Source organism: Falco biarmicus, chromosome 3 (genome assembly GCF_023638135.1).
Source record: "Falco biarmicus isolate bFalBia1 chromosome 3, bFalBia1.pri, whole genome shotgun sequence".
Lineage (NCBI taxonomy): Eukaryota > Metazoa > Chordata > Aves > Falconiformes > Falconidae > Falco > Falco biarmicus.
Window position 1 is genome coordinate 48,268,636 of NC_079290.1, and position 266,885 is coordinate 48,535,520.

A 266,885-nucleotide genomic window follows, 5' to 3' on the forward strand; every position below is an offset into this window, starting at 1 on the left:
GATATAAATAGGAGAATGTCCATTGGATATGAAGCTTCCTGGCCAAAACCTGTATTGAAAACAGAGTGGTACATGCTCACCACCTGCAGTTAAGAGACATACCTCGGTGTTCTTATACCAACTTCCCAAGATAAATTGTTCAGGACCGGGGAAAGGAGATTCAAATTCACAGCATAGCTGTTAAAATAAGTTTTACTTCTGGAAGATGCAGGAGTCAGTAATATGGTCACCTGCTCATTACCCCTAGCAGCAACCAGTTGTGTTGTGTATTGCTTCTAAGCGTAAGCCCGCCTGATGCTTTACCAGCAGCTTTAGAAGAACATGTCACTTGTCTGACCTCTTTGTGCTGCAGTGCTGGGGTAGGAATAGAAGGATTTAGGTGGTTTTGGGTTTTTTTAGGTGATTAGTTAGAAATACAAGTTTGAGTCAAAACTGAATATGGGTCACAAGCCGCCGATGTGGTATTTCTACTTTGAAGACATTATTAGAGATAGCTGAAAGCATCACTGTTGTCACTGTTAGGTGAGATTCAGGTGGAGCCCACTGCAGACAAGAAAAGGAGGAGAAGGAGATGGCTCTGATCTTCAGTTCAGGTTCTGTGTACACACAAAAATCGAGCTGTTTGTTTGTGTTTTGTGTTTGTGAAATGAAAGAGAAGTCTTAACTGCAAAATTAGAGTTTGGGGTTTGGCAACATTTCCCGCTACCTTGCCAGGCTGAGGCTGTCAATATTGGTGGTTATTGTCCATCTGGGTTATGAGACTATATTTCATCAGGGAGACCATCAGAGCTCTGCGTGTGCCACAGAACACTGGGGTGCCAGACCTGTTTTGTGGTGTGAAGTAGTCACCTGTGATTGGGTTATGCTTTCTTACACCGCAAAGACCTCAGCAAGCTTCTCCTTGTACCTTTGCTCACATGAAGCTTCCTCCTTTCTATTCAGATTGCCCCAACAGAAAACCCTTTCTCCCCTCAAGAGAGGAGAAATTAAATGTATCAGCTTTTAATTATGTGGGTTTTAGACATTTTATTCAACATTGTGTAGCTTGTTCCTTTTTTCCCCCAGAATCCAATGGAGGAAATTGGGAATTATAGGTTAGCAGATGTAGTTTAGCTCGTACTCTGTGCAGAGTAAGACTATCCTGCCATTCAAAAGCAGATTCATGGAAAATAACAGGTTTAATTGGTCAACAAAATACATTTTTGCTTCAAGTAATTTACTGGTATTGTAGCCCATGAGTGAGAGGTGCAGCTCCCCTACAGAGCAGCCAAAACTGTTGGTCAGGCCAGACTCTTGGAATACTCCTTAAATTCCTCATCTCATATCTTAGGGCTGCTTCACAGTGGTTTAGTCTTTCTGATTTTACATACACAAAACTCAGCAATTCTAGTCCCCCCACAAGGTCTTGGTTTCATCAGTGCAGAATAGGAATAATTTTAAACTGCAGAAAAGTTTAGTGGTAAGCAAACCATTTTTCATGCAGTCGACCCAATCCCTGTCCAAGAGCCAAGGCCCTCCAAAAACTGACTGCATCTAACTGCTTGTCCACAGAGGAATTTGGATTCTGGATGACTGGAAATGTATCGGCATATTTCACACACAGATAAGAATTCTATCTTCTGCAAGAAAACTATCTGAGAAGTATCCATGGGATAAGTTTGGGAGCTATTTTACTATAAAAAGATAGATCTATAAATGCACGCTTAAAGATACTAGAACATGCTAAAATGGTATCGGCTAGTTTTAACAGAGCAGGCATCATTTGTGTTCAGCGTCTTTCTAGGCAAATCACTGGCTTTTAGCCAAATAAAATCTTCTAAATATAAGAAAAAAGAAACCACTTACTGGAACTAACCTACTGATTCACTTTTGATCACTTTCACCACTCAGCCCAATGTCCAGGCAGTAAATGACTCCGTTTCCTGAGCTGGTCAGGATTGCGAGGTGCCAGCCAAGGCCAGGTTCTGCAGCGCTGCGTGGGAACGGGACACAAGTAGTAGGTGAGGATCTTGCCAGGGAGCTGGGCTGGACCCTGCTGAAGGAGGGGCTATTTATTTATCCCATCTCTCATTAAAACACAATACTTTGGTTACAATGCACAAACACACACAAAAGGTAAACTAATTTTTAAAGTAACATTTACTTACCTGACACAAAATCAGTTTTATGTGTACCTTCTAAAAACCCTAAATATCTTCTCACTGTAAAAGATGCCACTGCACACAACTGAGATAACACTAAGTAACACAGCAATTTCAGCTCTACAACCGACCGAAGGCACAGGTGCCGTGCCGTGCCTGTTGATGGGTCTGGGCCATCTCGTTCTTTCTACCAGTCATGATTTTAAGAGCCATTACACAAAATCTCTGCCTTACCTCACTGTGTAATGAAAAAACCCCACAAACTTCTCTGCTATTTTTGTTGTTCTTCTTCCTCCTTCCTAGTGAATTTACAGGTAACATTACACCCAGCACAGATTTGATGTGGTAACCGAACCTTTGTTAAGGGAGCATTTTGTATTGCTCATTTTTTTTTTATTCAGAATTAGGCAGCTAAGATATTGCAAACAATCCTATTTGCCCACTATAATTACATTATACTAATAGCAACTGTCCATCGACATGAAAATGTAATAAAAAAGCGTCAACTTAATTTTCTCTTAAACACAGAAATAACATGTAATAAGTTTACTTCAGTGACCACATTCCATAGGGAGAAGTGATTCATGGCTATATCCCATTCAGGTTTCCTGTGGTTTCTACTTTCTGCCTCAGTATGTTCACATTTGATTTTGATGCTCCAGCTAACACTGCTGTGACTAAAAATCATCTAGTGTTTGAAGCCCATTACATTCAAAAATGGTCCTTTTAATACAGTATGCAAAGATCTTGTCTCTCACTTTTTATTCAAAGTGTTTTGCTTTTATTCCTGTTCGAAACCAGAGCACACTTTCTTGCTGCAAACCTCTACGAGGCTACATGGGGTTTTTGTAGATATTGTGAGCTTATTCACCAGTAATTTGTGCACGAGCCTGCAAGCAGAAGCAAGCCAGGCAAGGCTTCAGGTGCTTCACCCACAACATTGTCTTTCTAATGGAAATGTAGAGCAATGCATCAGCAAGAGAGTTGAAGAAAACCTGGATTTCTTTGATCAGGCTCTGATGCACTCATTTAGGGCTGACGGTAGCCTTAATGCTGGGCGTTTCTCCAAATACTTTGCACCACTTCATCAGAATATTGGTTTTGGTCCTGTCCTCTGAATGATCTCTTTTGTCCAGATGAGATGGTGGGTCTGTGGGAGTGAGCAGCTCTCCTCTCCACAGCCAAAAGAGATAAGGAATAGCCATGATATGCTTCTAACCACAGCAATTGCTACTTGCTATCATTATGGCCATTATATGACTCAGTGCTGGCTCCAGGTTGCTCTATAGATAGGTATCATAGAAGCATCAGTGGATGTTGCACTGAGGACACATTGCGCCAGACTCCTGTTCTGTTGATAATGAAGATCTGGTCACTGCTTTCAACATGATAGAGAAAACCAGATAAATCCTGCTCTGAAATGGAAATCAAATTCTCATGATCACCTGACCATTTCTTCAGCTCTCCCCCTTTCTAAAGAGGATTTTTTTCATGAATCTTCTTTACATAAGCATTTTACAGGCAGCTTTACCTGTGTTTTGTTTTATAACCCCATCATGCTTGCTGCTCCCCCCTCTCCTGTGCATGTGTGTGTGCTTTTGTTACTTGTATTGTATAAGGTGCCTTGGGATATTCGCATCCTGTGCATTGTGTGGCATTGTGTTGAATAGGAGGTACAGAAATTAAAAGCAGGTCTCCTCCTACCCACATATGCCTTTTCTTTGCAGGTTTTCCTGGAAGTTTTTTGCAGGGAGGGAAGGGAAGAGGTAAAATATGACTTGGCTGAGACTGCCGGATGCTGAATCAGCTGCGATTGCCTCACGTTTTCCTTTCTTTTGAAATAAGGGGTACAGTTTTCAAAAATGCCCATCTGACTTCTCCACAGGCCCTACTGAGCCCATCAGTAAGTTCCTTTTTAAAAATGGTGCATATGCTCCTAAGTAAGCTACATGGGCATCTCTAGAGAACGCCTTTATAATGCTTTACTCCTAAGCCTAGAGACTGCATGTTCTGGGAATACCAGAACCTGGTGCAGCTGCTGCAGGCTGCCACAGTACTGTCATCAGCCACAACTAATTTTCTCCTCCCCAGAATATTGGTTGCAAAAAAAGGAGACAGCCACACTCATTAACTCAAAAAACCCCTGCCATCACTGCCAGCCCCCTCAAACACACAACATCTTAAAATGCAATTTTGTTCCACGGCACTGCTCTGCTTAAAGGAGCTGACTGCTAAAGTGGCGGCTCCTTGCTGCTCGCATCCACACCTGCTGGCACAGGCTGCTCTGATGAGGCTAGTCAGCGATGGCGTGGTGGTGCAAAAGGCAATGAATAGAGGAGCAGTTCAGGAGCAGCAAACAAGGAGTGTGGCATCAAAATCCTACAAGCCCCAGAGAGCGCCCTTTTCAGAAGATGTACACATCCTGAGGTTGCAGACAGATAAAATCAGACATTGGTTAGAAGATAATAGCACCGTTCTGGAACCGCGTGATCTATCTTTAGCAGCGGTCAGTATTTTGCTTCCACAGCATCCCTATCTTTAAAAGAAAGGAGGAGTTAGATGCCTTTTAGTTAAAGGACCCACTGCCCTATAGCATCCAACCACACACACGGTGCTTGTCCTTTCCAAAGCTGCTTCCCTTTTGTGCACTCAGTCTCGCAGGTAAAGGTGCATTCAGTCTTGCTTGCTTACTAAGGTAGCTACTGTGACTGAAGGCTTGAAACCCCAGCAGAAGAGCAGAGGAAAACGGAGTGTTAATGAGGGGTGCGCCCTCCAAGGTGTACAAGAAAAAGAACTGGTGTCTGACAAGCAAGGCTTTGCGTTCAAAGGTGAGAACAATAATTGCCAGTTGCTATTTTTCTTCTTCTTTGCAGAAATGTATATATATTCACCTGATACAGCTAGCATTTGAGGTCTTGATAGCTGGTTTTATACGCTTGCCTAAAGGTTATTAATTCTTCCTACACTGTTCCCAGTTAGATGGAGTACCTTATAATATAACTTCCTCATTAACATCAAGAGCTGTGATTATACAGTTTTGTTACCAAGGGCTTCAAAGAAATGAAGCCTAAATATAATCTTACAGTACCTTGTTACAATACAAAGCACATCCTCTAATACATTTTTTTTTGTTTGCATAAAATGCAGCACAATAACGGTTCACTTGACCTTTGCCCCCCTGTATAGTTCATTTTAACATTGTTTGAGGAGCACAGAGTTTGCATTTTGCAGGGCACAGGTGCTCTGCCCCACACTGGAGGCTGAAGCTCAGCCCGGCGGTGTGGTGCACTGCTTCTCCCCCCCACCAGCAGCTGGACTCAGGGGATTGCTTTTGTGGTCCACCAGGAATTTCCTGTGATAGAATATCAGAAACCTACTGGTGACTAGTAGGAGGTGACTTCACAGGGCAAAAGTTCTCTCCCTACAATAAACATTCTCAGTGCCGCTGTGGAGATTTCCTACACAGACCTGACAGCCGCCAGCTACTTGTCATCCCGACAGAGAATGGCTCAGGGAAGGGATCGTCGTTCGTAAGCATTTGCCACCTTAAAAGTGAAGCTGCACTCCCACTGCCATTTTATTAATGCCTCCTGAGAAAAGGAAGAATTCAAGATACCCATGCTAATTTAAAAAATCCCACTGATATTGACTGAGAAGACTTTAAAAATACACAAATCCACAGTCGAAGACAGAACATACTGGTATCTATAGGTACCATGATACACATACAGTCCATATATACCATGTATCCTGGTATCTATAGGTACTGTAGTACGCGTACAGTCAGAGAACTAACAGAACAATTATGAAAACACCATACTCCCTCTGTACACAGGTTTCCTTGGGGAAACAAGCACAGGGATATCCAGCCACAAGATTTCTTGCAGGGGACTGTCATTTGGAGGATCAAGCATTAAATCCGAGCCCGACACAATTCCTTTGGCAAAAAGGACTGAAAGGACTGTCAGGGGTACTAGAATCGTTTGGTTGGCTGAAATAACGTGTAACTGGGCAGATTGCCGTGAAGTTTACAGACTGAAATAGCTTTGGGGAAACAATACATTAATTTCCTGTGGAAAATACATCTATTAACATGGAGACTAGGCTTGGTTGAGTCCAGCATGGTAAAACAGCATGCTGGAAAGCTTGGAAGAAAATACAGCTCAGCGTTGGCTTGGAAGTGCTGAAAAGTAATAGCATCCTCAGAATCAGAGCCATGCCAGGGTCTTCCTTGGTGGAGGCAGCAAGAGAAAGCAGAGGTTTCCAGAAGGTATCTTTAAGCTGTCTCACCAGCTCCTCCACATACTCCCGCACTTATGCACAAAGCCCGCAGCCATGGCCTTCACCGTGTGCTTCCTGAGCAGGTTTCCTGCCCACTGGACAAAATTCAACCCCAAGCAATGCTGAAAAATTTTGCATCTGAAATCTCATCATCAGCTAGTGGCCATTTCCGCAGTGGAGTCTTCATCAGGGCTGGATAGAACAGGTATCTCAAATCTCGCCTTGCTCTGCAACTAATAGCACTACATCAGGAAGAAGAAAGGAAAAAAACGCAGTAGGAAACTTGTAGGAATATTCAACACTGGAGATGTTTGATGCTGCACTCCTTGCTTGCTGTTCCTGAAGTGTTCCTATATTCATTGACATTTGTCCTGAAATTGCTGACTTGCCTGGTCAGAACAGCCTGTGACTGCGCATGTAGTGTGAGGACCAGGGGGTCAGCACTTCAGCTCCTTTAAGCATAGCAGTGGGGAGGAACAAAGCCTTGCTTTTAAGAGTCCTCTCTCCTTATATTCTCAGGTAAACTCTTCTTTTTCCCCTGGACGTGTACAACCTTTAAAACAGCATGATTTCTACGAGAGCTCTGACCATTCCTTCTTGGAGGGCTTCATTCAAAGAAATAACATCCGCCTTACCCCACAGTCTGTTAATGATGCATGGGGAGACAAGACCACATTATTTGGCCTCAGTGTACTCACCAAACTTTTAGTGGCAAATAGATGTTCGTGCTGAGGGAAGACTAAATCCATCTGTCAAGCACTTTTTTTTTTTTTTTTTTGGTGATCAAGGCTGATCTTTTTAGTCTCAGTGACTGAATTTCCAGTCAGTCACTATGTACTCAGGAGGAAGAAACCAGTTTGGTTAGCTTTTTTTCTGTTTCTCAGCAAGCAGAACACTGTATTCCATTTCTGTGGACCGTGACATCCCATGGCACATTAAAAGCCTTATTCAAAAGCAAGACAGCCATATTTTACACTCAGCAGGAGGCTCGAGGAAGAAGTATGAGGCCAGGGTTATTCTGACTCTGGACAGCTTGTCAAAATGGGAGCTAGGAACAAAGCTTAGGACATTCTCTGCCAGTTCATGTGATCGATCTTGAAATAAATAAGCAGAAGATTGCCTCAGCAGGGATTTTCTTTATATTACAAGAGAGACTGCATAGAAAAAGGTTTAAATTCAGAAACAGCTGAACTTGCCCTTGTGCTTTTGTTTTCTAAGTCTCCATCCACTGCACAGTATGTCAAAGCCTATGGAAATGCTGAGGAGGGCTCTGAAATGAACAGGACTTTATTTTCTTGTCCACACTTGAACAGAGCAATTGAACAGTAAGATCTCAGCTTAGTTCATGGAGCAGGTTCACTGATATCTGGGAACTCCTTTCCTAATCTAGGCCATATCTCATGTGCTGTTTCATAGTTTTACCTCAAAACCATAAAAAATTCATCAGGTAGTGGGAGAGCTTGAGAAGCCCTTCATTAGTCTGCTCAGCATTTTATTCTGATGGAGCTTTTCAAAGAGATGATGACAGAAACTGCACTAATCGCCTCTGCCTTCTGAAAAAATAAAATTAATTTACTGAAGTGTAACACAAAAACCTCACACAGGACTTGTCACATAAAGGCAGAGTACATTATATTTCCTATGGCTATCCAGTTCCTCTATGCTGGAGAAGGGGCTTACACATTTCCACATGCCAGGACCCCTTTCTGTTCTTCTCTTCCACAGATGTTTAAGGTAAAACAGAATGGAAAAGGCTCTTCAAGGTGGACACTATGCTTGCTCTTTGACTTTAGCATACAAGGCTGGAATTAAGCCTTGACAGAATCTTCTGAGTATGCTTAACAACATAATTTTCTATCCGAAATTGTTTGTGATGTGTTTGGGCAAATTAGAGCTACCATCCATGAGAAATAAAATAATCCAACCTCAGTTACGCATTTGAGTCTTATAATTAAGAGGCACAGGGGTCAAAGGGGCTTCTTGAGCAGTTTGGTTCACCTTATTCCAGAATAAGATCCAAGATGGCTTCATGTCTCCTGAAGCTTCATGCAATTCATAGGGTGCAAGCAGACAACACTCTTTGAAGTCAGTGGTTTTTGCCTTTGCATGTGACAAGAAACTTTAAGAAGTCTGTTCTTAGTGCCATGCAGGAGAGAAAAAACACAGATACTGATTCCCTGCTTGTACTAACAAAATTAAATCACAAAACTTCCACTGAGAATCTAAGCTAGACTTATGGAAAAAGCTTTCACCAAGTGAATGTGTAGGAAAGGAGGTCTTGGCTTGGAGCTTGGCTCACCACTCCATGGGTGCGTCATGGGAGAAAGTAAATACCTTGACTTCGGTAAATTACTATTTCCATCAAAAAGGAGCATAATAAGCTTTATGATCCTTTTGATTCCTGCACCTACTACACTCAGTGTGCACGGGGAAAAAGACTGGTGCCAAACAAAATGGCTCTTGCTTTTGAACATTATTGAAGTTATTCTTAACTTCAAATCTAGTTTTGTTTGTTTAACTTCAATCTAGTTTTGTTGTGGGTGGAAGATCTCTTTTGAAAGATCTTTAACATGTCACAGGAGATGTCAGTTGTGTTGGGGCACAGGCGGAAGACAGCGGTGATTGTTGTCTAATGTTACATAGGTCGCTTTTCTCCTTCACATTTGTTTTATTTCCTCAGGGCTGTAATCAGGGGGTTGAGGACAACCAGTTTTGAAGCCCTTGCTGTGCTTTCTGGAAGACAACAGAACTTCCCAGAGTCAGCAGCATATTTCCCATCTAACAAGGTATCTGACAGCAGCGGGCTTTAGAAAAGCAGCAGAGGTTATAGAACAACTAGGTTGCCAAAACACAAATCTTGTCCTCAGCAGAGCTACAAACAAGACGGTCCTTCTGTAATACACTTACGTCGCAATACTGTTCTAAAAATTTCCCAAGCTTGAGGAAATCTGAAGATCCTACTTCACTATACATTCACATCTTTTCTAATGCAAGGTGAGGAAGAATTAGATGGCTCACTGATGGTAAAAGCAAGATAGTTTGGTTTCTGTCCTAGTTTAACACTGTCTATTGACAACCAGCAGGTGACACATTTATACAGCAGAAATACATTGCTCTCACTCTGTGATCCTCAAACTGGCCACTTGGTGCTTGGCTCCACAGAATGGTACGTTACTTAATTTTAGGGTGAAAAGGAGAATAAATGTCCTTTTCCCGTTCAGTATAACACAGTGCCATGTTACAAACATGGACTGCACCTCACAAAATTGGTTTCCCATAACAATTTGGTTGGAGAAATGAACATGAATGTGCTGTGTATTTGTATTGCATCTGATTTCCCAAGGCTATTTATTCCAGTATTTGACTGCTGCCTGCTGCTTTCCTACCTGGAACACTAGTGATCTCAGCATACCTTCAGTTCTTGAATTTGTAAGCAGAGCACCAGAGAAATAAGTTTACTCCCGCTAAACAAAAACTTTATAGGCAGCTCACTGGGGCATTTTGTAGAGTGATATAGCATAATGGAATTTAAACCCCTTGAAAACTGGTCCAAACATACCATGCTTAATGAATACTTCCCATCACTGTTTAAATCTATCAAGAGAAAGAAAAAGTGTCTTTACAAGAGTCCTTTGCTTATTGTTAGACCTGTTAGTACTTCTTTTCCTGGTGCTTTTGAAAGGTTTACCCCCACTTCATTATTTCAATGTAATGAGAGTATTCATCTTACTGACTTACAGGTATTCTCAAAGACTGCAGGTTTTAACACCAGGAAATGTAAAGGTAATAGAGTAGTGGCTTTCCCATTTACTAACCATTATCTTTCAAAACTCTCCTTTCCTTCACCCCAGCGCTGTTGCCTCATTCATCTCCGCGCGCGACTGAAAGCGTTGAAAGCTTTTCGTGAGCAATTAATTACAAAAAGAGGCCTGGGGCCATCTCCCAGCGTTTTAAACAGCTCGCGCTGCTGTGGGGCAAAGCCCGTTCTGAAGTGTTCCTGCTTCGGGACACCCCCGAGATTTCTTCTCTCCCCCATTAGAGACTTTTCACCTCCCTCCGCAGCCGGCCCAGAAGCGGAGCCCCGCACCGGCCCCGCACCGGCCCCGCACCGGCCCCGCCGCTCGGCAGCCGTGCGCGCCCCGGGCCGGGTGGCCGGGCTAAGATCTCCCCCCAGCGGCCACTGGGCTGCCGCTGCCCTGCCAAGGTTTTGTACCCTAACATCGGGGAGGGGGGGAAACCCACCACGGCCCTGCCACACACACTTCAGCCGTCATTCTAACTTCTTGTAAGGCGGCGGAGGTGCCGGGTGTACCTGTGGCTGTACAGCTCTGTACGCATCTCCTGCCGCTGGCGGTGCGTGCTGCCCTACTCACAAAGCTTTGGAGATTACCACTGCGGCTGGCAAACGGTTCCCAGTCGATTAACCACAAATTCAGTCCTACAAGCTGAATTTTTGCACGCTGCTGTGTTCCAGCTTTGTACCTGTCCCCATTTACACGCTGCATTTTTTTTTTTTTACTTGCCACTCCTAAACAAGAGAGACGGATTTTGTTGAGTCAGAGAGAAACAGGCATCGACTGCTTTATTCACCGGTGGCACAAACCCCACAGGGCTGGAGAACACGGCCACAAGCTGGAGACGGCTGCTGCTGCCCCTCGGTCCGTGCAGCCAGGGGAGGCAGCCAGCTCGGCCCCAGACTGTGCAGAACCTCGCTGGTGCTGGTGTTTTAGCAACGAGCATATTTTGGTGGGTAAATCCTCCCGGGAGATGCCAGGAAGTACCAGCCAGCCTCCCTCTTGAACAGCGGGACACGCATTGGCCCTGCTGGCCCCAAGCGTAGCTGAGTTACCTCCTTGTTTCCCGCTGAGTCACACGGGCAGGTGCATTCTCCCAGTTCCAGCCAGGGCAGAAAAGGAGCTGGTTCCTCTCCAAGAGAAAACGAGCAGCACAGAAAGAGGTATTTTTTAGGCAATTCAAAGACGGTCCACATCTGCAAAATAAGTTTGTGCAAAACGTTGTTCTTTATGCTTGCCTGAGTAATCAATAAAAGTCACTGCCAAGTCACACATGGCATAAATTAGGAAAAAGGGTGAATGTCCATCTCACAAAAAGTTAGGACATTATCTTGTTAATGAAAATCTTATGCTAGGCTGATAGCAGCTTCCAATATTTTTTATTCTCTGTATTTTTTGTGCTTGACATCTATGTTTCTGACACGGATCAACAAAATCTGTCTCCCTTGTTTGGGAGTGGCAAGTGAAAAAACCCACAGAGAGTATGTGGAAACAGAACTGGAACAAAGCAGCATGTAAAAATTCAACTTGTTGAGCTGAATTCGAACTAAATACACTTGGAATAGTTTTGAAAGTTTTAGACCTGTTGATGTGAAAGCAGAAAGTTATAGTTCTACATTTTCTAACCTTAAAGGGCTGTCAACTTTGTGTATATCACACCACAACTGAAAGGGTTGCTCTTACTACTATTAAAGGCAGTATTAAGACTGCTGCAACTAAAAAATATTTTGGGGAAAAATATTTCTTTTCATTTTAACAAGATATTTTGTGGACTTGAATTCATCGTTTCCCTCTCCAGTCAGTACCTTCGTGCGCATGTTTCCAACAGCACCAGGGGCAGGAGACACGAGCTCTCACCCATGGCTTATGGGCAGCACCCCTGCTGAAGCCTGGCTTCTCTAGCTGAAGCGTGGGAGCTACATTTTCTAGTGTCTTAATGAGAGGAATTCATATTTAAGCCCATCTACCCCTGGGGACACATGAGCATCCTCTCCCAGTCCACCTGCTTGTCTTCATGGGACTTGTGGGACTTTTTTCTCTTTGACACTTCCACTCCTTGTCAAGGAGAGCTGAAACAGTTCAACAGGTTTCAGAAGAAACGGTGAGGGAGCCAAATGGATACACAGAAGGCAAGCGTGCGCTGTTGCACGATTCTTTCCCTAGGAAATCAGGCTAAACCACAGGAAAACCTGATTGTAGCATTCCCTGAATCTCATTAAGGGAATCATCTTCCAACCGTATCCAGTTACGATAAGAAGCCGTCACATTCTAGGAACGACAGCTGGCATAAGTGTTAGCTACCAAATCATATTTATCTGGGTGGGCCTGAGGTCAACAGCTCTGCTACCTATAGAAGAAGTGGCTATGCCAGCATCACCAGCTTTTGCCCTACCTATGCCTCCCAAATTTTGTGACCAATGGATTACTACTGTCATCCCTCCAGAAATATTATAGACTGTCATGCATCCACATTAAAGTTTTACTTTTCATATTATATACAGGGATGGTGTGCAGTTTTATGAAATCAGCAGTTTATGCTCACTATGTTTTTTACCAAAACAAATTTATAGCCAGGGAGCGGCTTTCTGATTGTCAGTCAAGGAGAAACAAATTACAGTATTTTCATAGTAAATAATGGAAGTTGGTGTAGATTTGTTTTCCAATTGGATGTGAAAAGAACCAAAGAAGACCTGTACCATGATTCAAGATGACCTGTGTCCTGTGGGACCCTCAGACATGTCTTTCATGTGGTCAGAGGCTTTAGCATCCAGCACAGAAGAAGTTGAAATGGGCAAAGAGAAGAGGGAAAACATGTGAATCACAGGAAAACAAAATAGCCTTTACAGTTTCTTCCATGTGCTGTTAACTTTTTCATTCATATGAGACCTTTATATTCTCCCTTTGACCTCTTCGTTTTAGTAAGCATTTTCTGTTCATTAATCATTTGAACAAGTTGTGCAAACATGCAAAAAGAAATTCAGTCATTTCTCAGTGAGCACAAAAGTTCCATCATTTAAATGGCATTGTGCTGTATAGCTTAATGCATGAGCCTATACTTCACCGTGATGTCTTTAATTGGACTAGCTGATAAGATTTTATAGGGAAGTGGAACCAGAAATTTTCAAAAATTCACAATTCAAAAAGGAGCCAGTAACACTACAGGCAAGAACGATAAACAGTGGATGGCTTCTGGTATTAGTGGATAGAGACACAGAGTGTTTCAGTATAGAATCATGCATTTCCTGGTGGTTTTCTGTAGAAAAACCCCAAGAAACAATCTCAACAGCGTAAAATATTTTACCTAAGGTTTCATCAATTAGTATTTTTAGAACACAGCTGTGTAAAATTCAAGTGAACGTAAGTGGGGAGACATCCTGAATCACAAGAACTAAGATCACATAGATACGTTTAGCTTTAACTTTCATTTAGTTTTAACTTTGGCTGTGACTGAAATTAGGAATAGCCTTTGTACTTCATATTTGCAAGTATACGACGAATCTGGTTGCATTGTGAATAAAATATAGGGTCAGGGGGCTCACTCTGTGCCATCATCTCCAGGCTAGGACATGGCTGGAGGACTGTAGCCACCCCGCGATGGGGGTTTCAGGGGGAGTTTTGAGCATGGAGCGTTGCTCAGTGATTTCCCCTGGCTGTGCCTGCACATGTTCCCCCACCTGCCCTGCCGGAGCTCCATACCATACGTTATTTTGAAGCAGACATATGGGCCTAGCTTTACCCTAAGGCACCTGCTACTTGGGTACTACTACTACCAGTCTAAGTAGAGCAGCACAGGATTAACAAGGACTATTCAAGCTGCCTGAGGCTCTGATTAGGTTTCCCAGAAGTGACACCTACCTGTCCGTGGAGACAGAGCTGTAACTATTCCTGTGCTATTCCTCGTAGGCACAAAAAGTTACTTTGATACTGGAGAGCTTAATTTTTCCCCACAAGGCTGGTTTGAACAAAGGCAGGAATCCTGCATTTGTGGTCTGACATAATGAAAACAACTGGCTCAATCTAACCAAATTAACAAAACTCCCGTTACCTAAAGAAACCCCACCAAAACAGGGAATCACTATGTACTGCATTCCTCAAACTCAAAGATCACATTCAAGGCCTTCAGGGTCCCCAATATTTAGCTTTCAAAATGAAGAATTTGAAGTCTATTACTCACACCTGGTCAAAATCATATTTACTTGTTCTGTGACTCTTGTTCATAACTGATTATTAGCTTTGCAGTGGAAATTAATTTAAGTTTAGAAGTCACGTTTTGTGAATTTTTAAAACAATTATTCAAACTGACTATGCAAATGAACACCTTTTAACCTTGCCTGTGAGCTCCTTCTGGACAGACACCAAGGATGGCTGCAAACACCAGTGAGAAAATGCTGCTTTCCCTTCAGGCAAATGTTACTGGGTGACAGTTTTCAGACACTCACCAAATTGCACTGTCAGGTTTTCAGGCAGAGAAAAAAGAACCACGTTTTATGTGCGTGTGTGGACAGTTTTGCTATTCTTGTTCCTAGTGCCACAGCACCGTGAGGGGGCAGCAGGGCAGGGGCTGGCAGCCCGTCCTGTCCCACTGCCCCAACCAGGAGCAGGGCAGCTGGGGGCACCAGGGCAACCTGGGCATGGGAACAGGGCGCTGGCTGGTGGGTCAGGTAGGGATGGTCAGGTCCGGTGGTGCCCTTGCAGCCCTGGGACAAAACTGTGAAAGCTGTGATGATGGAAGAAAATAGGCCATGATGATGTGGACTAGCCTGCGCACACACACACACACAAAAAAATTTAAAAAATTGCGTGTACACAGTGTCTGAGCACCCGAATCCCAGACTTACAGAAAGGTGGTGGCTATGATGGAGGCTTGTATTGCTCAGACTGGAAGCTGCTGCCTTTGAAGGAGATTTTAGCCTCAGGAATTTGTTAGCCCTCTCTCCAGAGGCACATCCTATCAGAGGCAGTTAGCAGATGGAAAGTGAGTGGATTTTAAAATACAGAACCTGTATTTTTTCACAGGCTAATTAGAAACATGCCACAGATACAGAACCAGAGCTATACATAAAGTTCCGAGTCAGATATAAAAGATTATCTGAAGGGAAAAAAGCCTGCCTTTTCCGTTCAACAACACAGGGCTTGTGCAAGTTCCTAGTTATTTCATTCAGGAAGAATCAAAGTTTCCTTTCAGCCACACAAAAACATTGAGCTCTGAGTCTTCGTATAGCCAAGTGCAGTGCTGGTAGCAAAGAGTCATGCTGAATCAACCAAAATGTTTCTTTCCAATATTTCAAGAATCGTTTAAATGACAAGAGAGATTCAAAAGACAAAAAATTCCTCCAGTCCCAAGGACTGCTCCAAGGAGGCTTCTTTAGGGCTTCTATGTAGGGTTGGATGCGAAACCCATTAATGCAGGCAACCACTGAGAACCTCTGCAGCCTACTTTTGGAGTCAATGATTATTCTTACAAAGAGAAGACTGCTTTGGTTCACACTGCAGGGGGGTTGTTTCCCCAAATCTATATGGCTGCTCCTTTTGGTAAAGGTCACACATAATTCTCAGAAGGTTGTTATACTCTTGAAGATAAGCGAAGAAAAATCAGAAGCATTCTGGCAGAATATTTTAGCTAGGTTTTACTGTTCCTCTTTAATACGCAGTTTGCCAAGGCACAGAACTCAAAAGCATTTCCAGCAGGATCTGCAATGACGATGGCACAGGCAGCACTTTCCAGGTGGCAGCGCCATTGTAAGACACCGCTCCTGGTCAGCAGACGATCGGCAGGCAGAAAATTCTGCTACTCTGAGAATATCCCACTATGTTTGATTTTGGCTTCTTTAAAACAGGATGAGCAAAGAGAATCCAAATGCCAAGGTCAGCCATGATTTTATTAAGGAAAACCCACAGAGAACCGTATGCTGAGTTTACCACTGACGGCTATCCGCCACCCCGCCATCGCTCAGAGCAGCTGCACTGCACAGCTCCCAGGAGACTCCATGCCAAACCTTCATGGCTCCAATACTAAGCTTGAACAACCTTACAGGCTACCTTAACTTCATCTTTAGAACACTAGAAACACCAAACACAAAGGCTGAAAGTGATGATGAAATAAATTAACGACTCACTTTGGTGTTTAAACCCTCCAGACTTCGAACCAGAATTCTGTGAATTCCCATAGGAACAAATGTGTCTGGTCACTAGGTGTCAGCCTTGCCTGCACCAGCAGGACACGCTGGACCTTCTCCCTATCCCAGCCAGCAGATGCGACTCTCAGCATCTTTGAGAGATGTAATTTGTAGAAAGGAGCAGAGGAGGCTGTTACCTGTGTGGGATGCTTTTGTACCTGGTAATATAATATTTGTTACCCTCTGGTTTGGATGCTGGAAACAACGTGTTTCTTTCATGCCGAGGAGATGTGACTGGAGGTTAACTGCAGAGACAGGAGAGTTACGCTCTCAAACAACGAATAACTCGGCAGGGTATAAGCAATGAATCAGTAACTGTTCTGCACGCTTCACAGTATTTACTGTTTATCCTAAAGCATCAGTCCCTGGAATAATGCCATAATGTGAAAATGCTGGCTCCCGCTTCTTAAATTTGCTTCTAGCCTTGCTAGATACAGGAACAATGCTTGGAAAAAGATCCCTGCAGGGCTGCAACTCTAAGGACAACAAAGAAAACCTAAAATGTATTCTTTAAATAATTTCTTGAATAGTTACAGTTCATAACAGTACAGTCAGCAAAACCAAAGTGATTAAACATGCAGTAGAGTTTCAGTGGTGTCTACAGAATACTCATACGTTTCTGATTTTGGAATCTCTCCAGATGGAGACTTTCATACCTTGATTCTCATGTTTTCAAGCCTGTGCTGATTATCTTTTCTTTCACTCGGACCAACTACAGTACCATAGCTGCATGCCCATAGCGGTGTCCTAATATGCTGCAAGCAAAGTCATCCAGCTCAGTTGAGAGCAACTGTTCAAAGTGGCAAAACGGGCACTTTTCACAAGACAGAGCAAAAACTACTTGAAAGCTTTTTACCGCCCATTTGCTTCTTAGGTTCTCTTGCTGAACAGATAAGCTTTTCCATGCTAAAGACAAAAATCATTGCATCCCAGTGCTTCGATTCACTCAGATACATACATACAAATAAATGCAGAAAACCTGACACAGGTAGAATTTTGCGACACATTCAGATCCTCACTACTGTAATTCATTTAATGATTATTCCACAGTAAACACCTGTCTAACGATGAACCTCGAGAGGCTGGAGCCTTCCAATAACAACAAAACTCAACAACAAAGTCACAATCAGGCCAGTCATTTCACAAGTCCTAGAAGTTAGGGTGGCAGCAATGTCATACCAGCCAAACCCAACATAAAACCAGTAGAAATATTTTGACTGGAACAGTCTCAAGCCTAGTACATGTCCCATACCCAGACTGCCTGCTGTGGTCATTAGCACAGTCACCCTGACAAAAAAAAGAAGGGATAAATGATTGCCTGTGCACTAAAAACCAAACACATCTATGAGGTTTTCAGGGACCCAGAAATCATTGAAAACAGGAGAAACTGCAAGTCCAGCTCTGTAGAAGGATCAGTCACAAATCTGTCTTTTATACAAACAACTCATCACAGTAGCTGAAAAGGGGACCCTAAGAGTACACTGGACTGCATGTGCTCAGAGAGCAGTGAGACAGTGGGTGTTTAAACATCTTGGTCACCTTCTCTAACCATTACAAGCGCCGCTTGCTGAAGCGGACACCTCAGAGGGGCACTATCCTCCTCTCCCATTTTTCCTTTTGCAAATTCAAGTGACCCCGATTTCCACGCTTCGCTTACACAAGGAAACACATAGGTTAGTTAGCACAAATATCAGCAACATATTACATGACAGCCACAGAAGGTAGGCAGGCGATACCAGCACAGGGCTGGGAACTGGGAGTCATTCACCTTGAAAGTCAGAGGCTTCCAGGAGGGATGCCCCTGATTTCTGGACCCTGGAAAAGCTGCTGTCTCTGACAGTTGTAAAATAACACTGACTGTCCAATTGCCAGCATTTCACCTCTTGTGGCACCAAGACTTCTTTTTTATTAAATCAGCATGCTTATTTTCAAAGACAAATACAACCTAGTACATCAAGCTTCAGAAGTTCCCAATGGTGAGCCAGGCAATCCACACTGGCGATACGTGGATCCCTAAGGAGAACTTCCAACCGCCAACTTCAAGCATCTTGGGCCAGTGAAAACAGTGAGAGGGATTCAGCACCACACACTTGAGTTTTGGGTGTACACAAGTGTGCTGTATCTATTATCACAGCCAGTGACACCCCGAATGCAATTTAGTTGCTCAGCTATCATCTGCTTCAGGCTAAACAACTGCGATTCCCCAGGTTCCACGGACCGTATCAACCAGAATACTACTGAGTATGAAATGAGCTTAAACAACTGTCTGCCTGTGAGCAATGTAAATTTAGACTTGCGTTAATTTTTAAATTAAGACAACATTTCGTTATTTATACGGAACTTGGATTCCAACTTTTGAAGCTCTGAATCACAGCTACATTCAACAAGTAAAGAAAGCATCTCCCTCGGAAGAGAGTTAGAGTGAATTTGTTTTCTTAAAGTACTCCACATTGGGAGCAAGGCAAACTACAACAGCACCAAAAAAAAAAAAATTAAAAAAAAATTTAAAAAATCCAAAGAAAATCCACAGAGAATTAGTTTACTGTAAATTTACATATAATTTTTCATAGACTGCTCTATGTACACAAACCCCTAGCTGTAATCACCTGCCCAATGAGGAACAATAAATATATTAGCATCAGGAAATTGTAGACTTTCAGGCTGACATGCCCACCAGACAGGACAATCCTTTCAGGAGACAGGATGAATCTTACAGAGGCTAGGTTTCCAGAAGTGCAAGGAAAGATGTTCTGGGCATTGATGCATGGAATGCACACTTGTCTGTCCATTCAGACTTGTACCTAGTGTGCGTAAATCTGAGTTAAGTGCACAGACACCCTTCTAGGAGTGCTCCTTGACTCTGAATAAACTCCAAATCCACTGCTCAAAGGGCTCTCAACCTGATCAGCACGTCTTGAAATGTGCAAGGTTAACAAGTAAACAACATTGCCGTTGACATTTTTAACAACAAAAGCAACACCAGTCCAGGAAACTCAAGCCACGAAAAACCCCCTCTTATAAACAGATGCAGGAATGATCAACACTTTTCCTGCTCGAGAGGCACATAAAACAACCAGATTTTCAAACCCAGAGTGGGCCAGACAGGATGACACTGTGAGAATGATTGAGCCTTGCAGTTCCCACCACTACAACAGGAGAAGTGAGAAGAGACCTCGGAAAGATGCAGATGCAACAGAGGGAATATTAACCAAAGGAGACAGAATAGATCTGAGGGTAGCTTGCTTCCACTGAGAAGCCAGTAATTCTTTAGACAATGCCACGTATTTCTGCTACAAAAGACCAAACCATCTGGCCTCGTAGATGAAGGAGCTTAAAAAGTTTGTAATTTTCCTCTGGTAAGAATTCTGTCAAGCCTGGACTTCTGACTTCATCTTTTCACAGACTAAACCATAACAATACGCTGATGTACAGACTGAGTTACATAAATCTATTCCCACCTGATCACTGAGCAGGAAATTTTAAGAAATAAGTCTGCATATGGAGTATTAAAATGGCCATTTTGGGCAGACACAGCAGCCTTATTTTAGATATATGCAAACTAAACACATAAGTATTTAAAATACAGAATTTTTGCAACAATTGCAAATTAGAGAAATTCTTACAGAACTTGTGTCCAACAGTGCAAAATTGGCTTTGCATTACCATTTTACATTTTAGCAATAAAACAGAAAACACAAAATAGCAATGGGAAGCTATCTTCGTAATTGATCACTTTTATATGACTTCCTGGAGCACTAACATCAATTATGCTTGAATGTCAAAACAATGTTGGCACACTGCCAGTGAAGATTCAGATCAGGGCCACCATTTTATTCATTTATTCCTGTTTAGGAATCAGCGAATGGTACGATCAGTTTTTGGTTGTTAAACATGAACACTAAATATGAAGTATAATGAATTAAGCACTAGCATGACTTTGTTGTACATAAGTGAAATGGAAAATGCATCTATTTTAACTTGCTTTATTTCAAGTCTGCAGTCAGTCACCTGCAAGTATAGCATTGGAAGGTTGCTGTTAGTAGAGTCTGTCATAAGAAACAGAATATTTCTAATTATCAAGTTATGATATAACAAGGTATATACTTGCTCAGAGGCCTTTATTTTGATTGCAGTCTCACATTTAATCAGTTTTATCAAGGAACTATTTAAAAGTATGATGTCAATAAAAATTGATATGGCTTTCAATATTTTATGGCACAAATAACATTTCTTTTCCTCAGCTACTTGATAATTCTTTTCTGCTTACAGCAGACTAGGTGTTTCTTGCTGTGTAATACACTGTTGCATACGAAAACCCCCTATCAAAACAGGATATCCAAGGCAATCATTTCTCTCATGAACATGAAAACATTATACATATTCTTAAGTGAAGAGAATGGCCTGAGATGCCAGTGCTGGCTTACAGTCTTGCATCAATGAGCCTAACCCTCACATAATCATCAGTCCATTGGGAGGCTGCTTATTAGGGGTTTATTAGAAACCTCGTCAATAACTCCTGTTTTTGATAATTCTGTATTGGGTCGCCAGGAGATTTGTGTTCCTGACAAGATAAAATGAACAGGAAATCCTCTACAGCCTTGCCACTTTTTTCACTAGTAAATAAAAATCATAACAACCATTATGAAATACTAGCTACCATAAACAGAGAAGGAGAAGAAGAAAAAAAAAAAAAAAAAAAAAAAAAAAGACAAGCATTGCATATTTTAAATAAAGCAACATATAGCCCTTCTTGCCCTCTCCAATTACAAGATGATAAAAGATCACCTTTATAAAGTAGAATGACCGGATTTTGCGGAACGTGGCTGTTTTGGCTCCAAGGTATTTGTAGTGTTATAGTATCAGAGCCAGGATACAGCTGCCTTGTGACTAAGATGTCGTTCACTGAATAAGTGCTATCCAATCCCTCAACGTCACCAGACATCTGTTTCCTGTTTTCATTCTTTCTTTCACTGTTATCATTTTATCCAAGTTACCCTTTCACCTGAAAACCATTTAGAAACCTACCGAAACCAGCGCATGCATGCGTGTGTGTATCAAAGAAGTTGATTTAGGGAAAAAAATTGCCAAGACCAATTTGTTCATTTTAATACAAAGAGCAGGAGTGGAAACAAAGTTGCTTTCCCCCTCTTCTCCTCCCAAAAATACACAATGATACATAAACACTTTTGTCTTCTGGTCTTCACTAATATGACTAACTTCCTTCTTCACTTCCAGTTAAGTAGCTTTCCTGTTGAGTACCACCACCTCCACAAAATACAATTGTGAATTGATTCATAAAAACAGAAACATTATGGCACAAATAAGGGAAGGCAATAAATACTCTTCCCCCCGCTCCAACTCCTTCCCAAATGGAGGCAGTAGTATTGTAATAACAAAAAGAAAGAAAAAAAAAGGTTAAAAAAAAATATATTGCTTGTCATTTAAGGTTCCAAACCAACAATCATCAGGATGCAGAACAGGATACATCTAAAGTGAGAAAGTTATTTACTTCACATTCAAGTTAGCACTAGCTATACTTTTTTTGGCACATGGTGTTATTCTTAATGTGCCAAAACAGTGTTGTGCACCTTATAAAATATGAATGTTAACGCCACTAAGACTGAATTCCTGTTATTCACAATCCAATTTTATATTGGTGTTGTTTTGCTGTTTCACCTATACTTAAACCACAAGTCAGGAGAACAACCATTGCTGATAGCATCTAACACACATTAACAACAAACAACAGAAGCTGAAAAGTAAAATTGTCAAAAATCAGTGACTTTCCAATGTTAATCTCTGGATTTCAGGTTATTTAATCAGCACAAGAATAGAAGACTTGTTTTATTTTGTTTTGTGATTACAGATGTTCATGTTAATTGAAAAGGTAGTTTGTTGAATGAAGCAAAAATCTGGGTTGGTTAACAAACACCAACAAAAAAATTCATCTGCCTTTTCTTATTCTCTGAAAGAAAAACAAGGTTATTTTGTAATTTTTTTTTCTTTCCCCCTCCCCCTCCATGGCACACCAGCAAAATACAGGTGTCATACAGGAGAAACAGGAGATTCTGGCACTCAGAGGGCTTTCCCTAGGAGATGGGACGGTTTGGCAGCTACAGGAAACTGTCAGTAGCACTTCCAAGGGCACAAACAAAAATTGCAAAGCAAGACTTCTTGTGTTCTGGTCTTCCGGCCTGTTTCCTGCACCCTAATAATCAAATTATCCCTACTTTAAAGCCAAATTCAGCTTCCATAATTACATGAACTTTAATGAAGCATCTCATTAACTTCTGAGGAATCAGAGCAAATTCTGGTAATTAATTTCCTCTCTCATCTTTCAATTTACTGCTTGGTTTATCATCCGAAGTGCCCAATCCTAAGCTTCTGCATGAAACCTAGAATACTCTTGCATAGTAATAACACAGTATTCTGGAGAGATTGATAAAACAAACATTTGCTGGAAAATGATTTTCAAGAGTATATCAAGTCAGAGTTAATTAAAATACTGCTTCCCATAAAACCAATCTGTTCATAACTTTTCGCAAAATCTAAATTCATTTGTCCGCTGTTACATATGCAAACTGTGATCAAGCTGAAAGCTGAATCCTAATTGTGCACTCTGTCCACCACATCCCCATCTACAATCCCCACCACAATCTACTGTCACTGTCTTAATATTCATTGATTCTGGATTCTGCTATGCACTTTTATTAATGACATTATATTTGTGTCTGGACAAGTTTTAAATTTTGTTTGAATAATAAAAGCCATTGATTTAAGATGGCCATCATTTTTTCCCCTACAAATTTAGATAGAAAGTTCTTTTAAACTGCACAAAAAGTTTAAAAGTCCTTTTAAACTTTTTTTTAAACAAAGTCTCTTTTAAACTAAAACTGCTGTCTTTCTCAATTCCATCTGAAAGAGTAAGACAAAATGAAGACTTCTTAAGCTCTAGAGCTATTGATGGTAGTGGCAAAATCCAAAACATTGCTATGGAATTGAAGAGGTTAATGAATCCTTCTGTATTTTGTTATTTCTGGTTGGGTTTGTAATTTTCCCCATCCAAAACCAGATGGTCTATCTCTTAGAGGTATATCAAGATATAATTTTCCAAAACATCAATTGTAACATTATGTAATATGATTGTAAAACTAATACTAATTTTATACAGCCATGTTTCAAATTTTAAATTGAGGGAGGGAAAGATATTAACTAATTTTTAGGTCAAGTTATTCTTTGAATAAGCTTTGAATGAACTTGTAGGTCAAATCATCCCCTGAAATAAATGCAACTTGGAAACATTCTGTCTGAAAAAAACAGTCTCCAAACCCTGGCAAATAATCACAAGAGAAAGTGCCCGAACACACATTTATGTCAGAGTCTATGCTGTTTCCAAATGTGAACTTTTCATACACTGTGTTATGAAAATAAAGTCAAGAGCTACACCAGAAGATTACATAAACAAAAATTTATGTTTTGCCTAGTATAACAGGAGTCTTAAAAAAACCAAACACCACTTCATATCCATTATTTCATACCCAGATGTTTCCTGTACACCTGCAGTTGTCTCCAGTGCTGAATTCATGAGCTATAGTATTTTAACAGACTCTCATCAGTTGGTTTTAGAATTTTCTTGTCTGCCATGTTCACGATCCATCCTGGAGCAAGACCAAAAAATATCTGTCTGGGATCCTTGCGTGAGCTTAACATTTTGAAGAGTTCATCCTTAGTTATGTCTGGTAAGACATAGCCGTATTTCTTGGCAAGTTCAAGCCTGGCTTCTGCAACCTTAGATGGATCTGCCAGGTACCCACGATTCCTGGCATCAGTGTAGTAACGCACTAGATCTTCAGGTGGAAGCATTCGCTTTGGAATAGGCTGGCCACGCAGAAAAAATACTACTGGCTTACATAAAATTTCTGTGGGCAAACATGAAAGAAAATTAGATAGTATGCTTTACAATACATATTTAAGAAGGTGTCATTTAATATCTTTATTTAGTACTTTGTGCCACATAAATTATTGAACTCTTATTATTAAAAAGTATCAAGCAGAACCCTGTATTTCTTGGCTTAAGTTATTCTTATTCAGAACAAGATAGTGGTTCATAAGTTTCACTTAACCAAACAAACAACTCTGTTTTAACTGGTATTTATAATGACAACCTGGATGAATCGTTACTTCTAATGCATTTAGAATACCTACTTTGGAAAGATACAATAACTAAAATAGATGCCTTCATATATTTAAAGGACTGACTTCCAGGTTAGAAGAAACACATTTGCACGGCTATTTACATAGTGTACCAACAAATGTCAAATGTAGTGTTTCTATAAATATTTTTAAATGAAGAATCAATGGCACATGCATCTATCTAGCCGTTTGTGAAGACTATCTTCTCCTCAAGTTTTACTGAATTTGGCAAATTACACTCCAGATCCTTTTAACCTTAGTATTTTTATTGTTTTCTGGACTGGAAAAAAAGGACTTTTATCACTCCAGAGTAACACATTTTGCAAACTAAAAATGTCTATTCCTCTTGTTCTCAGCCTCATTCACACATGAAAGCTCCATTATTGTCAATAAAACCTGCATGAATGAATATTAGGCAGGATGCAGCCTCAAGCAAAGCAAAGCCTCATTCTTCAGTGAAAGTGTTCTGAAAACAATAGCCATTTTGACTGGAATGATTCTGAGCTTCTGTAACTCGGTTATTTCCTCACTTCAACTAGAAAATTATTTTAAATTAAAACCAGAAATATCCACAGTGGGTTTTAAACCTAATTCTGCCCCCCCCCCCCCCCCCCCCCAGTTTTCTTAAGTATTATTAAACACATGAGAAAGTTGGAAGACAAATATTCAAAGAAACAATCTTTTATGAGTTACTCTGTTTATAAAGCTACTTGGATTTCTTTAATTGGCTGACTGGTAAATGACTGCTAACACTGGTAGGGCTGAACAAGCAAATGGTTAATAAAAGCAAAACTGAATGCATTACAGTTCAACATTTGTGTAACAGTGTGTTGTTGAAGCTTTTAGAAGAGAAAAAGTGGACGATTTTCCAGAAGAACTATATTTGAAACTTTTATTTGGATCATTTAATCTTTGCACATTCAGAGAGAAAGAGAGGCAGAAATGGAAAGGAATTCTTACCCAGACTCCTCGGATCATAAAATGCTGTTGTTACCACACCTCCATTTTTTTCTATGGCTGCAATTGCTAATTCAGATGCCCTCTGCACTTCAATATTTACTTTTGCTGAAAAAATATCAGCGCCCTGTAAATTTCAACACAAATCAGAGTAACATTAAAATGAGTATTTTAGGACATACACTTATTCCTCTCTGCAAAATTTTAAGAAACGTGAAATCCTGCAAAGTATTATGATTTGTCTGTTCCCTGCATCAAGACAGGTAACCAAACTGCTCTCGCTCAGTCACCCAGATTGAATGAAAAAAACCCTTTGCCTGTCCAAAAAATATTCACACATTTCTTTCAGCATATTCTAGTCTTCTGTTGTCAAATACTTTAACCTCTTGTTACATGCTTCTTATCTGCAATTTCTGTAGTGTCTCAGGTCTTAAAACATCATACTGGGGTTTCGTTTGTTTTGGGTTTTGGTTTGTTTTTGGGGTTTTTTTTTTTTTGCAAATCCACAGTGCCCTCTAGCGGGGTTATCATCATAACATCCCACAGCAAAGCGATTTAGAAAAGCAAAGTTGCTCCCAAAACATGAGAAGGACAACCTGACTGCCTGGCATGGAAAAACAGAAAACCCAAGCTTTTATACTGCCCGAGGTAATAAGCATCTTGCATGTATACCTCCTCCACCAGCTGGACGCCATAATCCCTTTTGAGAGGCTGCACTGTTACACCTCTGGCGTTAGTGAGCTGTGTTAAGTCAATTGGCTGTGTGGGGTCAACTCTACCCAAATCGATCAGGTACTGCAGCCTCTGAAGACTGAGCGGTTGATACTGCCGTCTGAGGCTGGGGAGAGGAACACAGAAAACAAACAAAACAATGAAAAATTTCAAACACTGAAGCGTCAACAGGAACTAGTTAACCAAGGCACAACACATAATATTTTGTTTTCTACCTACTCTTAAAATTACCAAGTAAGTGTTTAAAATGCACCTATCCATAAACCAAAATTTTAAGTTTAATTTAATGCAAATACAAGCCCTAGTCACAGGCCAAGACTCCATTATGCCTTCAGGTTGGTCACACACACACCCCCTCCAATATATTAATTATTTTGCTGTTGCTGAGCTCAATTTACTCCAGAATACCTCTCTACTTGTCGACTGGTTTAAGGAAGCTAAAAAGATGAAGAAATCAAAACGTCAGCATTTCTTGGTAACTCAACTAGATTCTAAATAACTACCTTCTTCAAAGTGAGTCCAGCTTGGTAGCTTCACTGAAAATTTCATTCAGGAAATCCAAGCAAAAAACCCTAAATAAACCACAATCAAAACCAAATATAGCCTCTCCTCCCATACAAATTTAGTCAAAGACTATCTGCCCAACCCTGTATGTGCTCCTGCATAGTTTGCCTATATCCAACAAGATATTTTAGTCTATTACCACTGTACCTGACATCTCACAAGTACCGAATGGAATGTTCCTCAAAATACCACAAAGGAAGAGAAGTATCAAGAAAATGCATACTGACCCATACCCCCAAAGGAAGTTGGAGTATTTTGTCAATAGCCATCAGCTTCAGCAGAAACTACTGCATTTTATGAAGTTCTAACTTTACTACACAAACCGATCCTTAGAACAGTTTTCCCCATCCCAATGTCTATAGCTACTGCACATAACTTACACTGATGCTCAAAGCTTTCTCATACAATCGGTTTGACCACCACTACAGGAAATTTGTGTGTGGTAGCAGAAAAACTGAGAGCTTATCTCTGTTATTGGCAAGCTAAATAAGAAAGAAAAACAACAGAATTTACACCATCAGACAGCTCTTAAGAAAGGAGAAGTTCAAGAAGTGGAGGAACACTACTGTAGACAGAAAGAAGGAGGTGAAGATAAACAGGCAGGGACATTGCTCAGCATACTCCCATCCTGCCATGATAGCGCCTCTGAAGTACACTTTCAATGTTCACTAGACAAACATTTACAATAGATGACACTGAAATTCTGCAAACATTGAAAAGAAATTGGAGTATTTTTTTTTGTTTCCAAATGCTGTCAGATCTGGTTAAAAACAGCAAGACCCTACTAATTTCTTGTCACTGCAGAAGCCTGGATTTTTGCTATTGGTAATTCATGAACTCGTAACCACTGTTAACACAAGAAGCTCAGTGTCTGCATTCTGCAGTGTTTCCTTTGTAGGACTGCAAATCTAAACTCTTGTCTTCAGCTATGGAATTTTTTTCTCATTTACTCTTGAGAGTAACTTAAACAAACAGGAGGCAATGACAGTACTTGGAAATAGAGTTTGAACTTCAAAATTAGTAAGACTCACAGAGAAAATGTTTAGCAACCAGTACAGGTCTGCAAGTTATACTGCATGCATAAAGAATGCAAATATAAAAATGCACAGCTATTTGATGAAGTTATATCAGCAAATGAAACATGAAATCAACCTGCAAGTTTAACAATTCACAAACACACACATATTTATCTTTTTATTCTTGAACTGTCTGCTAAGTGTGGCATGTTTTGCCTGTAACAGCACCATACAGGTACAGAAGTTTTCACGATCATACCTAAAAGCAACAAAATGATTACTGACCCAGGTAACATACATGCTATCCTAGGAAACAAAACCAGCTTTAAACAACAACAAAAAATTAAAAACCAGTTTTGTAATCATCAATATAAGTGAAGGAAATTAATAAAACACCAGCATACAGCTCTCCAGCTAAGAACAGTGACTGCAGACAAGACACGTTAGATGAATAATTTTAAAAATTAAAAAGCTGGAAGATGGACACAGAACAAACAAACAGGGTGTGAAAAGAGGACAAAAGCGTCAAACCAGTCCCAGCACCTGAGGAGAACAATGGTGAAAGATGACTTCATGGCCTCATCCAGGAGATTTGATATTAAAGAGCTTGTTAAAATCCTAGGTGGAACAGGTGGAGTACAGACAAAGACTGCAGTGTTGCAGGACTAAAAAAGTAGAGTCATGAAAAGAAGCAGAATTGTTTGGCTAGCAGCAGATCAGAGCTTCACATGAATAAAGCTAACAGAAATAACAAAGCAAGGCTTTGCATTACACTTCCATGCTTAACATGCTCACTTGAGTCAATGGGCCTGTTCCCAGTCAGTTCAGCATGTTACCTGCTGTGCAGGCAGGCAAAGAGAGAAACAAACATGTACAGAGGAGTGGTCTCAGAGAAGAATCGCACTCAGCTGTAGAAGGAAGGGTAGCCTGCTACAGATGCAGGATTATGCAAAGAAAAGTACAAATAAGCAGAGCTGTGAAGTAACAGAAAATGAGTGAATTCATTAAAAAAATAATCTCAGAAGAAGTGGGAGATGCTGTTGTTAAGGAAGCTAACAATCTGAGAGGAATAGCTCACTTTCAGTTAGGCCTGTTTTGGCATATTGGCTTCTAGCTTCAGAAGGAAGATCAAGAAAAGCAGACAATGATCAATTTCCAGGTAAATGTGAAGAAACTTACCTATGTCCCTCATTAAACCCATATTTTGGTATGGCCAAGTAAAACGGAGTTTGACCACCCTCAAAGCCTAATCGGGGGCGATTTCCTCTTTGTCTTTCTCCTTTATGACCTCGACCACACTTCCTACCTCCATATCTTCCACGGCCACGTCTTCTCTCCTTGAAAACAATCAATGATACATTGATTCATTTAGTCAATGATTTTGGAGATAAGCATCTCTAAAACATGATTTCAGAGATATGAACAGCTAAGCAAAATGCTGATCCTTGAGGAAAAATTAAGAGATAGATCCATTTGATCTTACAAAGTTTTTCCCATTTAAGCTACCATTTACTGGAGTGTGAACACATGTGGAAGGAGCAATGTCACATTGCTAACCAGTCTCTTATCTGCACAACACAATTCACACATTTGTTATTTTCCAGAGTTCCTCAGTGTGAATCAGTCACTAGAGATATGTGAAGCAATGCGTTCTGAACAGTATTTGTACTGCTTATAAGCTAACTTTTGTTAAGTTGCAGCACAGTCACTGCTGGATCAATAACAATGTAAATAATTATTAAACAGGCTACAGTAAGCCTCTTCAATTTCTCTTTTTTTTTTTTTATTCAACATTCAAATAACCAAACTTCAAGCACCGTGATCCCACAAATTGCTATATGCAGTTAGACTGCAGCCAGAATACTGAGTAAAACTCAGGTCTGAAAACTGCTCTTTACAACATGGTATTTGATTACTAGCCTAACACCGTAAAGACCTAAAATTTGATGCTTCATGCTCTTTATTGTGTCCGTAGGTTTTCCAAAGTTATGGAGTACTTAATGTGCACTGAAATATTGGTACAAGAGTCAGTACAGACATACATCAGAAGCTAGACTAGACTATCCCAGTCACCAAAGGAAGTTGAGTTGTCCCCAGCCCACGCACTATGCTGCTTTACTCAGTGTCTCTTGTGCTGACACAAGCAGTTGTGGGGCCCTGTGCTGGACAGGTAATGGAATTAAACTAGATGAAACCTAACTTCTGTCTAACTATTTTTCTGCTGGTTTAGTTCCCTGCTTTGGCTCACTGCACAACCTCTAGCAGTGGTAGGAAATACACAGCAGGTGTGACCACCTGGTGGCAGAGGGACACCCACCCTTTCTGGCAGTTGCTCATCACCCCCCCCAGACTGCACCATGACTTTAGTAAATACAAGCTCACTGACAAGGAATGTAATCAGTACATTGACCAGATTTTAGACTGTTGGAGGAGCCAATCAAAATTTTTTTATACAACTTCTGTTTGTGAAGACAAATGCTGTTAAATCTGCTTATTTGAGAATAAGGCTGTCTGACACCAAAATCAAAACAACCAGACAAACAGAGCTGAGGTCACTTGTACAATTTCTAATGGAAGACAAACAGCAGCAGCATGGGGAAAACATTGCTCATTTCTTAGATGGAGTTGCAAGTTACTTGCTAAAGGCTGAATGAGTGTACAAAAATTTCTACTTTCAAGATTAAAAAAAAAAATAATGTTCTCCTAAACCCAACAGATACCTTGAAAAACAGAGTCCCGAGGACAGACACTGGCAGGTAAGCATCAGCTCCAGTAAATCGCAAGTTCAGACTATCTCTCAACTTCTCAATGCTAAGCTTGAAAATACCATTTTGGAGGCTGGATTAGTTTGAAAAACCTTAAGAATCACCACTCCAGCACTGAACAGTGCTACTTCTACCTTAAATTGATCCTGGCCAAGATGGACATTCACATCTCCAAGTGAAGTAACCTGACAGCAGAACCCCAACAGCTGTAGGGGGAAGAATTTCCATTCTGTTGTCTTGTCACAGGTTTATGGGGTTACCACTATGCAGCACTCACCAGCTCTGTTGGCATCTCTAGGGAGCCCTGAGCACTGACAGGGAAGTGCTGCAGGGACAGTCCCCTGTCAGTCCCCTATTCGTACGACTTTAGCCCTTTAACTTCATCCCCCTGTACACAGATATCCGACACACACACCCCAGATTGGGTTCCTCCTGGTTTCTTTCCTTTATTTGTCTATCACTTTACAATGAGACAGGGAAGATTTAGTTTTGTTTTTGAGAAAGCAATAGTAACAAGAAACGGTGGCTGGCACCACAACCCTTTTCCTTTTAAACCTTTTAACCTTCCTTGCCTTTTCTGGCATATTACCCCATCCCATAAACATTCGTTATTCCATACTTTCCTATTTCCACCCGCCTTCCAACAACGGCCCCGAGGTTTCGCTAGGATCACCCATCAGCCAAGTCCTCCGAGAGGACATCCACGCGCACCGGCTGTAGGGCACGCAAAGGGCAAGAACAGGGCCAACACACACTGCAGTGCCACCCGCTGCCACAGGCCGCTCTCCTGGGACCTGCCACTATCACCCCAAAGGCCTGTGACAGGCCCCGAAGAAACCGCCACCGGGGCCGGGCATGCCCGACGACGCCATAGAGGCCCGCCGCCGCAGGGAAAGCGCGCCCGCCACCCACCCGACAAGCTGCAGGCACTCACCCGCTTTTTGGAGCCCGGGCTGGGCCTTAGGTTGGCCAGACTAACCCTGGGCAGCGACCGCAGCAGCTCCAAGGCCTTGGTCCCGCCATTCCCACTCATATCCGCTCACCTCCCAAGGGCAGCACTAAGGGTGGCGCGGGCGAGCTGCTTTACGGCAGAACCGTAAACCGCACCTCCCGCGCCCTCCCAACAGTGTCGCGCAGCCTGCCCCGCCGGCGGGGGCGAGTGCGGACGGAGGGGGGCGCTGGCTCCGCCGCTCCAGCCGGCGCCGGGCTCACGGGCGCCCGAGGCGCGGCGCGGGGAGAGGCGCGGCGTGCGCGGCCGGGGCCGCCGAGGGGCGCGGTGCGGCTGAGGCGTCCTGCGGGCCGGCGGCGGGGCGGGATGGAGCCCGGCTGCCCTCCCGCATCCCGGCCGGCCGACGGCCACGCACCGCCGTCCTGGGAGAACGGGGAAGGCGCGGAGGGTTACAGGTGAACACGGATCCATCCTTTTAGTCGTGCGTTAACTAAGAATACCAACGGATTAGGCGTAGGTCCCAAACCGCATTTCGTTTTCCCGTATCTGCTTTTCTGTTCCTCACACAGATCTCAGCCGAGTACTTTAACGCCAGGCCTCGCAAACCGCCAGCCCGCACCTGAACACAGCTGGCGGCAGCGCGCAGAGCAACTGGAACCACCGTGCCCTGCGTCAACCAAAAACGTTTGAAGGTGGATACTCACTGGAAACGTGCATTATTATTAGAGGCTTTTCCTTGTACTGGTGCAGTACTTGATCACTTCAATTATTTTAATCCAAAAAGTGGACCTACTGGAAAATCATACAGCAGCTTCAATCGGTACATTGGTCGGGTGGGAAGTCAGGTACTCTCTGGTGGAGGGGGCATGCCGCTGGTGGAGGTAGGCTCACTGGAGCGAAGAACTGAATTCTAGAAGCTGCTGCTGAGAAGTTACAGAGCAGAAAGGCTGGTTCCCGTTGTGAAAGTCACTTGATGCTCCTGAGTGTGATACCTGCTTTCAGTCCTGAAACTTGTTTGATGAAAACCTTGTTCCATGTTGAATGTCTGCTTCAGGTTTCATCTTGGAGAAAAGGTCAGCCAATAGCTCTGCCAGTTCTGAGAGTAAGTAGGGGTGAAATGGGAATCACGTTGCAGAAATTCATGTTTCAGTATGAAATCTGTATAGCTTCTTACCCCCTTCAGAAAAGATTACTAACAATTACAATGTAACAATACACATGAAATGCTGGTATGCACAACCATCTTACCCAAGTCCCTTTTGGTCACTAGGACAGAGAAAAATACGTAAGTTTAGAGTATGCTTTGCCTTGTAAAGCTGTCACTACACTAAGCAGAACATTGAAATTAGGTAGAAAAGTATCATTCCTAAGACAGATATCTCACTGTAAAGAGACAGCCAACTTACAGGTCTTTGAAAGATTCATAATTCAGATGTTTTCAGCAATTCCTTCGGGATTTCAGCAGCTCAGTTCTTTGAACATTTGTAACTGGCAGACTGCCCCATGCCCACACAGGCCATCCCACTACTGTGTGATTCGCCTGTGCGCAATCCATGCAGAACTCGCATTTCTCCAGTGACCCTGAGCCATGCTAGCAGCCACTGGGAATTCAGGTAACATGGTTCCAGCTATATTGGCTAAAAGATTAAAAGTTTGATTTAATTATGAGCAGATTACTGATCTCCTAGCTGGAGGTTCATCAGCACGCCACCTTATGGAACTGACGTTTATGTGGTTAATAGCACGGTAGAGAGGGAAGACAAAACTTTGTTCGTGTCCCAAAAGGATGTTCTACAGCAAGAGTCAGGTTCAGCATACTTGATAAGCACCTGGCATAATGTGAAGCTCCTAATTAGGAATCTTTTATGCATAAACTGTATTTTCTTACACAGATTTGAATTGGGTACAGTACATGAGGCAAGAACGCACACTAGAGATAAAACACAAAAAGCTACCTGTGAAAATGACCTAATATTAGCAATAAAAGGGATCCCCTGGCATAAATACTATGTATCCAAGCAGCCTGAGGCTGCATGTTTAATGTTACACAGTTGGTGCAAAGGCTTCTCCAATGTATTTCATGAATGCATACTGATGAATACATTAAAGCTGCTGAGCAAAAGCTTTGTGAAAAAATGACCCGGATTGGTATGGAACATGCCAGTGGGAAGGATGTGAAAGAAGCATAGCGTGCATTCAGCTGCTGTTTGAGCTGCCAAAAAAGCATCCATGCTAGCCAGATACTGCCTGGCAAATACAATGAGTAGATTGATTTTCTGTGAGTAAATATCTGACAAAGATGTATGGGATAGAAGACAAAGAACAAAGTATTCCATTTTGATCGAAATGTGTTTCCCATACTCATTCAGAGTTGCTCTGCGTATTTGGAACAGACTGAAATGATCCAGTAATTTCAATACAGAGTGCCTGAATAGCCTAATACATTTCAAGATGAGTAAGAATCATTAGCTCCTTGGCCGTAAGACAAGAGATTTATTTTGGTGATGAAGGCATCTGATCTGATGAGAACAAATGAGTTCCGTCTAACAATGCACTTTGGTTTATTTGTGCTGGTTTTCCCGTTTCCCATGACTTACTGTTTTATATTTACCTATGCAAGAATACTGTCATATCCCTTTTCCCCTAGGCCTTATAATACAATATAAAGATTATTTTTACAGAAAACACTCAAACCACAGACACATAAAATTATACTATAAAAGTGCAAAATAATCTGGCAGATGTGTCTGGCTACTTGAAAAATACCTTTAACAGTGAAGGGTTTTTTAGTTCAAACCCTTTCGAAACCGCCGGAAACCCAAAGGCAGAGGCAGCTTTGCAGAGCCTGCCTTGTGACCAGCCTGCGCAGCCTGGCGCCTTCCAGTTCAGCGGGCTCCAGCCGGGCTCCCCCGCGGGGCTTCCCCAGCAGGCGCCGGCACACCCGGGGCCTACAGCGGCCGCACCCGGCCCAGGCCGCAGCGCAGTCGCAGCCGCCGCCGCCTCTCGCGGTCAGCAGCCCGGCCCGGGAGGCCGCCTACAAAGCCCAGGGCGGAATCAAGGGTGGCTGCGCCAGCTCCACGTTCATCTTTTACCTCAGCGGCTCCCGCCCCCGGGCGGGCTCACGGCCCGCTGGCGGCAGCAGCCCTCCGCGCCCGCAGGCCGCCTATCCCGCCCGCCGGCGGCCGCCACTGCGGTGCGGGGTTGCCCTCAGCGGGGAGCGGGGCAGCGGGCGGTGGGCGCCAGTCCGGGCCCCCGCCCCCGGCTGCCGCAGCGCCCGCGGCTGCCGCCCGCGCCCCTCCCACCCGCCGCCCGCCTTCCTCCGCCCTCCTGGCCCGGCGCCCGTCCCGCCTCCTCGCTCCTGGCTGGCGTCCCACTGGCCGCCTCGCAGCCCGGTGTATGTGCGGCAACAACATGTCGGCGCCGCTCCCCGCCATCGTCCCGGCCGCCAGGAAGGCGACGGCTGCCGTGAGTGCGGGCAGGGAGCGAGCAGCGGGGAGGCGCCGGCCGTCAGGGGTCCGCCCTGGCGGGCAGCGGCCCCCGCCCCGCTTTGTTCTCCGCTGCGGTCCCAGCCGCGGGCGGCGGTCCCGCCGGTCGCAGCGGCCCCGCGGCCTGGGGGCGAGGCGCACGGGCAGGCCCGGCTGAGGGCGGGCGCCGCCGCCGCCGCCGGGCGGGCGCCTGGCGGGAGGGGTGCGGCGGGGCGGCCCGGCCCGTGCCGCCTGACAGCTCTTCGCCGTTACTCGCCTGCCGGAGCTGGGCCGCGCTTGGGACCGCTCCGGGGCTGGAGTCTGCGCCGGGCCGGGGAAGGTCATCGGTGTCGCCCGGCGAGGCCCGCGGCGCCGTGTGCCGGCCGAGGGCGGGCGCGGCCGCTGATGGCGGCGGGGAGGCCGGGCAGCGGGATCGGGAAGGGACGGGACGGGGCAGAGATTTCCTTCAAGCAAGTCGTATCGTGCTCGAACTGTGCGCGGTCTTGTGCGGGCGGCTGTGGTACGTGGGTTAGCGCGTTTGTTGGGTAGCGATCTTACACCGCTACGGTTTTGTTTTTTTCCTTTAGGTCATTTTTCTTCATGGATTGGGAGATACCGGGTGTGTATTCTGATCCCTTACATACTTAATAGTTATTACAGTTTCAGATATAAGGCTGCGTGTTGTAAAGACGTGAGCAGTTAAAAGTTACTTGAGCTTCTTCGGCTGCAGTTGAATGCAGCGGCTAACGACAGATGAAATTTCATGTGTGCTGGAATAATGGTGACAGCTATTCATTTAAAATTTCCGGCATGTCTTCAAAAGCTTTTTCTTCGGGTTTTTCAATCATTTACCTAATTTGGTCTGAATGTGATCCCTCTTTTGTTCTTGAGTCAAATTTGGTGGGAAAAGAAGTCTGTGGGTTTTAGATCTTTTGCTTTCATGAGAGTGGGGTCCTGGTTATTCCTGTGCTTGTCTAGACTTGGGAGTTCTTTTGGGGTTGGTTTGTTTGGTGTGTTGTGTGCCCGTCCCCCAGACTTGTGGATTGCTGTTTTGCTACTAGGTGCAGTTAATCCATGGTTTCTTCAGTATATCATACATACATTAAAATCCAGACTCACTCGGTTTATCTAAGCGAGCTCCGAAGCAGTCACCGGATGTCTATGAATTTCTGTGTCTGAAATGCGATCTTCTGACTGCGCCTCCCACTCCCAGCCAATAGCTGCGAAATACCCTGTTTGCCTTGTTCCTGTTACTTCCACATCTGAGTAGAGATGGAGAGTAGGGAATTTCTGGGAGGTGTTCTAAGAGTGGCGTAATGTTTCCATTTGAAGCTTGTGTGTGCCGAGATGTAAGCACACATTCATTAAAGACATTAACAAGTTAGGAGTGTGTTGAAACCTTTTTTTGTGGGAGACTTTAAAGGAATTGGCACTTAGATACTGCAAATAAGTAGCGTTAATGTTTCGTCTATTTAGCTCCCTTATGGGCAAAATTGTGTAATATTTTTTAAAGAAATTTGGTTTTGTTACCTGGAACGTGAATATTGTCTCTAGGTTGGAACTTGCAATGCTTAAGGCACAAACTTTTCCTGAAGAGCTAAAAAAAAAATCGGCTGTCAAAATTGAAACTTGTGTAACTGGGATACTTAAAAAGGGTCAAGTCCTTGCACTCGACAGTATTGTACAACTGAGGATGTTTGCTCTCACTTGTTGTGCCGACACACCACCCTGTTTGTGTTATCCTTTTTCCTTTCTGCTGGTTGGATGCAGCTGAAGCAGCAGTACTGCCTGCATCTTGGCACCAAATGTTCAGCAAGTGATTATAGAATTTTTTTGAGCTTTTGGAATTTGGGTCTTTGTAAGTCTGGCTGATGTGGCTTTGGCAAGGGGAAAAAACCACAGAGATTTGCTTTTTTAACATAAACTGTATTCATTATACAAATGTATTTCCATTTTGATGACAAAGCTAACTCACAGTCTCAAGCTTGCAAATACACTGAGTGTACTGGAATGTATGCATGAACAAGTCATAACACCTCTGTGGAATTATGGTGGTTTAGCTATATTTGTTCCTTTAGTCCACTGCAGATCAGATTAGCTGAAACGTCCTTTGACGTACTGCCATTTTGAGAAGTAATTAGCAATTTTGTAATCTCCCACAGTTTAAACTGACCAGTTCTACTTCACATGAATTTTTAAATTGCTCACTTCGGTTTACCAACTGTATTTTTTCTGCTCTGAGAAGTGTCTAATAGAGCTTATGTTCTTTTTCTCTCTTAGCTCCTATATAAATGGCACTTAAAGATTGCTACATACTTGTCAAAATCTGAACAAAAGGTACAACATATACAACATAAAGGATTGTTCTAAGGCAGGGGTCCTCAAACTACGGCCCGTGGGCCAGATACGGCCCCCCAGGGTCCTCAATCCGGCCCCCGGTATTTACAGAACCCCACCACCACCCCTCCCGGGGGTTGGGGGGGAAACCAAGCAGCCGCAGATGACTGCCTGCCACTGCATCCGCGTGCCGGCCCTCTGTTTAAAAAGTTTGAGGACCCCTGTTCTAAGGAGTCTGCGTAAATGTGTATACAATGTTGCTTTCCAAATTTGTCAGATTAATCTTACAGTTGTCTAAAAAAAGTCCCCAAATTCCTATCTGACTTTTTTGTCAGTCATATTTCTGCTTCAGTTTCTTATTTGGCCTTCTCCTAATACTGCAAATACCATGCAATATCACCCACAATTTGTATGTATAAAAGTACTGGTAGGAAGCAGGCTGAGATATACAGCCAGTGTTTCAAATGTCCGTTCTGTCTGTGTGCTTGAAATATCTTTAACTTTAGGTAGCATACATTAACTTTTCAGGATGGTATTAAAATTCAAACTAAACCAAACATGCTTTTGTGGCTTGTCTGCTGTTGGTCTGATTGGTGCAGCTGTGTCACTTATGAAGTCATTAAACATGTTTTCTGCTTAGAATAAACTTCCCAGTATCTAGTTTAGTGGGTGAGTTTGGAATAGAATACTGAGCAGGGAGAAAAATCAGGAAATACAGGTACTATTGAGCATTCTGGAACACCAAATACAGGCTCAGGCAGTGGTTCTGCACAGGTTCAGATTTGGGTCCAGCTCAGCTTATCTCTGTATGAGGCCTGGAGTGAGTCTTTCAGAGCTGTTTGTTTAAATTATGCTTTCCAGTTTTCTGGTTTGTAGGAAGCTTGATAACTCATCTGCCATGCTGATCTCACATTCATCTGGGTATTCATGCAGCGTGTACTTGAGTTTAAAAAGATAGCTGCAATCTGGAGCATTGCTCAGGACTGCATGAATCTAAGAGCATTTGAACTGAGCCAAAGTTATTAGGTCTGATTGAGTAGGCTGGCTCCACATAGAGTTAGCTTAGATGTCAGTTCGCCACTCTCTTATATCAAGAAATGTGGTTCAGAATAAGCAAAGTTGGCTGTGAAAGAAGCTGCCTCAACTCCACAGGAGCAGCAAAACAGCTGTGCTGCAACTATGACGATCAAAGATAAAGTCTCCCTGGCTTTGTGTATGCAACAAATATTCAGAAGCAGAACAAACCTTTTACGTTTCATACTATATTCGTAGCATGCTACAGTTCATATAAAATTTTTCTAGAAATGTGTTTTGATTGATCTAATCCAGCACATTTCATACTTGGTCTGTGCTGTTGCACTGACGTAGAAGTAAGAGCTGAGGCAAAACATAAATGCCATTTAATGTATTTTTTGTTAACAGGCATGGATGGTCAGAAGCGCTTGCAGGTATCAAGAGCCCCCATGTGAAATACATTTGCCCACATGCGTAAGTTTGTAATTTTTCTTGTTTTACCTTTTTCTGTAGAGTTACGCACTAACACACTTGCACAGATGATGAAGTCAAATATGATTTGGATGTCTCTGCATTTTGTTTATATGTTAAAAAAATACTCTAAAATGTTGATAATATTGTTAGTGTGTGAGTTACTTTAGGTCAAATCTGCATTTTTATTCATATTTTGCTTTTGTAACTATTTCAGAATGAAAACATTTGGAAAGTTTTATGTGCAAAGTTAGATTATTTTGACTTTGTTTTCACTGGATTGAGTTGTTTTGTTGCATTTTCTTTCCCTCCAACATTCAATTGTGAAAAGCCAGTGTTACAAGGAGCAGGTTTTGTATTTTATTGACCATTAAATATACTTTGTATTAGATACATGTACTTCTTAAACTTAGGTGCGTAGATGAAATTTCCCTGTTACCTACAGAAAGTTTCAAAGATTCACAGAATATTTGTATTTTCAGCAAATAATGCAATTTGAGCTGTTCTCGTGCAGTTTGAGAAGTGAAATACTTCTGAGCAGTGTCAGGAATCAGTAAATAAATTAAGATCTATGTGGTATTTACTTAATGATAGAAAAACTAATTAAGTATAATCTTGAATTTATTTTAACACAAAATTCAGATTGTCTTTTGCTCCAACAGTCTTGGGAGACATGGAGCATGGATAATAGGGAGATAAGTAAGCGATGTTTTGGTGTATTACTGATTACTGGGCTGTGATTTATTTCTTTCTTTTACCACATGGCCACGCTTTGCTGAGCCGTACAAAAAGAGCTTAGTGATATCTGCTGTTCTCTTTGCTTGCCCTTTGTCTTCTTTCTTTCCCCGCAGAACATAAGTTCCTCAGTTTCAGTAGATTAGAACTATAGCTGGATTTGATCCATGGCATGGTCCATTGATGTTGTTTTGGTAAGACAAATGCACCATAAGGGTGGGAATGTGTCCTGCAGTGAAGGCAGGCCTTAAGCAGATTCAGTTGTTGTGAGAAGCACGTGTGGCCAGACTTGATCCACCACTATGCTGCATTTGGCTGCTTCCTTAGGTTTGCTGCTGCTGCTGCATAAGGTGTCTTCATCCACTGAGCATGTGTATGGAACTGTGATAAGTAACTGTTACTTAGAAATAACTGAATGAGGTGGATATATATATATGTATGTATATATAAAATATGTATGTGATATATGTGCAGTCACACACACACATATATATGAGCTGTCCATTAATGTTTTGCTTGCTTTCCATAGAATGGTAATTCAATCCTGAATATTAAATGTGTTTGGGCTGGCAGGTTTCAAGAGAGATTTCTTGAAAAGATGCTACTAAGTACCTAATGTTAATTATGGTTTAAAAGTAAGACAAAATTAGAGATATGTAATTTCATGACATAGCTGCATATTCATTATTAAATTTCAGTATATGTCTTAAGTCAGTGGTGTTCGTTCTCATTTCTAGGCCAGTTATGCCAGTTTCTTTGAACATGAACATGGCTATGCCATCGTGGTAAGTATTTGTTCAGTTGCAGATGATTCTAATGAAAAGATATCTAGGCGTTTGAACTCATTGTTCTTAATTAAAAATCATGAACAACCAGAAGGGCTGGTTTTAATCACATGGAAGTATAAAAGCTTTTTGCTTTAGTTCTGTTACTATAAAAGGGCTTTCATGAGTATGCTCTCTACTTGTGTGTCTGTGGTAGTGGTTATTCCTCAGGACTAATCTGTATGTCTTAAAATATAAACCCTAATTTATTTTACAAGTATAGTCTGGAGTCTGTGTTGTGTATGAATTCATAGTCAGTAGTAGTAGAGTTTATTGCTACTAGTGAGTAATATTTGGTGGGGCAGTAGGATATCTAGAAAGTGTTCTTTAGAACATCTATTCTGAATAGAGAACAAGAAAAATATGGTAGATTTCAGTGGTCTTAAACTAGTCCTCCTTAGGTTTGTGGGGTTTTTTCCCATCAAGTAACTTGTGCTTGTTTTTCATATATTTCTTCAAATGGTATTCTAATTTTGTACCTGCAACTGATAAATTGAAATTCCTGCTGATATTTTTGGAGCAAATATCAAAACTGAGCTGTTTAATCTGTAAATTACAGAAGATAAAACTCAGAAAAGGTTTTTTTACTAGATCTAGCCTTTTAGCCACATTCACAGATTGTTCGCTATTTCTTGTAATCTGTGCATGGTTGGCACTAAATGATGTTAGCTACACATTTTTGTGTGGAAATTATCTCAATTTTATTATTTGTGTTTTAAGTGGAATGGATGCTCTAATGAGTAATGCTCTTGTTGATGTTTTTGTAAGGTTTGATATCATTGGACTCTCTCCAGATTCACAGGAAGATGAAGTTGGGATCAAGCAGGCAGCGGAGAATGGTATGCTTAGGAATGCTTTTTATCTCTTAAAAGTACTTCCATGCATTCTTAAAGATGAATTATCAGTCTGAAACAGATTTGTCATTGACAGAATTGTTAGGGAAAGTAATAAGTATATACTGTATTATTGTTGATCAAACTTTAGCTAAGTGCATTGTTTGTTGTTTTGTTTTCTTCTAAACTTCATGAGTAAGTAGAGTAATTCACCAGTATAAACACTTCATATCTCAAATAAGAAAGGGACATGGTAAGCTTAGTGTATTTTTGTTTTTAAGACCACCTGAGTAACACAGCAGGTTAGAGCTGTATGAGCATCCACTTATGATGCTGGATAGTTAGGAGAGGGATACCATCTTCCTGCCAGTGGGGCTTTTGTGAGACTTACTTGCATGTTTTTCTCTTTGGAAATGATGCAGTGGCACTGGAATTTCTGATCATGCTCTAGATCCTTTGAAGCTTTTTGATGTATAGCAAACTAGATTTTCCTTTTGCTAACTTTCTGTTGACATCGGGGAGAGGGTCTCTTTCCTCTTCTAGACGTTCTACAGAATGGAGTAGTTTTTTACTACGGACCTTTATTTATGTTGCAGTTAAAGCACTGATAGATCAAGAAGTAAAAAATGGAATTCCTTCTAATCGAATTATTCTGGGAGGCTTTTCTCAGGTAAGGTATGGTTGGAAAGAACTGTGTCTTTCTAAGGAAGTAACCTACCTTTCCTAACGTGGGAAACCCAGATACCTGAATTGAAAAGAGCTGATGTTATGTGCTTCTAAAATTGTAAGATGGTATTTTCCTTTGCCTTATCAAATGAAGTTTTTTATGCAAATAATTAGTATTCACGGGAAAATAAACATGTGTGTGGAAAAAAGTACTAAAATTAATAGTCTATGTAAAGTCTTTATGCATATAACATACATAGCTCTGCTTGAAAATCTTTTTAGTATTTCTAGTTTAACTTTAATTTGATAGATATTTGATGGTCTGGATTTATTTGGGAAATTCTTCTCTTCATACTTGTAAGACATCTGTGGTAGGGTCCATACACCAACTCCCCAGTCTGCATGCAAATAAATTAAAATATTAAAGCAGTGATAATACTGTTACAATTGATCATGCTTCATTTAATGGTTTTTTGGTCCCCCTCCCCAGCTGCTAGTTACAGTAAATTGGCTGGTTTACTTCTGAATTGATCACGTGGGCTTGAAGAGGGAAACAAGGCACAATAAATGTTATACAGGAATACTGGTTTTAGTATAGGTTCTGAGGAAGAATAGATTGAAATAGAAATAGGCTTTTAAAGGAGAACCAGATATCTTGAAACAAGCATTAAAAGGAATGTTACCATTCTAATACTTGCATCTCTTCATCTTAGGGAGGTGCTTTATCATTGTATACAGCTCTTACAACACACCAAAAATTAGCAGGTGTTGTAGCCCTCAGCTGTTGGCTTCCTCTGCGGGCTTCTTTTCCTCAGGTATTTATGTTTCTTTCCTAAGCTAATTTGCACTTGGGGAATGGGTATATCTGCAGATTCTATCTTGTGCAGGAATTAGGGGCCATCGTTAGTTATTACCAAATACTAAGAGTTGTTTGATAACTTAAAAGTTTTTAAAATAGGGCACTAGAGTTTTAGAGTTTGGCAAGTAGGGAAAATGAGGAAATACTCTGTAGATATCGCTACTTAAAATGACATTCCTAGGAAACTTAAAGGATATAGCAGATTTTCCTGGAAGATAAGTTTACTATTTGCCAGTTGTTCCATCTGCAAGGCTCTATCTTATTAGAGACTAGGTTAAACAAAGTATCAGATTTTTTTTACTTGGCCAGAAATTAAATTCTTCTGAAATTAGTGCCAAGATTTTACTTCCAGGTTTTTTAACTGTGTTGTCAGACACAGAGGTTGCTTCACAAGGAACTTGCAGACTTTACATTGGGTTTTTTTCCTTAAGAATTCTACTTACTTGTCATGCCACAGGGCACAGTGCCATGGGGTTATTTTATTGTGAAGATGTTAGCCTTACCTCCACTTACATTCTCTTTCTTCTCTTCTGCCCTCTAACTCCACCCCTAACAGGGTCCTATCAGTGGTGTCAACAAGGAGATTGCTGTTCTTCAGTGCCACGGGGACTGTGACCCATTGGTTCCTTTAATGTTTGGTTCTCTCACTGTTGAGAAGCTAAAGAGCATGATAAATCCAGCCAACATAACCTTCAGGACTTATTCTGGCATGATGCATAGCTCATGTATTGAGGTAATTTTCTGATGATACAGTGTTTTAGCTGGGTCTGTATTTTAATTTTTTTCCTCTCAAAACATATGTATTAGGTGTGGGGTTTTGGGGGTTGGCTAGGTGTTGTGCTTTGTTGTTGTTATTGATGGGTTTTTGTTTTTTTTTTTTAATAAGTCCTTGATGCTACTGACTTATTTTCGTAAGTAACTGAATGCATGGCTGAAAAAGCATCCAAGGCAAAAGTTTGCATGACTAGTGGGAATGTCCTCAGAAGATTGTGTTTTTGGGACTAGACTAGTTAGTCTATAAATTGCTCTTTCCCCCCCTTCCCACTTAATTTTAATTAATTGCTTACTATAAAAAAATAAAAATCACTGACTTGGAAGGCACATTCTCACAGCATAAATCCAGCTTGGTGTTTTGGAGAGAAGAATCCTGTTAGTTCTGTGGATGGAGGCACTGAAGGAACTGGGAGAGAGGGTTGACACTGTGGAAGAGGCAGGCTCAGAACCTGTATTTCTAGTCCTGGCTCAGCAGGCAGCCGAGCTGATGTAATGGCTTGCTCCTGCCAGAAAGGGGTGGATCAGTTCCCTCTGCTCATGACCCCGTGGCCCTCTTCCTTGCATCAGCTCTGGGACTGATCAGAAATTTCTTTCAACCATTGAACTTGCTAAAATGGCAAAAGCTGCTGGCTTCAGTTTTTGCAGCTGTAGTGAGCTGAAGCATCAGAACTCACACAAAGTGTTAGGAGCAAGAAACAGAAGAGCATGCAAGGAACAGATCTGCCATTTGTCAGCAGCAGTAATTTGTTGATATTGCTGCATCTTGTGGGAGCCGTACCTTTGGACAGCCCCTTTGGGACATTTACACAGTTGTATTGCATTTAGGTAGTGATAGCATTGAGTTGTCTCACAAATGTATTAATAACGTGCTCTTTCTTACAACATTGACTTAATTTAAAAAAAAATATTTTTAACATGGATTGGTTTCCCAGTCTAGTTAGCTGTATTGCTTTTCCTTAGGGAAGGAAGCATCATAAGGGTGAAACGGAATAGTTAAGAGGAGCTGCTGGCTTCTCACACTGCTGCTAACTTGCAGAAGTTTGAAGTATAGATTAAGCTATGGGTTTAGCTACATTTCAATCCTATCCATGCTCAGCCTGCTGCTATTCAGATCACTTGATGATTAATATGTAGCTTACCTGCTGAACCTCAGAGAGAGAAGGATAGAAGTCTTTGCTCTTTTTCCTCTATTTTGCCTCTTCTGAGTACCTAGAGGAGTTATTAGCCTTGACTTGTGTGCAAAGTGGTATGACTCTATCAAGTATCGAATTACTCAATATTTGTAGCTGGGCTGCACATTATAACTGAAATGTTGAAACATGATTGTATAGCTGAATATATATTAATAGGGAACTTCAACTAATATATACTTTTATCTTTAAACAGGAAATGATGGATGTAAAACAGTTCATAGACAAACATCTACCTCCCGTAGACTGAAACGATATGTGAGAAGCCTTCTATATAAATACACCAGCATCAACTGTGGTAGAGTGTTAATCTTTTCATATGCCCAATAAGAAGCATTACTTCTATACCTGCAGTGTTACTACTGTGTTGCAAATTTATACTTAAGATGAGGGTTGAATAATACACGTGTACAAGAAATGATCTGATCATCTTTTCAGTATTAATCATACACTGTTGGGACTACACGAATGCGGCAGCTAGGTAACAATGGCAGAATGTAACCTAAGCATACTGTTTTAAGAAGTCTGATTTTTTTTTTTTTTTGCAGAATTTTAGAGTATTTGTACAAGCAATTTAAATTCTAATTGTAGGTGAGCAACATAAATGCAACCAGTTTAGGTATACTTGAGACATGATTTGTTCTTAATACTCACTGAAAACACGTTAAAATGTTTCCTTTATGTAAAGGATGCGTGAAGTACACAATGTGTAACGTAGTGGGCATATGATGGTCGAATAAATGCTACCAAGGACAAAGCTTTAAAAATTAAATGTGAATTGTTACTCCAGATAAGAAAGGTTGTTCTGCTGTAATGGCTAGAAGTCAGTGGAAGTATTTCTTATATTTAAACCACCTCAATCTTTAATTGTTTTCGTATAGGTAGATATTTTTTGGAAATTCTAAAGGGACTTATTTCTTGTTAAACTGTCATTTGTCATTTATTGTCTGTCTCTTTAAAAACTACCATAAACTCATGTCAAATGCTGACTTGAAACAGAATTCTGAGGAAGTGCATAGGATTAATTTGAGTTTCATTTAAAAATTCCTGTTTTCATATTGAATATTCATCTTGTGCTTTTAGTCTTTGTAGCTTTCATTTGTGCAGAAATGTTGATACATTTCATGTGAGCAATTCCAGCATATAGTTTTGATTTTTCTGTCTGTTTTGGAATTATTAACTGAAAATAATGCTGTGTACTGTTGAAGTCTTGCCTGTAACACAGACGTTGACTAATCTGAATTCTTTATTAATAGAAATAGAAGTGCATTTGGGATATAACTTAAACTTTAAATTGATCCCTTCAAATACTTTTTTTTAATTGCATGTTGAGACTTGAGTTTTTTCTGAAAAAGAACAGAGCATTTTATTTTCAAATATATCACTCTACATTTCCCTAGATCAGTATAGCGTAGTAATATGAAGACCTACTATAGGAAAAAAGTAAATCTGCAAGATATAGAATGTCTTTTATCTCAGAAGCTTAAAATTGTAGGATGCACTGGATTACAGAATTTGATGCACACTCGAGAGTTTTTTGCAGTTAAGAGACATAATTTACTTCTGGAAACAGCTGTTCTTCTGTAGAGTTCAGAGGTTGTCACACACTAGGAATGTTTAAAAAATACACAGCAGTTATTACTACATAATGTGCTGCATAACAGTGCTCCATACTATAATATGTTTGCAAACAAAGAATATTCCTGTTTGGGATGCCTCTGTGGTGTCAGCACTGTGCTTTGTACCTGCATTTTAAGGTACTTTCTCCTCTCCCAGCTTAATCATTAATCAAGCGGTCCTCTCACAGTGTCTATGAATTTACATCTGAGGCATCTAACAGTACAAGTGCATAAATGGAGAATTATGCCTTTATATCCCTTCTTAAACACAACTGCTGCCAGAAATCTGACTTGTTCGTTTAGTGTGAGTTTCAGTTTTCAGTGATTTTTTTTTTCATATGTATTGCATTTCATTTTTTGGAAGCTGTTTTTGTTTTGTAATCCAGTTTCTCTGGAACTCAAACATCTCAATATGTAAAATTGAAAAGAAGTTTATTTCTAAATGGTATTGAAATTCTTTGGGAATTCCATCTGTGTGGTTGAGAAGGCATGTTTATTAACTTTGAAGTTTTAATTAGTCTTTTCTCTCAGTCGCTCTGTTCTATAGACCTGCCAATTTGTGTTTCAGTTAATTTAGTTCACAGAAGAAAGCATAATATTCTTATTGTAGTTGTGCCAAAGTTTTGTTGAGAAAACAATATGTCCTACCTTAGAGTCATTCCCAAATTACGTTAGGTAGTTTTGCAGTCCTGCTGAATTGCAAACTTGGTAAGCAAACTATATGTTATTTCTCCTAGCTTTTAGATTTATCTTCATTCCTGTTGTCTAAATGGTTCCCTGAATATTGGCATGTTTCCAGAGTTCTTGCACAAGCTTCTAATTTTTTCCTTTATTATTTCCTTGTTCTGTTTGTAAATTGTTTGATAATGCTGTTTGGCTCTCTTGTTCAACTTCTAATTGTGCTCATTTCACATATTTTTTTTCTTCTGTTAGAATGAGTTTAAAAAGATATTTCTGAGATGTTAAAATGAAATCAGTTTTAGCTTTATTCTGTGTTAGTTTCATAGCAGTTTCTTCGGTTTGGTGAATGTGTTCACAACTTGCAGTCAGTTTCTGGTATTTACACATTTTAATTGAAGTCAGTTTCAACTATCTCTATGACGTTTTCATATGTTTTTCTAGAAATGCTTTATAAGCTGACTTCATTCAAATATTCAGCTATCATAACCAGATTCTTTTTTATACTGTTGTTTTGCTCCTTGCTTTATCTGGAAAGGGCTGTGTAACCAAAGTAAATGTAAGTAAATGTTACAACTTACTCTGAATTTCTGTATTCTAGGAAAAAGTCTCCTCAAGTTTGTTTTGTTTTGTTTTGTTTGTTTTTTTTTTTTGAGGGGAGTGTATGTGTGTGTTGTAGTTGGAGGTTTTTAAAGAGCCCAGAAGCTAGAGGAAATGTCAAGAATGTGTCCTTCCATATTACAGGGTGTATATTCAGCTTCTGTCCTTAACTTCCTGGCTGCTTGGAAGGCTGTGTGTATAATCTTGTAGCTGAACTGCTTCCCTACCTGAAGTGATTTGATGCTGGGATTGTTGTCATAACTGCATGTATTTTTAGGCTGAATGATGGCTCAGCCTGGTGTGGTGGTTTTCATAATACTCTGTTTAAATGGAGAAGTTGGATTGTCAGTGTTCTAAATGTGAATGTCCTATCTTCGTAAACTACAATTTGAAACTGTCCAATAATTAAGTTTGGTTTTTGTAATGTTAGACTTTCCCCAAAATGGGATGATGTCTGTCAAACCTGCAAAAGCATTGATATGAAATACCTTGCTTGCAGATTGGTTTGTTTCAATGGGTATCTAACTCCCTAATCCGTTTTAAATTTCAAAATGGTACTTAAATTTGACTGTAGTTTTGTGCAGTCAGAAGCCTGACTTCTTGTTGGAATATGTTGCCCACTTCTTAATAGACGTGTTGAATTATGTATTATAAGCCAAATCTTCTAGCCATTCTTGGGGTGAACCTGTGCTGGGTTCCATACTGTGGTGAGGGGTGTATAATTTGGTCTCTTCTTCCTGTCTTGTATAATTACAACACAGTAGACTGGTAAAAATACTGTACACTGTAACTGGTATTAGAACTGTTAATTAAAACATGTTCTCTCTAATGGAGTATACTGCACTTCATTGAAATCATTAGGCTGCATCTTTTATGTAGAGGTGCTATTTCTGTTCATGGATATGACTGAGAACAAACTATGTTAATGAAGCCATATGTACAAGGCCTGTGTAACTTAAATTTTGTAAAGAAATACTGAACGCTTACTCTTTGTGTTATGAAATATGAGCCATTTATATTTAATATAGACATTTAAGATGTAATTACTTAGTTTACTCATATTATTTATTGTAAGAAATCTTAATTTTGGAAATTATTTCTGTAGTAGGGAAAATGTGAAAATTTATATCATTGTGAAATAAATTTCAATCAGCATTTGGGCAAGTACTGAAGACTCAATACTTACCTAAAAGAAATCGAGTTTTCATGTCCTGTGAAACAGGCACTTTAGAGGCTTCTTGCAAATATGTTATGTGGTAATGTATGCATGATTCTATAAAATGAAGGAATGATGATTTGAAGTTACTGAAAAGGAAAAAAAAATGTTATGTCTTGCTGCCTTGTTGAGAGAATGCTAAGTGTGATCTCATTGTTTTTCATATTCTGGGTTAATTTTATTTTAACTTGCTTTCTTGGTATTTGCAGTAATCTTGGAAGGTAGAGGAAATTAAAATATTTTCTAGTAGCCTTACTCTAGGACGCTAAAGAGCCAAAGTCTTCTCACTGTGTATTGCTACACCTTTAAAGCTCTGAAGGTTCTGCTGTGTCGGACAGCCTTTGAAGTTACATGAGGTTTGGCATACATACCACTTAACATATTTGTTTAACAAGCAGTTTTCATGTCAGGCATTATGTACACTCTTTAGGTTAAGTAATATTTGAGGCTGATCAGGGGTATACGTAGTGTGAGGCACTCGGGAAAAAATTTGAGATTATCTGTAAAGGGGTCCTGAGAGGGAATGAGGTGTACACGTAGTAAAGGTAGACTTCCTGCCTTAAGCAGTTTAAGGCAACTAAAAGGCTGCTTGTCTCCATAGAATGTGGTGTCTAAAAGTCATTGTGGAGTACACTTAGGAAGTTCCTGAACATGTGGAAATACACGATCGATGCAGTGCTGTATGTGAATATATTATGGCAAAATAAGAGTCTAAGAATAGCTAGTAATAATAAAGATGCAATATTATACAGAGTAATTTGTCAGTTTATATTTTATGAAAAACTTCTTGAGTAATGTTCAGTTTCTATTTATTTTCAGCCCTGGCATCCCTGGGGAGATAATTGTGAGGAGAAACATTGGCTAGATTTAGCATAGTAAAAAAATTTACAATGTACTATTGTATTAAACTTTGTCAAATATAGTATGAGACCACTGGTGTAAATGAAGAAGGTGACTCTTCAGTATTTTTCAGAATGTCGGTTGATTAACTTGGAAATGGGAATCTTTGAAGAATAATAGCTGTAGAACAGATCCTCCTCTCTTTTTTTCTCCCCCCCATTTTCATTGCTTGCCACTCTCCTGTTACCTCTGTATTTGGGATAACAGGTTTTATTAATTATCTTTGAGTGGAACAAGTACCTTTGTTGTAGCTGATTAAAGCTGATTTAAATGAAGTATAATTTAATGGGCACCCACACAGTGAATCGGTAGATAATGGTTTTCTCTTTGTTCCAATTACTAGAATAGAGCAACCCATTGCCTCCTTTTTTCTCTGCAAAGCTGGTAAAACTTAAAACTTCTAGCCAGTTTGCTGAGGTGTAGTGGAACCTTGCTTCAGGATAAGTGGGAGGTTTAGCTTCTGTGTGGGGAAGGTAAACTTCACTCAGGGGTTGTGGAGGGGTTTGGTTTTTTTGTTTGTTTGTTTGTTTTTAAGGCTGCTTGTCAGCGTTAACAGATGGAGTCTAAAGTTGGAGTCTGAATGTTCCCTGGTTGTGAATGTGATTAAACTCTTAAAGTAGCTTCTGTGTGAAATCATTTGCTATGTCATAGTATTTAAAATTATTTGGGGGTATCTTTAAAAGGCTTAAATATTTTCAGGCTATGTACAAAAAACAAGTAGAGGTTGCCCCAGAATAGTCTCATAATGTGACCTTAAACAAACCCAAAACCCAAACCAAAACATTTTCTTAAGTATTTTTTTATATTTAAATGCCTCCAGATACTGCTTCTAAGTTGAAAGAAGTGAAGACACTTTGAAAATTAATAACATACTGCAAACACCAGAAATTGAAAATGATACTTGGTATAACTTCAGGCCATACCATTATGATCTAGAGCTAGTGTGAGGAATTAAATAAAAAAACCCTCAACCCATCTGTTGAATAACCATCAAAACAACTAATCAAGATACATGTTACTGTTTCAGAAATTTTTGAGGAAAATCTTGCTGTTAATGAGGAATCAGAACTTCCATTTACTGCAGCTCCCCTTATGCATCTGTGTTTGGACTCATCTCTTCTTCCCCTGCAAAGGTTGGGGATCATTTGGCTGATTCAAACCAACTGAAATTCTGTTTTGGTAGACCTAAGTCATTGTTACGCTGAGGGCTCAAATAAAGAGGAGAGGCATAATAGGTATAATGCATGGTTACATAAAACCTTTTGGAATGCTGTGAATGTTATATTTTGCATGGTTGTGTTAACACTTGGTTAGAGAAGCTTTTTCCATACAGAGTGTTAGTCCTGGAAATGGAGGATTTCAGGTGCCTTGATAGGAGTTCAGAGATCCTTCACTACAAATTTTGTGTCTGCTACTGTTTGCCTCCCCCCGCAGTTTCTCAAGATGCTGTCCATGTCAAATGAGACTAGTCAGTAAAAATCCAAAACATGTAGTATGTGCACCCTCTTAAGAAAGCCTTCTCTGCCTATTAAGCCTTACCATTGTGGAAGGTCCTGTGGCCCAGCAAATGACAGACTCTACTGAGTTAAATGCAGGCTCCTTGCAGCAGCAGGTATATGGTACCTTTTAGAAAATGTTACAAAAGAAATGTGAGAACATGCTGTAACGGGTGAATGCAGTGCAACAAGTAGTGTGTTTTTTCTTTTTACTAATGGGTTTCTATCAGAGAAGCTAAACAGAAAGGAAAAGTTTGCATAGTTTAACTTCTGTTTGGTGTCTTTTCCCTCTCCTACTGTTCTTCGGACTTACAGAGGCATGTTACAGGAGAGATTGATGCTGTACAAAGCTGCTTGGTTTAGAACCAGCTGAAAGAGAATAACCATGGAGAGTGCTGTGTATTTCTTTGGAATAAAGAATTACTGTCCCGAGGATGATAGAGCAGCTAATATAAAGAATCTGGTTAGTATGGGTTCAGTTAATCATTCAGATATTCTTTCATACAGTACAAATAATGTGAGCTGTATTTTGTTTTCTTTTAATGCATCCATTCGCAAAGAAAGGATATGCATTGCCATCTAGTTAGTTTTTGATTTCCCTACTGAAATACTTCTCTGATGCTACTTTTATTAGTTTAGGTCTTAAACAATCATGATGTGCTTTCCCCTTATGGTCCTGTAGCAGGCCTTTTACTAGTGCTATATATCATTTAATTTACAATTATTTTTTCCTTACCTGATATATTTTGGATGTTAATACATTTGATCTGCATTTTTAAACTCTTTCCAGGCATATCCAATGAAGAAGGTGTAGAACTGTATTTTTAAAATAAATTAATACTGGAAGTCTTCATTCCAGAACTTAATTATGTTCAAACTGACCATACTGACTGATTTGAGATTTCTAATTTTCTGATAATTTTATCCCTGACCTAACTTGCACCTACTGTAGAAACACGTACAAGCTTGTTTACAGTTTAGTGTGCAACAGCTCTCGGCTGATACACTGTGTACTGCTGTTATCATTGATGTGCTTGTGGGAAAAATGATTGCCTTCATTTGAGATTAGCTTCTTATTTAACTTGAATTGATCATTACAGGTGCTAGGTTACTGCATCTAGACAAAATGGAATTAAACCTGAACTGGCATGATCCCTTGTATTTTATTTCTCCCCAAAGTCTGTCCCTGAAAGGTATTCTTTTCCTTAAAGAATCATTCCTTTTTCGTTTTGGGGTTTTTTTTCCCCCTTTGGGCAGAAGAAACAAAAAAGCTGCAGACAAAAGTTTCTGTATGCTTTTGGCCAGTTCATGGCCCAGATCTAACCTGGGGGAAGATCCTGTCTAGGTCCCTAATAATTTTAATTGCTTCTAGTACGTCTGTATGTGCAGGCCTTTCAGCTGGCAGATGCTGTGACCATTGTGTGCATTGAGTGTAATGTAGAAGTACCTGAAACACACCTGTCTCTATATGGCTTCAAAATACAAGACAGTCTTCCTGTGAAGTATGTGACGCATAAATGCAGTGGCAGTTCTTGCTGTAATTACTTCTTTGAGTGTCGTTTCAAGGAAAACGCCTATCTCACCTGTTCTCCAAAGTGCACATATTTTACAGTCCTCAGTTTACAACTCGGGCACCCACAGCATTCTGCTGCTTGCTAATAATAGATTTGAGCAGCATGCATAAGCACCGTCCCGGATCTTAGTAGGAGGTAATCTTTCTGCAACCTTGAAGATATGCTTACCATCTTGTGGAGTAAACATGCCTATTTTACAGCGAAAATGGTTTAATGACGCTGTTGTTCTCAACAGCCAATCACAGTAACAAGGCATATAACTCGATGAACAGAATTTAATTGATGGTACATAATATAAATTTGTCTAACTTTTAAAATGTGTTATGTCCTGCTGGAACATATACGAGATTTAGACTAGCTTTAAGACTTAGCAGCACTGTAGCACATGACAGTGTGACACCTGCCCGTTGGAAAAGTTTATCCCCAACTCCGTTGTGCTGGCTCTGAACTCGTAAGCCCCACACTCGCTCTAAGATTGCAAAGGGAGATCCTCGCTCCATTTTATACAGAAGTAACTCTCCTAGGGACAGACGTTCAGGGAAAACCTTTTCCGTTGCGGGGAAGAGGGGGTCTTCTATCCATGTGAAGCTAGCAAAAGCAGGGCGGCCGTGAGCCGAGCCTTCCGGCGGCGCGCAGAGGGTGGTGGGCCGAGCCGGGCCGGCAGCGCTCGCTGCCCGCAGGCCAGCGCCAGCAGCAGCGCGGCGAGCCGGGGCGGGCGAGGCGCTGTACGAGGTCGGACCGTTTAACGGCGCCTCCGCTGTGTCCGGCTTTGCGGGGGGCGAGGCCGCTCCCGCCGCCGCACGGCCCCGCCGCCGCACGGCCCCGCCCCCGCGGGCTCGGCCTGCCGCAGCGCTGCCTGGCTCCTGCGGCCGGCGCTCGACGCGCGCTGCCTGCCGCCGCCGCCGCTCTGGCTGCTGGGTCGGAGCGCTGCGCCGCGGCCTGGCCCCGCTCCTGCCCGTAGAGCTCGGCGGTGGCCCCGGCCGCTTCCCGCGCACCGAGGGGAGGCGGGGCTGCTCCGCCGGCTTCAGCTCCCAAGCGCCGCGCCGGGCCCCGCTCGGACCGCCGCAGCCATGACTACGGAGGACGAGATCATTCGCATCGCCAAGAAGATGGACAAGATGGTGCAGAAGAAGAACGCGGTGAGCGGGGACGGGACGGGAGGCGGCTGGGCGGTGCGGAGCCCCCGCGGGCCCCGGCCGTCCCCGCGCTCCCCCCCATCCGGCGGGTGCGGGGCCTTTTCCTTCCCGCCGCGCGGGCCCCCCGCCCGCCTCCATTTCCCCCCCCGCTGCCCGGCGGCTCCGGCGGTTCCCCCCGCCCCGCCGCCAGTGGACGTGGAGCCGCCGGCCGGCGCGGCCCGCCCGCTGCGGGGGGGCCTCGCCCTGTCAGCCGGCCCTGCTCACCGGCGGGTTGCCCCCGGGCGCCCTGCGCAGCGCCGGCGGGCGGGGAGCGGTGCACCCCCCGGCCCAGCCCCGCGGCTTCGGCCGAGGGGGGGTCTCTGCCGCAGCGCCGACCCTGGCTGTGAGCGGCGTTGCTGTCCGTTTCCCGCGCGTTAAAGTCACGATGTTGGCCTCGCTCGGGAGCGGGTTGTGATCGGGACCTAGAGGAGAGGCCCCCCCCGCGGTGGGCTGTCTTCGCTTTCGGGCACCGAAACTGGCGCCGTACGCGGGCGGGCGAGCTGAGGAGGTGAGCGAGGAGCCCTGGCCCTGCTCCTCCGGCAGGGTGCCCGGGGTTGTGTGGACAAACTGCTGAAGCGGATACTAGATGGCAGCCACTTTGCGTTTTGTTTGTTTTCTTAACCTGAAACAAAGTATCACTTCAAGTGTGTTTATTTGGGGAATGACTTCTGCCTCCGAATGGAGGAGGAATATAGGTAAATTCCACTGAGCTTAGTTCAAGTGCTATTCTCATGTATACTCTCGATATAGAACTTACTCAGTTACCATATAATGTCTACACTATCCCTACAAAAACATCAAACTAAGTAAAATCAGAGTGTGCAGCAGCCGCCAAATGCCTGATGGTTTACACATAAAATAGCATACAATTGTAAACTCTGTTTACTACTTCTTTATCGGGTGGGCACGTTGTTATTCTCTTCTAATTTGTGTATTTGTCATTGCTGCTGTTCCTGCAACTACTACTTAATACATAACATTATGACAGTGCATTAAACGCTCAATATTAGTGATAGTTCAGAACTGAGCAGTGTGGAATTTCCATTTATAGAAGTCTCTTTTCTGCTGTTTAAGACGGTGGAAATTATAAACAACATTTTAAAGAAGATTTGCATGCTTATAGAAATACTGATTGTATTAAACCAATGAAATCTGTTTCATTCAGAATCCAAAAAAATTCAGTGCAAGTACACACAGGCCGTGTTTTGCTGTGTTTCACAATGCTTGCTGTTCCATAATATTGTATGGTTTAGGTCTGATACATTTGAACTCCCTAATGATACATTGAGGAGACAGGAGCTTTGTCTAGTGGAAAGAATTTTCTACAACCAGCATTTATTCATTTAGTTATATTTTTCTTTTTGTCCCCTCCCTCTTTATTTCTACTCCCCATGCTTTTCAGCACAAATTAATTAAATGTCTCACTTTCCTGACTCTAAAACTGAAGCGGTGTCTCTTTCCTATGAGGTGTTGAAAAGGTGAAAATGTGTGGACTGTGAAACGTTTAAATATTACGGTAATGAGAATCATAAAGTGAAGTCTATTCAATTTTATTTCGAAGACTTCTGACAACAGAAAGAAAATGGCAGCTCCCAGGTAAGGTGGGAATGGCTGTTGATGTTGTGGAGCAGCACTACAGCGATACCAGAGAGGCACCTGGTGACTACAGAAGCACCTAGTGACTACGGTGTATTTCTCTGTGATCTGGAAGGCTTAGGAATTCGGATGTAATTCCTAGCAGCAGCTGGGGATGTGTATTCATGCTCTAGTGTGTGTAACCTAATTAACTTTCAAAGCTCTAGTGCATTGTCTTCACTGGGTCAGCGTAGGTCTGATGTGGCCAAATGCAGCATGCACAGCTGGGCCAGGCTGTGTGTGACTGGAGCCAGCAGCTGGGTCTTCACCTTCACCCCCATCCCAGAAACCAGAGTGTGGGCAGCACCAGAAGCAGTTGTGCTTTTGTACTTTGGAACAGAACTCATTTGTTCCAGCTTATTATCACACACAGGTGGCTCTGTTGTTAGCTTGACGCAGTCTCAAAAACCTTGTAAGGCTGCCTCTGTGGCTGATAGTGGAGAACTGATGCTTTATCCAAAGCACATATGTGTACCCTGATAAAAACACTTAGTTGTATGATAGGAGAGGAAGTACATCATTATTTAACCCAGGAGGTGTCTCTGTTTTTCATACTAGGCTTTGTCAGATGTAAGGTATTTCTTCTTTAATTGCACAATGTGATTTCCTACCTGATCATGCCCTGCAGTTAAAATGCTAACTTTAGTGAAATTATTAAGATCATGTCTATGAAGAGGTACTACATTGTCTCACAATGATCAAGCTGGTTTGAGAAATGCATTCTTACATAACTATCTGCTGGATAATGATGCTGCTGACAATCTCTTGTTGAGTAAAAATGGAGAAAAGAATACAAGAACAGGTACTTGGTGTATGTCTTTGAATGGGAATGATTTGATGAAACCATCAATAAAAGAAAAAAATAGTTTTCATAACTTTTTACTCTGAAGTTAGGAAGACTCAGATGGCAAGAGATGCTTCATCTCTTCTATGGAAGGTGACTGTGTGGCTTGTGGCAAAGTGCTGTTTTGGCATTTCTTTTGATGAGTTGAAAAGGCAGGCTGTGCAGACACCCATCCTGAGTCAGAGTCTTGGTGATTTGCCTTGACTAAGGACTTAATTGTAGCTCTGCAGATTTCGTAACTATTTCAGTGAAGTGATATATGTAGTTCTTTTGTTTTGAAGGACAAAATAATAATGCAATGTTGCATTTAATACAGTGTGAGATACATATTTCTGATGTTATTTTAAATATTGGTTGCATGTTTGAAATAGGTATTACTCCTTCAGAATAACTATGATTGGATTAAAACACATGTAGTGCCTTCCTTATAGCTTTTATTGTATGTAAGTACACTTTTATTAAGCTGCTGTAATGAATAGGTATGAAGAAAAAGGTTGCACCCATGAATTAAAAAAAAATCAAGAACTGTTAAGTAAGTTGAGAGAAGGAAGTGTAATGTTTTTCACATTATTAAATGCTTGCTTCCTTCAGTAGGACAGAATTAGAGCTGGATAGCTCTGCTGTCTTCAGAAATGTATTCCATTTTCTATTGCTTGAAGCATAGCTTTAAAATATGAATATAGAACATCATTCTTGTGTTACGATCTGATCAGCTGAGAGAAGTGGAGTAATAAATCTGTATGAAGCTGACTTGTGTTAATTGAAGTTACAAGGTAAACTGGAAGCTAACTGGCCTAGTGGAATGGGGCATTGCATTTCATTTTCTATGATATTATAGAAATGCTTTCAAAAGAAAATTTATAATAATGTTCTTTATGGTTGGGTTTTCTTAAACAGAGAAGTCTTATATTGGAAAAATAGGAATTAAAAGTTTTACTTCCACTCTGGTTTTGAGAAAAAGGGGGCATTTGACTTTATGTTAAGAAAAGTGGTTACAAAAAACAGTTCAGTTGCTGTGAGTTTAAACTCAATTTAAATTTAATTTTATAGTGTCTAATTCTTGGTACACTTAATTGATTAGAGTGAAGGCTTAGAAAGCATTAGTGCATTAGAAATGTTGGTAATTCAGTACAGAAAACAATATGAAACAGGTAACATTTCTGTAGAGAGTACCTGCGTTTTTTTACTGGTTACATGGTTTGTTAACCTATGTGTCAAGTTACTAGTTTTGGACAATGTTTAGACTGGGAATAATAAAGTTGTTTTGCCGTGTGCAACTGGAAAGGGATTTTACAGAGGCACAGAATTTTTTACTAGACTGTATTTCTAAGATGAAGTGAAGAGAGTGCTACTTTGCTTTACAGTATCATGATGCTGAAATTGCGAACTACAATAACCTGTGTTTATTTTGAAATCACATACTGTGTGCAGTTTGCTAATAACTTAATTGGTTTGGAGGTAAGTATTATTGAATTATATTTTTGAAAACAGCACATTGACTTTTGTAATTTGTTCTGTTTCAGCTAAGAAAATTTCCTTGAATTTGATTTTTGTCTTGTAGCAGTGAAGATAATTAACTTGCTTTACTTGAATCTGTGTTTGCACAGAAGAAACCACTTATGGCTGCTTAGAGAAGGAAATAATTTAGTGTGCTAACTCAATTTAGCACCTGAAAACAGCATGATATTTCCCAGTCTTGCATCATTGCTGCTAAAATTCTGTGGTTAAAACTGGAGAATTTTTGTGTATCATGAATAAAAGTTAAATAAGACTTCTTGCTGTGATGGAAAAACAGTAAAACTTTAGTTTTATAAGTGAATTTGGTTTGTGTAAGGTGGGATGTAGTGAAATTTTTGTTTTTAGAGGCTTCTTTGCTGTCAAATGTGTTTAAGAAACACAGGTTTTAGCAGGTGTTTGCAAGTGTCCAGAGCTGTGCCTGTTTGGATGTGACACAGAAGTTGCACTTTCATCTTTCTCGCCTCTTGGTGGTTATTTTATGTGCTATCTTCAGTAGTTATGTTGTGAGACCTGCAGATGCAGCAGGATGTTACAAGAGTTTCCTTGCAACAGGTGTCATATTAGAAGTTGATTAGGGAGAATTTAAAAATAAAGGCAAGCAAAATACATATGAAAGTAAACAAAATAGGATGAGTTGGGAGAGAGGTAAGGAAAGAGAAAGGAATCATTCCAAAGATCTGCAAGATGGAAATCTTGTGGAGTTTATTTCCAAATCTCATGGATTTAAAAAGAAAAAAAAAAACAAACAAAATGGGGAGGTATGAGGCTTAGCCTGAGTGGCCTTTATATGTGAAGGCAGTTGCCTTCTTGCTATTCATAGCTCACAGGTTCAGAACCATATGCACTTGAATGTTTGCTGTTGCAAAGTCATCTCAGCCTTTAGAATGTTGCTATAGTCTTGACAACCTCTGTGCACAGTAAGAAGAGGATAGTGCAGAACTTTGCTGAAGTAGAGGTGGTAAATCATCGAGGATGTAGAGGTTAAAGTAAATTATGGAGCTCGTGTTTAGGAAAACTTGGTTTTTAACGTATGGCCAACATTGCCAAGGAATGAATTGTTAGAGTAGCTGTGTATAGAGTTTATTAATACCTGACAGTACAATCTCTGAAATTAACTTATCTATCTAGAAAGCATCTGGTTACACAGTATTAGTTTGTACCTTTCCTTGTAGTCTTACAAGGGGAAAAGGAAAAAAGAAAAACCCACAACAGCTGAATAATAAACAAGTGCATAAGCTCAGGTGTTACAGCACATGAGGATGGGCTCTGGCCTCTGGTTTGGAACATGCTGACGCTTGGCTAGCCTGGTATAGGCTGAGAAGTGTTGTCTGCACTAATCTATGCAGCCTAATCTATATATTTCATTGAGTTAATACTTAACAGTTGAAAATAAGACTTGAAAGCATGTCTTGTTCTGCGTTTTTTCTTTGGATATTTGTTGGTAGACACACTTGCAAAGTTGTCTTTTTTGATTGGAGAAACTATAGCAGTGCCTAGTAAAATAGTGTAACGTGATGACAGTTTTTGAACCAGTGAACTTTTCTGGCTTTACCACACCACGGCGAATATAGTTAAGAATGTTGGCTATATGTTTTATATATACGGTTACATATATATATATGCATTATTGATGGACTGTGCAGAGCTCCTCAACTCCCAAGTTCTTGTGCTAAAACAGATGAGGTTGTTCTGAACTGAAAATCACTGCTGTTGTCTGGCTTGTTTCTGGTGCTGTCAAGTACCCTTGAGGTTGTTTTCTTGAGGATGTATATTGGTTAAGTAGTAATTGACAGTGTGCTTTAATTGACATTTGAATTAAAAGGGATAAAACTTTTCTGGTCTTTGAGTGAATAGGTTTGTTTCTGGGTTAAGGCCTGTTAACGCTTAGAGTTTGTGATGCAGAACATTCCTTGGCTTAGAGTTGTTAGTGGATGAATTGGGAACTGATGGTTTGAATGCGGACTGGGACCTTGAAGGCAGATAACATAAAATATCAACAACATACTCTTAAGTATCTGGTTGCTTCTAAATTGACTTTTTTTTTTTTTTTCTTTTTTGCAGGCTGGAGCTCTTGATTTATTGAAGGAGCTTAAGAATATTCCCATGACCCTTGAGTTGTTACAGGTATTATTTGCTTATTGTTGTTATGTTCTAAATTTTAAGACCACAATGATGAAGGTGAAGCCAGGAAATCTGGAAGAAGGTTGCACTATTAAAGTAGATTCCTATGTAGAAACTCCTTGGAAGAATTAGTGTTATTACAGGGTAACTAGTCTTATTTCACCCTGATTTAGGGCACTTACCTTAAGTGTTTTCTTCCAGTAGCAAGCTTTTAAAGCTTATCTTTCTGTTTAAGTTGAAAATAATGAATTTTGTCAAGAACAAAGGGGAGGAGCTGCTTATACTCACCTTACATATAATCTTAGGCTCTTACTAACACAAATGTGATGTTTCCTTCCTTCTGAAGAAATATGCAAGTGATTACAGCTGTTACCTTCTTTTCTCATGTAGTTTGTTGTTGTTTTGGATTGTAAGTGAAGAAAAACATAGCTCATACCTTCAGGCAAGTTGTATTTGACCCTGGGTAGTATATAGATAATTATACTCCTCCTCCTCCATTTTTACTCCCCTGAACAGGAGTGATGATTTGGTACAATCTCTCTCACATGCATACTCTTTGTAACTTAGTAGAGAGTATCTAACATAGTATTATATATATTCTTTATAAAATCTTTCAAAAAGTAACTCAGTGAACTTTATTTGCATGTCAAGTTCCAGAGTTTGTCATGTAATTCATCAATGAACACCTTTTGTTCCAAAGTAACTAGATCTCTGTGAAATTTTCAAGTGGCAGAGGTAAATGTAAGACCTGATTTGTTGTGGTAGCCACTTAAATTGGAAGAGACTGAAAAGTGAATTTTTTCTAGGTGACAGTTGTCACAGGTACAGAATTGGCTATAAAGTTCAAATCTTAAGTGTAAGTAGCAATGTCATTATTGATGTATGCATCCTATATATTTGCAGAAGGTACTTAGTACAGTATTACTAATGCTGTATGTGACCTAAAATAGGAATTTGAAAGTGTCACCTTCATGCGTGAATAAGCATGGCTGATATGATGCTGCAGCCTTCTCCCACCGAAAAAAAACCCTGAAGCTGCCCCCCAGAACGACATCAGAACCCAGGAAAAACCTCTCTTAACCTTATTCTTTTGAAGTTCTTTGTGCAGGTCTTAATACACAGTATTTGTATAATAATGTTTTGGAAAGAAAAATATATCTGCAAGTACTCCAGAAATTCTGTAAATGTTGCTATGCAACCCTGTTCTGCGTAGTATGAAGAATGAGGCTAGGAGAAGCTTTACACAGAACAGCAGAAAATTTTACCTAGAACCATAAGGATCTGAAGAATGTATAAGTAAATAACTTAATTTCTTAGTTGCAATGAAAACCTTCATAATGTTATCAACAGAGGAGGACTCTGTTGATAAGAGTACTAACTATGTCTTGCTAAGTACAAACAAACTGAACTGTTTGCCTTTTAGGGCACTTGTGTGACCCTGACGCGCGCGCGCAGACACGCAGACACACACGCATATCAATTCTGCCCAGTTTTCTATCCTGCTTGAAAGAAGCTTACTTATTTCCATCCATATGACAGGTACCTGTTTTTTAGAGTGAGATAATATTTGCAGCAAAAGATTGTTTTTAATCTGTATTGAGGTAGACACTACATGAGTTTGGAAAGATTTCCTTGTGTTATAGTAGGTCTGAAGGGATCAGGTGTTTCAGCATACTCTTGCATAGTAGATTGACTGTAGCTTAGTAATGAAGTCTTTCTTGAAGTATCCACTGCTGTATTCAACAGTTCCACTGCCTAAGATTACAGTTAGCAACATATTTAGACTCAATTTTACATTATTTTTGGTGATAGTTTTACAAATATGTAAAGTCTGCCATAAATTTTCTGTGTTGTCTCCCAAATTTGCTTAAGCAGTGGAGGACTCAGAGCAACAATTGAAATGCAGAGTAATCATATGTGTCATTCTGGTAGTGGATCAGTAGTGTGCTGATGTTAGGAAGGGTGGTAATTGTGAGAAAGTGGGAGCACTAGCTTCCTCTATGTAGACTGAGATATCTGTTGATGTGTTTGAACTGATGGAATGCAGGACACAAGTGAAAAACATACTTCCACTCCCATTTTAAAGGAGTTTTGAAAGCTGGCTACATTGAACAGCACTGCTAGCTGATACGATAGTTCCATTATTCCTGTGTAATAAGAGAAATGATGATTTTTGCTGTAATACAACTGTTCCTTCAGTCTGAACTGGTGAGGTCCTCTGAACAATTTACAGGTATGTGGAATAAGAAGTGTGTGCTTGTTGCCTGATTTTTGTCACAGAAAACTGAAGTGGTTACAGACTATAATACCACTGTGTTACATCTAATGAGATCTATGTAAGCAAGCTATCCTTGCTTAGCTAGGCAGGGAGCCAGAAGCCTTCCTCACACATGATTTATCCGGTGGTCAGAATTGCAAATCTGTTTAGCAGCCACACTGTATTAAAGGCATCCTGCCCCTGGTGCTAATTGTAGGTAGTGCCCAGCTAAACAGTGAGTGAGACAGACCATCTTAATTTTAACAGACAGGTTTTACTGGAAATTAAATGTATGTATGCAGAACTAGGCTGTGATGTACAGTCCTTGCCAGCTCACTGGTGAGCCAGGGAAACCTGGAAACCTGGAGGTGGTTATTCTTCACGGGTTGATTTGGCTCTGCTTTGGTCCAGGTGCTCACCTGGACCAAACTTGTAGAATTTAAAGTTGGTAACAGCTCTGCTTGCTTCAGGGGTAGCTGCTTTTCACCAACTATGTGCCTTATGTTTTCTCATTTGGTTAGGTTTAGAGAAGACTAGCTGCCACTGTATGCTTTGTTTTGGGTTCAGTCATAGGATACTTATGCTAGCTGTTGCTCATACCAGCTGAAGGCTGCTTGGCCTGTATCTTGAATGCTTCAGGGGTGAAAACAGCTGTCTTACGCTGTGTCTGAGCCTCTTGATTCTTGGAAAGCAGATAAAAAGTGGTGTAGAATTTGAAGTGGGGAAGAATGATCCATTAAAAATGCATTTTGGACAGGGTGAGAAAGGTTTTCATATGCCTGCACTCTTATAAACTGGCACAGAGATAAAGCAGTTCTACAGGTTACATTGGGCTGAGCGAAAACACCAGAGTTCTCCACTTAAAATGGCTCTCACAGGAACAGCTCTGTAGGCTGAGAGACTGAGGAAATTTCAAATGTTGACAGCTGGTTTGTCATTAAAGCACAGTCATTTTGGGAATATAACACTGGTCTTATGTGATTACCCGTGTCAGTTTTCTGGCAAATAAATTGGTAGGTCATTCCTTCCCCTCTCTTTAGGCGAGGCTATATCAAGTGCTCCGTAAAAGCAAACAAATGAACTATGTTTATGTACTACCTTAATAAAGCTGGCAGTTTAGCCAGTTACTAGAATCTGTTTCTCTTATGTGATCAGAAGAAGAAATTAATTTATCCAATTAATTTTGAGTTTTACTTGAGTTTTTGAGTTTTACTTACCTATGTCTGTAAGTTGGTGTCTTGTCTTTTTGCTGATGAGAGTAGGCTGTGGTTGTGCCCAGTTATCAATGGAGGGTTGGTTTTATGTTTTTCTCATTCAGGTATGGTGAGTATTTTATGGAGTTCCAAGCACATGTTATTCATTATTGTCTGAGCATAATGTCAGGAGTATGTGTTTAAAATGTCAAGAGAGTTGGCCAGTACTCTTAGTCTGGGTGAGCAGAGTTCATCTTGAAACACTTTAAGTTACAGGTGAGTAACCGTCTGTTTTCTTTAATCCAAAATAGGTGTTTAGAGCTGACACTCAGACCTGAGGTTATTTGATGTGCTTCCTTTGCTAAATATCTACTGAATATTTCAGTACATTTCCAGTCATGTACCACATCCATGCCCCAGAAAGTTTAGCGTGGGTTGTAACAGTAATTTACAGGAACAAATACTTTCCATTTTTAGCAAGCCACAAAAATTTAAATTTTCCTTTGAAGGAGAAGGAAATTTATGATGAACTACTGCAAAAGTAAATAGAAAATGTATATTTGGTGAGTCCCATAAATGGTAAATGCAACAAAACTGAGCATCTTAACAAAATTTAGTCATCAGAATATGAAATTATGATAAAATACTTATTTGTATTGTTAAACAGTTTTCTTCTCTTGTGAAACTAAAAGTGTGGAAATGTTCTGCTTCTTCGATTAGCGTGTTAAAAGTCTTCTAAAGTGAAATTTGTTGCTGTTGAGCTAAATTTATGTCCTCATGTTCTGAGTAGTAAAAGGAGTGGACTGTAAATTAATCTCCTTTTCACTCTATTGGTGGCAGTAGTGCCAAAGGTTTAAAGCCTGTCCACTATCTTGACTGAGAGGTAGGCTAGTCTTACTGTTTCTATCTAAAAGCAGAACGCTCTATGCTTGAGACTTTAGAGAATCTCAGTATTGCTGAAATTGTTAGGAATCTAAAATGTGGTCGCTCCCAACTGCTATTACAGCTTCTTTCACAGCCACTAAATGGGAATTCTAAGAGTACGAAGTCACTGAAGCAATTGGCAAGCTTCTCATCATGCCAAAATATAAATACAGTCATTGCTTCACAGAAAGATAAGGTTTTGAGGCTAGAACTTTGCTAAAAAAATTATATAACATTAAGATGTATATATGATTTTCATGTTGATAGATTTTTTGAATGTGGTACTTAGTTTAGGTTAGTAGTTCTGCAGAGGTTTTTGTAACAGTTTAGGAGCAAAAATCTTCTGATTGATTCCCCTTGAACCTCCTGCCTGCCATGCCTTCCCCCCCCCCCTTCTGTAATGGAGATAAATGGTAATACTGTTGTATTCCTAGTTAAAAATATGTGGTGTTAAAATAAGTTTTGTAAAGGCTTGCAGCATTTCATCCTGATATTCTTAGAAAAACCCCACAAAAACAACAATGAAAAACTTTAAAAAAATTATGTCAAAGTACAAACATATATATGCTTACTTACTAAATTGTTTTTGTATCACCTTTTATAGTATATATTAATATTTCTATTGCAGTCTACCAGAATTGGAATGTCAGTGAATGCCATACGCAAGCAAAGCACAGATGAAGAAGTTACATCTTTAGCAAAATCTCTTATCAAGTCTTGGAAGAAACTGTTAGGTATGGCAACACAAACTTTGTTTTCCCTGTTCTTGCATGTTTTAACTGTATGCAGTCTTGATGCAAATTTTTGACACAGCTTTGCTTTAGGTACACTTGTGCTCCTGTGCAAGTATTGAAACTTTCTGCACTGATGTAGTTGGTTTTTACTCTTTGACTATCATCAGTGCATTACTGTGAAAGTGTATTCAGAGAGAAAGTGAATACATTTTTATTGGGGCTGGCAAGCAGTAGGAAGCCAGCTTCTGTGACATGACTCATTTCTGAAATCTCATTGCCTGCTGTTGAGCTAGAGTGACTGTACTGCAGTACTTAGCACTAACGAACCTGTTCTTGACTATTTCCTCTGTTAAATATAACAGGTACTCTGCAGAACTTGTGCAAAATCTCATATGAGGCTGTGGAGGCTTTGAAGTTTGGTCTTAAAGTGATTTGTGAAGAAAAAAACAGGAAAAAGTTGACATTAAAAATCTGTTAGGACTTACAGGTAGCGAGAAATAGATCTGCACTTTCTAAAACCATCATAGTTTTAAACAAATTTTAATTAGTTAATACTTTTCGTTTAATTTCTCTTAAAGCAGTGAATAGAATGAATGAAACCTTTCTGTTAGCAGAGTTTTATTCAAGGGTTATTTATAGTACTTAATTTTAATGTATTTGAAAATACTCAAATTTCAAACGGTGTCCAGGTATTTTTGTTCATACACTGTGTGGTACTCTGTTTTCTTTCTTTGTATCTAATTAAGTTTTTTATCAGATACTTTATTGCTCTCTTGTAAGTGGTGTAGAAATTACTTTGTATCCATTTGACAGTATATGTGTATAGAAGTGGACAATTTGTCACAGCTTTCAACCTCTGTGTTCTAGTAAGAGACAACAGCCTCTGCAGCAGATTTTTTTTTTTTTTTTGACCTACCTTTAAAAAGGTAGATGATACTCATTAGGTTAGTTTTAGTAATGAAATTTGGGTAATACTAGATATGATAAGAAATTATTTTTATTATAAATTAAATGCATACTTTATAAAGGATCTTATCAGAGTTTGCTGGTAAATAGTGAAAATTATGTACTTTTTTAGGTTTAAATTTCCAGTTAGATCTTGAAGTCCAACTGTATTATATCCATGTATAAAAGTGGTAAGATACAGAAGTGGAAAACTAGACATGCATATTAACTTGAGTTGCCCCAAGACTTAAAAGCAGCAGATGGTTTGAGTAACCTAGCTCTCAAGTTACTAATCTAGGTTAAAAAAAAAAAAAAAAGCCCCTATCAAAGATGGTTGTTGTTGGCTGGCTTTTTTCTGAAAAGTTCAAAATTTTTGCAACTGCAACTTAGTGTAGTCAATAAAGTAGAGGAAGTACTCTTTTATTTTTTTTTTTAATTATTATTATTTTTATTTTTTATTATTTTACCCCACAGGCTTCTGCATTTTTGGGAGTGCCCTCAGATACTTTTTTGGGGGGGAGCTAGCCATTCTGGGTGTTGCTGTCCTTTGAGCAAAGGAATTGCTGTTTATTTGTTGAGACAGTAAAAGTAGTCATCTTTTATTTATTCTTTTTTTAGTGCAAGCATCTTGTCAGTCAAACTTGTCTTAATATATTGTTACTTATAGCTGACTGATCTTTAAGTGTTCCAATGTTGTGAAACACAGGGAGTATTATTCTTACCTGAGTTCATGTTGTAGAAGCCTGGAATGAGATAGTGGTGCCTGATGGTCACAGCAAGTCAACCTGGATGTAGGCTGCTGTGGAAAGGACTGGTCCTGGTTTCCCATATGCACGGGTGCGCTCTTGCTCCCTCCCGTGCTACCACGAGTGCTCAAGTGGCTATCCAGGAGATGAGAACTGGGAACTGACCAGTTGGAAACTAATTGTTTTGTTCATTTCTTCTGGCTTAAGTTTCAACTGTATTAGTTTTCTGGCCCAGCCTGTTTGCAGTTACTGTTTCTTGCACAGGGATTATGGCAGTAACATATTGTGGCAAGGTGGACCTTTTCGTTTTGATGGCTTGCTACATTCAGGTGGTTTTAAGACAGTTGGGAGACTAGCTAAGGCTTCTTGCATCACGTGAAGTCAAACATATGAGGAACTGGAAAATAAATAGCAAATATTTGACATCAGTCTCTAATTTTTGTTATAGGGCAGATATTATTGCATGTACATTATTGTGCCAGGTCTAGTATAGTTGTGGTTGTGCACTTATTGCATAAAATCAAATTAATCCTGAAAATAATTTTTGCTTGTGTTCAAAATATACGTAGTTAAATTCTCCCTGATTGTAATGTAAATCTTTATAATAAAGCATAGTAGGGCAAATGTTTCATCTCTCGTTTCATTGCTCAGTAATTCATTAGAACGTAAAATCTCATAACTGTGGAAGATAGGGTATCTTGGGTGTGCAAAGTATGGGTGGGAATCTTACAAAGTACTCTTATCTGTTTTATCATTAGTTTTGACTTTCTCAGAAGAATACGAAATACCATATGTTGAGCTGCTTGAGAAATCAGTTTCGATTATGCTGTTTATAGTGCATGTAAAATGGTATGGATCAAAGATGGAAACAGAAGCGGACAGCTGTTAATCGTACCAAGCATTGTACTCAGAGATCTGAAGTCTTTGTGAGTTATTTTTATAAATGACATTTTGAATTTAGGCAAGAATTGTTGACGGTTCAGGCTGCATGTACTGTTTAAGCTCAGTGCTATCAGAACTTAGGTTTTAAGAATGCATGGGAAACATGAAAAGAAATCAAAGTAAGGTTGTGAATCACCAGATGTTTGTGGCTTGACTAGAGCCATGCCAGGTTACCTGTGGTTCTTCAGGGGGTTTGGAAGATGCCCAGCACAGGGCTTGCAGTCTTTGTCCGAGGTGAGTCACTGAGCGACCTACAGCGGAAGATTGCTTTCAGATGTTGCTGTAAGAGCGTTAAACCACATGGCCAAGTTGGTTGCAATTTACATAAGGAAGCAAATTTGGCCCTCAGAATAAACTATTGTTCAGTTATAACAAGGCATTTGCGAATAATGATTGTGTTCCAAGTAGCTGAGTATACAGAGCCTGCTATGCAGATATTGAATCTATGCAAACCCATTTAGGTTGTAAGGAGTATTCCTTTATATTAAAAAAACACCGCAAAAAATTCTTTAGGGAATTTAACATTCTCCATAACAAATAATTACTTACTGAACTCTGAAGAGTATATGGTGAAAAAGAATGTCCAGACCTCTAACTAAGTAAAATTAAGTCTAATAAGTTTATGCACTGAACTGGAGTTGTAGAATGGTTGGATGTTAATTTTAATGTTAAATGCAAGTGTGATCATTTATTGCCAGTATTAAAAACTAATAATGGGGCCATAAACATTTTTAAATGCCTATTTCAAGAAAGTGCATGCCTGAAAAAATTTATTTTAAAAGAATGTTTAAGTGCTTAATGTTGTCAGGAGAAGATAACAGCAGCCAGACTTCACAGAAGTGTTTTACTTGGATTACTTTGTTCATATAATCCTTTGTTATTTTGAACCTGGGTTTGATGCCACAGGAGCAAGCTGGTATGGTCTAGGACTGTCTTACAGGTATGTTAATGCTCGCATTAGGTGAAGTTGTTCAAGGACATCTAGTAATCTACTGGCTTTGCTCAAAAAATTTGTTATTGGCAAAACAAGTTCCTAAATTGCAGTCTAATAGTGTTTAAGATTTTACTCTTGACAGAAGACTACATGTCTTCATAAGTTACCAAGTGGAAAAATAATTTCAATAGTTTCATTTCCATGTCAGGTATGAGCTGTAGCAATCACCTCCTGTGAAATGTATGTTTGGAACTGTTCCATGTACCTTTAGTAGATCTATAATTTGTTAGGATTATCAATAGATAATAACACGTGATACAAATTCATACTGTACGGGAGAAAAACATATAGCAAAGAAGTTCATGTGTCATGTTCTTTTGTGACTTATGAATAATAATAAAAAAGTCTTTGAAAGAGGCAGACAGTTCATGATTATGTTATTTATACATTTTAGATATTCTTCCTCCCTATGCTACTCCTAGGAAGAAACTTTTATGATCTTACCTTCATATCTTACTACATCTTGCAGAGGAATTGCTGAGATGTGTAGTTGCTTGTGCGTCTCGAGATTATTTTGGTCAGAGTCTGGAAAATGGGGTTTAAAGAATTATTAAATATGAGGGGTTTTGTTAAATTAATGACTATGCTGTCAGTTACTTGTTACTGTATCTCTTTCCTTTAACTTATTTAAATTGAATACTTGAAAAACTTTCCAAGTTTTAGTGGTGATACCTGAATCAGTAATGTACGATAATCCGCTAAATTAAATTCTCATGTGCTTCCAGGGAATAACTAGCCACCTTTCATTAATGTTTCTGAAAAATTCTTAATTAAAAATTCTTACAAATTTGTAAATTAATAATGTTGCATTTTATATTTTCTAAATTTGTTCTTGTTACTAGCAAGTGTCTTGAGTTCACTTGTAATAGAATTGTAATTAGAAAAATTTATGATGATGTTGTTAATAGTTTCTAACGTTCAGATTAATTATGTTATCTGGCCATATGTTATTACATTAAAAATTTTGTTCTGTTAATGAAGAACACTGTCGTGTTGTGTTTGACCCTGGAGAGTTTATTTCACTGGAAAAGCTAGAAGTATCTTTTAAATTAATTGCAAGTCCCATACAGAACTGCAATGAAGTAGTCAGAATTTGATAGTCTTACTCCAGTGGCTAATAGTCAATTCATGTTACTAGCATGTTCTTTGTATTTTTAAGACGAAGCATTAACATAAATTAGCTTCTCTTATTTAGGGGGGGAAAAAAGGCTTCAAAATTTTTTTATGGCCTTCTGAAGCTGCAGTAGCTAGAACTGTGAAGCTACAGTTTGCAGTCCTAAAATTGATGACAATTTCAACTTGTTTCTGAAAAAAGTTTTCGTAAGTTTTAATAGCTGTATAAACTTGAAAAAGTAATTGTGCCTCTTAAAAGTAACTTGTAATTAATATTATATAAACATTTATGATGTTCTGTGGACTTCCTGATGTGAATCACTTGCTCATTGGAATTTTTAAATATATTTCACAAAGCGCCATTTTTTCCATCTTATTTTGTTAGAATTTATGTGTTTGGTTGTAGTTCCCGTTAGTTGTCATTCTTCTTTTCCATTAGTGTCTGGCCATTGAATGTAAAATAGGTTTATTACTAGGGACTTCTAGTTTCTCAAGGATAATTTTTCTCCCTTCCCCAGAAGACAGTTGAAACACTGTCTAGCAGGCTGTTAATTGCATTTTCTGTTGTCAGTACATTATTTTAATAAAATAAGAAATCCTTATTAACGTGTGAGTTTAAGAATAAGTACCACTTGACACTGGATCTCCTTTCCTTGGTGCTTTCCAGTTTATGATCCATAAGAGTGAATGACTTAAATTCTTAGGAGAATATTTCTAGCAAGTAGAGAATATTGTTAACATTATTTTTGGGTTTCTGCAACTGGATTAAACAAAAGTATCTATAAACACTTCTTGAAGTGATTAAAGAAATTGTAGTTTTGAAGACATAGTTGCTGAAGATTGTCCAGTTGTCTCAGCTGCGAAGTCTGACCTTGGTTTGAGACATGCTTGTGTAGACTGGTCTGCAGGTGTAGGAAGAGCTGTGCTTTTATATCTTGCTTTATCCCCATGCCTAATGTATATCCTGCCCTCCATAAGGGAAAGAAGCAGCTGGGGTATTGGCAGATGTTCTCAGGTGCCTGTCTTCTCTGAGGAAATGATGCTGGGCTAAATGGAAGTGTTTGGTAAACTAGCTGACAGCTATACCATAGCGGTGTATTTGATGCAAAATAAGCAGGAGATACCTAGGTCAGCTCTGAATTTGACAACTTGTGTGCTAGAAAAAAATATGGAGGTAAATGGGCTGAAGCAGACTTCAGCTCTAAGGCAGCTATGCTGCTTTGCAGAACCTGAGCTGTACCCCAAGATACCTTTTTGACCTATCAGTTTGCTTAAAGCTTCTGACAAAAATGGTTATGTACCTAAAGAATGATGAATGTACACAGAATTACATGCATATTTAGAATATTTTTTAAAATTATCTATCATATAAGCATTTGTTGCCATAGAGAATAGTCATGTGAATATGCATGTGGAAAATGGGATTTGTTTTCTTTCTGTTAGTATTGGGCACTTCTGGTATCATAGTAAAGAACTTGTGTGATCCATTCAGTTTATAGCTTCGTTTGCTTTCTTAATGAAATTACTTTTTTATAAATAATAGCTGTTAAATTGGTATGTTTATTAGGATTTTTTTGAACAGTAGCTTATTAAAGACAGTCCAAGTGCTTCATCTACTGTGTTTTTCTTTTTTCCTTTAATAGAGAAATTTATCAAGGATTGAATACAAGGTTACAAACGGTGGGTGAGGAAGTCACTGAACTTCTAAGACCTTGAATGCTGGGGAAATATTCTGCAGAAGTATCTTTGTGTGCTTGCCTGGTTCCTAAACTGTGCTGTAGGCATCTCTTTTTAGGTACAGCTGGAGACAGGATAGTAGATGGGTGCTTGATCTGATCCAGTATGGCTGTCTCTTGTCTCCTTTTTGTAATGTGGATTTTTTTAACAGAATGGTATTTGATTTGATAGATTCCTTAACTCAGAAGTTCAGGGAAGGATCAAAATCCTGTTCAGTTCCATATCTTTTCTGTGTAGCTTTAAATGTAAATTTAAAAAGACTGAGACTTATCAGATTTCCCTCCCTTTTCTTGATCTGTTCTTTTAAAAGTTTGTGGTACGTGCTTATCCCAATAATATAGTCTACAGATTTAGAAGTGTAATGGCAGCTTTGTAAGAGCTTCGTGAAGGAATTCACAAAATCTGTTGGTGAGTGATGCCAATCTCGCTAGGCTTTCTCTGTAGGCAGTGGAGAATCAGCCTTTCTAGAGAGCAAATCAAAGCAGGAGTTCAATTTAGCCACTGCAAATTCCATTTTACAATAAAAGGGTGTAGTGTTCTTGCTAGGCTAAAATTAATGTTGTCATTGCCCTTTTTAATAAAGGCTTTCATTTCTATTCTTTATAAAATAATCATTAAACATAGCCTGGATGGTAAAGGCAAATTCAAATATTTTAAACACTAAGGCAAATAGTTTAAGAAGCTATCACAGAAAATACTCTGTGCGTGTCTTAAACTCCTTCAAAAGCATATGAAAATTATCTTCATGTTTTTTGGCAATCATGGTAGCTTTCACACCACAGTTTTGTTTGGTTCAGTCTCTTGTTAGAAATACTGTGAAAATAATTTTTTTTAAAAATGGCATGCATTTAGTAGGAACTTTTATTTAAAACATGGAAGACAAACTCCAGAGACTTGATGTAGTAGCTGAAGAAATTACTGTCTACCTCATGCAGCAGTGTTGGCAAAAATAAATTATAAATGTCTATGTTTTCATTATGTCTTCACTACCAGTTTAAGCAGATGCTGGATTTGACTCAAAGGATCTGAAGTGTTGTCATATTTACCATTTGCTGGGTTGTGGAGGGTGTAGGGGAGTAGAAGGCTGTACTGCAAGAGAAGGTCAAAGCAGAGAGTGGGAGCTGATAACATTTCCAACTCATCAAAGATATTTTACCACTGCTTTAAATCAGTTACTATTTCTGGGTAAAAGTGTTTCTTGTGTTTTGTATTTCCAGATGGACCTTCAACGGATAAAGATTCTGAAGAAAAGAAAAAGGAGCCTGCATCTTCCTCACAAAACAGCCCTGAAGCAAGAGAAGAAAGGTGTTTAATTCTTCATGACTATAAAATAATCTCACTCAGCATAAATTAACATTAAACTATTTGGTCCAGATTTGTCATATTAGAGACAGCTTTCACGTTCTTTTCTGAATTACATAGAATTGTACAAGAAATGTGTGTTGTTAGGGAAGTAAATCATGCTGCTGCTGCCATTACAAAAAAGATGAAAGCCATGGGTCAAGATATAGCTAGACTAGTTATTGTTTATGCCATCTGTCTCATCAGTCAAATACTCCATCTCAGTACTAGCACTGAGCTTTGAGGACTGTAAAAGAACTTTCAGTCACAGCTTTGTGGAAATTGCGTATGTTAGAGGTTTAGAATACTTCTTTTGTCTGTTAGCTTTTATGTTTAATAAACAATCTCATTCTGCACTTTTTCTGGTAGACCCAAAATACATGTTGTCAGAGAAATGAGCTCATGTCAATGACACTACAGTGACATGAAACTGAGAACATTTGCAAAATAATACCTGCAAGCCCATTTCTTCTGTACGCTTCTGGTTTTAGTGAATCTGTTTCCAGCAGCCATGTTCAAATTGAAATTTAACCTTGAACCATTTGTCCTGATGCAACAGTTTGCAAAGCTACATCAAGTAATTAGTACAAAAGTACAGTAAACAGACCAAATGCAATGCATTTGCTTCAGAGTGACTGTTAGTGTGATGTATCTTCACTTTGTTAAAGTAAAGTTTGGGGGATGGGGGCGGGTGGGTGAGATTTCATGTAAATGTAGAGAACTGAGAACTAAAACTTACATACCACCTAATGGAATGGAATACCTGCTGTTTCTCTATTAGCCTATGTTCTTTTTTTGGAATGCCATCAAAAATAACAAAAGACCTGTGTTTTGCCCTGGAACAAAGTTATTTGAAGGGGGGGGAAAAAAACCCTTTAATGTTAGTTCTCTTTTTGCCTTTTTTTAGCAGTTCAAGTAGCAATTCCAGCAGCAGGAAGGAGGAGGGTAGTGCTCCCTCAAATTCTTTCATCCCTTCTTTTCCCCGGGCTCCAAGCACTTCGGATTCTGTACGAGTGAAATGTAGAGAAATGCTCTCTGCAGCTTTGAGAACAGGAGGTGAGCTTTGTAGACTGTATTTTCACGTTTAACTATTTCCTTCTGTACTTCAGTCCTTCCCACTCTATTTTTATCCTGTCCTGTAGGGTAGAATAAATCCTGTTTGTGCCCATTTGTGTGTATATACCCATAGGCCAGTTCACCCAAGTGGCAAGTAGTGAGTGACCTTGACAGCATAGGAGTGTATTGAAGTACATTTTTGTTGCTGATTCTAGGGACATTTTATGGCTTCTGTTCATCTGATATCATGCCTACAGTGGAACTTCTTTTCAGGAAGGTTATTGCCTCCTTAATGCCTCGTTTAAATTTTTGTGTGGGAGCTCCTTGGTTTTTTTGTCTAATAGCTGACTGAGAGTGCCACTATATACATGCCTGCCTTTCTTACACCAGAGATCCTGCAGCCTTCAGATTTTGGTTTTTGAAGGCTGCCTTTCAGTTTTGATTTAATCTTGAAGTTTCATTGAGATAGCTTGCAATAAGACAGTCTTGCATTGCTCTATCCTCATGCCTTTTGAGCATCTGTAAATTCCTTGAGAGTTTTGGGGTTTTTTTCCTTTCCCCCCTCATGTACACTTGGGTGTCTTTAAGCGGACAAATCAAATTATATGCTAGGTAAGAAGCAAACTGAAAGCTGGACTCCTCAGAATGACCTGTGCTTTTTCATGTGGGTCCTTCTACAAGAACTTATGACTCAGCTCCCGTTCCTCTGTTCTTAGCTTAGTGTAACCTGACCCAGTGTAAGCAGATTTGAGTCATCCATTTTTACCCTCTTCACTCTTTCTTTTAATTCACATAAATCATGAATTGAGATACAGACAGTAATCGAAGCTGAATAACGACATGAATTTTTGTTCCTCTGGATATGTAGTTCATAGACTTCTAAATAATTTGTGACCAGGAAGTTGCATATAGCATCTTAGTATTCATGATTCTATGTAGTTTTACTTTCAGCTAGTTTTCCAATAACACTTTTTGCTATGTTACTTTCTACAGCACATATAAGCTGATCACCCATGGATTGAATGTCAGTCTCAAAAATAAGGTTATTTTCTGGTTTTTTGGCCTCCTGCATGAGATTAAAGTAGAAATTGTGTTCGGATTACTCATTGAAGTACACCCATGTTAAAATGAGGAGGAAAACACATACTGCATCTAATTGTCCTAAGCTGGCTTTGAAAGGCAGCTGTCTTTATGAGGAAGGGATATGGTCAGAAAGAGTAAACAACTATCTTGAGACATTTTAGGTCAAGTGTTGCATTGTTTTCAAGATTGCTATGATTTTTCTTCTAATTAAGTGTTTTAGGACATGTCTCTGCTTTGCGTTTTTTAAAAATATCCAATAATGTTGTTTCTGTTCTTTGATTACTATGTTTCTAGTGAAGTCTTTCCCTTTCATGTATGCAAAACATTAATTACTTATGCTTGCGTTCTGTGGACTGAAAGAATTGATGAAACACAGAAGAAAACATTTTCTTTTTATAATAGTCTATTCTATGCACAGATATTCTGTGGAGATGGGTATTTGCCAAGCCCATTAGAATATTTGAAATTTTTCTGTATAATAGAGGGTTTTGTTACTATTTGTTTGCAACTAGTTGTAGATTTTTTGTTTTTTTGAAAGACTTAGGCTGGTTCTACTTTTTTAAACTTCCGTTGCTCTTCATTTCACTTATTTTTATTTTTCCAAGTAATAAGTTAACAAGGTTTTGAAAGGGTAAATATACAATAGATTAAACTTTCCTATACAAAAGGAAAACTTGCTGCAGTTGCTGGGTTATGGAGATTTGAATAGGGTCTCAGGAATATAGAACACTGATGACATAATCAGGTTGCTAATATATTAATATTTGTTTTCCTCAGATGATTACATTGCTATTGGTGCTGATGAAGAAGAGCTGGGTTCTCAGATTGAAGAAGATATCCTTTGTTGTGCATCTATGTGCTCTAGAACAAGAGTATTATTAAAAGCATTGATAAAGTTAAAATTAATTTGATCTATATATTGAATTTCATTTAAAACAAAAATAGGAAACTGCATTCAACATATCAGTGCAGAAATTTAATGTTTAAAAAACTAGCACAACCTAAATGGTTTGCCTTAAAACATGTAGGAATGTGTGTAGGTGAGTGCATGTGGGTTTTTTTTCAGTTTAGTATGTTTTCCTTGCAGCAGCAATGTTATACCTTACTGAAGAATGCTGACATTAAATCCTGGGCTATTCTGTGTTATTTTTAAATCTTTTCTTGTTAACAGTTTTAATCTTTTCCTAATGTCTTTATTTCATTTTCTCCAAGATCATTTCTAAATGAATTTGAAATTTTCAAAAGCGTTCAGGTAGCAGTATTTTAATTGTTACAGAGCAGATGTCTGGGATTCTTTTTATTTTAGGTTTTTTGGGGGGACAGGGCAGGAAGATATTCTTAAGCATAGAAATAGTCGGAACTTCATGATTCTAACATGTTAATGTCCTTCAGTAGTTACAGTCAGCCACCGTTCGTGTTAAGGAATTTCCTGTCTCTGTTGCAAAACTGTTTTAAAAATCTGTTAGTGAGCTGCCAGTGTTTGAATATCTGATTTAGAAACCAGTTAATCCTCAAGTTGAGGTCAAGGAATTGGACATCTATTTATGGGTGAATTGTCACAATTTAACTTGAGATCCTACTACCCAAAAATTCAGATTTCACTGACCATGTGTTAAACTGTGATTAGGCTTCAGGAGGACATGAGGTCTGCTGTGTTGAATGTGAAAGTAACTGTTGATTGGGGTCAGGGGGAGGACTTGATTAACAGTGTAGATGTTGCTTTAGAGAAGTTGCCCCAAAAAGTGAATCCTTTATACTGCTGTTTTAATGTTTTGTTCCTTAAATTCAAAGCACCTATTTTTCAAGAATTAAAAAACACTGATATGAAATACAAAAATAGGGTACGAAGTAGAATAGCAAACTTGAAGGATGCAAAGAATCCTAATTTAAGGAAAAATGTGTTATGTGGGAACATTCCTCCTGACAAGTTTGCCAAAATGACAGCAGAGGTAAGTAAAGCATAAGTCTTGAACTTTTTCCCTACTGGTCTTACATCTGGGCCTGTATTTATTAGCCGTAAAAATAATTCCTGTAAGCTGCCCGCACTTTTGAAAGACTGGCTTGTTTGTGGCTTACACAGCCTGAATTACAGATTCCTAAATACCTGGTTTTATCTGTAAGTCAGAAGGCGGGTAAGCTGTTGCATGTATATTTCCTGAAACATGGTATTTTTGCTGTTTTTAAAAGGCTACATGATATATCGGTGATAGTTTTTTAAGTTTAGGAAGATCTAAATATGACTGGGCTAGTGATTCCAAGCTCTTACCCGTTCACCTTTCTGGATGCGTAAGTGTTAGCCTGTCTTGCTAAGTGTTTTTCAAACACTAACCTCTGCTGTTATACTCCTATGCAAGGTATAGCACTGTAGTTTTAAAGAGCATTCCCGCTCCTGTTGGCATTTTCAGCGTTTATTTCTTGATTGGATTTTATAGGAGAGAAAAGTGAAAGCATGGTTAACATCTGGGTTCAGTTTTCTGGTTCTGCTTGGATGTGTTGGATTCTGCCCCGCCAAATCAGGTGTAAAGGACTATCCTGGAGACTGAAAGAAATTAAATTTATGATTGAGTAATGAAAATTATGATGAGCTTTATTCTAAAGGAAAGATTTCTGGTTTTCTGGTTTATTACTTCCCTCCCCCCCCCCCCCAGCTTTACGTAAAGCGTAGGGCAAACTGAGGCCAATAAAGGAATGTGTAAAGAAATGTAGATTGTATCTTCAGTATGTATTTTGAGTTTTTTGGTTCTACATGTATGTAAGTACATATGCGCAAACATACGTTTCGTGTTGTTCAGTGCCCATTCTTTGTTTTAATTAATGTCTTGGATTAAAATTTTAATGGCTAAAAACCCCCTTAGTGTTAAAATTACTTCTTAAGTGAAACAGCATTAATACAGGATTTGCATTCCACATCTACATGGGATGTGGAGTAAAACCTTGTTGAAGAAAAATGGAACAACTTGTTTTTGCTGTGCACACTTGATTACTATACATTGTTGAGATCCTGCATGCTAGAACTGTATTGAACAAAAAAGAAAATGTGAGCCTGAGCTCTTTGGTTAGTGTTTTGAAACTAAGTGTATATGACTTCTGGTAACAAGGTAAATTATGGCTATACCATATTTATCAGTAGAAATATAGAAATAGTCAAAATAGTGTAAATTTTTCCTATAATAATCTTTTGTAGGTGAATTAGATAATTATGCAAGGATCTAACCTAGGGAGAGGACATTTTCCTTCTCTCTGGAGAACTTTTAAATCCTCCTCTACCATGTCTTGGGATTACATTTCTGAATTTCAGAAATGCATCCACATAGAAATGTTTCTAGGTGTGTGATAATATAAATTTTACTGATCTTTTCCAGCTGTGTAAAAAAAAAAAACCCAGATACAAACCAAACAAAAAACCAAAAAAACTTTTTGTAGCTTCTGTGCTGTGAAATATCCCAACTTAAGTCTTACAAAAATAAAAATGTGTAGAATTACTTTGCCTTTCAATAGAGTTGTTGTTCATCAATTCTAAATGAAAAATGGTATGGGCTTACACAGTGGTAATGACTTGTTTAAAACAAACTCTGTAGTAAACTGTCTGGGTTTTGTCCATAAAAGGAAATGGCAAGTGATGAGCTGAAAGAAATGCGGAAAAATCTGACCAAAGAAGCTATCAGAGAGCACCAGATGGCTAAAACGGGAGGTACCCAAACTGATCTGTTTACATGTGGCAAGTGCAAAAAGAAGAACTGTACATATACCCAGGTACATGGCTATCCAGACTCTTAGTTTTCCTTTTTCAAAGCTTAAATCCTGTATAAAAACTGTCAGAGAAAAGATATTTTAATTACAAATTGACCTTTTTAACAAAATGCCAACCAATTACAAAATATGTGAAGATGGCTGGATCTACATAGGTGTGCTTATGTAAAGAATGTTTGTTGTAATAAATTACCAAAGATTTTATGTAAATCCTAGCTGAGTATCTATATAGCCTGAAACATCAGTTTCTTTGCAATGCTGAGTTTTTGGTAATTCTTCATATTACATCTTACTAATGTGGTTTTATGTGAAGGAGAGCTACTATACTGGTTTTAATGTGTGAAAACTTTTCTTTACAGAGGGAATAAATAGCAGAAAATAACGATACACACACAAAAATAACGTATTTATATAACCTACTATTTGACTAACAATAGACACTGATATACAATAATTTCTACAAACTCTCTATTTTAATTAAGAAATGTGCAAGAAAGGATTTAATTTGATTTGTAGTGCTTCTGGGCACGTAATTTTGATCATAGGATCAGCTGTGTTTATAATTTAATACTGTGCATCAGATGCTTTAAGTAAAAAACTTTTTCAATCATGAGACTTTTAAGCCTTTGCATCAGTAAATATATGTAAAGCTGTACTGAACATGTAGTTCTACTGCAGAATTATTTCCTGCAAGTATGCGCACAGTTTCTATGCTGGAATTGATATTTTAGTGCTTCTAAATCTGTCAAAACATAAGTTTATGATTGCTTTATATTCTAGATAAAAAAACAGTTTCAATTGATTCAGAAATTTAACTTGTTTCCTTAAACTTTGATTTTAAACCTTCACATTGAACACATACTAACAAAAGTTCAGGATACTAATTTTCCTTTTCCACTCTGGCTTTTGCCTTTGCCAAAGGTTCAAACCCGCAGTGCTGATGAACCCATGACAACATTTGTTGTCTGTAATGAATGTGGAAACAGATGGAAGGTAAGACTGTTAGACTGCTCTGCATATTTGGTAGCAGACAGCCAGGCTCTGTGCTTAATTTTGTTTTACAGTAAATGACAAATGAGTTTCTGTTTACTTTTGGTTATTTCTTAGCACATTAGTGATATTACATGTTGATACTGCAAAATACCTTGAGATTAGAAAATTATTCTTGACTGAAGGTGTGAGATCACGCAAGTAGAGTGGTGGCAAAGGGGGAGAGAAGTTAGGACATTGACTTAGTCATTGTGACATTAAGTTACAATACTGCTTTGCCATACAAAGCAGTGGCAAGTTAGTCACTGTGTTTTCTCTTCACCCAAAGATATTCTAACTATTTTCAGTCTCTGCTTCGATGAGTAGAATAGGCCTTTTTAGACCTTTTGTTGTTGTATTTTATCTGAATTTTTTTGTTTACTCTGAGAATAAGAGTGGATAAAAAAAAAAAAAAAGAGATGACTGCTGCCATATTCCTGTGTCAAGATAAGTGTAGGGCAGTGATAACTTGACTGAAATTTACTTTTTTTTTTTAAGTTCAGGAAATGGGAATTATAAAAGATTCTGAGGGACACTGGTAGTCCAGTAAAATGGAGAAACACTGAAATTAAGGCCTGTAGAATTAACAACTTAACATGTGATGGCATGCAATATGAAGCATGATACCCTCATCCGGTGTTTTTTTTTGGTGTGTGTGTGTAAAGATGCTGCAGCTCTGCAGAACCATGTTGCACAGCTATGCTAAAATTACTGCATTAAAAAAGCAAATATGCATCGTTTTACATATCTGATTACTGAATATTGTTCGAATATATACTCCAAGAGAGCTAAATAATTTATAAAGCTTAGAAATCATTTGATGCAGTACCTGGAAAAGTTTATTTGTCCTTTGAACCTTCTGTAAGGTGGTGGTTACAAAAGTGTCCTTATAGAGATGCTTGAATGAAGGAATGGTTATGATATAAGCAAGTGCTTTAACTAGTGATTTCCATCTCTTAAATATGGTGTTGTGTTTCTGTTTCTTCTTGCAGAGATTTAGAAATAAGCTGTATGAAGATCTCATAAAAATTCTTTTCTTTTGACAGTTCTGTTAGAAGAAGAAATTGTCAAGACATCTGGACCAGTATGAAAGAGGATTTTGTAATTAGCTTTAAAAACTAGGCTAAGCATCTAGCTTCCTGCAAATGAGAGTTTTTTGAGTTTTGTTTTGTTTTCTTTTTTTTTTTTTTTTTAAAAAAAAGCAGCATACATGCCTGAAGTTAGCCAGTTAGCCTTTATTTTGACACAACCATCATTTCCTTAAATGCCTTCCTATAGCTGATAGTCAGTAGGGCCAGGTTGCTCAGTTGTATGGTGAATGTTAAAATATTTTTTCATTTTTATAAGTAAGTTGACATTAAACTTTTACCAATTAAACATTTGGGTAATTGGCTTGGGTTTTTTTTTTCTATCTATGTGAATTATGTACTGTACTTATTGCAGTCTGAAACATACACACTCCTCCCATATGTATTTTACTTCTCCACATTTGTTCAGTTATAAGAATGGAATTTGTTTCTTGCTGCTGTGTTCAGTAGTTTTGCAAAGAGAAAAGGTGTCTAATTCAGCTAATTACATTAAACTCAGTTGTTAATTAAATCACAATTTAGTTAACTAGTTTGTACGTACTGTTTCCAAATTAGGACTAAATTTGGGGTCATGGGGTTTGGAAATTTATTAAGCGTGCAGTGATTGGTTAAGCTTGTTTATGTAACGGGTTTAGATCAATGCAATATATTTTATTGCCCAAAGCACGTGGTTTGCATTCTATCAGTAGGTATTATTTCTAAGAATGTCTTAAAATAGTCAGTTAAGTCTGATTTGACTGTTCAGTTTTGTTTAACGTGCTTGACAAGCAACTTTGGTTTAGACTTTGTAAATAAGCAAACTAATTCATCACAATATTAACTAGCTGAGGAGGTGATATTAAATTCACTTCATATAAAGGACATTAATTTTGTTCATTAACTGAATTTTGACATGTAGAGTATCTGATGTCAATCATAGACCTGCCGGTGAGAATGAATTAGTAAAGTTACGGTCTTTTCCAGATGTGGAATGATATAAATACTGCTTTGTTAGAGCCTGCTTTTTAACAGTGCACATGTTTAGAAGTATTTTCAAACCCACTTTCTAGGAAAAACATGTCAACATCTTTAGGAGAGATTAAATTCTTTCATTACATTATAATTCATCAGCGCTGGGGGCTGAGGTCTATCCTGACAATGTAAGAGGATTCATGAAGGGAAGAGTATGTGCGATTCCTGGAGAATAAATTCCTTGACTGTAAAGGAAACCCAAGGTTTTCTATGTTGAATGTTTTTTGCATGATAGTGGCGGTCGTAACAAACGAGTTGGAAATAGTATGATGACACTTGAGCTTTGCGAGACAAGAAATGTTTGGTAAATACTTTATAGAGCAAGCTTTTCTGGTCAGCCTGTGCTAGGAAGGAAAAGTGGCTTTTTTTGCTGAAAGGAAAAATGATTAAACTGGAAGTTTAGTTACAAAAATTTTTAAACAGAAAATTGTTCAGTATTTAAAGTTTCTTGCATAACTTTATAAAATTAAATGTAAACTCAATTTATTTTATATTAATGCTCAAATTCAGAAAAGATTTTTTTTTATGAACAGAATGGGTTTATTTTCATCTATGTGTAGGTCCTTTGGCAGGATTACTTCTTCAGAGTTAACTTAAAGATGCATAATTGGTTTTGGTTTTTTTTTTTCAAGTTTAAGATGGCAACAAACTAATGACAGACGTTTAATACCAATTACAGTGCTTTGTTTGGGGACCTTTCTGAAGGAACAAGTCCAAAAAATTGTGTTAGAAGTGATTGTAAATTGGGTACAAAGTAAACTTAAATTTCCACTGCTGTTCACCGCATGTATACAGGGCAGGCACAGCTTGGTTTGCATGTCCTTTAGTTTTTATGCCTGATTGTGACGTTTAAGAGAATTACCTTTTGAGAAAATACAGTAATTGTCTTTCTGTACTTACAGATTATATCTGGGATTGATTAAAAGAACTAGAACTGCGATAGTGCTTTCTGTGATGCAGGTGTGTCCAAGTAGTTCAACTAAAATGTTGTTTCACTTAATGTTATCTTATGGCTGGGCAACATCCTTCACCATTTCTGTCTTCTTTCCCCAAGGTAAAAACAACAGTTTATCCAGAAAAGATTGTAGGTGCCTAAATTCTATTCATGCTGCATTTTGATTACCCGAATCCACAAATAAAACTGCCTGGTAGTGAGTTTTGGATGCATCTCTGTTGAACAGGTGCTTCAGTTTTCCCAGTTGTCTGAAATTGCCCTCCCCTGTTGGAGAGGATGCAAAGTCTGGACTGATCTCATTTTCCCCAGCTGGCTGACTTACCTACTGAGCTGCAGTTGTGCTATAACTGATCCAGTATATTGGGATATTTTATGTAGTGAAATGTGCTGGCAGAACTGGTCATGAATCTCTCCCTTCCAAATTTTTTTCCAATTCCAAAAAAGCAGATTTGTTTATTACCTTTGTGGACATTTGAATCCTCTCAGATTAAAAGAGAGACTGGAACAAAGTTGCCTTACAATTTAAGCTAGTTTTTACACTACTCTAGTGGAGAAAAAAAGGGAGCCATGTTCCTTTTAAAGTGTGTGTGTGTGTGTTTAGATCTTTAAGGATGCCATTTTCTGTAAGGAAGGTTAGGGGGTTCTGCTGCTCAGAAAACACAGCTTCTGGATCCTTCATTAGAAGGCATTTCCTCATACATAATTCTGTTAAAATGCAGATTTTCTTCTGAGCCAGTTAAAATACCTCACACTCAGTGATTCTTTTCGGCTTTGAGCAGAAGGTAAATACCTGCTCAATGATCTTGGCTTTTGTGAATCCCACTTTGAAGCCCTATTGCACTTTCCAAGCATTGCAAAAGGAAGTGCCTTGCTGAGGTCAGGATTCCACTTGTGGTCACGTGTCAATTTTAAATGGAAATGTACAACCCATACCAGCTTAGGTAGAACTAAAATTCATCAACAGGAAGTCCTCATTCTACAAAAAGTGGTTGTCTTACCTTCAAAGGCATGCCTTTTGAAATAGATCATTAGCAGTCATTCATATAAATAAACCTGAGGAGATTTACCTCAAAGTACAATTTCATACAGTTGTGTATTAGCTTTTATTCCACTAGATCATCATTCGTTTGGAATTGTTTTACTATTTTAAAAGGTTTGGGATTAATCTAGTTACAACATTAATATAGAAAATCTTCGTTAATGTCATTGAAATGATACTGATACCTTTCATGGCAGATGATGTGTTACTAAGGACTCTTTAGAGCAAACTTGTTTAAAAGCTACTTCACATTGTAATAGTCTTTCTCATCACTTTCTCTTTTTCAGATACGCTTTTTAATCAGAAAGTGCATGAGTACATGATGTTTGTGTGATAAATTTTCATCTATCTTTATATAGCATAACGCTTCAGGGGATATATATTTTTTTTTCTTCATTTGTATTGTGCTAATGACTTTGGAATTTAAAGGTCAGTGTAAAACACAATGTGTTGGCTGAAGGAGCCCATGCAATTTTAATACTGCTTAGCAGGCTGGTGAAAAGAGCAGCCTTTAACAGTATGCATGTTCTGCGGGAGTTAGTGATTTGTGAAGTGCAGACATTGAGGAAAGAATACCAGTGGAATGGGAAGTTGTTAGAGCTTAATGATATCCTGCAGTTAGATAAATACCAAGACAAACCAACCATGCTTATTTTCAAACTAGGATAAGTCGATTTTGTGATAATTTCTTACTTGATGAATTATAAATAATATCTTGTGTCAATAATGATTATTTTCTCCTTCTGTTCATGTAATAGCTTGTCTATAGTTACTTTTCCTTTTCAGTGCAACTTACTATATCCCTGGGAAAAGTTTGTGCATAATGAGCAAGTATATAGTAATGAAATATAGTTAAAAATCTGTCTTCTGTGCAGGTGGGTGTTTGTTTTCCTCTTTTTTTTTAAAAAAAAATAATTTTTCGCTCCTCCTTCAATTAAATGCAGCACATTAAACAGCCTCAAAATAACAAGATGTTTAGAGGGGTTGTTTGTTTGGGTTTTTTAAGAGATGCTCCCAGGGTAAGTAGGGACCAGCATTCTGCTATTGGTGTTGGGTATAAGTTTAAATGCAAAACACAGCATTAAAATGTGTTTTCAGGAAAGATGCACATTGCAAATGTCAGCGTATTGTAATGCCAAAGTGAAAGGAAAACTACCTAGAGAATTTTAATTGCTTAGAAGTTGTGGCACATGGAAAATAAGCTTAGAAATTATTATTTTCTTCTTTTAATAATCTGAAGCCTAGACCTCTCAAACCAGTGTAGTTTTTCTCTCCCTTCTAATTTCATTGCAGAAATGGTTTTCTTCCTTTTTCTTGCAGAATAATAGAATATAGTGTTTGATATAAAGTACAAGTGTTTGGTCTGTCTTCCATCTCTTAATGAGGTATCTTTGCTGGGAAGAGAGATAGCTTAAAAGAAATGAAATTCTCCATTTCATGAAATGACACACTTTGAACTTTTTTTGATATGTGTGTCTGATCTTTCCAGCAGGCTGAATTTGACCTAATTAAACTTACTTTGTAAACTTAGAGTTTTAGAGCACTCTTGTCGGCCCTGACTGAGACAAGTACAGCATGGTCAGTTTGACTGCGAGCTCCCCATGAATGCCACCTTATTGATAGATCTAGTTTGTTTTGTTGAAGTTACGACCTATATTGTCATACTTTATATATGAAATGATATTGTTAGTGCTTTGGGTAAGTTTACTAGAAATTCAGCTGAGATAACTGGTGTTCATACATTAAGCAGTTCTGACCACTAACTGGACCGTGTCATAAGTATGTTTGTAGAAGGGCTCCCTCTTAACTTAGTCCTCCAGTGTTGTGCTACAGAGGGAAAAAGCACTTTGATTTGCTGTCTCTCATAGGTTTTTTGGTTTACTTTTTTGTGCTGTCATGTTGAATAATGTTTTGGTTTTGGAAGGAGATGACGGAAACTGGACCATAGGTATTGTTAACTTACCGTGTATCTGGTCTTCTCCTGTGGTGCTGTGTAATGAAAAATCTCACCATTATTTGTTTAATAACATGAATGCAGTAAGAGGAGAGCATGTCTCCTGTTGAGGGCATTGAGGAAACAATTAAATTGGTCTCCTAAATCCTGCCTTGTTATTCCCATTTCTATTTTTCAGAGAAAGCCCCCATTTTCTGCTTTTCATAGTACTGGAATTAGGCAAAGAGTAGATTTTAGAAAGGCTACGTACAGTAAATGTCACTGAAGTATGACTGTCTAATTCTTTCCTTCGGGGGTATTTTTTGCCTTTCTTTCTTTCTTTTGTCTTTCTATGTCCTTTTCCTACCTGTATGTGTCATTTGGTTCATGTAAATAAGTGTGCAGGAAAAAAATACAATTCAATGGAAGTCTACTATAAACTCCAAAGTTTAATGTAGTGGAATTAATGTAGTGAATCTTGTAACTTGAAATAAAGAAGTTACTCTAATAACAGGTCTACACATAGTTTACAAATGAGAGCAGTAGATGTTGTCTGCCTTGACCTCAGCAAGGCTTTGGACACTGTCTCCCATAACACCCTCATAGGTGAACTGAGGCAGTGTGGGTTAGATGGGTGGACAGTGAGGTGGGTTGAGAACTGGCTGATGGCAGAGCTCAGAGGGCTGTGATCAGCAGCACAGAGCCTTGCTGGAGGCCTGTAGCTGGCGGTGTGTCCCAGGGGGTCAGTGCTGGGTCCAGTCCTGTCCAATTTATTCATCAGTTCCCTGGATGAAGGGACAGAGTGTGTCCTCAGCAAGTTTGCTGATGATACAGAACTGGGAGGAGTGGCTGACACACCAGCAGGCTGTGCTGCCATTCAACGAGACCTGGACAGGCTGGAGAGCTGCATGGAGGGGAACATCATGAAGTTCAACAAAGGCGAGTGTGAGGTCCTGCACCTGGGGAGGAACAACCCCACGCACCAGTACAGGCTAGGGGTGACCTTCTGGAAGGCAGCTCTGCGGAGAAGGACCTGGGAGTCCTGGTGGACAGCAATCTGGCCATGAGCCAGCAGTGTGCCCTGGTGACCAAGGAGGCCAATGGGATCCTGGGGTGCATCAGGAGGAGTGTGGCAGCAGGTCAAGGGAGGTTGTCCTCCCCCTCTGCTCTGCCCTGGTGAGGCCCCATCTGGAGTGCTGTGTCCAGTGCTGGGCTCCCCAGTTCAGGGGAGACAGGGAACTGCTGGAGAGGGCCCAGCAGAGGGTTACAAAGATGATGGGACTTCTGAGGAAGGGCTGAGAGGAGATAGTATCAACGTTTGGCATGCAGAAGAGACGACAGAGAAGATCTTATTGATGCCTACAAATATCTTAAGCATGGGTGTCAGGAGGACGGGACCAGATTCTTTTTAGTGGTGCCCAGCAACAGGACAGGGCAACAGGCACAAACTGAAGTGCAAGAAGCTCTATCTGAATATGAGGAAGAACTTCGCTTTGAGGGTGACAGAGCCCTGGCACAGGCTGCCCAGAGAGGCTGTGGAGTCTCCTTCTCTGGAGACGTTCAAAACCTGCCTGGACGTGGCTCTGTGCAACCTGCTGTAGGTGAACCTGCTTTAGCAGGGGCTGGACTGGATGATCTCCAGAGGTGCCTTCCAACCCTGACTGTTCTGTGATTCTGTGGATTCAACTTTACTGTCTTCCTAGTATCTCCTGTGATTACTGCTTTTGAGATATGACCAGAAATTAAATGTAAATCTTTGGGGATACTGTAAATGAACATTGGTTTATTAGTGGATAAAGCTGTTCCTTTTCTTTGGGACAGGCTGAATAGTTCCAGCTTCCTTCTGTTGGCGATAAAATTATCTGTAATAGAAACCTTACAAGATTGTCGGGTAACAGGAGAATTTAATATGTACAAAACAAAGGTGGTTGATACTGGCATCCTCTCGGGAATGAATAGTGCAGGGTTTTTACATCTACCTACTGAGGGAAGAGAAGAAATGTGAGAATTCTTGTGCTTTATTTAGGAATTTAAATGCCCACAGTCATCTTCCTCTTAAGTAAATACTTTATAAACATCAACGATATGAACTTAAAAATGCTTTTAGCAGACTCTAGTAGTAAAATAACAATTCTTCAGCAAAAGATTTTTATAGGCAGCATTATTTCAACCATTAGCTTTCATAAACTTGAAATTGCCACGCTTATTCCCAGTAGCGCACCATATACATTAAATATACCAAGACAAGTGGAGTGCACCTGTGCCAGGTACAGTACATGAAACTTTGTCTAGTGTAACCCAGATATTGACAGTACTGTTTTTACTTTGGTTACAGTGTGGATGGGGCAACTGGTTTGGTTTCCAAGAAAATTCTAACGCTCCACTTTAAATTTAGTTTTCATGCCCAGTTGGCATTTGTACCTCAGATGTATGTCGTAATGGATTTGCATCCAAGTTGCCTGCTGTGTTTGAAAAAATACTGCGTTTTTCTGAATAACAATGTTTTCTTTTCGTTTTCTTCATTCTCTTTTGCAAAGTAACACTGAGTTTGATCAGGAACTGTAGTTGGCTGATTGTGTCGGAGCCTTGTGTGGCTTTAAATCATTCAGTCTGTAGTAAAATTTGCCTGAGTTGTTTTCAGGTAAATATCTGATTAACTCTGTGTTCCCTGTGGATTGGTGTAACCCAGAGTTCCGTCTGTTTTAAAATAAATACACTTAAGAAAAGAATCTATGCTTCAATGGATTTTTCAGATAAGGACTGAAGCAAGTCCTTATAAATAGCAGAGTTCATAAACCGTGGGTAGGAGTCTCTGTGCATTAAGGTATAAATTTGAAGCTGTGCGTCATCGAAGGTATGTTGTGAGGGTTCCAGCATATTTCGGTTAATAACTTCTCTTACTCTGGAGTCCAGACTGACCTGTGCATTAAAATAGAATGTCACATAAGTAATAGTGGAGAGTAGTACACATGAGTTTTCAGGATTGTTGGTTGAAAAAGCAGTCTTTTTAAACCATTTCAGCTGTTTTTCAAGAGTGTAAAAACTGCTAAACATACTTAGGCAAAAAATGACTGTGTTGAAATTTGGAAATAGTAATATCTTGAGTATGGACAGAGAAATGTTCTTACTGAGGTGAGCTTGCTCAACCAAGGCTGCCTGCAGCCCCGCGGTTACAGACACCTGAGACTGGCAGGCTGTCTCCAGACCCGCTTCCTGCTCTGTAGGAGAGAGGATTTGTAATTTTTTGTGACAGTTTGTTTCCTTGGGAGTTAGTGCTGTTGTAAAGAGACTGAATTTGGAGTAAGCAGTATGATGCCAGACAGAAAATGTAACCTGGGAAGCTGTCACTTAATCGGGATCCTGTTAAAAACCAGGGTGAATCAATGGGAACCACTGGTATGGCTGTATAATGATTGCATACAACATACAAGTAATGTCTTTTTTCTTTTTTTTTTTTTTTTTTTTTTTCTGTAAAGCTCTAGTGCCTGTAGAAAAATATTAGTATTACTGGAATAGACTGATTAAGATTTAAACAGCATTTTTATAAGTACATAAGTATAGCTTGCCCCACAAACTATTAAGTTTGACTTTTGGAAGGATATTGGAAGGTTTAAAATTCCAGCCTACTTGGCAGGATTATATTCAAACTGAACTGAGGTGTCTTCAAAACTTGATGTGTTTGCTAACAACAAAGTGACAAGTATTTTTGAAAATTTTCAGGAAGTCAGTGTGTGTGTTCTGTGACATATTTTGTCAGCTGCTCTTTGAGCAATTTTGAGCTTTGCAGATAACACTGTTTGTGGTTTCTGTGCTTTTGGAGAGACGTGTAACACCCCCTTCCTAGTGCAAAGAAAAAAACTGCTTTGTCCAACAAGTAAAATTTAAGTTGAGCAAGGATAGAGTGATCACCTGTATAGTTGTGCCTCAAACTAAGGAGTTCACATCAGCATGCCAGGGTAGCATAGGAGAAGCTTTCTTCCAGCCAGTGGAAGTAGCGTTGACCATCTCACCTCAACAATGGGTCTGCCTTTTTCTCCTAAATCTCTACTTGATGGCGGTGGAATGGGGTGGGGGGAGGGGGGAGGAAGTTCTCCCTGAGTATTGTTGTAGCTTTAAACACACATTAGAACTAACTGTTGGGGAAAGTAATATACCTCTTTTGGAGAAAGGATAGAAATATAATCTTCATAAATTAGTCTTGCTTTTTCTTCAATGACACTTTTGTTGGATTCTTGTTTTAGTTCCTCGCAGGCCATCCAGAAAAGCATGTTTTCCTCGCTGAATTCTGTTCGTAGAAACTCACGAAAAGCATTTCTGCCAGCTGGAGTAAGCATCAATTTATCAAATGATTGAGCCCAGCCATTGACTTCTTCAAGAGTAGGGGCAGGGCTTCAGGCAGGAGAGAACAAGAGAGAAATGAACGATTGTTACTCGGACTGTGTGCAAGTGGCAGGAGGCATCTGCCATCACAATGGCACAAAATCACAGGGTTCACAGGGCTGCAATTCCTTGCCAGGACTACCCGAGTGCAAACTCTAGTAAACATATTTGTAAGGTGCCTTTTGAAAGTGTGCTTATTAAAAGCTCAGATGCAGATGATTGCCAGCACTTTGGTGCAGGGATTGAAGTTTACTCTCAAAGTAACTGCAACAAAGAAGTCCCTCTGCAACAACTATTTGTTGTTTTTTGTGTGTATATATATATATATATATAAAATTTTGTCTATACCTCGTAGTTCTTGTTGAATTATTGTTAAAAATTGAATGAAAATATGTAGAAAGAAGCCATGATTCAAACCTCATAAAAGGTACTCTTCTGTCTATTACAGTTTTACAAGTGCTGCTACCTGTTTGAGCAATTCTGAAGAGACAGTTGCTTGACTCTTGGGAGGATCTGAGCTCCTCTCTATTATTTTTACAAGGCTGAGCATTGCCAATTAGCTTCATTACACAGTTGCTGTGTGGGAACAGGATGTATTTAAAAATTATTTCAGATAAAATGGAGGCTGTGTTTACAATGCTCTTTTTGATCTGCCATGTTATGAAAGTGGGGATGTGGATTTAGATGCTGCATATAAATAAGGTAAAAGATTATAGATCAGACTTTTGGTTCCTTAGGAGGTAAGAGACAAATGACTGCAAATTCAGCATAAATTGCAAACAGATAATAATAGTTATTTGATATTTCAGGTAATTCACTTTATTTAGTCTGATTTGTTGGGATTTGTTTCGTTTTATCTTGACAGAACACTTGGTAAATACCATACCTTTCCTCGCAGTTTGGAATACCCTCTGCTTGGAGTTCATGAGATGTTCTCCTTGCTCTCTCTTCATCTTGATTTCTAACAGTAAGACTGCAAGGTAGCAAACAAAATTTTAGCCAGCTTCATAGAGGAAAAGGCTGAATGTACAGCAGATGCTTTTCCTCTGATATTAAAAAAAAAAAAATCAGCTAAAAGGACAGAAGCTAACAGTAGCCACATTACTCATAGTTATGCTCTGACATTAATTTTACAGTTGTATAAACCTGGAAAACTTTAATGTAGCTGAATGCTGTTCAGTAATGTATCATGTAGACTTTCTATACAGAGGTCATAAATTCATAGAATTTCTCAGGTTGGAAGGGACCCATAAAGATCATTGAGTCCAATTGTCTGTATGTATGTGTACGTGAGTATATCTGTATATATATATGGGGTATATATGTATACATGTGTACCTTATCAGATACCAAATCTATTCTCCATTGATACTTATTATACTGTGTATGCTCGATGGAATGTTTTAACTTAAGTTAGGCTTTATGCACTGGTTTTATGTGAGTTAGATGCTAAGGCTGGTTGGTTTGGGTTTGGTTTGTTTCCTCCTCACCCCCCCGCCCCCAGCTTCCCTATTTTTAATATCCATAGGGCACAATGAGGGCCAAGGCTGTGGGTTAGAGAGGTGATACCATGTTACAAGAAAGCCAGGGTTCAGAAGATGGAGCGCAGGTTTTAAGCAAGCCAGACACTTCTGTATGGGATGTTGGGAGCATAAGCATATTTCAGAGTTCAGATGTAGATACAGCCATTGTCTGGTAATTGATTGCAACTAAGGAAGTATTAGCATATGCTTCAAAATGTGAGGCCTGGAGCACAAAGAACAGATACATGGCTGCCGAATATTGTTTTGAGTATGTCTGACTGGAAATGAGTATTAGATTGTTTGTAGCATTACAATAAAGATAATGTCTTCTGCAGTCACTAGTAATCGCTGAGAGTTTTTCATGTCCCATGGAAGAGTAGCTGTCAACTTCTGTTGCTTTCATCACATGTTAGTTTAATTAACTCTAGTTTTTACAAATTCCTTTTGTAGTTGCAGATGATTTGTTTTCATTTGAGACTGGATTTGCGAGTATGCATACTTCTTTCTAGGGAATGGGGACTATGTTCCAGTTCGTAGGCTGTCATAGTTTAGTGAAAAATGCATGTGCACACACACACACATTCATACACTCTGTAAAGCTGCTTAAAATTTGTCAAGAGAAGGTCCTGGTGAATTATAACCTGTAATTTATATGAAATAGGTCCTCCAGCTGATACAATGCAATACAGTTGTTATAACTTGTAGGAAAATATAAATGTTTCTTCATTTGTATCGTGTCTGTCTTTAATGCTAATGTTGTAACAGTTTTGTTGCCTTAATTCTTAAGAATCTCATTTATCTGTAGTAAGGCTTTTTGTTGATCCAGTTGATTTTTCTGTCCTTTCTGCCTTCTGTACTTTTGACTTTGCCTTACTTCCAGCCTTACTATTTACTGGTTATCTCCTTCTCTTGTTTTCTCTAGTGTTAGTCCATAATCTGCAGAGACCCGCTTTTCTGTTTGCCAAGGCAGTCCATGCATTGAAGAGGGAGGGAAGCTTTCTAATACAGAGAGCAGATAATTGCAAACGCTTTTTTTTTCTTTTTTCTGCAACATCTGAAGCATACATTCAAACCAATGAAGTATTTCAGTTCACCTTTTCAGATAAAAATGGTAGTTAATGTTAGTTCTCTATTCTTTTGAGGTGTATAGGTCTCAATCCTTTACTACACTTTTTACCAGCGGCCTTTTTTAATATGAAAAGTAATTCATTACATATTCCTCACACACAGACAAGAAGTGATATGCTTGTCAGAGTTACTTTTGGATTGAGGGGAACCAACAGATCCAACAGAAAGGATTATAGTCTTCATAGGGTAATGCACAAAAGGGGAAAAAGAGAAAAGAAATAACGAACGCTTTCTTAAGAGAACATGCCGTGCCTCAGAAAATGACTTGCAGGCAGACTCTTTCCCTAGAAATGTACAGGTAAACAGTAGAAAGGGACTAGTGCCAATACTGCATCTTCTCATGCTTCTTCTCAGGATCTGGAAGAGTAACATGCTGGAGGCTTGAGTTCTGGCTCGGAATGAGCACAGGTTCTGAGCATCCAGCTGAGAGACTCATTTCACCATTTTTTTTCATTCTGAATCTACTATTAAGAGTATGCTGATTATTGGATGTTCAGCAACTCAGCTGCATGACTCATGTAGACTGTTATTTTTGTTCCTATTCATAACTTTTCTGTTCAAAGTACTTGAGCTATTTTGAGGAAAGGCTGTATGAATAGGGAATATAAATAGCTTAATTACAGTTTGTTTTGCATTTCTTGTTACTAGAAAACAATTGTTCTCAAAAAAACCCCCACCAGAAAATACTTTAAAGCTCAAACAAGCTGCTCTGGTTTGGAGCCTGTACTGGTTTCCTAGATGATTCTGAAATGCAAATAGGAATTCTAAGCATCGTGAAATTTGTGTACTATCACATACCCTATGGAGTAAATTGCTCCCTTTGAATTGTTTGAATAGTGAGGTGCACAGAAAATGAGCATCCTGGAAAATAACAGGTAAAATGCTGCACTTTATCAGCAATTTAAAAGATAAAATGCAAATTTTATGTAATCAGTGGGATAAGCGCCTTATTTTTTTTTCCTTTTATGGAAAGATGTGTTGTTTGTGTAATGCAGCTCTAGACTGAGCCACTTGTGATTGCACTGGACAACTGTTCAGATGACACTGGAATTTGTGTGGGATGCAAGGTAGCAAACTCTGATCCTGTACAGGCACAGTACTTAATGTCTTTTTAAGCTCTATCTTAGTTTGCCTCTAAGAACCTGCTGAAAAGGTAGGATCAGACCCAGAGTACTTAGCATCTTGCAAAAAAATTCCAAGCAGCCTGTTGTCCTTACAAAATACTCACTGTTTGCGTAAGGGAGGGCAGGATTGGGTATCTCTGCTTCTGATGAGCTGAGTACCGATAGCAAAGGAATGATCAGCCTGCTTTTCCCTTGCCTTCTAATGGTGTTCTCCAAAGCATTTGCTATCAGCTGCTGTTAGAAAAAAATAATGGTGGAATAGATTCCTAGCCTGGGCTGTCAGGTTATTTATGACTTCTTCCCTTCACCTCAGTGCCAGGTTTGCTTGCTATGAAGTGTTTATGTAGTGGATAGTGTATTTATAAGAAGCACTCAGCTTGCTGTCAAGTGTTTTGGTTGAACTCCTATGGGTGTTCAAGATATATATATATCTATTTCAATGCAAGTTCTGGTCTTGCCCATTAATTAACACTTGGCCCCAAACGAATACAGGACTTCTGAGTATGGGAAGCTTTACTTCAGTTTTAAATCAAATTGCATGCATCTGGAGGAGCTGGTAAGAGAGAGAAGGTGAACACATCACTAATTTACGGGATCAGGTGATTTCTTTTCCTATTTTTGCTTTGCTTTCCTGATAAATTTTCCTCCTTAACATCTTGTAACGGGAGTTCTTCTGAATTATTTCTGCTTAACTCCTCTTCTTCAGCAAATACAATGTTTAAAGTCGCTGATCCTAAGGATTAACTTCATATGAGTTGCAGGTGCTGTGAGTTGGCAACACTAATTAATAACAACAGATCCAGTTGCCTTTGAAACAAAACAACAGTGCTGGGCATGTGGTTATTCATTTTCCAGCATACACATTCTTCCACCTTCTCCGAACTCCATTTAACACAGACTGTGCTGCTTGTTAAGTCCCAGTTCTAAATCTAAAGCTGTGACATATTCTGGTATTGCTTTCAGTTTTTAGTGGAAGCCCTGGTGAAGCTCAAGGCTCAGGAGAAGCAGTCATGCACGGAACAGACCTTCCATTACACAGTATTGACAACAAAACTACAGCGGAGTTACTGTACAGGTATTTTCTTAAAAATCTGTTATTTCAATGGCAGGGAAAAAAAAAGAAATAATTAGTAAACTGGAATAGAAAGTTGTGTCTAGCACTAGGGCACAGTCATCTTTTAGTCCCAGATCTGCAGAATTACCCAGGTGGTTTGTTTGGCTTATGTTGTCGTATACGCTGGCTATTGCCTCCCTCCCCTGCTATTCTCTTCCCCAGAGGCTTGAATGAGAGGGGTTACCATGAGCAGCTGCAGCAACAGCACCAACAGAAGCAGCAGGCATTGGACCCTCGATTTCCTGTGCTGTGCTGAGCCTGTGCTGTGCCTGGGGTCTCCTGGGTCGTAGACATCTGCCGTTTGCGCATCTCCATCCGCTCTGATCCCATGGGCTGCAAGACAGCGAGAGGAGGAGGAAGTAAGAAACATCTCTCTTTTTCCTTTTGTTTGCTTTAAAAGTCTTCCCAAGCAGTGCTGAAGGCCACAGCTCCAAAGGAACTGAAAGCCTAAATGCTTCATTTCCCACACCCCTGCTTACCCCCAGAAGCTCTTAGGTGTTGAATCCTTTGGAAGATTCACTCATTCTATTTTAAGCACTGCGATGGAAGGCAAAGGGCTAATGAATTCTGCGTGTAGGTGGGTTACAAGGAAAGAGTGGTGATGCAGAGAGCAAAAGGGGTCTCGGAGATGCAGCTTTTAGTACAGTGGTATATAAGGTCAGGAGCTGAAAAAGATTTCCTGAGGTTTTGACTTCGAGGCGAGTCCTAAAGAAAATGGTACAGAACAGAGGTAGGTAGAGCCTCTCCTTCCCTCTTCCCTTTTCCCCGATTAGCCAATGCACAGGCTTAGTGATGCTTGAGACACTTGAGCCCTCCTGAAAATCTGCCCTTTGGTGAGTATTGAGGATGTCTCAAGCCTGCTTGTTGCCCTGTAGCAAAGGGGAAAGGCCAGTGCTTACCTGTCCATTACAGGTCTGACTGCCACAGGTTTTTTAAATGTTTTCCTCTTAAGGAGGAATCAAGTGCTTCTTCATTAGTAATTCATCATTTTCACAGAAAACACACAACTGGACATTAACATGCAGGTTTTTGGTCACCTCTTGCAACTGAAGACAGCATGAAACAATTTTTGGTGGAAGCACTTGTTGTGGTTTTTGCACTGTTTTAGGAAACCTTTTTGGAGCTTGAATTCTGCAGGTTGTGCAGAGAAGTGGTGTTAATGAAATGACAAGTCCCCTTGAAGTTCCTGTCCCTTCCTGAGCTATCTCTCTCTGAGCTTCAGACTTGCTCTACAGCACTTCATCATGCTCTCCCTATTATGCTGAGGGTAGTATCGTATCGAAGTGACAGATGTCTTTTACACATGAAATGCCAGCTTGTACAAAGATGAGTATGTCTGTCTTCATTTTGATTGTATTTGATTTTTGGATACATAACTAATCATCCTCCTATGTCATGAGATCCCTTTGTGTGTAGGTTTTTTTCAGGTTGCTAAACCTTCTTTTGAGGCCATGACAACTGTAGGGGAACTAGCTGCTGCTAATTTTGAGTTCTTTTTTTAATTGATAATCAATCGAATGCTAGACTTGAAACATAATCTGATGAAATGAATACTGGAGGGTTAAAAGTTGCCTTCCTTTCTAAAATGTTCAGCCAGGTTTAGGAAATGCTATTGTTATAATTTGAGGGAGAATGCACAGAAGTTGTCATGGACTTGAAAGAAGTGTCAGGAGGAGAAAGGAGATTATTGCAGCAGAGTGCAGCATTAAATTTTGCTGGATTTTTTTTTAATGTTGAATTTGTTTCTTTCTTATACAGATTAATAGTTTTCAGTTTGGTGGGAACCACCCACTCTCCCGAGAGAAAAATGCATGACATGCTGAGCAGAAGATGCACCTGTTTTGCAGGAGGAATATAAGAACAACAATACAGATAGAAATTATAACTCATTTTGTAACTCTGTAGACCTAATCTGACAAGCAATGCCTACATGCCCAGAAATAGAAAATCAGGAAAAGAACACAGCTTCCAAAAACCCCACAACCTTTCTTGTTTCAAAATGTGGAAGAATAAACATGAGATGTACAATACATTTGTAGATGCAGATTTCTTCAGAGTTTCAGATTCACAGGAAGAGAATGAAGCCCTAACTATTAATTTCCTTCCAGGTACCTATACTTTTTTTAAATAGAGCATCTTCATACTTCAATTAGAAAGTCATAGTATATAAAGCATTATTGGAATGATAATTTATCTAACAATATTTCAGGTTGCTTTGGACAGTGAGCAATTATTACTCATTTGAAAAGTGTAACTTGGTTTCAGATGTGTGGTTTATGTACCCTAATCCATCCGCTCTTACTTTTGAGATGTGTTATGTGGATAGTTCACACATATCTCTAGTCCATATTACAGTTGAACTGATGGTGGCCTGAGTAGAGAGCTTGGTTCCTGTTGTTTGCTTTTTTCCAAGGAGAACAGTAAAGGACAGCAGAAGTAGGAAGAATACACTCTTCCTCCCCACCTCATCCCACCGTGATTTAATTCAAGAGATCCTTCTGGATGCATTGTTACAATTTCAGGTTCTTCAGTATTGTTCTTTGACATCTTTAATGAAAGGGAAGAGTATGTAAGCAGCTGTATGGCAAAAACTGCCCAGCAGCATTGTGTCTTTGTTTCACTTTGAACCATACACCTTACTTAGTTTTCTGGTACTATAGGCTTTTATGAATGTTCATCATTGCATTTTCATTTTTATTTGGCAGATGTATGCCAACTTTCTCATTGAATAGCCAAGTAGGTTATGGTCATTTGCGATGAATATTTTTTTGAAGATATTTTTAGCAGACAAAGCATGCTTTAATGATGGCAAAGCTGTATTGGAGTAATGGGAGATAAGAGAAAGAGGACTGGAATATACCTGTTGGCTTAAAGACAGCCCAGACTTTTGAATTGGAGCTGTTTAGTGATTATCATGCACGTATTCCCTGTGGCCGTGGACAGACACTTTGTACATTTGAAAGAAGTGGATCACAAACTAATTTGGATGTGACTTTCTGTGGTGTATCAGCAGGAATATTGTGGTTAGATACAAGAAGGAATTTACTCCTCTGTGGAAGTACTACGGGTACCACTGTCCTGGTTTTGGCTGGCATAGAGTTAATTTTCTTCTTGGTAGCTGGTGCTGTGTTTTGGATTTGGTGTGAGAACAATGCTGATAACACATGGATGGTTTTTGTTGTTGCTGGGTAATGTTTGTACTAAGTCAAACACTTTTCAGTCTCTCAGGCCCTGCCAGCCAGAGGGCTGGAGGGGCACAGGAACTTGGGAGGCGACACAGCCAGGACAGCTGGCCCCAACTGGCCGAAGGGATATTCCATACTATGGGATGTCATGCTGAGTGTATGAACTGGGGGGAAAGCTGGCCCAGGGCTGCTGATCTCTGCTCAGGGACTGGCTGGGCATCGGTCAGTGAGTGGTGAGCAGCTGGATTTTGCATCACTTGGTTTTTTTTCTCGCTTCCCTTTGGATTTTATTTCTCTCCCCTTCTCCCTCCTTTTAATTATAATTGTTGTTGTTGTTATTATTATTATTATTATTGTTTTGGGTTTTCCCCCTCCTATTTTATTTTCCTAAATTGTTCTTATCTCAACTCTCGAGTTTACATTCCTTTTCATTTCTCCTCCCCGTCCCTTGTGGAGGGGGCAGGGAGGAGGGGAGTGGGCATCTGTGTGGTACTTAATTCTGGCTGGGGTTAAACCACGACAATCACATTCCAAGAAAGATAAAGCATCTATCTAAAACCCTAACAGGATGTTTAGAAAGCATGACTTCCACAGAAAAAAATTGTAGAAGTTTGGCTTGTTAATCTAGAAAGGGGAACTGAGAAGCACATTGATCTTCTGATCAGTAAAACTTACGATGTTCTATTGTTCTCTATTTCTTTCAGAGATAAATGATGAGTTAGCTTGGGCTAAATAAAAACCTAAGCTTGATTTTACAGGGTAGCAAGGTAGAGAGTGAGCAGTGGTGCAGGTTATTACGAAGTTGTAGAAACTCCTTTGGCACAGATATTATTAAGACCCATAAGACAAAAACATAGCAGGCTGGTCCAGGTTCACAGAACAAGTAATGAGTAAGTGATCCATTGCAGCAGTGTTTTTCTAACTTCATTCTTCCGTGCTTTTTAAAAATTTTTTTTTAATGTAGCTCTGGCTCTAAACCAAACTATCGTCAAGCACGTTCTATATACCTTTCTATCTGGATCAGTTCCTTTTAGCCACATAAAAATGATTAATCTGCAGGAGAAGTGGATGTCTTGCATTAAAAGTCTGGTTTTGTAGTTCATCCTCTAACAGAATTGCAAAATGAAGTTAAAATGTTCATGTTCGCAGCACAGTTTTTTGCAAATGTATATCCCATTCGTGATTGTACTGAGATTGTGTAATGCCAGACATGAGGCCTGAATGCACAGTAAGACATAGGCTCTGTCTTTTGTATGTATATTCACGGACATACACTGGCTTTCCAGATTGCTTTCAAAAAAAGATGTAATTTAAGAAAAAAAAAAAAAGGTAAACTAGAGAAACCCAAACCCTGCAATTTTGCAGCTGTGCATGGTGATCTAAGTTTATCATGAGCTCCGTATCTGCTGGTTTTGCTCTCCCAGAAACTGCTCCTTGGCTGGAATAGAAACAAAGGCACAGACACCAAGCTTGTGCAAGTCATCTAAGGGTTCATTTTTTTTAAAAAAAAACCAACAAAACCTTAAAAAGTATTAAGGCTATCAGAGTATGACTATGCACAGGGAAGTATAATGACCTTGGAAGGTGTATAGAAAAAAAGTCATAGAGATGAAGCAAGTTGTCTGAGATCATGCAGTGAGCCACTAATGGGATGCAAACAGAAAAGCCTTGTTTTACGTATGTATTTGTCTTTCTGCTACCTCTAGTGCATCCAGAATTCCGCTATGGGTCATTGAAGTTCTCCATCACACTTTGCTGCTGCTTGCTGCAGCCACCATAGCTGTGTAATGAGCCTTTCCAGACAACCGCTCGAATTACTGTTCTGGAGTTTGTACTGTGTGCAGGAATGCACAGTAGATTTATCAACAACCCCAGTGAATATTATTTGTAGGAATTTACACAATTCCTTGCTTCTTTACAGTACAACCCACATTAACAACTCTTTAAACAATTGCCTGACTCGCAGATCTGCAGGAATGGAGATGGCTATTTTTTTTGCCTTCGGTACACTTCAGATGCTCAGGGCAAAAAGGAGGGTTTTCTTAGACCTCCCTGTAAAAAGGTCTTCTGTTTGTATAATGTTACGGTTGTTAATTTGGGACATTGGATGGTCTGACTGGGTCATGCAGTAGATGTAAAACCAATTAGAAATTCTAGTGTCTGTGTTCTTTGCATCAATGATGACACTAACAGTATATATTAGTTGAAGAATTACTCACTTATGGCTTCTACTGCTATAGTACGTGGTACCAGTGATTGGTGACCTCTTCAAGTTTATTATCCCACAGTATGATGCCAAAGAGCTTCAACCCACTGTAATAAAAACCAGTGGAAGTGTGACTTAATTTTGCAAGAGGGCTTTCCTTATTTTCTAGATTGTTACTGTGGGTGATCAGGTTGTTTTAATAATGAAAAATATGAATCATCAACAGCATTTTGATCCAATAGCTTACCTTAAAGCTGTTAAAGGGAATGACATATGTTGGTACCTACATTTAGCTAAATATTTTTCTTTCCCTGTTCTAGTTAAGAACATATTCAGCAGACCCACAAGTGGTGGACCAGGGAAGTAGGGCAAGAGGCACACGTAATGTATATAGCTTCCTTGCCAGCTGATGCATTTCATAAGGAGCATAAGAGGTGTCCTAAACTTGTCCCATAACCTGACTGTGATGCTTAAATAATTATCTCTATGCTGAAATAATTATCTTTGTTTTGTTAAACAAGTAGAATGATATTGCAAAGAAATGCATGTACAGAGCTGGGCAGGGAAAATATTAGTTGTAGCAATCAGTTGGAAGACTCTGGGGCTCGAGGAGCCCTGAGGGCTAAAGTGTGTATAAAATCAAGGGTGATTCAGAGCTATTATTTGGCTGTAAAAGGAAACTATGCGTTCCTGAGGAAAACAAGGTGTACAGCCATCCTCCTATACCTGGTGCTGTCAGAGCACTCGCATATGACAGGAGACTGTTTTGTACTCTGGCATTGAAGCGGGAAAGAACCTGTGATTGAACTGGACAGAATCCTTCTCATGGGGAAATTTTATAATGCAGTTATAAAAAATGAATACACTAGGTGCATTTTCTGTAATCAACAGTGCAAATGTTCTTCCACCAGCTGATATATTCTGTTCCATGTTACCAGGTGCGCACTTTGAAAATGGCAGTCAGTAAATACAGCATGTTTTCACATCAGCCTCCCAGGAGAGTCACCTATTTCATCAGCTGACTCTGAAATAAAGCCAAGATGGAGGTGTTCTTTCTAAGGTTTTCGGTCTGCATGGCATGCAATTAGTATCTGGTTTAAAATGTTTTTTTTACTGGCCAGTGTCAGGTATTTTCTGTTTCATTTCCCTGGACAGTCAAATATCAAATATAAGTATGTCCATCAACAATGAAGATGCTTTCTTTGAAACATCAAGATCTCATTGTAATCAGAGAAAATTCCATCCTAGTTTTTATACATTCAATTTTGAAGTATTAATTCTGATTACATGTAGTGTGTGTCTTATTTTCAGCTGCTGAAAAACTACCTCACTTCACTATGACCGGTGAAGACAAGGGGATTTATACCACCTAGGGATGTGATCTGGTACTTGTATTTATGCTGCAGAGAAAAGTGACTTCATGTCTTGGGTTGGACTTAATACCAGGTGGTGCTAAGCAGAATTGTCTGAAATGCCTTTCTTCAAAATTTGTATAAATGTTTTGTTTAAAAATCCTCCTTCTGCTTCCTGAATGCATTTAGAAAGAAGGTTACAAACAGTGAGAGTTTTATTTTACCATTGAAAGTGACTTTTTCCATCACACTGAGAGAATGCAGAGGGTGAACATGTATCATTGTGCATAAACTATTTCCACTCTGATTGAATAGTTTTGTATTTATTCTTTGAGAGAACTCTTACTGGTTTGACTAGAAAGTAAATTTAGAGATGACTTTTTATTTTTTCCAAGGTAGTATGTTTAGGATTTTAGATATATTTCTTTAAGTAGTTAAATATTCAGACCTGTAAGGAGATGATCTCCTATTCTCTTTGAGGTCCTTGCAAGTTCAGGAAGACTAACATCTCACAGGTTCAAGCTCAAATACCTGCTCTGTTTTTGTTTAGGTTTTTTGTCACTCGGGTAGTCACACTGAGATCTAGTGCCTTCCTTCTTTAGGATTGAGGCAAGGTTATATTGTTTCTCCAAGGCAAGAGAGGAAGGTTCAGGAGGAGAATTTATTTCTAAGCCCCAGTGGAGGGATTCAGCCTAGTTTGTGACAGGTTTATCCCTTCATATGTCTGGATCTCAAAAACCTTGCATGCTCCCAGGTCTCTTGTTCTTGTTTAATTACTGTTAACTCCTTTACTAGGTTGCAGTACTATAAGGGAGATCCATACCCTAAAATCTGCATCATTGAGGAAGAATAAGAAAATAAAAAATTGCTTTTCTTTCCCTAAGGTTATCTCCTTCACACAAAAATGGAAATTTCACTGCTCTAAACTCCCTGTGCCTCCTTTATCTTCTCAGATTTCCAGATCTCTCAGAAGGTGCTATGATAATGAACAAATTGTGTGAGAACCCTCTGTGCTGGATGCTCGCTGCACCTTGCGAACTGGGGTCTGCCTTCTCTGTCCCCACCATCTGGAGCATCTACATGCCTTGTTTGACAATGGGTTGGAGAAGAAGACACAGGGGCTTTAAAAACTGGAGATGGGCCGCTGTCTTGTACTTGGTTTCTAAGGAATCCAAAAGTACTTTTAGCTACAGATGGAATGAGATGAGATACCTTTAACCAAAGGACTTCAGCCTCTACCATCACATAGTTTAACCCCAGCCTGGGTACAGTTTTAGCCAATTGTTGGATATAATGTGCGATGTCTCTCTCCATCCAGTTGTATCAGTTTGACTGCCCAAAGTAATGACAGCACTACCAAAGACCCTGTGTCTGCTTGGTGAGGGCTTGGGTAGCCGTAATTTAATAGAAAAAATACGACTCTGGTTCACGTGATAGGGAAGGACTAAAAGGTGCTATTCTGCTGATTGTTAGGTAGTCTCTGATTTTGCTAATACCAAGTTGCTGTGGGAAATCAAATCCTTGAACAAGACAGTCAGTGTCCAGGTGGCAACAGGAGTTTCTGTTGCAAAGGTTCTTGTGGTGGTGTTGGCTGGACCAGATTGAGACTCTCTGAATCGTGCTTTACTGCGCAGTTCTTACATCCAGCTGGTCCATGCTCCTTGCGACTGCTCCAGCAGACGCGTGATCCATCCCTTGTGATCATCTTGAGCTACATACAAAACATCTCCTAACTACCTAAATTCATACAAAAGACTCTGCTACATGATCATTTCCGCATCTGCAGGAAGTTTCTTCTGACTACTTACAATTGGCTGGCTACTTACAAGTCTCATCTGGCCACCTGCAATCTATGTAGAGTTGGATCAATTTTGCAGCCTTGGAGGCTCTGGAAGGGCCATATTCTCCACTCTGGATGTTAATCAGCACATTGAAACGTAAAGACAGTTGTCTAGGCACAGTGAGTCCTGCCTGAAGGAATCCAGAGAACTGTCCAGATCCCACACGGAGTGCACCAATTAGATAACTGGGAAAGGGGGGTAGGAGTTGAGTTGATCAGCTTGTCTCTTGTTTGCTCACTGTTTCGCATCAATCTAATGTAGTATCTATGCGGATGCTTAGGTGCATAATTTCTGGATCTCACAGAAAGAGAGAGGTCCTTCTCTAATGATAACAACAAATTTACTCCATTATAAAAATGTCTCTAAAAAGCAATGAACCAAAAGTAGAGGAAAAATAATGGCACGTGTTCTTGCTTCTTATCCACTAGATAGCATCTATGATTCATATAAAAAGTACACACTCATATTACTGAGTGCTAGTAAGTAAGTAAAAAAAAACGAAAAAAAAAAACCCCAAAACCAAAACCCAGGGACTTAAGCAAGCATCTGAAAAGCTACTTTTGACAAGAGTGGAAAAACTACTGTATGCCTTAAGAGTAATGCTGAGGTACTGGAACAAGTATGTCTGCCATACCTTTTCCTCTTCCTCTCCAAGGCATGCCTATCTGACATTCAGATTATGAGGCATTTCTGTATGTGACCTTATGAATGCAAAGGAGTGTGAAGGTCAGGAATGAAAATTATTTCCCTGGTTAAAAGCACCTCAGATAATACTTGGCTTAGTTGTAACATTTATAGTATTTGCTAATCTCTCAGTAGGAAGGTGGGCTACCAAGAAAATAGCTTCTCAAAGGAGGAATATTTAAAACCTAAGCCACAAATGTAAAATTTAAAAACAAAACCAAACCAAATAAAAAAAAAACCCAAACACAAGAATACACAGAAGACTGTAGAAAATGATTTTATGCTTTTATCCTCATTTTATGCTAAAGCACAATGACATTTTCTCAGCTCAAAGTGCAAAGATTCTATTGCTTAAACATCACTACTTAGATATGATATTTCCTCCTTGTACACATTACAATCGGGCAGGTGTGCAAGCCTTAACTTGTCCTTAGGGCTGATTTGCATGGCCACAGCATGAAGCTTTTGCAGGAACTATACAGCCTGTGAAGCCCTGTGCTATAATGCTACCTGACAGCCAGTTGGAGTGAGCGCACAGATGTAGATCATCATAGTCCAATTATTTTTCAGTAAATACTTCAGGCCTGATCCAAACTCCATTAAAGCAATGAAAGCCAAATATTGGTTTCAGGGACCGTTAGGTGAGGTGGTGTAACTCTTGCAGTTGCTGCTTTCTCTTCAAATCCCTGCAATAACGATAACCAGTGAGTTGGAAGAAAAGAGATTCTGTCCTTATCTACTAATGTCATAAGAGGCTTGCAACTTGGGGTCAAGCTCCAAGTAATTCTCTGAATCTGTATTTTATTAATTTAGAAATACTTGGAGGAGCTGAGGAGCTGCAACATGCTCCCACTGAAGCCTGTGGCAGTTTATTGTCAACTGAAATATGAACGGGAAGCCTGATGCTCATGCTTCTTTCTCTTCATTGACAAATTTGACACACAGGCTTTCTGCATCAAGCAGTATACTATTTTAGATGGAGAATAATTGTAATATATGTTAATGAACTCACCCACACATATGCACACGCTTTAGGCAGTTACTGGATTGCCCACTTAGTGAGTTAAGAGCAAAAGCTCTTTGCAAGTGTTTTTGTATTGTTGAAGATGTGGCATCTTGTAATGGGGTGACTGAGATGGTTGAGAATTTACAAAGGCAAGATGGAGGTTCGCAGAACGGAGACTGGCAGCCATGCAGAATAAAGCAGCTTCTTATGTCACTGCCGCGTCTGAGTCTGTCAAAAGCCTAAGTAGATGAAATTGCAAGAGAAAGTATCCTTCCATGAGTTTAAAAAAAAATTCTGGGATGCTTTTATGTAAAATGTGCAGAAATTGAGTGCCTTTACCTGTTTTATTTATTTTTCCAGAGGAGCAGCAGCTCAGAGGAGCTGGGTTCATCTATCCAGATTAAAGCATTGCTTTACATTTCAAAAGGAACGGCTGAAAGTGTATCACACCCACATAGTTCCAGGTAACGGTGCCTCCATCATGTCACCTGTAACTGAGGTGTTTTTCTACCAAGGGCTTAGATGTCTTCTGCTCCTTTTTCTTTGCTATTCAGTGCTGCACTATTTGGCTGCCAGACCAACCCGCTGTCTGCAAAAAACTTCCCACACTGAAGTCTTTCTCTGAGTAAAATCTGACTTTCTTGTTAAGAAACATAGTTACTTGGGGTTTCAGTGGGATTTTTGTGTGTTTCTTTTTAGAAGGATGCTCTATATCTCCTCTGGTAGTACTGTAAAGTAATTCCTTTGGATTTTACCACAAGAGACTTCACTGCAAACGTTACTCTAACGTGCAATTAGCAGGGTCACTCTCTGTCATTATTTCTCCTGTAATATGGGAAAGGCAAGAGATATTTTTTTTTTACTGGTTGCATTGAAAAAGCAACAAAAGCAACCTGTTACTGCAGTCCTGCTGTTTATGTGGGTACTGTGACAGTGGAGCAGTACGAATGCCAGTATGGATGTAACTTCATTCCATGCTGAGTCCCTTCACAAACCAGGTCATTGCAAACTGCAATTAAGTTAAATCAGTGTCAAATCCTCCTCTGCACAGCACAGCACAGCCTGTCGGCATCCCTTGCCTCGTCTTCCGTGGCAGCTGGAGTCAGCCTCGCTGGATGTATGTCAGTTCACACTGGCTGATCAGCTCTCTCAGAAGCAAAAACAAACAAACAAAACCCCAGGCTTCTCCAGTGCTGGGAGTTTTACGGCTGCTTCAGCTCTGCTTTGGCTAGCTTTAATGTTAGAGGAAATATTTGCTTCTAGGTATTTTTATGCAGCTGGCTTAAAAAAAAAAAAAAAAAATCCATTCATCCCAATATTTTACAAACCTCTTTACTATGCAAACAGTGAAACTGGTGCACATAGCAGATTACTCTGCTCACTCCCATCATCTCCTACTGGCGCTTGGTTGCATTGTGCTTAATTATGAATGGTCTCCAAAAAGCCCATTTTACTGTACTATGAAGTGACTCATAGCACACAGAACTGACAACTCACACTGGGTACTGGAGTCACATGGCGCTGTATTAGTCTGTGACTCATTTCATATTGTACTCGGTGCTGAGATCTGACTCATATCGAACTGTGTGCGGAGCTGACTGACATTGTACTGGTCTGAAAGCTGGTTTGAATTGGGATGACTCATGCTGGAGTGCATTAAACAGTGATTCACATACCGTTTCCTATTGATTCCGATTGTCGCGATTCACTTTGGATTGTACTACACTGGCATCTGGCTGCTTTGGTAGGGTAGGCACCGCGGTAGCTACCCTCTGCCTCAAGTTCAGCTGTGGTGCCAAATGGCGCCATGTCAGCTGGGAGGAGTATTACCAAAGTCAATTTAAAGCTGAAGTAAAGTCAGAATTTGGCTTAACGGACCGTCATTTTGGTCACAACGCTTTCTGGACTTCTTCGCTTCACCTGGCTATGACAATTTTGAAACAAGCCTATAAACAGAAAGTTAAGAATCACGAGCTTCTAGCTAAGACTAGTCTTGCTCCTGAATGTGAGATCTCTGCGCTATTGCGAAGACCTGCTGCCTCCTTGGGATAACATTTCCTAGTGATGAAAGATGGGATGATTTTTTATAAGCAACTAAGTATTGGTAGTTGCCTATGCCTCAGGTTCATCAACTTGTGACCTGGGTTCCAAGAGACACAGAAACCTTACACTGTGCAGATTCCTTCCTGGTACTTTAAGCTGAGCCCCTCAAGCATCACCACTCACTCCAAAAAATGTGCGCCGCTCTTCAAGGGACAGAGGTGTGTAATAGCCAAGGTGATGCTTCCACGATTAACCATTTGGGACCCAGAGTAAAGACATCAAAATAAGTATTAATGGTCGAGTAGATAAGTAAGTGAAGGGGAAATAAGGTAACTGCTCTCTCATCTTAAAATATTTTACAAAACCTAGTGCTAGTTTTACATTCATTTGGCTTCAACATGCTCTTAGTTTGAAAAGACATTCCTTATTTTAACCTGACCACAACTAGTACTCAGCTGATAGTGATTTCGGTGCTTCATTGAATTGAACTAATGGTTACTGGTTTTTGGTTCTGTAGCAGACCCTTGGCGTAACCGGTGCCGCAGTACACAGCTCTGCGAAGTGCTGGATCTAATGCTGATGTTCTGTTTGCGCAACAGGTACAGAGGTACCAGGCAACTCCTCGCCATTATGTCATACTGCTGACACCATATGAAAAGTTTTGATCTTACGTTTTTCAACAGCAAAAGTGAAATAACGGAATGGTTACATCAAGTAATTCACACGTATTAAATTACTGCAATTCTTACTGGCACACACAAGGATAATCTTATTTCACTTTCTGCAGTTGTGTCCACTTTCCATTACATGTTTTTTCGTACCTGCTGACGTTAACTAAAGGCAGAGCTCAGGAAGAGCTCTTTCTCGCACCTGGGGATGGGTGATGTGGCAGGCTGATACCGAAAGAGTACATGGAAGCGCTGCCTTGCTGCTACTCGTGTCTAACGTTGCAGGGGGCCGAGGGCCCCGAGAGCGGGCGCGCCGCGGGACTCCCGTCGCGGAGGGGTAGGGGGGATGGGGTCTCCAGCAGCACTCGGGGAGAGACGAAGAGGCCCCGGGCGCACGGCGGGAGCGGGGCCGGCACCCGCGCTGGGGCGAGGGGGGCAGCGCGGGGCACGGCGCGGCCCCGGGGCGCGGCGGCGGGTCTGAGCCCGCGGGGGCGGGTGCCTGCCCTCGGTGCCGGGGCAGCCGGCTGCCGGCTGGGCCCTGCGCTGGGGCCGCGCTGGGAGCGGCGCCGGGAGCCCGCGGGGAGGGACGGGGCGGTGCGAGCCCCGGCACTGGGCGCTCCCGGCTGGCGGCTCACGGCACTCCGGGAGACCGGGGGAAGCGCCTTTCGCGCCGGGTCCCTCCGGCTCCTCCCGGGCAGGGCGGCCGCGGCCGCTCACCCGTCCCGACCGCGGGGTCCGCTGGCAGCGCCGCTCGTCCCGTCCCGTCCCGCTACACCCGGGGCGGCCCCACCGCGGCGCGGAGGTCGCGACTGCCAGCGACGAGCCCGGGGTGCGGGGCCGCAGTGCGCGGCGGCCGCCGGGCGGGACCGAGCGGTACTTACGGGGTCGGCGGCGGGGCCCCGCCGTGAGTCCTCGCCCGCTTCCCCTCCGGTAGAGGCGGGCTGGGCGCCCGGGGACGGCGGCTTGCCAGCCCCGCGCATGCGCCCGGCCCTCGCGGGCTCGTGTCACGGTGCCAGCCGCGGACGCGGGTGGGCTTCGCTCGCGGTGTCCGGAGCCGGGGGGGAGCGAGGCCGGCAGCCCGCGCTCCCCGCCCCCCTCCCGGCACGACGGGGAGGGCTGCCGCCGGGCCGCCCCCCGCGAGGCGAGCACCGGGGGCCGCTGCGGCTCAGGGGCGGTTCGCAACGGGACTAGCCGCCGCAGCGCCCGCACCGCGGCGGCGGGATGGGGAGGGCGCGGGGGGAGCCATGGGGCCGGCGCCGCAGGGAGGGATGCCGGAGCAACCGGCGTGCGAGCGTGTCTGCGCTCGGGGGAGGGGGTGGGAAGGGCCAGAGGAGGCGGCGGTGCCGCCGCGGGGCTCGGTACTGGTGCTTTAATGTTCATGGAAGCCTTAAATGAGAGCCGTGCTTATAAACCCGGGATTGGAGCACGTCTGCATTTTAAGTAACTGCAGGGATACATCTTCCCTCCTCCCCCAGCTGCCTCCTGTCCGCCTGCAGCGCACAGCTCGCCGCCGCCGGGCTCTCTCTGTCTCGTTCTCCCGTTTCAGCAGGGCACGATGTTACTGGCGGCTGCGGCGGCCGCCCGGCGCGGCCCCGGGGAAGGCGGGTGCCCGGCCCCGCCGAGCTCGGCCCTCGCTCCGCTCCTCCGGGGCGGCTCTCGCGGCAGCGCCCTGCGCAGCACCACCACGCTTTGGGGACTATCTCACCGATAAGGTCCCGCCACCGCGGCCCCCCGTGCAGTCCCAGACGCCGTTTGCCGGGAGGGCGCAGCGCGCCCGTCGGTGGGACATGGGTTAACGGGGCGGCTGGGGCTGGCTTCTGTCACCGCCGTCCCCGGGCAGAGCTACACGGTCTTCCCGTGAAACCTCGACTGATCTGGTGCATGAACGCCCTGCGCGTTCCCGGAGCCGGGCTCCCGGTTCCCGGGAGACCTGGCGGGCAGCCCTGCCGTCGGGGCTGCTCCCTTCCCGCCTGCGTACCGGGTGCGGAGCACGGCGGCCGCAGGACCGCCTTGCTGGAGCCAGCGGACCCGGGGAGCGATGGGGGTGGCAGGTGGGGAGCAGCGGGCATTGCCTGAGGAGCCCGGGGCTCTCACCGTGGGAGCTCACCCAGCGCCCCCGGCTCCCACGCCGCTGCCGGCTGAGGGCACGTGGGCGGACAGCGGCTTCCCCGGTGCGGGGAGGTGGGGGAGGAGGAGGAAAGGGCGGACGCGGCCCCACGAGCGGTACTCACAGCGCCGGGCGGCTCGGGGGCAGCGCGGGGCTGCGGCGACGCGGCTCCGTGGCACGCCGGGCATCTCCGGCGCTCCGGGGGGAGGCGGCTGGGCGGCGGCGGGGCTGGGGCCGGCGGCTCAGCCCAGCGGCCCCGCAGCAGGGCGGCGAGCGGGCAGCGGGCGGCCGCCCCGCTACCGGCCAGCAGCGCCGCTAAGCCCGCGGGGCCGAAGCGGGGCCCCGGGGCGTCTCGACGGGGCGCCGAGACGAAGCGCGGGCAGGGCCGGCGGGCGGGGAGCTGCGGCCGCAGGAAGGGGCTGGAGAGCAGAGCTGACAGCGGGGCGAGGGGCCCGGCAGGCCTCGGAGGCTGCGGCGTGCGGGGGAGGTGCGGGAGCCGGGGTGCGGGGCGGGGAGAGAGAGAGAGAGAGAAAAACACAAAATAAGCATTACCGGGGAGGGGGGAGCAGGCGGGCGCCCTGCATAGCCCAGCCCCGAGCGAAGCCCCTCCGCCGCACAGCTAACCTGAGGGGTGGCAGACTGGAACCCTCACCAGTCTGTCCCCGAGTGCTCGGGGCTGCTCCCTCCCCCTCCGCGAGCATGCTCTGCGTTTTTAACTTTTCTAAGGCGGCCCTTTAGGGTGAGAACTGAAGGAGACTTCTTGTACCGAGCCAAGTGCCCCGCTGGGGTTCAGGGCCGGCCCTGGTGCCAGAGGAGCAGGGGGACGAGGCTGGCCGCTTACACGGTACACGCAAAGAGCACACCCAGCAAAGCCCCGGGCACAAATCCGGCCGCGCTCGGCGGGAGGTGCCGCCCTGCCCTGTCCAGGGTCCTGAAACGGCCCCGCCGCGGCTCGGGGGCGGCCGCGAGCGCAGCCAGCTCCGCTCTGCAAGCGGCAGCGCGGCACGGCCTTCCCCTTCCTTGCCGAGTGCCATTGTCCTAGAGAGAGGAAGCCACCTTACCAGAGCATGAGCCCGGAATAGGAATAGACAGAAATCACTGCCTTTCGGGCTCTGCCTCTGTTTCCCCTAGCCACGATTTTCACCTGTTTCTCTTCAGGGCTCCATCTTCTCATCAGAACCCATCCCTTCCTGAAACATCTTCCCCATTTCTGGCCTACAGCCATTCTTTTGACATCAAGAAGACAGAGAGGAGTTTAAATCTGCACAGTGTGAAGAAAGCCCTTCCCACAGAGGTGGCACTGCCCTTGAAGACCAAAGCTATTGCTGCTGCAATAGGAGAAGGTGCTGTGGTGCCATTTGTGCCAGGGGAAAGTGCTCATTAAAGCTGAGACCCGTGAGGAAAGCTGCCATTCCTGCACATAAGGAAAGCTTGCTGTTGCCTAGCAGCAGAGTTCCCCTAGGTCTCTTCAGGGAGGTGGACCGGATGGAAGCTGGACAATGTTTCCAGGAGAGTGGAAAAAATAGAGAGGCTGATTCCTACCCCACACCCCCACTTAGTAGCTCTCCTGCCCAGCGGCAAGGAGCCCATCTGCAGATCTCTGCCCTTTTGGTCATGGCACAAAGCACACAACTGGGATGTTAAATAGGCTTTTGTGCCAAATTGCAACTGTCAAGGCTCAGGCAGGACTATGGAGGTATTCTAGGCTTGACAATTAGGATCAAGTGATACTGCCTCAGTCCTTGGCAGAGAAAAGGGAAGAAAGTCTCAGCAAGTGTACCAAGGTGGTTCTAAGACCAAGATCACAACACCTGTTAACACCACTGGCTTTTGAATCCAGCTCCTAGTCACTCTGTCAGGAAGGGCAGTCATTTCTGTCCAGTGAGTGGATGTGATTCCCCTAAGCCCTCTCCAGACTATGGACCCAGGTCACCTTCTAAATCTTCGCATGTTCAAGTTTAAGTTCACATAACAAGCTCAGATTTAAAATGCTGGCATAGTGTAACCCCTTTGGAAGGTATGGTCTTGCTCCATCCTTTGCATTTCTGTCAGGAGGGTCATGATCAACTAATACCTTATCTTAAAGACAGCTATTTTTTCAACATCAATGATGGACAGTGATAGTGCATCATATTGTGTAAAAAAGATGGTACTCATGCTCCCCAGCATGAATGGTATTAGACAAACAAAGCCACCTAAGCTGAGTGTCTTCCAGTGCTTGGTGTTTGCAGATAAATCTATCTAGCTCTGCAGGTAGGTACATCTGCATCACTGCATATGTACACAACCACCTACATTCCAAAACAGCTGAGAGGCTTGGAGGCCTAAAGTCCTCTCCAAATTGGTAAAATAAGCACCACCTTCTCCCTGAATAATGGATGCAGGCTGATGTCCAGATGCTTAAGACAGAACTGCAAGTGCTTGGACTTCATTGAAATGGGGTTTAAAGTTGAGGGACTTTAAGAGCTGAAAGACTCATATTGAACCCCTTTGCCTAAAAGGAATCTGAGCACACTTTTCTCATCTGTGAAAGAAAATTCCCTCTGTCATCAGAGTAGCTTGTTGGTGACCTTGCTCTTAGTCCCCACCACTGCCCTACTTTGTACAGGTTAATTCAACTTCACTAGGACAGAAAAGTCAAATATGAACATCCTGACAATCTAGTTAGGCATGGGAGTATTGGGCCTGGGTCTTGCTTCTGTTTCAAAAAACATGTATGGAAAACAGTTTACATTTAATAAAATTATGCTATATAGTGGCCCCTTTGTTTGTAATATACAAGGTAAACATTAATTCAGGGCTCAATTTCAATATTGATATTAGCTACTAGTATATAAGGCATTAGAAAAAAAAATCCTTTTACTAGACCTTCCTGAACATTTTGCATTAAGTCTGCGTAAGTTATTGATGAACTTTTAGAAGTGAAATCTATCCATCATGCCATGGTTGTTTGTTTTTTTTTTTTTTTTATTCTGCACCAGAAAGGAATAGGGCACCCTTGCTGTTTAATGTTGTCCCTTTGTACATTTCTTAGACTCCGGCCTCTCTCTTTCTGGAGACATGTCTAGTTAATGTGCTTTCATAATTTTGCCTTTGTGGGAATGAAGAAACCTGTCATTGTTATTATTACCAAAAAATTGTATGGCACATTTGTTATTTTGTTCTCATTGAAAACGTTAAGAACAGGTTATAAGAAAGGTAATAGAGTATCTGTATTTTAATAACATAATATTCCAACATTCTTTCAGTCACACTTCAATGGCTGAAAATGCATATATTAGCTCTTTTGGGACCTGGCTTGCTTTAAGGTGTTAGGACACATTGCTGGGCCTCATACCTGAACTTCTGCTCCTTGCCCCAGGAGAGGTAGAGTAGCTTACAGGTACTACTAGTCTATTTTAGTGTTTCCTGCTCACTTCAATTGTTAAATAGAGAGTTTCTAGACCATTGAATGGAGCTGATTCATAGTGAATTAGGGAGCAATTCAAACAGAAAGTAATAAGCCATTTTTGACTATTTTCATTCACATGAAAGTGCACTTGTTACAAATCACTTTGAAGACTGATAGGCTTTTCTGGGAGAGGAGATCTTTTCAGAAGTAAAATGAGTTTCCAGGGACTTTAGTTGAAGTTCAATTTTTTTAATATACCAGCAGTATTCTAGCATTTGCTTTATCTTATTCCTTAATAAAAACTTGAAAGGAAAATAAGTATGTATTTTTAAAACACGCATTTTAAGTAACCATATTTTGAAGTGAACATAATGCCAGTGATATTATGGGAAACAGCACTGCTGAACTTTTAGATATTTCTATACTTTCAACATCAGTTTCTTACAGATACAAGTAGTTTTTCTTAATGGATCTATTAGTAATTGGTTTCCAATAGAAGATGTAGGTTCAATGTTGAGGGAAGGCAGAATAAATTGGAGTCTTCAAATACGTAAAACTAATCATAGAACTGCACAGGTCCACAGAGCATTAACCAACTTGTCCCACATGTAGGGATGGCTGTTTGTACTTGATTTTTCATCAGCATCAATAGCAATGTGTTAATTTGTCAGTAGAATTTATTTTGTGTAAGCCCAAGTGTGAAAGTCACACTGGGAAGTTCCTCCCAATGCCACATCATTCACACTGTCAAAATGGAACTGTGCAGCAGCACATACGCAGTGCATAGGGTTCCTCTTAGCCTTTTGCTGGAGGATTAAGGTTCTTCAGGGTCTTATGCCAAAACCTGTGATTGCATTATGTTAGGACTAATGCTTGAAGAATTATCATGAGCCTTGGCTTAGATCTCAGTGCAGCTAGAATTCTTTGCTATTGATGGCTCTGCTTAGTACTTTGCTAATTATTTCAGCACTGTAAGGTTATTTTCTAGGGTGATGCACTTTCTCAGAGTTGGCCAATTCCAGATGTATGTTCTGCCAAAACTCTCAGCTTCAATATTTATATCAGTCAATCTGTATTCTGAAGTCTCAGGAAGTCTGGAAATTAGCCTCTGCTGTCACCACTGACAACCCTGTTTCTTTTCCGCTCCTACATATCCCATCTTTGTTTCTTCTAAGGAAGAAGCTTAAAGAGAAATAAACTTTGAGATGGAATTAAATATTAGAAATAAAGAGATGTTTTCCAGTAATAGGACTGAATGCTGGGTTTCAGAGCATCAGTCAGCTCTGTGATGGCTCTGCTACCCATTCTGGCCCCAGTCCAGCTGACAGGCACCGTGGGGTTTGTAAGCCCTCAAAGTTCTGTGGCACAACTCATGTGCTTAAAATCCTTGGTGACTCAGAGTTTCTGGCAGATTGAAAGACTACCTAGGAAGCTGGTGGCTTGGACAAAGAGAGTCTAATTACAAATTGCAATACGACACATACAAAAAATTTAAATCTTTGCTGAAGTACGACTGCAGGAAGAAACTATGTCATTCGTTTCCTTTGCCGTGTTTGACAGACTGATGCCTCACTGTATTCTGTCTGACCCTCTCACATTATGCATGTCAATAACTAAAAAATAATGCTAGCTACATCTTTATAAATCACAAGGTTAACATACATCTCTAGTTCTATTTTGCCCATAAACCTTTGAATTATTTGGAATCATTAAAAACCCCTACAGGTTTGGTTTGATTAAAAAAAAAAGTTCTCCCATCACAGCAACGTTCTGTCAGTGTATGTCCTGATGACATCCTAGAACCTGTACCAAAGATCTGGGCAAAATGTTGACCAGAAAAAGATTAGCTTCTACATCTTAAAAACTGAGAGTTAAGGAAGCTGCTCAGTAAGTCATTACACACTTCCAGAAGGTGTCAGTGTGCACCTACAATTTGACTGGGGAACCTCAACAGTTGAGGATTCGTGCCAAAGCACGATTCCTTCTTGTGCTATTAGAGGTCCTTTTCTCTGCCCACAATGGAAATTAAATGAGCTAAAACTGGACACAAATATTTTCCTTTTTTCATGATTAGAAAAGGAAAAATATCTCCATAGTATCAATGTCACTCAAGAAGTACCTGTCCAACCATGGCCTGCAAGAGTATTCCTGATATTCTGGGTCACACAATGTAATTATTACACAGGATTCTTGCCACACAGATACTCAGCAAGCAATGGATATAATTAAAGAATAATCTAAAACTGACATGACTGCAATTTTTAGGTCTAGAAAGTAGCTTTTAGTCACATTCCAGAGTGATTCAGAAAGGAAGATTGATGGGGCAATTTGGAACCAATGTTCCTGAACAGCTTGAGGTTTCAGAGTAGTTCAAAGTGAGTCTGAAAGCCCAGTTGCACAACGTGGCTGCACAATAATATTCCAGTTGACAAGATTCATGAGGAAGCCACTATCACTTCTGCCATTGACTTTTCATCAGATTTTGGACCTTAGAAAACCTGGAGGAACTGGGGGAATTGCGCAGCCATGTTAAAAGGCTGATGGGAGAAAAATGTACTCATAGAATGGGGCAGAGAACACAAGAAGAGATCACAGCTAAAATACACCATAATTCCATTGAAGAACAAAAGAATAAAGAGCAGGCAATGAGAGACTGCTAAAGAGTATGAGGTTAAAAACCCCCAGTATCAGGAACGAGAACATTCTAGGCTAATAGATGCTGGCATAAAAAGCAAACTACTTGCTTCATTGCAGACTAGTTTGAGGTATTAACCAGGAGTGTTTCTCTAACATCTTAAAAAGACCTTTGAATGACAATGGGAGGAAGGGGAGCTGATCTGTATAGAATGATGGCGAGGAGAAGGTATGAAAATTTTTGGGAAATGGGAAAACTTCAGGTGATACTTATCTCAGTGTACTAAGGTATCGATGGTACTGAACAAGTACTGATTTAGAGAGGTTAAGTTATCCTTGTTTTGCATTTGCAGATACCACTGCAGAAGTGATTGGAAAGGCCTGGGGCTTCCTTGTGGAATCTCTTACTAATCTTTCCTTCCTGGATGCCTTATGCAATTTTACCCATATAGGAGTGTATGCCTGGATTAGAGAGGCTGTGACTGCAGACAGTACAAATTACAGGTTGAATGTCATGCTTGCTTTGGGCTTAGGAGCAGACTTACAAATGGTACCTGTGGTGCCAAGGGAGACCTGGAAACCGATACAGAGTTACAGGTTACAGATACAGAGGACCTCAAGGAAAAAAAAACCCAACAAACCAGGGGGTGGAAAAAAACACCTCAGAAGAACACTGAGTTCTTCTGAAGTTGGTGAAGGCACTTGATGTATTCCTGTGAAACTGCATTTCTCCTGTCTGATGCTCAGAGAGACAGACACTCTTCTGCAGGCTGGACCTTTTCCTCCGGCCACTCTGGGGCTGTCTGTCATGTTTCCCTGCCTTTGGAAATATGCTGCACTTTGCTGTGGATTCTCAGAAGGTCCTGAGAGAGAGAGAGCAGCAGTCCAGAGGGGTAGAAATTTGGACAAACCTGTTTTTATATCCCATCTTTATGCATCATTTTTCAAAACAACTCATTAACAGACCACACTTATGGTGGTTTCCCTGTTACACCACTGCTTTGAAAGACTGCATCTTCCTCCTGGGTGGACAAAAATGTTCCTCCCAACCTCCTTTCTGCATGCATTTCAAATCTACCTTCCGACCTAATACAGAAAAGACAAAGTGAGACTGAAATTTTCCTGTCTGCAATAGTCCATGTTTTTTTCTCTGATCTGTAACACCTTTAACTTATTTATCCTAATGATTTGGAAAGGCTGGTAAGAACCCAGTAGAGTTTGGCTTTTCTTTCTGTTTAAAAGATGTCTGGCTTAGAATCCAGTATGATACTTGAGAGAGCACAGGTTTTTTATGAGTCTGAAACAATTTTATAGTCTGAGCATACCACTGTTGGTCAGGTAAATCATTCAAGCAGATGCTGTTCTTGTACGTACATGAAGCGCATGCATTTATCTGTGCAGGGTCTGTATGAACAGAATAAACAATGCACAAAGGTGGCTATTCTGTCTAGCAGAAAAAAATAGTAACCATCTTTCAAAAATCAAAAATTTCAGTGAACATGAAGAAATTCTAGTTTGAAGAAACATCCCTGGCATTTAAGACTGACTTACTGTATCAGTCTTCTGATTGGAAAGCTATCTGACTATTCCATGCCAAACTGTCTAGAAGGTCTGTATGTAAGTAGAAACACCCTTTTACCTTATTTAGAGCCCATATTAAATATAGAGGTTATAGATGTCCCATTTATTGACATGATATGCAGAATTCTGGGTAACATAGATCAGTAAATGGAACAAGAGTTTGCAAAAGAAAAAAATAGGACAAAGGGACAGAGATGAGCAACTCTGCCACTTCTCTGGTGCAGTCTGAGAACCTGCGTGAATCTGAGCACAAGTAACCACAAGGCAAAAAGGGTGCAAGTGGCAAAGGTTATTTGGGATACTAAACTCCAGGATTGGCAAGGAATCCCTAAAAGGAGATACTCTTCCCCAAAGACATCCCTCCTAGAAGAATGCTTGTGCTTAAACAAATCAGTTTGGTAATAAAAAGAGAAGACCATGGATTTTACAAACTCAGGCACTGCAGTGCAAGAAAATTAATACTTTAAAATATTATAATCCTCCTACCTCTCATAATAAATGAAAGTCATTATGCACTTCAAGAACAAATACTTATCTTTTACTGGTCTAAGTCTGATCTACTGTTTTTGCTCTTGACTACCCTCAAAGGAAACAATGAAGCTGACAGAACATTAAGAACAGTTTTCTCCTTTATTGAGTCCTAAAGTAAATCACACAAGATGTCACAGGAAAAGTCACAGCTACTTCCTGAAATTAGGCTGTGTTCACAAAGGGAACTGAATGAATAATGGAAGTTGAGCCTCTCCTCTTTTTCTGTATGAATTTCTCAGCCTACACCTGTCATCTCTAGATTCCCGAGAATATTTTTCATCCTTCTTGTAGGCATAAATAAGCACTTGCAACAGTGAACCAGGAAAAGTGATCTGACATTTCCTAAGATCATTGGCTACTGCTTCATTGGACAGCATCACTGGGCAGCTCCTGGTTTGCTGCAGTCTGTTCTTACCTTAAGATGTGATATGGTATTTTAGATTTGCTTTATTTTGAGAATAACACCAAAGGTACAATATTGAGGACAATTAGCCTTCTGAGCTGTTTCCAACCATATCTGGTGGTAGTCTGAGGATCTGTTAAGTTAAAGATCTCAACATTGAAGTTCCTGAAAGTTTCATTGGAATCAGGACCCAGCACAGGGATGGGCTGTGGGAAAGGCCAGGCCTTCTCAGATATCATAATCAGTAGTAATCAGGCACAGACCCGCTGTGATCCAGGCTTCACCAGTTCACCTACTCACCGATCCCTGCCATTTCCCAAGTATTACCCTTCAGCATACTTTTGGATGTGGCTGATGGAAAAATAACATTCTGCCTGCCTCAGCATTAAGTTTTAATGCTTGTGTTGAAACATACAGTTACTTACATTGTACATAAACAAGGTGCTTTCATCCCGTGCGGCCTCCGGGAGAAGAGTCTGTGGGATGGTATCTCACTTGCATTTCCTGGCTTGGCAGAGGTTTGGCTTTGACGTGTTCTCAGGAGGATGCACCTAGCAACCTGAAGCTGGGCTTCAAAATTAAGATATTTGCAGTAGGATATTCTGATCTCTTTTTGCATCTTTCTTTTGACAGGATGAAGCTGATTTATGAAGACATGCCAATGAATGGGAGTAAAAAACTGTCCTGTTATTGCACAGAAGGGACCAGCAAAATGTAGGACTGAGTAAGCATTAACTGGCTTGCAAAACAATTTATTTTCCACTAGAGTCTTTGAATTTTGTGTGGAAAGATATTGCTGTGAAAAAGCATGTACTGATTCCTGAGTTTTGTTGTTTTGCAGCATTTATGGGAAATGCATGTCATGTGGCACGCACTGTATACAAACAGGCAAGAGGAAGGAGTAAATTGCCCTTCATGTTCACTACATATACAGCAAGGAGTAGTGGGTTTAAACGGCAGACAGATATTTCAGTTAAATACGGGTTTTCAATGGTAGGGTGGTGAAGCACTGGAGCTGACTGCCTAGACTGCAAAGTCTGTGTTAGTGAGGTTTTAAAGAGCAGGCAAGGTAAACCCATGCCAGGAAGGGCTTGAGGATGGTTGCTCAGATGACACTTTCAAGCTCCCATCCAGAACTCCCTTTGATGATACTACACCCCACATGATTCTCCTGGTCACTGGAAGGATTTGCTAATTAGGTTGGACTGGCCAATACCTGCAACCTGGCACTCAAATCCCTGAGAAATCTGAGCTGAAAAAAACCCCCACACCACAATTCCTCTTTCACTTGGACGTGAGGTGTATTGGAAATAAAGCAGAGTGTGATGGGAACACTATGCTCAGGTGATCTCTACAACATGATGGCCTCTAGGAGAAGCCATAAATGAGAGCAACATCAGCTGTATTATGTCTTAGCATTCTGGGGCTTGTAATGCACAATGGTACTTCATTTTACTGAAGATCATCTACTTTCATCAGTCTGGGTGTGAGAGACCTATCAGGAAATAAAGATCAATTCCTCCTGACTCACAGACACCCAAACTAGATGTCTTAAGGCAGCCTCCATGGTCTTCCAGAGAAATGTTGCTTTTCCCCAGTATCCTTTAGATAAACAGTTGATTCTTGCTGATGGAAGGATATCCTAAATTACTACATTTGTAAATCTAAAGTTACCCATATCTCAAATTACTTGATTTAGATTTAGGCTGGGTGGGTTATTTATCAATCAGTGTGACATTTTATTGCACTTAAAGAAGGTCATCTTATATTAATGAAAGCAGTCTCTGTAATTCAGGTCAGTCTAGGATTGTTTTGCTGGAAAATTTCTGGAACTAATGTAAAAACAGTTTATATTTTGAATTTTGTATTCATTAAGTTCTTTCTGACAGTAATACCCTAATCAGCCCAGGATTCTACATTTTTCCATTTCAAAGGTACACAGCTAAAAAGGAAATTGTAGGACTATTTCAAAGGTAAAATATGTAAATCACTAAATTAGAAAAATACATGATTGCAAATTAGTACAAATTATCTCTGAGGGCTAGAAAATTTGCACACTATTAATATGCAAGTAATCCATCCATTAATATGTAGTACATTATTATTTTGACAACTTCTACAAAAGAAAGCCCTCTGCTGTCTGCCCAGCTATTATTTGCTTATAGACAACTCTGAGCAATACAGCTAGCTAGTCTCAGAACTGTGTTTCTGGATGCAAAAAAATATATTTTATGAATTAAAAAAAATTATGCCATGTAATTACAGAACAGTTTAAAAAGACAGACATGTGAAGAGCTCTGTTCCACAGAATAGTTGAGGTTGGAAGGCAGAATCTGCAGATCGTCTAGTGTAACCTTCTGCTCTCAGGCTTCCTAGGACCATACTGAGCAGGGTTTGAATACCTCCAAGGATGGAGACTTCAGAACCTCTCTGGGCACTGTCCCACTATTCAACCCACCCTCTCCCAATAAAAAAAAAACAACACACCAACTTTCTGCCTGATAGAATAATTCCTGCATAACCCACATTCATCTGTTCTTACATTTATGTAAGATGCTAAAGATTAAAACATTTTTGAAAGGAGTTATATTTAATGGTTTGAGCTGCCTTTAGCAGACTAGTATATTATATATTCAGAGGAGATACAGGGAGAAGAAAATCCCCAAACCAAACATGAAAGATATCTGCAAGGCTGCCCAGGGGTAGCAAGCAAGTGGTAAAAACTAGTCCTATCCATGGATACTAGCAAAGCCAGTGGCTTGTTGCGTGTCTTCAGGACTAGGCCTGCTAAAGGGTACCCTATGCACAGCACATTGTGCTCCTCCATGGCTCCCAGAAAGACCCACAGAACTCAAGTAGATACCAGTGCCTGCTCCCTCATCTTGCATGGACAGAGCTGGTATCTAAACATGCCATCCAAAAAATGACAACACACTGCATGGGGAGCTGCATCACAGGAACAAATGAAAGTCCCAATTGCAGAAAAGAGTGTTCATGTGTCTCTTTCAAAGGAAATTACAGGACTGATTTGGCTCTGTACATGCATTAGCCTTCATTTGGGAGCCACAGCCCCAGGTATGGCCAGCTCCCACCGCCAGACCTACGTATCTGAGTGATGCTATTAGCATATTTGCTGGAGAGACAGGACATACAGCCTTAGATCCTTCCTCCGCTCTGAATTTGCATGGGTTGATCTCCTAGACTGGTGGCCTAGCTGCTGGAGGCTGTCTGTCAGCCTCAGAATGCCCTCCCTGGCTCAGACCCTGCTAACCAGAAGGGCAATGAGAATGACTTTCCAACCTAGCTGCAAAAGACCTCCCTGTGGATTTTGGTCTGGGCCAACTACCTGTTAAAAAAAATGGAAATATTTCTTATTGAATCTCAGACCCTTGTGTGATAAGTGCCTTGAACACAGTAAAGCGTCACCACTCCTATACAAGGAATATTGAATTATACAACAAAAAATTTCAACACAAGGGAAGGAAGGGACCCCTGCTATCCTTCTCACAGACACACTGTACTAAGTGGTTAGGTGATCCTTCTGGTGCATGTGGTTTCAAGTCACTTCAGGGGAAGTTTTTGAACCTGGACTTCCCATAACCTGGGCAACAGCTGTAAGTGCTAGGCTGTCAAATGAGAAAGCAGTCCTCTGTCCTGTGTCAGGACAAGGAGGCTAATTTCAGGAGCACATTTGGGTCCATGATTCACAAATTAAAGGAGAGGCCTATCTCTAATGTCATTGCTCATGGTAGCTCATTGAATCCTATCCTTATACTCAGCTATGCTTATACATATGCAATACAGACCCCACATGGGCTCTGGGGGACACAAGCACACCAAAATCCTGCATGCAGTGATGTAGATCACAGGGATGACCACAGCCTTTAGTGAATAATGCTGGGTTTAGCTATGAGAGTAATTATTTAATTGCTATCAATGTTTATTTTGGATTCTCATCCTATATTTTTTACTTCCTCAGCCAATACAGAAAACTGTAGGAGCTTTACCCAGCTAGCAGATTTGGACCATGATAAACATAAATCATTCAAAGATGAAATGTTTTTCCATAGTTACAAGTACTATAGTTAACAGACCTCCCACTTCAGATGACCAGATGGAAGGGAGGTTTCTAACCCCCCAGATGAGTAGTACAGTCTTTTTCATAGCATGGATGCCCTGACTCCAATAAGTGCTAAAAACCTGGGTATGAAGCAACCGTGAAATATTGCTTCCTGTGCCCCAAGAGTACTTTGTGACTTCTGAAAGCAGCAATTAATGAAACAAGTTTTTCCTTGGAGGAATTTTCTTGCAAACAAGAGAAACCACTTCCAGTTTCTGCCTGACCCCTCTTGCAAGGTTGGGTGCTGACAGGCCTTAATCCTCCTAATAGGTCTGCTGACAAGATGTGCACCAGTATTTTGCTGGACACTGCAAGTCTCAGAAGGATTTATACTTTATGGTTGATAGTCTAGAAATATGCAGGGCTAGCCCTTTAACTAGTACAACCACTTCAGGGACAAGAAAAACTGTTGTTATAAAGGATACATGCCAAGAAAATAAAATTAACCAGCACAGAAGACCACACAGAGATAATGTTCTCCAGCTTGTCCTGAAAATAATTTTGCTTAAAGTAAAATCATATGCAGCTGGTTTTAAAGCTATTACCTTAGTCTTTAACTACTCAGGAAAATACCCACCCTTTTTCCTAACCAGAAGTATAATGTATTATCAAAGAAGTTGTCAGCAAGATGGTTATAATTTGGTGGTCCTAAATATCCTGTAATACTCCTACTTCTCTCCCAGAACTCTTCCCCTCTTTGAATCAGTGCTCCTGAATAAAACAGAGCATCAAACACGCGACAAGTTTTACATCTGCTGTATAAGAATAACTATTTGGGCAAAGACAAAGAATGTTAGTTGCCAAGCGATTCAATCCACAGCCATACAGTTTGCATCCCCCGCCCATCTCAAACATAAGAATTAGATAAAATGTGACTATTAAGCCATGTTTCAGCCTATTTATCTAATTAAAACACCTGTTCAAAAGAACAGAAAGAATGTGTTCTTGGTATAAGTTACTGCTTGGTTTGTTCCTATGACACAATCACAAGCTTTAAGACCATACAAAAGCTACTGTGACTAAGTATGAAAAAGAGACTTCAAATAAACACCCCTGACATGAAAATGTACTTGGCAGAGATTATGTTGACTGAAGAGGGTGAGTATATTGATCAACAGCAGGACTTTTCCTACTGTTACAAAAGATAAAGACAATATCCAACTTGAGAGGGATTGTTAATAGTAATAATTAGTGACTGGTAACACTCATCACCTGATGACACTAGGGTACTTGGCAAAGCAGTGCAATCATTCAACTGGCACAGCATCCTTTGCAAATAACATCTTTTATCATTTTTGACCTTTCTGGAGTTGTTTGTGAATGGAACTCTATTTCAGCAAACAAATCATGATTCATAGCTGTTGCCAAATGATTTAGATGAGCTATGCACGGTCACAAGCAGCTTCCACATTACATGCAGTGCACGGAATAATGTTTGACATCTGCAAACCCAAAGGATTTCTGCAGAGCTAAGATTAGCTAGATGAGGGAAAACAGATACCATGCTTCCCCTGGGCTGCTACTCCCAACAGTATGCTTGTGGCCATTTTGGTTTCTGCCTAGTTTCCCAGACAAAACTCAGAAGGGTAGGACTTGGCAAGCAGAAAGGCAATGCTGTAACTGGGGTATCATTAGGCATCAGACTATAGGCTGATTTTTAAGGATGTGCAATACTTGTTCTCTGCCTCTCCTTGACAGACACCTTCTCACTCAACACTATGCTTTTCTTCACCTCTCTGCTCCATGCCTCAGGGAAGAAAGGAAAGAAAGATCTTACCTGTAAGGCAAACCTCAACAGGAGCTGGAAAGGATTCTGCTTACCAGCAAGAATAGGGTTGCTCTCTCAGGTAAAGTAAGCAAGAAGCCCAGGGAATCCCACAGCACTTGAGCAAGGCAAACAGGACAGAAATCGCCAAGCAAGGTCCAGATCATAAGGCAGCATTGCAGCAAGGAAGTCAGCCCCTCAGCCAAGGGCTAAAATCAGGTTCCATAATCAAGCCTACACTGACAAGGGACAGCCAAGTTCAAGGCAGGAAGCCAGCCCAGGGTGGGGGTTAAGGTCTCAGCCAGGTAGCTCCAGCACCAAATGGGGATAGCTATCACTCAGCCAGAGACCAGAGCTCCAGCACAGCTCAACCAAATAGAGAACAGCCCTTTGGGGCCAAGCTTAAATAGAGCTGCTGGGTTCATGAGCGAGTGTGGTGGCCCCAGGTGAGGCTGCTCAGGCTCATTAGCGCTTATTACTGCCCTCAGAGTTCTGACACTGCTGTCCTGTTGGCACTTGTCCAGTCACCTGTTGTCTGTAGATGTATTATTCATGTAAACCCAACCAAATCTGTGTATGCTTAGAAACTGTAATTATGTTATAGAAGTGAAATAGGTCTTATCCAGATGTAACCTGGACATGAATTAAAATGTAGAATCTCTGTGGAGAACATTCTCATCCTTTTCTGAGGAAGTGATGGCAGTGTAACAGGACTTTGGCCAAATTTTGTCATTAGGGAAAAACTGTGATGTATTTGCAACCTCTCACTATCTCCCTGTGCAGTGTAATGTTGCTGGGATGTTTATATTGTTAACTTGCAAAAAACTCATTGGGACCATACAAGAATGTGTCTGTTGGCTCTGGGTTAAGTAAGTCCTTGCATCTTTGTGTTGAGACTGGTAAAACCCACTTTATTCACTTCTGGGTTTTAACACTTTTATAAATCAAGACGCAAAAATGTCAGAGGGAAAGGCTTTCTAAGTAATGCAAATGGAGATTAGAAATAAACAAGTCACTAGTAAATTTAAATATCATGAAGGTAATTTAAAAGGCCTTTAAACCTCACCTACCACTTTTCAAAAATATTTATCTTCTAATTCAGTTTCTCTTTGAAATGCATGTTCAAGAATAAATAAACCTAATTCAAGTGTTCTGTTGAAAGATTTGTGTTTGTTTTTTTTTTTTTTCTTAAGTAAACCCAATTTATTTAGTATTTCAACTTTTTTACTCTTTGGCATGTTGAATTAGGTGCCAACTTGCTCTCAGAAGCAGCCACTGCTCACATTTGGAAGCATCAAATTCAAAACCTCACCTAAAGTGGAAAGGAACATGGAAATTAATGAGGTCTGGGGAATCAGTCTGATCAAAGACCCTGTCAGTCACACAGATTATGGGTCTAAGAAAATAGTTTGTCTATAGTGACCACTGTCACATATAGAAAAAATTTACCAGAAAGAATCTGAACTTTCTGCAGGCTTTAATGCCACCAGAAAAAAAAAAAAATGTGATCTTGTCTGTTCTGGGAGTGTAAGTGACGAACTGCTCTTCAACCTTACAAACTTCAAGTTGATTTCCTAAATACTAGGAAATCATGTAAACCCTCTGTGCCTTGGTTCCCTATCAGTATACAAGAAAGGTATTTGCTTCCTATATGAAGTAAAGCTTGCAATTTATTTTAGTTACCCAGACTTAGAGCTGTACACATTTCCAGACAGTAATTTTTCTAACTTTCAATCACTGACACAGTCCTTGTAGACTCATTAACTACTAGTACTGTTGCTTACTTTACATATGTGAAAGGATTATTTGCTGATACAGTTTATGAAGTCCTGGAGACATGTTTCCCCAGAGCCTCATGCAAGAGCTTCCACATGACAGCAATTTCACCTTAGCTGGGCTCATAAAGTGGTCACAGAGCATCTCCTGGGCTGTCCCTGCTACTGGAGATGACAGCCACACCGGCAGAGCTGCAGCATTTAGAAACGTAAGCACAGAACAAAGTAAATGGACAGATAGTCGGTGGGAGAAGGGAAGCTGGCAGTGCTGGTGTTTAAGGAACTTTGGACAGTAAGTGGCTCTGAACCTTGCAGTGTCATTTAGGTTCCTCTGTAGATAAATCCCTTTGCAGAGCACAGAAATAATAAGTTGTCCTCTGTGAGATGCCTGACTCAGTGCTGTGCACCATGTTCTCAGAGACTTGGCAACAAACTACGATTTCAGGTAAGAGCCATAAAAGCAATCACCAAGCTGAAAGGAACTATTCACTGGGGATGAATGAGAGGATGGCTGAATGAGAAATGACTGGGGAGAGTTGTGAAGAACTCAGTATATGGGTTTCAGAAGCTATGACTATGAAGAGTGAAATTCAGGAGCCATTGTGCCTGTGACAAAACCTTCTCTGCCTTCAATAGGGCCAAGAAGTCCCCAGGCTAGTGTGCTAAATGGACAAATAATGAGACAGAATGACATGAAATTCTGAAAGGTTTGTACTTGGTTCATTACCAGAAGCAGTTTCCTGATAGTGGCAAAGCAGGCTGAGTATCTCCTCTCAGCAAAAGCAGTGAAAGTCATTCAGGATTTCTGATTAGTATAGTTTCGTAATTCAAATGAAATGGCCTGCTGGAAATGGACACGCATTGGCTAAGGAGATGGGATGGAGAAGCCAATTCTTGCTTTAACTGGAATGTCTGTAGTGCAGATGTGGAATGGGGAATGGCTTCTTCCCATCTTGTCTTTCATCAAACCTGCCAACAACCTTGACTGGCTGCCTCAGTCCTTCTCCACTCTGGTGCTAAGTTAGTCTAAAAAAGCCCCCAGATGTTGTGCTTCCAAGGTGTGTGACTTTGCTATTATGTTCTCTTCCCTACCACTTCTGCATTAAAGTTTTAACAAGTTACGGTTTCTTGCACCTGTCTCTCTTGCTCTGTTGAGATGCACTGTAAATAACATTGGTTCACCCCGCAGGCAGCTTTCAGGCTTTTGACAGAATCTAATGGGTACATGACTGTTGTTTTTAATTAAGGAAAATGGTTCGGCTCCACAAGTTGACTAAAGGGGATATACTGCAACACCCTAATAGATTTTAATATTATGCTGTGTTTGATTTCTTTGGGATATCTTATTTTGTTAACTACTAACAAAGATCATCTGAGGTAGGTAGCATCAGTAAAAAATGCAGACCTCTTCAGTGTCTCAGCACCATGAAGCAACATGCTTTCCCTCACCCTCTTAACCACAGATTAGCTCCACAAAGTATGAATCATTTTCATGAGTTAGATGGATGTGTTTAATACGTTTGAAAGCAGACACTTAACAGGAAGGTGGATCACCACCTCCTTTGTCACTGTGGTTGCAACACATCGAGGAACAGAGGGCAGAGGATGAGGGTCAGGAACAAAGAAAAACTACATGAATACTGATGTCTTGGTGACGAATAGTCTATGGCTATTATCTATTACATTAACATTTTCTTTCTGCTGCTTTCCCAATACACCCTTTCCTCCCTCCTTCAGGACATTTGGATAACCCTGGATTTTGTCTTACCTTGAAAATCCACTGTGCTGCTTTAACATCATCTTCATTTTGGAGAGTCTCCTTTGCTTGACAGTTGTCTGCATGGTAGCTGTGAGTCCTGAAGTAGAGCAAAACTTGCCTCCACATCAAGAAATAAAGGGGCTGAACCCAATTTTACAATGACCTTTCTCGGAAAAGCACCACTTTTATTTAATGATGAAACAAAACCAAATCCCAGACAGTGGGCTGAATGACAACAACATAGAGGTGGCTCTTCTTTAAAGCGATGGGCAAATGCCAGGGTCTCTTGCAGCTTGCCAGTCCTTCCTGAAGCCTCCACAGTTCTGGAGACAAACAGGATTATCGTCCCTCAGATATCTGCAGCGCCTCATTCCCTCAGCATCGTGCCAGCTTAGAGATTAACGATTTCATAGGTTCTAGTAAGCTGAAAAGGAAGAAGACAGGCACATAGCGGGTGGATACATGTAAGAAAACAGGCTGTAACAATCATTAAACACATTTTATCACTCAGAGTGAATGTACTTCATTTACAACTTGAAGGAAGAAGTAACTTAGCATGTAGTTGTACTCTGCAGGCAGCACCAAATGGAGATGTCTGTTTTAGGTCAGTGGCACCTGTCAATCACATTTTTTCTCACCGACTGAACAGATGGTTTACTGGTAATCCTTCCAGCCCCAATGAAAACACCACATGAGCAGAGCCATGTCTGAGGATAGAGACAAACTAAATATAAAGACTAAGACTCCAGGTAGATTATTAATAGATTATTTCTCTTAGCTTTATATAGGGTTGCAAGGCTTTTGCTTTCTGTTCATATTCCCTCACTATTTCTTTTTTGTGCTTTTCAAAATACAGATGGGACAAACACAGAAAATTTAGGAGGAATATTAAATTATTGTGGAATTTTCATTCAAATAATTATGTAAGCATTGTTTAAAGTTTATAGTTAGCAATGCTGTTGTAATGACAGCTAAGCAAATAATAGTGTTCCTTGTGTGGGAAAGCATTTGGGAGCCTTTTAAAACATCTTATCTCGGAGACAGCAGGAAGTCAAACTCATACATATGTTAGTATGCATTGAAAAGAATCAACATGTTAATTTATCATAATTTCAAAATGCTTCCAGTTTTAATAATTTTACATTTTAAGTTAGTAATTTTTAAGAGTTAGTTGAAACTACAGAAGTTACTATAAATAGGGAGCCAAGAGAACTTCCATTTTAAAAGTGTCTGTGATAGAAATATAAGTGGGAAAACTGATAGAAATATTCTATCTGTTTTAAAAGTTCACTACATCTTTTTCCAGGCTGAAATATGTCTAACCGTTGTTTTCTGCCAAAAGTCAAAAGTTTTGACAATTCAACACTGTAGCTATAAGGCAGCATCTCTTGTGAGAAGTGCCTTGGTCACACCTCTGTCTCTTTTCAGTAAGTGCTGAGGAGAAAAATGAAGAACAATAGGAGAACATTTTGTTCTAGCATTTGGCTTGACAAGCTGAATTGCACTAGAAGTCATAGTATAGTAAGAAAGCTTTTGCATGAGCTCTGGTAATAAGTCTGAGTTCAGCAGAGTTACTGCTGAGGTTTAGGTAACCACCTTCTTTTCTGTCTTCTAGCCAGGCTTACTGTCAGCAGCAGTGGGTAGCTCAGCATTTCCTTTTTCCTCCAAGAAGCTACTGCTCTGACCTAGCCTCTGCTTGTAAGAAAAGGTGATGTCAGAGGATCTATTTGTTTTCTTTATTTTAACCCGGAGGTGGGTTTTATTTCACTTGGTACTTGCAGCAATTTCCCAGAAAAGAGTGCTCCTTCTACACATTCAGGTGCAGACGCCCTTGTCCAGACAAGAGCTGTTAGCACAAATTAGCTGAGACTGCTGGTGAGAGGAGAGATGCTGTACTGCAAAGGGGAGCTGGAGGCTCTGAGACCCTCCACCTTTCAATACAGAAGGGCATGTTCATGAGACAGAGACACTTGTCTCTACTCACTAAAATAATGTACTCTGCTGTTTTAACCCAGCTGCATTTATTTCCCAAGGCTATAAATAGTTTTGTACTGGCCTTTCTGTTCCTGTTTCTACACAGTACTTCACTTCCAATTTTCAGGCAATATATCATTGTTCCATTCTACCAGGGAAAAAAAAAATGAAGATGTATTTATTACAGTAAAATGTTAGTTTATTTTTCTTTCAAAACCACTGCTCCTATTGAGGATAAGATATGTGTGGTTCCCTAACTGAGCATGCAAAACTTAATTTCAAAGAGGTGGTGGAGCAATCAGAAGATTGCCTGGTATGACTGTTGCAAAATTGTTGTGTATTAGCTTTACCAGATCCTTTCGGCCAGGATCTGATTAATTTAAAATAAAAACGATCAAACTTCTATGACCCAGAAGACAGACAAATCTATATTGGTTGCAGGAAGCAGGATTTACTGGTTTAAAAAAAAACCTCACAGAATAATGTTCTTCTACCATGACACAGACACTAAAATGAAGATGAAATAAGAGGAGAAAACAAAGACAGATGAAGCAGTCAAAATCCTGTTCACAGTGGGCCAATCTGGCTATAATTACTCAGGAAAAATATCCAGTGAAGCACTCCATATCTTCTCACATTGAGAAGTCATTTCCGTTTCCATGAAAGGAAGCCTCTTCTCTGACAACCCTCCACCCTTGGACAAGAGAGAAAAGAATCTGTCCATTCCACTGTCCCACAGGTCCTCCCTGATGCCTGTGAGGCAAACGTGAAATCTGCTGGGAGAGATGGTTTAAATGGGAAACCCATGAGACGAAAATAAAGAGAAGCCAGAATGGTAAAATAAGTCAAGTCCATTCAAAAGTTACAAATGTCACAGCATTTTCTCTCCAGGATAGGAGGTTAGTTGTGTATCAGTGGGTCATTAGAAATCATTGGGATTTGCTCCAGTATGTGAGTACTTTTTATACATCCTTGCAGTATCAAATCCTGTTAGGTTTTTTCCTTCAGATAATTCAGGCACCTAAAGACATATCTAGATGTACAATGAGATTTTTCAAAAGACATTGTGCTCTCCTATCCCATAACACTAAAAAGCCCAAAGGAGCATCTCAGATATGAAGTTTTAAAGCAAAAATTCGTCAAAAGGACAAAGAAATTCAGTGCCTGCCTTTCTCTTATCTGTACTTGAAACATATATTTAAAATTGCAAATAAATAAATAAACATATAAGATACAAAATATTAGAGTATTTAAATAATTAGCTTTATTTATTTTATTCTGAAATTTAGAGATAACACACACAATTTCCACCAGTGGAAAAGAAGAGCAAATCATATCTTCTGGGAGACAGCTAGCAGTCTTCCTTTTCAGGCCTTAAGATGTGTGTATGCGATAAAGTGCTGGAAGATACAAAGATGGACATATTCTGATATATTTCTTCTCACCTTGCAGTAGAGACAGATTATTGTAGATTCATTTCTTTTTTGCACTATTGGTTTCTTCCATACTGTGGAGCAGTGCTTTGGGGTAAGGAGTATTTTAGATTTACAACAACATGTTCTTTGATTTTCCCCATTCATGTGACCTTGACCTAGTTTCTTCATATTTATCTGCCTCAATTTATCTAGAAAATGAAGACCCTCCTACTTTACATTAGTATTACATGGACTTAGCCAATGATGCTCAAAAAGGCTTCAAGTTTCACACATTACAAAACCAGCTAGATTCCCTCTAATGTTTGCCTCTTACAACCCACAAGCAGACCTGAATTGTAATTTCTTCTTCTTTGCTCTTGCCTCTCTCCTGCTATAGAATCCCCTTTGCCAAAAAACAGCAGGTTTAATTTAGGGTCTGTTGACCGAGTGCACCTGGTGCTTAATTCTGTGACAGAAGAAATATATCCTATGCTTGCAATGCACCCATAGGGGCTTCACACCGAAAGAAGTAATTCTAAAGCCCATGCCTATGGCTGGCATCCATCCCTTGGCATGCAGTGTACATGCTGCTGTGATTTGCAGAATATGTGAGAGGCAACGATACATTGTTCTTATTACAAGAAGGAAAGGAGAACAGACAGAAATATTCTCACGATCCAACTCTCTGTAGTCTTACTGTAAGGATAACTCAACTGCATTCATTTTTCTAGTATTAAACTATTGAACATTTTTATTCTTTATGATCCAGGCAATTGGTGACTTTCATTCCTGCATGCTGATATGCTTTTCATTTTTCTGTTTCACACACCAATAAAGTCATCTAAACATAGCAACTTCAAGTGAAGCTGGGCTGCCAGGAGTTAATAGACAAGCTAGTGCTTAAGACAATGTGAGACAACGAGAATTGTTTTTCAGCACCTGAATCCTAAAGGATCAAAAAATAGGAGCATATAAAAAAATAGGAGCATAGCACTTTTCCAATTATAATCTTTAACAAGATCCAGTTCAGAGAATCAACCAGCATGAATAAGGCACCATAAGGTGCTCTCTGAAGCTGATGACACAGAATGGGTTTGTACTGGTTGCTGAGGACTGCTTCTTGCTGTCATAGTGATGACAGGCACACGAGACAGGTTCCTGTAATGCCTGTATAATGTTTTTCTCTCTCAAAGCCTGCCCTTGCAATGCAATGCAGTTCATTAACACAGAGAGTGCCTCATGGGACTCATGTTGAGTGAAAATTTCCAGATGTGCCCAAGTGTTTGACAGACAGGGGTAAGAGTGCATGTAAATCTGTAGCATACCCACCATCCTCTGGTAAAGTGGTTCACAGTTAACAATGTGCTTGTCAAAGGAGTGGCACTATCATCGGCAAAGTTTTGAATACACTGTTTACCTCCTTTCTCAAACATATCTGAGTGTGCTGAACAGCACAGGCTCCAGCCAGATGTTTTCTGCACTCTGTTGAAGACCCTTCTGCACTGTGAAAGTTGATAATTTCTTCCTACTCTCTGTCATATATATCTCATTCAAGAGTTATGAATCAATGCATAGACGTTTCTTTTTAGTCCAGAAGAGGGATAATTTTTTTTGGTTTTTGTTTTTTTAAGAGCACCTGCAGATGCATCTCACTGAATGCCTCTTGGAAATAAATCCAAGTGGATGGAGTCTACCTGTACCAACCTTGTCCACACACACAAAGAACTCCTGCAGAGGTGGGAGACATGACTGTCCCTTACAGATCTGTACTGACCTTTTGTTAATGTTTTGCATTTATTTCCTTACATGGCATAGAAGAATATGTAAAGTAAGTATATTATTATATACGTATATTCAGGAACAATGTATTGTTTGCATTCTCTAATACGGTACATTGTGTTCACTAATTTGATTCCTCTGCTAGAGACTCTGTTAACTGGCCTGGCATAGATATCATGTTTACTGTTTTCTAGTTCCTCAACTGCTCCTGGAACTTCTGTTAAAAAAATAATTACTCTTACAATTATTTCTCCTCTCTTTATCTTTCTCTTCTTGCTAATTCAGTAGATTCATACTTTCAGCCATTATGCCTCACTCCAAGGTTACAGAAAAGTTACAGGAAAATACTTTTTATGGTAGCCTCTCAACCACCTGTGAAACGAGTAGCAAAGCCAGAGTCTGCCATTTATGATGAAGTCAACATACAAAATCACAGCTTTCCAAAGTTCTTTTCTATAGAAAAATGACTGTTGCCATAGTATCAAAATTTCAACTGCAAAGAGCAATCTGTCTTCTTTTAGCTGGACTGAATGGATGGTGCTAGACTCTTGCAGGTCATGCAATTAGGCAAAAAAATAGTCTGCTACAGAAAAAACAGACCACTGATGACCTAAAGCATGCTCCAAATAAGAGATCACTTTGGGCACCAAACTGAAACCAGGAAACTGTTTTTCTCTGCTTACTATGAAGTACTGAAACAATACTGGAAGCAGGGACTAGAAGTGAGAGAACCACGATCCTGTGTATGCTTGCACACGAGTACAGGTAATTGGGTTAAGCCAGAAGTGTGCTAAAGGGGTGGGAGAAAATACACTCTGCAAAGTAAGATTTGTTGTGGATTATTTCCTTGAAATAGGTGATCCCTAGCAGAAGAAATGCCTTTGCAAGCCTAAGCAAGTATTTGGGACATTACCTTGCTAGACACAGGGGCACATGATGGGGAACAACACTATTTGTGTCTTAAAACTGGCAGCTGGAACTGCACATTCAGAGGTGCTGATCCACTTTCCATGGGTTTACTTAAACTCTGAGAACAACTATTGGACTGAGCTCGGAAGGGTGGAGGTGGAAGAATACCGTGCCTAGCTTAGGTAAGAGAAGGCACTGAATTATCGGTGTTTTCAGTGCTGGGACAGTTTGGGGTTTGAGCAGAACTATCATTGCGGACAACCGAGGAAGTTTCACTGAAGGAAAGCCTGATGTGCCTCCAGCTTCAGGTAAGGGCTGAATGGTAGTTTGTAGGATCACTGTGCAGACCTTTGATGCCTTCATTCTGCAAATCCTGTTTAAAAAGCTTCAATGCTTGTTCAGATTATTTTGTAAACCCTTTGTGCTTTGGTTTCTTTATAAAATGGATAAAGTTGTATATATCATTATTGGTAATGTGGTTTGCAATGACTATGGAAGAGGTGAATATGTGTATTGCAGGTGCCTGATGCTAGACTCCAAACAAGACCAGCGGGCGAGACATGCCATAAAAAGGCAGAGCAGAAGCAGGAAATGCAGAATGCCACAGGACAGAAGTTACATTCTTAAAAGAGGAACTGGTTAAAATAAGGCTGAATCAGATTCAAATAAACTTTCAAAGTAGCAGACTTTTATTCAAGATTGTGTGGAGTTGTAGAAATGTTCATCAATGTGTGTAAGCAAGCAACATGCAAGAACACAAATGTGCTAGATTAAATCCCAAAGTCCCATGTACTGGGTAATCCACAGAATCACATTAATGCATGTGTTTATTACAGACTAGAAGGCACCGAGCATGCACACAGCTTTGAGAGCTTTCTTCTGCTAAAGCATGAAGAAATGCAAATACTGTTACTTGGACTGTGCCTGGGATTTGAGCTCAGTGGTTACGTTATCAAGAAATCAACAGTTTTATTGTGGTATGAAGAAAAATCCATTTTAAAGGAAAAATTCTTATGGAGGAAATGTAATTAGTGGCATGGTAATGAAAGCCATCCTTGAGTTAAAAGAACGCTAGCAGAGGTACTGGCAAGGTGTAATTTAAAGAACAATGTATCCTCTGAATGGAGAATACAGAGACTCTACAAAAATGAAAGTTAACTGTAGACAGGTTCTATGATATTATGACACAGCTCTGCATTGCCTGTCTTGTCCTGCTCACACACAGACCTCTCAGATCTATTTCTCTTTCCTCTGCCTTTCCTCCTTTTATGTTAGCAGAATTACCATTCAGGATCATTTCTGACTAGGAGTGGTATGTCTATACACTTCATCACAGTATGACTGGAAAACTTCACTCAGCAACTGAAGACAGTTTTTTTTTCCCCTCAGAAACATGGAAAATTAAGCTTGTGGTTTCTGAAACACTTGGGCTTTTAGTCTGAAAAGTTTCCTCCTCCTTTTGCTTAGCGAGGCATAGCTCAAGATATACAGGCCATTTTATTCAAGGACGTTGTTGTGCAGGGTGCACGTCCTGCCCAGGTACGACTGGGGAGGAACGGAACAGGGTGCTGCTGGCACATGGCCCCTGCAGCTCAGGGCGCGAGGGAGAGCTGTGACACAGTGGGCTGCGAGACTGACACCGTGGGCTGTGAGACCCCCTGCGAGACCCCGACACGGTGGGCTGTGAGACCCCCTGTGAGAGACCAACATGGTGGGCTGAGACCCCTGCAAGACCGCAACACGGTGGGCTGTGAGACCCCCCGCCACACAAGGGACACAGGCAGTCAGGCCCCCCTCCCAGAAGCAGGGGCCCAGGACCCCCTGCCCCCTTTCCAGCTGTAGGAAAGCGCAAACTCGCCCCACTGCAGCAGGAGGCAGAAGGCAAGAAAATGCTGGTTACCGGGGAACAGCGGCAGAGCCCCGGGAGGCATTCCAGCGGCAGAGGCCGTGCGCGCCATCTCCCCGGCCTTCCCACTCCCGGCCCCGGGGCTCTCCCGAGCCCGGCGCCCCTCACCCCGACGGGAACCGAGGGGGCCGTCCCGGGGGGCCAGGAGGTGCTCGACCCGAGGGGCAGCACCGAGGGGAACCTCAACCCTTCCCAAACACTAAGCCCTTTCCTGGCAGCAAATAACACGGGCGGGCACCTACACGCCGTGTCCTGCCATCGGTCTCCTCGGCACGGGCTTACACCCCCACACGAAATGACCCGCAAGTATCTGTGTGTCGGGGTGCGGATGTTTCCTACACCCGCGCACACAACCCAACCCGCACGGATGGCTAACGCCGCCCCGCCGTCCCCGCCCGGGGGGCACGGTGCGCCAGCCCCGCCCGCCGCGCGGCGCGTGGAGCGGGGCGGCGCGCGCTCGGGGTGAGCTGTCCCTCGGAGGCCGCCGTCGCCGTCAGGTGAGCGGCGTCACGTGACGGCGCTGGCTGCGGGGCCGCGGCGGCGGGTGGCGGAGCGCAGCGGCGAGGGGCCTCCGGGTGCGCGGCCTCCCCGGGACTGCCGAGAGGCGGCTGCCGCCTTCTCCCTTGCACGGCCCTCGCTCGCCCACGTACCCTTGGGGTGAGTGAGAGCTGTCCCGGGCGCTGCCCGCCGCGGGGACAGGCGGGGGTGGGGGTGGGTGCCGCTGCACGGCCTCTCACGGGGGCTCCTGTGGGCTCGGGGGCGGCGCGAAGGGCTCCCCCCATCCCCCCGGGCGTTTGGGCTCCCCTGGACCCCTCAGGAGCCCGCGCAGGGAGCGGCAGGACGAGGCCCGGCGCCTTCCTGCCCTCAGGCCTGCGCGTCACTCGGGTTCTTCGACTTCCCCGTGCCGCTCCTGCCGCCGGCCCTGCTCTCCTCTGCCGCTCCGGGAGTCTTGAAGTGGTTCTGGCTGGGCCACGCAGGAGCTGGGAAACGTTCAGTGGTCGTTGAAGGACACCGAATGGTGCCGTCTTTGTGGGTGTCTGTTCACGGAAGTAGTTTCAAAGGGAAGACAGTTCTGCTGCTTCATTTGGTCAGGGTAGTTCCTTTTTTTGCTTTTGTTAGAATCATGTTTTCATTAAGTCATACGGATCAGGTTTGCTTGTTAGGGATGGTGCAGAATATGCCAGTTTGCTCTTGCTTCTGTAAAGGGAGCCAGAAAAGTCCAGAAGTAAGCTACATGGAGAGGCTTGATGCAGTTTAGGTTGTAAGGAATTCCTGCTCCAGCTGGGTCTCAAGCCTCTGCAAACACACTTCTTGTTATGGCATCAAAGGCGGGTGGAGATTAAACCATAAAGGAAAGAAAAGGAAGTGGTGAAGGTCACTGTCTGCAGTAATGTAATATGTCCTGATGAAGAACTTCTGTGTAGTTATTTTTCAGTTTGCTTTCTGTACAGCGGTGATATGAATTTTCTTGTTAGCATATGTGACATGGGTTTTAATTTATATAACTGGTGAGTTTTTTTGGTGAAGTTGTAGTTCATGTGTTTCTAATGTCTAAATACTCTTAAACAAATACCTGAACTAAATCAATTCAAATGTGTGGGGTTAGGGAGGATATGCACTGAATTTTAGGCGTGATTTGGAAGGAAGATACATTGTGTTATCTGTAGGAGTGCTTGAGCATTGGAGAAGAGTTGTCTATTCAAACGACTTCATTTGATTATTTAAGAATTTACAAGACTGGGAATTATTTAGTAATGGTATATATCTTTTATTTTAGCAATCTTGTGATTGGCTACAGTTTAATTTGTAGGTATGGCTTATTTTTGTTTGCTTCAAGGAAGGCACGTTTTAGATGCTGTATAAAAGTTTGATTTCTTAGTAAGTACTAGGTACAGTTTTAAGGAATGGTACACTGAAAGCAGATTTTCCTTTTTATTTCTTTAAAATACTGGACATGTACTCTGTTCTTTAGTACTTTAATAAGAGGTCTCACATCTGACTTGCATTCCTAGGTACAATTTAATTATCAATTAAGATGGATATCCGAGGTGCTGTAGATGCTGCTGTCCCAACAAACATCATTGCTGCCAAAGCTGCTGAAGTTCGGGCAAACAAAGTAAACTGGCAGTCTTATCTCCAGTAAGTAAAAACTTTCCATGACTTTTTTTTTTTTTCTTTCTTCCTTCCCTCTTAAGTGTTAGACTTTTTGAGATTTTGGGTTACGTTGGAACATTAGGTTACAGTGAGGAACATTCTTTCTTGGCCTCATGGAAGCAGCTGGAAGAAGTCTGTATTAAATGGAAGTGGTTGGGGAAAATTTTCTTGTGACTTCTTACCAGAAGGGGAACTCTGCTTTTGTGAACTGAAATGCTGTAATAGCAAATAATATAAGTTTGCACAAATGTGTGGTAAAACTGTCCATTTTTGTTCCTCATCATTCAAATGCCATTCTCAATTTTACCCTTATTAGATGAATATGGAAGTAAGAAAAGTTTACAGTATGAGTTGTCTTATATGTAGGTATGTTACCTATATTGCTGAAGTGCCTTTTGTGTGAATACAAATTATACTAGTGAAACTGGACTGGTAGTCCAGGAAAATACGGTGTACCTTAAGAAAGAGTAGTGCTGTTGAGCAATTGAAGCAAGTAAATTGGGGAGTAGGCTGAAACCAATACTTCAGTCTGGGGAGAGTTGTGCTGCCATTTCAGGTAAGCTCAGAGTTTACTTTGGAACATACATAATGGCATTGGGAGTAGCAAGAGAAGTACTGTCCAAAGAGGCTACCGGAACAAGCTGAGGAAAATAGATCTGTGTGTGAGGTAGGGAACAGGAATTAAAAACAGACTTTTACGAGTCCTCTGTACTCTGAAGTGAATGCAAGATTCATGCAGCCCAGCATTCCTCATGACAGGTACCTATGAAGAATATTGACAAAGTGTAAATTACTGTTATCTTTTGAGGGCTCACTTAGGAATAGCAAACTACTTAAGCGTTCATTGCTTTGTAACTGAAGTGGCAGAAATTTTGATGATTCTAGGGGTACAAACCATATGATGGTACTTCGTGGTTATCAACATTATACTACTTCACAAAAAATAGTTGCTTTTTTTTAGATTGCTGTGGCACATAAATATATGCTATATGTTAAAATAACATTGCAGAAGTGTACGCATGCCAGCTGAAAAGTGCTAACCCTGTAGAAGCTTATTGATTACTACATGCTTTGCCCTGTGCTATGTAACTCAGTCTTGCTTATTCTATTTTTTGTATTGTGTTTTTTTTTTTCTCTTTGTGATTGGGTTTCTGCATGATCAGTCTAGATTTAAGGAACTGATCTGATGAGGAAGTTTCATTTTTTTCTAGGCTATTTTTCAGTTGGTTTAGTTCCTTGTTCAGTTTACAATGTGACATTACAGTGGCTTTGCAAGTGGAAGGGAAAGGTTGGTGTCGTAACTTCACAGTGGCAGCTACCAAGCACTTTTCAAACGGTCTAAGCAGCTTTTGCTGTTACTGTGGGCACTGTTATCTATCTGATAGGAAGTGTGTCCTGAGGAAGCCTGAACCGTTGTTCCTGTGCTGTCCTAGTGGCATGTGAACAGCTAGTTAGCAGTTATTTGGGATGAAAGTGGGAGTACAGTTGTTCACTGTCAATGTGAGTGCACATGACGTAGTCTTTTTCACTGCTGCTCTGTGTCAGACTGTAGGGTTGGTGAGGTTAATTTGTTGTTTTTGTTGATGCAGGGGATAGTTCTGTTTGGCAAGGAGTTGTATTTTGAATATGTATGTAGTATTAATTGCTTCACTATGCTTTATGTGGTCTACCACATACAATTTTCATTCGCTCTTGGGGTTCTGTCTCTCTGGTGCTGAGTAAGGATGGGGGAGTTTTGTTTATTTGTCAGCAAACTCCTGTGTAACCTCTTTTGACCAGGAGGCAGGATTGATGTTCTTTTTCAGATTCTAGATGTAGAATTTGTTTTTGTTTTGTTCTGGATTCTAGGAAAGAAGAACATACTAGTTATTTCTTATCTTTGATGCATTAGCCAGGTTTTGGAGGCTACTGTAGTGCATCTGGCTAGTGTTTGTGGTCCTTCGTGAGACTGTTCAATGCTTGATGTCCTCTGTGTGTCCTGTTTATTATTGCTCTGAAAGAAATGTAATTTTTGTGCCTCATATTTACTGATAGCAGCCTGGGTGTCTGGCTGAGGTAGCTTCACAGGTGAACTTAAGTGGTGCCAGAGGGATTGTGGAGTGTCATGAAGATAACTGTAGTTCCTTGGCTGGGGAGTTGCCTTATCATTAGTTATTGGAAAACATCAGCAGAAATTTTGGTGCTTCTGAAGAGGAAATAAAATTATACTTGGTTTTGGACATGTCCTGTTTGGATGTGATGGTGTCTGAGGCTGGTGCTTTAAGGGATTTGTTGGAAAGTCAGTGCAGCTATATTGGCTCGTGTTTGGAACAAAGCACGTTAATAAATGAGTGGAAACTGCTTCTGGTGTACCTGTTAGAGGCAGGTCAGAGTGGGTTGTTCTGGTTTGTAGAGTAGAAGGAAGATGAAGTGCTGGTGATTTTGAAGGGCACTTTTTTGCTTTCTTTTGAGCTCCTGTTCTGGCAATCTGTGTTTACAGTGGTAAGCTTGCATATAAATATATGGAAGCATACTTCAAGTCTTTAGACATTTTTACATTAGAGGAAAGATTTTTGTGTTAATTTAGGGAAAACAAACGTATCAACTCAGGCATGACATAATTTGTGTTCCTTAAATACTTCCTATAGTTTATGTAGTTGGAATCAAATTACAAGAAATTGTGATGAAGTGTGTGTGGTTTTTTTGTGGTGTGGGTTTTGTGTTGTGGTTTTTTTCTTTTTTTTTTTTTTAATCTGGCTGTGACAGTTATGTGTATAAAGATGCTTCAAAGTCTGCATCAGTCATGACTGAATTGGAGTCTGGGTCACACAGGAAGGCGTTCTGAAGGTCTTTTCTGCTCTCTGTTCTTCAGTGCAAAAGTGAAAAAGCTTACTAATAGTTGATCAGATTCTAGTAGCCTGACTTCTCTTACAGAGTCAGTTCAAGCTAAAGATTAATTGGCATATTGTTTAATCCATCTCTGAAGGTTTTAACTGTAAACTAAATGTCAAACTATGCTAACGCACAACTGCTGACTTGTGATGTTTTCCGTGTATGCTGTTGGAACAGAAGTAAAATATTTAGGTGTGACAACTGTATATATTAATCATTTGCTGCTGTGTTCACTGCTTGCTTCAAAATTAGGCTGTGGAAAAATTTGTGGGGTTTTTATGTTAAAATTACTTTTTTGTTTGTTTTGAATTCCAGCTAGAGTGTGTCTGAGGGAGAAGAAAGTAGCAAAACTTGCAACAGTGGAAGGTGATGTGTAGGTTTACTTACCTTCTGGAAGCTAAATGTAGTTGAGGCCATTAGCTCTGTACAGACTTTACTGCCCTTGAATCTTGAGACTTGTGGTGGTTTAGAGGTGTTGATGCCCTCTGCTAGTTAAATACATGATGGGTCTGTGGGTGTGGGTCGCTGTTCTGTGCTGTGTAGTTTCTTTCAGCTTTTGCCTCAGGGTGTGAGAATGCCTTTGGAAGGTGTGTTAGCTTGCTTGAAGCAAATTTGGTTTTGCTTTCTAAGAATAATAAATGAGTTCTGTGGAAAAGTGAACTTGTTTCAGAGTTTAACTTGCATCTTAACTGCACTGTAGGTTTTCTAGGTATACAACATTTGACAATACTTTATATTTAACCAGGTGGGTACCTGATGGCTAGCTTGTACTTAGTTTCCCATGTGTCGCCAAGTACTTTATATATATGTCTGTGATTCCAATAATTTTTTTTTTTCCGCTTGGGAGTGGGGGAACCTTCTAAAGCAAGCTAAATATTTTTGTCTTTAAGAGCCAATCTTGTCTTAGAAGAGATAGAAGTTTCCTAACTTGTAGTATGCATATTTTGTTTTCTTAATTTTTTTTTTTTTTTAAATTTGGTCCAGTCTTGTAGAGTACATTTAGCCTGTTTTACTGTTTTAATTTTGTAGTGTTAAAACTGTTGAGCAGTTGGATAAAATTAATGTCGTTTAGGTACGTGCAAAGTACTGTTGATACCTGGATAAAAGAAATCATGCCTTGACATGATGACTTCATATGAGCTTTTTATTTGCTTCAGATACAGTCAATTAAATATGTAAAAGCACCAACAAAGAAACCCCAAAATTAAAAACCAAACGAAACACCCTTAACCCTCCAGAACAGTTTTTGTTAAATAGTTCAAACAAAAAAAGGAACAGGAGCTTCTGGAGGAAATGCATAATAAAAAGGAGGAACCACAAGTTTCTGAATCATCTTTAGAGGTTTTAAAAATGATGGTCTTACAAATTCATGCTTTCTAAGTCTTGCATAGCTTCAGTTTACTCTCCTGTAGGTAGTGCTCTCAAAGGTAGGCCTTAGTATTTGAAGCACAGGCCTTTAAAATGTGGTTACAGGACTCCTGGTCTAAACCTGATACACCCAGATAGCTGAAGCTCAAAGTGACTTTTATCTGTTGACGAAAGACTGTATAGAGAAATTCTGGAAAATAAGAAATTAGATGGCTGTTAGGAAGAAGGATGGAGGGAAGTTTTGGTTACTTGCGTTGTTTGCTTAAAGGTACTGGGAGATTCCTGTCTCTTTGAAGAGTGGATGAGGAGAACACGGTAATAGCATCGTGGTAGCTGGTGACAGCTGCCTGATGCTGCTCTGCATTTTTTCTCCCCACCCGCCCCCCGGTTGTTAAGGTTTACTACATAATAAGTTACTTCAATTTTAAAATGAGGTGAATAGAAATGGGTGCATTTGAAATTACTAAAACTATTAATTAGTTGTATGAGATCCCTGGTAAAATATTAACAACTTGCTTACAAAACTGTTCAATCCCTCGTACTGTTTTGTATGGGTTCGAAAGTGTCTTTTTGAATGGCACTTACAAAGCAGTAAAGAATAAACTTTAACATCCTTTCCTCTCAAGACAACAAAGACAACATCAGTCCCCACGCTTTTTTTTTTTCCTTCCCCCTGCCAGTCTAATGTAGGATGAAAGCAAAAGCTTGAAAGCTTTTTTCTTTGGCAGTTGGCAGACTTCTTTGAATAGCCTGTCTTTTAAAGAAGCATCTCTTTTCTTGGGCTGAGGCTTTTTCAGGCGTTAAAGCTGAAAGTTAAGGGTTTACCTCATGTTGTCTTTGAAGTGCTTCCTGAAAGGCAATATTCTTATAAATGAGCAGCTCATCTAGCTACTTTTTTATCAATATCATCCAGGAGTCTCTGGCTTGGCCAGCACTGAATGAAACATGAGAGGCTTCTAGTTATGGGTCGTTAAGTCCAGTATTTGTGGTGGATGAATTGTCCTCATATTTCAATAACTACTCAAATCCATCTTTAATAGGGAAGAAAGAACACAAGTCAGTCTAAAACGTGTGTGGTAGCAGCATGGTCATCATTGGCTGATTACTTTTCCATGTATAATTTGTTAAGTTTTAGTAGAAACTAGTCAAGGACTACCACTGGCTCTATGTATCTTCCACCCAGTAAGAATTAATTGCCTTTTGTCAGTGCATATAAGGATATTTCTCATATAGAGCTAGAATACAGGAATAATGCAGTACTGGACTATTTACTTTCTTTGCTTGAAAAGTAGATAGGTAAAAAGATGACTCTGTGATGAGGCTGTCCTTAAGATATAACTGTTTAAGTAAGAAGAAAGAGTAGGCCTTATTTGTGTTTCAAGAATCCAGGTGAGCCAACTAAAAAAAAAACTACCATCAATCAAACAAACATTTCCTGTTAACTTTACAAGGATTTTAATGGAACCTCTAGTCATGGAACATCTAGAAACTGACCTGAAACATGGAAACGGATTACAAGAACCCATGCTACATAGCTTTGCGAAGTGGAAGAGGCATTTGACTTGGTGGAAATGTAAGAGGACATGAGTCATGGAAATAACTGAAACAGAGCAGTGTCTAATACTTTAATCCCTTAGTGGCTTTTGTATTGATGATGTGCACAATTTTCTTCTTTCTTGAAGCACTCCTGGTATTAACTAGTAAAGCTGGTCACCTATTAAAGTCTTGGATATTTTCTGGACTACTTGATTTAAAATTAGTTTTTATACTTGACTGTACCATTTTGATAAGTTTGTTATTTGTTGTGATGGTAAGTTTTGTGTTATAACAAAGACCCAACAATACTCTGCCAGGTCTTAGCTGAGTCAGCAGCTTTCTGAAATAGCATTGATGGGGTAGTAATCCCTTGAATATTAAGTTAAAGAGAAGATAAAGTAGAGATCTGTCAGCTTATAGGTATCCATAGCAGTTTACTGTATCAAGCCCCTGTGCGATGTGTTTGGATGAGCCTGCATTCGTATCAGTTTTTAAACTATTAGGAAAAGCTGAAATGTCATGATTGGTGAAAGGTAAAAATACATTAGGAACCAGGTTCTCTGTACTACTTAAAATTCTCTTCAGTGCTTATGTCAAACTTAAAAAAATCATTTTGTTTTTCAGCACTTAATTTAGGTTGGATTTGACTGTTATTCATGTTATATATTATAATTTTGGCATGCTAGTTGTTTGTATTCTGGTTCTTATAACTATTTCCACTGACCGTTGCATTCAGCCTCTGGAAGTTTAAGAATTATTTAGGGAATGTTTTTGAGCAGAGGCAATGCATAGGGAAGGCTTTAGAGAGATTATTCTGTCATTAATTTTAGATCCATTGTACATGAGACTTTTTGTAGAAGGGAGTTCTTTACGTATATACTGTGGGATAGAGGACTGGTAAAGCAATACTGTTGATATCTCAAGTTGAAGAAAATAAGGTTGGTTTGGTGGGTTGACCTTGGCTGGCCACTAGCTGCCCACCAGGCCTCTCTATTACTCTCACTCCATGAAAAGAATAGGGGGAAAAACCGTGACAAAATGCTTGTGGGTCAAGATAAAGACAGGGAGATCACTTGCCAATTACCACCAAAGGCAAAACAAACTTTACTTGGAGAAATTAATTTATTGCGGATTAAACAGAGTAGGGTAATGAGAAATAGGAACAAATCTAAAAAACACCTTCTCCCCACCCCTACCTTCTTCACAGGCTTAACTTCACTCCTGACTTCTCTACCTCCTTGCTCCGAGTGGTGTAGGAGAATGGGGGTAGCGATCAGTTCATAATGCTTTGTCTTTGCTGCTCCTTCTTTCTCACATTCTTCCTCTGCTCCATCCTAGGGTCCCATCTATGGGATATGGTACTTCACAAACTGCTCCAGCATGGGTCCTTTCCATGGGGTACAGTCCTTCAGGAATGGACTTCTCCAGTGTAGGTCCCCCGTGGGGTCACAGGTCCTGCAAGAAAACTTCCTCCAGCATGGGCTTCTGCCTACAGGGCCACAGCTCCCGCCAGGAGCCTGCTCTAATGTGGGTTTTCCATGGGCTGCAGCTTCTTTTAGGGCATATCTACCTGCTCCAGCGTGGGGTCCTCCTTGGGCTGCTGAGGAACAACGAGTTTCACTATGGGCTGCAGAGGAATCTCTGCTCCAGCACATGAGTCACCTCCTCCCCCTCCTTCACTGACCTTGGTGTCTGCAGAGTTGTTGCTCTCACATATTCTTGCTCCTCTCTTGGCCACTGTTGTGCTGCTGTTGCTGCTCCTTAAATATGTTATCACAGAGGTGCTACCACCGTTGCTGAGTGGTTCAACATTGGCCAGTGGTTGGTGTCTTCTGGAGCTGTCTGGCATGACTCTGTCATGGGGGATGCTTCTAGTGTCTTCTCATAGAAGCTGCCCCTGCAGCCCCCTGCTACCAATACCTTGCGACATAAACCCAATACAGTTTGAAATTTACTATTCATGTTACTTATGGCTTTATATTTTGCTTTTCAGAGGGCAAATGATTTCAGGTGAAGACTGTGAATTTATTCAAAGATTTGAACAGAAAAGAAATCCAGAAGAAAAACAGGAGTTGTTGCAAACAGAAGGCAATCAAGTAACTTTCCTTTCTTTCAATAATTTATCTTTTGGGGAGGAGAATGGAAGGAAACTTTTGTACCAACTCTGTTTTATTGTTGGCTGTATACAGTTAAGATGTTATGAAAGTAGTATAAAACCTGCTATTACGATTATGGGTTTTTTTCTACATTAGTTGGATATTTTTTTAAAAAAACTATTTAATTGTTAAATGTCATCTGATTTTGACTGTGTTGCTCGAGTCTTTCCTCATCCCAGTTATCCCAGTTTACTTAATCACGCATGCTTGTCCTTGAGCTGCTTTTTTTTTTTAAGCTTTTTTCCTTTTACTGGTTAGAGATACTACTGTGAGTTTTCAGCTTAGCTAGCTGAGCATTTCTAATGTAGTTCCAGTAATAGTCCACTGACTGCTAAGGTGTAATCAGTTAAACACAGGTGTCTAGTGTCATTTTAGGCACGGTAAGATATGAGGCATTGGACAGAGCTGATAGGTGACCCATGTCAATTGGGTTATAAAGTCCAGGCAGGGAGCCTAAATACACTTCAATGGTATTTGAAGCAGTAGAATCTCACCTTCAAAGCCAGAGGTTCTAGCAGACAGTGTCAGGCATCAGGAGGTTTTGGGGAGGCAAGGGGAAGGTGAAGAGTAGGAGATGCAGTGAAGACACAGATCTTCCTAGCCCTTTTTTTCTACTTTAGTTTTAGGCTGTTCTGTGAGTGTTGGTTTTTTTTTTTTTCCTCTTCCCCAAATTGTGTTGTGTGACTGCTAGGTAATAGACCATAATTTGCATAGTGACAAAAGTGTATATGGTGTGCATTATATGCCACTATATAATTATGGTGTAGCAGTTCAGAGTTCCATTTTTCTTTCATTTTTAGTTGAATGCGGTGAAGGCGAAGGAGGAAGTATAGAGTAGTGTTGTGACTGTTCAAGCCTATTATATCTGTTGCTGAAATTGTAGAGTAGAATTGTTCAGGAAGCAGAAAACAGCTTGGATATGCACAAAGATTTGTCTGCAAGGTATAGGAAGTGAACAGGTAAAAGTGTGACCTGTCTTCCCTCCCTCCCATTCAAGTTGCTGAAACTTTTTTATACTATGCCTGAGTTTGTTGCTTGTCAATTTACTTGGTGGTTCTCCTTACTACCATAAAAAGAACACTGGAGATTTTTCTAATCAGTCTTTCAACAAAGCACCATCCTGGCTTTCACTGGTGAGTGCTTGTTCTATGGCTTTCAAATGAAATAGCGATTTGTAAAGTGTAATGATCAATGTGACAGAAAATTTTCTTTGTAATATAATGTCAAGTGTATTCATCTCATTGCAAATGAATAAGATGTTGGGATGCTCAATGCTTATGTAAGACAACTGAATTAATGAGGTCCTGTTTCATATTATCAAAAAGGAATGAAGACAATTGGTAATATTAATTTTAACATCTCTTATTTTTCTAGTGTGCTAAAACGTTTATAAACTTGATGACTCACATCTCCAAGGAACAGACGGTTCAGTACATTCTGACAATGGTTGATGATATGCTACAAGTACGTCAATAACCTGTCTTATTTTTAAGTCTTTAAATGCATGTTTGAATGTTTCCTTAGCCTAATTCAGGTCTTTTCAGGTGTTTGTCATACTGTATTAAAAATATTATTTAAATTTTCAGATCTTGTCTTCAGAGATTAGATGTTAGTCCTGCTGTTGTATGGGTAACTTAGTCTTATTTATATATGCTCATATTCTGGAAAGAAAACACACCTGTGAGCTTGTCTGTCAGCTCTCAACCATGTTTCATGCAAAACTTGGATGTTACGGGATAATTTGTGACCTCAGCCCTTCCCTGTAATGTAGATAGGATACGACTTCTAACTTGAAGTTGTTGAAGCTTTTTCTATGAAGATATTTGGCCACCCTCAGCAAGAAGGTGTAGTTCCTGCAGCTTCAGGTTTCCAATATATGTTAGACTATTTAGGACAACATGTTCTGAAATTCTGTGTAATTTAATTATAAACCAGGATATTCTGATTCAATGAAATATAGTTCTTTGTAGTTATGGGATACAGTGACTTTTAAGAGTAGGCGATTAAATTTGGTGTCAGGACTGCAGTGCCAACTGGGACAAGTCAGTTGGATAATCCCGCTTTTGCATTTCTTTGCTCTCTAGTAGACTAAGAGAAAGTGTGATGTATTAGAGTGTTGATGTAACAAGACGGGTTGAATTGTGCAAGGTTTTCTCCTGGTATTCATGTAGCATATCTGGCTGTTTGACAGTTTCTCTTCTGCTATTTTATGTTGTATTTAATACAAGGTTACAATGAAATGTGTCTAGTGATAACTTAATGGTTTAGAGTATTGCTGGAGGAGTCAAACCACATGAGTTCTAATTCCATCTGAGTATTAAGTGTTGTCGGCAGGCAAATTGAAAGTGTGAGCCTCTCCACAGTACGTATGACACGGGAATTATGGTGTTCTTCCAGGTTCCTGTCTGCACGTTCCTGAGTGAGTGCCCTGACTGCTGGAATAATAGTTAGTGGTGGTGGCAGCAGTTTATTCATGCCCATCTGCAGCTTTGTCACTCTAACCCCCTTCCTCTTTAGATTTAGTTTTTCTTAAGTGTGACAGAGACATCAAGAAGCAGAGAAGACAAAAGGGAGCCTCAGTGTGATTCCTTCATTAGGATGCTAAGTTGGGAGCATCTTGTTTTAGTTTGTGCATTTGATGACAAACTTGTCTTGGGGTGTGAGAACTTTGTTTATTATGGCTAATTTTGTGAGGAATGGGTCTCATTTTCTGTGTAAGAGATGTCAGTGGCCATCAAAGTAATCTTTTCACTTGCCTTGCTTTGGAACTTTTTGTGTTAGTAGGTCTTGTTTTGCTTATGAACTTTGACATTAGCACATATAGCCTGTAGCTACAAGATGCAATAGCTGGTATCATCTCCTGTGTTGCGGAATTAATAACCCACAGGTAAAGCTTTCACTGGTGCACTCACGAAGAATTGCATTAGTTTTAGGTAGTCCCAGAAAGCAGTTTTGAGTAATCTCTTATTTGCTGTATTGGTTCTGTCATATGTGTGTAGATGAACATGTTTTCCTGACTTAATGGTCGTGCACTGACATTTCTGTATTCAGGGCCTTACCCTGCCACAGAAGTGGCATATGTGGAATTCTTAGTGTTAAACATAATTGCTTTAAATTGTCCAGGCTTTATAGCGATACAGAAGAACAGGGATATTGGTGTACAGTATATATTTACTATTGTTTAAAACTGGATGCCTTTTTCAATTTAGAAACTCTGCTTCACTGTCTGAAAAGCTGCACTGGCTTTTGCAGCACTTTGTGTGATTTCATTATTCAGGATTATCTCGCTGCTGGCATAGAGGGCTTGTGTGCAGGCATCTGCATACTCTGTGTCTCCACTAGGCAAGGCTGAAGCAGGACTTTTCTTTTGGTCAAGTTCAGGTGGTAGAGTGTGCTGTCAGTGATGCCTTATGGACCCTTGGCTGCATGTTTTCAGGGTGTACGATTCTGTCAGAAAGCAGCATATTAGCTGTTGACTGTACCTGAGTTTAGCACAGGGTCCCTGCAGACTGCATGGACAGAAGAATCTACAATAGTGAATGTGAAGTCTCCTGCCCAAGTAGTCTTAATTCAGTACATGCAAAGATTTTAAGTGAGAAGTTATTCAAGGACATGGCTTGTCGTGGTGCCACTGACTCAGTAAAATTGCTTTGAGCAAGGATGTTCATGCAGTTCCATGCGATGAACAAATAATATCTGAAAGCTGCTTTCGATAGCTGAAACTGCTAGAAACTGTCATAGGTAACAGCAACCAGCTTTTTTCTGTGTTGGTAGTGACTATGTGGTTCTTCTATTGTCTTTTCTATGCTTTTCTTGGGAGGCTGTAAAAATCGTATCAGCTGTGTTTTCAGCACACCAAAAGCCTGCCTGTGTGTCTAGGATTGTTCCAGCAGTTCTACTTATGGATTTGATCATTGTTCTAAGGCAGATTTCTTTTGGAGGCTGGCAGAAGTGAAATTAATGTGGTGATTGCCTTAAGAACATCGCCACTCTGCTCATTTCTGAAGGTGGAGAGTGTTGGCATACTGGAGTCCCTGAGGAGACATTTCTTACTCTATTCATATGGTAAATACTTGGAAGAATTTTTCTGGATTAGTCACCCAGTCACACTGTACAGTCTGTTAATTATGAAATCTTTAAGAACCTGCACCGTAGTTGCTGCAGGTAACAGTACCACCCAAGTGAGCTTCATTACACTTCTTCAGAAATGATAGATGCTAAATTATTCAATTGCTCATGTGAGAGCTTCAGGATTTTCATTTTATTGGTGTAGTCAGTAGCTGCCTAGGAAGGTGCAGCACTACGTATTCCAGGGCTGTAGGTAGGTCTCCATTTCTGCCCTCATGTCCTTACCTTCCACCTTAATAGCAAACCAGACTAGTTATCTGATTGACAGCAAGGTGAAATTATTTCAACTTTTCTACTTCCAGACCCATCTCCTCCTTAGTTATATTGTAAACTGAACTCATTGATCTAGTTATTTTTTGATCTTTTTAGCTAGGCTTTGTGTAGCATAAGTGTAGATGCTAACAACAATTTATTTGATTGAACTGCTATTTTTCATCAAACTAGCCCTTGCAGAGTGGAGGCTCTCCACCAAGGCGCTGTGTTCCTGAGATCTTGGTGGTTTTTTTCAATTTTTATTTTTTTTTATTTCATAGTTTGAACAACAAATTTTGAGAGGGTTTTTGAGCATTGACACATGCCATATAGAACATTAATCACTGTAAGGTTTATGACTGTTGGATAACTAGTGACGCCTGACCTTCCCCAGTCAGTGATCAGGACAGCAATTTGCAGCCCATGTGTTGCAGTAACTTTGATACTTTCAGTGAAGAGTTGGTTGGAACTCTGATGCTTAGTAAGATACCAATGTTTGGATCATGGGTACATTGAGGTCATCTTGTGCTTCGTGGATCATATTCCAACAAGCGGGCTTGCCTTAGCTGATTCTTGGTCCATAGAGTTAATAATAGGGTGCAGAATTGAAGGAGGAAAGCCCTTCAGCTATGGCAGTCTGAAGATTAAATTAATTGGGTAGTAGAGCCTGAAGTACTGTTCTCATGCGAGTTTCTCAATTACAGCATTTCAAACAGTTTTGCCTTCCTTGGTAGGAGTTGTAAATGTGGTTGTAATAGCTTGACTTCAATGAGGAGACATCTCTTTAGAATGGAAGCTTACTATCAGGCAGGCTAGAAAGTATATGGAAATGTTGAGGAAAAGCAAGAATCCAGGTATTTGATTTTCTGGAAGACTGTCTATATTCTGGGCTATTAGGAAATAGCAGAGCTCCTCTTTCTCCTTCAGGTTTGCATGGGCTTTTCTCTGGTCTGCTTTAAGGAGAACCACAATAACTGCTTTTCACAGTGGTTGTTAGGTGAAATGCTTGAAGAAACTGTGCATGGTGCCCAGGTGCAGCTACTTGTGGTTCAGCCTAGAAGCCCTGGAGAACAGACTTCTGGTGACTGTGTCCTCTTCTAGGTATGCAAGTTGCCTGAGGTAACAGCAGAATCAGTTACAGCCTCATCTGGGAAAGAAGAGCTTGCTTCCCATTGAGGGTAATGGAGAGGCAGGAGTAGCTTCTGTTGTAGCATATGCAGCCAAGTTGAACAACAGGCTTTTGTGTGGAAGTAGCAGTATGTGGAAAACTTTGGATGGACTTTATTCAAGCATATTTGATTGGGTGAAGGGTAGGGGAAATGGCAGTATTTAACTTGTCTCTCATTGCTCTCATTCTGCTTGCTTGATCAAAGGGATACATCCATTTTTACTCTAGCAGGTATTGGAGTGCTGAGATATGACTAGGATTTCAAAATTTGTTCCCCCACTCCACATCTCTAACCTGTCGAGTTATTGGAGTGCTGAAATGAACTGTATCCGCAAGTAACTGTCAAACCGAAAAATTTAAGGGCTGTTACAAGCCAGGATACGCTGTGATAATGTATGCCAATATAATAAGGAGCAAATAACTGCTCTATGTTGAATGCTTTTACAGGTCTCTCATCTTTTCCCCTCTCCCAATTTTTACAGGAAAATCATCAGCGTGTTTGTATCTTCTTTGATTATGCAAAACGTGGTAAAAACACTGCATGGTCCTATTTTCTGCCTATGTTGAATCGACAAGATCTTTTCACTGTGCATATGGTAAGTTTTAAACGAACCTGTCTCTGAGGGTGGTAGAGAAAAATGCTGATTTTATTTTTCTTTAGGATTTTGGAGTTTGAAGGTAAACTATTGCCTGGACTGGAAGGTTTTCCTCTTGCAGTCTAGATGAGTCATTCTTAATACAAGCTTCACTTTGACCACATTTTAGAAAGAAGTTACATTGTTTATTGATGTGGGTTTTTTTCTGGGAGATGGTAAAGATTTTAAAGGCTCAGAAAAGGAAGGATTTCAGAATTACTTAAGCAGAGTAAGACGTAACTAGAAAAATAACTTATGTCACAATGCCAGTCAATGTACCTCATGCTGTACAAATAGTAGAATTTTTCTCATCTTGTGAAAGGGAAATATCTTTACCTTGCTGAACCTTATTCTCTTGTATGCACGAGTTACTGTAATGCCACTTGAAATCTACGTATAACAGCAAGCATACTGGGGAAGAAGTAATGTCTGCTGTTGTGGTGGGTTGACCCTGGCTGACAGGAAAGCTCTCGCCCAGTTGCTTGCACAGTCCCTTGCAGCAGGTCTAAGGAGAGAATCAGTATGGCAGAAAACTCATGGATGAAGATAAAGACAGTTTAATAAATCAAGGGGAAAAAAGGAAGTGGGGGTGGAACCTAGAACAAATCCAACAAAAAGAAGTGATGCTAAAGCAGCACGCAACACCATCAGACTAATGCCCAGCCAGTGTATCTCTTTGGTCAGTTGTCTCAGCCTCTTGGGTCCCCACCCCCAGCCTACTCACTGAAGTGTAGAGTGAGAAGTCCTTGATACTGTGCAAGCACTGCTCAGCAACAGCTAAAACTTTGGTATGTTATCAGTGCTGTTTTGGTCACCAGTCTAAACCACAGTATCATATGGCCTGCTATGAAGAAAGTCCATCCCAGCCAAACACAATAGAACCATGTGTGTTGTGTGGTATCTGCTGTGCTTTGAGCCACAGGGTGCTCTTGGTGTATATGGAGTAACTTTTCTGGAATTCCTAGTATTCTTCTGTCATTTGTGGTGAGAACTGGCCATTTCATCTCAGCAGTTTTTTTCCTTGTAGGTGAAAGATATGGTTGCATTACTGTAAATTCCTAATGGAGACCATAGTTTCCACCCATAAAACTTGTATTATGGCTTGAGGAGGAAGAAAACTGCATAGCTGTGAATTGATCTTCACTGCATATCTTTATTGGCATGGTGTGGTTGAATCAAATCAGTGGCTCAAACTACAGAACCACATACCTGGCCTGCATTATGCTGTGGTGGCAGTACTGGCACAAAGAGTTCCAGGCAAGTCATGATGTTTGCCCTTAGATGTGGCCAGTGCAACTGTTTGAGGCTGCGCTACAACTTGAACAGTGAGCTGGCCTGTTTTCAAGAAAAATGTCAGGCTTGAATTTTGTTTATTTATTTATTTTTAATCTGACTGATTCACTGCATGGCCATGGAATCAGTTTACTTGGTGCAGCTGAAGGAGGAAGCTGGAGTTTTTTGGCTGTGGTGTGTGGGGTTTTTTTCTCTTCTTTTTTTCTTCTTTTTTTTTTTTTTTGGTTTGGCATTGCTGCTGAAGATCCATCTTGCAAAAGTGCAGTCTGAGCAAGCTCAGACAGTATTGACTTCTTGAGTGTGCAGTGAAAGTGTAATTTTTAGACCCTTCCAGTGCAAAGTAATTAGTCTCCCTAGAATGGTGGCTTTCAAATGTGTAGTATAGACATTTCTATGTCCAGCATTTCTCTGTTCACAGATGAGTTATGCAGATATTATTTTCTTCAGGTACTGCAAAAATACACAAATTATTTTATAAATGACACAGAACCTCACATGATGTGAATCCACTTTAAAACACTGTTTGCTCTTTATGCCTTTTAGTACTTTTAGTGCATACTTCTTATAAGCACGTGAATGTTTTCCAAACAAAATTCTAGGTTTGTGTTGTTTTTTGTTGGTTTTCCTTTTTTTCCTCCTTACTGTGCTCACTGGAAGACTTTTGATGGCACATTGTTGCATCTGCATAGACAGATAAAAATATTGTCCTCTGTGTCCAGGCTCAAATTCTGCTAGGCATAAATGGTCTCTCATTCAGGGGCCAGGTAGCTAGAAATGGCAGCACAGTAAGCTAGAGATCTACTCTCTCATTTTTTAAAGCTGAAAGGATTTCTTAGGGTTACTTGGCTGCATTTAGAAGTGGATTTGACACATTTCAGTGTAGAGTTTGTTGTTCCAGATTCTCACTGTTTCCCTCTAGGAATCAGTGGTGGTGGTGCCACACCTCTGAATGCAGTATAGTGGAAAGGTGCCTGGAATACTCACTGCATCACAGAGCATTATGCAGGCAAACAAACCCCTGCTTCAGTAGTTTCTTGGTTAGACTGCCTCTTTATATATAAAGCTGGTTCAAATGTTTCTGCGAATAAGCTGTAGGCTGCAATCTAGAGTTACTTCAAGCATAATTTGGAAAGGCTGGCATAGAAATACAGCATTGTTCTGTGCCATCATGGAAATTGTTAATATGACTGGTTTTAGTCCTCAACTTCATTCTAAAGTTCTGCCTTCACTTCTGCTCTTCTTTTTATGGCCTTGCAACTTCTCTCTTCTTGAAGATGACTTGCTTCAGTTTAAGTCCAAGAAAACTTTAATACTTTGCAGTCATTTGTGTTGACATATGCTGTAGTTGCTTAAAGTAAGCCTGCTTGTGTATGCGTTAGGCCATTAAGCATCTTGCTGTTACTGGATTTCTGACTGTAATGGTGTCCTCCAGCAGTAGCCCATTGATAGCTCCCCTCCACCTCGTTCTGTGTTCTGTGTCGATGCCTTGCAAACTTAATCAGCTACAGCTATCTGGTAACGCTGTGGAAATACACCACTTACTAGGAGGCAGAAACAGCAGAAAGCTGAAGAAACAAAATTACTAGACATGAAGAGTCCCTTACATTGAAAACAGGTAGATTTATGTAAGGGGCCATCTTCTTCATAAACTTGGTTTCCAGAGCTTATAGGACCTCTCACTGAATCCTGCAATTGTGTTTGAAAAATCTGTTTGTTGCATTCTTTTCCAGGCAGCAAGAATTATTGCCAAACTGGCTGCTTGGGGCAGGGAACTTATGGAAGGCAGTGACTTGAATTACTATTTCAACTGGATTAAAACTCAGCTCAGTTCACAGGTAAAAAGCTACTTCTGTTTAAACATTACATTGACTTTGGAAACTTTTTTCAAGAATTTGAATATATAGATGTACAAACAAGGAATACGTTCTTGGTTTTCTTTTTCTAAAATGAAATTTTGCTGTGTCATTTTTAAAGCTAAGTATCCTTTAAGTTAAAAACTATGTGTTTGAATAGTGGTTTATATTTTCTACTCTAGTCCTTGAAATGCAAGTTAAAAATAGAAGTAAGAATTTTTACCTTTTCTATTGGGTTAACACTGATTTTTCTTTTGGATGCAGAAAATGTATAATGAGGGGTTTTTGTCTCCCTGTATTGTTTCTCAGCTTTTTGCTGGGAAGAAAAATCACATGGCAACAGGAAGTGAATATAAAAACTTTTTTCCAGTTTACTGTAGTACTGTTGTACTTTAGCAAAAGCTAAAAGCTTTTTAGCCCTGTTGATTGAAATGAAATACTGACTTATTTGGACAGTATTTTTATGTTCTTAGCTCAGTATAAACTGCTTACTGCTGGTTTGTCCTTCAAAGATGAATCATTCTCCTTGGTATTAATTTTTGGAGATTCTTCCTTTAAGACTTGCAAAACCCCAGTGATTTGTCGTTCTTTAAGGTAGTGTTGTAGCAGAAGTGGACTCTAGAGAGCTGAGAAACATTCAGTATGTTTAGTAATGGTGTATTTTTCATAGTTTTCCAAACTGGGTTTATTAAAAAGTTGTTTTATTTTTTCTCTGGAAGAAGAATCCTGAAGTTGGGAGTTCCTTCAGAAATATTCAAGAAAACAGTTTTCAAATTCTGAGATGAAGATGGATAAAAGTCTTGAGGAAATCCATACTTTAACAAAAATAAATTAAAACAATATACCAGGATCAGCTCCAAGCATATTCTTCTAGACATGATGGAGTGTGAGTGGGAAATAAATTATTATAATGTGTTGAGCAGGAAAAGTATCTAGTAGGTTGTTAAACTTTTCTTTTTTTGATTAGAGAGATTGGAGAATTGAAAGAAACTTGGTAATAACTGTTCTGTAAGTGTGCAGGACAGCTCCGATTTTAAACGGTTTTTTTTTTTTCCCTAGAAACTACGTGGTACGGGGGGTTCTGTGGAAGCAGGAGCAGTCTCTACAAGTGATGTAAGTATATCTTTGAAATCTGTCAATTTGCTATTTTGGACTGGTGATAGCCACTCCTGATTAAGGTGCAGAGCTGTTCTGGTGTCAGTAATAGAAAGTACTTGGAATTAGAACTGTACAACAGAATGCCAGGTGATGGCGCCAAGAAACAAGTATTTTTAAAACACTGATTTCACAGAGAATGCTGGCAGTGTAAGTATGTTTTTTACCAGTTGGTTTGGGTTGTTAAAATGTAGATGTATCTAGCGTTCTCGCTGTTTAAAACTCGAGAAGATTATGTGGAATTAATTTAATATTTGAACAATACTGTCTGTTTAGCGCTGAACTGTTGGACTTGTAGAAGAAACCTGAAACTAAGAAGCTTTTGGCTCTAGTGATATGCAGAACTTAGAAAGGGCATGTCGGATATTAGATCTGACATTGCCCCTCAGCTTCTGTAGCATGAAGTTGCAAGTGCTTTCAAAGCTGTAAGGTTTTCATATTTCATTAGCTTGAATTCAGGGGAAAATTAACTGTTCTTTTTGCATCAGTATTTATTTATACTAAATTTCATACAGCTATAGTGGCTGTTGAGCTTGGAGATGAACTGCAGCAGCACAGCAAACTCGGGTGATCATCGTAACTGAATTTTCTGGGTTTTTTTGTGGCACAGCGAGGCAGTTTATCATAGCTTTAGAATATGGAGTAGTATTCAGTTTGGTTTGTTCCTTTTGCAACTTGGAAGTTTTCAGTTTCTCAGAAGACTTAAACATGAACCTGAAATTTGTTTTTCTTCTAAATGTACTCATTGCTTTAAAGCATAAGCTTCCTGTAGAGAAAAGCCTCTTAAATTACCATTTGACTGGAGTTTAAAATAGAAGAGATGAAAGGCTGTTACGCATTGGCCATGGATAGGGAGTAAGATTACAGCCTGAGCCTAGAAGTTGAAGTATTTCAGTATTTCATGTGCAGTTCTGTGTGCCATACTGTTAGGTTTTGTTAGGCTGACAGCCCTCTGTCATATAGCCTTAAAGGAGTAAATAGTTGTACAGCACTCAACACCGCTCGTTACGGAGCTGTGAGCTCTTCTAACTTGCTTAGAAATCTGTACTCATTGTACTTCAGCACTGCATGGATGTACTGTACAACTGCAGGGTCCCAAAGCAGCAGAACTGATAGTGCAGATGTGTTCTAGGATAATTAAATTGGGTAAGTATTGTCTTGACTTTGTTAATGTTCTAATTTCAGATCTAGCTTGTGCAAGAATTCCAAGCAGGTCCTAATTTATTTCAGAGTAAATTGGAGATGCAGTTGTAGGGTTTTACAGAGGAAATAAGGACTGGGATCAATTATGAAATTTCAGTTATACTAGTGTTGGAAGAGGATGCTTTTATGACTTAAAAAGAAGACTCTAAGTTTGGTGGTACACAGTTTGGTGATGCAGTTGGATGATGTAAATTAATACATTATTTGGGGTGGGAGGACTATCTTTGTGTTTATAGCTGTTTGGTTTTTTTTTTTTTTTATTGGATGGTGCGTGAGAATGAATACCTACCCCAGGGAAATGAATGTTCTGTATGATGATTTGGGCCTACAAGTTCAGATTCAATTTTTACGTAAAGGTCTTAATCTCTGATGAGAGACACAGAATGAATTCATCTTTATTTTAAATTCTGTTTATTGTCACTTCTCTTTTCCCTTATGAGGGATTGCCTAAGCTCTTCACTCCATTAGATGTTTGAAAGGTTTGACCTTGTATTATGTGAGTGATCTACCATAAGGTTTTTCAAGACACTTAGTAAAGAAAAAGGCTTATAGGGAAAAAATCCTAACACTTTATCAGCAGCATACCCGAGTATTAGGAAAGGTAATGCCAGAAGTTGAGCAAGAAGAGAGGAAATAAAAAAAGCAACTTCTGTTATACCTTGGGATCTTTCTGTTGCTGTAGTGGGCGGCATGATTTGTTGGCCAAAACCCATTTTTGAACTGCACCCCATCTTGTGTGTTACTGTGTGGAAAACAACATGCTTTTAGAGATGAAAAGCTGTTTAATGATTCTGTCTTTGTGACAGTACATATAGGAGGCTGAATGAAAATAGAATTCAGTGGTGCATCTCTTGGTGTTTTCCTGATGGGCAAGTTTTATTCTTTTCTTAGCGCGGTATACTGTGTTAAACTTGTAATGAAACAAAGAAAAAAATTTAAAATGCAAAGCTGAACTTTGAAGATAAGTTTGCATACTCATTTTTCTAATGTTATTTTTTTGTATAAATGTACATCTCATTATAAGCATGGTACTTGCTATGTGGCACATGTGTAGGAACATAAACAATTGTAATGATAACACTGCTGTTTTGAGTTGGAGAACAGGAATGGGAAGAACCTGAACTCAAGATTCCTTTTTCCCACAGTGACCTCCTTCAAGCTTGGTAACCAGTTTGCTGATTGTATTTCCCAAACTTTGCTCGGTGGAATAACAATTGACTCTGTGGGTGAAAGGTCTCTGGCAGTATAATCAAATAGAAGTCAGCCTTGATTTATAGATAACAAAAGAAGGCATGTTCACATGGGCTATAAAAATCTGTTTTGTTTTTTTCAAATGGTATCACTTGCGTAATACTTCTTTCCTATTCAAAACTCTTCTCCATTTACATTTTTCTTCCCACCTTTTATTGTGAGATGGTTTTTTTGGTTTTCTTTTTGTGTGCTTGTTGGTTTTTTTTTCTGTTCTGTTTGTTTTTTTAAGACGGGCATTGTAAGAGTGAGCCTGTTTAACTTGAAAGTGTCACTGAAGAAATGTGTGTTGAAATATGCCAGTAAGCCTAGTTTGGAAAACTGAACTTCAGCACTTACTGCCTAACTCTTGTAAGAAGTGATGTGTTCTTTTCACCCAGAGTTCCCAGTATGTACAATGTGTTGCCGGATGTCTGCAGCTGATGCTCAGGGTCAATGAATACCGCTTTGCGTGGGTAGAAGCAGATGGAGTAAATTGGTGAGCATTTATTTCAATTTATATGGATATACTGGCAGTTACAATAGCATGTTCCATGGTGACCTCTTCTGGAATAGAACTCTCTTGCAAAAGACAGCTGCTCTGTTTGAGTACAAAACCTCTTTGTTTTCAAACATTACTACAGTCAAATAAACAAATGAAACTTGCAGATATAGGTACCAATGTTGAGGCTTAAATGCTGCTTTGTTCTTTAAGAACTGCTTAAATAAATATCGGAAGGGGAATATAGCTGTTTATCTTCAGCTGAAGATGCTCTGTTTTTTATTTAATAGAACAAAGAGTAACAAAATGAGTTTCTGCTAGTCTTCCTTGTCTTTCAGTTTGGAGTTGGTCAGTCTGAAAAAATTAGTGAAAGGAGAAACATGTTCTAGAACTAAGTTCAAAATTCCACACAGCCCACCCCGGCTTTAATTAGGTCATTCTTTAATCCATGTTATCTGTATGAATAGCTCTGCATGGGGCTCGGGTGTTGTCACTCATCTTATTTAAAAAATGCTAGTCTATAAATAGCTTTTCTGCCATGCATGTCTCTGTTGGGGATGGTGGCTATATGATTTGTACTTGTCAAAGTTGTCAGTGAAATGAAAGTTCAAAAGATCTTCATGTGTGTCAAGATGACGGTATTGGAAAACAAACTTTTTCACCAAGGAATCTTTTTAATAAACTATGAAGGCATTGCAGTAAGTCTGCATTTCAACAAGTCTGAATTTGTTTTAATTTTGATAGCAATGATCCTAAAAGTAGATATTTTTTTTCTTTTAAAATGGGTTAGCTGTTTTGGGATGGAATTACTTACTAAATTTTCAAAACTTCAGCTGAACAAAGCTGCTGCATGGTTTCTTCGTGGAGATCTTGGGATATTTCTTCTCCAGCAGTGTTTTGTGTATCTGCGATGTGTTACATCTGTAAACTTTTTTCTGAAAACTTGCTTGTTAAATAATGACTACCATTGCTCATTTCAGACACTTCTGTGGAAAGATACAGTTAGGGAAGCAAGTTCAATTTGTATATATTTTGTTGTGTCTTTTTGCTTCTCCTCTTTCTTTACTTTGAAGGAGTAGCAATGTCTGTTTCTCCTAGAAGAGCAAATAATGCGCTAAATATGCCAGTAGGGAAAGAGTCTTGGTGAACCTGAACATGGATACAGTAACATTTCAGTTCACATGGGAGAAGCTACTTTATGGCTGTAGGGCTAAGGAGAAAGTAACTCTCTTTAAAAGACAACTTTCTGAACAAGCGGCTTGTATAAGGATAAATACTTATGCAGGATACTCTGAAGTGTGTGTTGTGTATTCATAGTCAGCAGCTCTTTCCGATAAGTTCCTGTTAGTGTTCTTTTAATGTTTCAGGGTGGAGCAATGCAATCTATGCAGTCATTATGTAAAAATTAAATGTATGCTATGTTAATTTTTCAGTATCATGGGGGTCTTGAGCAACAAATGTGGCTTCCAGCTCCAGTATCAGATGATTTTCTGTGTGTGGCTGCTGGCGTTTAGTCCTCAAATGTGTGAATATCTCCGTCGGTATAATATTGTTCCAGTGCTGTCAGATATTCTTCAGGAATCTGTCAAAGAGAAAGTAACTAGAATCATCCTTGCAGCATTTCGGGTAAGTATCTGTTGACTGCAATCACACTGCGCTTCTCTCTCAAATTAGTAGGTCTCATCCTAGGTGCTGATCCACAGTCTTTCTGCTATACTGTATCAGTAAACTGGATTGAAAGCCTAATTATCTTTTTTTTGTGAGCTGAGTTTTGCTACAGGCAATAGGTGTCTGCTGTTTGATGTTGTTTTAAAATAAGGTTGACTAAGAAAACCCCTGTTAACACAGTTACTAATGATTTTCCTTCTTTAGTTCAAGATTCTTTTTTCTACGGGTACTAGTATAAAACGGTATAGTTAATAATACCTGATAAGTTTTACCTTATGAAACTTTAAATAAAAGGTACTATTTTGAACACATATGCATTTGTCCAACTGACTGTCTTAGAAATTACTTCAATCTACCAGTCCAAAAATCTTTTCTTAATGGCTCTGTCAAGATGAATGAGAAAGAATACCCATGTAAGAGTGATGGTTGACTTGTGTCCGTGTTACCTGAAAATCATTGGTCCTATTTAAAGTTATTTGGAATAACTGAGCATGGGGGCTTGATATTTTTACTGTGAGAGTACCAGTTTGTGTTCATGGATGCTAAATGTGCATGTGCACATAGTTTTATGTGCATGCTTGCTAAGTGTCTTGTATGTAATACAGGAATGCTGTAACAACTTGTAATCCTGTTTTAAAACAGGACTTGTATCCTGAGTAGATGCAGATCTTGGAAACTGTTTGGTTTTGGCTGTTGTGTTCTAGTAGTAGGTGTTGGAAGCAAATTAGGATAGGGAGAGGGGAATTGCTGCTTACTGACTGCTGATGAGCGATAATGAGCTGTGTGAAGATGTTTACTCTGTGACTTAAATGGTCTCTCCAACCAAAAGCATCTGCCACTTGAAAAATTTCTGGATAAGGTAGGTCATAAGAATATGCTGTTTATCCTGTTGAAGGAGGTCAGTGGCATGAGGTTCAGTAGGGCCTGTTCTTACAGTGCAGGACTCTGTAGATGTTCCAGTGTTCTTTAGGTTCTTAATGTTAGGATTAAGCAGGGATGCATAGCAAGACAGCTTGGGGAAGGGGCAAGGGGGGAAAGAAGGAAGTTGAGGAGCTTATATACAATTCTTCCAATTGTGAGGTTATAAAAGATAAGAAAAATAATTGCTAGATCTTAGATTTAGTGTGTTTTGCAAGAGGAGACAAAAATGAAGCCAAGTTATTTCAATAAATAAAGCTAAGAAAGAATAAGATGGTTCTGTATAAAGCTCTGGGGAAATAAATGTGGCTGTTTTCTTTCTCCAACTTTAAAAACTAGTGTTGACATGAAAATGAGGTAATAAACTGGCAGCCAGGAAATAGAAGATTAGAAATTAGAAGTCAGACCTCTTGAGTTCTGAAGCAAAATTAAAATAGGGCTACTTTGCCTCTGCTACCTTTTCCTGTATGCAAGGCCAACAGTATCAGTTTATGGGGGGAAAAAAAAGTGAATTGCATAAAGGACTAGGCTTGAGGATTCTCCAGGTCATCCCTGCTGCCTGTGTATTACTGAAGGTGTGCCATGAGTCTTGACAACTTGCATACAACTTCTCTATTACTTGATTTCTCCTAATTTGACCTGTTTTACTTCTTTGACAAGTTAATTGCCTGAAGTGTGTAATGTAATTTTTTCCTGTAAAGCAACAGGTGTTGGGTACTTCTGTCTAATTTTCATCAAATACTTTCTCTCTTTACGTATTAAAATTATTTTCTTCTCATTTGTCATACTTTTATTGTCTTTTATGTCAGTTTCCTACCTCTAACTCAATTTATACCTGAAGACTTTTTTTTTTAATCACTGAGTAGTTTACTGATCCGTTCTGTTTAGTCATGTGTTCATGTTTTTAGTTCCATAACATATCCTTTCAATTTCACTGTAAAAGGCTTGAATATCTCACTATGGTAGGAGATATGGAGTAGTTTCCACATCTGCCTATAATTCTCCTGTTTCCAAAGAATTCCTGGTTATCTACTTGCTCCTTGAGCTTGTTGAATTTTGTCTTTTAAGATTCAATATTAGTTCTTTTGCTGTTGTTAGCACCTTTAAATAATTTAGCATTACTCACTGTAAATTACCTTTTACTTTGGTTCTCTTACTGAGATGGGTTTTTTCCACCTTTAAAGCTAATTGTGTGTGGCCATTAAAAGCAGTAATATGAATTATTTTCAGTTTGCAAGTTTTAACATTTATTTGCACTGTTCTGTCTGACTAATAAGATATCTGATATCTTGGAAACCTTAAGTGTAACTGTTTTGTGACATGAATGGGAGTGCAGTCAACTTCCTTCTGTATGGATTCATTGCTTATTTCTGGTAGATACTAAGGCTTATTTGTGTGAATACATGTTTATTAAAGACTTTCTCTTTTATATGGAATTCATGTTTTCAGCTTTATCAAAAAGTGCAGGTGGCTAGCGTTGAACAACATAATTTGAAGCTGAATAAATTGAGTAGAATTGTAATGAATAAATGACATTGGAACTTGACTGTTACATTCTGTGCTTGTAATTCCAGTCTTACCAATAAGCTTCTGTTTGAATAAAAACGTCTAGTTGGAATATTCCCAAATTCAATAGAAGTTGATCTAATCCAGATGGTAACTCTTGAGTTGGGAAGATGACTTCAGGCTGTGTATTGTTGTGTGGGTTTTGTTTTTTTTTTTGTCTGTTTTTTTTTAAAGGCTTTCCTGCTTTATGCTATTGCTGCACAGAAAGGTAAAATTATAATCCTTGATAAAAGCATTTGTTTATGGCAGAGAATCTGGGATTTGGGTTATAAGGCTGCCCTTTTTCTTTGAATAGTCATTGTAGTCAGCCCGATTTGATGTGGGAAATTATCAAAGCAGGTGAATTAATACTTTCTAGTATTCGAGGTAGCATACCGTTCAGGAGGAAGAAAAGGTCTAAGTGACCTAAACTTAGGTGGTGGTTGTGCTTTTCAGCATATATGGTTGTATTACTTCTACCTTGCAAGTCAGAGCCTTTTTTTTTTTCTTCTTTTTTTTTTAAAAGTTCATCTGCTGCAGTGACTGATAGGAGTACTTGAATACTCCTCTAGTGTAGTAAGGTCAGTCCTAGGCAATTTATGCTACTAAACGTAGGTGTAAAGCTGCCACTGTGTTGTAGACTCATACTTTACTACTTTGAAAGATTATTTTGGGAAGTGGTCAATTTTGTCACTAAATTACAAAAGAGTCAGTAAGAATTTCTTAAAAATACCACTTTGTTTCAAAGTAGTCTGTTCTTAAAACAGACTACAGTAAAATTTTTTACTTCCCTAGAATTTGTTAGAGAAATCTACTGAGAGAGAAACTCGCCAAGAATATGCTCTTGCCATGATTCAGTGCAAAGTTTTAAAGCAGCTAGAGAATTTGGATCAGCAGAAATACGATGATGAAGACATAAGTGAAGATATCAAGTTTCTACTGGACAAGCTCGGTGAGAGCGTGCAGGACCTTAGGTAAGATTTGCAGTGTGAACTTTTAAAAAAAGCTATTATACAAACATTGGTAAAAAGGCTAAATAATATACAGAGTCATAATACCTAAATGACAGTTGATAGGGTAGAGTGTACGGGCATGCTAGTTGTATATAGGAGTTTAGTATTTACATGCTGAATAGAAAAGAAATCTTCACTTTTGGCTATGTGATCTTTGTAACTGAAAAATTGTTAAAGGACTTCAGAGGGATCTGGTAGGAGTTCCAGTCTAAGTTTGAAGACTACCTGATTAGAATATTTTGCTGTCCAGATTAAGTCAAGTTTTTGCTAGTGTTTACCTAGTTCTTGGTCTTGTGCATAAATTGAACTGCATGTTATAGTTCATGTCCAAGATTTAATTGGATGAAAGGCAAGGACTGAGATCCTTGGTTGGGGAAATTAAAACCTAGAAAACAGGCAAAATGACCAGTTAAATTTCTTAATACTGTGGTTATGTGGCTTGGGTTTTCCCTCTCCCCCCCTCCCCCTTGGGAATTGTGTTTTTGGGTGGATGGAGGGGTATGTTTGAAAAAATATTTTTCTCTTGCCTTTCATGCCTTTCCTTATTTTTAAAGTGTTGAACTCTGAGTGAGAGAGAGAACACGTCTCATGCTCTGAAGAAATGTGACTTCCAAATGTGTCATAGTTGTGCTCCAGCTTTGTCTTGTTCAGGATAGACTTTGGCACATGGTTCAAACTCTCTTTGTAGAAGCTTAGTCACTATTTCATTTAGGTCTTTTGTGTTGCAGCTCCTTTGATGAGTACAGTTCTGAGCTCAAGTCAGGAAGACTGGAGTGGAGTCCTGTACACAAATCTGAGAAGTTTTGGCGGGAGAATGCTGTAAGGCTAAATGAGAAAAATTATGAACTACTCAAGTAAGTTTTTAAGCCTTGAATCACTTAATTTTTTTAGTATTTTCTGTGTTTAAGTGAACTTATATCTAGTACAGGTTTTGCATTTCAACAGGGAATAACGTCTAGAATGAAAGCAAGTTAGAACATCTTGCTGTTTATAGAATGTATAGTCTTTACTCATGTATGGTTTGTTTTGTTCAAAAGCAGAATTGTGTATTTGGTTTTACTGGTCAAAATGTATTGATGATGATAGAAGGAGTATCTCTAGCTTAACCTGCATGCAGATTTGTGCTATTGACTCTCCTCATGCTTTCACTTGAAAAACAGCTGTACTAATTGATGTAATTAAAAATGTTTTTACTGTACCTTAGTCTGTTTTGTGTTATGTGGTGGTGGTGTTGATTGAAGTAATGAACTCCTGTCTTGAATACTTGGGGGTTGGAAGTTGTGGTACTGTTCCATGGAAAAATCTGACTTGCTGCATTATGTTGCAGTCTGTCTTGTTTTTTCTTGGTACTGTGCCTGGTGTACGTAGATCATTAGATGAAGTGAAGCTGAAACTCATCTTCCATTTTGGAGTCAAGGACTTATTTGTTGACTTCTGAAAGTATGTACTCAAAAGATGTTTAGGCTTTCAATAGTTTGTAGGAGCTCTTAGTTGTTTAACTGTGTTGTCATTAACTGATAATATGTGGTGTTCTTCCTGTTCAGTATTTGCCCATTAAGTGCCAGACCTAAGAGAAATCAGGAAGTTGAGTGTAGTATGTGAGATGTTAGTGGGTATGGCAAGAGCAAGCTAATCCTTAGCTTTATGTGCATTTCAGTCTGCCCTGAAACCTCACCAAAACAAGTCTGGTGAATTCCTTCCTGAGGGCATATTGCTACATTTGTAGGCCTGTGGATTTAAAAACTTAAGATGCTGCCAACTGAAACCTGAAACTCATGTTGGGGTTAAGTATTTCCTGTAGCAATTGCAGTGCTTTGCTGTATTCATCTCTCCTAGATCTGGGACTGATGGTAAATTTATTATGCCTGTGCTACCTCAGAGACAGTGATCTACAATAGAAAAATGCCCCCACCCTCTACAAAACAAAAAAACCAACCCCAAAGCCATAATAACCAGCCCTCACCCCTCTCAATGTGGTGGGGAGATTCTTGCAGCTCAGAACTTTTCTTTTGCATTGTAAGGCATTTGACAGACAATCCTTTCATTGCTTCAAGCCACATCATTTTATTTTCCCCTATCTGTCAGCTTGCTTGTTTTCTAACTCTAAGCTTATTGTTAAACATACTTTTTTTTTCTTTTCCCCTGCACGCCACCATTGTTAACTTCTGAAGCAAATAATGCTGGACTTGTATTTTGTTCAACAGTATTGTATGGATCTTCAGTGTCTTCTGATTAGTGTTATGATTCAAGTTTCTGCTCCTACTTATTGTCCAAATTAGGAGTTCTATTAAAATGAGAAGTGCTTCATGTATCACTTTCTGGCCTCTAGGGAGGCAGTGGCTGTGGTAATCTAATTTTACCAGAATGTTCTTTCTTTCATTCCAGTTGAATTTTTAACCTACCTACCTATTTCAACTTGTTACTAACTTTCTGTGATTAGGACATGTTTGTCATCTCACTAAGTGTAGATGAATCTTAACTTTCCAGTGATGTTTATGTTTAAACTTTTACCTTTTAAACTTACTATTAGTGCCTAATCTTTTATATCTGTGTCATTATTTTTACCCCTTCTCATTACTGGCTAGAGAACAGTGCTACTGATAGCTGTTTTCCACTAAAACTGATTAAACTACATAATTAAAAAATGCAGACAATATTAAGAGTTGAGAAACTGTTTTCTAATTCTCACAGCTCTGTATTTCTGTTCATGCTAACAAAATACCTTATAATTGACTCCAATTTCATATATTAGTTATAGCTTTCATCATTTCAGTCTTTGAATTACAAACTCAAACTATTTTTTAGACCACAACAGTTGGCTGAATGCATGATGTTTTTGAGATAAAGTTGATGGTCTTGAACTGAAAGAAGTTCACAGATGCACAAACCAAAGAACTTGGTGTGCTGCTTTGTTCTCAACTGCTAGGAAGCCTTTTAATTTTTAAATAACTGTGTAACACTGTTCTGCATAAAATTCTGCCCTCCTTGTCCTTCTATCCTGTATTGAGCAAGACTGCTGTTGTGAGGGGAGGAACAGAGTTGGGGAAATGCTGATGGATAGCAGGCTTGTCATACCCACCTTGTTGTGTCACGAGCGATGTGGCCTTACTGCTTTCTGAATCCATAGTGCAGGATCCTGAGTGCAGGAGCTGGGAACAGCATGCAAGCACGACTGGGTTCTATTGTATAACAGAAGCAGCATCATCTGTTTGGCTTGTGTGGGCTTTGTGTTTGTGTCCCACCCCTGTCCGAGTCTATAAATGTTTGTATGTTTGGTTAGTACAGCTTATCTTGAACTCAGACCTGTTGGTCTTAAAGCCAATTATAAAAAAAAAAACCCAGATATTCTGCAAACCTTGGTTATAGGTATTTGTACACATGGATCACTAAAGTCACTCTAGTGAATGCTTTTAAAAATTCTGTTAATTAGAGTAAGTTCTCCATTGTTTTAAGTGCAGCTGCAAGTTTGGAAAAAGTTCTATTCCAGCTTTGCTGTTGGGTGACTGGTAAGGCATTTTAATGGTTACAGGCTACAGGCTTTGTTACTTTGTTAGTGATTTAAAAGAAAAAACAATGAAGAACCCCCCACCCCACCCCCAAAAAAAAAACCCCAGCAAAAAACAAACACCCCCCCCCAAAAAAAAAAACAACAACCAACCACCAACAAAAAACCAAAAAAACCCAACAGCAAACCTCAAACCAAAACTTTGGACTTGTTTCAAATTCTTTCATAGAATCCTGACAAAACTTCTGGAAGTTTCTGATGACCCACAGGTGCTGGCTGTAGCTGCTCATGATGTGGGCGAATATGTACGACACTATCCCCGTGGGAAACGGTAAGAAAAATGCCGCTATATTGTTATTCAAGAGACTAGCTAGAGTATATTTACTTTGCCTGTGGCTTTTTTGCTTATTTATATTAAAATATGCTACATAAGGATTGGAGGTTATGCTTAAGTTTAATTCACTGGGAAGGTGAGAAAACACAAACTAGATAAGATGAGAGACAACAAACTAAATCTTTGACTTAATATTAATTTTCAGTGTCCCTTAACAGTGAAGGGAACCTGTGTCTAAAGAAGGCTTGAATAAGTTGTTTAGATTAAAGCAGAAGACGTACACCAGAGGAAATTAGAAGAGATGCCAATAATTTAATCAGCATATCGTTTTTACCCTCTTTTATGATTATTGGACTATAATTGCTGAACTTATAGTAGGGATAGACTATTTCAACAATGATTAAGTCAGTTTTGTGACCTTAGTACTACACAGACATGATTTTTCTTACAAACAATTGCTATTGTAATTTCAGTGATGTTAACACAGATTGAGTTACCACTCTTATATTTTGGTATGTTTTCTTTTAGCTATACAAATATGCATTTTTGTGAAAGTATTAATGTTTCTTGTAAACCTGAATTCCTGTCAAAATAGACAGACAGACATTACTATATTTTCTTGCTTTGTTTTCAAAACCTGTGAGCAAAGATGTTTGCTGCATAATTGCATCTGTAAGGTAAGGAGACCACAGAAGTAGAAAGGGGCCTTTGGTTTTTGCAGGAATCATGGTCATCAGTCACCCAAAGGGACATGTGACTTAGTTTTTGTAGCAAAGTAGTGGTCTGTTTCTGCTTTCTGCATAGTGTTTAATGGGGAAGATGAGAATGATCTTTTAGGCTTGTTGGAAATTTCATGAATGCTTCTTGTGCAGGTTGCTATCTTGACAGTAGTAGAATCATGAACCAACCAATGCCATATATATGCTAGAAAGATTTTGTTCACTTTAGAGCGACTCACTGCCCTTGTAATCTTATAAACATTTGAACTGAAGATTTTAGATTATTGGAACAAATAAACTGTTTTCTAGGTCCACTAAGAAAGGTCAGAGGTCTTGAGTATGTACCACTTGTACTAAGCAGTGCTGTGTATTTGCTATTTAGTTCCCGTGTCTTCCAAAAGAGATTTATGACAACTGATATTTGGAGGGGAAGGCAAAGTACCCTCCAGTAAGGTGGAAACTTGTATTGCTGCCTGCAAGTGGCAAAGCTGAAGGACTGATAGAGGTTGCTCCTGCTTTGAGCTGCCCTGTGTCTGAAACCATTTTATACAGCCCTTTGCCATAATCTTTAAAGAGCTTGCAGACATCTCCTCAAATGTGGTGTAATTCTTGGGCTAGTATGGCCATGCAGTTGCTGGACAAAAGCTACGAAGTTGGAAAAGTGGATGAACAGGACCTGTATCTCTCAGTCTGTGGTTGGGAAAGGGTACTGCTGGTGGGACCACAGCTCCACTCAGATCCCAGGCTGTTAGACCTGTTCAGAAGTGCATCAACCTTCAAAAGGAGTGGCCGTCAGCAAGTAAGAAGTGTCTATTCTAACTCACGTTCCTGTATCAAATTCTAATACTTAGCTGCTTTCTGCTTATGGACTTGGCTTATTTAGCTTCCTGTTCTGATGGACAAACTAAAGTGCCTCAATCACTTTCTTTTAAAGAATTTCCTTTGTAGTCTGATGTATTCTTACCAAGTATGACTTCAGCAGTTTTAGGACTGAAAGCTTAAAATACCTAAGGGCTGTGTGTCAGTTCCCATGTAATAGTCCATTTCTTGCCGTGATTCTTTTTGATATATAGTCATTTACTGCTCCCACGCCTGGCTGGCATTTCATACTGTCATTGCATGACTCACTTTGGGAATGGATGCTATTCGCTGGTTTAGAAGAATAAGAGAATTCAAATGTCTTATACTTTTGTTTCTTTCAAGTGTTTATCCTCCACTCCTAAGTGGATTGTCTTTCAGCCTTCAAAGGCTGCAGAGGCGAATTAGAACTGAAAACCTCTTGAGTTTACCTGCTGCAAACTGCAGAGACCTAGAGACCTGGCTAACCTTTCCCTTTGTCTGACAAAAGAAAATGTTCTTAAACTAAATATTACATTTTTACTTGGCTGTTCTCTAATGTTGTCAGCTTAAATAATTTTAATTTGCCTTTAAAACTGCACATTGTGGACCAAGTTCTCAAGGCAATAGCACCGTGAGCCTTTTAATGAGGCTTACCGACATGTATTTGCTGACAATGCAACAGCAGAAATAAAGTGCGGTATTGGTGCTTCTGTCGCTGAAATAAATGCAAGCTAAACATCAACCTCCTGTACAACTTCCATGTGGCCCAAGGATTGCTGCTGTGTAACGTCAACACTTTTCAGTCACCTGAACGCCTAGCACATGGGCTTTGTTTTGCATGTACAAAGAGATTGATACCTAGAGCTGTTCCCTTCCTTAGCTGCTGATTCAGAAGCAGTTTAATTGCATTCCCTCTTTCACCTTAGGCTGCTTTTAGATCTGTAGTGTGGATATTTTGTTAGTATTTTCTGCTATAACAGTTTAAGCTGTTCTTATTTGTCTTTGTTATCTGTTTCCTTTCTCCCTCTAAATGGGTCGTATTAAAATCTGGCTCTTCAGCATCCAGAAATTTGTTTGAATTGCCACTGTTTTGGCTTAGTGCACTGTTGTTATGGGGAACAGTCCCTGCAGAAGGTGTGCACATACAGTAACTAGCTCACTGGGCTCTATTACTGCTGTAAAGTAAGCAGAGTTGAGGAGAGGGAAAACAGAACTAGAAGTTTTGAGCAGATTTGAGCACTTGAGCAGATTTAGAACTTGAAGGAATGGGATTCACCATGTACCTTCCTCACAGTTGCTTACCGTTTGTTCTAAAACACATAGCTGGGAAGTGATTTGTACCAGTAGACAGCATTATGCAAGAATGGTAACACTGTTTTTTGACTCTTCATATCTGTGCTATAATTTCAGTAATGTATTGTCATCGGAAATACTCTATTGCCATTTGTGATCATAGGATTTTAACTTTTCATTTTGATTCTTAGGTACTTCTAGTGTAAGGAAGCTTTTGAGTTTAATGGCTTTTTTACTTCAACTCCTGAAAATTAAGTATTTAAGTCAGTCCTGTAATGAGGGGGGAAAAAACCTCTTATGTTTCATATAACTTAGGTTGGAAAAGTCACTTAAGATCTTTGTGTGCAGTGGTTTTATATTTAACTCATGATTAAAGATGTGAGACAGCCTAAGGCTGGCATAAAGCTTTTTTTAATCTGTTACATTACCGCAAATTCAAGAAGTCATTAGTAAAGATTTTTCATCTTAAAACAATTGCACTTTTCTGAATGCGTTCTTGTTGTATGAAACATCCTTAGATGTTTTAATGTTGTTGGGAAATAACATTCCAGGATAGTTTTGACTGGTTTATAAAACGAAGTGGGAAATTCTTTTTTGTCTTCATGCTATGTCTTTATACCTGTTCTGCAGTTTACAAAAACATGTGTTGTGCAGCAGTAATGCATTAATTTGTCCATGAAAAGAACTATACTAAAAGCAGATGGCTAATGCAAGCTTAGAATAGAAGGATAACATCAGGTTAAGAAAAATGCAGATAGTAGCTTCTTAACAGGATTATGTTTAACTACTCAGCGACCTGTGGGAGAGCATAAAAACCATATGCAAGTCAGTGAGTAACCAGTTTATGTATTCCTCTCAAGTTCTCTCCAAATGTTCTTTGTTACCAGAGACCAAAATGCTGCATGTAGAGTCATCTAGATGGTGATACTTGTTCGGGTTCTGTGTTGCCTTCCTTTTTTTTTTTTTTTTTTTAAAAAGGAGCTATATATTTGTGATGTGAAACAAAGTTTCATCAGTATTTGGTGTGGGGTTTAGTACAGCTATTAAAAAGCTATGGCTGACTACTGTGGTGAAGTTTGTAGTGGAAGATGCAGCTCAAGCTTATCGCTTTTCTGGAAATGGTACTTTAAGCAGCCAGTTCTGCATCTTGAACAATGATAGCTGTGGCTCTAGTACAGTTTGAATGGCAAAAAGCACTATGAGGAGTACCAGGTGGGTGGCTTAATAGGTGTTGGTGAGATTACAAGCACTTTTTCTGGATTAGGCAGTGCTGAGGATTTGGGCTTTTCTTGCAAAAAATGGAGTGACCTGGTTATCATCAATTTATGGGGGAGAGGGTACTACGTCCTCCTAAATAATAATTGATAGTGCTGTACCCTGCCAACCCTCTCAAGCCAATATTAAGTTCTTTAGCAAGCTGGATAAAGTAAATAACCCTCTCTGAAAAGGTCTGCTTTCTTTATTGTTGTTTGTTTCAAAATTTATGGAAGTAGGTAGTGTTTACCAAACAGGAGTCCAGTACAAACACTTTCTGATGTTGTGAATTTAAAAAAAAAAAAGTCAGTAGGTAGGATGAGAGATCTGCATTTATAACATGTCAGATAAGTTTCTTTTGTTAAAAGTATTTATTTCCTAATGTATACGTCTTATGTGACGTGAACTTAACCTGTTAATGCCTTGCACATGAAGTGGTTCGACAGGATAGCTACTCAGAATCTGAAGTAATGTCAAAAAAACTGTTCCGCTCCTCTCTTTTCAGAGTGATTGAACAACTTGGTGGTAAACAGCTGGTTATGAACCACATGCATCATGAAGACCAACAAGTTCGTTATAATGCACTACTGGCTGTGCAGAAGCTGATGGTTCACAACTGGTATGTGAAGATTATTTAACATACTAACAGTGAAAAATACTGAGCATGGAGAGAGGGTTCAAGATGGTAGATTTCTTTATGGGTGGAATAACTTTTATGGGGTAAGACTGCAGTTGTTGTGATAGAGCACTGTGATGTCGATGTGCAAGATCTTAGCTAGTCTGTCTGTATGTTTTGGTTGCAGTTGAATTGGGTAGCTTCGCTTTACATGATTGTTACATGAGTAATTCACTTGAACATTATATTTTAACTTACGTGAACTGCTTAATATTCAATATGAGCTGTGATTTAGCCTTGCACTTGTTTAAGTACTTAATTGGCAGTTGCTTTGGAAGGTGCGTGCCTGACCATTCTTTTGCATTGTTGTCCTTTGCTCTAGTCCTTTCCCTGACTCCACGCTGTCATTTTAAGGGGTGCGAGTACAACTTTTCTTTGAGCTCCTGGAGTGGCAGAAACTTAGAGGCTGGTTGGTTAGATGAAGTTGAAAATCAGTGGCTGGTATCTCTTTTATCAGTTGCTGAGAATAGCATTTGAAGCAAGGTTTTTCTTCCGTTGTTTGTTGACTAGTTCTCTAATAAAGCTCCAAAGCCCCTGAAGTCCTGGCGTGTTCTGCCACAGAACATGCTGATAGGTGATGCTGCCTTTCCAACAGAGCAAGGACCTTTACAAACAAGCATTGAAGGGCTGAAGTTCTAAAAAACTTCAGTGTTCATGTAACAACTTTGTATAACTTGCCAAACTGGTTAGGTGTGCTAAGTGTAAGTTAAAATGAGGTACAAATATTAATTAGAAATTCTTAATCTGATTATTAATTATGATTTCACCAAAGCTCATATTTCCAATTTGGCGTTGCCTTAGAGAAAGATAAAATGCAACAGTACATTTGAGTATATTGGAACATAGATGTTGAGATAGAAGCAACTAATTTAATTTTGAACTTACATAACCTTTTGTTTCTGAAAAGCTTGGTGCTTGGAAGCACCTATAACTTATGTCAGTTTTTTTGCTTCTGACACAATGTGGTCTTTTTAAAAGGCTGGGTAGTGATGTAGTGTGAAAGTGGTAGGGGATTCAGGTTTATCAAGCACATTCTGACAGGCTCTTTAAGTCGCCTACTTAATGTAGAAGACAGGCTAGGAAGGCTGACAGAAAGCTCCTGTCTCCTCTCCCTGCAGTGTATTTTCTGTAAAACAAAGCTAGTTTTCCCCGTTTTCTTCTGAAGAATGAAGAATATGGGTTTTGATTCTCTTGTGTGTTAGGTTAATTTTATCCTACTTCCTCCTTTTTTCATACTGTAGGAACTTTCTATAGCAGAGAAACACTTGCACATTTAAGTAATCTACTGTGACAAATCCAGAGTTAGAATTTTTCACCTATAAGGACTTTGGTAAATAACATTGAATTTCTGAGTGTATGGAAATGGAGATAAAACATGTGGTCATGTGCAACCTAATTTTGGGTCATTTTTATATATCGCCCTATATATTTGGAGCATTTTCAGTATTATAAACTGGCTGTAGCTGATAGAGAGTCAGTGTGGAAGGCTTAGTTACTGAATTTACCTTCTGCAGGTGTGACAGGTCTTATTTATGTTCTCATGTCTTGAAAATCTGGTGGTAAAACTCTGGCTTTTCTCCAGCACAAACCTCGCTGATAGTAAAAGTTTTTCTGGATGCCTAACCTGGCTTTTTCTCATTTTCAACTTAAGCATACTAATTTTAAAAACATCACATCAGATTTTCTAGATTTGTCTTGGTTTCTTAACGGCATGAACAGTTCTGTGCCTGCTTTTCAGTTTGTGAAACTTTAGCGATAAGACTGAGAGAGATTGCAATTAAGTTAGTTTCAGCTTTTCAGAGGTGTCAGTGAAAAGAATCTGTTTAAGTTAGTGCCATTTTCAGATTCATATTGTAATTTCTGTAGGGAATATGTTCTTGTTTAATTCTTATTGGAACAAGCCTCTGGGACTCAATTGTCCTTGGCTGGTATTTGTCAAAGTAGTGTTCCCCCTGGAATGGACATCAGATGGCTTGAGCTAAGGAAATTACACATTGTTTGTATGTGGGAAGCTAGATCTGTCTTCGTATACATCTGGCTTTTGCTGTGTGTCAGGAGCTCTTCTGTTTCATAGGTTGTGTGGGGAGAAGAGGGCAGAGTCCCCTGACGGCTGCACAGTGCAGTGCCTACTTATTTAGCTTTGCTTTGCCATAAGATGGATTACACAGCGATTTCAAGGTTTTGCTTACCTTGCTCTTCAGAGCTGGGGAAACAATAAGCATTTTCCCATTTTCCCTCTTGCTTCCATGTGTTTTGGAATTCCAGTTATTTCACTCAGAGCAATTGTGTTTTTCTTTAATTGGCACAGAACAGCTCTGCATTACTCTGACACATGTGTGACAGCGGTAGTCAGGCTCTTCCTAGACCTGGAGGCTAACCAGGAGAAGGGTTAGAAAGTAAAGGCTTGCTTTACCAGGCTGAGCAAGTGCTGCGCCTGGAGCAGCAGAGTAAGGAAAACTTCTGGTACCTGAACCTAGGGAGTGTCATGGGGCAGCTGAAGTGGTATTCTGCTTAAAATGCAGCTGTATCATTAGACTACTAATAACTCAGAGAGAATTAACTCCTAAGTAATTTGAATAGTTCATTACAGGCTGCTCGGCTGGCTTTTCCTTAGGGCTTTTTAAGTCAGGGATAAATGGGAGGAAATCAAGACTGTCAGGCATTCTATTAAATGGTGAAGCTAGGTTAGCAAAAGCAGTAACTGCTGTCAGCTTTTCAGGTAAGGTAAGTTGAGGTGAAATATTCCAGTTACATTTGCATGTTAAATGATCAGGCACTTGATGAAGCAGGGAGCGAAGGTATCTTTTCAGCATCACTTGAATGTCTTTAAACGGTAATCAATCCTGTGTTTTAATTTCACTTGAACTGTTAGTCACTGCACCCTGTGCTGATGATAAAACCCTGTTATTGGCAGATGGGGGAGTTTGGCATGGTGATGGTGGTGCACATTTTTTTGTGTCCTGTTCAATTTGTGCTTTGACTGTGTATGAGAAATGTCATCTTCTTATTGTTTGTCTTTGCTGGTGTTCAGAGCCAATACCCAACTTCACCATTTTAGTATGAGGAACTGATTTTGGGAATCTAGTGCTGGTTGGAGCAATGTTTTTAGTGATGCAGACTTTAAAACAATCAAATCATTAAGTTCTAAACTGACAGCACTTACATATGTTAATCTCTACAGATGGAGCACATGCCTTTCATGTGCTTCACAGCACAACATTTTACTGAACTTCAGGGGTGGGATGTTGTGACTCAAAGCACCTGCAGTTAGAAGCCCAGGTTCCTTCTGTGAAAAATGGAGAGAAGCAGGTTGTTTTTCAGGGCAGTGTAGAGCAGTTTCAGTGCCTGAAGTTGAGCAGTTGGAATAATCTTCTAAGATTTGTGAATGTATAGTCTCCTAGCTTCATTCTAAAGGGCTTAATTCCAACCTTCTATTACTTCACTAAAATAACAGGTGAATTTTAAATGTTTGCATTTAATGTGTGATGTATTTATGACCTTAGTGGCCATTAGGTCACGGCGTGTTAGTTTCCACCACTTGCTTGTCTTCTGGTGAGGTTAGGCCCAGGCAAGTTTGCTCATGACTCATGTAGTAAGTGCAGCATATTACTTTTTACTTGTTCTGTCAGCAGCAGTACTATTGGGAATTGGGGATCAGAGGTCAGAAACAAAAAAGAATTATGATATCCAGTCTAGTTGATGTGTGCAGAGACTGCTTTTGTGTGCTCTTTGTTTACACAAATGTAAAATGAAGTGCAGCGGCTTAACCTTTGTGGCTCAGATGTTTTTCAGTATTCATACAAGTGTTAATGGAACCACAGTGGATCTGATTGCAAACGTATTTTTCCTCTGGCTGAGTCAGGATAATGGGAGAACTCATAGCATCTTTTGGCAGTCGCTGCTATTGACTAAACTACTGGACTGTGTTGCCTTGCCTTTCTGTTTACAGTGTAGTAGTGAACTGCTGTTAGGGAGGGATTGCATCTCTTAGCTCTGGGCTCAGGTGTGATGCCTCATCTCACCAGGGTCCTTTCACCTGTGCAGACTCTGAGCTATAAACTTCCTTTAAACAGGCAGACTTTTAGAATAAACTGATACTTGATGAATTGATACTGACATGGAAAATACGAGTATGTTGGTGGATGCTGAACAATGGGAGTTAGGATGCGTTATTGATATGTGATCAAGTATGGTACTGGAAGTAAAATTAATAAATGACATAATGAAGCAACAAATTTGTGTAAGCTTTGAATGTGCAACAGATTCATACATGGTTTTCAGAGTGCACATCTCAGACAAAATTATTTGCTTTCCATTTTTAAAAGTGACTAGTTATGCAGAGAGATGTTACAAAAATCTGAAACTGCCTCAGACTTGGAGTGTGCTGTATCTAGAAGTTGTTCTATAGAGTTAGCTTTGAATATTCAGCATTTGTCACTATTCTTCTTTGGTATAAACTTTGTTCTCCAAAGCCCATATATCTCCTAAGATAGCTTCTTGCACCATGCTTGCTTTTAGTAGTGAGAAATGCAAGGTGCAATGATAGTTAACTGGCAGCAATAAAGTGTGTGTCCCCCCACTTTTTTTTTTCATGTCCCAACACTCAATCGTGTGTAATGCCTAATAGAGCAGGCTTAAATCTAGGAAACAATGCCTACGTGATAAATACAGTTGATTGCATTATCTTGTTTCTTGGCCTTCATCATCAATACAGCTCCTTTTTAGTAGCTAACGGAAGTTAATTAACTGAAATGGTTGAGACAATAGATTGTGTCCTTGATGAAAATTAATTTTTGTTTAAGAGGACTGTTTTGAGCTGAATTGAGACAAGTTAGGCAAAAAACTGATTAGTTATAGGCACACTTGATAACTAGTATGAGTGTTCCATCTTTTTATTTGAACATAGATACATATTCTTGTAAAGCTTCATTCCGTACAAGTAGGGACTATGGTTCATATTGTGTGTATGCTCTCTGGGATTTCATAGTGTGATCATGTTTTGTGTCATGAGATCTGCACTCTTCGTAAAATACTTCAGTATTTATAGAGCTTCTGTTAATGAGGAGCAAATATTTTGCAAATATCAACATCCTGCTCAGTTTGCATTGTCTTTTTTTCAAATAAATTGTTTGGTTTTATGTGCTATGCTGAAAAACATGTTGCCAAAAAAGTAACTTTTTGATAGTGTCGCTTCTGATTAGTCTTACTTTAAGGATTTGATTTCCTGATAGGAAGATTCAGTTAAACATGATCTAAGTCTGTCATTCTGAAATACGCTGTACAAACTTAAAGCTCTTAAGTGTTGAAAGCATTTTGCTTGCTTACTGTTCATTGTGGCAACAAAATCTTTTGATTATATACAAACCCACTTTCAAACCAAGTTGCATGGTTTAGTCAAATTGGTTTATTTTAATTCACAAATTGCTTTGTGTGTTAGCTCATAGTGCATCTTATAAGTGAAAAGTGGTGCATACCTTGTCTCCCTAATAGAAAGGCATATATTGAATTGAATTTCAGAGTTATTTTCTTTTAAAGTCTAATCGAATGTTTAAGTGATAGCCTTATAACAGAGGCTTGTTGATCTGCTGTTTATTTATAGCTTTATATATAAAGTTGTGAACTGGAAGTCTAGTATTACTTTTCAAAAAAAATAGACAAGACCTCTCTCTTGAGGGAAACTGCTGAGTGAAAAGGAGGTTCTTGCAGTGTCTCTGAAGACACATTGATTTTGCATGTCACATCGTAAGGAGGGCTATAAACCATATAAACAAAGCTATAAATAATGCTCTCAGTTCTCAGGAGATAATCTATATATTGTTTATTAATAACATATTCAGATGATGACAGGCTCCGCTTGAAAAAAAAACAAAACAACAAACCAAAACCCCTTTCATGTGACATTTATAATTTCTCTGCTCAACCATTCAAGCTGTTTAGTTTTAGTGTATCAGAATGCTGAACGTCTCTTTACTGTGAATAATGAAAGTGCATTAAGATGAACAGCACCTAGGACATTTTTTCAAACAGGTAGAACAAAATGTTAAGTGGAATCTGTTACACTAAATACTGCAAAAATCTCTGCAATTCTCAATATTTCCTGTCTTGAGATCCAAGGCCACATGTATTGGTAAAGGAGATACATGGTGAAAATCACCATGGTTCCACTGAAAAATAACTTATAAAAGCTTCAATTTGATAATGTGGTAGAGGCTCAAACTGTTTAGTCAAAGTTTGTTGCGTACATTTGTTTCTTCTTTGGTTTTGTTTGTTCTGGCTTACCTTCAGCACTACTTGGTACAATAGACATATTTTATCACTATTAACACCTTTTTTTTTTTTTAATTGAAATACTTTGTGTTGCATTAATAGACTGAGTCAAGGAAGAAAATTGCATTCAGCAAAGAAGTGACAGAAGAGAGCTGCAGTTTTCCTGTGTGGTAGAACGCCAGTTTGGGCAGTCTTCCCAGCCCAGCTCTCTAGGACTGTGTGTCTATGTTTTTTGGTTTACAGCTTTCGTAGCTGTACTATTTCTATTTACTTCTGTGAAGAGCAGTGCTGTAATGTATAAAATATATATGGTATATTTAAAAATACATATAAGTCTAGCATATATTTTGTATATAAAATAATATGCATTGGTATAATTTCTGATTGAGCAGTACAACATGTTAATATTTTATTTCAGTAACCAAATATTAACATAGCTTCATGTTTGATTTGAGCCTGTTTATTTTCTTTACTGACTTCCATGACCATGGCTCTGTGGCAAGGCAAATGCATCTGTGGTGGCCCCTCTCTCTGCCTTTCTCTCACTCACCACATGTTAATGTTGACACCGCAGTAACCAGGTTCAAGGGAGCTTGTGAATTGCTTTCTGCTAACTTGAGAGTTAAGTGAACAAAAAATACTGTCTTAGCAGAATGCCTAAGTGAGCGCCCTATGAGAAAGGCAGGCATACATGGCTGGAATAGGTTCAGGGGTGGCTGTGCCAGTCCACTGGATTAGATGGGGGCTTGAGAGACAGTTGCAACCTTGTCCTGGTGTTGCCACTTCGTGTCTACTGCTCAGAAAGTTCCAGGGATTGCCGCATCTGTGGAGTTGTTTTTGCAGCAGTGTAACACAAGACCAATGCTTTCAAGGGAGAGTTTAGCCTGCTTAGAGCTGGAATTACGTCAGCTGCGTAACTCAAATACCTATTTGTGAAGCTACAATAAATTACTAAAACTGGACTGTCTCTCTCAACAAATCCACGTTATTAGATCCATAGTAGAAATACAATGTGAAGATGGCAAGCAAACCTGTTCTATCTGTTCAAACTTACCAATCTGCTGTATGTCCTGTGAGCTCCTTTGTTTAACTATTTGTCATATCTTTATATTCCCTGTATCTTTATTTTCTCTGTAACAGTGTATGTTGGCAATGTCTTTGAGGTGGCTTGAGTCATATGGCAGACTTTTTATTGTAGCTTTATTACATTTCTGTGCTTTTTCATAAGGTGAAGAATTTCTTTAGAGCTACCTTTTCAGTTTCACTTTGAAAAGCATGGGACTCTAGGTTTATGTTTAGATAGAGAAAAATAAAATCAGTATTTTTATATTGTTCTTTGTCAAAGAAAAGTGTTCTGCCTCTTAAAAACCTCAGTCTGCTAAAACAAGCTAGAAATTGGAGATGTTCAAGACCATCAAATATTTTTTTGATAACTTGGTTCTTTAATGAATTGCAAGCAAGGTTTAAATAAATCTTGTTAGAAAAGAGAATATGAAAATTTCAGCCTTCCTTTCTTCCGTGCTTCATCACTTTTCTTCCCTTTCCTGCTAAAAAGAAGAATTTTCAGTTTTCTTTAAAGGATAGGCAAATCTAACTGCACTGGAATTTGGAGTATAACACTAGAAGTAGTACTACTTAAACTGTTCCTGTTCCTTTTAGCACACGGCCTCTAGAAATCTGTTGTATGTATGTTAAAACTTACCCGTCTATTGTAGATTGATTGTTGTCAACAGTGATTCTTTTGATCCTTTATCTGAAAATTACTGTAGAATTTTCAGGTAGGGTCTTGTGCCAGTTTGCAATTTTCTCCTTATCCCGTACTCACTGAATTTGGTGGCTTACATGTTGTTCAGTCCTTTGTGCCTTTTCCTAAATGATCTTTTAGCATTTGGTGCACTATGACACTGAAGTATGTGTCAGTGTCTCTCATATACCAACAAAATCAATTAAATAGAATGAAGCAACAAATTAGAATAAGGATTTGAGATGCAACAAATTCATATATTCAGCTCTAAGTTTCCTTTTCTTCTTGGAAAAAGCACTTTGGAAACTGTGGAAAATGTGTGTTTAAAGATAGCCCTGAAGAAGGGGTAATTGCTAATGTGGAATGAATCTCACTTGTTTTTTCTAATATGAATGACAAGATTAATTTGCAAATAGAAATTACTTACACCTCACTGTCAGACTTCTGAATGACCAGGGAAGTGATAAAATGTGCTGTTACAAGTTTTGTTGATCTGGCTTTAGTGGAGAAATGGAGGATTTTGTAGTTACTCTCAAAAGTGAGGTACTATGCTTGTGTGTTTTGATGCTTTTGTGCAGCACAGACATAATGGTTTGCGGTTTTGAAACAACTGATTCTGTATGAATTTATGTGTCTGAATGCAGTTAAGTCTGAATACAGTTAAGTATAAATGCAGGCTTGTCTGGGCCACCTTCTATTCCTTTGCAATAAGGATGTTTTTGCGTTGAAGGCAGTCAGAAGGGGGCTAATACTGACCTTTATAAATGCCTCTCTGTTCCAGTGTGAGGAAAACAGTTGAAGTGGAACTTGTTGCAAGGAGCTAAACTTGCAAATTTGAACTTTTAAGGTACTTGGGCCTTTACTCGATGAACTTTACATCTTGATTATTAATGCTAGAGGAAAAATTGATGCCCTGTTCTGTGTTGCATGGTTTCTAGTGCTAATTCCACATAAATGCTACTAGAACTGTTGCAAGGTACTTTGAAAGTATCCATGGAGTTCACCTCTACAATCCCAGCATGGGTAGTATACCAAAATGGCATGCTTAATTGTAAGTCTGTTTATGTGGGAGAGCGCAGACTTTTCTGGATGCTTATTGACTTGAGGGAGCACCATTAAGCATGTGGTAACTTTTCCTTTCTGGAAAACAGTTAAGGAATAAAGCATTTATATGTAAACATGCTCAATATTACTTGACTGCTGGTACATAGAATTTAATTTCCCTTCATCCTTTTAAATGATTTAAAAGAAAAATGAGCCTTATGTGATGGCTGGACAGCTGCTGTATTTGTATTGAGAAATTGTTCACTACTTCTTACTGGCTTTTGCAATATTATATACAATAATGCAGTGCCTACTCGAGGTAAAAGGCAGCTTTCTAGTGGAAAGAATTGATGACTGAATTCATTGTTGGGCAGGACGGTATTTTGCTCTTTTTCTGTAACTTTTTACTTGAATTTTGTACATCTTGCAGAACACCTATTGAGTGACATTCTGCAGATTTGCTTGGCCTGGTTAGAAGGGAGAAAAGGTATCACTGGTAAGGTTGTGTATTGAAAGACGATGGGTATGTAGGCCCCAAAGCTCAACTATGTCAAATTTTAGCAGTTTTGTCTTCGTCTATAGTATGAGCTGAGGAGGCACGCGTGAATCTTTGCCAGTAGCGGCCACAGTCATGTATCTCATACTTTTGCTTCTGAGTTTAAACATCTTAGAAACTTGATGTACTTGCAAAAGACCAACCATGATGCTTTTGTTAGGGTACAGGTGGTCTTGTTCTGAATTTATGGAGGAACTTACAAAATAAGATTAAAATAAGGTGAAGTGGTCAAATTTATGCATTTATAGCTTGTCATTTAAAAATCAAGCCTAATACCTTATTACTTTCCATTGTAGCATGCAACTCTAATCTGTCAGATGCTGTTTTGAATGTTTCTGCAGTGATTTGTTATCTTGGCGTCAAGATCTGTTCTTCTTTCATTGTATGTGCTTTTATAGTGCAATGTGTTGAGTGTTTGTGTTCTTAAAGGTAATTCTAATTTTATGAGTATCCTGGTTTGGCTGGGATAGAGTTCATTTTCTTCCTACTAGCTGGTACAGTGCTGTGTTTTGGATTTACTATGAGAATGTTGGTAACATACTGATGTTTTAGTTGTTGCTAAGTAGTGCTTACTCGAAGTCAAGGGCTTTTTCAGTTTCTTGTGCTCTGCTGTGATCAGGTGCATGAGAAGCTGGGGGGGAGCAGAGCCAGGACAGCTGACCCGAACTAGCCAAAGGGATATTCTGTACCATAGAACCTCATGCTCAGTGTATAAACTTGGGGGGGGGGGGGGGGGGGGGGGGGGGGGGGGGGAGGTGACCAGAGGGGGCTGATCGCTGCTTGGGGACTGGCTGGATGTTGTTCAGTGGATGGTGAGTGATCGTATTGTGCATCACTTGTTTTTCTTGGGTTTTATTCTTCTCTCTCTTTTTCCTTTTCATTACTACTATTATAATATTACTACTACTACTATTTCACTTCAATTATTAAAGTGTTATCACAACCCACAAGTTTTACCTTTTTCCAATTCTCCCCATCCCACTGGGGGAGAGGGTGAGTGAGCGAGTGAGTAGCTGTGTCATGCTTAGTTGCTGGCTGGGGTTAAACCATGATGGGGGGTAAACAGTAATTCTAAAATCCCAGTTTTTCTCTTAAGATTTAACTTAGTGACAGTGCAGGATAAATACGAATATCTGAGACACTTGATTTGTAGTAGTGTGGTGATGGACACTTATGTCCAACTTATATGTGAATGTTGAAGCTTATGGTGCTACTTAACCTCCAGATGTGATGAAATACCAGTATGTAAAAAATGTACTTGAATCTGCTTGTCTTTTTGGTATGTATTTTAACAGAGGAGAGAAGAGTGGCTTATGAAGCTAATTTTGGTAAGCTTCAGTTTTAGTGGAAGATGGGAGAGAGAAGCCACCAAAGGTCTGACAGGAGAGCAGACTGATAGGTTATTCGAAGCCTGCACGTGAGAGCTTCGTGTTGAGAAGCTGTCTAAATACTTCCTGTTGGTCTTTTACCAATCACTCTCACCATCCAGCTTAGACCAAGAACTTGTCCTAGGCTTACCAACGACACTCAATTGGAAATGATAACCAAATAGAAAATTAACTGGTACTTGTAAGAGCAGGTGGGACAAGGTTTTGGCATTTCACTGGCCCTTGGTTGTGGCTAAAGAAGTGAGGAGGTAGGAACAGTGTGGGGTTTTCACCTGGGTTTGCAGCATGGCAATGTAGAGCAGTAACTGCAGATACTCATACTGTATGGGGAAACAGGATAAGAGTTTTTCCTTGTCCCTGGACTTAAACCTCACACCTGCAAGTGAATGGCTGAGAGAAAAGGTTTTGTAGGGAAGATAATGTACTATCCGCTGTATGTCCTTATGCGTTGAATATGTCTGTTAAGGCACTAAGTACCTACACAATATGCTACTGCTGTGCCTTCTCAGAGATTTTTGCTGAATACAGTGCACTATGGTTGGATTTTAGCATGCACCTGAACCAGTGTAAGCTTTGCAATAGTAGTACTGGTATGGATTGTTAGCTTAATTGATTTTCCTACTGCAAAGTAGTTGCATAAGGATTTCACATTCAAAATGGTTCATGTGTGCTTTAAGAATAAGTAACTGCAGGCTTGTGATGCTGTGAGCAGAGCCATGTATGCAGCAAATGTCACTTGCTTTCAGTGCTGGGTGTTAGAGAAGAAATGCTAGAATCAGTACATGTTATAGATGTGAAATGAAGAAAAAGCCACCAGTGAGGGAGCAGAAGAAGGTTTGGTGAACTTGGAAGCCCTTCCATAGTGGCTAGCGGTGTTTTTAGATGGCTGTCAATTTCTGTTTATTTTGGTGGTACAATTTTGGGTCTTGCAAAACCACGAGAGAGCCGCTCATTTCCTTCTTTGCCATCAGGAGTCTCTACTTTGAGGGTGATAACCTGCTTACTATGATCGAGAGTCATATCTGTTGAGTGCAGCCCAAGCATTAAAATACTGTGAACCTGCAGCAACACCTGATAAAGCCATGAAAGAAGGTGCTAAATCATAATGTATGGCTCAGCATACAAATCCTGTGTTATCTTCTTTGCTAGTGGAGTTTGAAGTTAACATTATACTTCATAAGAATTTTGCTTTTCTAGATGCTGAACTTTAAAACTGAGAAAAAAATGCTGCTGGGTGGTACAGTTGTGATGCTAAACTTCATTGTGCTATAGGAATAGTAATGCCTAGGGAACAGCTGTTCAACAGGTCGCTAAACTGAAAACTAGCCTTTAAAATGTGCAATAAGAACTGATCTTTTTTTTTTTTCTTTTTGAGTAAAGCAAAAATGCATACTCTTGAGTTTTTGGTGTATTTTGTTTTGTTTTCCAAAATAACTTCATTCTGAACATAATTTCTCTGAACCGCTTCTAACGTTTAACCTGTGTAGGTTGAAACACCTGTGCACTAAGAAAAAGTGTGGTGTTAAGTGTTCAATCAGCAATGTAAAAAGAACACCTACATTTCACAGGTCCTGAAACCTCTCTTTCAGCTGATACAGTGGTACAGTTATTGAAGTTTATTTTCTATAATAAGCAACAAGCCAGGTATTACTGAAGGCCTCTTTCAGCTTCTTTGTAGTTCTGTGAAATGTTGAGCTGCTTTGACAGAAGAAAATGAAAGACAGGAACATTCAGCAGAATTGTGCAGTATTTTTCCATAGAATTTAGATATTGTTGCTTGAGGTAAATGCTAGGGATCTGGGGGGGTGGTTGTTCCAGTGTTGAGAGTACAGGTATGAAAAAAAGTGACTTAGTGTACTTCAAAATATGGGTGAGGAAAACACTCTTTTGAAAGAAAGTGTTGGTATACAGTGGGCCTGGCTTGAATATATTTTCTTCTTCCAGCTTGAACATGTAGTTTCTCAGCCAGTGTCTAGTTCGCTAGCCTGGGTTAAATTGCCAATATGTTCATGGCTATTACTTGTGCTCATGCAGCTGAGTGATGGGAAGAGATCCTTTTCAATACTTTGCCACGGCTTCTAATGTATTCTGATGTTCAGCAAGCAAAATCTGTGGGCTTCATGGGTGTTCTGTGACAGTTGCCAGGACTTCTAAATATTACCACTGGGCCTTTTTCCAGACAGTTTTGTTTATGTTCAGTTCATACCTTATTTTCAGAGGGACTGATGGTGGATACCTAAAGCTTTGGTACTGTCATAGTAGCTCCAGTTGACTATTGAGAGCAAGCATTATTTGAAGGAATAATTATAAACCTAAAGCTTTTTCCTCTTTCTCTACTTCATACTTCCCCCCCACTATCCTCCTATTCCCCACTCTCCAGGATGTTTCTCAATCTAATTTTTTTGTTGTATTTCAGGGAATACCTTGGAAAGCAGTTGCAGTCAGAACAACCTCAAACGGCCACCGCACGGAGCTAAACACTTCTGTCAGTTCATGCTTATAGCTACAGTATGTTTGTCTTTAAATTAATATCAAGGAAACACTGAAATCACATGTTCTTTGCGTGCTGCTAGTGCGTAAACTTTCCATGTTTCCTCTAGTATTGTTGGCTTATAAAAATTTGTTCAACTAGTTCTGATGATTATGCCTATTAGCTGCTTGTTATATTCTGAATGTATATGAGGAAATGTCGCTAATATATTGCATTTGTTTTACGTATTTATTCTCATAATAAAGACTGTTATTAAAGGATATTCATCCAATGTTATATTTAGCCTAGAAAAAATGTTCTCTTCTTTTAGCAGGTTATCAGTGTTGCTGCTTTCAAGAAAAGCAAGTAGTCCTTGTATGTCTCCAGACAAATTAATAAAGCTATGACTTGGTGTTCTGCAGGAAATGCAGTAGCTTGAGAAATTTTGACTCTCAGTACTAAAGTGCATACCAAGTCTCAAAGCAGTGTTCAATTTGTATATAAAAGCAAATGTATGGGTTTTCTTTTGGAGTGGGGTAACTCCCTCTTGTTAGAGGCTACATTAAAAAATTTGGACATGAGAAGAGGAAAAGAAAACGTGCCTAGTGAAAACTGATAGACTTAAGATTGTTAGTCAAGCTGTATAACATCAATATTAAGGCTGTAGGTCAGAGATCAAGCTTTTTGGTAACAAATGTGCAGTAACTGAATTTTGAATTTCATGGGGTGGTTTTGTTATTGAAAATGCTTGGTAAATGTTAGGGTTCTGGTGTCATTCTAAAATCTATTATATTTCCTTTATATTGAGCCAAATAATGTGGCTGTCAGTCTTCTCTGTGTTTTGTAGCTCCTGATAGTGAAAAAGATGTAAGCATCAAATATTGATGATACTGAATTGGCATGTGAAAACAGTCTTGTCGCAAATATAGGAACTTGTCTCCACACACTTGCAACACCAAACAGTTAATATTCTTGTAGTTAATTTTTAGAATGAAAAAAAGTGTGAGAGAACATGACTTAATCACATTGGTAGTCTTGTGTGGTGGTCTCTGAGGAACCTTAAGGTACTTCGTCATCAAGTAAAAAAACCCAAACAAACAAAACCTCAAAAAACCAATCGGAAAAACTTTTCTTACCTAGTCTGGATTTTCATCATATAAAACTAGAACTTGACCACTGTTGCAATGGAGAGAGAAGACATTTGGGGGATGACAGTTTGATGACTCTTTGGCCTGCTTAATTAAAATCGGATTGTGTAGATTAATGACTATTGCTTACTTCTGCATAGGGGGAGGCATAGGCTCTGATATTGAAGTTAGTGTCTTGGGGATAGATGCTGAAGCCTGAAAAAAATTAAACTGACTTTAGTTGGAGTGAGGGTTATCTGGATCTGGTCTCAGCACTGCATGTTCCCACAGTGATGAGGGATACTGGTGGTGTGGGAAGCTGCTGGGAGAACAAGGGTGCACTTACACTGCCATTTTTATCTTGGGTTGGTTGAATGCTCTTGAAATAAATTTCTGAGTCTTCCCTGCTTTTCACACTTCAGTATACATTGCATGGTTTTGTCTGTACATGAATGGGGTGGTCCTCTGATAAAGCTGAACTGCAGCACATACATCTTGTGTCTTGGCTACCTGGCAAGTGTTCAGTCCACCACACCAGGTAAGATTTTCTTTGAAGTATGGCCCTTAGAAGTGCATGCAGAGTGAAAGTTGGATTTGTAATGCCAAATGTCTTGCTCTACAAGTCAGATTCTCTTGTCATGCTTCTTGCTGATGTAAGCATAGCCTAAGACTTTTCTTGAAGATGCTGTAAAAGGTTGGTCCTATGGTTACAGCTGTAATGTTGGGTACAAGAATCATGACAGGACATTAGTGGGGAAGGAATATACCCTCATCTTCAAAACCAGATGTTGTTTCCTTGTTTGTGTTGTTTCCTTGTCTGAAGGGAGCAGTGAAGCACTGCTTGGTAAGAGGATTTGGGTTTGCATTGTATGAGTAAAGATGATGTGTGCTACTGATGGCAACCCCTCCTGTTTTTTTGGGAGCTAGAAATAACCAGGCTATTCATAATATGGATTATGAACAAAGTTGCTTACAGTGATTGTCCTGAAACATCTAAATATTGTGTTCATGTACTGTACAAATAAATTCTCTCTGCTGCTTTGCTAGTTTTACTCTGTGCATAGTTTAATCATTGTGGTCTGTTTCGACACCATGTGGTACGTGGAATTCCCTTCCATTTAGTTAGAAGTCTGTTGGGATACAGAAGAAGAAATGATGGTGATGTTTCACTTACATCAGTGTGCAGTATTGATCCTCTGGTGTCTGTGAAACCCGAAAGGCATGAGACTTCCATCCCCTGATGGTAACATCAAGGTGGCTCAAGGGTTATGATCTTGAGGAGTTTGTGCCGAGATTGTACAGTAAGAAGCTTGGGAAATTCTGGCCAGGGTGCTGTGGAGGACCTTCCTGTGCAGCCAGTAATTTGGACTGTGCGGAGCTGAGAGATCTGCAGAAGTCAGAGTGCACACTGTGTCCTGGAGGGATCTTGGCATAGCAGGGAGCTGCAGACAGGTTTCCAGCTGTGGGTTCTCTATCTCCGATCATCCCATGGCAGGCCTATTATCTGTAGGTGTTGGAAGGCCTTGGATCCATGGTCCCAAGAGAAAAAGTAGGGCAGAGCTGTTCTGGAGCTTATAACCTTTGAAATCAGAAAACTTGGCCAAAAGCTTTGGTTGCATTTCAACTAATTCTTAAAATGGTCTACTGCATCTGGTTTCTGCCTGACAAGGTGTAACTGGCTTTTGCTACTGAACACTGTTTTGACTATTTGCCTGTTTGCGTTAGCTCACTTAACTTGCTTGGCCTCATTCTCCCAAAATCTGGCATGGGGCAGGAAGGCAGGTGCCATGGTGGCAGACCGAAAGCTTCAGGGCTGTGTGATGACAGTGTGGGCAGACCTTGGTGTTAGGGAGAGAAACGTATGCCAGCAGCTTCCTTCCTCCCTCTGGTGATAAGAAGATTTAGGGATGACTGGAGGCTAGCTGCCATGGACCAGATAACTAACCTGCTTCTAAAGTGAGGAGGTAGTTATGATCCTCCAAATTAGGGTAATTGTTCTTTTTATGAAATTTTTCTTAGTTTTCCTAGTTTTTATTTTCACTCACGTTGCATCTAAGAATAGATGGAGTTTTAATTTTCCTGTAATGAAAGTAACTGAGTTTGAAGTCTTTTAAGCTATCTTTAAAGTTTTGCATTTGAGGTTTCTTTTGCTTTTCGTGATACGTCTGCTTAAATGATTTTTCTTTAAACTTTGGTCTCAATTTGAAATCTGCATGGGAAATAAATTTGAGTTAAGTTCACAAGATTCAGCAACTGTGAGAAGAATTTAAGCCAGTCACAATTCAATGCAGGAGGGGTGGAGGGGAAGCACGATGAAAAACAGTGCTGACATCTGGAGCTAAGGTAGGAAAATGCTTAAATCATGTGCTTAGTGCATGTTTATTATTCCTACAAGCCATTTGAGGGCTTAAGGCCTGCAGCCAGGCGAAGAGGAGGCTAGATCTTGGTCTTGGCTGGTGTAAGCTACTCTGCTAGAAACAAACCAGGGCTGAGCAGGAGATGGGCTGCCTGGGCCCTGGTGTACGGTGCTGCATCAAACCTGTCTTCAGTATCTCATCAGAATTCCAAAAATGGGTTTGTGCCCCTGCATGAACAAATGAAGATTGTCAGCCTGCTGGGTTAATAGTTTTTTCTCGTGAACATGACATAATTTTAGCCTCATAGGTGACAAGGGGTCAGAAGGAATCCTGAATCCTGTTGACTCACCTCTATTCAAAAGCTTTCACTTTTCACTTTGGCAGCTTCTGCAGAGTAGTTTTGAGTTGTCTTTTTAGAACCACGTGCTTTGTCAGAGTTGAGAACAGAGCTAGTGCTCTTGCAATGACCAGGCACGGTATTCACCTTATATTCACTTCCTCTTAGACTCCAAAATGAGTATTAAAAAAAAAATCTGAACTGCTGTTAAAATTTTCAAATGGTCAAGGGTATCATCATTGAAATACCACAGAGAGCAGCAATGTTGTTTGCAAATGTAAGGTGCAGCCTTTAGGGAGTTACCTGGGAACTCTTCTTACCTTGGGGTATGTGTATTTCACTGGTACAGCCAGTTCTGAGATGCGTCAGACATTGCTGAACACATATGATGTGCTGAAAACTGTCAGTATCCTTTGTGTAAGAATATTTTTCATTACCTGTCCCTTGGCCTTACTGCTGCTTGTAAGCTAAGTTACTCTACAGCAGGGGGGCCAGATACAGCCCCCCAGGGTCCTCAATCCGGCCCCCGGTATTTACAGACCCCCCCGCCGGGCGTTGGGGGGGAAACCAAGCAGCCGCAGGTGACTGCCTGCCACTGCATCCGCGCGCCGGCCCCCTGGTTAAAACATTTGAGGACCCCTGCGCTATGGTAAGGAGCCTAATAAAAGGCAGAAATGGAATAATGGCTGATTGTTACACAGTCTCTCTTGTTTCTGTTACTTGGTTTTATCCAAGGATATTTCTGTGCTATGGGAAGGTAATTTTTCTTGGGGGGGGGGGGTGGGGGGCTGGGACGGAGCAGGACAAAATTCACTCTGCATATAAAAGTGGGCAGCGGGCCAATTTATTTTTTTTTTTTTTAACTTTATCATCTAACAGATTATCCAGAAGGGCACAATTTGTCCCTCTGTGTGAAGACTTAATATGCAGAAGGGAACAATGAAGTTGTTCATGAGCCATCTTTGGTGCTGTTATGTACATATTCATGATACAATTTTTTCAGGGATCTTCAGTTGGTTTGCCTTGTCTGGAGTCTTGTGTACAGACAAAACTGTCAAGCTGCAAATCTGAGTAACTTCTTCATTGTCTTCATAAAGTATTTTAAAATGTCTGCACACATCCAGCTCTGCCAAAAAATGGACAGAGAAATTGGGTAGTTGATTGTGGTGGTGACAGTTGAAACCTATTGATTTGGAAATCACAGAACTGCTACAGTATCACGTTATTTTGTAGCCAGAAAAGATGATAAATTGCACACATAAAGGTTGTCATTTTCTAGATAACTTCCATGAAAAGGAAGTGTGCAAGACAAGCCTACTCTGTCAGGTTCAGATGGCTAAAATACAGCTTCAGATTAGGAGTCTTCCCGCGTGGGGATCACATCCAGTAGTTTGCTTGTGGATGCACGCAAACGCAGGGCAGATACTTTGGTCAATTAAAATTAAATAATTTTGACATAAAATACTGAATAGAAAAATAACCCTTAGAAATGTATGGGTGTGAGACCACTGGTTAGATACTGAAATCCGTCTGGGATGTCTTCAATTGGTGAAGTCCGCTTGTAGAAGAAATACTTAGCGTGAAGTGCACAAGTTGTACCTCCTGTTGTATTTCTGAATGTCACTCCTCTCTTACTTAGTGCCATCTAGTTATTTCTAGATTATATGCTAATTCCCCTTAGAATTGATAATATTTCCCAGTTTAAATATAATACAATTAAATATTTGTGGTACTATATCAAGCAGATGATGGGTGAGACCTAGAATGAGGGAAATGTGTTAAAAAAAATTAGTTATTTTTCTCTGGTAAGAAAGGGCTCTTTATGCCTTGTCTATCTTGTATTTTACCCGTTTTCCTTATACATTCCAGTTCAAATTCTGTCCAATACTATCTCTAAGGGAGAGTCAAGATTTTTATCCTATCGATCTTAATCCAGTGTCTAAGTCCATCCAGATCACTACTTCTTTTCTTTTTTGACTTGCAGATATTAAATTTCCTGAATTTTATCATCCCTGACTTAATATGCATTGTGTTGATTTTTATTTATTTTATTTTTTTTTAAAGAAGCCTGAGTGGGATGAAATCTTCCCTTAAAGACAATGCATTAGCTCCCTAGGCTTTGTTTCTATGGAAGTTTCCATTTCCTTACCTTAATTTTATTAGTCCATCTGGATAGCCTTTAACCTGGGGCAAAGCCAAACTTGTACTGGCTTTGACGGCCCTGCAGGGACTAGGCACTGTAACTTCTTTGTAACAGCCTGTTTGTCCTGTCAAGCCTCTGTGCTTTTTCTGGAAGTGAAAGGAATTCTGTTGGTTTGCTGGATTCTTCGTTTATTCGTCTTTGTTTTCTAATCCAGTACAGCAATTGGTAATTTTAAGAATCTTGTGATGTTGCAATTCAGCTGGAAGATAAATAGTGGATTCCATCAAACCACTGAGATCTTTTTCATCCTTTGTTCTCCATCCTGTATCCCTGCTCTCAATGCACAGTCTGAATTTCCTATTAGCTGGTTCATTGCATGAGAAAAAAGTCCTTTAGACATGTTACAGCGGCATCTCTTGCACTGGGATAAACCTCTGGTCTTCTCTGATTTTCCTTTTTTTACATACCTGTTTGGTGCTTCCCCTTCCCTCCATCTTTTCTTTTCTTTCTGCCTCTCTCTTCCTTGTTCTGGGGTGTTGCAAGGCTGTTTTTCTCATTCACCTGATGCCTCTTTGGTCACATAATTAAAAACCATTTCTCTCAGACATTTTTATTTAACTCGTAGATACTGAGTTAACTGTTCTTCATTTCCTCAAAATTGCATGTGAACTCCATTTCCAGAACCAACTTTAGTCTCCGGCTACTCAATGCTTTATACAGGGAAAACCTCTTTTGAGTGCCCCTTTGAAAGTATTAAGCAGAACTTCTCTCTGTAGTGTCATCTTTATTAGGTCTTTTTCAAGTGCTGCCACAGTTACCATCGCTATCCATTCTCTCTTTTTATTTTTATTTTTGAGAAGTAAGGACCATTCATTCCTTGTTTTGTACAGTCACTTGTAAATTTTGTTGTTTACGCAAATTTGGGTTTCTGAGTCTGTATTTTGAAGAGATGGAGATGCTTTTTCTACACCAGTGGGGATTCAAACACGTGTCTCACTGGCTGTGAGACTTGGAATCAAGGGATTTTAAAGATGTTCCTCTCTGCCTCTTGCCCCAAGATGACGTGAGAAATAGGTGTTGCAAAGTGATGATTCTGGAGAGCATATTCCTGAAGAGCTTTTCCATGCAGTGCTTGTAATAGAAGCATTTTGTATTCACTCTGATCATATCTCACAAGATCCAGGCTCTGCAGTATCAGCAGCATGATACTTGAAATTTAATCTACGTGCCCTGGGCTCCATAGCCTGACAGAATTAGGTAATGTATTCTGAATTTAAAATACAATTCTGAAATAAAGTAATAATAAAAAGAATAATACACAGGTAACTCTTTTTCTTGTCAGTTACCTTTTTACCATAAATCCTTAACAGTGAAGCGAAAACCACTGCTGAAGAAACACTCTGAAATGAACTCCATTGCAGCTTGTGTTGGCAATGCTAATAACTTGTGCAAAAGCAAATTAAATCTTAGTCTTTGCTAAAATAGACTGCTCTGCACAGTCTACTCCTCCTTGTGCTTAGTGTCTCAAGCCGTATTTAATTTGAAATGCCTGTGGTGCAATATCTGTAGCCATTTGCTTCTCCCTTGTGCCCAATCTGGATTCTACAGAAGTAATTGTACAGGGGACATTCATCAGGTAAATGGATTCCAAAAGAGATCAGCAAATGGAGGATGATTTCTCAGTCAGCACTTCAACTGTCAGCAGCTTGTATGGCCTTGCAAGAGTTGTAAAAGAATTGACACCAATGGCTTTTCCCCCTCCTCTCTACAGACAAACAGCTGCCACCTTGCTTTAGAAAAAAACAACAAACCAAACTCCTTGAGAACACGTGCATCTGCTTCAGCACAGTGCACGTGTAGCAGTTTTTCTGCTCTCCTGAATGCGGCTAACCCTGCTTCCATGCTGCGTCTCGATAAAAATGCTGACTCTGAGGGCAGTGAAGAACTGCTTGCTGTTCCCACTTAACCTTTTTGTTTTCTGGAAGGCTGGCAACGCAGCGGAAGGGGTTGCGTGGCTTGTGCTGAATCTATTTCATTGCTGCCAATTTGTTTCCTTCTGTAAGCAGACCTACAGCTTCATTTTTCTGTCTTCCACTGTGACTGCAGGAAAACTTGCTCCCCCTGAGACATAAACACCAGGCAAGCTAGGAGAGGTAATATTTCCTCCTGGTGTACTTATGGCTGAAGAGCGCCGTGCAGCTTTTCCAGGGGTGAGAATTGTTTGTACTTCCTTTTAAAGCTGCTTTGAAAAAAAAAATGATAATCTCAATTTATGTTTTTTCTATTATGTGAAGCTGTTAGAAATTGCAGATAAAGCTTGCCGTTTTGTGAAGTGGTGGGCAAGCTATTTCCTACCTGGAGTGCCTGGGGAGTGAGCGAAATGGAGCCAGACGTGATCAAATGACACTTCTGAGACTTACTCAAGGGGCTGATAACAGGCTTGTGGCTTTCTGCCCTTGGGCTGGTGTGTGCATCGTGCCTGGGAGGACAACGTTCACCTACATGGGGGCAGGAGGAGCTGGTTGGGTTGTGTTGGTAGAAATACCTAGCAGCCAAGAATCCGTGCAACTAAAGGATGCTGCCATTCCCATAGCCTGGCCCCAGGGAGTTGTGGCACGGAGTCACTTGGCTGAAGTGGCCTCTGGAATAACCTGCGTCCTGGCGGTGCTGAGGTTTGGCACTGGGGAGAAACGTGCAACTGCCTGTAGCTTCTACCTGGATTCCTGTTTTGGGACTTCACCTTTCCGAAGCCCCAGTGTCCTGGTTGTATCCCTGGTATTGGTCTCCGACAAGGTAAACTGATGCCTTACATACCTGAAGTGGTAGCTATAGTCATTTCTGTTTTACTTTCACAGGGGCTCCTCACCAATGACCAGAGGCTAAACTCTTAAGGTTTTCATTGACTTTTCTGAGCTTTTAGAAACTTCTGCCAGACCAGGCAGCAACTCATCTGTCCATTTAAAGTACCTTTTGGCTATAGGATTTTGAATACAATAATTGCCATGAAAGGCCTTTACAATGAAGTCTGCATAAAGCTTCGCTAAATGTTCGGGAATTTGGTTATAGTAAACATTACTTTGGCAAAAATGTATGCACTTCTAGCATTTTTGGAAAGGAATGTCTGGTAAATACTAAGGGATGGCCGAAGTGGAGGGACAGATGGTGCTTTTTCTCAGCACAACTTTGCAGTAAAGAAGTTAAAAATAAAGGTTGCAACATTATCAGGAGCATAAATAAGTTAGTGACACTGTGTAATTAAACCAGTGCTTGGGAATGCTATTTAATCAACACTGTTGAAGCCCAGGATTTGTAATAAGCCAAAGAGGCTAAACAAAAGCAATCTTTGTTCTGATGCAATTTGTTCTGAAAATAGTTGGTTATACACCATGCGGACAGAGTAGGCTCCAGAGCTAATTTGCTGTGTAGCCTCCCTTCTGAGGTATGGCATTAAGAGATAAGTGTTTTGTATTAAACAAGAAGGATTTTATGAGAAGGGCCCGGTTATTTTAGCAGATGCTGTGAGCTGTGCAGGGCACTGTGTGGTAACCCCATGCTCCCCAGACCGCTACGGCAGCTTGAACAAGGCATCAGTGAGGGACCTGCTCTGTTTAGCTGCACTGGTGAATTGCCCTAGCATAAAAGTTATTCTTAATTTTTATCCCTTTTAAAGGCTAATTCAGTGATCTGATTTCCTTGAGCAGATCTTTGCAGAGACGTCTTCTGAACCAGAGGATTCAGGCTGGTGCAAATGTCTGTGCCCAAGGTGATGTTGCAGCAGGGAATAGAGGTGGTTTGCACTGGGTGAGGAGAGGGCTCTGAAGCTCCCCTGTTGCCCCATGAATTTTTCTTAGGGTGTAACCAGTATCTCTGAAGGGCTGTGAATCCTTGAATTTGTGGAATCAGGACATTATCTTTTGATCTGTCTTGTGGAGACCAGTGACAAGTGGTGTTCCTCAGGGGTCCATACCGGGATGGGTGCTGTTCAATGTCTTAGTCAGCATCATGGGCACTGGTATTGAGTGCCCCCTCAGCAAGTTTGCGGATCACTGGAGAGAAGGGATGCCATCCAGAGGGACCTTGACAGGCTTGAGAAGTGGACCCATGTGAACCTGGTGAAATTCAACAAGCTGAGTGCAAGGTCCTGCACATGAGTTGGGACAATCTCAAGCACAAATGTAGGCTGGGTGGAGAATGGATTGAGAGCAGCCCTCGAGGAGAAAGACTTGAGGGTGCTGGTGGATATGAAGCTCAACATGGCCCAGCAACATACACTTGCAGCCCAGAAAGCCAACCGTATCCTCGTATCCTGGGCTGCATCAAAAGCAGTGTGACCAGCAGGTTGAAGGAGGTGATTCCCCCCCTCTGCTCTCGTGGGACCCCACCTGGAGCACTGTGTTTGGCTCTGGGGCCCCCGACATAAGAAGGACATGGAGCTGTTGGAACAAGCCCAGAGGAGGGCCAGGAAGATGATCAGAGGGCTGGAGCACCTCCCCTATGAAGACAGGCTGAGAGAGTTGGGGCTGTTCAGCCTGGAGAAGAGAAGGCTCTGGGGACACCTTATAGGAGCCTGCCAGTGCCTAAAGGGGGCCTGCAAGGAAGCTGGAGAGGGACTTTTGTAAGGGCCTGTAGTGACAGGACAAGGCGGGGGATGGTTTAAAACTGAAAGACGGTAGACCTAGATCAGATATGAGGAAGAAATTCTTTACTGTGAGGGTGGTGAGGCACTGGGGCAGGTTTCCCAGAGCAGCTGTGGATGCCCCGTGCCTGGAAGTGTTCAAGGCCAGGCTGGATGGGGCTTTGAGCAACTTGGTCTGGTGGAAGGTGTCCCTGCCCATGGCAGGGTGTTGGAACTAGGTGATCTCTAAGGTCCCTTCCAATCCAAACCATTCTATGATTATAGGAAATGTTCAGGAAAGATAGCAAAGGCCTGGCTTGTTGGTTCTGGGCCGCCATTCTCAGAGGCTGCAATATTAATTGTCTTTGTCTTAGCATCAGTTGTGTTTCTTGCACTTCTTCTTCCTGTTGGGTGATTGGACCAGAAACCCACTCCTCTGATGGCTTTAAACCTTCTTGCTTCCAAATTCAGTGAAGGTATGCTAAGGGTATTGTAACTTATTCTTGTACTGATACTTTCCTATCGCTGCTTAAGCTTTGGTGGCAGTAACTCTCCCCCAGATACCTCCTGAAGTCATTTAGAGAGAAATCACTTAGAAACACTATTACCTCTGTCTCTAGCGAGTCCTAATGTTGCAAAGTCTGCTTTCTTTCTCAAGTCAGAAAGCAAAAATTAGAGAGTGCCACAGACTTGATCTATTAGAGGTGTCAGAAAGTCCTGACACTGACCTCACATCTGTGTTACAGGGAACCTGTTGGAGACACGGGCTGTGCGTGTGTTATCTGTAATGGAGCCGATACCTCCCCACACAAAGAAAAATCTTAAGTGTGAGGAGTGCAGGCAGAACTAATGAGCTGGTGTATAACTGGAACCTTAATTAGCAAAGCGATATGCTGTGTTTCTATTATCTTTGCCAGGTCAGACTCATCGCTTTCTGGGCAAGGCTGCGGTATTATATCTAAATTAAAAAATGCCTTAATTAAGATGTTTATGCAACCACTACTTTTTTTTTGTTTGTTTGTTTCTTTAGGGGAGCAAAACAGCTTTTGTAAACATGGCACTTCAGAAATGTCTTGTGACTGAGTCTGCTGGTTTGACTGATTTTTCACACAGAATTAACTGCCCTGTGATATGGTAATATGCTTCTTGTGTGTTATCTGAATTAGTTTTTTCTCTTGCATCCAAGGAGCTATGTAGTCAAATATGTCAGTCTTCACTTCCCTCTTAACCATCCTAAGTCACTTAGGTATTGTTTACTCATGCATTACTCCATTTCCATGGTAGTGTTCTCTTGAAGATAGGGAAAGTCCCTTCTTGTGTCTCAAAAACTTTTTTCCCCAAGTTTTCCTCCTTTGAATAGTTTCTTTTTGATGTAAGTGCTATGATGTTAACGCCAAACAGGTATTCTTGTTTCATCAGTACCTTCGCAGTGGCCTTATAATTTTTCTGGTGCTTAGCAAGATGAAGATGAGGGAAAGATATGTACCATTAAGTTCAGTCAGATATAATTCTGTGCTACCTTATTAGTCAAATCATCCTTGATGGCAGTGTCACTGCCTTTCCTATGCTGACTCATTTCATGTCAGTATGAAAGCTGTGCAACAGTATGTGGGTTCTACCTGTCCTCCCCATTTCAGTTGTTTGTTCTGTTTGGCCTTTGCTGGCTGGTATCTCGAAACACAGGCCAATGTAACCTAATTCTTGACTGCGGTGAAGGAGCCGTCTGTGTTCCTGATGAGGATAACTGGTATAATCCTATAAAAACTTGGAAGGCTTTGGAAGATTGAGTGTAAGAGTAGAATGCTTTAATTTTTCCTGTGTTCCTAATTTTGTTAGCAGAGAGGATGAAGCTTTTCTGCTTTCTCTAGTTCTGGAGCTAAGAAGAGGTTAACTCCTGCTTCTGCTTGCAAGACTTAAAAGTCTTCCAACAAGTTTTCTTGTAATGCAAGACTGTTTGTGCACGTGTGTACTACATAACAAGCTCTAATTAAGAGGATTTGCAGTCATCTTCCAGAGCTGAATTGCTCTGAAATATTTCCAGAGTTTAATAGGCTGATTGTTAATGGAGCATGATTTTTTTTTTTTCGGTGTATTTTTACAAAACTGGTTTAGGTGATGAGTTGTTAGTCATTTGCTTGCTTTAACTAAATTGCTTAGGTATTACAGTATTGGTAAGTACTCTGAGCGTGACACTACCTCTCCTGCATGCTTACCTTAAAAGGAGATAAATAATAGCTGTTGGATTAATGATGCAAACACGAAGGTCTCAAACAGAAAGAATTGAGGGCCAGAGGGTTCCCACTCTGAGCTCATAGTCAGCATCTTTGGATGGTTCTAGTTTGTATCCAGCTCCAAGTGGACAGTGGAGGTGATGCTGGAAACAGATCCTCTTCTGATGCATTACTCTCTACCTTACATAGAAAGTTTAACATTTGGGCAGAGAATGGGACAAAGTAGTCTGAGTGCTTGTTAGAGACAGAAGACAGAGTTTATATCTATCTCAGTGAATCCGCTATACAAAATGGAGCTGGTCCAGTAAAGCAGATGGAGAAAATTCCCAAGAATGCTAGGCTGGTGGTCACAACACCCATCTGGAGAGAGAGACCTGGTTTCAAATTGGTATTTGAGATTAGGCAGATGAAGTATTTGAACATGAGTATTCACAATCAGAGCAAGCAGACAAACCATTATTTTGAGGCTTGCAGATTTTTCCTTTTGGACTTAAGTTCCTAAATAGCTTAAATGCTTTTCGGAGTTAATGGGAACACTCCATAAATAGAATGGAAATTAAATCCATCCAGGCAAACTTGATTTCATTTTACATGGCGATATAAGTTAACCCATGTAACACTTGGATAGGAGATGGCTGTCATGCACGTAGAAGAGCTGATATAACATTGTCTTGATTTTTCAAATGTACCAGTTTATAGTTTCTCTCTAAAATTCACTCTAAAATTTTATCCGCTTGGATGAAAGCAGTATTGAGTGGATAACTACAGAATTTATTTGGTTTATTGAGATGAAGTTTGCTCATAAAATGCCTATGAGCAGGCTGTGATTCCATCGGGGTTATTTGTTCTTTTTTTTTTTTTTTTACTTAATTTTCTGTTTAGAACTGGGTTTTGTTCTTCTCTGTTATTGCTGGCAGCAGTTATATGATTAACTGGTGCCATCAGTTTGAGCTAGATGAGCCGCTGTAATTACATAAGACACAATCTATCACTTATATATATATATATCTATCTTGACTGGAGGAAAATACCTTAGTAATTAGGTGAAAAAGTGGAGGCCGTGGCATGGGGAGAAGAATTTGACTCTTGCGAAGTAACAGTAAACAAAGAGGAGAAAGAAACTTTTCTTGACCTAAGCAGTATCTGAAATGTCAATCCTAGACACGATAGCCTATTTTATACCTGTTCTGAGTTCAAATGTGAAATGAAATCTTGTTTTGCAAATTATTGATATTACAGTAGTTTCTCCCTGCTCCGATGGGGGCTGTTGTCCTTCTTGCTATGCATTGTGCACACTAACAGCATCTTGCTTGTTTGCCTGAAATAGGGCCCATCATCCCATATGTGCTGTGTTAGCTGCAGAGCCTTGGTGGTTTAAATGTTGCCCGCTTATTTATAACTTGACTGTGTGCAGTGGGTTGTTTTCTTGTTCTGGGAAGCAGCTGTAAAAGAAATGCGATCACATTCAAGACAGTGATTTACTACTCGCCCTCCTTAAGGCTTTAGGTGTATAAAATACAGCATAGAATGAATTACCAAGAGTTATGTACAGTGACAAATGTTAATTTCTTGAATTAATTTGGTAGGGGGACAGATCTTGGTAACAGGAGGAAAAAGTACCTGTTCTGATAATTTTTGGTTATTGCACATTTTCCTCTGTGAAGAGCTGTCCGGCTCGTCGTGGGAAGAGATGTCAGCTCTGTGCTGTTGTCGTTACAAGATTACAACAATCCATAAGCAGAAACCCTTAATGTTCTTTCTTGCAAATCTGCAAGCTGTTTCACCTTTTGGGTTATGAAAAAGCAGCTTCTCCCTTATTCTGTGATCTGTGAATGAATGTGATTTGAGGTCTAACAGATGGACTTGGATGGTCAGCTCCTGAGTTTTGCTGTGAATCTTCATGAGCTCAGCAGAGCCAACAGAGGGAAGCACAGAGTGGTTTGGGTTGGAAGAGAACTCTGAAGATCATCTAGTTCAAGTCCCCTGCCAGGGACATCTGTCACTAGACCAGGTTGCTCAAAGCCCTGTCCAACCTGACCTTGAGCACTTTCAGGGATGGGGCATCCACAGCTGCTCTGGGCAACACCATGCTCTGGTCCCACGCTGTCCAATGCATCCTCATTAAGCACCACCCATCTTCCCATCCTTTGGTATAATACATAGATATCATTCCCTTAGTCTATGGACTATACCTGTAAAATGTCCACAAAATGTCCACTGACAATAAGGTCTCCCTGGAACCGGCTTCATTTTTGATCCCAGAATTTCTACGGTATTTAATGACCTGAATTGTACAGATAGGAGAATAAGGGTTTTGCCAGTGTCCTGCAGGCTTTGCTGTGCCTGGCTTATCCCATCCTTCTGGGAGTATATCCGCACTTGGCTTTGGAAAAGGGAATAAGCTCTGGCTGCCCAAGGAAATGGGTGTCTGCACCATCCTGAATCCCTATTCTCTGAAAAATCTGTTGGAGCTCAGCTCCTGTTTAGCTGCAGAAAGCTTAATGTCTATAGAAACACCAGGTGTTTTTCACTAGCTGAAACAAGGCAGCCAATTGATATGTGCGAGCTAGGGTCGAAAGGAGAATTGAATCGCCTGCATATATTTTTAGTGGTGGCTTCATTTGCATCAGTATAATCTGCTTGTTACTGGGGGACTGTGTGTTTTGTGTGATTTTTTTTTTTTTTGAAGGCTGAAGCCATATTCTCTCTGTTTCTTCAGTGATATAGAAAATCACTAGTAACAGAGATGAAATGGATGACTCTCCACGGTGTCTGAGCAATATAATTTTTATTTAGTTTCCAATACCCATCCCTGTTGTTCTGTTCTGGTTCTTCAGTTTACTCTTTTGTCTGTTAAAACCTAGATGCTTATCTTGAAAAATACCACAGTTCCCTATAGCTCTTCACAGAACTGCTTTTCAGTACGCTCTGTATCATGTGGAGTCCAGTGTTACAGAGCAGTATTTATGTCAAGCTATTTGTTACTTGTTGGGTTCCCACTGATTTTGAAATAAGTGCATTTATGCATTTTTTTCTTCTTTTAGATCACTTGTTATTACAAATGAGTACTCTAAAGCTCAAACTTTGTTCTCTGAAGACTGGCTGAAATAAGAGAAGAAAGTAGATAAATTATTTATAAGAACAACAATCCGTTCTAATGGAAGAGACTGTAGTTTTCTTGCATTAAACTTTATGTTCCTCGTAAGCATTTTTTCCTATTGAATTAGTTAAAGTAAAAATTTGTAACTGATAGTCAGCCTAGAGCATTTACATCTCAAGGATACTCTGGAAATACTAGGTGGTAGAGTTTTACTGAACACTAACACTTTGTTACTCATTTTCAAATACACATAGAAAAGGCTTGCTGGCATGTGCTTTTCACTTGGTCACCTCCTAGGTATTCTGTGTAGTAGAACAAGAAAATATTAATCCTACTGAAGACACAGGAATAATGATGAGTAAACCATATGAGAATTTTGAAGAATAGGTTTATCCAAACAAGTTCGTGGGTTTTTTTGGTTTTTTTTTAATTCTGTTAAAAGGTAGGAAAAGAAGAGAGGAGAAAAAACCCAAATAATTGTTTAATGGAAAATTTAGATGTATATTCACAATGTAAATTTTGAAAGATAATTTACAATCTGAATTTCAGAATGAAGTATGCTAGGATGTGCAGGCCATAATGGACTTCAAACTGCACAGAAGGATCATGTTATCTCTGTAAATATTATCTGGCAAAACCCCTTTATTTGCGCTTTGTTTTGTGCAGTACTTTACCAACAAGATTTAAAGCTTGCAAGAGCAGGGGTTATCACTCCTTTGCTGTGTTTTCCTTTCTGTCTTCAAACGCACCTTCAAAATGCATTTCCCCAAAACGTAGTTCTCTAATGTTCCCTTAATATAGTTCACCCATTGCAAATACTTGAGAGAAGATATTCTTCGGTTTCTGGCTGTCACTGCTGTTTGAAAAGTCCATGTGTTCTTGTTATGTAGTCAGTCACAATTTAGCAGTGCACAAAGAAACATGGAGACTAAAGTTAAAAAAACGTAAATTTGGTGGTATAAACCCAATTAAATGGCAATTCAATATAAAGGCTGTAATAATGAAGGCATAGCAAAAATCCAGGAATATAGAATTCCAAAGGAGGAGAGACGAGATACTCTGGGAATCTGTAACCATTTTATAGTGCTGTGGCAGAAGTGCCAAGGAGATGCTCTTTATACAATATGAGCTCTTTCTGTGCAAGCACAGAAAGCAGTGGTTGATAGTGTGGCAGTGCTTTAGACCCTGGACCATGGCCAAAGGTGAGCCTGCTGGGAACATCTGCATGTGGACTTGATGAGTGAACTGGTGCCTGAAGGTGCCAAACACATTTGTACAGCACATCCACACCTGCTTGAGCAACCGCTCTTCAAAGTGGAATAGGAGGATGTGGTAGCTCTCCAGAAGATGCACCTGATGCACTTGTGCATGCACAGGTCTGGCACTGGATGCATAATGTGCATGAGTTTGCAATGTATCATTTCATGTCACACCAACTGTTCCATGTCATTTTTTGCTTCTGCGCCTAACCCTGTGAGTGCTGGAAGATGTGCTTGTTACCTGTTTGCTTAGAGGGAGGCTGTGGCAAAGGAGTGGTAGAGGGGAGGGAAGAAGCACTTTATCTCAAAGCAAAGTAGATTTCTGGCACTGGGCAGCAGCACATGGGTTAGTTGTGTGCTGGCTGTGCTTGCCTGTTGCTCTGGGTCAGTGTCTCTGTGTGGATAAAATAAAGTACCCTTAGAGTGTGCCACAGACATTAGCTTTTCTCTGTGCGGAGGCTGAGCTCCAGGGTCCCCAGTGCGCTGCAAGCAAGCAGAAGCAGCAGGGAACTGGTGTCATAGGTGGGATGACAGTCTAAACCAGTGGTTTTTCAAATTTCCAGAGACATAATTTCTCATTTCCTTCTTTACATAGACTCTATGTGGAAACGAGAGAGTGAAAGGCGTATTCTCTCATTCATAAGGTCAGGTTAGAAGAAAAGTCCATGACATCAGAACAATAGTACTTCAAAGGAGAGCTTTAACAAACCTGCTGGGCTGCTCTTCATCTGCGCAGGAGGTGAGAGCTAGCATAATGGTACTTGTGGGCTTTTTCAATGATGAAAGGTATGTTTGTGATTGAGCAATTGCCAATTATTCCAAAGATGAAAAGAAGGCATATTAATAAAACTGATTTTTTAAAAAAAACAAACAGGGAAACTGAGATTTAAAGATAATTTTGGCTTTCTCTGTTCAATAGTGCATTGGTGGTTGGTAATCCTTTGTAAGGTGAAATAAATACAATAACAACTGAATCAATTCTTTTACCTAATAAGTGGACAGCAAGCAAAGTATCTTCAGGGCCTTGTTGTGGATAACACCACCAAAGTGATATGTATGATGAGTCAAACCTAAAATGATAGCAATTTATTTGGCCAATTTAGTTACGGGCTGTTTGGAATAATTTAAAAATCCTATCCCTATGGCACTTACAGCTAATAAGATTTTATATTAAACGTACATGGACAAAACCTCAGGGAATGTAAACCATCAGATTTAGATAATACCTCTATAAGCATGCACTGTGCACAGGGTGTCTGCCAGGGTGCAATGAACAGGGAACTTGTGAAACCAAATCAGGGAACATGCAATCAATTCAAAGGAAGTTTTCTGGCTATCTGTTCCTCTTGTACCCATTTTCAAATAGAGAAAGAATTACTGCCATTGACACCTCTTCTTTAAGTCTGTGTTTTATCAAGTAGAGTAGGTGTTTATGAAGCTAGCTGTCATGGTCTCCTGTTCTTGGGATGCCTGGCACCAAACAAAGCTGGAATTAATAAGATGAATTGTATGGGAAATCATCTGGTGGCATTGCCGGATTGTATCCCTCCCTGTAATGATTGCTTCCGTCACATAAAAGTACGTATGCATGCAGTTTGCAGGAAGAATACTGGTTATAAATATTTAGTGGGATTAGGGGGAAGAGAGTGCTCCGTTCTTCGTGCTACCCGGGGGAAAAGCAGGTCCATCAGGAAGGCACCAGCCAATCTCCACTACGTTTGTGGCAGACCGAAGGGTAAAATCAAACCCCATGCAGAAGGCCGATGTACAGGTCTCTGTGGCATTTATAGTAACGGGGAAAAGAAAATAGCAATAAATTGTTTGGCAGAAATCCTTTACTTCCCTGGCAAGACTTAAGAAGGGATATGTACCTTCATGCTAGGCAACAGGCTGAGTGCTTGAGTCTCAGTAAGTATTTGTAACTCACTGCCAAGTGCTGATAGCTCTGTGGATATTTTGAGCCTGTTCTTTGGACAAATAACTGTGGGAAGATGGCTGTGCTACAAACGATGTGGGATGTTATTTATCTAGGGGCTCCTGGTGGTAGGACTTGGAAAAATATGTTGTGAGAGTTGTCATTAGGGGTTTTCTGGGGAGCCTTTTTGTCAGTGAAGTTTTGTCTTGAGGCAGGACTGGCCTGCTTGGATAAGCTATGGTGTAATAACTAAAATGTGATGTTATGGCTCCCTTAGTGACTTGTTTTATTCCCATCGTGCTGTTGCTGTATCAGGGCAGCCTTCCCGGTGTATTGCCAGCTGGCTGGAGGAGCAGTGCAGGGAGGAAGAGCGTGGGACAGGGGGGAAGGCTGTGCGCACTGAGGCGTGGAGTCCGTTTGGCTCAAGAAGAGCAGGCAGCCCCAGAAAGCTAGGGAACAGGGGAAAGGCAGGGTAGCCCTGATAAATTTCTGAATTGCTTTACCATCATCCGGTAAAGTTCAGGGACTTCTGGAGGGGGCTTATTTCTGTTTGCACTAAAATCTATCTTTAATAATCTTCAGGTTTAATTTTTTTAGCATGAATATGTCCAGCACCCTTTTGAACCCAAGTCTTTGTAGTTACAACAGCTTGTGGCAGAGTCCTGCAATATAACTGCTTCTCGGGTGAAGGAATTGTCTGTTGTGTTCCCCCACCCCTGAACTGTTAGTGCCCTGAACGCGCAGAGCTCCTGGAGCCACCTCTGCGTCACCGCTACTGTGCCTGGGGGCGACTGGCTGGTCGCCTCCACACAACCCAATAAAGCATGGCACGACGACAGCGTTATTCCTGGGAGTAGGAAACACTGTAGGCATTGTGGTGAAAGTTTATTAAATAATGATTGATTACTGCGTATGGAAGAAGTCTTTGGTCATATATTTAAGTGGGAATTAACTTGGACAGTGAGCTCAAGGACAACTATAAATTACTTTTAATGAATCTGACAGGTGGTGCTGGTCCTGAGCCCCCTGAACGGGCAGGATGCAAGCAGGACCATCTGGACAATAAAACCGGTGTGCAGCTGGGTCATGACAGTAACTCGACTGCGCTTGGACATCTGGCCAGTGCCCCTGGCATGGCATGTATGGACCTTATGGATCATGAGACAGTGTACACCTGCACTTGGCACAAACTTAAAAGCTTGCATATACTAGGTGTGTAAGCTGGTTTTGTTTTTCACTGAGTATAAAGGTGGGCAAGCCCTGGGACCAGGCCAGAAGCCTCATCTATGAGTGGACTCCCCACAGAGGAACTTCCCCGTTACCGAGAGGCTCCTGGCACCAGCTGCAGTGGGGCCTCCCAGCCAAAGTGTGGGCCTGGATGATGTTATTAAGGTGGTAATTGGTGATGTATCCTTTTCTTAATCACTATAACGCTTTGCAGCAATGATTTAATTCATCATTCCTATTGCTTTTTTATCATATTGTGCATAATTAGTACTGTTTCCTTTTATCATATTACATGCTATTTTCCTTTACTATATTGTAATATAATAAACTACACTTATCTTCATATTTGATTTGGAGTCCATTTTTGCTTGGTATCCAGTCAGTCAGCAAAACAGGCATTCGGACCAGTTTTCCAGAGAACCATTTTGGCTCTTTTACCTTTGACCTGTTAACATTTAGTTGAAAAGCAATTGCACGCTTGCTCTTGCTGCGATTTTGTGAGAATAAATGCAAAAAAGCAAAGATTTTTTTTTTTCTTTCTTTCTAGCTGTGAAAACTTCTTCCTGGAATAAGTAAAATAATTGGTAACTGCATTGGTCACTGAGTCAATTTTTGTGAGTAACCATGAACAAGTATATTCATTCTTTTTTAGGTCTTGAGAGATAACAGTACTTCAAATCCATCCTCAATAAAGGCAGAGTTTCATATACTGAAGTCAAGGAAAGCTTTCTCAAACCCCTCAATGAAACCTGGTCTTAAACTCTCTGTCTTACTAAAGAGCAAAATAAAGGAGCATGAGTCCAAGCATGAGCTGGATGCTAGGTCTCATTTTCTACGTATGCTGTGTTGTTGCACCTGAATTTTCTGAAATATATTTTTTGAAAGCGAATTGAGCTGAATAGTTTGATTAATTACTGAAAATTATGCATCAAGTTTACTTGCCAGTGTTTCATTAGTATTTTTCCTGAAGCTCACTTTGAGCTGCAACTGTCTATAAGCATAAAATGGTATCAGTAAGGTTGGTTACTATAAAAGTAGAATCGAGTCCACTCATAAGTTTCCTCCACCTAAGTAATATTTTGAATTGGTTTTGGTTTATTGATATTTTTTTTAAAATATTTAACCTGAGTGCCACTGTCTGTGACACAATATTTAAATAATTCAGCAAAAAAAATAAACATCTGTTAAAACAGCAATCGCCCAGCTGGAGACATTAAAGCACTGTTATGGCACTAGACCTAGGAAAAATAAACAATCCACCTAACTTTTTATCTCAAAAGCTGAAACAGACAGGAGGAGTCTCATGGTCTTTCAGCAATGTATGTGCATTTTTAGGCAAAGGGAAAAAAAGCCCCAAACTGGTAATATTTTGTAGACCCTGTTCTGTAGTGACAGAACAAAAGTTCAAAAGAAAATTGTTCTCTGGGTCTGTCTGAGACCTTGAGCTATCTGAACTCATCCCAGCACCAGCAGCACCAAAGATACCAAAACAGCCATCCAAGGCACTGATACATCTAGTGCTGGCATGTGCCATGCTGCTTTTTTCTAACTGAAGAGACCTCAGTTCAGGGATTGCTAATGATGGACCAAAAGCCCAAAAGGAATTTGTACCCCCAGGACTGTCGGAGACCTTGAGCTGTCTAAGCTGGTGACAACACCGGCAGCAGCAAAGGTGCAGAAGCAGCTGTCGACATGTGGCTGGTGCTGGCGTACCCTCATGCTGCTTAGTTCAAGCCCTACCTGAGCTTGAACTGACCAGGAGATGTGGGGTAGAAGGACTGAGTGTTCACATACTTGGCAGAAAGGAAAAAAAAATAAAAGGGGGGTGGGGGGTGGGGGAAGGCAAATTCTATCTTAAGAAAAAAATTTTCAAGCATGGAATTTTTTTTTTTTTTAGTCTATAGATGAAGTTGATGGCTTTAGCGGGGAGCTTTGCCTCCAGTGCAGCTCCAGTGGACCTAAATGATTGCTTGGATCAGCAAAAACGCTTCAGACAGGTGAGGTATGTTGGTGATGGGAGGGGGAAACAAAACAGAAAAAGCACTTCATATGCTGAGTGCTTTTCTAAAGCACTCTGTTATATTAGTCACCTATGGGCTGTACAGAAAGTAAGCTGGGAGTTAAAAACAACACAAAAATAAATCTACTCTAGTAAAGTCCATGTATGATAAATGTATGATAGTTGGATATAGTGGGCTTGAAAGTACTCCTACCTTCAAGGAAGGAAAACCTCTCTGTCCAGCTCTAGCTAAGAGGAATGTGCCATTGTAAAGAAAATAAGTGTGTAAATTCACAGTATCCTGCAGGGAAGAAGAAATGCCTTGTCTGGCGCATCTTCCTCTTGCTGCTCAGAGTACTGTCAGTGGGCGGTCAACGCTCTGACCTCTTTGCTGCTGGGGCAGGAGTCTGTGCTGAGCTCCTGGGTAAGGGGATGGGCTTCCCGTGTTCAGCCCAAGGAGAAAGCAGACTGAGCCCCTGAGACCTGCCCTCGTTCACAGCGTTGTCTCCATGCCCCCACTTTGCTGGCAGCCCTGCCAGTCCCGTGGCACAAGAGTGAAGGCTGAGGCTCAAGTGGTGTGGAGCCAACGCACAGCCAAGGTATACAGTCACAAACACCCCGGGGAGGTGAGTGGGAAGGTTTCTATTGCAATGGACACATTTTAGTTACCTAAGTGAGCGTATCTGGTGCAACTTGAGACACCCTGCCAGGTGCTGATGTTTGGGTGACTGAGTCAAGCTGTAGATCAGTGCATGGGAGATGCTTGCTCAGCAACAGTAAAAGGAGCCAAAATACCTGTAAGATACCTGCAGAAGAACAACGGTTTGCTAAAGTGCGTGTGATCTGCCTTTGGGATCATGGTATGTCTAAACATGCCAGTAAACAAGTGAACAGGAGTGTGATCCCTAATCAGGGCAGAGGCCAGGGGATGTGATGGTGTAACCTCTCCTGTATTCTGGTGCCTACTCTCCTCGTGAGAGGTCTGTGTTTCTACAAAATCTCTGATTCTGCTCTGCAACACAGTTGCAAGAAAATGTCTGACAGAAGTAAGAAGGATTTCATTCAATGAAATAGTTTGTTCATTGAAATAGTGGAAGGTGTCCTAGTGATTTATCTGGAATTTGAGCCAAGCTGCCTCTGTGATGCTGGTCTAGGGCTGGGAGTGATCAGAAGTGTGTGGTGTCAGACTGTGTGTGAGCATATTTGCTGTTTTCGGGTTTTTCTGCACTTGGAAGGAACCTACAGCTTTTTTTTTTCTCCTGTTATAGTCTTGTAGTCCTTTTTTCATCTATGCAAACAGTTTTGTGAACTTTGAAAATAGTCCTCTGTGCATTAAAACGTATTTGCTGTTGAAACGTTAAATCAAACAGTAGCCTGAATGTTTTTAAAGGTCAGAGTTACTGAGGCAAAATGCACATTGCATACACCTTTTTGAACTGGTTTTTTTTTTGTGTTTTTTGTTTTGTTTCATCGTTGTTGTTTGTTCTTTTTTTTTTTTTCTTTTTACATGGAATCCTGCAGTATATAGACAAGGTTGCAACTAAAACGTGTAGAGTGAAATCTAGTTTTGTCCTAAAGGAATTAACAAGCATGATGAAGTTTGCATCTTCCATATACATTTCATAGGTGATTAAGAAGACTACCAGAAAAAGGGTAATGGTCTTTTCTAGGAAAAACCCAGGACAATTAGTAAGTCACCTTTCCGGTATTTTCTGCATCCAGGAGCATGTCTGGGGGAAGTGCACCAATGGTTTAAATGAAAGCTGAGGTAGTGCAATTCTGCAACCAGGGCTGAATGATGCAGCAGCTTCTGCAGCTGTGAGGCTCTAAAAAAATGCTTTGGCTGCTATGGCAATAAAACATATTAAACATATATCAGATAAGCAGGCACACTGCAAACATATGTTATTATCTTACACTGGGATGATTCTGGTTTTAGTTATATTTTGTCATGGGGCTACAGTTAATATGGTACATAACATCTTAATTTGTCTCTTCTGACTGCAAACTATATGTTGATGTAAGTATTTATAATATTTACAATAATCCTAAGTATACATCTGTTTATAAAACAGTAACCAGTAGAACTGAATGGAATTTGACACTGATGTTTTGGGTATACCGTGTTCTTACTGTACATTCAGGATACAGAATTGCATGCTCAAAAGGGAAAACTGATTCAGTGATAGCATCAGAGATGCAACTGTCCTAGATATTGCTACTCCAAGTGACAGATACAAAGGCTGAGAGAATTTAATAGCTTTCGCTCAGGGTCAGGTCTTAGCCAGGTAGAGCGGTGTTCAGCTTTTCAGCATGGGGGCACTGATAGCTGCAGGGCTGGCATTGCTTCTCCTTACTGGAGTTCAACTGTCCTTAGAGTGTCGGTTCATAGGTCCATCATCGTCACACAGAAAACGGGGGTGGTGGTGTTTATTCTTCTGTTTAATGACTGTTAGCTCCTAGCTCATCAATTTTAAGACCAATCCATCCATCCATCCTGTGTACATTGTATCACAGATATTTTTTTTATTTTCCTTCTTCCTTTCCCTTATTTGCTAATATAAAACAGAGATGATGGTGCAAGGTAATGAATTTGGAGCTTAATATCATAAGAAAGCACTTATTCGATTTTTCCACTGTAGTGATGAAATTAAAAACTGAATCTTTCCTGTACTCCGGAGGGAGAGGATTCTTATAATTTGCATAAGTTTACATTACCAAAAAACAAGACAAAACCTTTAGAATTTAATGTAGATTAGGATTTGAAAAGGATTCATTTTATTTCTCACAGGGATGAACACAGCCTGCCATGCTACATGATCATTCACTATCAGCATCAGCAGAGGTTCCTCCAGTTGCTGCTGTGTGTTACTGATAGTAGAAACTATCCAGTGGAGCCGAGTCCTGCAAAATGCTGGATGTGTTCCAGCTCTCCTTCACTCCCATTGCAAGAAGTCCTCAGCACCTTATGCATCTCAATCAAATTGCTTGTAATTAAGCACTTGGGTCTGTGTCCCACAAGTATTTTAGTCATTTGCCTGCTTTTATTTTGGTTGTTTCTACCTGAAACAAACACAATATGAAAGAGCAAATGTTTAACCCATGCCTAAGAGAAGCTGCATTCTTTCTATTAGCCCCTGAATGCGTTATAACTATCTGCTCATAAGTCTTTTTCTAAACTAATATTTCTTTTTGTGTCTACGAGGAATTCATTAACATCCTTATGCTCTGAATCAAAATCATAAAAGAGGCCAGAACCCACCCCAAAACCACAACAAGGCTTTGTGATGCCACAAATGACTGAGTTATGATTTATTAATTTGGCGGACTATCATCTAGGCCATGTCCAATTTTGTAATTAGAAGTTCTGCAGTGTAAGCATCTGATAAGAGCAGAATGTTGATATGCATATGGCAGTGTGTGCAGGGTGTTTCAGCAATTCAGAAAAAATGGTGTGTAGGTCATCTGTGAGGATTCTGGTGGAAGCAATCAGGAGTAAAACCACTATTTGTTTCTGCAGCTGTGAGGTGGTTCATTCATCAGCATATTTTCGTTCTCTTAAAACACAGAAATAATGCATTCAAATCTGAGTACCTCCTTGACTCTTAAGAGTGTTTTGCAGAATTTGGTGCTATGGATGATGTATAGATGCATAAAGAATGATGTGATTTGCATGTTTTATGCATGATTGTGAACAGCAGGACTGGTTAACAGAAATTAACTGCATGTGTTTTTAAATAGACATGAAACATTGGGAAAGCTTTCTTAGAATACTCGTATGCTTCACATGCAAAATTTTTTCTGAAATGTAATTGGAATTGTAATGATTTAAAATTTCACTGAAAGGAGAATGCTGAACAGCCTTCTTAAAACTGAAAATAATTTGTCATCATGGTGAAATCCATTAACTTGATGAAGTGCTACAATCTGGGCAATGTCAAATTATTGTAATTAGCACTTCTGTGATGTAAGCACCCAGGAAAAACTGAGCCTCTGTGTTTTGCCTGTTTCTCTGCATTTTTATTCATTTATTCTGCTGGATGAGACCCTCCAGCTCTTATGAATGTCCACTGTAGCTCAACCCCCTCAAAACATGATTGTGCAATATTTTAAAGTTACATAAAGTCAAAATGATACACAAACTGTACACCAAAATTTATGAGTGGAGAGCCAGAAACTCTTGTTGTTGAAACCTCGTGTGTCATATGGGGCAGCAAAATGAGTCATGTGAAATGCCTTTCCCCTCTGCCCTGGGTTCTGCACAACCTGTGCTGCTTCTGTCTGCTGGCGGTAAAAGAGAGGTCGTCGGCAAACCAAACCTTGTGGCTTGTCACTGTGGATGAGCAGCTTCCCTCTGTGTATCACAAAGGAGCTGAAACCATTGGTGCTGTGCACCACAGGGCCTTGACTCTTCGTATGCCCGGTGGCCATATTGCACAATCCCAGGGGAATGAACAGACGTTTTAAACCTGTTCACTGTAAAAACATATGGGGTGAGGTGTAATGCAGAAGGCAAAATATTTCAGTTCCAGTTAGCCCTGGATTAAGATTTATGTGCGTTATTAGAGAGCTGCTGAGAGCACACAGCTTTTCTCTGAGGCAGGGGGGCAGCTCTCATTTTACCATGAATACGTGTTTGCCAAGTGAGGAAGGCAACCCTTGCCTGTTTTTATCAGAGTGGGTTTTGCTGAGCTGAACTGTCCTGAAAGCCTGAATAGGGCAAACGGCAGCTGCTGCGGCTGAAGCCAAAACAGCTCATTCAGGCAGGAAGCACAGGATGTTTTAGAAAACTGAGGGCTTCTTGTAGCGTTTTATTCATGATTAAGAGCTAGCTTGGAGAGGAGGGCAGAATAAATAGGGTGCTGCTGGTGGGGAAATGGGGAATAATGCGACTGCAGAATCGTTAGGAGACAATTTAGAGACCTTTATGTAGGCAGTGGTTCCCCCTCCTTCTCAAGAGGTACGTGCACATGTGCCACAACCTTGATTAGCCTTGATGATATCTTGCCTCCTTGGCATCATGCCTTAAAGGGGAACAGAGGCTCTCACCTGGGTGGCTGAGGCACTGGGAGCAGGTTGGGGACATACCCTAGCCCCTCATGACCCATCGCTGTTTGAGCAAGGCACGCACTATGCCCACCAGCACGGCAGGTCTGGGTGTGCTGTGCCCACACGTGTGTGCTGCTCCACGTGTTTCTGCACCCCAGCAGGCTGCCAAGGTGTTGGTGTGAGTTGAGGACCTCAGCCTGGTCATTGCCTCCTGACCAAAGACCCTGGGGCAGAGGCAGAGAGAAGCAGAGGCCAGCCCTTCACAGGTGAGCTTGCTGTCCACCTTCTTAACAAGCTGTCCCCAAAGCCATGGCTGTGACACGGAGAAGTTGTCACCTGACATGCACCCAAACCCCACAGGGGCACAGAGCACACCCCTCAAACCTCCCCTCACGGAGGAGGATAAATAGATACACAGAGGCGAAAGGATTTTACTCATCTTTAAGAATATCTCAGTGTTCTTGGAATTGTGTGTGTTGTCAGACTTAAAATCTTTAGTAGAGGAATGGGTAGGCAGTAAGATTAGGGTATTCACAGGTTTCCCTGTGGCTTCTGTCAAAATAAACATTATTTTATTAACAGAACAAGCAGTAATGCCTATGTATTGTATAAAAAAATGACTATATTTTCCCTGTGTATTGCGACAACTTTGAGATAAGAACGTAATCATTTAATTACATATATATTTCTTACAGTAAATAGGTTACGTTTTAAAAAAATCCTAAGTGACTTATGGATCTAGATTTACTTCTGTAAAACCTTAAGTATTAGAAATGTGAGTTTCTTTGGAAATCAGGGGTATTTAGGCTCCAGAACTACTTACATGCTTCTAAAATTGTATTTAATGATTTGAAAGATAAGTGGTTTACAGATAAACTATTAATTCTGAATTAAACAGCATTTTAGGCTAATGTTAAGATTATTATGAGGTGTCCCTAAATCTAATACGGTAAATAAGTTTATAATTACACCCATGATTATCTTAATATATTTACATAAATATGTGAAGTATTTTAAATGCCCATTATGGGTTATGTTTCCAGTGTCCTTAAAAAAATATCTGATATATTCTAACTATGTACTGTCAGAACTACTCTCAAGCACTCATACCCATACACACCATTTCACTAAATGCTTTTAATGCTGTTGTGAAAAGCTTCTTTTTAGGAATTAAATATGTTCTTATTCTTCACAGGAATAAGCGCTTCCCCTTCCTAGGCAAAAGATGAAGCTCGTAATCCGGAGGTTGCTTAGGAGGTGGTTTTTTTCTGTTAAAAGCCTTTTTTTCAGATCAGGTATGTAAAACTCTTTCTCATGGGTGTGGTTAATGCTCTAATCATGGGGACCTTCTCAGGATCTTGGTCATGCTGGCATGGAGAAGCTGAGGGGCCCCCTGTTCTGCAGCTGGATATTCCACTGGGAAAGTGCAAAGTCTTTCTCCATGATGAGTGTTACTTAACTTGACATATTTCTAGGAAAAATTTTGGAACAGAAACTTTCAAACAATGCACTGGAGAATCTGCAGCCGGTGTTTGTAGCAGCTGCTGTTACCACAGCATTGCCTGCAAGCCCCACATCACTTCTAACATGCTCAGATGCTCTGCACAGGGGAGAGTCCTTTCCTTGGAGGATCTTTCCAGGGACTGGAGAAACAATCAAAAGGCAGTAGGAGCAGAGCCTGGCAGCAGCTTGGACTGCTGGTGTGTGCCAGGCTTGGACCCTACTTGTTATGTTATCTGCAGAAATTACTTGGGGAGCCATAGGGAGCTTCTCTGCACAGAACTGAGAAGTTTTGTCCTTGCTTTTACAGCACTCACGCATTCCCCTCCTCGCCCATACCTTCACAGTGTTAGTGAATATTGCAAAGTCCAAGAGGGGTCTTACAGATGTAGCTATCATGGCAGGGGCCAAGGGCCAACATTTAGACACTGGTGTTGCATTTGTGTTATGCCTGTTGAGCAGACCATAGCTAGGTGGTAGCTAGTATGGTTGTTAAACCAGGTCTACCTTGCTTGTGGAGCTCAGTCTGATGTAAAAGTGAATATTCTTTTCCACCTACAAAAAGTGATCTTAGAACATACTTTCTGAGACTGCAACTCTGTATGCATGTGTCCATTAGATCCCCCAAACAAGTGGATAAGGTGCTTCTTGGGCTGGAGGGAACTCTTTTTCCATTCTGCTTGATTTTGCACGAGGAACCGATTTCAGATCTGTATCCTAGGGAAACATGCCAACTACAGAACTACTGGATACTCTGTAGGGAGCCTCTGAGTCTGTTCTGCAAGTGTCCCACTCACTGCAACAAGTATGTGAACATAAATCTGCCACTTCCAAGGTGAGTACTTCAGGCTTTTGAGAGGATCATTTTCATGCCAGAAATGTTTCATGGCAATATAGAAAGAGATACTGTAATTTAGAAAAGACAAGGTGCTATTTAATACAAAATATGTCTGCCTTTAATCACTTTAAAATTGAAATCAGAATAATGGATAATACAACAATATAATATCCAAATATTACAGTAATAGCTCTGTATGTTCTGGGTTATTATCAACTTTCATGAAATATAGAAAAGATAATATTTTTATAGATGAAGAAATATAATTTAAAATGCAATTCTAAACAACATTGTAGGGTTGTAAGTTAAAGGAAGACAAACTCAATGGGTTACCAGATCATTATTTTGAAATCGAGCAGAAGTTTCTAAATCTTTTTCACGCTAACTGAACCATCCAGGGTTCAGCAAGTCCAATGTCCACAGGGATTTACACTTGTGACCACCTCTTACATATGCATGAATATCTTAAAAACTTGCAGAAGCTTGCTCATGAGTGGTCACTCTGTGATTGTGAGGTCAGGCTCCATAATGAAGTTAATGGGCTTTTGGCTTGTGTATGAGGCGAACTACGCATTACCCAAAGGGTCTGCGCCTTGTTCTGATCCACAGGACTCAAGACGGTTCCTGACAACGATGTGCCCTGCTGGAAAAGGCTTGGGGGGGGATCAAGATCTTAAATGTATCTTTGTGAGTTTCCCTTGCTCTGACTTTTTGTGATAGGGCTCTATGGGTTCCAGGTGGCTGATGGACAGCCTAGTCCTGGGGCTGGTGGATGACGCCCACCAGAAGTCATAGCCTGTGCAAGGATGTTGTGAAGATGGCCACAGGAAAAAAATCCCTGTCTGGATTCTGATATTTCTAGGTGTTACGGGAATTACATATGAAAACAATGACTTCAAGATGCTGCTGTTCAACAGCAGATGGAATTAGCTTTCATTTATTTATTTTCACTCATAACACTTCATGAAAAATAGACTTGCTCCCTCTCCAGGGCAATTTAGAAGCAATGGAAAAATCCCACTCCTCGTTTTCTTCTTCTTTTGACTGGATATAGGTCTGGTAAGTTAATTTTTGATAGTCACTGTCATTACACTGAACTCATTGTATCAACTCATAGATCAGATTGGATTCTTGTATGTAGATGGCACTCTGCTTTAGTCAAATAGATTTTTTAAAATTTTTTTAAGATAATTTCTGAAGCTATTGCCCGAAGAAACATATCATATGTGTTTTTTTGGTAAGAAACATTCTAATAAATTGAAACACAGATACATCTTCAGAAAAGGAAACTTGAACAAAACCTTTATCTCACCATGCAGTAAGCCTTCCTTTCAAATGCAAACGTAAGTTCATCAGTTACAAATTAGCTGTTATTGCACAATTTATGAGGTAAATAAACATGAAATTAAATAAAGTGCGTAGCTTGTCTAAGTTATTGTCAGTACTGTCTTTAATAACTAGCAGAAGAGAGATGCAGTTTGCAAATCATAGATGCTATTCCATTATAGTGTTCTGAAACTGTTTTTTTCTACTCCTCCAGAGGCAAGAAGTTTGGTTCAAAAAGAGAAGTGGAAAATTGTTCTATGACAGAGGGCACAAGAACAACTTCCCCTGGCAGGTCCAGCTGATGCTGCAGTGGTTCAGTGCGGGTCCTGCTGCAGGGCGGCTGTGTGTCCCCTGGGAACCCACCCCTTGTCAGGCTGAACAGGGGTAGGGCACTGGGTGGACTAGAACTAAAAGGCTTTGATTGTGTGGTTATGTGAGGTTTGAGGGGATGTACCCCATTGTGATTCTGCAGACAACAGAATATAATATTTTCATCTGGAAGGAACCTACAATGATCATCTGGTCCAACTGCCTGACCAATTCAGGGCTGACCAAAAATTAAAGCATGTTGTTAAGGGCATTGTCCAAATGGCTTTTAAACACTGACAGGCTTGAGGCATCGACCACACCTCAAAGGAGCCTGTTCCAGTGTTTCACCACCCTTATAGTAAAGAAATGTTTCCTAATATCGAGTCTGAATCAGAACCAGAGTAGCTCTCTGACAAATCCCATGTCATCGTTGCCTTTTATGCATCTATAAAAAGGGATTTTGAGTTATAATTCAAGCATGCACATGAAATGGCAACTGAAATTCTGCTCCATCAAAGATGACGGGAAAACTCTGGGAGTGAGAAATCACAGACAAAAAGGACTGTTTTCTGAAAGAATGATATATTGCTCCCAGGTAACTCCGTAGGATTGCTTCAGTGGTCTTGCAGGGTTTTTCTGGTAAATATATTTCCTTCTGTGAATTACTGCTGGTGCAGAACAGAGGCCATAGTGTAAATATATATATATATATATATATATATATATATATATATATATATATATATATATATATGTATTTTTATTTTTTTCCCCCTCCATAGAGACTGGATGGTGGATTTTCTACACTGACAGTGCTTTTTCCCCCGGGGAGTGCCAATTTTATCTTCTGGTATAAGGTGAAACTGTTTTGCATTTTTGAATTAGGCTGAATATGAATCAGCCAATTTCGTGTTTCAAGAAAATTTTGCTTGGTGTTGCCTGCTTGTATTTTAGTCCTTAAGTTGTATATTTGCTTTCTGATGCTTCCTAAGCTTGGAAAACTCCCTTATATACCTTGCCTGTGTCTCCTTTGCATCTAAAGAGCTCATAAGCTTTGATGAGCTCTGTAAGGAAGTTACTGAGTGTCACCCTGGGTATTGCAAACTCACCACATATAAGACAAAAGAGTTGAGAAAATCTGTAGATTTGACAAAATGTCCTTTATCTTGCAGCTGTAAGACTCTGTTGTAGATGATGACTGTTGTATGTGTTTGGAGTATGCTTCCCACCCTTTCACTTAGCCACACTCTTGAACCCTATTGCTGTGTTCTGGGATCCTCTTTGGGTGGTGTTATATGAAAGCTTGACCTTCTGGATGGATTTTGACCCCTTTTTCTGGGTGCTGTGGCTGTACACAGACCTTTGGGCTTGTGTGAGGTAACTAACAGCTGGAGAGAGCATCTGAGCCCTGGCATCCCACTCCTCCAGCTGTAAATTGCCATCTCCCTGTTGAGCTGGTATCTTGCTGTGCTTAATCTGTTTCTCCCTGGACATCAGAGTTTTAGCTCTGGTGCTGGAGGCTGGGTTAACATAGAGGGGTACATCTCATTTCTGTACTTTGAAATCAATCTCGCTACTTGTTTGGGCTTATGAGACCTTTCTCTTACCTGACCTAATATGCCTGCAGCCCTACCCACCAAGTGGCTTGTCTTAAAATAAATTAATTCATATCAAAGGCACTGAGATCTTCCAAATGTGGTAGAGAGCAGCCAGACATGCACAAGGGCAAGCAGTGTCTGTCTGAGGGGAAAACCTTCCATATGTGCACTTAACATTTCTTTGGAGAACGGGGTTTCACTTTCAAGGGTGGAAGAGGCTATTTGAATATTTTAAGGATAAATCAGAGAGGTGCAGGTCTGGACCTTATCATCCTAAGTAACTATATCACCAATAAGAGGGGGAGAAAGTTTTCTATCCATGAAACAGTAAAGCAGGGGCTACACTGCCTCACTATCCTTGATGCTTCCAGTAAGTGTATTATGAGCTTCTGGTAAGGTTATTGCAATATTAATAATGACATTTGTTTAAACATATCCTGGTGCAGTGCTCTGTGCTGATTAATTCTGATCTCTAGTGTTGCTGGAAAAGATCATCACCAAATTTCCTACTTGATCTGACTGAGGAAAGGCTGAGCCAGACAAGTCTATACTTATAAGCTGTAGAAGGATAGTCTTTTCATGTGGAGATTCTTTGGAAACAACAACAAGAGAAAAAGGAAAACCACATTTTATCCTCCTTTTTTAAAATACAACAGGAACTTGGTAAACATTCAATGTTGTGCCCAAACTGATTTTCTGCACTGCTAATCCCCTTCCTTAAGGGGTTGTGTCTAACAAGCACATCATGGCCAAGGAAAGCTCATGAGTATGCAGGATCCAGGTGACAGGTGATGTGAGCCAGACACCAGAGTATGAGTGTGTAACCGAGAAGCTCACAGGATAGCCTTGTTTCTGAAAAATAAACACATTACTGGTGCTAAAATGGCCTGACTACACTTCTAGCACGGATAGCTTGGCTGCTTGAAATCTCTACATTTTCATTACTATAAAACCAAAAATTTTCTTAGAGCAGTATGAATTGCCATCCTTTTGCATTTCTCAGTTTCTTCTTCGGAAAGTTGTTCAAACTTTAATTTGACTACGTAATTAAAGCAAGCACTATGGTATTGAAAAGAAACTTTTCATTTGCCTTTAAATTTGAAACTGGAAAACAAGTGAGCATGGAACAAGGTTACCCTTTGCAAAGTTAAAGCACTGGTAACTTTCCAAAGGAGTAACAAATTTAAGGACTTTTTGACAGGCAAAGAAATCTAATTTCTTCATTTCAGTCGGTGACTGTTCCCTCATCCTCGGTTTGTTCAGCTCCATTTTTCATCTACTTCTGCCATGCTGTTTGTTGCTAAAAACAGTCTTTTATTTGAGAAACACCCTTAAACAGTTCTATGGATCTACCAGTTGTGTTGGGTCTGTCTGAGCCCCTTAGCACCCTCCTCGTGCTGCGCTTGTGTTGGTAGCTGGAAAGGTGGTGATAACGCACCAGTGTCTTGGCTACTGCTGAGCAGCGCTCGCACAGCATCAGGGCTGTCTGCCCAACCTTCCCCCCATCCTCACCAGCAGGCTGGGGGTGGGCAAGATCTTGGGAGGGGACATAGCCAGGACAGCTGGCCCAAAGTGACCAAAGGGCTATTCCACACCATATGACGTCTGCTCAGATATAAAGCTAAGAGAAAGGAGGAGGGGGTGGGGGGATGGGGCAGTTGTTATTTATGGTGTTTTTCTTCCAGAGAAACTACTACATGTACTGAAACCCTGCTTGCCGGGAAGTGGCCAAACATCATCTGAAGATGGGAAGTAGAGAATAACATCTTTTCCTTCACTTCTGCAGATGTGACTTTTGCTATTGCTTCATTAAATTGACTTTATCTTGTCCTTGAAGGGTTTTTTTCCATCTTATTTTCTCTTCCCCGGTTCTGCTGAGCAGGGGAGTGGTGGAGCATCTTGGTGGGCACCTGGCATTCAGCCAAGGTCAACCCACCACACCAGTGAACATTAAAAGCATGCTGGGACAATCCTTCTATTTGTAGATGTTCAGAGTGTTTTTCTGTGGCATGTACTCTGGTACTGTTTTTCAGGCTTAAGATAAAAGGTCTGCAATTTTCTGCCAAAATACTTGCAATCTATTTCAGTATAATTGCATCAGGAGTTGGTAGCTTGAGCATAGCTGTCTGCTCAGGCCCTTTTAGCTAGAGTAGATTTTAGAGCAGTGATATTCTTCTGGCCTGAGGGTTATTTCTGGTCTAAAAGACTTCAATAAGTCCTCTGAAAAGACTACAAAACTGTTTAAAAAAACCTATCCCACCCTAAAAAACCCAGAACACTGATATTCCCATGCAGGTATGCATGAATAAGGTAAATAGGAAGGAAATAAAGTTCATCTGAATGAAGGATTAGAATTCAACTTAGTTTTCACCTGTTATAAATTAAAATCGTCATGGTATCAGACCATGGGACGGCAGCTGGATTGTCTTTTAGAGCAGTCAGGTGGTTCTTAGGTTTCAAGAAAACCGAGGAACGCTGTTGTTGGGCACTCTTTTTACGTGTCCTTCTCGGTGAAGGTTGGAAGGCAGCAGCTTTGCCAGATGAGCTGGGCTGTGTATCATTGCAGGATTTCCTCCTGTAAGACATTGTCTGCTTGCTATGGAAGGACATGACCGCGTGGCAGTGGTCTGCAGTAGTTACTCTTCAATAACCTTTCAATAAGTTGACTTTCTTCAATGAAATCAAATAAAGGGGCCATTAGTGTGTCAAACCAGAGTGGAGGCATGGGCAGGGGAGCTTGATACTCATTGCTTAATGTGCTTTTGTTTCACACCTGAGGGCTTTTCTTCTTTCCCCTTGACAATGGTTTCCCTGGGTAGGCAAGCCCCCATTCACTGCCTCGAAGGTGGCTGAGCAGCTTTAGGAAGTCTGGTCTCATCTCTCTGATAAGAGCTGGGACTGGAAATAGAAAGGAGCTGCTTCAGTGTGCATGTTAAATAGGCGTCTCTAAAAAACTTTTTCTGTACTGGATACCTCTGTACATGCCTGGAAACTTTATCCCTTACCAGCCCTCCCACCTTCCCCAAGACTGGCACAATATTGAAAAGACCCAACAAATCCTGGGTCCTAGGCCAGCTGCAGGAGCTCTCCCATCCTTTCATCTTAGTGGATTTTTTTACTTTTTTGGGAGTGAAAAATGCTTGTGTCTAACTTCGAGTAGGGGAGACTTTGTACATTCTGCCTGTTCATTGTCAGAAGTACTTCTGCCATACCTTGTGACTGCTTTATCCTAATGGATATCATCATGTTGTGTATTGCCTGAAGCTCTTCTATCTTGGTTATCAGCATTGTTATAGTCCCTTTCTTTTGTAACTGTTTTGTTGTTGCTGAAAAATGAAGATGCAGGACAGTGACTGAAAAGTCAGTTGCATTCAGGTCTCCTGATGATTATCTGTCTTCAATTTTGTGACTCAAAAAGTCTTTGCAATCTTGCAGCAATCTGAGCTTCCATGATTTGCACCGTGATCATCTTAACAGAGAAGCATAGTCCATGTTCTCGGTGTGGTCACGGACTCTTTTTACAAGGGCCAGAAAGCAGAAGATAGCTTGTTTTTAAATTGTTTCAGACATGCAGAACAATGAGCCAACTGATTAATAAAGTTCTGGTTTGTCTCTCTGAGACCCCCTGTCCCCACAACAGAAACCCCACGCTTGTTCCTCTAAAATGAATCTGGAACAAAAGCTTGAAATGATATTTTATCTCAAAATTGCAAAGGGGTTTTGAAAGCTTGCATTAAAGTCCCTGTGTGTCCCTGGCTTACCAGGCTGTAAAGGCAGCTCTCCAGCCTCCTATATCAAAGTCCTGAAAAAAAGATAATCATAAAGCCTTCCCTCTGCCATCCATAAGTGTTCAAACACATTGAGGGAGCCAATCCTAAAATTTCATCATACACTGTTTTAATTGACATGACAGGCTGTTTAAAGTTAACAAAAGTTTGTATGATTTTAATTTTTAAAGGAAGCTGAACTGGTCAAAATCTTTTGAAAAATTTTTTGTCCTCCTCCCGAGTTTGGTCAGAAAATGTCTCCCAAAGGGTTTGTGTCTGTGTCTCTGTAGAATAGAATAGGTTAAACTTGTCTCTAAAAGCCTCTAAAATTCAACCTGGAGATCGTGGTCAGGTTCAGGAGAAGATTTACTTGCCCCAGAATAGCAAATAGGACAGTGGGCTGGGGCATCAGCTGTACCTGCAGCCAGCACCGCGGGCTTTTGAGGCAGAAGAAAGGGCTGAGTGTGGGTATTTTGTTTTCAACTTGCTATGATGATGGAGGCAACATTGTTTACATCCGTTTTAGATTGGGATTCCTGCTCGGGCTGACAAGGCCTGTTTGGTCTGGAAGGGAGAATGTGGACCCATCTTGCATGGATTTGGGATAATGTTTTCAGCCCTTCATAATACAGATAAATGGCTCTTAGTCACTTTTGGTTTTCTATCTGAATGTCTGCTGTGGGCCTGCTCTCATACTGCAGTGTGGTGGTTCCCTCACTCACCTGTTCCTTTAGTTATGCTCTGAACAAAATCTCCTTTTAACAATATTTGCCTTGGGCATACTGAGCTTTCGTCTCTCCCTACAGTGTAGAATCAAGGGTTTCTCTAGGCTTTAGATATATTACATGCAGAGAGATAATGCTAGCTCCATGACAACACCAAGCATTTACAGTCTCAGAGGAACTGATCTTGGTAATGCATCAACTTGGGCAGACAGCTGCGGCGTTGCAGCAGGAGAAATCCCCCAGGCACACAGCCTCGTCCGTCCCCACAGCTGCAGTGAGACATGCCAGCAGCCTGTGGGTGTTGCAGAGTCAGAGCTTCCCACAGCTGTCTTCCTGCGGTTACAAGCCCACAAATAAGGTCCCCCTAGGGTCTACAGAGCTGCCCCAAGTCTTTCACATGCAGCTCCTCCGTGTGAAAGAAACCATCTCGGTTTTGGAAAACTTCTCTCTGATCATTTCCTTCACACCCTCAGTAAACAGCTTCACGTTCAGGTGTCTTCTTAGATGTTTCACTGCCTAATATATTTTCTTTTCTCCCGAGTGGTAGAAAAATTAATGGACTGGTGCTGGGATGGTGCTGGTTACTGCTACGCATTGATGGGTGGCCACAGGGGAGAAGCTCTTTTCGTCGGAGACAGACGCTGCCTGTGGGTGCATCCTCAGGGAATAAGGGATGGAGGGGAGTGCAGCAGAAATGCAGTCCTGCTTCTGCTGCATGTTCAGAAATGAAGCATTGAAGTCCTCCCAAATGCAGGCATTCTCTGAGCTGTGATGCTGCTTTCTTGCTGAACTGAGAGCAGCAACGTATGTTCATGTGTAGCTCAAAGTGTTGACGCATCTTGCTGGATTAGAGCAAAAGATGTCTCTTGTTTCTGCTTTCTTTTTTTGTCTTTTTCCTTTCAGTTTGTCTTGAATGCCATGGGTGTAAAGACCTGTTGTTTAAGAATGCCATGTGCAATTTTTTCATATTGATTTATTGTTTTCCTTTCTTTGAAGAAAAGTGACAGAAAACCCATGTGAAGAATGAGGTTTCCATATAGCAAAAATTGAATGCTGTTACACTTTTGGAAGCTTTAAATACACAGAATTACGATACTTAAATGGTACAAGCCTGTGTAAGATTTACTGTTGACTCTCTACTCCCTCTCTTATGACACAGAGGCAAAGCCTCATAGACCAAATATCACTGAAACTGTATCCTTGGGTAACTTTGCTGTTTACGTAAGCACATGTTTTTAAAGACATGCTTCAGACAGTAATGAGCATTACAGTACATCTCAGAGCACAGGATAATTCTGTTTTAATTACAGAGGGTAGTTCTTCATTACTGAATGCTCAGAGAAAAGTGCAAAAGAAATCTGATTTTCATGCTGTTATAATTAAAGGAAATACAAAATTAAAACCAAAACCAAACTACATAATCACAAGTTTGAATTAATAGCAAGGGAAATATTTTGCTTATTAAAAATAAAAAAGACTGAAATACCAGAAATGAGACAATGCACCCTGTAAAGAACTAATATATGAGGAGACAACATGAATGGATGCCCCTAGTTTTGTTTCTTTGTCTCTTTTTTTTCTGTTCATCCTGCTTTTCCCTTTCCTTCTCACGTATTCACTATATGAATTGTCTCTTTGTAGTCAAAAGGATTTGGAGTTAAATTGCTTCAACAAAAAAGTCATAAATTGCACTTAAGTTCCTGTGCAGTGGGGGGCGGCTTGCAGAAACAATGTCTAATTTTTGTTCATCACCTTTAGAATGTAAAAGGGACAGTTTATGCAAATAGTGCTTTTAGTTGGTCAAAATACTGCTTTTACTAATGTGCTTTTCTGTTTTCTGCAGATAAAGCATTGACTGTCCATATGCTAAGTGCACCACTATGTCTGAATGTCCTACTTTTAGAAACAAAAATTTTAGTGCTACAGACTGTAAAGTACAAATTTCTGTTGAAGTATTTCTTAAACTGAATTGATTTTTAATTTTTTGATTAGATCTTATTCTTCTTCAGAATTTAGTAAAAGTTTTTCAGTCAATCGTAAGAACAATACTGACCTAGATACGGTCCTGCTCTTTGATTGGTATCATTGCATGTAGGTGTACAGGGATATTACAGGACTAAATAATTTGTTTTTAACTTAAAGCAAGTGAGCTGAACTTCTAGCAAGAAAAATGACATTGCTCTGTCTTTCAAGTTGTTTTATACTATTCCTTTCTCTAGAAACATTTGGGTGTTTAGTTTGTCTGGTCTTGAATAGGTTGTTTCAGAAGAAACTTAACTCTCTGTCTGGAAGTTGAATTAGACTGTCTGTAGAGCACTTGTGTCTGAATTTTTGCTTATTTTAAAGATAAAGAAAACTTTTCCCACACAGACTTTGCACAACAGAACTTATGGTAGAAATACCACCTATGCAAAAATGTATTAGCAGCGTAGTTCCAGCCAGTCAGACTTATGTAGCACACTTACTGCCCTCAAAGCAATTTCTTCATTGTGTTCACCAAATAAAGCAGGCATCCTGAGGAGAATGCAATTGCATTACTTAAACACATTAATATGGTACCCAGGAGGCTTGCCTGGAGACTATATAGGTCATCTCAATTTTGGCATTTTTGATGTTGAATGATTGGATCTGGAAACTAAAATATTTTTATCTGAATTACTCTATGTGGAGTTATTACTACTATTGTTCTTATTATCTTTAATTTATCAAGGAAAAAAATTCCCAAGGTTGGCTTTTCCCTCTGTTTCACCAAATACATCTGACACTCAGGTAAGTGTAAAAATGTGGTGGGGATGACAAATGGACTGCTCTTATTTTGCATTTTCCAGGGATTTCTAGGAGGGATGGGCTGACTAAGTTTCTTCTCCATGTGATATCCTCAGCTGAGGACACTGGGTACGTGTGCAGGATTTGGTTTCCATCCCTCTTCTCCATCAGGGTGAGCATTATATACACAGAAAATTACTCCTGTTTTATGTATATCATGGCTGCATGTGGTGGTGCTTGGCATTCTGGAAGATCTTCTTCATGATTTAAGTTGCCTGAAATCAACGACTTTCAGGTTTCCCAGGAAAGCTGCACATTTGCTCCCACTGTTCCCTAGATGATAATGGAAGTAAAATAGAGAAAAATCCAATCTTTTCCCAGCGCTCATTTTGCATGGAAAAACTTTATTTCAAAATTCTTGGGAAACCATGGACACTTTAATTAAAAACAAACCAACCCAAAGCAAAAGCACATATTAGTTTAATTTTTAAGTGTGTTCTTTCTACAGCTGATGGAAAACAGGCTTCCCTGTTGAGGAACTCCGCTGAAGTTATGTTTTTGCACTGAGTTGGCCTTTTTCTTCCTGGTAGAAAAAGACAAGGAAGGTGAGTTAATCTAGACCAAAATCAGTGTTTAGGGTGCTTCCAGGCTAACTGTTTTAATTCAAAATGTTGAAAGCAGTAATCAGAGTTGATTTATTTGTTTAAAAAATGTAACCTACTTGACAAAACTTCTCTATTTTGGGGGTCAGAACAATATTTGGCCTTCTTCCAGGAACATCTTGGAAGCAGAGAAGAAGGGAGAGTTTTTCTCTTCCTCTAAATATTAATGTGTGAATTACTAGTGGTGTGAAAGATCAGTCTGCATGTCTGGTAGTCTTATTACTTCTAAGTGTTCCTGCATGGCAATTAATTTATTAATTGATTTACTGATGCTTTGTGTTTTGGGACCTGTATTGTGAGTAGCAGAGAAAATAAATCTGTTGGTAGCACATGGCCAAGTTGATTTATTTTGTTACCTTAACCTAAAATGCTACTTTAAATGAACTGCCTGCTATCACAGACAGGTATCCAGCCATAGCTGGGTGCTTTTTGGGTTCAAAAGAAAGAGCTCCTGCAGGCTGTGAAGGATTCAAGACTGTCCTTGCCACCTGTGGTGAGTTGACATTGACTTGAGTAGATCTAGAGCCTCCAAGCTAATGCTCACTTGAGAGCCGAGTTGTTTGCACCAGGGAAGACCTGAGCAAGGGAACTATCAAATCACTGTGGTACAAGGGTAAGGGTGGTCATTGGTACATGGCTTTGTAACAGCAGTTGTCTCTCCCCTTTGTGCGATATGGAGCTTTTTCCAAGTAAACCTCCTTGAATTTAAACAAACAGCAAAGGATTTACCTGCATCTCCTGCATGTGCCTTCCCTTTTATACCGCTATGATGCGATGCAGGGCCATATTCCCTTGCCACTGGGGCCATGTTCAAACAAAATGTGTATGAAAACATGGGGCTGCATTAGAGCATCTTGCATTTGGTGAATCTGATCTATCAGCACAACATAGCTTGATTTTTAGAGCAAGAAATCTGAAATTAAAATGGCTTATTGATTCCCTGTGGCTTTCTTAGCCAGGCTAATTCTGATATGCACCACAATTGTCCCCCAGGGGTGATTTTAATTTAGGTCAGAGTACCTACAACTGCAGGACAACACTGTGGTGTTTATGCAATAGACAGGGATAAGGAAAATCCAGCAGCCCCAAGCTGCTGGCTTGGTAGAGAAGTGCTGTACAAAATTAGCTTTGCACCATCCAGGGAATTTTCCTGGGACTTAGTCTTCCAGAATTTTATCCCATCTTAATGAGATAAACCAATATAAATGAATTTAGCATAGAATTTGATCTGACAAACCCTGGCTTGAACAGCTGCTCCAGGTAACAGGCAATGAGGAATCAGAGAGGGGGACTTCTGAATTTGATCTCCCCTCTCTGCTAAGCCATCCCCAACTTGTATATCTGATTGTCCATGAATTATGGCAGTTGATATCTAATGGTCTGGGACAGGCATGGCAGAAAAAGCTGCTATTTGTCAAAATCCACAGTCCTTGAAGCTGCAGAACTCCTGTTCTTGTGACAATTCTGAATATGAAAAGATAGATAGGTTCTGCTATAAAAATCTTGGGGTTGGAAAATCTCAGCACTCTGGAAACAGAGGTTAATTGTCTGTATAGTTGCCATGTCCAGCTTCCCTTTGAACTGGCAAGCGTGAGTGGAAAATTTAATAAACACTTTGAATCCTGACCAGAATTACACATTTTTGTAGGTATCAATAGGAATACTAGCCTTCTGTATTCTTTGAGAATGATAAAATGTAAAAATGTCTGTTTAGAATGAACTGTTAAATAAACCAGCCACATTTCTTGAGTACTTTACAGGTTTCTGAGATGCACATTCCTGTTCCCAGCCTGGGAACTCATTTACCCAAATAACCAACATTTAAAAATGGATGGTGGGCTTTCTGAAAAATATTTTTGTGAATTTTCTCTGAAGTTGCACGTCATTTACTCCTTTTATTCATCTCATTAGTATAATGGCTTCTCCAAAATACAAGTACATACCCCTGACAAGGGCATACCCCCCACAGAATTTTTTTTTAGACTTGTTTTTGAGGTGCTAAATTTAGAGATAACAAAGACCAGGGGTGGGAGAAGAGCGGGAGGAATAAAACCCAAGAAAAACAAGTGAAGCACAATACAATCACTCACCACCCAATGACCAATGCTCAGCCAGTCCTCCAGTTTATATACTGAACATGAGGTTCTATGGTATGGAATATCCCTTTGGCTAGTTCGGGTCAGCTGTCCGGGCTCTGCTCCCTCCCTGCTCCTTGTGCACCTGCTCACTGGCAGAGCATGGGAAACTGAAAAGTCCTTGACTTAGAGCTAGTGTGTTATTAACATTATTCTTGTACCAAATCCAAAACACAGCTTTGTACCACCTACCAGGAAGAAAATTAACTCTATCACAACCAAAACCAGGACACTTATTAAAACCAGCTTCAGCTGATGGGGCTTGCATTTGGTAGACAGGGCAATATCCTGCAGCTGTGCACAGGCTGCACCAGCCGCTCTGCTACCGGTGCCGCAGCCACACAGGGCTGGTGAGGAGCTAATTGAGGAGCTAACCTCTCACATTGCTGGTGCTTATCTGGAGGTGTCCCCACTCCTAGTTCCTTCCTCCCTGAGTAAAGGGAGGGCTGAGACAGTTGCCTTGGAGTTGTAGTTTTTTGTTTAGATGTTGTTTTCCATATTGCCTGAGTGACTCTAAATTATACATATACATCTTGCCTGTGAACATGCCTTTTAAAGAGTATGACCAAACACCAGTGTCTGAACCTGCACTGCAGCTGGGTGATCCCCCCCTGGCCACCATGAGTCGTGCAGGCTTTAGCTGTGCTTCCCCGCTTGCTGTCCTCATGGACAGTGGTCGTGCCTGGGGTATTTTTTCCTTGACACTGTTCCAATTAATTTTTTTTTTGTATGTGTTAAAGATAAGTGACATGTTGGGAGATCTCAGTCTGATCTGAAGTCCCAAGCAAGATATTTGTAAGGGTTGCAGCACATGCCTGCTGGGTGCAGACTCTAAAGCTACTGTTAGAAACCATTAAAATCTGAAATACTCCAGGCAATTTTTCTTCAGTGGCATTTCAAGGTGGTTATAATTGTTGTTCTGACATCTGTTGCTGAGATTAGCAGTAATCTTTCTTTCCTGTTTTCTGTATGACATACTAGTACACTCCTTATAAAGTCTGTGTCACTGCAGGAATATCAAGTACTTTAGAAATTATTTGGTAACTGAAGTATTTAATGGTAATCTCTGCATTTGTTAAATTTACAGGTGAGGTGGTACAGTGTAAATAATTAATTTGGGGAGAGAACAATGTTTATCAAGGTTTCCCTTTCCTATTTACAAAAACATGCTTTCCTCAGGAGAATACAACTCTGTTGGCGAGAGGCATACCAGATACTAAACTCACTTTTGAAGACAGTCCCTGCTCTCCAGGTTCAGCTGTAGTGGATGTTTAAGCAGAAACCGTTAATTTTGAATTGCTGCTGAAGTCTTTCTCTTCAGGTTCTTTAGCTTGCTCATATCAAAAATGTGTTGATAATTATTTCAAAATTCTTTTATCATCAATACTCCTGTCAGTAAGTCAGCTTCACTGGGGGCCCAGCTTCAATGCCTCTATGCAAACACATACTATAGCATGGGGAATAAACAAGAGGAGTTAGGGAAATGTGCATGCCCATAGTGCTATGATCTTACTGGCATCGTGGAGATGTGGTGAGATGGTTCCTGTGACTGAAGTGTTGGGTTGGAAGGGTACAGGCTCTTTAAGAAGGACACACAGAGGAAATGAGGAAGGGGGTGTAGTCCTCTAGGTCAATGACCACCTGGAGTGCATGGAGCTCAGCCTGGGGATGGATGGGGAGCCAACCAAGAGCTTATGGGTCAGGGTGATCAAACGGACAGCATGGACAAGTGACATTATAGTGGGAGGGGTCTGCTACAGGCTGCCTGACCAGGAAGACCAGGTGCATGAGGCCCTTTTACAAGCCTTGATCATGGGGAAATTCAACCACCCCAGTATCTGTTGGAGGGACAATACAGTGGGGCATAAGCAATCCAGGAGGTTCCTGGGATGTGTTGATGATAATTTCCTTCTTCAAGTGGTAGAGGAGCCAATGCAGAAAGGTGCCTTGTTCTCACCAACAAGGAGGGCTTGGTGGGGAATGTGAAGCTTAAGGGCTGCCTTGGCTGCAGGGACCATGAAACAGTGGAGTTCAAGATCCTTAGGGCAGCAAGGACGGTGCACAGCAAGATCACTACCTTGGATTTCAGGACAGCAGATGCTGGCCTCTTCAGGGATCTGCTTGATAGAGTATCATGGGATAAAGCCCTGGAGGGAAGAGGGGCCCAAGATAGCTGGTTAATATTCCAGTATCACCTCCTCCAAGCTCAGAGAGATGCATCCCAACAAAGAGGAAGTCAGACAGAAACACCAGGAGGCCTGCATGGATGAACAGGGAGCTCCTGGAAAAACTCAAACACAAAAAGGAAGCCTGCAGAAGGTGGAAGCAAGGACAGGCAGCTGGGAGGAATACAGAGAAATTGTCCGAGCAGCCTAACCGAGCAGGTTAGAAAAGCGAAAGCCCTGATAGAATTAAATCTATCCAGGGATATAAATGGCAACAAGAAAAGCCTCTATGGGTACCACAGTGATAAAAGGAAGACTAGGGAAAATGTGGGCTCTTTCTGGAAGAAAACAGGACACTGGTTACCTGGGATACAGAGAAGGCTGGATACTCGATGACTTTTTTGCTTCAGTCTTTGCCAGCAAGTGCTCCAGCCACACTGCCCAAGTCACAGAAGGCAGAGGCAGTGACTGAGAAAAGGAAGAACCACCTGCTGTAATAGAAGATGAAGTCTGAGAACATGTAAGGAACCTGAAGGTGCACAAGTCCATGAGAGCTTATGAGATGAATCTGTGGTCCCGAGGGACCTGGCAGATGAAGTGGCTAAAGCCACTATCCATCGCATTTGAGAAGTTGTGGCAGTCCGGGCAAGTTCCCACTCACTGGAAAAGGGGAAATGTAACCCCCATTTTTAAAAAGGGAAAAAAGGAAGATCTGGGTCAATCAGTCTCACCTCTGTGCCCAGCAAGATCATAGAGCAGATCCTTCTGGAAACTATGCTAAGGCATATGGAAAATAAGGAGGTGATTTGTGGCAGCCAGCATGGCTTCACTAAGGGCAAATTGTACCTGACAGATTTGGTGGCTGCCTTTGATGGGGTTACAGTGTTGGTGGATGAGGGAAGAGCGACTGATGTCTTCTACTTGGGCTTGTGAAAAACATTTGACGCTGCCCCACACAACATCCTTGTCTCTAAAGTGGAGAGATATGGATTTGGTGGATATCCAGGATAAGGAACTGGATGGATGGTTGCACTCAAAGAATTGTGGTCAACAGCTTACCGTCTGTGGAGACCAGTGACAAGTGGTGTTCCTCAGGGGTCCATACTGGGACTGGTGCTGTTTAACAACTTTGTTGGTGACATGGACAGTGCAATTGAGTGCACCATCAGCAAGCCCGCCAACAACAACAAGCTGTGTGATAGTAGACACACTGGAAGGAAGGGATGCCACCCAGAGGGACCTTGAGCAGTAGACCCATTTGAACCTTGTGAAGTTCAGCAAGCCCAAGCGCAAGGTCCTGCACATGGGTTGGGGCATTCCCAAGCACAGATACAGTCTGGGTGGAGAACAGATTGACAGCAGTCCTGAGGAGAAGGACTTTGGGGGTGTTGGTTGACAAGAACCTCAAGATGTGACCTGGCAATTAATGTTTGTAGCCCAGAAAGCCAACCATATCTTGGCTGCATCAAAAGAAGCATGACAAGCATGTTGAAGGAGGTTGCTCCCCCGTCTACTTTGCTCTTGGGAGATCCCACCACGAGTACTCTGTGTTCACTTTGGGGCCCCCGACATAAGAAGGACATGGAGCTGTTGGAACAAGCCCAGAGGAGGGCCAGGAAGATGATCAGAGGGCTGGAGCACCTCCCCTATGAAGACAGGCTGAGAGAGTTGGGGTTGTTCAGCCTGGAGAAGAGAAGGCTCTGGGGACACCTTATAGGAGCCTGCCAGTGCCTAAAGGGGGCCTGCAAGGAAGCTGGAGAGGGACTTTTGTAAGGGCCTGTAGTGACAGGACAAGGCGGGGGATGGTTTAAAACTGAAAGACGGTAGACCTAGATCAGATATGAGGAAGAAATTCTTTACTGTGAGGGTGGTGAGGCACTGGGCCAGGTTTCCCAGAGCAGCTGTGGATGCCCCGTGCCTGGAAGTGTTCAAGGCCAGGCTGGATGGGGCTTTGAGCAACCTGGTCTGGTGGAAGGTGTCCCTGCCTGTGGCAGGGTGTTGGAACTACATGATCTCTAAGGTCCCTTCCAACCTAAACCATTCTATGATTCTGTGATTCTATGAATAAGTCTTTGTTGTCATACATTTAAAAACCTTTCTGTGACACCTTAAATTTCAGGATAAAATTGCGTCAGAATAATCTTCTTTTTCCTTTTTATTTTTTTTTCCCAACTCTGGTTGCAGTCCTGTAAAAAAGTTATTGAAATATATTTTTGAAATCTGTGATCATACCCCTCTAACAGTGTAACGACAAGGGCTGATTAAAGGGACTAAATCTCTGTAACCAGATATGTTTTCTCACAGCTCTTGTTTACTGGACCAAGTTTTTTTGCACTTAGCAAGGGTGCAATAATCTATAGTAAGCGAGTTGCTCTGATCTAATTTCCCTGATGATCACTCTGAGTATGCACTAGCTACGAGACAGCTTCCCCTCTTTTTAAAGGAGAACAAAATCCCTCACATGATGATGCTCTTGGGGTTCACGGGCACAGTCAAACTAATCTGCTTTACCACCCTTTTTTGTCATTTGAAACCTAGGTGTCTAATGAAAGTTAGATGCCCAGCCTCTCTTGGTAGCTAATAGAAAGATTCCTCTACCTTTAATTTTTGGAGGACATAATTATTAAATCCTTAAAACTTAGATAATATTTTGATGTTGTGAGATACTCAGGATACTTCTTTTATTTTAGGGGGACATAATTATTGAATCATTAAAGCTTAAGGGAATAATATTGTGATGTTTTAAGGGAAAGTTTATAGTTGTCCTGAAAAAAAAGCAAATATTAAAAGAAACTGAGTATGTACATACATGTGTGACTGAATTTGAATGCAAGATCTAATTTAACTTGCTGCTAATTATAGCTTTTCTGTATTTAAACCTTGTGGTAGCATATGCTACTGATACACTCTTTTTAAATACATTAAGGTCTGTTGGGAAAGACTCTACTTTTAGGATGTTCATTCTGTTCAAGCTGTAGGAGAAAAAGCAGTCTTTGCAATGACAAGATGAAAGTATTATTATTATCATCATCATTATTAGCATCATATCCATCATCATCACATAGTAATTGTGTGAGGGGTCCTGTTTCAATGAACGCTTTCCATCAGTTGGGTTCCTGAACACTTCACAGAAAGGCCTGTATCGCAGTCACACCTATAAACCTGGGCACCTGAAGCAAAGTGTGTGGGAAATGAATCGTGCAAGGCCATTAAGCTGGCAACTAAAATGAGAATTCATACAATTACGGCATTGGATAGTGCGATTGTCCTCAGTCCTGTTTTGATGCAGAAAAGCTATTCAGGGTAGTGCTGTCTGCATAGCATGGTAATGCACCATGTTGTCTCCTCTGTCCAGGAGCTTGTCAGCATTGCAGGTGCAGAAATACAGAAATGAGTTTGAAAATCCACATTTTCTGATGTTTTTCAGTAAATTAGAGAGGATCAGGAAAAGATACCTAAAATAAGGCAGTAGTGCAGACATAATCCTGAGAATGGTGTTTTTGAAGCATAGGCTTGCTCCCTGGTCCCTCTTGCACAGGCAGTGGACGTGCAAGCTGGGTGTCTCAGGAGTAGCAGCAGCATGAGGCAGGGTCGGAGCGGCTGGCTGGCCATGGCAGTGGTTTTGGCTCTTCCTCCTACCTGTCCATCTTTGCTCAGCATTGCTGCCTGCCCAGGCTCTCCCAGCCCAGGAGGGCCCTATTAGTTCAGGAGTTCCTCACCAGAGAAATAACTGATGAGGTCTGTGAAAGCGCAACAATATATTTTGATTCCGTCATAAGAAAAATACATTTTCTAACAAGATTCAAGGTTTCAGTATGGAGTCTGCTTCTTTAGTTGTCCTTTTCTCTGTTTTTGTTGTTTTCACAAATTGTGTTATGTTTAGGTAATTCTCTTACGGGACAGAGAGAAGAGTAGACTTTCAATTTATTCAAATTGAAGTGTAAACTTTGCTTTCTAATGTAGATTTTGTAGTAGTCTTTCACAAACATTCTTGCTTACACAGATACTGAGTGTCATCTCTGTGTCTTCGCACCCTTACAGTAAAAGTGGTGCAGCTCCATGGAAAAGAGTGGTACTCAGCAGTAGAGGGGACAGTCTCCCTTCAGCTCTTCCTCTTAGACCCATAACCTAGAGTCATTTCAGTGACACCAATGAGTCCATGCTTTTTGACTGATCAAATATGTCACATGGAGGATGCTCCTGTGAAACTGCTGAGGTAAGACTAGATATAGCTCATCTGCTTGTAGCATCAGATTATTAGCTGTGAGGAACCGTTGTTCCATATTCTGTTTTATATGTATTAGAAACAAATATTCCATATACAGGAAAAAGAAACAAGATGCATTGAACAAATGATTTGCTTAATTATACTTAATAAGTTGTTAATGTGCCTTCTGGGCCAAAGCTTTAGCTAGCTCTTCTGTCCATCTTTATTTCAGTCAGTGAAAATCTGCATCTACCAATAATTACATCCCCAGCATTTCCATTTGAAGCAGTCTAGATAAAACTGACGCATGCAACTAATAAGGGTCACTGAAGGTCACTTGTCTGCCATTAATATTTAGACGGTAGCATTTTCAAGATGAAAAAATTTTACTGCGTGATGGTAACAGGCACATACTCTAGTATTTATGTTGTATATTTACGATTACTTTTATTGTGGACCTAAGTTTACAAGCAAATGTTGTACAAAGGGGAAATGTCCTAATGCTCAGTGCAGTGGGCTGCTTGTTCCGCGCACAGCAGTAACCAGGTGACAGAAAGGGAACATACTATTTTTGAAACAAAAAAGCAGCAGAATTATCTGCAGGATGTTAATAGAGAATAGGTGGGTGATCAAATCCTTCCTAATAGATGCAGAATCCTTCCCAGTGAGAGAAGGCTCCATGAAGATCTAAGTGCAAACAGTCTCACTGGAGCTTAATCATTCAACAGGTCAAAGAAGATTAAAGCAGATGCTGAATATAAAAGGTAAAATCTCCCTTCCTCCGTGCAACATCTGCTCATTTTTTTTTTTTTTTTTGCCAGAGGTGTCTACTCTGCTGCTTCCCCCAGCTAATAAAATTAGCTAATAAAATTGAAAAAATTTGCTGCTATTTTTTCAAATATATGTATTTTAAAAAATTAAAACTGTATGTGAATGACATGCTGAGAATGAATTTCTGAGTACATATTTACTTGGAGGCTCAAATTTAACATTTCCTGTATAAAACCTTGTTTGCAAAGATGAATGTGGAGGATCAGCAGGTAGATGAGGAGAAGAGCAGATAATAAATAACAATTTAAAAGAAAATTGCTTGATGAATTAAGCTTACTGAATTAACTGTAGTGAGTGGTCCACAAAATAGTGGTGTTGCCCTTCTTTCAGTATTTATACTCATTTGGGTATAAATACTTTTTCCCTCACTTTTTACAGGATTGTATGTAGAAATGTGTCTTTACATCTTTCAATCAAAGTTGATTGAAATTGCCAGATGTGTTCCCTAGTTATTACAATGGACTGACCCAACACAAGGCTCAGGAATGTGTTTCTAAGAAACTCAGTCTTTCCTGGCCAGGAAATCTTCACCAATTCCAGGTTACAAAACCTGGAGGGGATTTGTACGTTTGTAATACCAAAGATATAGCACTTGTACAGTGTTTCTAAACTGGAGACCTCTAGAAGAAGCTTCAGATGGGAGGACACTGTAGTTTTTCTTATTCATAGCACTGGAAGTGAAGGAAAATGAAGGAATGTGTTGAACTGAGGCAACAGGGAATTCAGCCACAGGACACTGGATTACAGTGAAATTTTGAAGTATACAGCAACTCTGAATGCTAATCCCATGCATCTTTCTACAAAAAAGTTTTAAGAAATATCTATCTATATGCGCACATATATACATACCCCTTAAATTTATATAACAATCATTGTTTATTAATTATTAGGATTTACATAAATATTATGTATATTATATCAAAATTATCTTCCACTCTGTGTGTATATTTATAGAAATATCTAAAAGTGTAATTGAGAAATAAACTCCCAAAATTTGGGAGGTAAAGGAGGAAAACTGATAATATTCTTTCTGTCAAAGAAACATGAGACCTAATAAAAGCGAGGACACAAGCTAATAACAAAAATACTTTTATTTTTTTTTATTGCTCCCTAACCTTCTGGGTTTATTGCACTCAGAGATGCAATGTTTCTAGGGCAACAGCAGCATTTTCCAGTTCAACCTGTTAGTGTCATAGCATGTCAGGACAGAAGCCTGACCCTTTCCTTTTCTTTTCTTTTTTTCCCCTCTCCAGAAACATGGCAACTGTATTAACATTAAATAAAGCTATAGCTATATTTTTCCTCTAAAGTATTTGTTTTATTCATGGGAAATGTATCCCTTCCTCCAGAAAGGTTCCTCTGAAAACCATGAACCACTTCTGGGCGAAAGTATTGATTCACTATATTCAATCCCATCCGAAAAAAAATATTATTTTTTTTTGAAAATGACTCCCTGTTCATGAAGTCCTGTTACTCACTTCCTTCCTGTATTGCTTTTAATTTCTTTCCCAGCAGTTTCCAGTTCTCACTGAGATAGGATAGTAGGATGGATAGACGGTGGACACTCTACTTTTGAAAGGTGTAAGAAGTGATCTATGGAGAGACTGACTCTCTTCACTTCTGCCCTCCCCCCCCCCCCCCCCCCCCCCGCCTTGTGTCTAATAATGGAATGTCTTACTGTATTTTGTTATTAACCTGAAAACAGAGACATGCATGTACAGCTGGCCAGACTAAATAAATCTGCAGTTAGCAACATCTCTCTCAGTGCCACTTTCCATTGCATGCAGCCTTTGTATACTTTTGCTCAAGATGGGAAGAAACAGATTAATGCAAATCTTGAGCTTCCTCCAGAAGATGGTTGCTATTTGAGAAGTTGGCTTGTGTGGAGGAATCTACACAGCCTTCCCTTGAAACCCTGAGCCTGTCAGACAGCCACAAGACAGGCTGGTGAGCTGTAAGGAATAGATACAACTCAAAGGGAAACTGTTGACCTTAAATGTAATTTTTCCAAACTAGCAGTAGATGGACACAAGATCTGCTGGAGTCCAATGGTGACTAGATAAAATCATGGCAAGAGGACTGAGGAAATATCCAACTGGATGCCAAACCATCAGTAATTCAGAAAAGCAAAAGTTAGGGGGTCATGGTTGGGGAGGTTCCTTCAGACACCCTTTGTGGTATGCCCAAGGAAGAGAAGTGACAGGCACAAACCCTGGTCAAATAAGTTGCCCTGGATCAGAGTTTGTCACCTACCATCACTGGCACGAGTACCTTCCATAGCCACCACCAGGGTGGTGGGCCCAAACAGGACTTCCCAGGGTGCTTCCCTGTGGAGCTGGAAATGGAAGAAAAAGTGGTGGGCTATGTGCCAACAGGTAGTTTAGTGTATGCAGTTGGTGTTTGGAGGATGGTTGCACATGCCATTGCTGTGTTGGGTCACAGAATTGTTCAGGTTGGAAGGAACCTCCTGATCATCTACTCCAACCTTCCCCACTCAGCCTGTTTCTTCATAAGCAGGAGTCTGAAAAATGTGCATGTGGGAAGAATAGTGCATTTATGAAGGGGAATTTGGGTGGCATTTTGTGCTTTGCCACAGTTAAATGGGGTACATTGGCAATAAAAGGGAACACGCTCGCTGATACCTGCTAGTTGCACACCAGGCTTTTGTGTTTGATCAGGGCAGCTAATGCCCAGCATGTCTAAAAGCTGGGTCCTGCATTGTGGTAAATGGTGAGCGTGATCGCCATGCTTTTAGTGTTGAATTTTCAGTGTTGCTCCAGCACACCTCGGAGAAAACCACTACAGTGCAGAATGGCTTGGAGCTGGGCATGGGACAGGAGGGTACCTGCTCCCATACTAAGCAGAGGTTGAGCAGGAAGTTCATTGTATGGGGGGATGACTGCAGTAAGCTCTGTGCATCACCTGATACTCAGAAATTGATGCCTTGCTCCCTGGAGACAAGATATTTCTGCAAACACACACTTGGAAATGTGTTTGTCATAAGATGAATACATTTTATTTATTGAGCAGGTTCTATATAAGCTAACATTTTTACACTAACATTGATTTTTCCAGATTCCAGCTTAGATTCTCGGAGTAAATCACTGTCATTTCAAAGGAGCTACCTACACTATAGCTTCACTTGCCTTCAAATGAGCAACTTCAGTTTATACCAGCTCTAGAATAGGCCAGGAAGTTAGGAATTCTCAGTGCTATTAATGTAAATTTACTTGATTGTTGTGCTTTCTCTTTTAAGTGGGAAGAATGATCTTAATTACCCTATCTCCTGCCTTTCAGCATTCTTCTGGGAAGAAGCAAGCAGCAATAGCTCTGCAGAAGTGGTAGACCTAGAGCTAAAATTGAATGCTGTATTCAGGAATAACAAAGCTGGAAGCATTGGACTGACTAGTGGAAAAATGGGCTGACTAATGGATTAAGTAGGCTGGAAAAGACCTTTAAGATTATCTAGTCCAACTGTAAACCTAACACTGCCACGTCCACCACTAAACCATGTCCCATATAGCAACAACCAATCTTTCAGCAATAATCGATATAACAGCAACAACCAGGTAGGTGTATACTATTGCAGGTTAGTACAACCTTACCATTAGGGAGGGAACTCACCCTCAGAACAGCAGCAGATATACTGATGATAAGTTACTTATTTGGCTATATAATACCAGTATAAAGTGAATATGTATGTATATCTTGGTTATGTAGCTTCTTGAAGCTGTCTTTGTGGGTGAGGAATAATCAACTTACCACAAATAAACACCACCTTATAAAATATTTGTAATGAATTCTAAGTAACACACTATGCCTAACAGTGTGAGAACAGTTAATTTCCATTGACAGTTAATAACTAACGACACTGGAGATACTTGTTCAAAAGCTCCATGTTTCCTCATCTTCCTGAAGCCTATTTGAATAGTCACAGGCCAAAAAGGTGCCCCAATACCCTGTGATCAGGCTGTTCAGGGGGGCATTCGTTGAGAACTGGAGCTCCTGAAGGTGCTATGGGCTGCGTTTGTTTGAAGCTCTGCTCAGCCCAGAGCAGATGCGTTTGCTATGGGTTTGGGAGCCTGGCTGGGTGATGTGTTTGCCTGCAGCATGCCTGACCTGCTGTGAGCCCCTGTGCTGGACACGGGACTCTGCTACATGAGCCCCTGTGGAGGACATGGAGAAAACATGTTTTCTGTGGCCAACAGTATCCATCCAGTCAGGAAATGGGAAATGCAGCACTGACTTTATCTTGTGAGAAGGCAGAAAGATGCAGCAGAAATCCATACAAAATGAATTCACACTGACCCAAGGCCTAAGCACCAGCTTATGTGACTGAAAGCTGAGGTGACACTGCTAAAGTGATACTTTTATAAACTAGTTCCATAGCCTCCAAACACATTTGGTTGCTTTAAAATCCCTTTTCCAACTGAAATGATACATTAATTGTGTTACGGGAGAACTTTACGTTCAAGACTTGTGGAAGATGTCAGAATGATAGTACTAGACCTTGGAGTCTGCTTCCCTTACCAAGCTTCCCTTTTTGTATTTTTTTTTAATTTAATATATGCATATATATATATAAAACCAGCTCATATGTGGAACATACAGATATTTTGGAAATCATAGTATGTTCACAACGCATCCTCAGGAGTAACAGCCTGCAAAAGCCGTACAGATCAAAACAATAACTCTGTGCTAGCTAGCCAGATTTGACTTGGAGATAAAACACTCTAAAAATACATGCAAATTGAAAAAATGCAAATTAGGGTGGAAGGGAGGTTGGAAAGTTCCATACAAGGCACAAACCTTGAAAAATATATCAAAAAAACTCAGGGTGACAGTGGGCAGCAGATTAGCTATAGATGGTGACATTTGTAACCCTTTGTAATCCTGTGACAATTGCTTATGACAAACCATATAAATACAGAGGAAAACCAGACAGGTTTCTGCTGGTCTTCAGGTACAGGAAAATACTATCAAAGGATGTGGATGTTTTCACCACTAACCAGATCTGGAAATGCAGTATGCTTGACTGTCCCAAAGAGTATTTTTTAGAAAACAGGACGGAAGGAAGGACTAATTTGCAAGTACAAGCCATCTTCATTATTACATGTTCAGCAAAACTTGTTCTTCAACCTTGTGGTAGCTTTATTTCAATTAAAATTGGATGGGTTTTTCTGAAGGTAAAAATGCAGATGCCATCTGTGGTTTGACTGCTTATGCACTTCATTATCTGTAATAGAGTTTGATGATTATTTTAGTTTAGGCTACAGCATGTTTTTAGCTTTTGTTTGGTCTTAGATGCTTGTGATGGCAGCACAGATGTACCATCAGAGACGTGAAATGCCTGCTTCAGAGAGATTGTCTTCTAAACTTTATAGAGATTTTTTCCTGGGTCTTAGCAACCTGGGGTGCCTGGGCAAAGAGCAATTAATTAGTATTGTGCCTCCAGGGAAGCAACATTTCCAGTGAACAGGAAGGAGGCCAGAGATACTGCATTCATTAATTTGACCCTTGGGATGTCTGGAGTTGGAGAGTAGGTTCTGTGGGTGGAAACCTCTCTGAGCACCAAGGAAAGCTATGGAGTAGCTCCAAGACACAAATCCATTGGTTTCATGATTATATGTGGGTGTAAATAAGAGCGGTAAGCTGTTTTGCACTAAAAGAAAAAAATGTATGCTGGATGTCAAAAGAGCTGTGTATGGTGGAAATTGCACTGTTCAGACTTCTATAATCAGAGCAGGGAAATATTCCAGAAAGACTATCCTGCATCAAGAACTGTGTTGGGTGTATAGACTATTGCTTGATTAATTTTGCAAATAAAGAGGCAGTTGTTCAGGTTAAATGCAGGTTCTACACTAAAAAAGAGAAACTTGAGTGGTACTGAAACAAATCAATAGAAATCAGGAACTAGAGTCTTGTTATCATTGTAATAGCAACACAGCAGGTCGTTTGAGAGGTTTGGACATACAAGTTGCATAGCAAGAGTAATGCTGAGTGATGAGGTATGCTATTCTCTTCCAAGGAAGTCATCAGGTTTGTAACACCATGATACCAGTTTGCCCTTGCAGATGAGAGAAGAAAAGCCTTGGGACTAGGAATTTGGAATGAGATCTCTGCTTGGCATGAAATTTTGACATATACAGTCAGAGCTACTTATTTTTAAAGCCCTAAATTTGTCATGCTTATTTTAACAGGAGCTGAAGCTATGTGTGGGTGTGAGTGCTCATTTCTCTGCTTTAGTCCCATATCCAGGTATTGATTTGGGCAGGATTCTTCTCCCCAGGTAAGGCTGACAGGGACCTTTAAAGGGGGGGTGGGGGCACTATCTTCTGAAGTTTGGGGACTGGTAAGATCATGGAGCTAAATGCGTTTTTGAAAGAAAGGCCTGAACATCAGAAGCAGCATGCTCTCTAGCTGTATTAGGTGTTCGTTTGGAGGACTGGAATATCTGGTGATTCCTAATAGCCACTGACGTACAGAAACTTAGATTACCCAAGTTATCTTTATACACATTTATAGAATATCTAAAGACATGTGTCTGCACTATCACAGGAGCATGCATATCATCACTATATAGTGCTTTCAAAACTTATGAGCAGAAAGCTTGCTACTGCTCTGCTGTGAAATCAGGAGGCATCCATGTGTTTCAACAGTGATTGACTGACACAGTCATTGACCTCTGTAACTAGTGATCTGATGTTTCCTGTGATTAATCCCTTTTGGCCAAGCATAACTGCTATTCTTATAGTGCTGTTCTTGATTTGGCACTTATACTTCATCGACAGCTGCAGATGCAACCATAGATATTTTCTTTTTCCTTTAATTTGCTGTGGAAAATTGGCAATTTAAAGTCTAAAGACCAGTAGTAGAAATAGCCCAACTATTCCATAGGGTTCAGGCTAATATTTCTTTCTCTTCTGTTTTTCAGTGGTCTTTTATAGTTTTTGATTCCCTATACTGGTCTCCCATGGATTATTGGTCACTCTTCTCTCTTTCTTGTCTGAATGTGTGTTTTATTGTTTTAGAGCTGTGAACACTAACAGGGTCTGGCACAATGTAAATAGTCTCATGTGAAAAGAACAAGTCTGTTTAATTTGATTTTTCTCTTTCTGTGACATCTGCAAGAAGCATATACTCAGGGAAGAAACCTCAGTTAGAAAAAAATCTTTCCATCAGATTGGGAGAGCCAAAGGTCCAGCATGGTCAACAGAAGTGTGCTAATTCCTTGCTTGGCAGAGAGGTGTTTCCCTGGCACTGCCAGGCCCCAGAAACTGGTTGGGGGTTTGGGCTCAGACAGTGGTTGTTAATGAGTCATACTCTAACTAAAGGCTGGTGAGAAGCAGAGCACCACAGGGCTCTGTCCTGGGGACCTCTTGTTTTATACCTTTACCAATAACCTGGAGGAGGTGACATTACACACTCATCAGATGAGCAGATAACACCTGAGGGGACCAGTCAATATGCTGAAAGGCAGAGCTGACCCATCCAGAGGGACCTGGACAGGCTGGAGGAACAGGCCAACACTGAACTTACGAAATTCAGTAAGGGCAACTGCAAAATCCAGGCCCTGGGAAGGAAGAAAGGCTGGCAGTGATGTAGGATGAGGACAGACTGGTGGGACAGCAGCTCTGTTGAAATGTTCCCAGGGGCCATAGCAGACAGTCAGTGGCCCATGAGCCCATTGTGCTCTGTTGGAAAGAAGGCCAACGGCATCCTGGGTGCTATCGGCAGCAGCACAGACCGTAGGTTTAGGGAAATGATGGTTCCCTTTCACTCAACACTCTTTAGGCCATGTCAAGATTCTGCATTCAGTTTTGGGTCACCCAGCAAAAAAAAACAAAGACATCGATCAACTGGAGCAGGTTCAGCAGAAGGCTGTTGGGGTTGTCAGGGACTGAAGCACTGTACCTGTGAGGAGAGGCTGAGGGGATGGGGTCTTGTTTGGCCTGGAGAGGAGGCAGCTTTGGGGGCACCTAACAGCAGACCCCCAGCATCTATGGGGAGGTCATCAAGAAGAGGGAACCAGGCTCTTCACAACAATGCATGGTGGGAGGAGAAGATAGAACAGGCACAAACTGAAACAAGAGAGGTTCAAACTGCATACAAGGAAAACCTTTTCTCCATGAGGACAGTCAGACAGTGGCACAGGCACAGTTGTACAGTTCCCATCCTTGGGGTTTTTCAGGACCTGGCTGGATGAAGCCCTTAGCAATGTGAGCTGACCTCATGGCTCAGCCTAGTCTGAGCAGGTGGTTGGACCCCTGCAGATCCTTCTAACCTGAATTTTCCTGTGATTCTCTGGAGAGATGGTGTCTGTCACACAGCAATTTGCAATCTAAATCGAGACCAAAGATGACCACAGGGGAACACAAAAGATGTAAAAATACTATAAAGCATTCTGGATCAGTGGGAAACAGTAGTTTTGGCATCCAGTGGTTTTACTGTTTTGAAAATTTAGACTAAATGTGGTGTGGAAATGTCAAAAAATTGTGGTAACTATGACCCATAGAGACTGTGCATTACCTTTTCTTGACAAAACTCTGTCAAACCAGTCCTGTCTGAAGGAGCATTGACTATAAACACTGGTGCCTCCGATGTGTTCCAGTATAGGGATGACTTTCTATCTGGAAGAGGTCAGTGAGAAAAATGAGTCACAGTTGCTTTCTTGGAAGCTTGCTAGTTTCAGACCAGGAGGAAAATCCAACATGGAATATATCTATTTTTCAGTTCACCCTTTTCCTGATTTTTCTTTTTTATGCAGATCAGACTGGGCTGCTTAACATAATGATGAGAAATCTGAATTACTCTTGTGTCTGGATTTTGTATTACTATGTCTGAGTTTTCTAGTCCTGTGGACTCTGGTTTAAATGTTCTGTTTAAAATTATGCTTCCTAGATAAACAATGACTGCATACAGCCTACAAAGTGAATGTGACTTTTATAAGCCCTTCATAGAATGCTTTAAAGATCAAAAAAAGAAAATGATCTGTTTGTATATGTGGTATTCATGTACACAAAATTGCAACCCATCTTTTCAGTCAGAAAGGTTTTGTCCATTTAGGAGGATTAAAAATTATACTTTTTCTTTCTATCATAACTCTCAGTCAAGATTTCCATTTAAAATAGCAATTTGCAAAATTTCACATTCTTATTATCTCATTGCTTGTCATCTGCCTCTCTCCAAACATATTTTACACTTCCTCAAGCAGAAAGTGCAAAAGATGTGCCCAAACCTGTTAACAATAAATGTACAAATCTCTTTTGCCTGTGTGAAATGTATTCACTGTCATAAAGATCAATTGATGTTTAATTCATACCTTAAGTTTTTAATCTGCTCATTTGACCTTTTTGATATACTGTCAATAACACTGGTGCCTGAATAATGAATTTTATCTGTTCTAAGCACTAGACTGCTTTACTGCCTTCACAGCAGGTTTTGAAAAGTGTCATGTCATTCAAGTGTTACTAAAAGTGAACGATGCAGTGTTATGGAAGAAAATGGTAAATATGGCCTTTAGCAAATATTGGAGGTATTGGAGCATGCACTTTGCAAGAAGGTTAATGAAATATTTCTCTTTCCTATATAGGGAATTCTTCAACAGCTTTTTCCAAGGACTCCACACCTTTTTAGGAATATTGTTTCTTTTCTCATTGTTTCTCATGTATGCAGTGGAGTCTGAGGTGCCCCAAAGTTTTGATGTGTTCATACCAATGGCCTAGTGTGAACCAGTATTCAGAGTCAAAAAGATGCAAGAAAGCCTATGAGACTGTATTTATGTGTCAAGGTTTTGGTATGGAGAGAGGCTGCAGGGATGGTCTCTGTGAGAAGAGATCAAAAGCTGTCCCCATGTCAGAGCCACTTTCAGGTGGTTCCAGCATGCCCCACTGCTGCCCAAAGCTGCGCCCATCAGCTGGCAGTGCCTCTGCAAAAGATGTTGAAGAAAGGGTAAAAAATGCTGTACAGCAGCTGTGAGAGAGGAGTGAGAAAATGCGAGAGAAACAGCCCTGCAAAGAGTAAGGTCAGTGCAGAAAGAGGGAGAGGAGGTGCTCCAGGTGGCAGAACAGAGAGTCCCCTGCAGCCCGTGGTGCAGACCATGGGGAAGCAGATTGTCCCCCTGCAGCCCATGGAGGACCACAGCAGAGCAGGTAGCCACACTGCAGTTTGTGGAGGATCCTGCACTGCAGCATGTGAATGTGTCCCCTGCAGCCCATGGAGAACGTGTGCAGGAGCAGGCTCCTGGCAGGACCTGCAGCCTGTGGGAAGGAGTCCACACAGGAGCAGGTTTTCTGGCAGGAACTGCAGCCTTTGGTAAGCAATCTCCCTGTCCTTACCTCAACCCATGAACTTTCCCATCTCATTTTCTCCTTCTGTGCTGCTGAGGATGGGGAGTGAGAGAACAGCTGGGTGGGCACTTCGTGCTCAGTGAAGGTCAGCCCACCACAGAGACACATGGCATACAGACACCATTTAAGAACCAGTTGGGGGTAGGGGTGAAGATGAAAATTTAGAAAATAAAGGTAATTTCAGCCTGGTTCTGGACTGAGGGATTTCTCATCTGAGCAAGGCCGGAAGTGAGTGGATGTTGAATGGATGATCAATGTATATGGTTTGTTCATCTTTTTTCCTAACCATGGAGATAAGTAATTGTGATAGTTGGTAAATTAGTCTGCAATGAGAGGCACAGGCTTTATGTATTTATATGTACCCCAAGCTCAGAGTGGAGAGCAGTATTGCTACACAGCCCATACAACCTCTTATTTCCACTCAGGCTTGAATTAAGACTTTATTTCCTTTTACAGCTTTTCAGTTGTAAGAAAATGCTTGCATGTAGCAAGATGCTATTTAATTCAACCTTGATGTGTCATTGTGAGGTTGAGGAATATTGCTGCCTTCTTAACAAATCTGATACCCGGCATGACTTGTTCAAGATGACAAAGAAATTCGCGGTTGAGATTGAATTGGAACCTGAACTCATGCAGGATCCCACAGCTGCAACAACAGCATTGGGGTGCTCTTGGCACCAGCTCACACTAATCAGGACAAATAAAGCTGTACAGATCTTTTCACTACATCTCTCTGCTGAATGTGTTCCCTGCATGAGGCAGAAATCCTGAATGTAACAAAACAGTTAATCTCCTTTAAAATCTCCATGGTAATGCCTATGCACTTGATGGACAGTTGCACAGATGAAATCAAGTTAAAACCAAGCATTCTTCACTCTGCCTTTTCTGCTCCTTCCATGCCCAGCCTGGGGACCTTCCCACACTGAAAATGTTGCACTTACATAAGTAAACTTCAACCATGGTCATTAAAGATAAATATTATTTCCTCAGTAATCTGAAAAATTAAAGCGGACATAAACACAGCACAAGCTATCTTCAAAGATTTAAATCAACTGTTATAGTTGTGACTCTGCATATTTATGTTTATACCTATGTATACATATATATGCTATAAAAAAATATTAAAGTTTAGATCAGAAGGATCTTTGAGATGAAACTTTTTTTTGGTGTTCATTACAAATATGTATGGACACTACAAAATACACAACATCCTTCATGTTCTACTACTTTGTTTTTTGGTGTTTGGATTGAATGAATGCTGTAATGCTGTGGTAAGGTTTTGTGACAAATGTTTATTCAAGCATTTGTTCAAATTGAAATTGTTTTGTATAAGACACAAGCCGGAAATTTTTAGCATTTGTATAAGACACAAACATTTTAAGGACAAGTTAGTCTTCAGTCTGGACTTGATTTTTGATTCCCAGTGAGATTTCAAGAATAAACCAAATAACTGCAGAAAACGGGTTGGCTAGGTTTGGAGGTATTTGTGTAATGGTAATAGCACTGACATATATACATAGTGTCCTGCTGGACCAGTGTCTTACCTGTTTTATGCCAATAAGTTGTAGTTGATAGGAATTCTGGTTTTTAATGTAAATGTCAGATGATAGCTGGCACTATTGGTGGTAAAGTTTAAAAACATTGAGATAAAATCCCTCTTAAACCCTTTGTGTTCACTCTCAGGATTTTGGGGTTGGTTTTTTTTTGGATACCTGGTGAGCTTTGCAACATTGGTGTTTGTGTAACTTGGTCTCCGTAGCATATGGAAGTAAAAGTCACACTTCTGTTCCCTGAAGCAGCACAGGGCTAAGGCAGTGCACGGTGCTGGGCTGTGCTGGCAGGGGTCTTGCTGACCACAGCGAGGGAAAACATGCTGCAGACCATGAAGGCTTCAGCATGCTGACAGCAGGGGAATGAATGCTCCCACCGGCATTACAGACACAGTAAAGTGGTCAAGATTTTACAGTCCTTGTGTATCTAAATCATCTTTTTTTTTTTTTTTTTTTTTATGTAGGCGCAAAACATTTTCATTTTAAGTCCTAGCCTACAACCAGCTGGATACTAAAGAGCAGCATGAAGTTTGTTGGTGCTACAGATACCTTGTTTACAAGGTTAAAAAGCATAGCTGGGTTATATCAAAGAGAAGACATTTATATAGTCTCACCAGAGAACATTCTCCTGAAGCTCCTGTAGCTGCTTGGAAAACTGCAGCCTGGATTCCTCACACCCTTTTGCTCTTACTAAGCTGAGACAGTGTCAGAAATGACAGGCTACAGCTGACAATTTTGGATACAATCAGATTGGACTTAGTGAGGCTAGACTTTCAACCTCAGGCTTTCTTACAAGGAAGAAAATGTCTGTTAATTAAAACAATTTAATTTAAAGCATATTAAAAACTGTCTTGCCCTTGCCTTAGATAATGGCAACTGTAGGGAAACAAATCAGCTGTTTATAATTACCTGTTTTATCATCCTCAGAAATTCCCTGTTAGAAAACCCAGGGACTCCTAGGGTAAACCTTGATCAGATGAAACAACCTTTTGATGATGTTTGAAAGCTTGACTGTTCTCATTGAAGCAAAGCCACAGTTGGTGTCACACCAAAGAAATACCAGCTGGTATGAAATGCACCCTCTGCTGAAGGAGATGATGAGCTGATGCATCTTGCTGTACAAGGTGTGATAGTGTTACAGCTGTCTCCAAAAAACAGGTGATGAAGACATTGCAGTTGCTGAAATACAAGCAAGGGTAAGATTTTGTCTACAGAATGTTTATTCCTGGTCATAATGGGAAAATAAAAAAAATCATAAAATCCTCCTAAACTCCTACTTTGTGTTGTCTCTGAGGTGCAGATGGTTAGAAGGCTGCCTTTGTATTGCTAAATTGATATGTACTTTATTGAGACACATCAATGATGTCGCTCTTGCAGTACCCTATGGGCTGGAGTAGTACTCCAAATACAATGAAAGGAAGTAACTGTGTAGATATTTTATATTTTTTATCTCCTAGGGACAAAAATGGTTTTAATTTAAAATTCTCCTTGTTGCATTCAAGTGTAGATATGTACTGACACAATAGAGGAATAAAATGTTAAGCAATTTCAAAGTAAATTTTGTATCTAAAGATGAATTTTCAAAGAAGAATAATCAGAAGCAAGAAATGAAAGGTCCACACAAGTAAGTAAAATAAGAGTGGAATTTAGTACAATAATCACAGTCAACTTTAGGTCAGGAGACCTTCCTTCATTGTCTCCAGATGAAATATAATCCCACCAGAGAAGGGAAAAAAACAGCTGTCTGTGAAACTCCAATGATTTTTTCATGTCTCTGTAGGATTATAATCTCCTTAGAGCAGCAAAGATGTTCTGAACTTCTTGTATGTAACACTGGAGTCTAACATGTACTGAATCAATTTGAATTTCTTTGGGATGGGGGGTGGAATTCTCAAGAATTTTCCTTCTGTACTAAAGAATAACTTTCATATCATGCTAGAGAATAACAGTAGGAGAATTTTTAGGCATGAAGTATTTATCTAATCAAATGGCACAAACCATTTGAACTATGTGGTTGTAAAAACTATTAACATTTTAAATGAAGCAAGGAATAAAGCCTGCTTACAGTGGCTATAGACTAATTTATTCATCAAGACTTAATAGCAATTTCAAAGCTAATGGCTCATTTTATTGACCTCTTAGCAACAGAAGTAAAGTCAAGCATTCTTTGGAGAACATTGTAGTAGAAATTTGGGGTTAGCAACAATACTTTCTTTTAGAAGAGTTAGTAATTCTGTTTGTAGCTATGAGTATGATTTGGGCTTTTCTTCAAACTGATTTAACGCTTGGACTGGTTTCACCTCCGAAGCACACCCTGGAAACGAATGACATGATTTGAGATACTCATGGTTTGTTGTTTTGGATTTAAGAGCAATAATCTGTGACAACCTGATCTAGTGGCCACCCTCAGCACAAGCTCAGCCCAGCCTCACTGGTGCCCACACCAGGTGTGGTGAGTCTCTTCCACAAACCGTAGAGAAAACTTGGAGGACTAACTCTGAGCAGACAGCAAATGCTTGGTGCTCTGAAGGGAAGCCCCAGCCCTGCGGGTGGGCTGCCTGGTCTTTCTGGTGTGTAAGCAATTTGAAGCAAACAAAACCTGCCACTGTCTGCGTGTAGGAAGCTTGTTAATAAAGGATCTTAATTTGGGGTTGTGCTAAGCATGCCGCTAACAAGCACCAATGCTACAATGGATATGGAATAGGGACCTGGCGATGGGCAATGTTCATAATGCTGCTGTGAACGCAGTCCATTAAGCTCTTCTCAGTGCAGGGATTGTCTTGGCTGTGGGTACCAAAACTTGGTATGACTGTGAGCTGCTACCTGCCCTGAGCCTCTTATAGCACTCCTGTCTTGCAGGAGACAGGCCTTGGTATTTCTATCCCATTTGGAACTAAAATTTGGGATTTATTTAATTCCTTTGTGTTGGGGAGGTGGTGACTTAGTGACTACCGAAGTAGTGTACGCTAAGCACAGATAACGAGTTTTCTTGCTGTCTGTGTAACGGCAGCAGTGTGAATTCCTATGGATATTAAACGCCTCCCATTGCATTTATCTTTTAATTGAAAATTTACAATATTGAAGACAGGTTAGCACAAAGTAATTTTGGAAGCTCCTGGCACATACATGTTAGATGAGAGATCTAAAATGTTAGAGAGACCTTGATTTTAAAAAAATATAATGCAAAAAGAGCTGTGTGATAAAGTCATACTTTGAGGAAATAATACAGTGGATAGCTAGGTTAGCAGAAGGAATGCTCCCATCATTTACCCAGTTGGCTCTAATGTGTCTCGTACCACCAAGAGCAGCAAAAGTAGTTTGTGGGTAGATGAGTATTCTTCATTTTCCCTTTAACTTCTGATACAGTAATTAAAGTCATGCTGTAGCAGATGCCAAACATGAAGGCATCTAAATATAAGGTCACTATAAGGTTTTTTCTACCCACTTTAGGGCAGCATTATTTCCCATGTCAGAACTACCTGCAAGCTGTTGTGCCTGGCTAAACGTTCCTTCCGCCAGGCTCATGGGCATCCCATAGGCATTTTCCTTCAGGGCCTCCTGAGCTGTGCTCCTGCCCCACGCACGGGCAAGTGGGCAGGACTCTGACCAGTGCTGGCCATGGTAGAGGGATGTCTCCAGGGTCTCCATTTCTCTGGGAGCCCCAGGTGACCACATCTAGCAGAGCTGTGAGAACTTTCCAGGCTCTTTAATCCAGCTACTCAAGAATAAAATTAGTTGCCTCAGGACCAGGTGTGCCTGATTCAAGGATCAAAATCTCCTGAGTTAATTTCAGCAATTTCCTTTTTGGAGAAATTTGCCTTACTTCACAGCTTATGTTAAGGACCAAGATCTCTCATTATAATTTTCTTTCCAGAATATTTTGTAGGATATATTTGCTCTGTTTTCTTTTGCATACATTACCCTTTACAAAGAAAAATTTCAGTGCAAGTCTACTATCATTCATGAGGATTACTCCCTTTCCCCTGTGATTTAAGAATGTCCCAAGATTTCTGCCTGCTTTTGAAATGTGTTTTTCTAAAAACACTTCAGTCTATATTCATTTCCATAACTAGAAAAATTCTGTAACTAATCTACCCTGTTACTGATTAAAGTTTTATGAGTGCTGTACAAAGAAAAAAACAGTAATCTACTTTTGCCAAAATTATTTCTCTGTTTCAAACCTTTGTTTCCTGTTTCCTACTGATCTTGAAACTTATTTTTTCAAAGTATTTATTACATTTTGTAAATCTTTTGCAAGCCTCTCAGAGATTTAGTAAAAATAATGTATGATAAATGTGACTAAAATAAAAAGTCAATTGCAAGCTTAGTCCAAGTACTACTGATCCTCTCAACTGTAGAAATACAAAGTATGCAAAACTAATGAAGTTGGATCAATGTTAACTTACATAAAAAACCCCAACATGATGTTGATTACTTAGAGTTTAAACAAGGAGGCAACTATAAAATAATTATTGAACTTAAAGGAATCGACATCATGCTGTTTTGTGAAGATATGATATTTTAATCTGCAGCCAAAATTAAAAGTTGTAAGCTGCCTCCTTGGTTTCCACACACAGCTTTTATTCAAACCACCAACTTTGTAAGTGCTAATCCAGCCAGTAGATAACTAGCAATATAACGCACCTACCAAGGTATGACAAGCTTTGCAAATTCAACTTCTTTCATTGGTAGCTTAAATGGTAGTCCAAATAAGAGACTGACAGAGAAATGAGTTTATACATGCTTATCTATCTGTCTATCTATTTATGCACTTCGGTGGCTTACTTCTACATAAAATAGATGAAAATTCTGGCCTCAGAAACGTCTGTGTGGTAATCAGGGTCTCGTTCTTCTGTCTTTAAAATGAGGGAAAGGCTCCTTGTTTTGCTTTCTCATCTATTTCAAATCATTTGGCTACGTGTCATGGACCATTGCATTTCCCAACTGCAGAGACCACAAGCATTGTCATTGTTGCACTTCCTTCTCCTAGTCACCAATCTTCTTCCAGGAAAAAAAAACCAAAACCAACACCAAAACCCAAAACCCATTTATTTCTAAACCCCTGGTATTTTCCACACTTAATGTTTACTTTCTACCTAATTTTGACCTTTTCAGTATGAGCCAGCATGCCTGTTCCCTCACTAAATGAGCTTTGGCTGTGCTTCAATGGCTGTGCCTCATGTCAATGTAGCTGCAATATCCAAGGAAAGGATCTCTTTCTCTAGTAGCCACAGATGACACTGGGGTTCTGAAACCCCTTTCTTCCTGACAAAGACTTTCATTTTTATGAACAATGCTTGTAGTTTTCTTCCTTTCTTCTGGAAACTGATTTTTCTAAACAGATTGTTGTTCATATTGATTTTCATTGATTACAGGTAGCATGTTTTAATCTTATAAACCTTGGATAATACATTTGATTCATATTGAACAAGCAGGTTTCATTATTAAATTAGACTTAGATGGGATAAAAAGTATAGAATCATAGGATGGTTTGTATTGGAAGGCACTTCTAATGATCATCTAGTTCCAACCCCACTGCCATGGGTGGCAGGGACACCTTCCACTAGACCAGGTTGCTCAAAGCCCCATCCAGCCTGGCCTTGAGCACTTCCAGGCACGGGGCATCCACAGCTGCTCTGGGAAACCTGGCCCAGTGTCTTACCACCCTCACCATAAAAAATTTCTTCCCTATGTCCAATCTAAACCTACTATCTTTCAGTTTAAAGCTGTTGCCCCTTGTCCTGTCACTATGGGTTTTGGTGAAAAGCCTTTCTCCATCTTTCTTATAAGCCCCTTCTAAGTATGGAAAGGCTGCAGTAAGGTCCCCTCCAGCTCTCTCATCTGCAGGCTGAACAACCCTAATTCTCCCAGCCTTTCTCCATAACAGAGATGTTCCATCCCCCTGATCATTTTCATGGTCCTCCTCTGGACCTGCTCTAACAGGTCCATGTCTTTAAAAAAATTCCTGTTATGGATTTTTTGTCATGTATAGGGGTTTTTTTGTTGACTTTTTTCTTGTAACTGAGCTCATATTCAAAGCCTTTATTCATTCCATGTTTTTTTTTTTTTTCTTTTCCTCCGTGACTCTTCTTTTCCATTTTCCTTGCTTCATCATTCTTCATCTTCTGTGGCAGCTAATGTCATCTTCCTCTTCTGGCAGACGGAAGCAGTGGATCAGAAATCATGTTGCCACCTTCGTCATTACTTTGTACCTATCCAGAAAATAGATTAGATGGTCCTTGCTGGAAGACAGTTCTTTCCTTCTGCTGTTGCTACAATCCAGATCTTCAGTGCCTTCCACCATAAGGGCTCATTTTTCTGCATCACATTTATCTTGAAACAGGAGAAATTTCTATGCATCTTTAACTTCTCTGAGGTCAGTTCCTACTTATAAAGTATCACCTTCACTGGAACTGGAGGGCAGGACAATACTGCTTTCAGAATGCTATCTTATATTAATCTCCAACCATAGAAAATTTGTTAATTTTGAAGGTATGCTGTGACTGGCAGTGCCATAGTCTTATTGTGCTACATACAGAATGCCTACAATTCAGAAGGTATCAAATTACATTACTTGTGTTTAGGTAAAAAGAACAAAACTAAATGTCACATGTATCTTTTGGTCTGTCTCTCCTAATGGCTTTTAAAATCATTGGTTAGTTTTAACCCAGCTTGTCAAAAGAATAATCAAAAGGATTTAATACGTGTGAGACGAGTTTAGCAAAATGGTAACATTGGATGGAGAAGAGAGTGCACATTGGAACCCCATATGAGGGAGAGGCTGAAGAAGGTGTTTTTAACTAGGACAGGAATTGTTCCAGTACTGCTAGGAAAACTTATTTTATTTTTAAAGCATTTATGAGTTCTTAAAGGTCTCCATGATGACCACTGACCTGGCTTGGCTTAGATAAGTTGTCTGGGGCACAGTGCCCTGTTTTATTATTTATATCAGGAAAGCTGAAACAGACAGAAGTAATGTACACCTAATTCCTTCCAAAGCAAGTACACTTAAAAACGTACTATATGATGAAGTGTTTAATAACTTTGTGTTTTCCAGATGTCAGTGTGAGCATCATTTATCCACTAGAAACAGTACATTTTTGCCAGTGCATTATTATGTCTATGTCTGTGATCGAGTGGTCCTCTGGGTATAGCATATTGATTAATGTCAGCAACAACACGTTCTTCATTTTGTTCTAGACTGGAAGCGTTTCATCTCTGTGGAACGTATACAAACTAGATAGACTATCATGTTGGTTTATAGCTTGCATTCTAGATTAGCCTTGAAGATTACATTAACCTCACTGCAAAATAAATGTTTGTTATCTGTATATTTTATTCTAGTATTAAAAAATACCACTTGATATTCATCCTCTTTCAAATATTAAATACTTTAACCATGTTCATAATCAAAACAGGCTTGACAATTAGAAAAAAAATGCTTTCATACTAAATTAATGTTATTTTCCTTAGACACTTACGCAAGATGATAAATTTATGTAGATTTACTTAGAAGCACTTAAATGCCAGCTTAAATATCCTTCCAAATTCAGATTTGTTTATTAACAACAAAGAAGCAATTCACCAAATTCTTCTTGTGACAACTTACATGCAGAGTTTTCTGTGTAAGAGCTAGGCGAAAAACTGTCTAAAGATTTTTTAAAAAGGCAGGATATGGAGTTAGGAAGAATTCAGTGTAGAAAATTTCTGTCTTTCATGTACTCAAAAGTTCCTTTTTTATTTTTTCTAAAACCCATAAGTACTGGAAATTGCAAGTACAGTCTTGACAGTGAGGTAGTCAATGAATGTTTTTCTTTTGATTGGAAAATGGTCAGGATTTTCTCTCTATTTTTACTCTAGCTTTTATTGCCTCAGTTTTATTAGTCCTATTGGCTACTGAAGTACCTAGCTGGTTTGTGAAGTAATGTCTGGTTTTTTTCCTCCAAATACATTCTTGGACCAAAGGGTTTGGAGGGGAGAAAACTGAAAGGGAAAGACAGCGGAAGGGGAATTAAGCCTTTAACCCAGGGCAGATTTTCTGCTGTTTTGAGCAAATCTTTGTTTTCCTAATACCAAAAAAGAAGCTAATTTCATAGTGGTGGAGCTGAAGACATTCACAAGCAACAAATATTTATCAAACTGATGGTCCTGCCTGAGACAGTGTACTCTCATGACTGCAGAAGGTTCTTCGTATCAGACTACAGAAAAGCAGGTAACAAGTGGGGCAACAAAATGACCCCACCAGGTAACACGGATAGTACTGGTTGCACTACCGAGTACCTGCAGGCAGCAGGGCAGTGAAATCACTGAGAAGCACAGGACTTCAGAGGATCCTTATTTTCAAGACTAATTTTAGTTTATTTGGGTGATTTATTTCCAAACATCTTTTTTTTAATAGACTTATTAAATATGATTGTAAAACAGGTTAATTTTTTCATCCACCTTATGATAAGGTGGAAAAGAAGTAGTTTTATGGTATTTCCTATGGAGTCCTGAAGTAAATAGGCAACATGGAGGAAAGCATGAAAATAATTATTGAATGTTTTTGCCTGGGAGTTGCCCTGGTGGACATTGCTTGTAGAAGAAGAGGAAAAGCAGTAAGTAGTAATTCCCTATAGTAGCAGTTCCCATCTGACTTGGAGAGCCTTGAGACCTGGGTTTCCTCCAGGCCAGATGAACCAAAGCTTCTGAAAGTTACTGGCTGTATTTTGGAAAATTGTGGGGAGTTATCATTCAAATCTTTGCATTTTCAGCTGGATTTATTCTATGCTATTCATTTTTTGTGTGCTGACTGGATATATTATGAAAGAAATGCTGAAGTGGAACAAGTAGAAAAAAGCATTCAAGTGACCAAAACTATAATGTTTAGTGTCTCTATTCACAAGCTAAAAAATAGTCACAGGCTATTTTCCTAGACTGCACTGTCTCTGCAGAGATTAGAATTAAAAATCAGTTTTCCTGTATATTTTCTACAGTTCTTATGTCTTATTCTAAGTAAAAGCTGCAGGCAAACAGCCAGCTGCTTTGCCCACCTCTACTTTTTCTTTGTCCAGTCTCTCTGGCCTTATAATCCTCCTTTCCTTCCTTTCCCTCTGTGCCTCTCTTTCTTTTCCTCTTCACTGCTTCAACACTAGGGTGAGATCTGATGAACGGAGATTGTTGTGTTCAGTTGGAGTCAACCTGCTCAGGGTGAGCAGACTATGGAGGTGTTGCTTTCCTATGGTCTGACAAGTCTCCTCAAGGCACTTACTAAATGAGATTATTCAAAAGCTTTCAACGTGGCACTATTTGGGAAATTTCCATATGAACAGTGCTCCCATAGTTCAAGGTGATTCTGTTCTGAAAAATAGGGAGCCTTTCCACTAAGATGTGTTAGTACCAGAGGGCCTCAGCAAAAACACAAACTTGTTCTTGTTTTGCTGTAACTAAACTGCCTAATCTTCTCCGGAGTTGTTGAATGGTTTTCTTCTTTGCTGATTTCTCTCAAAATCATTAAGATAAAAGATGAAAGTTAACATGAAGAAAAAACCCCACAGATCCAGTATTAAAAGTTTGTCTGAAAACCGAAAAATAGTGTCTTTTGTGAATTTGATGATTTTTAACTATTGACAATTTGACTGCACATGAAAAGGGGAATGAGTGTTGGTAAAACGGTATAAAACTCTCAGGAGGTGTTTAATGTCATGTATCAGTGATTTTGTTTATATGTAACTATTTATGCTGCATAAATGAAATACTTGACAAGTGTAGAAAATATATTTTTTTTATTGAGGAAAAGTCACTAAACTCATCAGATTAGGACAAATTTGGTAATCCAGAAGGTAAAAAATCCAAATTTGAACCAGGGAAGCTACTATCCTACTTTATCTCATGTTGCATCTTCTACATGTGTCTACGTCTGTATCTCAAAAGGCAAATAGGCGTATAACGGAAATTTAGTTTGGATCTCATGGTGATAATATTAGTAGTTATATGTTCAGAATTTAATTGCAGCAGAACTGATTGGAAAGGAAATATTTCTTTTCTGCTGAGTGTAAAATGAAGAAAGACAAAAGAAAAATCTTGCTTAAAAATAAGAGTGGCAAGGGTTTAATACCAGTGCAGTCTAGGGACATGATCATAGGAAGAATATACACATATATTTTATAGTATTTATATGTAGTATTTTAGGAGCAAAAATATGTGCATCTTGTACTGTAGAAGGAGAGCTATGGAGCCGAATATCTAACACTGATAACTCTCCATCCTCTTTGGTTCCTAAAAGCTGGTCCTGTATTTTTGGTATTTCTAATAATGGAGGGAAAGTTAAGGACAAGAGGTATCCTGCATTGTTCTGAAAAGCATAAAGAAGAGCACCTTATCATGATCCTTTGCACTCAACAGACCTGCTTATAGAACCCAGACCCTTGTTTTTTTTGAACCAGGATTCATCCCTGCTATCATCTAAGATGACCTCTGAAACTCTCTTCTGAGATGACATGTGTACATTGTGATTTCTGAAACAGTACGGTGTGGGTCACTGCCATACAGCATGATAAGGATACATATTTTGCAATGGTACAATACATATTTTAATCCTGTTGCACTCACCTGACTATTCCAGAACAGCAGAACTTCATTCGTCTTGAGGAAGTTTTTCTTTATAACTTTTAACCTCTTCCATATCAATTTTAACATCATAAATAATAAACCTATCTTGCTAGAGGACCCATAGTTCTGTCTGGATTTATTGCTGAGTGCCGACACAATAAATTTAACCTGAATATTTTTTGAGACTTTCCTAACTCTTCATTAAATTTAGGGGTGGATTAAGCATTCTACAAGCATTGTGTGGCTTTAAACTGCACATCACATAAACACTTGGCAAAATTCAAGGTAAATATAATTCAAAATCTGCACTCACAAATTCAGATTTGAATGACTGAAGTAAGACACTCAGATTCACACCTAAAAATATAATGAAGTGATTTTATCAATTGTGTTGAAATATTTAAGTTTAATTACCAGAATTTTCAGGTTAAATTGCTATTGGCAATTTAAATGTGAATGCTCTGGATGAAACCAAACACATTACTGGTGGAACCCAGTAAGGACAGGCTCACTTGGCCAGCATGTCTAGCAAGCATTTAGGCTACTAGACTAGAGAGCAATCTGTCTTTGAATATTTCTTTATCTACAGTGGACTGGCTCCAAGGGGAAAGGCTAAAGCCTAAAGATGGGTTGTTTCTGTAACCCCGACTACCAACCCATCTGCCAGCCTCAGCTGCTGGAGCTCCCTCTCGCCCTCACTCTCCCTGTGTCTGTATATATGCAACCATATTCCTTCTTCAGCAGTAATAAAGTGGCATTGAAATAAGTAATTTCTACAAAAATTGTGTTCAGGAATGGGTTATTTGCAGACCTTGAGCTTTTCTGGCTTGAGGAAGACCTGCTGTACTAGACAGTGTCTTTGCCAGCTGGTCACAGGATAGTCTCAGGGAATTTGTCTGTTTGTGGTGCAAAATTACTTAGAGCCATTGGATGGCACACCTATAAAAAGCATTTACATTCTGGTTACCTGTAAGTAAATTTTAGGAGTAACATTGGGGTTTTGTTATGATGCAGATTTTCTTAGAAATTGCATACCTACTTAAGAAGCTGGTTGCCAGGCTTGGTCCCTGTAAGGTGAATATTTTTTAGGATAGTTTCTGTCTGGAGGATGCAAATGAGCCAAAGGTTACGTGTTGTCGGGAGAGTTACAGGCTGTATGCATGTCTCATGTCTTCTAAAGCTAATGAAGGATTTGTTTGTGTCATATGAAGTAAGCACTTCTGTGCATGTTAATGCCATGTCCTTTAATAGCCTGTGATAAAAGCCTTTCATAAAACTCAGACTGGTCTGACTTTAACAGCCAGCTGTGTCAAATACCTGACTGGCCGACTCTCCCTACTGGCAGAAAGCAGCAGCTTCTGCCACTTTGCATGACAGAGCAAGTAAAGTCACAGGCAGTAAAGACACACTGGTGTCTTCACTGAAAGCATGCTACTGAAACAATGCAAATAAAACCTTTGGGCACTCAAATACGTTCTGTTCTTGAGGTTTCAAAGGATCTTTGCATTTACTGAAAAAAGAAAATATCCTTCAGTGCATAGAGCAATTAGCAGCCTAAAGCAATTAGTAATCTTCTTTTGCCACAATTGAAAAGCGCTTTGGAAAAATAGCTGGTATGGGATTCTAATTTATTCAAATATAAAAAGAACTGCCTTGGTGCAATTTACATTATGAATATGCTGATATTTTGTAATAATAGGCAGTTATACTAACAGTAAGAGAGGTGAAATCAGAAAAAAGGTGAAGACAGCCTAGCTGAGGGGTATGCTTTAGTGCGGTATCTAAGCCTTTGATGATTTCCTGTGTTCCCCTGCCAAAATCTTAATTACACTCGATGTTTCTTTTTGATGCCACTTGCTCGCACTAACGATACCTAGTCAACACTTCCTTCTTCTGTAGGTTTTGTTCAGCTTGGGTTGCTCTTGCAGTTTTCTGTGTTACTTCTGGTGATTCTCTTTTCCTTCCCCTCCTTCCTGTCTTCTAGAAATGAGATTTTTAGGCTGGTATTTTTACTCCATGAGCAGTATTACTGAATTTAGTGGCACTACATGCAGTAAGTAACGGCCATAAAATTGGACTTTGGTATTTTATGTGACCCACTTAGTACCCTTCTAAGCAAGGCACTAGTTTTCCAGCTCGATACCCAGCTCGGCTGTAAGCAATTGACAAATCGATCCTCAGTCATTTTCTTCTTGCATAATTTATTTAAACAAATGCCTCAAAGGGCCCACTTCCATGTGGTGCAAAACATCAGCACAGAGTTTTCAGATTCATTTTCCCACCCGGTAACCTGCAATTTAGCAATAGCACCGAACAACATAGGGTAAAATGCCTGTTTGTCCTCTTTGTGACATTTTATACATGAGCTTATACATCTGTCTTCATCCTCTCACAGGTGTCGCCATTTCAGCAAATGGCTGCAAAAGGCTTAAAATACCTGCCGTCCCGTTGTGATGCTGCAGAGTAATTATAAATATAACCAAGGGAAATAAAATATCGGAGTGGGGGGCAGCTGGCAGCGCCAGGCAGAGGGGAGACGGCTGCGGGGGCATCACCCCAGGCCGCGCCTCGCCCTCCCCCTCGGCCGGGGCTCCTCGGCGGGGCCGGGCTCGGGCGGCGCTGCGGGAAGCGCTGCGGGAAGCGCTGCGGGAAGCGCTGCGGGAAGCGGCACCCTCTGCCGCTCCTGCGGGAAACAGCGCGGCGGGGGCGGGGGTGCCGGCTGCCCCCTCCCGTGGGTGCTCGGTCCCCGTCCCACACGGCGCACGTGTTTTTTTTCCCGGGGGTGCTCTGGCTACACGGGCTTTTTGTGCGGGGTGAGCGATTCTGGGCTTCCGCCTGACCCTTGTGTTTGGGTAACTGCTTGCCAGTTCTTAACCCGTTGCTCGGCGGTGCTCAAATAAACGCAGATCACCTCCGGTAAATCGGGGTTTGCTTTGCGAGCACCACTGGTGGAAGTGGCTGTAAATGATCCCTCTTTTACCTCGCTCCTGCTCCTGCACTGAGGAAAGCTTTGTCCTCTGCGCCTGATTTTTCTGGATAATCTTTGCTCTCAGCATCGCTATTAATGTGCTGTTCACACCTGCGGCTCATGCAGGTTCTCTGTGGCCCTAACTGAGCAAGTAATAGTGGGGAAGAGGGAAGGGGGAAGAGCGAAGGGAGCTGTAGCCTTCCTCACTCCATCCTGGAGTCAGTGGAGACGGGCTTAGTCAGCTGGTGCAGGCACAACCCCTTTTTCAGAGCCCTAAATTCACCCCTCTCTTCATCACAACATGGTTGTGTTTACACCATTAACCATATATGAATGGAGGTGTCAAAAACAGGAGGCAGAGGAGGTGGGAGGGGCAAGGTTTAGGGGTTGTGTGTGTAAAATTTACTTTTCTCCATCTTCAGCTTCATCATTTTTCAGTCTGATTCTTATTTCTGCCAGGCATCAGAAAAAGGCAACAAATGACTCTAAATCTTAAGGCAAGGAGATTAAGATTTAGGTATCGTTGGCATATAATCAACACAGTTCTTACCTCCTGGAAATGAATCATCTTTCTTTTGTCAAAAAGGTAAAGAGACGGCTCTGCAGGAGCTTGAGTTCTTTGGGGAGAAGTCAGTACTTATCCCACACAATCCACTGGGATCATCCTAAAAAGAAACAACCAGGCTAATCTTGAAGTGGCTTTATTTATTCCCATAAAACCTATTAATGGCATCAACAGCGTTCTGCGCCTCAGAGCTGAAGCTGGGTGGATGTCTGGGTTGTGTCAGCTCATTCCCTCCCTGGGGCAGTGTACCAGCTACCAGCAGAACTGTGCTTCCACATGCTGGGAAGCCAGCTTGCTGTGGAAGATAACTGATAGTGCCCCATAGGAGAAGTAGTTGTAAATAATAATTTGAGATGCTTAGTTTCTTTGTTTTGGTGGGTTTTTTTTAATGTTGAAAAACCTGACCAACTGTATCAGATGGGCTGGTTCTGTAGACCAGATATGTGTATCTGTTTTACAGATATCTGAAGAATGCTACGATTTTCTTTTAAAGAGAAGTGCTAAAAATGGTTCTTTAGCTCACATTCGGCTGCTGTCAGGAACCTTGTGTCTCTGGGAGTCACAGCTGTAGTCTGGTCCAGAAAAGTGGGAAGTTATGGAACTTTCATATGAGGACCTCAATGAAATGAAATGCAGGGAAGATGGCAAAGTGGTGACCTGCTTTGACAGCTCTGTCCCTGCTCCGAGGTGCTGGCCTGGGTGCCACAGCTGTCTGCAGTGGTAGTGCTGCTGAGGGGAGGCAGGGCCACAGCAGGACAGAGCAGAAGGCCTCCTGTTATGACCTAGTGAACTCCTTAATCCAGCCACTGGCTTCCTCACTGCCAGTTAGCTCTTGTCTGTGTGACACTCTTCCATGCTAAAGTCCTAGGGCCAGAAACCTTTCAACACCTGCCCAATACCTCCCTGCAGCTGGCAGTTGGAGGGTGGCTGGTCTCTCCATACCGTCCCAAGGACTTTCCTGTGGAAGGTGGATGTTCTTGAGACAGGCCACAGAGGCTGTCCTGGTGCTCAGGGTTTCATTGGGTTGGTTTCTGAAGGTGACAATGGAGATCTGTACTAGTAATTTATTTTAAAATGTAACGCAAACTTCTGTCATCTACAAGTGAAAACCAAAGCACAAGTCTTATGCTGCATATTTAGTCTGCTGTGACCAAAATATGTGTACAAAAACTGTTTAGGAAGTATTACATATACTTTCCTGCCTCTCTTTTCCCTCTTCCTCTCCCTTGCTGATCTTCGAAGAGATAAAATACACCATTTCCTGAGAGCTTCGTTCACACGGAGAGCTAACATTTGTGGATGCAGAGAGACAGGAGAACTTTGTTTCCCTGGCAACAGGAGCCACCAGAAAGTGATTCCAGCATTTCCTCCCTTTACTCAGGCTCGCTATTATTATAGCCTTTGGTCATTCAGGTAGTAAAAACAATTATGAACTAAAAAAAGCATCTTGATAGTGTGCTTTACTTAACTCACCTGGCCTCCTTCATTACCTCTAGAATAAAAAGTGACCTCTGCAAATGATCCTGTACCAAAGCATCCAGTGTTACAATTCATGGTTGAATTTTAAGGTCTGCCCTACCCCACAGATCTAACTTAAACCTAGAAAGTGTCAAGGTCTTCTGGGAAATGTCAGCGACTAAGCAGCTTTCACTCAAAACCTGCATGTGCTGGAGGGACGGAGCTGACACTCTGCTGTGGCATGGTGAGCGGGTGTCGCACAGAGTCGTGCCTGTGATTCAGCGCGGTTCATTCTTACCTCTGAGTCAGGCTGAATTAATGTCCTAGCGCATTGTTAAGGTTTTGAAGCAGTGTGCTGATGGGGGCAGCTCTTTACTTTAGCTTTTGGTAATAAAAAAGACAATGTTGAAGCCCTTTCCCACCTGCTATTGTTAAATAGCACATATCTTCCTCCTCCCATAATCCTTATTCATTCAAAGAATTTCACTAGGTTTGCAAAAGAAAACAGTTTACAGATAAAAATTACCAACTCATGGTTTTCCTTCTACTTAAATGTAGTAATATTGTGTAGCTGATCTGAGAATGAGGCAGAGATCCTGGGGAAAAAAAAGGTTGCGTAAATACATATGTATTGTAGTGCCTAGGTATGGGATGGCTGCATGTGGTATTTTTTTGCCTTTGAGGGCTGGAATTCACAGCTTAAACAATGTTCCCTAATTTGATACATAGTTTTGTATTATTAATGAAAAAAGTCTAGGTGAGTTCTGTTGTGTGTCTCAAAGTCCAGTGAGGTGAACACTGGCTCTACAGTATTATAGTGGAAAATATCGGTGGGCATGTGAGCCACAGGTTTGTAACAAGAGTGCTGGGGGAAAGTTGTAGCTGCATCGTGAGACTGTGCTTTTATGCTGTCTTTCTTTTTTAAATCTTTCCTTGATTGTCTTTCTTTCCTAGATCTTTCCTTGCTTTCCCTTGAATGAACAGGGCCTTTTGCCTAATGTGAGCCCTCAGAGGGAACAGGGACTTCTTGGCATCGGCGGGTGGACAGTCTGGGTTAGGTCAGCTGCAAGCCCTTTCTTTCTTTTCCCTTGTGCCTTCAGGAGACTCCTGTCCATTTCTACAGAACTATTGGGAAGGGCACAGAGGCACCGAGTAGTTACGTGTTGAAGGAGAAGATGATGCTGATGGAGCGTGGTTCTCCCTCTGCCCTTGTTTTTTTCTTTTGATATTATTGCAGATGTTTTCAGTGCCTGCAGTGAGACCTTACTGCTGAAAATCCAGATATTAAAGTTTTCATCAAGAAAACAAACACAAGAAAGGAAAATATAATTTTTAACAGTTTATACGAGTTTGATGTGACTTTCAGAAGAAAAAGGCATTTCTCTAGGTCAAGTACTTGCTTTCTACTGAATCGCAAAGGCCTACTGCAACTAAGAGCCAGAGCTGAGCCTCCAACATGGAGCACACATAGACAGAAAACACTTGCCTCTGGCTCACTCTGTAATTTGCGGTGTTGTGGTCAAACTCCGCCTCACTCTACCACACCTCCCATGTAGCTGCAATGCACACTCCACTAAGGGTCAGTGACTGTAGCTGTGACCACATCTTTTTTGTGCTAAGATCACTGGAGAGTTTCAACACATAATTTGCTAGAGAAAGAGTAGCTTGCTGCCCAACTGAGCGGTGCTTGAAAAAGCTTTGATTCTGCTATTAATCTTCCTGAGCTTTTTACATCGTCCATGTTTTAGATTTATGCAGAGTGATAATAGACTTTTCCTCCCCATGTGGAAGTTTCTTATCCACCTGTAGCAGTTGCAGAGTGACAAACTGTTGCTTCTTTCTCCCTCACTTCAGCCTAACCATTAGAATCCACTTTACTGATCATTTTGTGGCTGTATATGCTCATATTTAAATCACTTATCCAAACAAAATGATTGCTTGTAAGAGATAAATTGTCAATGAATACTGAAATACTGCTATCTTAAAGCTCTCCTGTATATTTTAATTCCAGAATATGGAGAAGTCTGGGGAAGATATTAACAAGACATTGAAAACTGCCAAGTAAACCAATGTATGAGAAGATATAGCACTAGTAATTCCCTTCAGTAAGTCTGCAAGAGCCCATGGATTGCAGAGGATAAAAACAGGACTGGGGTACATTTTATGTTAGGATCTTACCTTACCTTCTAAAAAATTAT

The 266,885-nt window shown here is 40.5% G+C and overlaps 5 protein-coding genes and 1 long non-coding RNA gene across 11 annotated transcripts; 4 read left to right on the top strand and 2 right to left on the bottom strand.

Moving 5' to 3' along the window:
• Nucleotides 1-22,192: 22,192 nt before the first annotated feature.
• On the bottom strand, nucleotides 22,193-31,713 carry MRPL15 (mitochondrial ribosomal protein L15). The gene is made up of 5 exons (XM_056330928.1): nucleotides 31,554-31,713; nucleotides 29,034-29,191; nucleotides 26,215-26,380; nucleotides 25,546-25,669; nucleotides 22,193-24,311 (listed from the first exon to the last, which is right to left on the bottom strand). Exons 1-5 carry the CDS (start codon nucleotides 31,650-31,652, stop codon nucleotides 23,974-23,976), a joined length of 885 nt encoding a protein of 294 aa, XP_056186903.1. The 5' UTR covers nucleotides 31,653-31,713; the 3' UTR covers nucleotides 22,193-23,973.
• Nucleotides 31,714-34,882: 3,169 nt separating this feature from the next.
• LYPLA1 (lysophospholipase 1) lies at nucleotides 34,883-49,601 on the top strand. 2 transcript variants are annotated; one of them, XM_056330929.1, is made up of 9 exons: nucleotides 34,883-35,033; nucleotides 35,620-35,651; nucleotides 38,792-38,857; nucleotides 40,327-40,374; nucleotides 41,182-41,252; nucleotides 41,843-41,916; nucleotides 42,626-42,727; nucleotides 43,328-43,504; nucleotides 44,932-49,601. In XM_056330929.1, exons 1-9 carry the CDS (start codon nucleotides 34,965-34,967, stop codon nucleotides 44,983-44,985), a joined length of 693 nt encoding a protein of 230 aa, XP_056186904.1. In that variant the 5' UTR covers nucleotides 34,883-34,964; the 3' UTR covers nucleotides 44,986-49,601. The 2 variants fall into 2 exon arrangements, with proteins under 2 accessions (XP_056186904.1, XP_056186905.1); XM_056330930.1 differs by lacking the exons at nucleotides 34,883-35,033; nucleotides 35,620-35,651 and adding an exon at nucleotides 35,276-35,552 and having other exon boundaries at nucleotides 44,932-48,461.
• Nucleotides 49,602-53,681: 4,080 nt separating this feature from the next.
• TCEA1 (transcription elongation factor A1) lies at nucleotides 53,682-81,332 on the top strand. The gene is made up of 10 exons (XM_056330931.1): nucleotides 53,682-53,957; nucleotides 60,052-60,114; nucleotides 65,114-65,219; nucleotides 72,914-73,001; nucleotides 73,945-74,093; nucleotides 75,954-76,010; nucleotides 76,971-77,125; nucleotides 78,783-78,929; nucleotides 79,848-79,919; nucleotides 81,002-81,332. Exons 1-10 carry the CDS (start codon nucleotides 53,889-53,891, stop codon nucleotides 81,008-81,010), a joined length of 915 nt encoding a protein of 304 aa, XP_056186906.1. The 5' UTR covers nucleotides 53,682-53,888; the 3' UTR covers nucleotides 81,011-81,332.
• A 6,651-nt stretch (nucleotides 81,333-87,983) lies between these two features.
• RGS20 (regulator of G protein signaling 20) lies at nucleotides 87,984-133,326 on the bottom strand. Of its 3 annotated transcripts, XM_056330925.1 has the most exons (7): nucleotides 130,912-133,326; nucleotides 128,311-128,725; nucleotides 110,467-110,811; nucleotides 95,435-95,583; nucleotides 91,248-91,334; nucleotides 90,136-90,370; nucleotides 87,984-88,900 (listed from the first exon to the last, which is right to left on the bottom strand). In XM_056330925.1, exons 2-7 carry the CDS (start codon nucleotides 128,425-128,427, stop codon nucleotides 88,712-88,714), a joined length of 1,122 nt encoding a protein of 373 aa, XP_056186900.1. In that variant the 5' UTR covers nucleotides 128,428-128,725; nucleotides 130,912-133,326; the 3' UTR covers nucleotides 87,984-88,711. The 3 variants fall into 3 exon arrangements, with proteins under 3 accessions (XP_056186900.1, XP_056186901.1, XP_056186902.1); XM_056330926.1 differs by lacking the exon at nucleotides 110,467-110,811 and having other exon boundaries at nucleotides 128,311-133,326; XM_056330927.1 differs by lacking the exons at nucleotides 110,467-110,811; nucleotides 128,311-128,725; nucleotides 130,912-133,326 and adding an exon at nucleotides 109,117-109,727.
• On the top strand, nucleotides 90,367-104,345 carry LOC130145704 (uncharacterized). Of its 2 annotated transcripts, none has more exons than XR_008820647.1 (3): nucleotides 90,367-95,211; nucleotides 95,413-95,609; nucleotides 96,359-104,345. It is a non-coding gene; the product is annotated as an uncharacterized LOC130145704 (long non-coding RNA). The 2 variants fall into 2 exon arrangements; XR_008820646.1 differs by having other exon boundaries at nucleotides 97,009-104,345.
• A 3,450-nt stretch (nucleotides 133,327-136,776) lies between the features above and the next one.
• ATP6V1H (ATPase H+ transporting V1 subunit H) lies at nucleotides 136,777-187,300 on the top strand. 2 transcript variants are annotated; one of them, XM_056330921.1, is made up of 14 exons: nucleotides 136,777-136,941; nucleotides 138,297-138,423; nucleotides 146,207-146,309; nucleotides 147,744-147,833; nucleotides 152,400-152,513; nucleotides 155,576-155,680; nucleotides 156,758-156,811; nucleotides 159,685-159,782; nucleotides 161,219-161,411; nucleotides 164,712-164,890; nucleotides 165,658-165,783; nucleotides 168,664-168,765; nucleotides 173,380-173,493; nucleotides 186,966-187,300. In XM_056330921.1, the coding sequence occupies exons 2-14, from the start codon at nucleotides 138,320-138,322 to the stop codon at nucleotides 187,024-187,026; spliced, it is 1,443 nt and encodes a 480-aa protein (XP_056186896.1). In that variant the 5' UTR covers nucleotides 136,777-136,941; nucleotides 138,297-138,319; the 3' UTR covers nucleotides 187,027-187,300. The 2 variants fall into 2 exon arrangements, with proteins under 2 accessions (XP_056186896.1, XP_056186897.1); XM_056330922.1 differs by lacking the exon at nucleotides 136,777-136,941 and adding an exon at nucleotides 137,648-137,792.
• The last annotated feature ends 79,585 nt before the right edge of the window (nucleotides 187,301-266,885 follow it).

Bases quoted from the DNA above. Each gene is read 5' to 3' on its own strand.
- MRPL15 (XM_056330928.1), bottom strand. From the start codon at position 31,652: ATGAGTGGGAATGGCGGGACCAAGGCCTTGGAGCTGCTGCGGTCGCTG. The intron at 29,192-31,553 runs GTGAGTGCCTGC...ATTGTTTTCAAG, and splicing joins GCCCGGGCTCCAAAAAGCGG to GAGAGAAGACGTGGCCGTGG. The intron at 24,312-25,545 runs GTAAGAATTCCT...GTTTGCCCACAG, and splicing joins TTATGATCCGAGGAGTCTGG to AAATTTTATGTAAGCCAGTA.
- LYPLA1 (XM_056330929.1), top strand. From the start codon at position 34,965: ATGTGCGGCAACAACATGTCGGCGCCGCTCCCCGCCATCGTCCCGGCC. The intron at 42,728-43,327 runs GTATTTATGTTT...CACCCCTAACAG, and splicing joins TGCGGGCTTCTTTTCCTCAG to GGTCCTATCAGTGGTGTCAA. The intron at 43,505-44,931 runs GTAATTTTCTGA...ATCTTTAAACAG, and splicing joins TGCATAGCTCATGTATTGAG to GAAATGATGGATGTAAAACA.
- TCEA1 (XM_056330931.1), top strand. From the start codon at position 53,889: ATGACTACGGAGGACGAGATCATTCGCATCGCCAAGAAGATGGACAAG. The intron at 60,115-65,113 runs GTATTATTTGCT...TTTCTATTGCAG, and splicing joins TGACCCTTGAGTTGTTACAG to TCTACCAGAATTGGAATGTC. The intron at 74,094-75,953 runs GTGAGCTTTGTA...TGTTTTCCTCAG, and splicing joins TGCAGCTTTGAGAACAGGAG to ATGATTACATTGCTATTGGT.
- RGS20 (XM_056330925.1), bottom strand. From the start codon at position 128,427: ATGTGGAGGCAAGTTTTGCTCTACTTCAGGACTCACAGCTACCATGCA. The intron at 95,584-110,466 runs GTGAGTACCGCT...GCTGTCTTGCAG, and splicing joins CCCCCGAGCCGCCCGGCGCT to CCCATGGGATCAGAGCGGAT. The intron at 90,371-91,247 runs GTATGGTATTTA...TCCTGCCTGAAG, and splicing joins ATTCCAAACTGCGAGGAAAG to CCCTGCCCCTACTCTTGAAG.
- ATP6V1H (XM_056330921.1), top strand. From the start codon at position 138,320: ATGGATATCCGAGGTGCTGTAGATGCTGCTGTCCCAACAAACATCATT. The intron at 146,310-147,743 runs GTAACTTTCCTT...TTATTTTTCTAG, and splicing joins TGCAAACAGAAGGCAATCAA to TGTGCTAAAACGTTTATAAA. The intron at 156,812-159,684 runs GTAAGTATATCT...CTTTTCACCCAG, and splicing joins GAGCAGTCTCTACAAGTGAT to AGTTCCCAGTATGTACAATG.